Source organism: Opisthocomus hoazin, chromosome 3, assembly GCF_030867145.1.
Source record: "Opisthocomus hoazin isolate bOpiHoa1 chromosome 3, bOpiHoa1.hap1, whole genome shotgun sequence".
Classification (NCBI taxonomy): domain Eukaryota; kingdom Metazoa; phylum Chordata; class Aves; order Opisthocomiformes; family Opisthocomidae; genus Opisthocomus; species Opisthocomus hoazin.
The window spans coordinates 90,422,185-90,646,695 of NC_134416.1; the positions used below are offsets into that span (position 1 = coordinate 90,422,185).

The 224,511-nt window shown below is 42.9% G+C and overlaps 2 protein-coding genes across 4 annotated transcripts; both read right to left on the bottom strand.

Moving 5' to 3' along the window:
• Positions 1 to 645: 645 nt before the first annotated feature.
• KCNG2 (potassium voltage-gated channel modifier subfamily G member 2) lies at positions 646 to 61,108 on the bottom strand. Of its 2 annotated transcripts, none has more exons than XM_075415313.1 (3): positions 61,078 to 61,108; positions 26,207 to 27,025; positions 646 to 2,973 (listed from the first exon to the last, which is right to left on the bottom strand). In XM_075415313.1, exons 2-3 carry the CDS (start codon positions 26,948 to 26,950, stop codon positions 2,161 to 2,163), a joined length of 1,557 nt encoding a protein of 518 aa, XP_075271428.1. In that variant the 5' UTR covers positions 26,951 to 27,025; positions 61,078 to 61,108; the 3' UTR covers positions 646 to 2,160. The 2 variants fall into 2 exon arrangements, with proteins under 2 accessions (XP_075271428.1, XP_075271429.1); XM_075415314.1 differs by lacking the exon at positions 61,078 to 61,108 and adding an exon at positions 31,622 to 31,657.
• A 37,718-nt stretch (positions 61,109 to 98,826) lies between these two features.
• On the bottom strand, positions 98,827 to 224,116 carry CTDP1 (CTD phosphatase subunit 1). Of its 2 annotated transcripts, none has more exons than XM_075417041.1 (13): positions 223,677 to 224,116; positions 207,091 to 207,174; positions 204,155 to 204,248; positions 203,196 to 203,324; positions 200,824 to 200,974; positions 194,542 to 194,632; positions 193,210 to 193,376; positions 190,562 to 191,644; positions 179,839 to 179,980; positions 177,233 to 177,463; positions 170,760 to 170,925; positions 141,619 to 141,803; positions 98,827 to 99,808 (listed from the first exon to the last, which is right to left on the bottom strand). In XM_075417041.1, the coding sequence occupies exons 1-13, from the start codon at positions 223,991 to 223,993 to the stop codon at positions 99,667 to 99,669; spliced, it is 2,982 nt and encodes a 993-aa protein (XP_075273156.1). In that variant the 5' UTR covers positions 223,994 to 224,116; the 3' UTR covers positions 98,827 to 99,666. The 2 variants fall into 2 exon arrangements, with proteins under 2 accessions (XP_075273156.1, XP_075273157.1); XM_075417042.1 differs by lacking the exon at positions 223,677 to 224,116 and adding an exon at positions 223,156 to 223,175.
• Positions 224,117 to 224,511: the final 395 nt, after the last annotated feature.

Sequence of the window (224,511 nt, forward strand, 5' to 3'; positions counted from 1 at the left end):
TTTGCCCCCGCACACTGCTCACTTTGCTGGTCTGCCTGGGGCTGGCTGCAAGGCTTACCCCCTGATGCCAAACCTTAATGAGCCTTCATGCAAGAAATGCCTGCATCAGGATGAAAAAAAATAACAAAATTAAAACCTCTCATGAGTCACAGCAACCCGGCGCTGGTGTTGCTCTGCCAGGAGCCTGAGTCAGCCCAGGCGCCGTCCACCAGCCCTCGGCCCCCCTCGCCTGGCACAAGGGGTGGACGTGCTCCTGGGAGCAGGCTGTGAATGACAGGCAGAGCCCTGGCGCGGGTGGCTACGTTGGCTTTGCTCGTAGGTCAATCCAGCTGGGGGTCTGGAGACCCAGATGCAGGCTGCAGGGTCGGGGGTGGTCTCAGCTTTGTTGCCCCCACCCCTTGCAGCCCTCCCCAGTGAGCTGTGTGCGTGACAGGCCTGCTGCTCTGCACTCTGTAACCCGGCCGGTGACCCCGCTGTGCTGCTCAGGGCTGCCCGGCCTGGCCATGGCCGCACCGGAGCGGCGGCAGGGCTGCTGAGGGACCCTGGCTGCAGCACCGGCTCGAATGGCTTCGCCTCAGCACAAACACTGCCTCCCCCCCACCCCCAGATCATCAGAGGCCAGCAGTCAGCAACAAAGCTTCTGGATTTTATTAAAATAAAGTGTAACCTTTTACTTTTGCCTTGCTCCATTCCTATAAGGAATGGCTTAATACAGGAGTTTGCCATTGCAGGATTGGTGTTACAACAGACGCTGAGGCAAAAAACACCCAAACCAGACAAATCCGCTCTTCAATGCACCAGCTTTTGTCCCCTTCGCGGCCGGAGGAGAACATGGAGGGCAAGGCTGCATGGCTTTAACACAGCTGGGGGCGTAGGTAGAAGAGGCAATTGCGCTCCATCTCCCTCCACCCCCTGATCGTGTCCCACCTGCGGGAGCCCTGCTACACACCTCCTCCGGGGAGGGGGCCGGAGGGCGCACGGGGCTGGAGTCAGGAGGCAAACAGGCAGATGCCACATTCTGAGTCATTTTTTACTTCAAATCCACTTAAATCTTTCAAGAGTTAGGAAGAAAAGGCAGAACAATAATTCTTAGATGACAGGATTGTCTTTTTCTTAGTAATTAAAAAAAACCCCAGACTACTCCTAACATATAGCACAGCGGCTATGCTGCAGCTCGGGCCAGGACCCACTGAAGGCATCTCACTGGCTTCGCCGGGTTTGGACTACTCCTGTTTGCCTCTGACTGCAGCCAGCGCAGCCACCACCGCTGAGGAAGAGTATGCAGGGCTGAGAGTCACTGCTGGCTGAACATCACCCTCCCCGTCTCGGGCTGCGTGTAGTTCAGGGTTAGTCGTCTGTTACACACATTCTTCAAGACACGAGAGATGGAAATAGTTAACAGAAAGTGGAGAAATGGTGTGTTTTGTAAAGATATTTGTTATATTCAACTTTTAGCAAAGCAAAAAAACTGAAGTTAACATTCAGTACCACAGTCAGGAAGGTTGTCTGTGTGTATTTCTGTCACGGGGCTAAGATACAAAGCGTAGGGTGGTGAATACGCACAGTTACTAAATAATGCACACTGCACGAGCAGACCAGTCAGAGCCGGCAGCCCCGGCTGCGCTGCCGGATCTGTCGAACAGAACCAAGCCCCTGCGAAAGCTGAAGGGCTGTTTCTGCCCTTCTCTCGCCTGAGGCTTGTGTTCCTCAGCGGAGCTGCCAAAACCAACCCCTTGCGTGTGGGGCGTCGCAGTGCAGCGAGTCCCCTTGTTCAGCCCCTCGCACGCGGGGTGCCACCGAGCAGGGAGGAGGAGGCTGCTCCGCTGACCGGCACCCTGGCACAGGCTGTGCTTCACGCCACGAGCTCCTGGCTGGCTACCTCCAACGGGTGCTCCCTGGGGGCTGCCGAAAATACTTCTTCAGTAGGAAAGAAAAGCCCTATGAAAAGCGATGGAGCAGCGCTGTACTTGGTAGCATTTCTAGGGGCACTTTTCAGAGGGCCCTTGAGATCAGAAGTTGGTCCTTAGAGACAACCTTGTTGTGTGTCTGCCCCTCATTTAATGCAGTTCAGGAGGTTCTTCCGGCAGAACTGACCCGCCCCCCCTCCCACCTTGTCCACTGCTGCTTGTGCTGCTGATACGTGTCTTCAGCTGCTCAGAGTCAACAGCTTCTCCTGGCTTCCTGGTCCACCGCGGGCTGGCCCTCCTGCCCAGCAGCGGCTGGTGGGAATGTGGCACCGAGCCCCTGTGTACTGTCACCACTGGGGATTTTGGTGCTCTCTTCTAGCTGGCGCATCTGCCTGCTTGCTGCTCGTTGCTGCTGCTCCTTCAGCTCGCTGTAGGAACGGGAAAAGGTATGAAAGATGGACGTGACCGGGAAAGCCATCAGCAAAATCCCACTCAAGATACTGCTCAGGGCTACCACCTGTCCGGGGATGCTACGAGGCACCATGTCCCCGTAGCCAACAGTTGTCATGGAGATCACAGCCCACCAGTAGCTGGTGGGGACGCTTGTGAATTCATGCTTGGCTCCCAGTTCGCTCTCAGCCAAGTACACCAGCGGCGAGAAGAGGGCCATGGCCACACAAAGGAAGAGCAGGAGGAGCCCAAACTCCCTGGTGCAGCGGCGCACGGTGAGCCCCAGCGTCTGCAGCCCCAGCGAGTGCCGCGCCAACCGCATCACGTAGAGGATACGCAGGGCCCGCAGGAACCGCAGCACCAGGCCCACTCGTTCCAGGTACTTGTTCCCAGCTCCCCCGGCGGGCTTGCTGCTGTTTTTCGTGGAGACCATATCCACAATGAGAGAGATATAGAAAGGCAAGATGGCCAGGACGTCGATGATGTTGAGCGGGGTTTTCAGGAAAGCGCACTTGTTCTCTGCCTGGATGGACCGCAGCAGGAACTCGAACGAAAACCACGCCACGCACACTGTCTCCAGCACAAAGATGTCATAGCACTTCTGTGAGCACTCGCCCTGGGGAGCAGAGGAGCGGAAGACACAGGAGAAAAAAGGGGAAGAAAAAGATTTAGCCAGGGAGTGAACCAAAGAAACAGAGAGCGGCAGATCTTCAAGGAAAGCACCATGCCAAATCGATAGAAATTGCGAGGTACCAAAGTAAAATCATCGCTGCTAAGACCAGCAGGAACCGACGGATAACCCAAACGAGAGCTACTAGCTACACGTTTGGCTGCAGGACAGGTCAACGACGCTCAGGAGTATCCAGAGGCTGCCAAGAATTTGGTGTGACGGTATCGGCTGTCAGCCAGACAGCCTGCTGCTGAAAGGCCAGGGGCTCACACCTTGTTTCTAACCAAGCCTTCAACACCCTTTAGGAAGGATTAGTACTACATTCACGGATTTTAATAAAGGGGTGATCCCTCCCTCCCTTCCTGATCAATAATAAATTGCTTATAAATGGCTCATAAACACCCACAGCATTTTATGTGCTTGGAGTCATTATAATCTATCACTCGCAGAATACAGAATAATTTTTCATATTCCAGTGAACATTTATTAACGCACTAGCCCTATAGTCAAAAGCTTATATAAAGTACTGACAGATCTAGGCATTTATAAAAGAAAACGTACCACAAGAACAGAGGGAGGGTCGGGAGAGATAAACAACAGTAACAGCTAATGACCACGATGCCCTCCCCAAACATTCCGAGGCACTGGAAGAAGGGCTCTTCCCTGTAGGCTCTGCGAGTCGAAAACAAAGAGAACTGTGGTCCTTCAGTTACGATGCCTGTAAACACGCCAGCCTTGGCGTGTTGGAACAGCAAAAAACAATACTGCTGGTGATGGCTGCTCTTTGACTGTTAATTCAACAGCACAAATACTACCGCAGTTCTCTGCTACATCGCTTTTAGTAACTCCAGCTCAGTAATAATCAGCTTCTCTAAATAAAAGATTTTGATGCGGACAATTATAGGGCTAGTGCTGTTTCCTCTGTGAATGCTCATATAAAAGTGCTAATGCTCTGGGTGCTCTGTGCGGAAGGCAAGTGTATATTTATTTAAGGGAAGTGTATATTTATTCAGTGAGCCAGTTTGACCCTGAACACCTCATGAAAATTCTTGCAAGCGTGCAGGAGTCCGTCCATGCTAGTAGGGCGTGTGACTCCCACTGGATGCAATAGGTGTTAGGTACCAATGTAAAACCTCGTTTTGCTCGCCTGTGGTAAATTACAACAATAAAATATCACTCAAGAGTGGTGAGGCTGTGTCTAGCTGGTGCTCATTTCACCACTGGAGAAGCTAAGAACCTGACACATCTATAGACAGTTCTGCCCACACGCTCACCGCCGGTGTCTTTCACTGGGCAGAGCCCAGGAAATTTTTACTGCCCAGCACCACATCCTAACTTCATCCCTCTCTAAGTGTTTATGCACAGTTTTTTCCCTGTTGTGAAAGAAAACAACCAAGGCGTGATGAGACTTTTGCCCTCTTTGCTAACTACAGCGTTCCCCAGAATGTCGGGGAGTGACTGGGTATGCGTTTCAAGGCTGCTGCCCTGCTGGCAGCAAGAGCAGTGTCATCCCATTGAACATAAAGCCTTGTGTCGCCTCACTACAGTAACCAAAATACCGAGGCACCCTCCCCACTTCATGCTTAAGAACAGATTGGGACAAGGACTAAAGTGCTATCAATAGGAAAAAAAAAGTGAAAAAGAATCCTCAGAGCCAGCGTTTCTGGTCTTTGTATTCAACACGATGAAAGGTTGTAGTGCCCCGTATTTATAGGTTGGGGTTTTTTTGTATTGCATTTTCAGTTGGCGTATGATGTACCTCCCACTGTTTCCCAGGGGGTCATGCTGATATGGAGAGAAAAACTACTTGTCCCATTGAAACTGCTGTCCAGATTTTAAGCATATTGCAGGGAGGAAGGCTAATCTTCTTTTACTAGTGTAGTAGGTCATATCACAGCGAAGGTGCGAAGACTAGGAGGAGCTTAATTTGCCTCACGAAACTAATTTGGTCATAAATAAGTGTATTCGTCACAATCATGAAACATGGGACAAAACATTTTGTTTTTAGCGACTTTGCTCCTGTCACAGCATCATTCAGCTGTCAGGGTCTCCCATCAGATACAGAACCAAGATGTTTTCACACCACCACACAAATCTGCCCCTGTGGACCAGAGCCAGAGCCCACAAAGTCAGTGGCAGGACTGCCTGTGCCACTGTAACCCTCACCTCATCACCAGAAAACCAGCCTTCAGGCTGACACCACCCCAGGGCAGAGCCCTGCTGCCTGGGAGTCTCTCATCAGCGTATGCTTGACCTCACACCTAAGGGCAATGGTTGCAGGTGATTTGCAGCTCCTGGCACTGTCCTTGCATATGCGCAGAAGGATCAAGCTGAGACCTTAGGAAGACAATCCACAGAAGAGCAGCTAGGGCTTGAGCAAAGCAGCAGCAACGCCAAGAAGGAAAAAAACCCAATGTGCAAATTTGCTTTCTCTGAAGAAAGGTCCACTACTTAGACCACTATCTACGGAAATTAAGATGTAGCTTGCCTTAAGAGACTTACCCGGCAGGAAGTGTTCTGGAATCTGATGTGCATGTACATAATTTTTGTGCCACTAGAAGTTTAAGGAAAGTCAGTGAAGCCTATGGAGAATTTAGACTTGGAATAGAGCTGCAGAGATATTAAGGCATTTAATAGCTAATTTGGCACCTAATTCCCCCAGCGCTCTCTATTTGGTGCACGAGGAAAGGAAACTCTCCAAAGTCCTTCTGTGGATGAGTTTAGGTGTGGGAGCAGACAGAAGTGAAAAGTGTTCCTCATGAACAGACTACCAGTGGGGAGGACTTTCAGAAGAATCTGTCTGCCCTCCCACACTCTGACATGTTTATCCCATGTAGGTTCACAAACCTACAGCTTTGCTATTTGTGTCACCAATCTTCCTGCACAACTACATCAAAATCGGAGCGTGGGAGCAGCTCGGTAACCTTCACTCAGCTGAGCACGAGAGGCTTGGTGGTATCCAAAGCTCGGGTCATCCGACACAGCAGAACCAAGCTGGCATCTTTGCCCATCACGCTAATGAAGAGGTGAAATGTTCTCCATCCAGCGCTGCGGCTGGGCTCTGGCTTTTCTCTGCTCTTCCCACTATCCGCAGCTGACAGCTAACATTGTGAATGCCGAAATGTTTACTTTCAGTGGAGTGGAGCTCTAATGCTCTGCTACACTAATGGGATGAAACAATCCCCTCTTTTAGCTAATGCATAATTATCTTCAGCAAAGTGCTAGTCTTCCTTAGTACTGTTATTAACCTAGGGAAATCTGAACTAGCCAGGCTTTGTCCAAAGGCTGTCCTGAGAACAAAACCAGGAATATTTTAGAATACAGACCAGTGTTTCCATTAACCTGCCAGAGGCCTCTTTTTACTAATTAAATGTCTTCCTGTCCCCTGGACCATGTTTCAATATCATTTAGGTATGACCTGTTATTATCCTCACATGAAACCTAAACCAGTAGCAGCAAAAACGTGTTTCATGCTCTCTGCGCTTTGCTTCTTTCAGCTGCAGCTGCTTTTCCTTGCAGCATTTCCCCTCAATTACAGCATTGTAAAAAAGAAGAAAAGCAATTTTTTCTCATTCTAAAACTTTTAACTACGTATTCACATCCAACCGGATGCTGTAACTGTGCTTGGGGTTTTGAGGTTTTTTTCCATTCAAGAAAACAAACCAAAAATGTGCAGAAAGACACACACACACAGATGGACAACAGCAATCCAGAACTAATCAGCCACTGGAATACAAGAAGAATTAGTCCTAACAGAATTAGACAGCATCCTGCCCAAAATAGGTCTGTATCAAATCTGTATGTTCTCAAAAAAGACCAAGCTATACCAACTCATGGCCACAAACATGTACATAAACAGCTATGTACTGCTTTTTACTTTTTTGTAAGCAAAATAGGTAGCTCTCATCCTAACCAACCAGATTTCTTCATCTTGTAATCTAATGGATACATTTTTACTATTACATTTTCCTATCTAGCTTTATGAAGCTGGGCCACAAGAAAACTTTTTTTTTTTTAATTTTTCATAACAGTTTGATTTCTTCTTGTCTTTTAGAGGTCTAAACAAAAAACAGCATGAATGGCAATCACAAAGGACAACCCCATTACACTTTTCTAGTATTAAAATATTTTTTTTTTAATGTGCCATTAACCATGCCATTAAATAAACAATATCTTGAGCTTTTGACTACAAAAAGCAGTGGTATAATAAAAATATACGGAAACGGTTGTTCTTTACAAGATGTATATGTTTGTTTATGTGTGTACATGGGTTTCTTTCCAAGAGCAAGTAAATTTTTTTTTGCCTGTGCAGAAATTACCGGAGTATGGGAAATATCTGCAGTTGCACAGGATTTTGAGGCCATATACTAATGTCAGCTCAGGGCAGAAGAAATGAAGGAAGGTCTCAGTGAGTAATTCTACGCAGTCAAATTGAAGTGAGTCTCCTTCACTAGGATTTATGGAAATTTGCTGTCAAAAAGCCAACCGCAGTATCTTTCTTCTGGAGAAATGCTTTCTTTGCCAAAGGTTCCTTTGGCAAAAGGAAAATCACAAACAGAAAAGCTGGTGTCACTGGAGTTCAAATCCAGCTGTACTCATTGCTCTGTACGGTCTGTCTAAAAATCACAGGCATCTTTCAGAAATGCTTTGGTTTGGCTGGCAGGGCCCCTTTCACTGGTACTTCCCTGTCCTGCACCTCAGAAAAATTCTCCACTGTGTGTTGTGTGACTTCTTGACCCTGCCTTTGTCCCCTGGTCTCCTGAGAAGACATTCTGACTCTCCTCTAGATTCCTGCAGGCTTTGACGCCATCTCCCCTCTCTGGCATTAGAAGATGTCAAAAGCCAGCTCACCTCTAACTGCCCCAGTCCTTGTGCTGCTTCGCACACACAGTTTTGCATGGTCAGCAGCTCCACACGACTTTCAAGGGAGACGTTTCAGCGCTGCCCACTGCCCCCCCCCCGTAGTGATGATTTCCCTCCCTGTCAAACGTATATGTTCAGAAAAAAAACACAACCCAAACATGAGCAGCATTGCATACAAAAATACTTACATAAGCTTTAAAACCATGACATTTCTAAAATGATATTTTTGTTCTCCTCCACTCGCCCCTTGTTACTCGAGCCTTTCGGGTCAAGCATTTGTGCACACTGGATCAAACTCTTTTTTAACGACAACGTGGAACTTGAAATTCTGACACAACCGAGGTCTCGGCACCAGAGACCGGTGTTGAGGGACCTGCAGACAACGTCCCTGTGGCCGCTACACAGGGCCTGCCCGCAGCCAGGACGCAGTGCTGCAGAGAGCCAGACAGCCGCCAGCCCGGTGGCTCAGGGTCTTCCCTTTGGATCTGGGCGTCAGGTTGCGTGAAGGTCCGCGGGGACGTTCGGAGGATAGACCCCCCACTTCCAACGACTGAGCAGCCCAACCCTCGGAGCACCTGCCTGGCTTGGGAGAGACCCAGCCCTACTCCCAAGCCGGCTGCTGGGTCACGGCCCTCTCTCGTCCCAGCGGTCGCTGAGAAGTGAAGAAGCCTCCCCTGATAAAAATCCCAGCAAATCAGCAACGTTCCCAGAAGCGTGCCTCCCCAGCAAAACCCAAAGATTTTGCTCACATTGGCACTTTCTGATGAAAAGCAATTTTCTGATGAAAAGTGGTGTTCTGACAAAAGCACCCAGCTAATTTTCACCATGAGGATGAGTGCCTCACTCTTGGGACATGAGACTGGAAGGGCAGCACTGCACCCTGCCCTCGGGCACAGGGACACTCCCCTCGCCACTGACCACCCGCAGATGTGGCGATCGCAATCCAGTCTGCCGGCCATCGAAGCTCTGGTCAGGCTCAACCTGCAGCCAGCCTGCTCCCAGTGTTTCTCCTGCTCCTGAGCAAAGATGATTCAGCTCTTGCACAGTCTGTCCTCAAAGCTGGCTGGCTGTGAATTTAAAGCAACAGTTTCTGCTTTTAAAGCAGAAAGGGACCATGAAGGAGCCCTCTGCTTCTTGCTGTACACGCTTTGATCTGTAACTAGAGCTTAGTTTGTGGTTCATCTTCATCCCAGCTGCTAGAAAAGTCAGCCAGAGCCTTGCCTTCAGTGGGGAGGGCTGTCACTAACAGTTTGCGGCACATTATGGACGCAAGATAGCTCTTGTACAGTTTTTTCCCGTACAACTTGTCTTTGTTGAAGAGAAAGGGCAAGGAGGTGGGCAGGAGCTGTACCTGCTTTAGACTCACCTCGCCGGATTTGCTTTGATCACAAGACGGTACAGCCCCAAATCACCGCTTTGCAAAACCTCTCAGCCCGTCATTTTTATTCTGCCAGTGAAGCTGCAAATAAACATCAGAACACCGACAGGAACAAGGGAGACACCAAAGGACTATGGCAACTGCTAGAAGGTAACTCTGGCGTGTGCTAAAACCCACAGCCAGAGTCTAACCAGCTTGGCAAATTAGACGCCGTGCTATTTGGCTGCAGTCATGCAGCCAAGGGGTTACTGTGGTAGCTACCTGCACATGCCTTACACTTCTGTCTCAAATTGCTCTTCTGACATGCAGCTACAAAGCCAAAGGGCTACATCCATGGAAAGCTCCGAGAAGGGCCTGGGAGTCAATGGGAGTGAAGAGAAGACCATGTGCGCGAGGAGTTGACCCATGCACTGCGGTAGCCAACGACCACCCTTGCAGACGGACCAGGCGGGGGACACCGCTGGCACTCTTGATCTGGGAGGCTGAAGAGGGAATCAGCTGCGTTTCCCTGAGTTACTCTGCCTGATCCACAAGCAGCCTGCTGCTTCGGGCCACGTCAGCTCCAAACTGCACAACTAAAATTAGGTACTGTAGGTAGGACTTGGGTTTCTAAGCCATAAATATTGAGCCTTGAGATCTGTTTAACTGTCACCTTTTTCCCTGCAAATGCCACAGATGTCTTAACAGCTGTACTCTGACTGCATGGATTTGGCATTCTACATCTGAATTGTGGAGGAAGACACAGACACAGGAGATTCGATCACCTACCTACCAGGCAAGACTGTTGTCGAGAGCCTAAGGTTGTCCTTCATTTTCCTGCCTCCTTCACTTACTGTCCCTGCCACACACAGATACATTCTTCAGTCCACTGTCCTGCTTCTTCTTGCCCCAGTAGAGTTGCTGGGAAGAATGGGAAGCAGGTAAGTAGTACTCCAGATGCACAAAATGCCCTCTTACTAACATCTTCTTCTCAACAAGCTTTTCTCACACCTGCATCCACTTTTCGCACATGCTCCTCCAAAAACAACAGTATTTGTTAGCGGGAAATAAATGTGATCTGGCTCTACTTTCTGGAAAGCAACCAAAAACTAGTATCTGCAAAAAGCAAGAAACATATAAAGAATAAAATAGACCATAAATACCTATGAAACAGAACACCATCAACTTGCCTGATTTCCAGAAGCGTCTCAGGAACAGCACAGTACCTCACCCGGAGAGGCTTTAAGGGGGATGTAAAGACACTTAACATCTCCAAACTCCTCAGACTCTGTGCCTGCGGCTGGGAGCGGCTTCAGGGAACAGTATGGGCTCCAGCAGCCAGCTGCTACTATCTCCCAGTCTGATCATACCACACACCAGGAGAGAGGGGCTATACTGTAACTTAAGGGGGAGCGACGTACCCTGGGTAGCATTTTCTTTGAGGATACTTCTTACGACTCTGCTCCATTCTCACTGTCTAGTGACCTTCTCTTGGGCTAGTATTCCCTTCACTTCGTATTTCTTTGGTTTTTTTTGTGTTTGTAATCTGCTTGACTGCAATCAGTATGCAGGGTTTCTCGGAACCCTTGAAACAAGCCTTGACACCAACTCCTTCTTGCTTACCAAATACACATGCAAAAAAACCCCAACACTTGTGTTTGGAGCTTGCTGGTAAGTCCCAGTATATAACTGAAGGATTTGATTTGTTCAAGAACCACCCATGTTCAACAAGGATGATTCAAACTGGAATGAGTTGGGAAAGTAACTCAAGGTTACTTGGATGGCTAGTGGAATGGAAAACCTATCTTAAAACAGACAATTAAATGCATTTGACTTGTTTACCATCACCAAATGAAGGCAGAGAAGAGAAATCTTTGCTGTCTATATACCACGAGATTGAAGAGAAGCACTGTTTAATGGCATGGTCAAATGCTCTCATTCAGGTCTATCTGGACCCGCTGAAAGTACTGCTGTCTCCTACTACCTGTCTGTCTACAATCCACAGGTCAGCCCAGAGAATGGGACATATTATTGCTCCTTAATCCTCTTCAGTGCCAAGTCAAACACTGGTTGGTTACGCTACAGCAGCTGACTTTGTTCAGGAGTGGCTGGAAGGGGCAATGCCATCAGCTAAGTAATGGCAATCAGCAGGTGAGGTAGGACACAGTGAGGTAGGAGTGGGAAGGAAGAGGGACCTAACATGCTCAGTTTGCACCAGCTATTTGCAAAGAGAACCCATCATTAGTTGAAAGGGCTGTGCCGTCAGGAGAAGAAAGAGCTACACCAGCTTTCAGATTCTGGACTCTAAAAGACACATGAGGTTCCAAAAGAGCCCCCCTGCAAGAACAGGGAAGGCCAGACACCTTTTAAGCTGAAGCTTCTCAGTTTCTGGAAATCACGGTGTGATGTGGTACCCATGACAACAGGGGACTGCACACATCTCAGAGGACCCCTCCTAGTCCTACCTGTCCATAATGTTCAACTAGCAAAGGAAATGATGTGCTTGATGCTGCTGGAGCTGGGTCTCAGGGCAGTCTGAGATCCCTGCCTGGCTTGTCCACAGCTTTCATCTGTGCATGTGTGTAAGACATAATCACAGAACCATAGCATCATTGAATGGTTTGGGTTACAAGGGACCTTATAGATCACGTAGTTCCAACCCTGCTGCCATGGACAGGGACACCTTCCACCAGACCAGGTTGCTTAAAGCCCCGTCCAGTCTGGCCTTGAACACTTCCAGGAAGGGGGCAGCCATAATTTCTCCGGGAAACCTGTTGTAGAGCCTCACTACTCTCATAGTAAAGAATTTCTTTCTTATATATAATCTAAATTTATCCTCTTTCAATTTAAAGCCATTACCCCTTGTCCTATCACTACTATCAACAAAATTTAGAGAAGTATAACCTATATGTACAAGAATAGGTTTACTGCCATTTGTTTGAAGAAATAATCTGAGTCAAACCACTGGTTTTGTATCTGGGGTCTGCTTTGGCAGTTTTACAACCTCTCAGTACCATTTGGCAATTGTCTGAAGACAAACAGCTACAAAAGCAGACACAAGTCCATGAGAACAAAGTATTACATTTGAAACTCATCAACTCCCATGGCATTTGAGGCAGGATCTCACCGGCCACTGCCCATACAGCTTGCCTTCTGGCAGCTTTGCCCCGCAGCAGAGCCCCTCTGTGGGAAACACCCATGGGTGACACAGCTGTCCAGGTGTGTCCACACCTCCCACGCGGGCTGCTGTGCTTGGACCAGGCACGACCTGCGCAGCCTGACCTGGGGGTGCTGCTCAGCACAGAGGATGTGGCTGTCAGAGCCCCTGCCACAGACAGAGGCAGCAACACTGAAAAGAAAGTGATGATTTCACCAAGTGATGGTGTCCTCCAAGGAACACCTTCACTTCAGAAACACTGATGTTCTTGGAATTTTCTATTTCCAGATTTCCAGAATGTTTTTCTTGGGTTTGGCCCACTTTTTCACTGAAATCAAAAATAAAAATCCCCAAGAGAATAACTGAGCATCAGAAGCCTCCTTGCTGACAAGCGTCCCCCTCCCCCCCGATTTCACATCTTCCTCCTCAGCTCACTCTCTTTTCTAGCTCTGATAGAAGCATCACACCCCTGAGGCTTGGAAACTACAATGCTTTTTTAAAAATGCCATTCTCTGTAAACCTAAGCAAATTCTTGATCCCGAGCTTTTATGTGAAGCAGCCCAGTTACCTTGCAAATTAGTAAATCTCCTGATTTCTAGAGAATAATTCTAGCTTGTTTTCTATTCTAGTGCTCTGAAAACACGACAGACTCAGTTCTTGCTTAAAAAAACTTGAGCAATGGCACTTGGCACTTACAGCACACCTGCTTCTCATAAACATGGCAGGACTACAAAAATCAAGATGGGCGCTATCTCCCGTAAGTAGCGGCATAAATCAAAGCACTGCAGAACCAGAGCGCGGCTGGGTCCTTGCCAAGGGCACTTATGTGCAGTTGGGAGAGTTCCTCCAGGGAATGACAGCACCTAGACCCGAAGCTCTCCTCTGAACGCACCAGCCCAAGAGAGACAGCGCCGTGCTACAGCGCAGCGGCATTCCCAACACCTTCACACCCAGGCAGCACCTGGGAAGAGGTGATGCTGTGGTGCACCTGCCTGTGCTCACAGATACATGCAGACAACAGTGTCTAGAACGGTGGTCTTCCTAAACCCAGCCTCCTCTCTTCTTCTCCTCAAGCTTGTCTCACACCGAACAAGGATCTCAGTCTTGTTCTCGCTCTCTAATTGTATTAAAAAGAACAACTGGTTCTTAACAGCATTTTAAAGTGTATTTTTCCCTCCTGTTGCCCTCACTTTCCCTCTTCTTTCAATCCCTGTTTCAAAGGCTCTTCTCCTCCTCCTGCCTCCCACTCATTGCTGGTTTTATTTCACTGACCCACATTAGTTTTACTCGTTCCTATAACCTGCTATAAAGGTGGGGGGTGTCTGTTTTTTCTCTGGGAGGAAAGGACAGAGGCAAGCTGGCTCTTTTCCTCCAACAGTTTTTCCAAACCTGTTTTCTCCCTCCTCTCTTCCCCTTTATCCTATTATCCGAAAGCAAGTGAAGGATTTGCTTATGCTGCCTGTGGGCAGGTTTGCTCTCCTGCTGGTAGTGGCTCCGTCGCAGCCGGCAGTCAGCTACCGCGTTGCCCTTGCACCGACATGCTGTGAGCTGCACGCCTGCACTTGCAAAGTGGATGACTTTTTGCAAGGTGGAGCTGACCACTGCGAAACCCCGCGCTCTCTCATATTCTCTCTTTCTGCTCAAGGCAATAGTAACAGTGTTTTCTGTGACAGCAGTGCAGAATACAAGAACTGCATGACTTTTACCTTAAATTAGCCAGTATTTCTACTGTGTATGAAGGCACAGCTTCTGCCCACAGACAGTCCTTGGACCTTTCAGGAGAGTGCTGCAAAGTCTGTTCTGGTGTCATCTCTACCCCGTGCAGCGCGCGCCAAGTTTCCAACGCGGCTCAGGATGCACTGGATAGCTGGGACCTTCACACTGTTCTCTGTATTTCCTATTTGTATGCAGGCTCAGGAAACAAGCTGGAGCAGAGGCAAAGGGAGTGTGTGTGTGTGCCTGCGAGGGTACAAGGGCCCTGCCAGTGAACGTCTAGAGGGCTGGGCTGGCACTTGTCCTGGTGAACAGCCCGTTCCGGCTGGGGCATCCTGCTCGTGTGTGATCCACAAGCTCAAGTCCGAGCAGCAGCTAATACTGGTACTAAGCCCCGCCAGTAACATGTCCCAGCCCCTGCAGCAGCCCCTGCACGCATGGTCAGCGCTGGACAAGACACCTTGGTCAGGATGCTGCCTTCACGGGTCCAGACTCCTGCCCTGTCACTCCTCTTCAGAAAGCTTCCAGTCTCCTGAGGTTTTCTGGCTGCCCACGCCTTTAATCACAATTACGAGCTGCCACCGCTCATTTCATCTTACTGATGACTTCCAAGTCTGAGTATATGCGAAGGCCAAGGAAGGCCCAGACGCACAGCATCCTCACCAGCACCTCCCGCCCAGGGGGACCGCGCTCCCGCACCAGCAGGTCGAGGATGGGACGGCAGCTACCCACCGGCCCGTGAGGCTGGAAGGGGCTGGGCGGCCAATGCCCCGCGTCGCAGAGCATCTCACCCAGCCCCTCACGAACCACACGCGTGCTTTCAACCGAGCCGAGGCCTCTCGTTTAGAAGGACTGATAGAATGTATTTAAAAACTGTATGAGATGTACTCAAGCATCCCTAGGTGAACGGTTTCCATTGTTCATTACCCACACTGTAACACACTATTAGAGTTTGTCTAGTTGCAGGTTCCAGTTAGTCTTCACTGTTGTACACTGACATTCTCTCACTCTGCTGTTTACTGCATTAAAAACTCTTCCAGTGTCTCCCTATAAAACAGAATTTTCATATTTAAAATAATTCTTTTAACTTGTTTTTCAGCTTACCTGCTTAACGGATACCAGTCTGGACACGGTATCTCAATGCTCACGCTTTGCCTCTTAACTTGCATGGCAGATGGGACATCGTGTACAGCCAGTGGCTCACCAGGGTCTCTAAACCCTTTCTGAGTCCCCACTTCCCAAAAGAGACTTTTGTCCCAGGCTCTCTATACTCTCTGCACCTACAGGTCGCACTCTCTGCTGAAGAACGTGCAGTTACCTCCCCACATTCAAGCCATTTTGGTTACCTTTGCCAGACACTCCCAGCCCCTGACGAGAGCGTCATTTCTGTGCTACCCCTAAATTTCATTTGCAATTGCTTTATATTTTCTCCCAAATTACCAGCAAAGCACTTAAGCAGCTCTGGGCCAACACCAGACACATGTGCACGCCTTTCTGCGTGCACTCTCACTGGATGATTTCTCATGTTCGTTTTCTGCTATTTCAAGACCTAAAGGAAATTTTTTAAACATTTAATAAGGGAGGTAAGCTTTAGAAAAATGCCATTTTTATTAAGGAAGGATGTTGCATGGCACTAATTCAAATATCTTACAGAAGTATTAGCACCTACATCAGAAGTTAATTTTCCAGAAAACTTTATAACCTCATAAAAATCATACTAAGTTTGACTGATGAGTGGTGTTCTACATAGACTAGAATTAATTATGCTGGTGTCCTCAAAAATGTCGCTGACTGTACTCAGTACTGTCTTTTTCATGGTTTTAGTTGGAACCAATATCATGCTTACCTTTAGAAAATCCAACAGCCTTATAGTTTTCTCCTGGTCCTTTCTTAAGCCTTTGTTAAACACCTATTGCAAAAAATATTTTAACCTTTTTTTTTTCCATTTGTATACCACTCTTCTAACTTGTCTTGAATCTAAATGTCTCCATGGACACTGCAAAAAGTCCCCCATTTCAAAAACTTCTATGTTGCATTCAATTGCCACATTTTAAGCCATGAAAATGTAAGCATTTATCATGTTAAATGATTTAATGCAATGTTTCTAAGTGCTGTCCACATGAATCAGCTCATTACCTCAGCCTAGCTATATGAGGGCTAGCCAAACATCAATCTGGTTGCCTGCTTGCATTCCAAACCTCCAGAAATGACAGCAACGTATCCTGGAGCTTTGAGATTAAATTTCCAGAGGATAGTTTTATCACGAGTAAATGAAAGATTTTTCTCCTTCACAACACTAGGATAGTACTCAGTAACTCCACAGAGCACAACCTCTCTTGCAAAAGGCAGTGGAGCAATCTATGGAGTAAAGCAGCTATGCTGTACCCTCGGGATATTACAAAGCAGGCTGTACTAAGTAGCTGTAGTAATTTTACAAACATGACTGTAAGCCAAGCAACTATTATCGTGAGATTGCTTCAGAGACTCCCTGGATGATTTGCCTGGAAGTTAGGTGAATAAACTCACTGGTAGGTATAGATAGTTATGGTGGTAGAATGAGAGAACTAAAAGAAATTAAATATGGAGCATATTCTGCTAGGTGAGCCACATTGCACCAAACATAAACCAGTTAACAATGTGACAAAGTTACCAAGGGTTTTATGGAAGAGTCTTAGCTGTTTAATAATTTATGAATGATGTTATATTGCAGCATATTTATCCGATATTTGAAAGAACACCTGAGCCTGCTATTTATTCATGAGAAGATATCCTGTAGACTTAAAGAGCTCAATTAGTACAGCACAAAGTTATTAACACGGCAACAGGAATTTTATCTTATTCAACTCCTGCCTCATTCCCAAGCTAACAGTGTAGAGAAATACTCTCAGTTTTTTTGACTTCTAAGCAGAGAGTCTCAGGTGGTCCCCAAAGTCTACATGCTAACCTACTGTCCTCAAAACTTCCAGGGGAGCTTCTTGTCCCATAAGGATTTCTCTCTTTACTCGGGAAAAGATGCTGCAGTGAGACCCAAAGTTGGCAAGAGCTCGGCGTGAACAGCACAGGCGGGAACTTTGCTGAGACGGGGAATTTTGAGCAGGGGGTCTGCAGGCTTACTGTGGGAGCAGCACAAACCTGTTCCACAGTGCCACATCCCCACCTCCCAGTCTAAAGGCAGTTCTTAGCGAAAGAAAATACAATATTCCTCCTAACCCTCCTGATACAACAGAGAAAGATTTTCTTATTGGCATTATGGTTCCTTTCTCTTCTCTTGAAGGAGCTGCCATGACAGAACAATCAGATAAGGTCTGCTCAAGTTTAAATAGCTTCAGTCAAGCAGGAAGGCTGGATTTTTTTTTTTTCTCAGGGGAAGGAGGACTGCAGAAAGTGATTTTTAAATTTTTTTTTCCAAGGACAGCAAGCAAGCCAAAGAGAAGAAATGGCGAGAGCTCTCCTAAAGCAGACATGGCTAAATACAACTCGTTGTTATCCAGCACTCTGTCCACACAAGCAGTATCAAGAATAACAGCACCAAATGTGTTTCCCTAGTGTGTGAATACCATGATCACAAACTCAGTAAAATAAACTGATACCAATATATGGTCTACTGCTAACAGCTGGATTATGACAACCAGTAAGGGAAAGATTTAGAGTCCGATACAGAAAGGAAAGATTAATACATGTATTTCTTTTACATTAAGGACTGTATCATTCAGATGGTTTACAGACAAGCACAGTTCCCAGTAAAATGATCAAAAGACGTGACCACCACTTCTCGATATTTGCAAAGAAGATTTTGCTATTAGTCTTATATTTGCAAATTCCATGGGAGTCAGATAAAAGACGCACACCATGCAAAAAACCACACACCATTCCAAAAAACCACACTACTCAACATTTAAGGTTTAGATTGAGCAGTGCAGAGGTTCTTGACTCCTTGATTTTAAAGCTCTCTGTGTGATCCACAGAAGCAACATCGGCTTTATCGTTCAAACCTGATCACTTCCAACTGCTTTCCGACAAACCTGAGCTGTCTGGAAGGCAACATGCACAGCAAATTTCCCTGGCCGTCAGGCAGAAGCTGAGGGGGACCACACTATGATAACTCAAGACTTGCGCTGCAGAACTTTGCAGTTACTCCCCAGTTTTGGCCTCTAAGGACATCATACAGTAATCGCACCTTGCATGAACTAAGTTGGTCTCATTTCTGAAAAGAAAACATTTCCTTGCTTGGAAACCTCAGCCCACAGCCTGAGGCGTGGGGAATACGCCCATGTAGCTGAACAGCAGCGTAGATGCAATTTTTATTTCTTTTGTGATGGTGGTCATAGACGTTGTGTTTCAGATATTCTGTCCCAAAGCATTCACAATCTAAGCGCAGGACTACACAGAACAGGTCATGAAACTACACCAGGCAGACTGACCACATTAAAAACAAAGTAAACTTCTGCTTATTGTTGATGACTAAAGCTGTGGGCAAAGGATGCCCTCCAAGCCTGTAATTTGGACTTAAGTACCATCCGAGCAGAAAATCTACTTTAAGCTTATGAAAAAGAAAATCAGAAACACCTTACTTATAGTTAAATACAGCTCTGCAGCGCTGTGAGTCCTACATCCCTTCAGCAAGGGCATGTGAATGTCAAAGTGAACACGAATCTCGTGTCCACAGGAACTTCCTCCTGCACAGTGTTGTAGAAGAGGCAGGTGGCAATTCTGACTGAGTCACTTGGTCTTGCCCTGGCCTCCAGCCAGCTGCGGCCTGAACTGCCTGCAGCAAATACAAAACGCAGACTAGCAACGCAGGGGACCAGTACATCAGTAGATCAGTTCAGATGCCGTAACTGGCGATATTGTTACAGCTCATGGTTGTTGCATTAAACAGCAGAGCTGAGAGAATGGTGTAACGAATTCTCCGATGATCCCCAAGGTAATTAGTTACTCCAGTTCCCCAAGATTCTTTTTATAAAATGTCACCCTTGGTGCCTATGTACTATAAATAGTTATCTGTAATACCAGCAGGGAGATTTTTTTTAAATACATGTTTTATGTTGACTGTATGTAATTTCTAGAACAGTTTATTCTACAAAGAAAGGAAAAACACAAGCTGCAATTTTATTAAGACTTTCATTCATGAAAACAAGCCATCTAGGCATCACACAAACATGTGGCTCTAAGTTAAAATCAGTAAGATCTCAGTATCACATGCAGAAAATCAGCTGAACAAAAGAAACAAAGTGGCAAAAACGAGCACTCCAGTAATGAAAAGCTTCATTCCAGAGTCTCAAGCAGAGTGCCATCTTAGGATAGAAAGCACCAACAGTAACAACTGTTTTACTCCTTTACGTTACTTTTCACAAGAATAAGTGATTCAATGTAAAAACGACAGTTTTCCTCACCCAGAAGTACCTCCAACTGCAAGAGTTTTGAGACAAAATGATATCCTTCATTCAACAAAATGTTTGGCATTTCTGACACACTGAGGCCCTGAATACTTTTATTTCTTCCTACTTAGTTACCTATTTAGATTACAAACCTCAACAAATAAATACTTATAACCACAGAATCACAGAACGGTTGAGGTTGGATGGGATCTCTGGAAGTCATCTGGTCCAGCCCCCTCCACCCGCTCAAACAGGGCCACCTAGTTGCCCAGGACTGTGTCCAGTCAGCTCCAAAGATGGAGATGCCAAGAGCACCCCTGGCAACCCGTGCCAGTGCTCAGTCACCATCACAGTGAAAAAGCACTTCCCGATGTTCAGAGGGAACTCCTGTGTTTGTGCCCGCTGCCTCTGGTCCTGTCACTGGACATCACTGAAAAGAGCCTGGCTCTGCCCTCTTTACACCCTCCTTTCAGATATTTATGCACACTGATGAGATCCCCCCAGAGCCTTCTCTTCTCCAGGCTAAACAGTCCCAGCTCTCTCACACGTGAGACGCTGCAAGGACACGTTGCTGGCTGATGGTAAACTTGGTGTCTGCCAGGACCCCTGGGTCCATTTCTGCCAAGCTGTTTTCCAGCTGTGTGGCCCCCAGCATTTACTGGTGCACACACGTGCAGGACTCTGTGTTTCTCCTTGCCGGACTTCCTGTCAGCCCATTTCTCCAGCTCCTCAAGGTCGTTCGGGATGGCAGCACCACTCTCTGGCCAATCAGCCACTCCTCCAAACTTTGTGTCATCAGCAAAGTTGCTGAGGGTACACTCTGCTCCACCCTCCAGATCGCTAATGAAGATGCTGAACAGGAGGACTGGACCCAGTATGGACCCCTGGGCTGCACCACCAATTACAGGCCTCCAGCTAGACTTTGTGTCGCTGATCACCACCCTCTGGGCCTGGCCGTTCAGCCAGTTTTCAACCGACCTCACTGCTCATCCAGCCCCTACATCAAGAGCTGTCTACAAAAAGCTGTTGAGAATCATTATAGAAGACGCTGTTAACCTTGCCTGAAATTACTTTTGTGTCTACCTTTGTGAAATTAAATCTTTAGTCACAAGCTTGTTTAAAATGCACATTCACAATTTATCTGTTCCCCATCCTCACCAATATGAAAGTTGAAGCACAGTGTGTAAATTAAGCTTAGGTTAAATAGTTTCAGGCTTCTTTATGAGCTATTATTAACTTCATTATTTATGAGTCTCTCTCTTTGTTGTAATGTTCTTCAGCTGAAGGTTATTGAACTGCAACTTCCTATCACAGAATCTTTAATTAGACCAGCTTTTCCCAGTACGTTAGAAAGCACGGTGAAGAAGGAAGTACTCTCTGATCTTCTCCTGCTTTATGCTCCGGTACTACAAATCATGGTGCTCTGTGGGACTCAGACCTACAAATGCTTTTGGGAATCAGGACAAAACGCTTGAGGTTAATCTCTGAGTTCACCACCTCTTTTTGGTGATGAGGAAGACTGTAACAAAAGAAAGAAACTTTCTTCTTTAGATAGAAATGGTCGACATTTCTGTTTTCACCATGAAAAAAATGAAGTGTCTCATACGATGACCATCGGGCTTTCAGTTGACTCTCTCATTGTCTTTGGTTGCTCAGCTCCTACTGTGTTGTTAAAGCTTTTGCTGTAATGTATCCCCAACTGCTCTGACACTCCTGTGATGTATTAGCTGCTTTTCTTGAGTCATCCTATGCCTGCCATTTATTCAGAGTGTTGAGCAGCCCACTTCAAGGTATCACATGCCTAAAATGCCTTAAGGATACTCTATGCCTCTGGCTATTTTTATGTCTTGGAGATAATTTTTGTGGTGGTCTTGAATGGATTCAGTGCCTGAGGGCTCACACCATGATTTTGTCTCAGCAGTATTTTGCCTTAAGAGGTGACTTTTCACCATTAAATCTAGATCTTGCATAGAAACTTCCCATTCTGAAAATTCTGGAATTAAAAATTAACTGTTGCTTTGTTATTTTACATGGAAGAAACTGACTCTCTTTACAGGTTTGTTTTCTTCATACATTTGAAGCGTCCCTTTCCTGAAATTTCCAGAAGCAGCTACTATGTGTATTACTGGATTGGTGGTTTTTATTTAATTTAATCAGTAAATAAAAGCTAAATGAGAAAAAAAAAAATTACAAGATAAAATACATGTCCTAGTTTGGTAAGTAAAAAGTAGTTTAGGATATGATTCTGATAGCTTTATTGATAATTGTGGAGCATTTCAAATACATGACACTAATTCCGAAAAAGAATAACGCTTGAGATGAATCAGTGTGACCATCATTGCGAACAAGACAGCTATGGTACATGGGAACATGACCCTTCCCACTCCTGCTAAACCACTGGGGATCACCACTGTCATCTAGAACATCTGGAGCAGTTAATAAAGTTAACAAAATGTACGGCTGACTCTTCTTCTGTATTTTAAAAGAGACAGGCAGGCATCTAAAAGAATTTCCTCACCCACTTGGCAATTACTTCTAACTTTTACGGTCCCACGCTTACGTCTGCGTCGAAGTCACTCACACCTCTGCAGGACATCACTGGGTGTTAACAGCTTGTCCCTTCAGATGACGCTAAAAGATTGACGTACGAAAAATTGCTCTCCAGCATGTTTTTTTTCATGATTGGTTCCTCCTTCTTTCCCTGAAGCAGTGCCAGGACAGACAGGTGGCACATAAAGCTTCTGTTTTCTGGAAAACGCCAGATCAAGGAAAAGGGCACTGCTTGTTAGCCAGAGTATCTACGACAGCTCTGACACCAAACACTAACAACAGTAACGCCAGCCAGAGAGCCTGGAAAATGTACACACTGAGTACAGTGGGTCCTTGAAATAATATTTACTGTTTATTTGTTCCTTAGTCAGAAGGGATGCGCACACATTTTCTGCTTCTTAGGAGACTGCAAAACCAGACCAAAGAGCTATCCCTGGGCACGAATTTTAAACTAGGTGCTAGGGATACAGCTCAGGATGATTAACATGATTTGAATGCACATCAGCTCTCCTCTCTCCACACCTGTTATCTGAGGAGCTGCATCAGCTTGCGAAGCCACGTACAGATGACCCGCAAGCAGTTTGCAGCCTAGGTCTCTGATTTGACACATAATTCCACATGGGCAGATGCCTGACTCCTTGCCCAGCCTTACTGAGGCTCAAAGATCTACATGGGTATTTACATCCATCCATGCAGGACCAAAATCAGTCACTGCGTGAGACTCCTGGCATGACTAATTACAACCCAAACAGAGTGTTGACCTGCATTGGTTCAGCAGCAGGCAAGGAACATTGCGGATGAACTAAGCTATTCAAGCAGTGATCCCTCACCTGTCCGCTGTGCTAGAGAACAACCTTTGTCTCCAACAAAACAATCATTCCCACCTTCTCACAGAATCACAGAATGTTCAGGGTTGGAAGGGACCACTGGGGGTCATCTAGTTCAACCTCCCTGCCAAAGCAGGGTCACCCAGAGCAGGCTGCACAGGACCTCATCCAGATGGGTCTTGAATATCTCCAGAGAAGGAGACTCCACAACCTCCCTGGGCAGCCTGTGCCAGGGCTCCATCACCCTCAGAGTGAAAAAGTTCTTCCTCATGTTCAGATGGAACTTCCTGTGCTTCACTTTGTGCCTATTGCCCCTTGTCCTGTCACTGGGCACCACTGAAAAGAGTCTGGCCCCATCCTCCTGACACCATCCTTCAGATATTTATAAGCATTTATAAGGTCCCCTCGCGGCCTTCTCTTCTTCAGGCTGAACAAACCCAGCTCCCTCAGCCTCTCCTCGTAGGAGAGATGCTCCAGTCCCCTCATCATCCTCGTAGCCCTGCGCTGGACTCTCTCCAGTAGCTCCTCATCTTTCTTGAACTGGGGAGCCCAGAACTGGACACAGTGCTCCAGATGGGGCCTCACTAGGGCAGAGCAGAGGGGAAGGAGAACCTCCCTCGACCTGCTGGCCACATTCCTCTTGATGCACCCCAGGATCCCACTGGCCTTCTATTCAGCCAGGGCACACTGCTGGCGCATGGTCAACCTGTCGTCCACCAGCACTCCCAGGTCCCTCTCCGCAGAGCTGCTCTCCAGCAGGTCCGCCCCAGTCTGTACCAGTGCATGGGGTTGTTCCTCCCCAGGTGCAAGACCCTGCACTTGCCCTTCCCTGTGCAAAGGGCAGAAGAAAGCCTAGTTGCAGGAGCTCCATGTTTTTAGAATTTAAGGGCACTGAAAAACATCAGATCATTTATTCTGATCTCCTCTGTACTGCAAGCATTTCACCTTTGTAACCTGAACTGAAATCAGTAATTTACTTTTGATTGAAGCAGAGTGTGTTTAGCTAAAGGCTACTTTCCAGTAGGGCACAGAGCTTTGAACCGAAAACATCAAAAAATACAAAATCCACTAATTCTCTTCCTAGTCTGCCTCAGTAAGTAATCACCATGGTACCTAGTTTCCCACATGAATTTATCAGGATTCAGCTTTTAACTATCCATTCTCTCCCTGCTTAATTTAAAGGTCTATCACGATACAGTTCTCCTCTCCCCATAAAACCACTTATTTGCTTAATCCACTCACTTTTGATAATCTAAATAGACTGAAATGTTCAAGTTTCTTATTGTACAGCATTTTCTCCAGGTGTCTAATATTTACAGTTTTTTTCACCCTCTCCAAATTCCCAGAACCCCATTTGAAAATATGAACTGAGAACTGACTGTGGTATTCTAGTGTCAGTCTCTCCAATACCGCATATGGGCGCAAAATCACCTTCCAGTATTCCCCAGCTTACGTATTCGAGGATTGCATTAACCCTTCCGACTTCATGCTGCAACAGGAACTTCCATTCAGTTGCCTGTACCCTAAATCCCATTTAAAGTCTCGCTTTGCGAATCAGACTCTCCACTTTTGAAAAAGCAAGTCTACATTCATCTTTATTGTACAACTTTGCATTTGACTATGAAAATGTGTTCCTTTTAATGGCCCCTGCTTACCAAGAAATCCAGGCTTCTCTCATACGCTCACTCTATCCTCATTATTACCCTGCTCGACCCAAAAAATATTATCAACCTATTATTATGAGTCCCTATTTATATTCAGGTCATTAGTAAAAACATAAGGCACCCAAACTCTGGTAATTCTGAAAGCAATTGTTGAGCTTTCACTTCAGCCCAGGAACATCTACTCACTATACATCTCAGTTTTCAACAATGAAATGTCCCTTGTGCTTAAAATTCCAGCATACTGAAGCACTGTTAGTTTATTACAGTAAAAGGCATGTGTTTTGGATATGATCTTTTTCAAAAATCATTAGGACAATATAGTTTTAACTAGTACCCAGTACTACTATCCTCAAATTTTAGACCACAAAAAGCCTTTAAAACAAAGATCTTGTAATAAATCAAATACCAAACCGCATACCATTTTGCCTTTTTTCCTGGCTGCTACTGAAGGAGTCTGATTCCAGCTCAGACCGCTCGGTCGACATCTACCCTGAGCACACCTCGCAAGCAAAGGGTGAGTTTAACGGCACATGACATCCTCAGTCACACACAGGGGTCTCTCTGCAGCTGCAGGTCCCGTTTTCCATCAGCACGCTTTTTACTTTCAACACTACAAACCAGTAAACGCCTCCTGCCAGGTAACGACCACTCTCTTTTCTGCCAGCAGCAGCGAGCGGTGAGCCACTCAGCACCTGGGTGATGGCACACAAACAGGGTTCTGCTTTCAGGAGAGCTCAGCCTTCAGCCGAGAGGCAGAACCTGACAGGGTAAAGTACTGTCCTAGCAGCTGAAGTTCACAATCACGTTTAATGACTATGGGGCTGGAAAAGAAGCCCAAACTTTAAGTGTCAAGCTCAGATTTGAGTAAAACTAAAGAGGCCGTGAACCCTTCAAAAGCTCCCCACCCCTCGGATCCCTGAGACTGTATTTCAGCACATATTTAATGAAAACGTGGTTGTCCTCCTCTACCGATCTTCAGAGGAGCTCTCGTTGCCCTACATACAGCTAATCCTAGGAAACTGAACTGCTTGCACAATTAAGGGACTAAGCCCTTAGAAAAACTGTCGAACTAAAGAATAAACAAAATATCCATCAGACACGATTTTCAAGGGCATGAAGTATCCACAGCTTCCACTTGAGAATACTGAGCATGTCTGAAAATTGGGACATTCCCTTTGTTTCTGCGGTTACATTGCTGCTTCAGCTTCCTTGCCCTTTACCTCGCCCATAGCATCAAAATATTTCAGAAGTGGATTTTACAGCAGGGTACTGAGAGTTCATTCAAAGTTGTACGTTAAAGTACCTTTAAGGAAAACTGATCTGTTTTAGCTCTTAACCTAACTTCAAAACATTCAGCCTGAAGCAAGGCTGATTTTTCTACCCACAATAGCTAGTTTGCCATCTGGTTAGAGATGTCAGAAAACAAATCTGTTGGGTAAAGCTGTCTGCTGGTGTGAACTGGAAAAGCTGTGCTGGCACGGCAGAGTTTGGCCCAATATTCCCTCAACACGAAGTGACACAATGCTTTCTGCGCTCTACCCCGGCCAGCCCTCCACATCATAAATACTGAATGCCATACCTGCACGACTGCTGGAGTGACTGTGCCCGTCACCTTCCCTGAGGGGACAACAACGCAAAACACGCTTTACTCTGAGAAAAGCTCCACTCACCCGATCTTCTTCTTCTCTGACATCTGGCATGGTGCTGATGCAGAGGCTGACTGCGGTGATGGCAACAAAAGAGACTGAAATACAAGCAAAGATCTTTCCTGGGATCCCTGAGTGGGGGTTCTCCACCATATCCCTGAGCTTTCGCATGCACAGATTCAATCGGCTATTGTCCTGGAAGGCACATTGCGTAGTTTCACTAAATACCATCTCCCCTTCATACAGCCTGGCCTCAGCTGCCTCCTCCTCTTTCTGTCGCAATCTCTTTTTACAGCACCACTCCAGGTGGTCCTCTTCTATCCCCCAGTACACGAGCTCCTCCTGAAAAGAAAGAGCGCACATCTCCCTGAGAAGCCTCAGCTTCCCAGCTGTCAGGAAAGTCATGATCGTCCTGAAGGCACTAGGATTACGGTCAAAAAAAAATTCATTGCAGCTAACATCATAATCATCGCAGATGTTCATGATCTCATCATAATTGTTGCAAGATTTTAGCTTCCCAAGCCTGGTCAAGGGGCAGTTCTCCAAGGTGGTCCATGGAACTTTGTATTTAATACCACCCACATTGATGATCACAAACCTCGTCCGGTCATCCAGGTGGGCTAAGCAGCACAAGTCTTCCCCAGGGTGCAGGAGTTTAGCCTTTTTGTAGAAGATTCCTTTCTTGGTTTGCACTTCACACAGGTTTTCCAAGTTATTGCAGGAGTAGGAGCTGAACTCCGGATCTGCATTCCCAGTGAGCAATGCCATTTCGTGCTACATTTGTTGAGTCCATAGGGAGGTTGAGGCTACTCAAACAAATGCATCTGGAGCTTGACTGGGATTCTGTAAAACAAAATTTTAAAATTACGGTAAAATTAGGGCATTGGTAGATGAAAAACAATCCTATCCTCTCAATCCCAAGAAACTTTTCTCCATGGCATTATTTTTTCCTCTATTATTTTAGGGCTATCTATGCTTGATAGTCATTTGGGGAAAGAACTTAAATGGCAATAAGGTCAGAAGCCACGCTGATACTTCTACAGGGTTTAGTCAGTGAATGAATGGAAACAAAACTGGTGTATTACCATTTTCAGAAACTTCCTTTCTAGAGGTTCGAGATAGATCCTGGACATCAATGGATACTGGAAGATATTTAGTGAAAATATATCTTTTGGATAAATGGCAACTTACATTTTAGCCACTTAATGAACATAGTTGCAAATGGGGTTTTGATTATTTTGGTCCATCTGCATAATGCTTCTGTTACAAAATGCCATAGTGTGAGGATAAAATGAATACCTACAGCACAGTCAGAAATGTGGCTGCAGAAATGCTGGCTATGCCCAATTTAAATTCACCAAACTAGGTCCCAATAGCAATGAATATGTGGGAGCTGAGAATCCAGCCCGCAGCCAGCACCCAAGTGGGTTTGGGTGCTTGAGAACAAAGTGCATGCTACCGAGATTCACTTGCCACTGGTACCCAAACTAACTGGATTAAAGCTATACTGGGCATATCTATCTGAACAGCCCCACTTCTAAAAGGTAGACAAGCTTTTGTTTTTGTGATGGGGTGCCTGCCATCCAGGCTAGTGCCATCCAGGCTAGTGACATCTCCTGTGGGGAGGTCGGCATCCCAGGTCTGAGTGGAGACCAGAGCTTGCCAGGGACCCCAGAGCTGCTGGAGGCTCTGCTGTAGTTTTGACTGCAGGAGCTGGACACGGTGCCCAGCAGCCTGGCAGCAGCTCTGAAACAGGAGACTGAACCTAAGAACACAGCAGAGCTGGAAGCAACCCACTTGCTGCTCTTACTTCTGGATAACGCAGAACCTAACCGGTCACATTTAACAGGAATTATGCACATTATGCATAAATCCAGGATTTAATTTGTGGCTTCTGCTTATCTCTCCTTTGCCACACCACAAGCCACAGATCTCCTGAACACATTTTTTCACCTGCCACATTGCTTCCTCACTCTGTAGCTCTCCACCCATGTTCTCCAGGGCTATCTCTCCAAAGCAGTGCTAGGACATCTTGAAACGCTACCACATAATCACGAGTGAATCACCCAAAACTTCCTGAATTGCTCAGATATGAAGTATGAAACAAGAAATTGCACAGGACTGTTGGGACACAAAAGACCTGGACTGAGAATGGCTGCAGGGATGGGGAACAATCTTAAGCAGGAGATGTAGAAACCTTACAAGTTGACAAAAGACAGAAGAAAAGCTGAGCTGTGAAGGATAGTCTGATGTCTGATGACAGGATGGGACCCATGAGGCAATAACTCCATCATTTATAAGCAAAATTCTCCAATTCCCTTCGAATCTCATGCCTCAGTCTGGAGAGAACACTGAACAAATGGGTGCTAGGAAAAACCAGAGAGCACAAACACATTCCCAGAACAGCATCTTCCTTCATCCATAATCAACTCACTAACTCTTCACTCATTAGACTCAGTCAAAACAATCTCCAACAGAAAGCGGGAAATACTTGCTACACGCTCTAAATATTCTCACCAACCACATTCAAACAACCAAATCACCGCAATAGCAGCAGTACTCCTGCTTCAACACTTCTGTCAGGATCCAGCCACTGAATTTTCGAAAGGTACTTTCTGGCACTGGGAAAATTTCAGAAGAACTAACGATGCCAAAATCTCTCCGATTTCACTTGGGGCAAAAAAAATTGTTTCAACGTCCATTTATACCGGGCAACCTGAACAACAGAGAAAAGCTCCTTTGTCTGGCTGAGGGCCAGTACAGGGCAAGAGGCAGCAGCGTGCGCTCTGAGAAATGGGTGCTTTTACAGCACAGGCCTGAGTGCAGTGGGATCGCAAATACCATTACTGTCACAATGAGAGCGCACTGTCAGCATGGCATACGCTTTCAGGATTTAGTCTCTTGTTGCTTTTTGTTGATAAAATATTCACTGCCGCTTCTGAGGGCACTGCGCTTTTGTTTTCATGCCTCACTTCTTACACATGTCAACATACAAAAAGTAGTTTATGTTGTTTTGACATCAAGGCCAGGACGTGCTTTTTTCCTCTCGCCTGTGCAGCAGGTTGTTGCATAAAGAAGCCAGATACATTTCACAGAATAATTCTGAATCTGATCTTACATGTGCTTCTTCCTTCTTCCAAGAAGCAGCTAACTCCATGTGAAAATCTGTAAGCACGTTTCTTATTAAAAATCTCTGAATTACAGAGGGTTAGTCTTTTATTTTGTGGATATAAAATGATATTGATTAAACATAAAGCTTAAGGAAGCAGCTATTAATTTTTTTTATCATCAGTGGACAAATGGAAAGCAGTAACAGAAGTAGTTACAGATAGTATCGCCTGTGGTTTGATTCTGGTCAGTACTGGTAGCATTAGATGCTGGAGTTTAGTTACCAAAGTGAATTTTCTGACCTCACACTTCAAGATCACAGAATCCGTAATAGTATACATTACTAGTTGGCAGCATTTGTTTTGGAATTCTCAGCTAACTAACAAGATAAGCATGTGAAGAGAGTTGCATGTATTACTCTCCTTGGCACCTCTGTAAGGTGGTTGCCCTAGACCAGGGCTCAGACGTCACTGGAACAGCATGGAAAAGCTTGTTGTGCCACTTGAACTGTCCTACAGGAAAACAGAATACATCACTAGGGGCTTCTGATTCGGCATCTATCCTGAGAAGTAAAATAGGTCTGGAAGGTCAGTTTCTGATCTTATGTGCATGGAATGTATCATGACCTTCCCTGCATATTAAAGGGTGTTTCAAAATTATGCGGGTCTTAAAATACTCTCTGCATGCCAACGTTATCTAATGCATGCACATGCCTACAGTAAAGCATCCCATTGAAGATTAACTTTAAAAGCCAATACTTCCAGAAACGATACTACATTATCATCCAGTTGGCATTTCTACCATTTAATCTGACACATGGGTGCAAGAAAGACTATTAAAACACAGTCTGCTGTGTTTTAATAAGCTGCCCATTGCAGGGACACAGGACAGAATTTGACGCTGTATTTGTTGTTCATAATTTTAAAATGCTGTGGGAGAAATGCTGTATAAACGTTTCAGTTTGATGATCATACACAGGGTGGGCTATACATACTGTGGATTCTTTTCTAAGTAGAGTCAAACTATTTTTATTCATTAAGAAGTACTTTCTTTGGCCACCTACGTATGTATGCGTGTGTGTCCACACACACAGACAAGTTCAGCCAAATTCTGTCAACAGTAGACAGTTGAGATCCTTAAAATACAGGTATTTCTCATCGAAGATTTTAAAAATTAAATAAATGTCAGAAGCATACAACTGCTTCATATTCCTCTTCTTGTTGAATTATTTTCTCAATGGAGAGGGGGCTATTTCCCTACTTACTGCCTTTTCACCTTGCCTGCTCCCACCACCATTCTTCATACAAACATTTTTCATCATCCTGTTTTACCAATACTGCTGCATCTAAGTCAAATATAGGATTGCATGTAGCTCCACTGGTCTGAAGTTGCCCTGAATAAGAATGAAAAATGGGGCAAAAGCATTCCTCCGAATGGGCTAGCCAGCCTGGTGAGGAGAGCTTTAACATGATGACGATGGAGAGGAAGCGGTGGAGCAAAGGGTGCAGGGTGACCTGGCCAGAAGAGACCTCGTGATCAGCAGAGGGCTGAAGGGCGACCACGTCAGGCGCATGCACATCAATGAGGGTATGCCTACAGAAAGGTGTCACAGGCAGAGCACTCACGCCTTTTCCAAGAAATCGTCGTGACTAGGTGCCTCTGAAGTGCTTGTACTGTACTGCATGCAGCCAGGGGAGCGAACGGGAATAATTCAGAGGTCTGTGTGCAGTTGCACAGAAGAAACTGGTATTATGAGGGTGATCAAACAGTGGAACAGGATGCCAAGAGCAGTCATGGAGTCTCCATCCTGGGGGATATTCAAAACCCATCTGGACACAGTCCTGACTCACTTGCTTTAGCTGATGCCGCTTTGAGCAGTGGGTATTAAGCTAGATGAACTTTGGAGGTCCCCTCCTACCTCCACTACTCTGTGATTTTATGAACATTCTCTTTTTAACTGCTGCTGTAAATTACAGAGTACTGAAGGTTTGCACTTGTACCACAGTAGCAAGAGGAAGTCATGAGGCTTTTTAGTAATGAATGTTTTAAGCTTTTCCCTGTGAAATAAAACATACTTTGACAGAGAACAGGTTATTGTGTCACAATTTAAACCCATAGACATGAAACATAGATTAGAGTGACCACAAAATGTTTAGTCTCAAGTCCAACGAGAGTTGAGTCAGTGAATCCAGTCTGCAGTGCTCAGCCATTTCCAGTCAGGGATGTGCTGGAACATGACATTGCTGTCTGGGACCAAAGCAAGTCCCACTTCTTACTGTGACATGATTTATAATTTACAATGCACACAATTATTTTAATAGTGAAGCTTACACATGCAATTGACCGTACATCTGGTGGCATTACAGCTAACGCTTTGGACGAAGAGGTTCAGGAGATCCAGGTTACTCTTCTACTTATTACATTGCGATAGAACCTGGACTCCCAGTTTTGAGTCCCTGCCAGGCACTGTAGAAACATGAAGAGAGGAGAGCACCAGCCCGTGAGGCTTACAAAATACAGAACAGATGGGGTGCAACCAATACACAGATTTAAGAAAACAAAAAAGGAAAATGAGACTCAGAGGATATGGAAAAAAGTAAACCAGACACAGCTTAGCAAGAAGGCAGACCCTCCACCTGATTCAGGGGAATTAGCTTCTGAGTTTGTCCACACTGAACATGAAGATGGCTCTTTAGATACTTATTATCATAGAATCATAGGATCATTCAGGTTGGAAAAGACCTTGAAGAGCATTGAGTCCAACCACAAACCTAACACTGCCAAGTCCACCACTAAATCATGTCCCTGAGTGCTACATCTACACCTCTTTTAAATACCTCCAGGGATGGTGACTCAACCACTTCCCTGGGCAGTCTCTTCCAGCACTTGCTAAGCCTTTTGGTGAAGAACTTTTTCCTAATATCCAACCTAAACCTCCCCTGATGCAACTTGAGGCTGTTTCCTCTCATCCTATCACTTGTTACCTTGGAGAAGAGACCAACACCCACCTCACTACAACCTCCTTTCAGGCAGTTGTAGAGAGCGATAAAGTCTCCCCTGAGCCTCCTCTTTCCACACTAAACAGCCCCAGTTCCTCAGCCGTTCCTTGTAAGACTTGTTCTCCAGACCCTTCACCAGCCTCATTGCCCGTCTCTGGACACGCTCCAGCACCTCAATGTCCTTCTTGTAGTGAGGGGCCCAAAACTGAACACAGTACTTGAGGTGCAGCCTCACCAGGGCCGAGTACAGGGGCATGATCCCCTCCCTGGTCCTGCTGGCCACACAAAAAAGCAGGCTGTCCAAACCAGTTAGGGCACCACAGTATCCAACTCTGCTGCTTCTTGCTCTCAAGTTAACACATTTAGACCTGACATGGGCATCTTTGCACAGCCTGATGCTTTTCCATACAGACAGAGCACTTGTAACTTTAAAGGCCGCATTAAGCTACCTCTGGCAACTCTATCGTTTCTATATTCAAATTCTCTTGCTAAGGGAACCACTCAACATGTGTCCAACTAGAACCAAAGCACACAGCAAGATGTGTGCAGTGAGGCTGACAGGGGACTAAAGCTTGGACACAAAACTGGGAAGAGGTCAACCACAGCTATACAGATCTAAGACTTTCTACCTCCAAGCTCCAATCTATGCTAAAGCAACATTATACAAAAATATGGACAGTATTTCTCTCACACTTTCTTCCAATTTTTGTTTCAAGTTTTCTAAGCATATTTGTAGGCCACCAAGCACAACAGGGGTCTGAACTCTGCCTGTTGCTTTGCTACTTTTATGTCAGGGCTGTTTCCTATGGCATGAATGTGAGACTAAGTAACATTGGTTAAACCAGAGCATCAAAGCATTCCTTGGCAAGCTTTCTGAAGCAAAGGAATCCGTGCTGAAAGCAATTTTGAAAACAGTCTAGATTTTAAAAATCATGAAGACATGTAAATACAACTTGTTTTCTATATACGTTGCCAGCTTCACTCTCAAAATGTTCAAGAAAAAATGAAAATTAGAACAGAACTGCCAAAATCTATAAAACGATACACTGCTAAGGACAGAGGGGAGTCAAGCTGATTTCATACAGAGCATTTTCTGTGTAACTCCCAAAAGTTGCAGTTTAAATATTTCTGTATTTATTAGCAGTAAACTTTAATATCCCTAACCTCTTAAGCTACTGTCATTCCCACTTGGAAAAGGCAATAGCCCAAGCAGCTGAAAAGGTACTACAATGTTAAACGGTCCTTCACCGTGTCCATTTCTTCATCAGAGTTACAGGAGGCAGGGATGCTGCCTCACACACCTAGCTGAGATGTCCCCATCTAACAGGGAAAGGCAGGCTCCTCGTGTGGCCGTGGAGCAGAATAGCTAAGGTAGGCTTCTTTAGAGCGTAATTCAGAGCTACGAGGAGGATGCTGCATCGGTCAGTCCAACAAGCAGCCCAGGAAGAGTCACACCGTAATGGAGGTTGCAAAATTCAGCATGTGAAGCTGGACAATGTTTGCATCTCTTGAGTGTACATTTTCCGTAATAGTTTCATTAATTTAGTGGAGGAAAAAAGGAATAGTTTTCTTGTCTGAACATCCCTCATCGTATTTATGCCATGCTATGTAATTAGCTGAAACAATTCAATTTGTTAAATGAACAAATCAAATTAACTTGACTCAATGCTAATTATTCTGACATGCGTCCATAGCTATTTGTCTCCATTAGACAGATTATGAATTATCTAGTATTACTGCACTGTCCAGAGCTGTACAGTGGAAGTATTAACACTGTGACATCTTTAAGAACTGAGAGATTTGGTCCAACTAACCACCCGAAGGTATGGGATCCTCAATTGTATCTTGGTAGCACGGAACAAACTTTTTATGCACTTCCACAACCTTTCAGTGCCCCTTTATCTTTGTATCCTAAACCAAATTTAACTATCGTCTTCTATGAAGCTATTTGCATACTTCAGCTGCACAGCAGATGAAGGCAGCCACGCCAGGTAAAGCACAGACAGAGGAAGCACCGCTTGCTTTTGCATTCTCCCCTCAATTACAGAATTCTGTTCAGGCCAGCAAGCTTCAAGATTTCACAGTGTCGTAAAATACTGAGTGCTTTCACCATGTATTTCACTAAACAACTATCCGTACCCTGAGCAATAAAAAACTAGCAGAGCCTGCAAGGTTTAGGCAGCTCCTACAAAGCTTAGGCAGAAAAGTTTTTCCCCACAGAATTACTCAGAACAAAACAGAGCATGATGTTCAAACCACGATTTATTTGCTTAGGTCTATTAACCCTCATTTGGTTACAAGAAAAACACGTTTCTAAAATGTGCTTTCATGGCTCAGTTCGTATTTCCTCAATACCTGAGCAGAGACACCAGATAAGCACACAGTGAGCGATGGGCTAAAGTGAAGAGACTTCAGCTCAGGAGCTGTACTTCCCAGGGTCTGAGGAGATCTGCACGTGGAGATTCGTTTGATCCCGTTCCTGTTAACTGCAACCCTGGATTAAGTATACAGTCTCAAGGGCCTAAAATACCGTGTTCTGCCCGCACTTGCGTGGTCAGTGACTGAACCCTGCTAACAGGGTACCTCTGACCCCGACTGGCAGCCACTGGATGGTGAAGTTTCTATCCCTCCATGAATCATACACAAGTTTATCTTAGGAGCCCTAACGATTAATCCTTCTAGTATCCCGCTTAATCAATCAATCTAAGAGACTCAAATAAGGTACTAAACTTCACCACTCACAATGGTGTTGGTTCCCAGCCTGAAATATTTCTTTCCCTGTCCTTAGATTCCTGTATTTCAGAATAACCAATCATCAAAATCCAGTTTTTAAAATATCTGCTCCAGTCATGATTAGGTGCCCGCAGCTGGCCTACGTCACAATGCGAGCAGCACTACCAAATGCAAAAGTTACAGACTGTGTAGCACATTAAAACAACATTGTTTATTCCTCTCACCCAGGAAATTAAACAGATTGTCTCATTTCTGTTGCTAAAATTCTGGAAGTGTGAAAAACCAAACAAGTTCTGGTGTCTCTGCAAATCACAGAAGTATCCTTCAGGTGTTCTGGTGGATCTGCAGCTTACTGCAGGGGGGGAAAGCAGTTTCTCGCATGAGCTCTGCTCCCTCTCTATCATTGATACCAGTATCTTTTATTTCTGGTCTATCCTTCTGATTTTTGCAATTCTATACTTAGCAGCTTCCCACCTAGATGATTAATATGCTTGATTTAGTACAAAATGTAGCAATTAGATTTCTGACTGGAAATAAGAAGGTTTGACTGTGTGATGCCACTCTTGTCCCAGTTTCACATTCAGATGTTCATGATGATTTGCTGGGACACCTTTCCTAATAAATGGAGGGGTGTACCTGTCCTTAGGTCTCTTTCGGGGCCATTCACAAGTTTGTAGGAATGGATGTTAGACATACATGTTTGAATATGATAGGATGAGAGGAAACGTCCTCAACTTGCACCAGAGGAGGTTTAGATGGGATATTAGGAAAAAGTTCTTCACCAAAAGGTTTATCAAGAGCTGGAAGAGACTGCCCAGGGAAGCGGTTGAGTCACCATCCCTGGAGGCCTTGTAGATGCAGCACTTAGGGACACCATTTAGTGGTGGACTTGGCAGTGTTAGTTTTACGGTTGGACTCGATGCTCTTCAAGGTCTTTTCCAACCTGAATGATTCTATGTTTCTATAATTCTGTAATCGTATGAAGAAATGCTTTTATCAAGTGCTCACAGGTTTTTGATGTAGATCTATGCTTTTCAACTTCTACTTGAAATCCTTCCCAGGGAAGATAAACTGTATACAGATGCATCTTGCCCCATTTGTTAGCTTTAATTATTTAACACTGGATTTGATACATCTTCATTGTTTTTTTGCAGAGGACGTTCTTGCTCGTGTGTGTTTCATAAATCATTTGTGCATTGACCTCAAAAATATTCCCATTTCTGTTTAAACACAAGTCTAGCTTTGAATTCAACGTGATTTTAGTTATTAACACTGCCCCATAGAATACCTTTTAATTTTAGACTTTTAGGGCTGTATACTTAACCCATGATTGCAGTTAAGTGGAACTGGATCAAACCAATCTCCACGTGCAATCTCATGTCCTCAGACTCTGGTTAAAGTGTAGGTCCTGGTCTAAAGGCTGTTCACTTTAGCCCATCACTCGCTTTGTGCACAGCTGGTGTCTCTGTTCACAGATTCAGGAAATATGAACTGATGGTGAAAGCACATTTTACAAACATGAGGGTTAATACAGCTAAACAAAACATGGTTTGAACACGGTGCTCTGTTTTTTGTTGTAAGCAGTAGTAACTCTGTGAGGAAAAACTTTCCTGTCTGATCTCTGCAGGCTCTGCTAGTTTCGTATTGCTTAGGATACAGACAGTTCCCTTCACTGAAATACGCTGTAAAAGTACTCCAGATTCTAAGACACTGTGAACTCTTCTAATTCAGTCATTAGAGCAGGGTGTAAAATCAGCACAGAGAGAGAGAAAGGGCCAGACAGGGGTGAGACACAGCTGTTCCAAACCGAACCCATCCCGTGATAATCCACCTCACAGTCTACTATTTCTACTGTTTCAGGCCCCCCTCCAATGAAGAGAAGAGGGAAGAGAAGTGGAGATTCATGAGGCAAAGGGACTGTGGTCCTACTGCTCTCATTTCTGTCACTGCTACGAATGCAGAAGAGCACAAACAAAACAGAACACAGGCTCGAGAAAAGAGAGAGAAAAGACTGGTATGGAAGAGACGAAATACCACATAGGATTTAAGCATAGGTGAAGGTGGAAAAGAAACAGAGAAAGTAAAACAAATCCAAAGGTGATTATGATAAGTCTTCATTGCGATGTCAAAACATGACAATATACAAATGGCTTCTACTGTCACATGGAGGTATACACACCTTCTGATTCCAGACACATTATTTCAGCAGCCAAGTATTAGAGTGATCAGTTTGTATGTTGTCAGCGAGAAGCAAAATCTCAGCTTATGTGTTCAGAAACTTGATTTTGAGGAAGTCACTGTCCAACCATTGCCTCTATGGCTGGGACTACATGCTTAATTCCAACTCCTACATTGAATGCCCATGGCTCTACAGCATAAGGATCCCACTGAGAACTTTTCCTGTTAGCCTCAGCTTTTTATGCAAGCCCAGGCAGAGACAACTTATATTATGGACACCACAGAAGGACTGTGGTAAATCAAGAGATCTAGTCCTGCAGCAGAAATCATTCAGCCTCAGGGGACCAAAAGCTACCACTAAAATAGCTTTCATTCTTCCAGCTATTGTTGGTAGGTTCAAGAGAAGAGGTAGGCTCTGTCAGCAGGGAGGAGAAAGCAGAAACGAGGGAGAAAAAAAGATAACCCGAACCCTTGGGAAGACACCTGACATTTGACATATCTGCCACCGGGGTCCTGCTGAAGTTGCCCACTCACCTCAGTGCTCTGTTTTGCCGAATGACAACTCGCTACGGAAATGATCACATCTGTTTGACAGACACAGGGACTTTCCATCCACTCTTCCGCACCAGCACTCCAGCGCCTCTGATATAAACATCATGCACGCTTTGTCTTAGCACTCGCTCCAGGCTCTGCGCTGCTTGTTTGGACGCACACTTCCAAAACGCTGGGTCTCAATTCCCTACCCAGAAGAGCTAGGTTTGCACTGACTCACGTCAGGGCTGGGAAGGAGTCAGGGCAGGGAGAAGGTTCCCAGACCCAAATGTGCTTAGGTAGAAGGATGAAATGCCGTGAAATGGTAAGCTCTTCCCTCCTCCAAATCCTACCTGAAAGAGCAGGGAACGGTAGAACATTTTTAAAAAGGGAAGAAGGGAGAAAAGAGCAGATAAACTCTCCAGAAAGTACGTATGCTTGAAATCTTACACTGTTTGGGGAGCTGGAAGGGAATTCAAACAGCTTCAGGTGGACAGGACATGCCAGATCCAGTCCACAAGCAAAAGGAGACGCTGGAGCTGACAAGTGAGCTTTGCTATTTGCCCTCACTCGTCCACATGTTGACCCTGTCTTATGCCCTTGACCTGAAAAAATTTTTCCCAGTTTTTCTACTGTCTTCTTCATCCCGTCTGTTTATCCTCCTCACTGTACCAATTACCTCTCCCTTTCCCTCCCTCGCATACTTCTTTCCCACCAATCATTCTCAAGTGACTTGTGAGAATATGAGTATTTTCTACATTAGCTGCTGTGCCCAGATTTTACCTCTTCCCTCTCCAACAAAATGCAGCAACAAATGAACTCTGAAGTTAGATGCCATCCAACCACTCAAGGTCTGACAAAGTCAAAACCAACACCCATGGAACTCACGGCAGGTACAAGTTCTATAAACACCACTTCAAGGAAGCCAGCTCAGAAGAAAAAAAAGTTAGGTGGAAGCCCTTGCAGCTTGGCAGACTGGACATACACCAGTTCAGCCACCTATGCTAGGCACATACCTGTAACAGCAGCAAACCTGTTTTTAAATGTCAGTGCTGCCCTTTGAGGTAACGGAACCCATGTACTAGGCAAGTAAAATTTCAAGCAGTTGAAACCATCAATACACTATCAAGTCATTCTTTTAACCTTGAGACTCGCATGCTCATATTCGCACATGCGCACCAGCTGAATCTTGTCAACATCAAAAAAATCTGGGATTAGACTCCTCTGTCTCCAGAGCTTGTTGCTCGTTCTGCCTTGTTTGTCCCAGTAACGCCACCCATACTCAGGGACAAGCATGTATTTTAGCACGAGATAAACAAGGCTGCAGTTTCAGAGCCTTTGGATGAGGAAGCAGAGGGGGGTTCATGTCTCTATGGTATGATGCCACACACTGATCACTGGGAATAACGGCAAATGGCTAAAAACTGCTGCTTGATGCAGTAAGCATTGCCTGCCTACCCTCTGTGGGCAGAATACAGGAATCCTGTCCTCCAGGCATGTTTTTAAATGAGGAGGTGTTCCACATCTCGCCGTGTACGCAAGTTGCCTTTCCACAATGAACAAGCTTCCCTGCCTGGAGCGGGAAGCTCCCAGAGCCCTCCATTTCCATTCTACGCAGTCTTTACCCAGGATCATCTACATTTTGCAGCTTTCAGATGTGGTGAACTGGAAACACTGCAGCAGCTTGAAGTAATTTAAAAAAATATTTTTTTTTCTGAATTAAATATGAAAAAAATAATATAAATAGCAAAATACACCTCATGTATTTATATGAATTTTAACACAAAATTCTGTTTTGAAATATCAATTTAATGACATCTTCTCTTCTGAATTCCTCCTAGACAGATGCCTGTGGTGGCAACATCAGCCTTCCCAACAAAAACTGACAGGATAAGGCCCGAACTTCTGGGTGGGAGCATTGATGCTTTCAGCTCCTGGAAAGGCAGGAGGTGGCTTGAATTTTCTCCCTCAAAAAGGTGACAGCAGAGGCCTTTCACAGTTCGGGGTTACAGATGCATTTCTCCATTCTTGCCCTGCTATTGAGGAGGATGAAAATGACCTAAAATGGTCTAAGGCATCTCTGTATTTTCTCTCACCAGCAACCCACTTCCCTCTACACTGAATTGCCATTGCTGTTTTCAGTAGAGAAACACTCACTTCAATTCACTCATCATGCTTGCTCACTTAATGGATCATCTGGTAAGGTTATCAGAATTCAGTTTTCATGTTTAATAATGAATCAAAAGGATTAGAAAACTTTGCACTTTTTCTAATGCAATTCTTTCAGTGAGCATACAGAGCTAATGGAGCAAGGGTGTTTTTAAGACCTTGTTCTCTATAAATTTGTACTTTCAATGGACTTCTCTACGCAATGCAGTGGGAATGAATGGACTCCATTGTGAAGATGATGGCTTTAAAAATCAAGTAAAATATGTCTGATCCAGTTATGTACAGTATCTTCAACAACCATGCTGAATCCCCCCACATCAGCTCCTCTTTCAAACACACTGGAACAGATACAAGAGGCAGGCTGACAGGCTAATTAGTGATGTGTGCAATAGATGAAAACATTTCACTGACATCTTGCTGGAGAACACCGGTAGACCAGAGGTCATGAACACATACTGTGATACGTTTCCAGAGAACGGCTTCAGTGACAGAAAAGTGAGAAGCTCAATGTTAACAACAGTCCCTCCTGTCCAGAGGTTTTTGACCCAACAGGTTTCTATGAACCACTGAATGAGATGAGCTCTTGGGGCAAGGAAAGCGGGTAAGAAAATAACATCAAGAAACCAGTCCAGGCCTTTGAGTGATGCTCAAGGCAGTTATTTACTTACTAATCGTGTTTGCCATTGGGCTCGCAAATGAACAGTTCATGCTCTCCATGAGAAAGCTCTCCTCTGTTCAGAGCTCCTTCAGCTTCTGCCAGATTGCTCACCGTCATACTACTTGCAATACCAGCAGATACACAGAAACATCTGGATAAAATACAGCTATGGAGTTCATTTTACAGCATCACTACTACTGACCGGTTTTGTTTCTGAGCAGTTATTTTCACGCTGCAAAAGGACATGTTACTCATAAAGCATACATTATTCTGCAAGTGCTACAAACAATACGTCACTCTGCCAGATCCCAGTGGAACAGAGGAAGGTGACCAGGATGGTGATCTGAGGCAGCAGAGTTGATGAAGCTGCTTCTGTAACTCCAGGATGCTTGCTGCTTCTTCATTCCACCTCTACCTGGCAGGCCAGCATAGTAGCTAGCCAGTTTGCTACACAGCTGAAGGGACACGCATGACTATTTCACTTCCAGCAATGGAAAGCTGCTCTCATTTTCTTGCGTTGCCAGAAGCTCCAACAGGCTCTCAAAGAAGCTGGAGACTGCTAAGTGTAGGAATGATTTTGTACCTCTTTTTCTATCAGACTACGCTTCCTGACTGCCAAAGGAGGATCCCTAGCAGGTGCTCTGCAGCTGAGTAAACTGCTCTAATCCATCAAGGTCATGGTTGCTGGACCACTGGATTACCGGCACAGTCAGGGAAGAAAAAAATGATGCTGGGCTAAATGAGAAAGACAGTGGAGTTTCACAGGTACTAACAAAAAGCTAGTCTCCAGCTCAGTTTCACGTCTGTACTTTGGTAAATATTTGGTATGTCTTGTCCACTAAAGAATCTAGAGCCTGGTCTCTACAAAGACCCTTTCCTCTCCCTCCATAGCGACAGCACTGTGTACAAGTGTTTCTAAGGCACAGAGTTTATGTGCTGAACAGCTCTGTGATATTTGTGTCACGCAATACAACAGAACACCCCAGATTTAGCTATCTCAATTTTACTTACCCTAGGGCATTACTGCCAGACAAAACTTCGTTATTTTATTATAGTTTTCTTGCTAAGAACCAATCTCTACTGTTAACACAAAACAGCCATTGAAGAAACATGCATAAAAATAACTTTCATTCTCTTTCCTCCTGAAAATTTTCAATAAATAACATCTCATAAAATATGAATTTGCATCCCATTTGCTTGCTGATCAAAGAGAAAGTAAACATGGATACCAGCATCTAAAAATCTGAATAAAGATCAGTAAATAAGTAGCTAACAGCTACTTAATGAGGATGCTTGAAAGGAATGCATGTAATCTGATTTGTACTGCATAATTCTTTTTGTATTATTTATTTTACACTTTAAATTACCTCATTTTATTTAATGCATTCAGCAGTCTCAGTAGCTCACTCTGACACAGAACCATTTAGCTTAAGCTCTGATCACGCAGCTGCTCTCCAGTTCGTTCAGTCCCCTTCCCAACACGAAAACTTTCTCTTCAAACTCAATCCCATGCAACTACGTGAAAGAAGTATTTGGCTCCTGAATACTTCTATAACCCAACAGGAATCCCATTTGGTCTCAGCAACCCCGTGCTGAAGCATATCACCACACCCCACAAGCCTTAGCTTCAGCTGAGTCAGCAGGAACTGCAGGGGCTATGGAAGCCAGCCCCTAGAGCGGTCAGTCCTCAGGCTTTTGAGGGGCTGGAGCAGTGGGGACCCCTGGAAAGACCTGCCAGACAGAACTGGTCAGCCAGAAAGATCCTACCAATGCTATATAGTAAGTCCAGTTCATAATATAAATTTTTGTGTCTCTGTAGTCATTATAGAGATGTTTTTGTGGCTGTAAAGGATAGCTTCATGATCTATGAGGGAAATAAAGTGTGAAATAAATATGAGACATGAGCAAACACAGATGGGTTTATAGAAAGCGAGTGGGAGAGAGAAAGCACTCAGCTAAACCTCTTGTGGTGAGCTAAGATATGTAAATTGTACTGTTTTCAGATAAAATACGCCAATGAACTCGGATCACTTGGTGGTTTTATGCTTACAACAACTAACTAAATAAAAAAGAAATATGTAATTTCCTGAAACACTGTGGAGTGTAGGATAAAAGGCTTTGAACAGAGACAAACATGGTATAAAGCAGATAACTTCATTATTTTAGAGCCTAATCCAAGCATATGCTGAATCCCTGCACTTTTCATGTAAGTTAGGAAGTGCCAAGCAGCTTGTAAGCAGCTCTCTGCCTCTCTCAGAATCAGGACCCCAGTCTGCTATATTACTTAAGAAAACCATCACCAAGTAAGTGCATAACTGGTACTAAGCCCATGCTTAAATATATACAAATACATGTAAACACTCCTCTATAAAATTTTTATTTTCGCCCTACAAATATCCCATACAAATGTATATGTATGTATACACACATATATATTCCCCTGCACAGGCAGGAAAATGACAGGCATGAGATCTGAGACATGAAACGCTTGCGGGTCTCCAAGCGCAGCCCTCAGGAGTGCAGGGCCAGGAAGCACCAAGGGTCAGATCAGCCACCAGCGGCTTCCAGTGGAAACCAGCAGCTTGTATCTGGTGCCTGCACAGAGGCACCCAGTGCCATCTGAGACACTCTGGCATGTCTGAGGATGGCATATGTGACACAATGGCAACAGCTGGATGCCAAGCAAGGTGAGCTAGTACCTCTGAAAGAGCACTGGACGCCCACCTTTGGGCAACCAAAACTGTCCTAGGTAAGCAGGGTCCTTGCGGTCCTTTGAAAAATCTCTACAAGCAGAGCCTTTCGGGATTTATTTTTAATTCCTTGGCAGCAGCAAAAGATCCTCCATATTCATAGCTTTTTAAAGTATGGCACTCTTGCATCGAAAGTCAGCACCGTGTATCAACCGATCTCTCCAAGGAGATCAGATACTCACTGCAACAGCAGAAGTGCTGTTAAAAAAAATCAACGGATTTCTACTGTGTTATGGTGCATGTCAACCTGAAACGTTCTGTAATTAAAGTTAAGCGCTATTCTAGAAGAAGCTTTCCACCAGATTCATGTTAGGCAGCTATATTTATTACTAAATGCTTCCTGTTTTATCCAAGCTGAACACGTTCAACAATTTGTGTTCAGGAGCCCAACTCCTTAACTCTCAAGTGAAATGCGGTCCCTGCAGATACTGGTTTCGCACGTACCCAGCCTGCGCAGGCAAACTTCTCAAGTGCGTAGCCTGATCAGGTGTCTGCTCGCACAGAGGCACCTGTGACAGGAACTAGCTGGAAATATGTATGTGCATACTTACAACTATGAATGTGTATCTAAGTTGAAAAACAGAGCACGCTATTCCTTATTTTTGGAGAGGAGATACCTTGGTCACGTAACTGCATTACAGAAAACCTGACGGCCCTCGTGTAACAAAAAGGCTGTGGTTTTCCTTCCTGAGCACTCCCGCGGGATGCGCACACACACAGGAGAGCCAAACGGCACATGAGGCGCCAGTGAAAGGCTCAGACGTCAGTCCGTGTTACCTCTTCTGCTGCCGGAGAAGCGTTGCTATCTAAAAATAGCGAATAGCCTTCCTGATCCTGGACTGGTAAAGTGAGACAGAAGGATTTTAAACAAAACTGCATGCTCCAGGAATCACAACACAAACACGCCAGTTTCCTCCAAACTCTAGAAATTCTACTATTCAGTATATTTATACAAAACCAAAGCCCAGCTATAAAAAATACATAAAGCTAATCAGCTAGATCTCCCTTTGTGTAATACGTACGCTAGGATCTCCTGCTTTTGGCCTCATGCCTCTATTTTATGTATACTCTGCACTCCCACTGACTTCAGACGATAGAATCTGTTACAACAAGAGGAAAATCAGGGTTACCAGTCGATGACAGTAAAGCACGCTACTTTTCATAATTTATGTACAGGCATCATATGAGCATCAGTTGATAGCTATTTCAGAATGCCTGGATGTTGTATGTTTGTCATACTGTCATAAAATGTTATAAATACACAGCTAACAATGATGCCCAAACTGCAGATGCAGTCTTGCAATATGGACAGCCTACATCCATCTAAATTAAGAAGGCTCCTTTTAATTTTGGATACAGAACAGTGTAGAACGTCCTCGCTCTTTTTCCACGTAAACTCATGATGATTTTCAGACTGATGGTTATTTTGCACACAGAGAGCCAGTGCTTCCTCAGCTCCAGCAGACTACTGGGTCCTGTCTGGTTCCACCGAATGAGAGGAAGAAGAGAAAGCAAAGAATTAGAAACCACTACAGAGGAGCCCTCCTGAACACCAACTCCAAAATTGTAGAGACAAGTTGGGGACAAGGCAAGAGAACAGACAACACGTATCCTCATTTCCACCCGATCTCACACTCCTAAACACCTTTATTTCCACCCGAGAAAGACAAGAGCAGTGAAAGCTCCACCACCCACAGCCAAGCCGTCCCAGACAGACAGCGGGAAGGAATTCTGTAGACATTACAGACATTTTCACTCTAAATTCTCCCGGATGTGTCATAGTTGCTGCTGATCACCCCCCTTCTGGACATCTGCTTTTACACCCCTGCCACTCTTTAATGCTCGCTCCCCTCAACCAAATCTTGAGCTCCATTCTCACTAAAGCATGAATAAAACACCTCCATCTATTAGCCCCCTTTCTGCTGCTTTCCTAATAATAAAAAGTAAAGGAGTCGCTTCTGGTACCATATCTTCCTTCTCATAATCCAGCAAACCTCCATTTAAGTAGATTCTTTACTCTCTCTCCAAGTTCTTCTCCGCTAGAGCAACATACTTTTCCTCTTCTTATGGACCCTTTCACCCCAAATAAATGTCTCGCAGTATCAACTCAGTACCAGTTCCAGCTCCTCATTACCAGGTCCATTTTCTCTTGCACAGAGACAAGCACAATTACATTTATGCGGCACAGCATATATAAATCACCTACCATGTGGTCATATATTCCAAAAAATTGACCTGCAATTGTTATCCACTGCAGAACCTCATCCAAATTATTTCTAGCCATCAAATCCAAGCCGCAAAGTCAAAAGCTGACTGAATATGGATTACTGAAACTGGATTTTGGAAACAGTAATTTGTCATTTATTTACCTAAGTCCTACTTTCAAAGCTATTATGATCTTATCCCTGCAGCCCTTGAAATTGATTTTTGAAACAACACTTAAATCACCTTTTCACCTGGCAAACTTTTCTTCGGTAGGTGGTTCAGAAGTTGAGGTTCACTCTGCCTTTTCACATCTGTTCTCCTTCCTCACTCACTGCTGCATGCTCTACTGCAGCAGGGCTGGCGAGTTACTATTACCACACAGGGAATCTGTGGGCAACAAATGAAATTTTCCTGACACTTTCAATAAGCAATGACTAATAGCTTTTTTAATTATAAAAACAGTGACAAAACTAAATTATATTTAAGGTTACGTTTTTGCTGCCTCCTCATTCGTATGTACAAAATATGCCCACATAATTGTATCAGCTAATTAGCTAGGCAGCTATTCAAATGCCTTTTCAAGTGCAGCTGTATATGCTCAAATGTGGATTTTTCATATCTGAATGACTGCAAACAAACCGATCAGAAGCCCAACGAAGATTTGGCTATTTAATCTAGAGCATACTGCATATTAAGTAACACATTCCAAGTTTTAATATTGTAAATTTTTGTTATGGTATCCCTTTTGTATGGTATCCCATTTGCAGTTTCTACGTGAAAAGAATCACACCTGATTCACTGAAAATAAATCTGGTCAGAGACTATTATAAAAATCAGAATGTCCAAAAGCTCCTACAAACAGAACAAGCAAACCTGTATAATTGCTGCATTCAGAATTTATTTCAGTCATTCGGTTTTACTGACATATTCCCATTGTTCTTAAAACCTTTTCCCATGAGTTATTTTATGATCTAATAAATGTTACTTTAAATCCTCCCATTTCTTTTTGTTTAATTCTGCAAATTTTACGGCTTGAAGCTTCCACTAAGTATCTGCAACAGCTACATTTAACCTTCCATAAGCTCCTCTTTCTCCTATAACCGTTTACCTTCTAGGACAAAAACTGGTATCAAATTTCCTCTCTTTTCACCAGGTTTCTTCCTTACTGCTAGATGGCATGGGTAACCCTCAGGCTTACAGTTTACTAAGCTAAATAAGTGTCAGCACTTTCCACCTTCCATCAACTTCTTTTCCCTCCACAGATTTATCTTCATTGATTACCCTTGGCAGTTCTAAAAACTTTTAAACTTTGGTCTGCTGAAATTCAGTACTGGTACAAGATGACATCAGGACAATCTATAACCTTGACAAGAGATAATGACAAATATCGAGCACACATCTCTAATTAGCCTTGATTAGTCTTATTTCACCTGCTATTCAATACCTAGAAGTGTAACTGGGTCATACTACACAAACCATTACACCAAAACTGTATTCTTTTCCTAGAAAAAATATATGTCCTTCCCTTTCCTAGTCAACGAATAAACAAACATGTCTAAGTTTTCCTTCTTCTCACCACTTTCACAATACTCCAGCTCCTTTGAGTGAAATCACACCATGTAGAAGGATACAGATTATTTTAACATCTCTTTATTCTCTTTTTTCCTTCAGGATGATGAGATTTTATACCAGACTACCAACATGCTGGAAAGTAAAAATCTAAACAAATACTCTGTACAACTCCTGTTTTTTGCTCTGAAATGGAGTATTTCTTATTTTGACTTGAATCATGAAAAATAATCATATGTGGCCATAAAAGGGACACGTATGTAGGAAAACAAAACGTGCCAGTTCCACTGAGTTATTTTTGTTATATCTGGTCTTCTGGCTCTACTCCAACCACATCACTCAGTGACTTACTACCATTTGCTCACAAACTCACAGCGGTGATCCACGACTTCTTCAAGCTGATTCAGAGAGCACAAGATCAAGCCTAAGGTAGCTTCAAATGACAATATAACGCGCAATTTGCCAGACCAAACACAATCTCCCTCTTCTTTGTAAGCCCCAGTCTCCTCCTGCCTGTGCTTTCCCTCCCAGCCTGCAGATCGGCCAGAGCAGGAGGAAGGAGGTGATTTGAAACATCAGCCTGCAGATGTTTCCAAGATTTGCCCACCATTAAGCAAAGATTTTCCTTTCATTTTGTCCAGCTTGGGAGCGCATGAAAATAAATGGACTTCCCCCCCCCCCCCCCCCCCCCCCCCCCCCCGATTCTTTCTTCTGCATCTAGTTACTTCTGAAATGCTTTCCAAATGTTTTCTCAGGGTTTGGCCTAAAATCTTGGTATGCTGCCTCCTAAAATTCTCCTCTGACATATGTTATTTGCCTTGAAGTTGATAGTGTCTTTCCACTTTGGAAAAAACTTCAGTCAGAGGAACCACGAGATTCTCTATTTCCAGACGAAATCCATTCAGCTATCAAGGAAAGAATTAGGTCTTCTACAAACTCAAGCTAGGGCGCCCACAGAGGAAGCTGATCCGCTAAATAAGAAGGTGCCATTTTGCACAGCGCCTTTTCAGAGCCAAACCGCCATATGCTGCTGTCTTCCCCTTCTTCACTTCCATCCTCTCTGGAGGAAATCAGCTCTCTGCACTTCAGTCTGCTAGCTCAGTCTTCCCCAAAATTGGTGTGCTTCACAACTGGTATCTAGTTGCAGGGTAACGTCTTCTCATCCCACCCCAAGGTGGGAAATATGTTTTCAGTGCTTGAGGCACCCTTGCAAGGAGCAGATGGATCTTTTCCATACACGTTGCACCAGGTGATGCAACAGGGGCACAGGCTCCCCCGGGGGTCCACAGCAGCCCGAGTCACAGACACGAAGCGGATGATGGGGAGAAGTGACAGTCTCGCTCCACGCATGACCCTGTCTTCTTCTCTCTGATTCCTTGTGAGTAGCACGTTGGGTTGAGGAGGTGGAGGGAAGCCACAGTGTTGTTCTGATTCCCTTGCAATGCATCAAGGGAGCAGAGGAGAGAGGCAGTGGGAGCAGAGCTAAAGCTCTGCTAGGCTCAAGCCTATATCTATCCCTGCGACATATGTTATAACAAAACAACAGCTTCACTACATGTCATTAAGGCTGAGCAGTACCTCTTCAAAGTGCTCCACAACACCAACACCCATAAGAAGTCAGGACTCTCTAGTGCAGCGACACTCAAAGCTCTTGTAGCTTGGTCCCTACCTTCTCTAGCCATGCGTGCACCGAACCACTAGCTTCCCAGCCCTTCCCAATAAACCTACTGCCCTCAAAAAGCTTTGAAATGGAAGCTCCAGCCAAGACCTCCCTCTTGCAGCTTCACCTAACCCTTCTCTCCTGCCCCATCCTGCACAGCAGGTCACAGAAGGCACTCCTAGTGCCACCTCCCTGGCTGCCTGCCTTGTCCTCCCCTCCAAAGGGACTTCGGCATCACTCGGGGCACATCTTGCCTCCACAAAGCTCCAAGGGACTTGCCTCTCTCTCTCACACGCATGCCTGCCCTCCACTCCAGAAAACAAAAAAATGGACCAACGGTTGGCCTTGATGATCTTAGAGGCCTTTTCCAACCCATGATTCTATGATTTAGGGGTCAGGTCTTATACTTCTTCCCTCTCTTTGCCCAAGAGGCAGAGAGGCTGTCCCCCCGGGGAACGGCAGGCAGTGGCAGCAGCCAGAACTGTATCAGAGTCAGTAAGCACCAGTGCAAGGAAGAAAGCACCCAGTCTGACACACAAACACACATTTAGTTACTGAGCTTTGCCTCATTTTCTGTTAAAAATGTTCAGTTTCCTTTAGGGCTATGGATTTAATTACCTCTACTGCTGTCATATTGTTGTTTCAGAGACTCTTTAAGGCATCTCAGAACACACAGTAAAAAATGCGGGTGGGAAATAAAAACTGATAAATGAAACTGCTTTTACATAATTACAAAAACCTAACCGTAACTATAGTAATATCATACTTATTGCTGTGCTGCTGAGAACCCACTGGTGTAGCAGAAATGTAACACGGGTGAGTAAGCAACATAAAAATGTTTTTCAATCCATCCTCGGATCCTTGGACACCCACATGTTGTTTCCTGGCACTCCAACACTTACCGGCTGGCTCGGATAAAATTACAGAAGTGGCAGAGGGATACCCCTTTCATTATCACACTCATTCATTACCTTTCATCCTCACTCTCCCTGTATGGGAAGCAAGCTACATATCACCACCAACACAGGGTGCAGTATGACGCTCCCTCTTGCCTTTGGCTTCTCAATCCAGTCCCAAGAGCTTCTGAGACAGGTGGCACAGCTCCGGCATGGAAGTTGAAGGGAATGCCCAGCCAAGGGGTCAGAGCACTGCCCCAGATGTTCAGCATCAGAGGTTTTCACTCCAGAGGGCAGCTTAGTTCCCAGCCTCGTGGCTCCAGCTCAAGGGCACTGCTGTCCCACCTCACTGCCCTTCCGAAGAATAACACCGGCTCAGCTCTGTCCTTTCAAAGGACTGAAGGCAACTACCCCTGAGAACCACCCTATTTTAATGGGACTCAGGGAGGTACCTGCTCACACCTTTGACTCAGACTTAACACAAATGATAACGACGACTTCTGGTCTGGAGCACTATCTGCCTTCTGCAAACAGGCACGAAACCTGGCCGTAACCTGAATCTACACTAAAGATCTCTGGATGCCTATTTTCCTGCCTGTTCCCACACTTTCTAGTACTCTGGTTTCCAGAGAATGGAAACTCAGCTGTGCAGGCTGCAGAAAAGCTTTGGCTCGTGCTACACAACTCTTGAGTAACCAGGGAGCAGGACGGGATCTACAGACCAGATCCGTTCAGGGACTCACCTGCAGCGCTCATGCACAGCGCACGCAGCACAGAAACCAAACCCGGGGCTTAGCAGTTCGTTCAGAAACCTGAAGTCATGCGTGGCTGAGCCTAGCTTGCAAGGACCTACAGCTTTTTTCAGAGACAGCCCTATGAATATGCAGCTGACGACTGTGCAGCCACTTTGGGTGGCTCTTTGAGACATGCGTTATCCCTGTGAAAGGGCAAGGGAATGCACAAAATGAATGGAGACGAAACTCATACTTATGACAGCAGAGGACAGAAAATAGTGCCAGATGTACAGATGAACAGCCCGAATACTGCTGTTCTACTATGACATGGTACCATTTTAAGTCAAAATACCAGTCTGTGCAATTTTACACTAACTTAAGTGAAATTTGATCATTACACTTATATTGTGACTGTTTGAATACATTTAATGGCCAGCTGAAACTCCAGCAATGAATGGTTCAAAGCCTGACCACGTCTACTAGCTTCCATAAATGGAAACAGGGTGTAAAAATCAGTGGCTAATACAACTCAATTCACTGGAATGTTCAAGGAACCTCATAATGTGCAATCCTGACATATCCCGCTCTTGGGAGTAGTTTACTCTTAAACCCAAACACTGCACTTGCATTTACATTCTGAAAATAAAGAGTTTGATTTCTTTTATACCTTTCTATGCTATTTAATATAACTGCAGCTGTGTCTCTTGCTTCCTTATTTTCCACTGAGATCTCCAGTGATGCACAGGATAACTTAAAAATTGTAGAGTAGGATCTTTCTGTGGTACAATTACTTCTTCTTTTTAATAATGGTCCACTTTTGAGAATGCAAAGAGTGGTCTAAACTGACACAATCCAGTGGATTCTCGAGATTCATGGAAAAAGATAATTAAGAAAATACTGCGCTCTGTCAGGACTGCAAATTATTTCTGTGAATTCCTCCGAGATTTGTACTCTGCCTCCTCAACAGTTCGGCTTGCAGTTGAGGTTGGTTGAGCTAAGGAAGGTACGCAGGCAATAACTAGGTTATTGAGAAGAAAAGCACTATCAAAATCCTGTTAAGTAGGTCATTACGGGCCTCATATAGCTCCTGTGACAAAGTTCAAGGCAAGGACTGCAGCGTACCATGCCAGGACCCTGAAGCGATCTCTGAAGTGATGGTGGTGATGAGTACTGGAAAGAAACATGAAATCGATCCTGTCTAAGCTACTGCTAATGCCATGAAGGCCAGGAAGGTGGTAATTGGTTTCTTTCTTTCTTCCAGGGAGATGCAATCAGAGTTTAAACAGGTATTAATCTGCACAGCTCACCAACTGCACACGCTGCCACTGAGCCTACTGTTTATCTCACTCCCAGTGCTCGTTAGTCTTCCACAATAAACAGTTCCCTTAGCTTATAGTTACAATTGGTTAATTTACCCATACTTCCAGGGGTCAAAGAAGAACAAATAGATACTGTCCTTTTTGCAAGGATATGCAGGCATGAATAATCAGAACAAAGGATGCCAAGGAAGCAAAAAGCAGGGGGGAAAAAATCTTGCCACCAACTCTCTTTGATCTTTAGATCACGCTTGAAAAACCTTCTCAACCAAGAAGGAGGCAAGAAAAGCCCCTTCCCCTCTACTCTGCCCTAGTGAGGCCCCATCTGGAGTACTGTGTCCAATTCTGGGCTCCCCACTTCAAGAAAGATGAGGAGCTACTGGAGAGAGTCCAGCGCAGGGCTACGAGGATGATCAGGGGACTGGAGCATCTCTCCTCTGAGGAAAGGCTGAGGGAGCTGGGCTTGTTCAGCCTGAAGAAGAGAAGGCTGCGAGGGGACCCTATAAATGCTTATAAATATCTGAAGGGTGGGTGTCAGAAGGATGGGGCCAGACTCTTTTCAGTGGTGCCCAGTGACAGGACAAGGGGCAACGGGCACAAACTGAAGCAGAGGAAGTTCCAGCTGAACATGAGGAAGAACTTCTTCCCTCTGAGGATGACGGAGCCCTGGAACAGGCTGCCCAGGGAGGTTGTGGAGTCTCCTTCTCTGGAGATATTCAAGACCCACCTGGACGCGGTCCTGTGCAGCCTGCTCTGGGTGACCCTGCTTCGGCAGGGGGGTTGGACGGGGTGACCCCCAGAGGTCCCTTCCAACCCCTAACATTCTGTGAGTCTGTGAAATGCTGACTCCAGAGGCTTCAGAAAAGAATCAGGCTGCTGCCATTATACATGAAAAATCCTCATCTGACTTTTGGTTTTTCACACTGATACATGGACATAGCAATGTGACCCCCTTATAACACTTGTTTATAAGCAGTTGAATTAACCCAGTTCATTAAAACATATTGAAGAATGAGTCTTGGATCATACACTGGCCTTCTCTCACTTAAGCTAAAGGTGCGTGCTTTCATTTGGGGAATAAATTAATTCTAGACAATCTTAAAAAAAAAAAGGAAAAAAAAAATCCAGCATTTAGAAATTTAGTAGATTGTTGCATAAGGGGACATGTTTGACATGAAAGAAAAAAGTATGTTTCTGAGAAGCATGCGCATACACATACACAGCATTTGAACAGGTGCTGCTTGTCACAATCTACCACAGACGCTATTGGGGCTTACAGAGAAGCACAACAGCTATTAAAAATGATTCACCACGCTTATTAACATGACAAAGCAGACAAACTGTGAACTAGTAATTAGAATGCATGAGATTCGATAAATAAAAGGTTTTTAAATGTTCTGCAAGGACCTACTCTTAAAACCCCTTACTTACAAGAGTCCTTCAGCTTCCGGACACCGATGTATTCAGTAAGGTTGCTTGTGTGAAGAAGAATTACTCACAAAGGGTAAAGTCTGGCAGGATTAGGCACTGAACGTAAGTTCTTTTCAGAAATTTTTATTTTAAAGTTAGAAAAGAAATAAAATCAGAAGTTTTACTCTTGCTTAGCCCAAGGGCAATATATTATTAATCCATGACTCTGAAGGTTTTAACTCTAGAACACAGTACAAGTACAAAGAAACACAAGAACAAACATCTAGGACTGAGATGTGGTCTCATTTACACCAAGGCAGATCTGGACAGGCTCCCCTGATTTACCTCAGAATAGCCAAGAAGAACATTTCCCTGCCATCTAGCCAGGAATTGCTCCCATTGCAGAGCCCCTAACAGAGGTCTGCAGCACAAGTTCAAGCCCTTCAGCAGCCATAGGAAGCCTTCACAGCACGAAGCCTGATAAAACCGCCAGCAGAGGCTGAACTCAGAATAAGAGTTTTAGGGAAACACTAAATTTAATGCTGAGAAATATTTTAGTGACATTTACATTGAAGGATATACACACAAAATGGTCAATTCAAAATCTACAGCTCTCAAATGCTGGGACTCTCGAAAGCGTTGAGGATATGCTGCTTCTGTTCTTGGCGGATTAAGAAAAGGTTGTGCAGACAGCGCATTTCCAAGCCCCGAAGGACCCAACCTTTTGTTTCTACATCAGCAGGTATAAAATGGAACCTTGTATCTGCTTCAAGACTGCTCCAACTTGTCATTAAAATACTTTTAAAATTTCTCTTACTTCTGTTTTTATACGTAACCCTGACCAGCTTCCCTAATGCATATATGTTTTCAAAGATTTTAGAGTCATACTCAGAAAAGTCCTTCCTGAAACACCTTTGATGACTTTACAGATATCTAATAACATTAAAAACTACAGCTCAAAGGCAAACCTGAATAAATGACCTTGAAAAACATGAGAGACAAGAACACAGCAAGAACATTATTCCAGGTACAACATCTATAGCAAATCCACTGTAACTGAACTAGAACTGGTACAACTGGAGCTGTTCCTGCCTTCTTGCAGGCTGCAGAGTGGAGACGTCCCTAAAGCACTGATGTGGTACCACGACTTTCCCTTAATCAATGCACACAAGCTCAGCTGAATGACAAGCTGGAAAAGATACATAAACTTAGCTGAGAACTAAGAGTGAATGTATTAACGTGAATACTGCCACAGGAACTGTCTCCACGATTAAACGTGACAGGGTCAAGATTCTACTGTGCTTGCATATTGAAAGACAGCGTATAAATTATATCATTCAAAGTAAGCAGAGCCATACACATCAATAGAAACCACAAACAAGCCTCTTGCAGCTTCACGGATCGCTTAGGTCTGGCAGGTAAGACTGGTCATTATTCTCAGCACGGGATCTAGAGAACTGAGAACTGGGTCATCGTGCGCTGTTGTAAACACATTCAGCAGCTCAGCTGAACAACAGTGTCTTGCAGCCTGAAAAGATGGCAAAAAGTCCAGTAATGGTAAAAAAGTGGTACTAGCCTGTCTGTGGAGACACACAGCAAGTCTCTGCCATCAAAATATAAACGCAAATTCACTACAAAAAAAAAAAAAAAGGAGGAAAGGAGGCATGAAATAAGGAAAGATGTATCAATCTTGATGGGCTATCATCATCTTCATTAACTAGAAGCATGTTACAGTGATCTCTAAAAGCAATAATTTCTGATGTCAGGTTTAGAAACTAAAATTTCTGAGGATGTGCTCCACATCCTGGGAAATATCTGCTTTTTAAAGTATTTCCTCCTTAGCTCAATAATATTATCAAAGGCAGTTTGTGAGGAAAGAGAGTATGTTCTTGAGAACCACGCAAAAATTTCATCCTGGGAGGTCAGAATAAAGTAGAAACCCAACACATACAGACTACAGCCTTGCAATAATATTTGAAAAGCTCTAAACTAAAGAGACTTGGACTCCACTCAGAGTTTTGCTGAATGAATTTATATTGTGGTTGCAGAGTCCCCACGGAGGCTCTGGCTTCCTGGCTTTACCAGCTGAAAAAACTGCACTGATAATCCGAAGGAAAACAACTGTTTCTCCTGCTGCCCATCACAATCTGCTCAGCGTGGAGTACCTATGATTCTTGAACTTCACTGAGAAGTTCAAAAACCCCTCATCTTCCCTCACACTCAGTCTATCCTTTATCCTGTTATTTTGACTCTTCAGTGATTTACCGTGTTGACACTGCGCTTTCTGTAGCAATTGTTTCCATCTCATTTCCAAAGCAGGATGTTTCTCTTTCTAAAAATGTAAAACACAAAACAGGACATTTTTCTACATACTGAAAAATCCGTCCATCAGTGTGATGACCAACTTCAGGCAGTGGGCCGGGCTCCTGGCCTACACTGCTTCACACCACCCATGCAAGCAACACGACCTCAACTCGCTAATGGGAATCACAGATCATTTCCTTCATTAATCTACACTGCTGCTGTAGTTAAACAAGTACATTCCTGTTGTTGATGCTGAATGTGGTGTTCTTACATTGTTGCTTACCAAATTCAGCGTTGCTTCAGCTGTAACCAAATTTTGAGTTTAACTATAAATGAAATCATTCCAGTTCAGGCCAGTAACAGCCCAATAATCCCAAATCCACCCGAACCAGCAGCAGCATAAGGCACAGAAACCAGGGCTCATGATCCATGTGCTGCTGAGCCCCATGGCAAGGGAGAGACGGAGGTGGAGGAGGAGGCAAAAGGGAGAGACTGTGACATGATGCAAATCTTCACACCTTCAAAGTCACCATAGTAAGCAGATCTGCCCTAAGAGATACCTGTTTTCAGTTGAATGAGTAACAAGGCAGTATTTTCCTTGATTCAAAGCTGGTTTGATGTGACAAACATTTAAAAGCAATAGCTTAGGTCCAGTTCTAACTGGAGAAATTAAAACCTGGGTGGAAATGAGCTTCCCATTCAGGATCCAGTTCTGTTCAACACCCTGGACAGAGAAAATCCAAAAGTCTCAGCAATGAGCGAGACTTGAAGAAGTTAGGTATTTTTTTCAGGGGTATAAGGCTTGGCACAAAAAATAATTCTCACAGCTGTGTCAAATCCCTGGAGGATGGTTTATCCTAAATCTGACTGGTTTACTTCTACTCCTTTTTCCTTCATCTGTCCAGTCTCTCCTTAAACATTTTAAAATTACAGATGTCTTGTAATTCAGACAGTGGGGTAAATATTCATAAAACAACAACATGTGTGAGGCATTTGCTTCACAACCACCTTACGACGCCTGCTCCACAGTACATCTGAGAAATCTCATTTTCAGCTCATTCCAATAATGTATCTGACTAGAAACATTTAAAAAAAAAAATCACAGAATGGCAAGAGATATACACATTCAGATTGGCTCTTCTGAGAAAATACACACGCGTATCATTCCTTGCCAAAGTTCCCAGAGGACCATGTTCAAACCCCAGGCATACCAAGCACAGCGAAGGTAGTAGTGGACTTAGTAGTGTCAGGTTAACAGTTGGACTTGATGGTCTTATGGGCCTTTTCCAGCCCAAATGATTCTATGATTCTATTCCGTGTCAGCACTCATTTCCACCTGGGGAGTGAAGGGGTTCAGACAGAGAAGGGTGTCACCAGCACAGCCACAGCTGTTCCCACGGAGCTCCTATTCACTGAAGGGTGAGCAGTGGGCATCCTGGCACAAGACAGCCCTGCACACAGACAGTGCTGGATAGTACCCGTTATTCCCTGCCCAGCTGACACCAGCCCATTTATTCTGCTAATGGAGCCATTTACAGAAGGCTGAGACAAATGGTTCTCACTCCGTTGTCAAAATACCCCACATCATTGATATCTACGAAGTGCTTCTTGTGGGTACCGTCTCCATCTAAACACTATTCGTTTCTTCAAGAAACATAAAGCTCTGAAAAGAAGAAAAGAATAATGTCCATAATCGCCACCACGTGTAATTCTTCACCTTTTGAAACAACATTGACAGGATATGTTTTTAATGCTTTATTTTTTTTTTTCACCTCGGTTGCCTTAATATTCCTAGAATCTTGAGTAGAACATTTTTCCTTTTAAATGCTCATGCTCTTTCCCATTTGTCTAATATTGATTTACATCCTGCCAGTGGTGCAGAACTCCAGTTTAGCACGGTTTAGTAGGATCCCTTGTTTTCAACAAACTTCACGAATATTACCAAGAGAGCTCAGAAAACGAAAGACACTAGTTAACCGAGCAGCACAGAGCATGGAGAGCCATTATTTCTGCAGATATCCTGTAAACATAGTGCCTTGACGTTTACTTCTACCAACAGCTGGCATCAGTTAACAGTCTCAACTATCCTTATTTTTGATGCAATTATTTAGAATCCTGAAAGACAACAAGAAAGAGATCATTTGGGAACTTTTCTACTCAGGAGTAGGAACACATTAAAGCGACTTGATTCAATTACAGTGATTTAAACTCTTTCATTGGTTTTCTGTCTTTTGAAAAAAACACCACATACCTCTGATTTGCTTTAAAGTTTTAGATTTTATCATCAAATGGTTGTGAAACAGCAAATTTGTTGGCATAACCTGAATGACTATAAGAAATTCCAGTTCATGTTAACAAGCTGGGAGACTTATACTTCTCATCTTTTTCCAGGGTGAACAAAACATACAGAGGTTTTAAATATTTAATAAGAAGAATAATGCTCCAGAAATTGCTCTTCCATGGAATGCATGCACCTAAGGTCAGTGGAAGCGCTGAAAGTTTTAAAATGTAAAGCACTCATCTTAAAGCACATCAGCTTCTAGTAAGACATCACAGATGACTTTTGAGTTGATAAGGGCAGAAGGACAGTAATAAGAAAGCAGAGGGACTCTGGCCCCTCTCTCATCTTGAGTAACGTGGGGAGCATTTGCCCATTCTGCTGAGCAGTCAGGGGAAAGCCACTCATCTGGCATCAGCCAATGTGACCAGCACCAGAGTCTTCAAAAATGTTATTTTTTTATTCTGCTCACCATTTAACCACACTGCACGGAATCTTAATTTGCCTAGGTATCTTAGTCCTACTGAAAAAGAGGAAAAGCAAGCAAAAGGTCTTCCAGAGGCAAGACGCTCCACAAGAAGAACAGAAGCAACAGAATTTGACCTTCCGTATGGCTAAACTGCCTCCTGAAATGGGACATAGGTTCAGCTGCGATGCAGAAGAAGAACACACAAGGAGAGCAGCACAAAGTAACTTGAAGTTGTCAGGTTTAATTAATAGGTACTTGAAAATGCCCAACTGACTCAAACAAAGCATTCAGGTCCGTTGATTATAAAAGGTGTCTTCATCTGATGAAGACCTTTATCTGAGTAGGGAAACGTGCAAGTCACAAAACTCAAAAACGATGTCTTCAGCAAATAAGCTATTCCATGCAATGCAAGGGACTCTGAATATTTAAAGAGGTACCTGGCAAGAGCTGATATGGCTTCTTCATTTTTTTAGTAGAGCTACAAAAAATCTGAAAAGAAACAATCTCAATCCTTATCACTTCTATACATCTGACAAAGTTTTTGAATCCCCTACTGCGACCCATCTGTATCACAAATTTAACACTCTGGTCCTTGACTGCCTACGTCAATTTTTAAAACAGGAGAAAGGCTTCTCAATCACTTAGACCTTTAGAAAATGTTTAAGAGTTTTCACGACCTACAGTTTTCGGTTTCTTCCCTTAATACCATTCAAATTCAACATTTATTTTTATCATCCATTCAATCTTAAAACGCTGCCTCTCTTTCCGCCTCGCAAACAATCTGAGGACACAGTGAGTACATCCAGTTCGGTCTTTCCCCCGATTGCTCAAAACAAGCAATCAAATAGCTGTTTACATGCAAGTTCACAAGCTAAAAGCTACTCTGAGCATTCAGAGGACAATACTCTGGAATAATTCACCATCTGGGTACTCCTACCCTGTACCAACAGTACCTGTGCACAACGGTAGCACATGTTAGCTACAGCATTGCCAGTTCCCAGCAGCTTTTCTGACCCCAGCTTCCCCAATTAGACAGGTCTTATGCTACAGAAGGAAGAGGGTTTCCACAGTGTATAAGAATACATCCAACACTGGCTTGATTACTGACCCTGTCTGACTGCAGACAGTACTGGGCTCAGTGCAAGACACAATCCGATTACCTGAGAGCGATTTCTTAGGCTGTCTTGAAATCACAGTCAGGCATTTAACAGGATTTCTCCCAGAATCAAATGCAACAACAACAAAGAAAAGGGAAAGATGCGAAGCATCCAAAGACTATCGCAACCCCACCTAAGCATCCTGTTCAGCAAAGAAACGCAACTCTTCTCTGGTCTGTTTTATCAACACAGAGCTGCTAAAGGGAAATAAAAAAGTGAACTCATGCATTTTAGGGCGTCAAAACCAAAGCCACATGAACAAAGCAGGGCTTTATTAGTGGGGACACTGCTGACAGATCAAGGCACCACGAGAGTTATTCATACACAGGGCTGCACCACATTTAAAAGCTGAGCTGAAACTTGCCTTTGCGTGCTGTTTTAAAACCATTCCGTAATTAAGCCCAAAGAGATGACAGGCATTTATTGACAGTTAATGCAGTGCTCCCACGATGTATTATTAGGCACAAGACCAGAGGCTCAAGGCCAAGTGCCGTTCATCTCCTAGTGGGCGCAGCAATGTCTCAGATACGTACTGCCTGGAAATATCTGGAGATATCGCTAATGTTTTTTCAAAGGCAGAAGTCTCGAGTTCTCACAGAAACCGATATGCCAATTAACCCACCAAAATAAGGGTGTCACAGAAGAAAACCTGGAGATAATTCGCCTAGTTTTTAACCCCACTTCCCCACACAAGGAGTGCCCTCCTCTGCCTTACCTCACGTTTTGCTTTCGCAGTGTCAGATCTGATCCGGTTAGAAACATTTCCAAAACAAGTGGGAACGTCTACCGGCTTTTACCCAAGGGAAAGGAATATTCAGTCACAGGTTTCCTTCCAAATGCTCTGCTCGTTTGTTTTGGGGAAGCCTTAAGCAGAGCAAGTAAAAGAGGTTTGAAACCCTCTGAGCGAAGCTGACTTCTGTCTCTGAAGGTCACCCTCCAGCCACTTCAGAGCCATGGAAATAGCCGGGGGGGGGGGGGGGGGGGGGGTAAGCAGACTCGAGAGCCACCTTTCCTTCTGAAATCACTTCGGTGCTGCAGGATGAGCTAACAACACGCTCCCCGGCGGAGGTTTGCCCCTCTTCACGGACCCAGCCGATCTTGCCCCGGGGAGAAAGCCGCGGTAAAAGTTCTTCTCGCAGAAGTCACTCCGGCACAAGCACGGCACAGAAAGGAGAGCTCGGACAAGCTCTCCTCGCAGGGATCGGGACGGTCCAGGGTCTCAGGAACAAGAAACCTCTCCCTCGGGACAAACCTCAGCCCCGGCTTTTCGGGGCCGGCCGCCGAACGCGGTGCCTTCAACCCGCACGGTGCAGCCTCCGAGTCCGGGCAGCCCCGGCGCTCCGTCCCCGCCCGCGCTCTGATCTTACCGAGAACACGCGCTCCGGCTCTTAGAAACGCACTTACCAAACATCAGCTATGACCGACAGGCACGTTCGGAGGGAACTCTGCCTAGGAGCCCAGCCGAAATTCACACCCCCGTTAGATGTACGCCGCAACCCGCCCGACGCCTGGGTTTCGTGCAAAGCCTCGGGACAGACCCGGGAAGCCCGCGGGCGCTCCGCCGAAGCGGAGGCGGCAGGCTCTGGGGCCCCGGTGCGGCTCCGCGCCCGGGCGCGCCATTGACCCTTCGGCGGCCGCTCGACGCGCCCCGCTCCTCGCCAGCGCCGGCCGCACCCCGAGGCGCCACGCAAGCCTGCCAGCCCAGAAGCGTGCCCGGGCCGGCGGGGCTGCCCCGCCACCGCAGCTCCGCCCGCCGCCCCGGCCCCGTTACCTTCGGCTGCCGCTCGCGGGTGCGGGAGGACGGGCGGCGGGGCCGGAGAGGGGGCGGGCGGCCCGGCGGGAGGGAGGGGCACCGCGGGGCGGGGCTGCCACGGAACGGCCCCAGCGAGTCCGCGGCACGGACACCTCCACCCCGCCACCAGCCCCTGCTCACCTCCGGCGCCGACTCCTCCCCGCCGGGACCGGGGCCGTTGCCGGCCGCCCCCGGCTCCCCAGCTCCCTCCGTCCGCCGCCTGCCGCCGGGGGCACTACTCCCCGGCGCCGGTTGGGCGCGCTCCCGGCCGCGGGACCGTCCCGGCCGCGCCGCCGGCCCGAGGCAGGCTCACCCCTGCGGGGTGCCGTGGGCGGGTGCGTGGGTGCCGCCGCGGGGCGCAGAGCCGCTCTCCCGCCGAGCGCCGCCGCCGCCTGCCCGCGCCCGGCACCCGCTTCCTGAGGTGCCGCCTTTACCCCTTGGCGGGCCCTTCAGAACGTCGCTGTGGTTTTTGCCGGTCTTGACATCTTTAAATTTATTTACCGTGCGTTCCGGCGTTCATTCCGGCTTTTTTTAGTATTTCGTCTCCCCCGCTCGTGGGGAAGCTTCTGACTATCCCTGGCGCCTGTCATGATTTGGGTCCCTGGTGACCGAAGCAAAGGCTGTGCGTGCGTGACCTGGCGCCTTTCCCCAGTTACCGGCTCAGCCGCAGGAGCGCGCAGCCCGTGGGGTGTCGGGGTGCCCGCTGGCAGCAGGCCGGCGAGGGAAGGCAGCGGGTCGCACGCCCACTGCAAGGTGGCCTCTGCACCCACGCAGCACTGTTGGTGCGGACTGCGGGTGTTGGGGAGGCCCTCTCCACGCGCAGGTACGCCTTGCGGGCCTTTACGGATCGTCGCTTATGTTCGCCATAAATCCTAGCAAGTTTCAAGGGGACACTTCATTGCTCTTGAACAACTTGATCTTCAAGGCAACACTGAGGAAGTGGCTGTCAATTTAAATATGTTGCCTTCTAATTTCACTACATGTTTTGTTGTTCTTGCGTTAGGAAAAGACAAACACCTGGGACCACCCATTGGACCTGGCTGATGCCATCCTCAGCTCCATCCTGGCATGGCTTCTGGCACACTCCCCGCGAATCACAGACTCACAGAATCACAGAATGTTCGGGGTTGGAAGGGACCTCTGTGGGTCACCCAGTCCAACCCCCCTGCCGAAGCAGGGTCACCCAGAGCAGGCTGCACAGGACCTTGTCCAGGTGGGTCTTGAATATCTCCAGAGAAGGAGACTCCACAACCTCCTTGGGCAGCCTGTGCCAGGGCTCCGTCATCCTCAGAGGGAAGAAGTTCTTCCTCATGTCCAGCTGGAACTTCCTCTGCTTCACTTTGTGCCCATTGCCCCTTGTCCTGTTGCTGGGCACCACTGAAAAGAGTCTGGCCCCATCCTTCTGACACCCACCCTTGAGATATTTGTAAGCATTTATAAGGTCCCCTCTCAGCCTTCTCTTCTCCAGAATGAACAAGCCCAGCTCCCTCAGCCTTTCCTCATAGCAGAGATGCTCCAGTCCCCTGATCATCCTCGTAGCCCTGCGCTGGACTCTCTCCAGTAGCTCCTCATCTTTCTTGAACTGGCGAGCCCAGAACTGGACACAGTACTGCAGATGGGGCCTCACTAGGGCAGAGTAAAGGGGGAGGAGAACCTCCCTCGTCCTGCTGGCCACACTCCTCTTGATGCACCCCAGGATCCCACTGGCCTTCTTGGCAACCAGGACACACTGCTGGCTCATGGTCAGCCTGTCCACCAGGACACTCAGGTCCCTCTCTGCAGAGCTGCTCTCCAGCAGGTCCGCCCCAGCCTGTACTGGTGTATGGGGTTGTTCCTCCTCAGGTGCAGAACCCTGCATTTGCCCTTGTTGAACCTCATCAGGTTTCTCTCTGCTCAACTTTCCAGCCTGTCCAGGTCTCGCTGAATGGCAGCACAGCCTCCCGGTGTATCCACCACTCCTCCCAGTTTGGTGTCATCAGCAAACTTGCTGAGGGTACACTCTAACTCTTCATCCAGGTTACTGATGAAGAAGTTGGACAAGACTGGGCCGAGTACTGGGGGCACCGCTAGCTACAGGCCTCCAGCTAGACTCCAGTCCTCCCCTCAGCGCTCCCGCTCAAGCCTGTGGAAGCGAGACAGGCATTGCAATACCTGACCTTGTTTTTAACAGTGCTAAAGAACGTTTTGAAACCACTTGCCTGTCTTGTGCAGGAAGATCTTTTTATTTCTATTTGTTTGCTGCATGACAGCACACATAACCTGGGACATATTTCCACTGGCGTGAGATTTACACGCATTTACTTTTCTGTGCCCGTTCAGTTTATCCATTTAGCTTCACCTGTGCACTGCTTGTATTTCCTCAAAATGTGTTAAAATATGCTGGGGCATGCCTTTACTATTTCTTTATTTACCCTCTAACTCCTAACCAGGGATTTGACGAGGCCGTGGACATTAGGAGCCCAATGCTGTTCACAAACTGACGTGGCATCTTCCTCTTGTCCCGGGCTTGCCTGGAGAAAATGCAGTTGAGTGTGGTTTCAAATGAAGCCTTCCCACTGCAATTAAAAAGACATTTGTATGGTTTTCTGCGAGGAGCTCTCTTCACACGGGAGTGTGGGTGCAGCCTCACCAGTCTTCCAGTTTAAAAATTCCAGTTTCTAGTTGAACCTGGTCCCACTCCAAACGAAATCACCAGCCGAAGTCCCCGTTATGTCAAAGAGAGTCCGATTAAACACTTTGCAGGTGTGTTTATCTGATTCTTCCTGATCCATCCCACCAGCGCTGCCATTGCTTCTGTTCCGTAGGCAGCAGCTACAGCGGCAGTGACAGGGCAAACGCAGAAGCCAGGGCGCACCGTGGTTTAACTTGTGTAATTAGTTTAAAATTTCTTAAATATGTTCAAGCTTTTTAAAAAAGTAATAAACTTAAAAGCACTTACACTTTCTATGCTTGCACTGCTCACAGAGAGTTATTTTCATAAAGCAAAAAAAGCAGCTTTAGGAGCAACACTTCAAGTTTTTTATCTGAAAGCTGAGAAAAGCTGGGCTGTTATTCCAGAGCAGTGGAAAGGAAAAGGTTAAGGTTACCTTTTGTTCTAGACTCAGCATAAGCTGACTCTTGGCATTGCTTTTTTGTTGATTTCTTTGGATTAGTTGCTATTACTGCCGTGAACAATTTGGTTTAGGATTTGTATCATCTAACCCGGACAGGATTCACAGGTCAATAAGATGTTTCAGCTGAGTGTCGAAAAGCACTCTTCAAATATATTCAGCTTCTCGGAACTCTTTTGGGATAAGTAGTGTTAGGGAGTAGGGTTTATGTATGTCTTAGTGCAAGCGTTTTACAGATGGACAAACTGAGCCACCATGGTGATATTACTTCACTGGTGACCAAAGAAATGGGACGTGGCTCTAGGCAGTAAGAACCTGGACTAAAGCTGTATTTTTGTAGCTTCACCCTGGTGTCCCAGTCAGCCAAGATGTTTTAGCTGCAAACTGGTATAAAAAGTTGTCTCCCTCTGTCTGGAAGGGGCCGAGTGGTGAACCGGAAGCCTTTGCAGGGGACATGCCTAGAAACAGCGGCATCAGGCAGAAGCTGAGGTTTATGTGTTATTCCCACGTAACAAGAGGAACCACAAAAAGGGAGGAATGGTGATGCTGACCTTGAATTTTGGGCACCTGGGGTGTGTGTCGACTGTGGAGACGGGTATAGAAACTCGCCTCTCAGAATCGGTGGCAGGGATGACAGGAAGCCCCTGGCAGTCTGACTCCTACTCCTCAGCTCGTGCAGCAGACAGAAATCCCAGAAATGGGTAAGCCAATGCGTCTGTGAAGACTGTGTTGAAAACTATTATTGTAACAATTTGGGTAGATTGTCACAAAGTATTGCTGAGTGTGCTTTTGAAGGGAGAGAGAGGCAGATAGCAAAATTTTGGTACCTGTCATGGAGATAATTATTTTTGTAGCCATAGGGAGGGAAAAGGAGGGGGGGGAAAACAAGAAAGGGAAATGAAGCATCGCTTGCTTCAGGTAAGAGTGATTTTTCAAACAGGAAAATAATTAAGCAGAACTTCTATTTACGTGACTGCAGCGGATTACATTCAGGGCAGTTGATGTGAACAAAGTTCTTAGAGCTCAGAAATTACACTGCAGATAGCAATGCAGTGGGGGAGGATAATATAATTGTATCAATGACAGCAGTGGAGAAAATACAGTAGGTTTTCCCTCAAGTTATTTGCGAATAAAGTGGTGGTGTGCATGTGCAAAATATTAATGATCTATTCTAACAGTGACCATGTGTGTATATTACATAAACATTAATATTTTCTGCATATCTGTGTTCTTTTGTATAAGAAGGAGAGTTTAGAGTTTTCTGCAAACTATATACAGAAATTACATAACTTGCTGCAAGTAAGATGTGCTTTTAATATCAAAGTAAATTTTTCAAATTATTTCAGTGAAAATTACCCAAGTTGGAAAACCAAAAGAGTTAAATAAACAAAGGGAATTAAGAAAGTCACAGAAGACATCGTAAAGCTACTATGCTGATGGATTATAAACACTCCATATCCTTTTTTTGTGGCAATAATATTGCTGTGAGTTACAGCTCTGGTATTTCCTCTTTTATTAGACACCAGGTTATGTTACTGCAGCTTTGCTGAGAGTCACAGCAATGAATTTGGGTCTCTATAACCTCTTGTATCCAGTTGCAAGAGCACAGTCATAGCAAACAGCTTGTAAGCCACCTTCCAATTAAAGGTAAACTCAGTTTTAAGGTAGTACATGTACAAATCTACCTTCAAACAGAAACCCCATTAAGCTTGTTACGTGTAAAGGTGTTTATTTTCTTCTGGTGTTGATCTCCAGAGTCACGGGGGTGGTGGAGGGGAGAGTGATTCTGCCAAACAAGAAATGGTTAGCTACTTGGCTCTGCGATTTGAAAATGAGAGCCAGGTATACATATTAACAGCATTTATCAAAACAGGAACCTTATGAGAACAACACGTATAGTTAGATTTCAACTGCTTTTTCCAGAGCAGGTGCAAACTTACACTGTAAACTGTCCCTGTGTAGAGATCTGACCAAGCTGCCAAACCCAGGTGGCTGGCAGTGCCCCACCCCCCCAGGCAGCAATGCCATTCTGATCGTAGACCACACCACATGTGCAGAAATTGCTTGTCTACAACAGAGTTGGATGTAAAAATCAAAGCATGTCTGCCTCCATGCTGGTATGACAAATCCCAGCAGCCATGCCCGGGCTGAAAAGATATTTTGCTAGTGTCGGGATCTGCCCACTCAAAATACCAAGACAGAAAACATTCTATCAATAGGAAGAACTACAGACCATAAACTGCAAGCAATTTGGAAGTTAGATTTCATCTCTCAAACCAAGCATAAGCACCCAAGGCTCCGAGATAAAACCATACTTACTGAATAAAGACATGTTCAGGCAGCCAAACAAATAGCAAAAAGCATCCAACAGTGTTAAGCTTGATCCTGTCCTGCTTTTGGCAAAATTTCAGCCTCAAGGGTTAATGCTTCTTAAATACAATTCATTGTGTAAATTCAGCTTTGCGCCTAAAAGTATTGTATTTGATGCATTACAGGCTTTGCGGTCTGAAGGGCTCTCCTAAGCCATTCGGCTGAAAATCAAGGACAATGAGAGAAGAATAATACCAGGAAGATCTCTGTGGGGTTTTTCTACGCTGTGGTTCTCGGAAAAAAAAATAACACAAATGGACTAGTTTCAGATTTTTAAAATGGATCATTAAACCAAGCTAAGGTCCTGTGTGACTCTCTTCCACAGCACTATGGTTTTCACAGTAAACTGTAGTTAATTTTGGAAAAAAAATGAACTACATCCTGTTTAATTCTGAATGTCAATACACAGAAATTTAAAACAGTTTAACAAAACCACTCTGAAAGCTGATTCAGATTAATATTTAATCATCCATCACTCCTGTCGTCTGGAGGCTTAGAAGCATGGGAAACTGTGACAATGTGCTGTAAAATACCTTTTAAATTTTCATTGAAGGGGAATGTGCCATTTTCAGGGAAGAATAAACCACCGCTAGGAGTGGTCTACAGAAAGAGTTTGTGTACGGCAAGTTTACAGGCCCGCTGACTAACTTCACAGTACCTTCCTCTGTAAACATGTGTCCAGATGAGTAGAATTTATGTATTACTCAGCTTGCTTTGCCCACATTGCAGCATGTTGGGTGCAGGCTGGATCAGAGCGCAAACAGTGAATGATGGCTATGCCTACGTTAGGAGCACAATGGTGCTGATGGCCCAGCGCCTGCACTCTGTGTGTTTCGGGAGTTTTTCCCGCAGAGTAGCTGCAGCGTGCTCCCAGGGGCTCAGTGCCCATTAGCAGCTGAAGCCCATGTTTCAGTTCAGCTCCTGCAGAAGGACCCCGGGTCAGACAGTGTGAACACAAGAACAGTAAATGGGGAGAATCAAGCAATTGCTTTCAAAACCACGGTCCTAATCTGAACTGCAATGCTAGTGTAGACAAACCCGAACAGAGCACGGCTTCCACAGAAGGGCTAGTCCAACGGCAGCCTGGGTCACTGCGAGCCTGGGTTGACCAGTGTCCTGGAGACCTGCTGGAGGGTGGCTAGGGCATTCCTGTGTTAGCAAAGGGGTTGGTATTTTCCATTTTATGAAAAGCACTCCTCATCTTGATGCCTATGGCACCATTCAGGCTGTCACAGCACTTGATGCAGAAGTAAGAGAGACTTTGTTCAGAACACGCACAGCACTCGGTTACGAAAACCACATTATAAAGACGGCATTGAGAACTGGCCCTGAAGCTTTCGTTCCCCTAGCCTGTTTGCTGTGAGAAATAATAAACTAAATAGCATGGGAAACGCACGACTTCTGTATGTAACAAGCATGCAGCCCACAGAATTCGCTAAGTAAGAGGTCAGTGGGCTTAATGAATTTGTCTGGGTCTTTTAAAAGTCTTTATGTTATTAATAACATTTTCAGCTTCTTTGTGTGAGCTGAAGTTACTGCAGAGCTTTTGAAACAAGTTTCAGGGTTCGGGAAGGGATGTGCTATTTTTGACTTCAGTGTTGCGTTTGTTAGCGATGTACATTGCTGTGGGTATCATCTTCTCGCCTTGAATCCGCTTACCACTGAACAGAAAAGACTCAGGTAAATGATTTGCTCATCTTGCGATTAATATCATGTTGCTGGTGTGCGTGGCATCTTTTTCTTAAGAAAACAACAGACCAGTTTCAGCAGCTTGCGACACAAATTAGAGAAAACTGTGAGGTTTGGCAAGCGTGCTTTTGCTCTTTACATTGAAATGAAGGAAAACAGGTGGCCACAGGTGGGTCCCAAGTAGCTGTACAGAAACCTCAAACATCTACCTAAGGCACAGTCACCTTTCGGGGTTTCGGTGGCTTTTGAACAGCCAGTGGGATGTTTGTAAATTACTCATGTGGGTACCAGCCTAGTCCTACAAGTGACAATAGCACATGAGAGAGGTGGGAACGGCTGCCAGGAAGGGAAGGTTAGGGCAGCAAGATGTGTCATCTGCGAATTCTGTCAGTCACAGATTTAAAAAACAAAGGGAGAGTTGGAATTTGCGGATAACGGTGTGGATGCCGACATCCAGAGGAGGGTGGTTTGGAGGAGAGGGAGGGAATGTGGTCACCCCATTAATTCCAGCATGGCTTACATTAGCATTGTGTCTTTAAAAACAAAATAGGATGCTGCTAAGCCTTGTAAAGGAAGGTCTGATGTATGTTACATCAGTTGTTAATTTGAATGATGCTTAATTTTTTTTTTTAAATATTTTTGCAAATGCCAGTGGCTGAGATATAGCGTGAAGCAGAACAAAGCCACTGCAGTGAAGAACATGAGTAATTTCAGACATGATACCTGCAGAATTATTTAGGCAGATTTGTGTGGTAACTGGGGCTTTTCTTACACTGTTTAGTCTTGATGAGAGCAAGACTGATGTCCTATCCACACTGCTTATCACATTTACTGCTTAATAGCGATGCAGCTGCTGAAAACAAATAAACAAATGCCAGGAAAGTCAAGCGGTTGCATTACAACATAATGAATGCCCAGAGTCGCCGGTGGGCAAAACCCCAGGATTTTCAGAATTCACAGGACAGATCTGATCGCTCAGAAGCACCGGTGGGAGGTGTGCCAGCGGGAGGTGTGACAAAAGAGCCGTTTGCCTTTGGTTCCTTCTCCCTCATCATGATGAAGGAACCTTCTCCACTTCCACAGTGGGGGAACTGCCGCAGAGCAGAAGGACAGACGAGCAAGGAGAGGGAGGGAGGCAGTCTGGCAAGGAGCAGCAGCCGTCTTGGGTGCCTTCGGCTCATTTTCTGAAGCGCAGCCAGTTTCAGAGGAAGGTAGCTCGGGAAAAAGTAGGTGCTAGGCTGCTTGGGAGCTGGCAGGCTGCCCCTGCTCAGCCAGTAATTAACCTGAGCTAGAAGATGAGGCAGCTTCCTTGTGAAATGCTTATTGTCGTATAATGGTCATGATGGAGATGGCACTGCTGGGGAGTGCAGAACTGACTCACAGAGGTTGTAAGCTGACTGACAGCATCCACAGCAGCCTGATCAAACCGTGCTTTGTGCTGGGGCGTTCTTGAGCTGAATCACTGCAGGCAAAAGATTTCAGTCATTTTCCATTGCCCTCTTTCAGATACTTCGGAGATGCGGATTTATAAATTTAAACAGAACCTAACAATCCTTTTCATAGTTTTTTTTGAGCCTTTTTCTTAGAAAGACGCACCCCATAAAACTTTTTGTTTCATGGTGCACATTGAGAAGGCATCTTTGCTGAACTGTTCACAATGATCTTGCCTTTTTTTTTTTAATTTTTTTTGTTTAGATGGGGATGTGGCAGCTCATTTAGAGCCCAAGAGTGTTCCTGAAACATTCAGACGTGTTCCAGCTGAGACAGCTCTGGGTACAGTGTGAAAACAGGGAGTTTGCTTAGCTGAAGAAGGTCATCCTATAGTAGGACATCTCTCCTTCTCCTAGCTATCTGTCTTCAGAAACTCCAAAGTGACAGATTAAAATATCACCAACAGCCTTTGCATTTTCCTTTTAATTAATGGCTCTCTGAGTGAATCAGCAGACTCATAAGACTCATCTTTATTATGAGTCATTTGCTATTAAATCCTATTTCACTATTTTAGTTCCATGGTGCTATTGCTTCCTTACAGCACACATTGCAAAACACACTTTCAAAGCCCAAACAGAAATTAAAATTGATTGAACATCCAGTATATTGCCAAAAGCTACATGAAAATTGGGCACGAGTAGCTTCAGAAGCTAGAAATGATATTCTAAAAAATTTTCTTCTAATGACCGGTTCTCTGTCCCTAGCAGAGTCCAGAGAAGGATGCCCTTGTTTACAAAGATGCTGACGAGAAAGTCTAAGCAGGCTACACTCCCACATTACACATGAAACTGGGTGGTTAGATGGCTCAGGTCAAAGCCCTAGCGAGGACCAATGCCTAGCTGGTGGGCTGTAGGCTCCATTGGGGTGGCAGTCCTGTCCCTGGTGATTTTGGGAGAGTATTAGCCTTGTCCCAGTGCAGAATAGAAGACATCTAAAGTACTGAAAACTTTTTTAACGTGTTGCTAGAGAAGTCAGTATATCCATCCTCCAAATATTTGTAATTTCTGTGACCACTCCTTGGGTGCATTCTTCATTAGCATTTTTGCAAAAAGTGTTAATCTAACACTTTCTGGATAATGGCAACATTTCAAAAAAAACCTGAACAATAATTCTGTTATTTTCTCAAGGCAGTACTAGTCAGACACCCTTATCTTATTCTCCATGGGGTCCTAGCAAAGCAGGTTGTGGATCACTAAGGTCCATTCTTCTTTTTTCCTCCCCAGTTTCCTTTTTTGCAAGCTTTTTTTTTATAGCAAACATTTGCAGTTTAACCTCTTGGAACCCACTACCTTTGAAGCTGAAATACTGAGAAAACAAGGCATTTAAGTTTTACTATGAGAAAAAGCTACCCCAATGCAGCACAGGAAAAACAGACATGCTTTGCTCACCAAATGCCCCACAGAGTCCTTGAGCTGCAGTGGAAGTGCTCAGGAAGTTACTACAAAGACCTGAGGTTCAGACCCTGTTACTTGAAAGGGCTGGAAGTAGCTGCAGGAGTTAGCCTTCAGCTGGCCATCAGGTAACAACCGTAACAACCCTGGAAGTTGCCTTCCAGGGCTACAATTTTTTCCTCCTACCTCTCTTTCCTAGGCTTATTCCAAGAAGACCTACAGTTAATTATAATTTCTATTTAAGAGAAAAATACTCACTTTTTTTTCATTTATGATATTACCAAAGATGCTATTCCTCATTTACTTTTCTATTTTTGAGAAAAACACCACGCTCTGCTGTAATCCCATTGAAGTCAAGAGTTTTCTCTGAGCCTACATCGAGGTGTGACACCAATTCTGTGCGTGTTTCTCATTGCGCTGCTCCCCCTGCTGCTAAACCCTTCCTATATCTCTGCACACCACATAACTTACAAGCACCAAATTAATCAGTTCCACGTGACCAGCTTTCCCCCTCAGTTAATTTACAGGTCATTCTGCCTGGGACACTATTGTGGGGGAAAAGAAGACCTCCCACAGCTGGGGCTGAGGGTCCCAGCTGTCTGACTGGGAATTCATGCCACCATCAGTCTGCCAGCTGTTAATCTGCTCCCTGACCTAAAGCACTAGAGAGAATCCACCTTCATAAATCAAAGGAATATCACGTACCAAAGCCCCATCACTGGACAGACTTAAGCTTGCCCTACACAGCATCTAGCAACTAGCTTGTCAGTGGGAAAAAGAAACCATGCAGCTGCGATATCAATTAAAAAATGCAGGATAATAAAGCTCACGATTGTTCTGCACATATAAACAACATCCACCCAAATGCTATTTTCATCCTACTACTTAATTCAATTTATAGTAATATAGCAATTGCCCAGGAGCACGAACATGTTCATACGCAGGCAGGAATTTAACTCAATACATTCCTGACAAAAACAAACAAATCAAATGATTTTTTTTCCCCCCAGAATAGCATCCTCTCAACCACTGTCAAACAAAAGATACCTGTGTGAAACACTTACACTGAAGGTGCCCTCCCTGGCACTTCGCTGTCTGTGATACAATCCCATACAGTTTATTACAGCATACAAGAAAATTCTTTTCAGTGCAAATATTTTGAAGTAGCTCTTTCTTGCATGTGAATTATGGGTCATTAGCTACCAAATAAGAAATATCTGCTCACGTACATGGCATGCAGCCACCTTAAAAGGGACAGCGGAAGTGTGTGCCTAACGAGGTCACCCTGGGAAATTCACATAGAGTCAGGCCAGTCTGAATTAACAAGTTTACAGAAACAGGGACTGCAAGAAGATACTTCTCCATCAATTCTCAGGCTAGTCTGTACAGATGGCACTTCTTCCAAACTGTTCCACTTTGCGTTAGAAAGTGTTTAATATGCAAGTTCAACCTATTCTATTCCAGGCTGAACATATTCAAGAACCTGGATCAAACCAGTCTCAGGGAAAGTGTTAGAACAACACTTGCAGCTTAACATTTCACCACAGACCCTGGAAGTTATCTTCAAACCCGCTTCTTGTAGGAAGTGTTTCAGCAAGGGTTCAGTTAAGTATTAAGGCTGATGCATTTTGTGCCGGGATTTAGACACCTAAACAGATAAGTGTTTTATTTTCTTCATCAAAAGTGATTTGCTTATATTGTTGCAACACAAGATCACAGAATCACAGAATCATAGGGGTTGGAAAGGACCTCTGTGGGTCATCAAGTCCAACCCCCCTGCTGAAGCAAGGTCACCTACAGCAGGCTGCACAGGACCTCGTTCAGGTGAGTTTTGAATATCTCCAGAGAAGGAGACTCCACAACCTCCCTGGGCAGCCTGTGCCAGTGCTCCGTCACCCTCAGAGGGAAGAAGTTCTTCCTGATGTTCAGCTGGAACTTCCTGTGCTTCAGTTTGTGCCCATTGCCCCTTGTCCTGTCGCTGGGCACCACTGAAAAGAGTCTGGCCCCATCCTCCTGACACCCACCCTTCAGATATTTGTAAGCATTTACAAGGTCCCCTCTCAGCCTTCTCTTCTCCAGGCTGAACAAGCCCAGCTCCCTCAGCCTTTCCTCATAGGACAGATGCTCCTACATCATCCTCGTAGCCCTGCACTGGACTCTCTCTGGTAGCTCCTCATCTTTCTTGAAGTGGGGAGCCCAGAACTGGACACAGTGCTCCAGATGGGGCCTCACTAGGGCAGAGCAGAGGGGAAGGAGAACCTCCCTCGACCTGCTGACCACATTCTCCTAAATGCACCCCAGGATCCCACTGGCCTTCTTGGCAGCCAGGACACACTGCTTGGCTCATGGTCAACCTGTCGTCCACCAGGACACCCAGGTCACTCTCCACAGAGCTGCTCTCCAGCAGGTCAGCCCCAAGCCTGTACTGGTGCATGGGGTTGTTCCTCCCCAGGTGCAGGACCCTGCACTTGCCCTTGTTGAACCTCATCAGGTTCCTCTCTGCACCCAGCTCTCCAGCCTGTCCAGGTCTTGCTGAATGGCAGCACAGCCTCCCGGTGTATCCACCACTCCTCCCAGTTTGGTGTCATCATCAAACTTGCTGAGGGTACACTCTATCTCTTCATCCAGGTCACTGATGAAGTTGAACAAGACTGGGCCCAGTATTACCCCTGCGAACCCCACTAGCTACAGGCCTCCAACTAGACTCAGCACTGCTGATCACAGCCCTCTGAGCTCTGCCATTCAGCCAGTTCTCAATACACCTCACCGACCACTTATCTAGCCCAACCATCCTGAGCTTGCCTATGAGAATGTAGTGGGAGACAGTGTCAAAAGCCTTGCTGAAGTCGAGGTAGACAACATCCACTGCTCTCCCCTCATCTACCCAGCCAGTCATGTCATCGTAGAAAGCTATCAGATTGGTCAGGCATGAATTCCCCTAGGTGAATCCATGTTGACTACTCCTGATAACCTTCTGTTCCTCCACTTGCTTAGAGATGACATGCAGAATGAGCTGCTCGATCATCTTTCCTGGGATGGAAGTGAGGTTGACTGGCCTGTAGTTCCCTGGGTCCTCCTTCTTGCCCTTTTTGAAGACTGGAGTGATGCTGGCTTTCTCCAGTCCTTGGGCACCTCTCCTGTCCTCCAGGACCTTTCAAAGATGATGGAGAGTGGCTCAGCAATGACATCCGCCAGCTCCCTCAGTACTCATGGGTGCATTCCATCGGGGCCCATGCAATTTGTGGGCGTCCAGATTGCTTAAATGATCTGTCATACAATCCTCTTCAACTAAGGGAAGGTCATCCTCTTTGCAAGCTTCCTGTCTTACCCCCAGGGCCTGGGACTCCTGAGGGCTGGCCTTAGCAGTGAAGACTGAAGCAAAGAAGGCATTCAGTAACTCTGCCTTCTCTATATCCTCCGTCACCAGGACACCCACCTCATTCAGCAGTGGCCCCACATTTTTCCTAGTCTGCCGTTTGCTGCTGAAGTACTTGAAAAAGCCCTTCTTGTTGTCTTGGACATGCCTTGCCAGATTTAATTCCAGGAGGACCTTAGCCTTCCTCGTCACATCTCTGCATGCTCTGGCAACATTCCTGTATTCCTCCCAAGTGGCCTGTCCCTCTTTCCACATTCCATGGACCTTTCACTTCCGTCTGAGTTCTGCTAGAAACTCCTTGTTCATCCACGCAAGTTTCCTGACTCCTTTGCTAGATTTCTTGCTCAGGGGGATGCACTGATCCAGAGCATGGAGGAAGTGATACTTAAATAGCGACCAGCTCTCTTGGACCCCCTACCTTCTAGAGCCCTGACCCATGGGATTCCTCCCAGTAGGTCCTCGAAGAGGCCAAAGTTAGCTCTCCTGAAGTCCAAGGTTTTGATCTTACTTCTTGCCATGTTTCCTCCATGCAGGATCCTGAACTCCACAATTTCACAATCACTGCAGCTGAGGCTACCCCCAATCTTCACATCCTCAACCAGTCCCTCTTTGTTCATCAGTACAAGGTCCAGCAGCATGCCTCTCCTCGTTGGGTCCTCTACCACTTGCATCAGAAAGTTGTCATCAATGCTCTGTAGGAACCTCCTGGATTGCGCGTGCCTGGCTGTGTGGTCTTCCCAGCTGATGTCAGGGTGGTTGAAGTCCACCAGGAGAACCAGGGCCTGTGACTGTGAAGCTACTTTCAGCTGCCTGTAGAAGGCCTCATCAACTTCCTCCTCCTGGTCAGGTGGCCTGCAGTACACACCCACAACAGTGTCACCCATACGAGGCTGTCCCTTAATTCTAACCCATAAGCTCTTGACTCATTCTTCATCTGCCCCCAGGCAGAGCTCAGTACATTCCAGTTGCTCCTTCACATACAGAGCAACTCCACCACCTCGCCTTGTTGGCCTGTCTTTCCTAAAGAGTGTGTAGCCATCTATGACAGCGTTCCAGTCATGCGAGCTGTCCCACCATGTCTCTGACTGCAATGAGATCGTGGCCCTGCGACCGTACACAGCTCTCTAATTCTTCCTGCTTATTGCCCATGCTGCGTGCATTGGTGTACAGACATTTCAGAGAGGAACTCGAGCATGCTGGTGTCCCTGGAGGAGTGCAAGAGGATCTGCCGTGTCCATGTCTGCCCTTAAGGTTGTTGGTCTTTTGCTTCTCAGCTTGGGACACAACTGAGGAACATTTGTCACTACTCTGATTGGCCACACTTAATCCCCAGCCAGATGGGATGGCTTGAGCATTGTGACTTTGCCCCTCACTCCCCAGGTCCTTCAGTTTAAAGCCCTTCACACCAGGTTGGCTAGCCTGCTGCCAAAGATCCCCTTGCCTCTTCTAGACAGGTGGGTCCCATCCCTCTCTAACAGGTTATAGTCATCGAAGAATGTCCCATTGTCATAAAAACCAAAACCCTCATGGCAGCACCAGCCACGAAGCCAGGAGTTGATACTCATAATGCGTCTGTTTCTAGCTGATCCTCTTTCTCCAACTGGTAAAATGGAGGAAAAGATAACTTGGGCACCAATGCTTTTTGCTTTCACTCCTAGGGCTTTGAAATCTTCCTTAATTCTGCCAAGGTTCTGACTTGTGGTGTCAAACAGATGCTTGTGTTCTGATAGGCACTGAGTCAAGCTCCAGCATAGTCTAAGCTACATTCAGTCCATTGCATTAGCCATAACAAGACAGTAGCGAGTCACCAACACGCTGCCTCAAACGGCTGGATGTGGAAAGAATCAGTGGGCTATGTCCAGAGGCTAAAGGCAGGTACGAAAATCATAAAAATCACCCAAACAAATGCCATTAAGTGGCCACTTGGCTTAGCCCCTCAGCACAATGTATCAGGAAGGTGGAGAGAGGTAGGGGCAAGGTGTACTGATAGGACAAGGGGCAATGGCTTTAAAATGAGAGAGGATAGGTTTAGATTAGATACAAGAAAGAAATTCTTTACTGTGAAGGTGGTGAAACGCTGGCACATGTTGCCCAGCGCAGTTGTGGATGCACCTTCCCTGGGAGTGTTCAATGCCAGGTTGGATGGGGCTTTGAGCAACCTGGTCCAGTGGAAGGTGTCCCTGCCCGTGGTAGGGGAGTTGGAACTAGATGATATTTAAGGTACCTTCCAACCCAAACCGTTCTATGATTTTAACAGTGGCTGGGAGAGTGCAAGAGAAGAGGAGCTTCATCCTGAGGAAAAATAGTGTTGGCACATTCAAAGGTGCACAATGGAAGAAAGGAGTTAAGGAAGTGCCAAGCTTTCAGCGGAGTGAGGGAGAATGGGTGATTTCATCCCTGAAAACTGCGAACTTGACCATAAAATTGCTGCAGAAGTCTGAATACCAAGAGATTAGTTGAATAGGAAACTATAGGTGCAGACAGAAAAAAATGTATGGGCTGAAAGAGTTAATCAAAAGAAAGAACAAAATGTCTGAAGAGCTGGATATTACAGAAAATCTTGGACTGCCAGTGAAAAATCAGGAAAATATTTTCTTTCTAAAATGGAAGGCACCATCTTCCAAACGGAACCTAAACCACTTGCAGTTTCTTTATACACATTACTCCCATTAGTGATCCATGGGTGGAGAGGACATTAGGTGACCCAGGTAAAGCCTGAAGAAGAGCCACCACAGACCCTTAAACAGTGGTGAACTGAAAAAAATAATAAAAAAAGATGAAACACATCTGCAATTAAATTGTAACTCAGCTACAACCCAGTATGCACAAAGTAAAATGAGCTCTGGCTCAGTTTCTCAGAGAAAATTAGATAGTTCTGCTTAAAAATATTAAGTGGGAGAAAAATGTATCCTTTTGCAAATGCATTTTTCTACATTATGCTTTTCACTACCAGCTCTTAAATCATGTCTGAAGAGGCCTGGGAAAACACATTAGCACCTCTCCACAAGCACTGTGTTTGAACATAGTTGGCTTGGGGAGAGGGGAGAGAAAGGTTTCCGGGCTCCGTATAGACCAAGCCTGAAGGCTGCTGGCATACGCGCAAAGCCAGAGTAGTGACGCCAGAAAAATGGAAAGAAAATTCCTTTAATGCAGAACTCACCTAAAAGACATAAAACAGCAAACAGGAGACAGGGCCTTCGAGAGCAATTTTTAATAATTAGGTCACTGCCCCGTCACAGAGCTCTTTTGTGGGTGACGAAGGTGTTGTATGACAGGAGTCAGAAGCCTGCTGAAAGCCAATTTGCCTGCCCGTTTGAGAAGCCCTCCTGGATTCTCTGCTTTGTTTTTCACCATTGTAATTATCAGTCTGCCAGGGCAGCCAATATAGCAAATTGACTGTTGACTTCCAAAGCTGCTCGGCACTGGTCTCACGGAGCTAACGGAGGAGCTCTGGGAGGCAGCAGCTGCTGGCAGCGTGCCTCTGAGCAGCTCACGACATTGTCTGGGGGAATGATGGACCTACCAACAACTTCTATGTGTAGAGGGACATGGCGCAGTGCAAAGTTACCAGCTGCCTTTAAAATCTCTCGCTCTCTGTGGTTGCTGCTCTCCTATCCCTGCCTCCAGGTCAGCAGAACGCTTGCACGCACGCTGTGTTTTAGAGCACAAGCTGAGAGCCTGCGCGTGCTGCTGACTTGGTGTCTGTAGACCCTGGCAGCCAGCTCTGTCAGAAAATGCCACCCAAGTGAATATCAGCCAGTAGTTGCACCTTGCATCCAGATTTCACAGTTGAAAGAGAAAAGATGAGGCTTCTGTGTGCTACCAGAGAGCTACCACAGTAGAGCTAAGCAGAGATATGTCATCTGCCGATGTACAAGATGAAGCGTGCCAGCCCCTGGAGTTTCAGCGAATGCGTTTCCATTCCTTTTCTATCTCCTAGCTTAAATATTTTATTATTTTCAGAAAGCAGAGAATGTGAGCAATAAAAAAATTGAGTGCGAAGGAGAGCACTTGCATTCTCAAGGCAGCCTCTAGACGGGTGAGATGGCACCTCAGAGGCAGATGGACACAGATATCCAGTCAGATCAGTCATTAAGCTTTGTGGAGCTGGGAGTGAAGCTCAGCACAGGTATAAGCAGGTCTGTGTGCAGCGTGGCTGGTTTTCCAGGTAGCGCTCTGACTTAAAGTGTCATTTTGTTTCCTGAGCAATGTTTTAGCAATCTAGGGGTATGGTGGCTGGGCTGAGCAGACCTGGGCTGTTCACTGAGCTGCAGGCAGGAACCAGCGCAGGCGGAGGCCTCGCCCTACAAAACTGCCCCATGCCTGCTGCTCTTGGGCTGCGAAGAGGCTCCTGACACCGGGGCAGGGAGCGGAGACAGGACTGGGCTAAGGATCTGGGGAGCCGTGGTGGGCTTGCAGGAAGGCAAGTGGGAGCTGGGAGCTGAGGGCAAGGCTCATCTGTTAGCTAGGGCAGGCGAGGGCTCGGCCAGGAGTCAGAGCAAGCACTCACACTGGAGTAGAAACACGTTGAGCAAAGCATTGACACATCAGGGCAAGACTAGATTTGCAGACAGAAGCTCAGGCAGCCCTTAAACAAGAGTTGGTCCAGCCAGAGCAGAGGCATGGCAAGGCGGTGGTCAGCTTTCGGTACCCCGAAGGCTGTGTCAGCCTCCTCAGGGGCATCACCATAGCCCTTGTGATGGTCTCAAAGCTCCCAGGCTGCGACCAGCCTAGGTGCAACCCCATCTGCACTGCACGCTAACATGATTTGGTTGAAGGGACTTACAGGGAGCTGGTTTTCCAGTCTAGTGGGAACAATGCTGTTCTCTGATGTTCCTTCTCCAGTGCAATTAAAATTTTGCTCAGAAACTCTTCTTAGAAAAATGTGTTGCACGTATAGGTGCTTGTGTTTTATAGCACATATTTTTTTCCACATTGTAAAACACAGAAATTATAAAATATAACTTACATAATTTAAAACCAATTGTCAAGGCTAAGATGAAGTTTTCTCTTACATTTTTGTACTAGTGCTCTATAATAATTAGATTTAATTGTAGATTTAATTGACAGAGTAGTCTTCAGTTTTTGTTGTTTAAGGTCAGCTTTAAAGCATCTGAAATTACTCGATGTGGATCTTACTGATTAACAAAATTACTAACTGTCATTGGTCTCTGTACGGTTAACAAAGATTAAGAAAGTGCTGGCATATGTACTGGCATATGACATCATCGTGCTTAAAAGGAACCATTACTCATCAACTCAACATTTGGGATTAATAGGCTTTGCTTATTACTAGGGGGAAACGAGCAACGCGTTCAAGTTCCACTAGCAAAATTATGCACTATCACTTAGCAATCTCTGTTCAGCAGGAAATCTCCACTGAATGGAGTGAGAACAGGTTGGTTTTTTCTTGTGGTCAGACCAATCTGTTTCGTCTATGTAATTACAGGCTAAAACCAGTGTGTGTACATTGACAGCCACTCACTGCCTGCGGACCGCTTCAGTTGTATGCTGCCAGTCATGCGCCACTATGACATCTTTCAATGTCATTGTTCATTTTAGTTAATTCAAGGCACTTCTGACACTCTGTTTTCACTGTGGGTTTGGTTTTGCAGAAACAAATCGAGTCTGCTTTGGAAATATTTGATGCTGTTTCAGGACCTAGAAAGCTACCATTGGGACAACCATCTGTACAGGCAGGGATTACTCAGCTGAGACCTTTACATACTTTAAGCCACCTTTTTTTCACAGCCTTCGTCTGAGCAATTCCGCAATGCCATTTACAAATTGTGAAGGACCTGAAATCAACGATGAATGGAGAATGGTTGGGGTGCTGAATAGCTGCGCAGAAAAATCTTCCATTACAAAGAAAAGCAGACAAAGGAAAGGCGTGGTAACTGTACCCCGCTTATGCAAAATGCAGGTGTGATGTCTAAATGAGCAAATTACGATAAAGTGAGATGTGTGGGCTATTTTAGGCTGTTTCTAAGTGAGCAGGGAGAAAAGTATTATGAAAAGAAATATTTATATGGAATTCATTTGCAAAGACCTAGAGATTTTGCAGAAGTCCTTTGCTGTCAGGGTGGGAGTGTCTTAGGGGTCTGAGAGTATCCTGCTCTCACTAAACAATGAGAGTCAGTGAAACCCAACTGGGCTCTAGTACTGTTGACCAATAAACTCTCTGTATCACTGATGTAAATGTTACAAATTTGGCATAGTCCAAGGCTTTCTGGAGGGTTAATGATCAGTAAAAGCCATACAGGATTTTCAGAAGAGGTCTAATTTCCTGCTCTGGCCAGGTTATGGTATGAAGACCAAGAGAGGAACAGCCCCTCTCCATGCAAGCATGTAGGTCTTGGAAGCCTTGGAGAGCGTTAATGAGAATGTGAAGGCTGGGATGTCGTAAGCAGGGAGTGCCACAAAATCACAAAGAGAGAAACTAGAGCGATGTGAGAGTAACTGCTTACCCAGCAGTTAGGAAAATACAAAGTTAAATGGGGAGACAGAGATAATTTGTTCCTCTTGAAGCACTTGAATTTAATGACCCTTTTTTGCAGGTCTGAGACAGTACGCTCACAGTACATCGCAAAATTTTTTTCATTATTGTACATAAGATTTGAAACAGGGAAAAATATAGAGGGAACTGATCATTTTCCAATAAATTCTTGGAAAAAATGAATTATGCTTCAAAAAACAGGACCCTGATTTATGCTGTAAAAACCAAGATTTTACTTTTCACGAGGATGATTTCCATATGCAGTCAGCATTGGGACAGATTTTTTAATAATTTCACTGGAAACTCAAATAATCATGCAAAAAGCTTTGTTGGGCTTCTGAAGCCAGAAAAAGTAATTTCTAGTTTCTAGTAGTCTGGTGTAGTTTTGTCACAGAAGCAAGACAATCTATTTTTTCCTCTGAAAGGTAATGTCCTTTCAGAACCACAGAATTGGATTAAAAAAAGAAAAAGTCAGTAATGCAAAGCACAGAAACATCATGTCTTTCTGAGCATCTTTTTTTGTCAAGGTTAATAGATAACAGCAAAATTACAAAACAAACAGCTCTGGGAAAACAACATATGTAATACAGACTTCACAGACAAAAGAGACTGCAATGGTCCTCTCATACGACCTCTTCCTCCTGCTATATTTAGAGTTATTTGTACAATATTTTATGAGAGTGCCTATTGAATCTTCATCTTGGTATCATTTATGAAGGGTTAAGAGATGATCACGTCTTGTAAAAATAAAGTTGAACATTATAAACAAATGGCTGAAGTAATGACTTATAGGTCTGCAGGGACAGTAGTGGAGACATTTGTTAAATAATGTGCATCTGTTCTTTTATGCTTTTATTAATTATCTGAAATAGAGGATAAAGAACATATTAATGAAAGTCCCAAATATATTAAATTGAAGGAAATTACTAATACAAAAAAGACATGAACTAAATAGGAAAGGGCTTGCCTAGATAAAAAATACAAGGAGAAAGTGAGAAAATGAGATACCATTTATGGAATAAAACCCAATCAAAACGAAAAGCTATTCTAATTCGCAAGGGGAAAGAACAATCTAATACATGCACGATCAGATAAACCTACAAAGAAATGACATGGAAAGAATCTTAGGGAACTGTATTTGCAATGAAGGACAGCAAGCTAAAATAGCCAGAGCAACATATAATGAGGCTGGAATATATAGATATAATCTTTTCACAGTCACATCTAGAATAGCCTGTTCATTTCTTTATCAGATGAAGAAGATCTGATAAAAGGAAGAGAATTCAGATCAGCACAGCAAAAGGATTCATCAAGGTCCAAGGCCTGACTTACGAGGAAGAATGAAAAGACTTCAGAACTCACTGTATTAATTACATAAAGAGACATGTACAGCCTGGGAACAAAGGAACAGTCTTGAAATACATAAAACCTACAAATAATGTACAGAAGGCGACTCCACTAGCAAATTTGAAGCAACATAAGTAAACAGGTGAAATGAAGAAATGGGGAGTTCAGACCGGATGCCAACAATCCCTTTCCTAAAGGCACATCTTGTTAGCTTGAGCAGTGGCCTTGCAGGAGACATACTGAAAGAAACTTCACTTGGCCCATTCAACACCAGAGAAAAAAAAGTGCAAGAGAGAACAGCCAGGAATGGGCAGATACGGCTGCCCAGCTAGAAGTGAGTGATGTCCCCCTGTCCTCCCTCAGCCCCCCAGTTCTTGCCAGAGGGATGTCACAAGGCAGTACCAAGGCAGTTGGACGTGGAGAACCTGGACAGTGCCACCCCTATACCCCTGCCCTGCCCACAGCTGGTTAACTGCTTCTCCCTCTCCGTGAGACTCTTTCAGGCACAAATTAACCTCCATCCTACCAGAAATCAGCCTTCACCTTCCTTTGTTCAAGTGTTTCTTGGTCACGCAATGAGTCTGTGCTGGATGAAGGCACCGTTTGTTTTGCAAACCCAGCTGTGCCAAAGCCAGGCTGCCGAGCAGATGCTCACGGGACTTTTCAGCCTGGCAAGTACAAGAGCAGAGTGGGAAAGGGTGTCAGCTGGGAACGAGAATCCCTAACTGGTCAGCTGCAAGGCTGACCCTCTCTTTGGGAAGAAGGGCAGCTTTGTGTCCTGTTCCACAAAGCAGAGGAGAGAAGCAGGTGAGATCTGAATGGCAAACTCAGAGAGCAAAGAGTGATGCTATGGCTCAGCAACCTGGCAGTGCTGAAACTGGAAAAACGCTTGTTAAATTTCTTGGCATTAATGTCCTGCTGAGCAGTTAAGCCATACCGCATAACCAAGCGAGTTGCTAGGAGGTAATATCTGCTCTGCCCACCTCTCTGATCCAAGAGGATATTTCCCTCAGACTCAGTTTTCCCTCCGGGACGGCGATTCAGCACCAGCCCTGCGATAAAGGAGCATTTGCTTATTAGTGCAGACAACCCTATTGCATATACAATGTGCCCCAACACACAGCTCCCGTTTCACTAAAACAACTTTTCTGTAGCTATTGGTGAGGATATCATGTTATTCATTAAACCTTTTATTAGCATGCTGCTGGCTTTCGTTGTCTAACAGCACCCACTGTGTTAATGATCGCAGAGAGCAGTGTTGAATACGCACGGTGGGAAATAATGCACATAATACAGGCAGGAGGGCAATTGATTGGACACTTTAATCTACTGGTTTATTCCCCCGCTGCTGTTAGGAAGTCAATATCATCGAGTGAAAATGCCAAGACATCATCTTGCGAGAAAGCTTGCCTTTGGTAGGATTTAAAGAAGTGGTAAAAAATAAAGAGAACTTTAAAAGTAAAACAATACTGACATAAAACTTTTTCAGACCCTAATTTTTCACACTGTGTTTGCAGGTGGGTACTGGTTTCAGGCAATACATTCATACAGTAGCACTGAATGGCTTTCAGCTTTGTTTACTGGATGAAGTAAAATACAGGGACCTTTCAATGTTTTCTTTAGATCAGCCTGAATCAGAATCCCAGACCCAAACACCCTCAAACGTTGGGGACATTTGGATTTGATAGACAGATTAGCTAGGTAGTTAAGGGATAAGTTTAGATATTTGTGGAGGAGGGAAAAGAAATCTTCCAGTACGTTACAGCCTATGTAATCGTAATATCTGCATGGAAAGTGTGTGTGTGGAAAGGGGAGCATGACTAACCAAGGCAGAGGAGAATGAAGAGGAATACATGGGAGGGGGTTAAAGTTTTCCAGGCACTGGGAAGGGTGCCATGAGGGGCACAAGCTGCCTGACCTGCTGCGAGGGGCCTGCGTCCAGCTGGGGCAATGCCGCAGAAGGAAACTGCCGGGTGAGATGTGTCCCAGTTGCGTGCAGGGCCTGGGTGCCAGTCGGGCCGCCTGTGGGGCAGCTGCTGGGGTGCATTGGGGTGCTGATGAGCAACAGTCACGGTTGGGCTGGATGCTTGAAATGTCAGCTGATTCAGCAAGGGAAAGAGAAGCATCGTCTCACTTTGTGATTTACATTGACCCCTTTCCAGCTCTGCCTGGGCAAACGGGTGGCAGGAGCACAGCTGAGCCACATGAACTACCTGGAAGGGGAGTTCTGGCAGGAGCACTGTGTGAGCCCAGCAGTCTCCCTTCCGGAGCCCCCCTTTCTCTTCTTGGCTTTATGCTACCAGGGAGAAGCTGGAAAACTGGGAGCAAAATCCCAAAGGCAAGCGATTAAAGCTGATCAGAGGAGCGCATCTCCCACCAGAGCCTGAGAGCTGAAGAGCCACAGAAGATTGAAGTGTTTGTGGCTGTGACATTCTTGGCATTTGAGGAGTGCCAGCAGCAAGATTAGCAAAAGTTGGCAAAGCTGACTCCTAAAACCATTGTTCAGATATTGGGAGGGTTGCCAAGAAGGCCAATGGGATCCTGGGGTGCATCAAGAGGAGTGTGGTGAGCAGGTCGAGGGAGGTTCTTCTCCCCCTCTACTCTGCCCTAGTGAGGCCCCATCTGGAGTGCTGTGCCCAGTTCTGGGCTCCCCACTTCAAGAAAGATGAGGAGCTACTGGAGAGAGTCCAGCGCAGGGCTACGAGGATGATGAGGGAACTGGAGCATCTGTCCTATGAGGAAAGACTGATGGAGCTGGGCTTATTCAGCCTGGAGAAGAGAAGGCTGCAAGGGGACCTTATAAATGCCTATAAATATCTGAAGGGTGGGTGTCAGAAGGACGGGGCCAGACTCTTTCCAGTGGTGCCCAGCGACAGGACAAGGGGCAACAGGCACAAACTGAAGCAGAGGAAGTTCCAGCTGAACATGAGGAAGAACTTCTTCCCTCTGAGGGTGATGGAGCCCAGGGAGGCTGTGGATTCTCCTTCTCTGGAGATATTCAAGACCCGCCTGGACACTGTCCTGTGCAGCCTTCTCTGGGTGACCCTGCTTTGGCAGGGGGTTGGACTAGATGACCCCCAGAGGTAACTTCCAACCCCAAACATTCTTTGATTCTGTGAGTCTGTGACACCAGTTTGCTGGAGGCCACTTCAGCAAAACATTATTCCAAGGAAATGGCTAATGCCATTATTTTGAATTCTTTCCACTAACTTAGCAAACCATTAAGAAATTTATTACAAGAGAATACTGAGCAGGTGGAGGAGTAGGTAAAAACTACTACGTGCCTTGCAGCAACTATGATTTTATGAACATTTCTACAATGATCCTGGCCTTTATGGGTTAAAGGACATGAACTCCACCTGCAACTGCACATATGCAGTGTGGTATGGAAAAATACCAGGGCAGGCTTTCTCCATTTGCAGGCAGTGGTGCAGGCAGGGTATGTGCACCCTGAGGGTGAAGCCTGCAGCAGGAGCAGCTGAGGATCAGCTGACTTTTCAAGGCAATGCCCTACATTGCTGGGCGATGGAGGGCGACTTGTCTCCATCCCTGCCATCTGTGACGTATTTGGAAATAGGATGACAGGTTGCTAGCAGGCCCAGGAGCTGGTGGCTCTCAGGGGACTGGATTTTAAAGCTTTATTCTGGGCAGCATCACTACTTTCACCGAAACAATAGGAAGGACAAGTGCCTGAGGCCGTCAGCACCAGAACTTCTTCTAGTGATGCTGTTTCTTGGCATTAGAGTGGGAAGCAGTACCACAGCCGCATCGCTCCTCCTTTTCTTTCCTGTTCTGAGAGGGAACGATAGGACGCTATTTGTTCTCTAACAACTGATGAAGATCTGTGGCAAAAACCAAGAGCAGACATTGTACATGGAAAAAGAAAGCTTTGGGAGTGAGCTGGGAAGCTTGTTTTGGGGATACCTGGTGAGCACGTGCTGCTGCAGGGTCCTGCCCAGGCACCGGCGTGGCCTGCAGCAGCATCCGCAGGGCACTCCCTGCCTTGCGTCTGGGAGACAGAGGGAGTGAAAACCCAGTAAGAAATCATGGCAAAATGCAACGCTTCCTGCACTGGGTACTGCAGCAACACAGCTAAACGCCTGGAAATGCCACTGCCATGTTAGAGCCAAGCCTGCCGCAGAGCATCCCCGAAGTGGGCTCCATGCGGGGAAGCCGAGGCACGGCGGCACCTGCGCCCTGTGTCTCGGCAATGACCTCGCTGGGCCAGAGAACAAAACCCTTCACACAGCATGAGGTACCTTTGAGCCCCACAGGCTGCTGCCTCGGGTCCCTTGTCACCTCAGTCCCACCAGCTTCCAAGACCCATATGCACATGGTGGTATTTTTATCAGCAGACATAAAATTAACGTGTTTCTTTCCAACCCTCTGGCCTTCCTCCTATTGTGAATGCTACTGTTTGCATTACTGGTGCCACCCATTCCTTAGGGCTTTTCAGAGCCCTCTCTGCGCCGGGGGAAGAACTGATGAGCCTGACGCAGAAGCAGGCAGCAAAGCCAGTGCTGTTAAGGGCACTGCTTGGACGGGCACTGTGAGGGTGCTGCTCGCACAGCAGCCTTTCGAACACTCATGCTAGCAGGCATGCTCCTTCTTACGCCTGAGGGGTCCCTGCCTAGTGCTCTGAGAGCCGGGGGCTTGCAGTCCTGATCGTAAGAAGGCAACTGAAGTCACACCATAGCCACCCTGGCCCTGGCTCTCACTTCCTCTGCAGTTTGTTTTCTACTCTACAAGCAGTAACAAACCCAACCCCTGCTGTGACGTTTGAGAAGCGAGTCGGTTCGTGATTTCTCTGGCACCCGAAGCCCTGCAAAGGGTGGAGGAAGGCAGGGGCATGAAGCTCAGTGGGGACCCCTCCCCAGCGGTGGGGTGCATAGAGCGTGGGTGAAGGTACCCACTTAGCAAGGGGTGCTCCCACTCACGCAGGCTTTACCTGCGGAAGACCTGAGCCCATGCCTGGGCTCACAGGCCTTGCCACATTGTGATTTTTAGAGAAAAAAGTGGTTAGAGAAAATGGTTTAAAATTCAAATCAATTACGCTGTTCAAAGTCAGTCTCTAAATTAATTGAATCATGCTGCAGCAATCTTTGCTTAATGCCTAGAAGCTACGAAGCGATTGTTAAAGGAGTGGTTGGGGAAATTAGTTGATAATGACAATAACCAACAATGGAAGATGCTGTTCTGAAAGTAAAGGGGTGGGGGGAGAGAAAACACTCTATTATTCATCATTCAAGTGAAGTATATTGCTTAGCTATTAAAGGATAATGCACCAGAGCTAACCAAACACAGTGCTGCCTCCAGGTCTCTGTGAGGAGAAATTTGAAACTTGCTTATCATTCTTCGCCAAGGAAACCTCCCAGTGCTGTTGTTATGGAAGTACAGCTCTTAATAACCATTGCACAGCCGCCTTCTGGAACACCTTGCCCACACAATCTCTCTGCCTCTGTCAGGCAGGCTGCTAAAAGCCTATTTTTATATTTTCAAAATATAGGCTTCAAATCAACTTGCTACAGCAGCTCAGCTTCAGGGCCTTGATGTTTTTAACACAGTTGGCCACACTGGCCTTCCTGAAAAGGCCGAGGAGCAGCAGGCACAAACAAGAACACACCGTTGCTTTAATTCGCTGGTGTGTGTGCACAACAGCTAGCCAGCTGAACTCGGACCTCTTGGAAGCACTGATGAAGAATTGCCTAGTGACAATTTCAAGACAGGATCTTAAAAATATTTTAAAACATCTGGCCCAAAATGCCAAGTAGAAATTCAGCTAATTGCCCTAGACAAATTTTGCTCAGAGCCTGTATCTCTGTCTAGTCTTTAGAGAGGCAAATCTGACTGAAACATGAAGGATGCTCATTAATTTTTTGAGGTACTCATATTCACGCTGTCACATTAAAGTCATCAGTACCTGGGGTGGTTTGCATGCCTCTTGCCCCAGACATCTCTGAATCTTGGTCTGGCTTTCTTGTTTTGTAGGATACTTCCTAGTGAGACTTTATTTTTGAGCTCTAACTCTTCTCTTGGAACTACATCATTCCAGTCCTCTCTGCTGGAAAACAGATGCATCCTCCAGTGCCCGATCACACGTATCAGAACATAAAGAATATATTTATAAGACCCTCTGCTCTGAAGATGCTTGGATGTAATTTCTGAGGCAGGATGCTTGCTTGTTAAGACTGGAAGAACCTGTTCCCAATATTGCAGCCCACATGCTGCTCGGAAATCGTTTCTTTGAGCTGTGTGGGAATTTCACAGAAGACTTGAAGGAGTCTCATTTCAACCCAGTGGGGAAATCTCACATTGCTTACACCTTTACACCTCATTGCCTCAGGACCACCATTATTATTCATAGCCCCTCACACTCACAATTGGGTGTAAAACCTCACAAAGCTGTGAGCTTAGTGTAGGAATCACCAGGCATACCTGCTGGCGCTGTGTTTTTTCACAGTGCAGCCAAGGCACACTTTCAAACTTCGCTTCACAACCTGAAGGAGCACAGATAAAAAATTACATTTTCGTAAAGTGCAGATTGAAATTGTCGTAGTCAGCAGACTCCAGAAACCACAGTTTTAAACTGAAAGAGGGTTGGTAACAGAGGGCTTTGTAGCGAAAGTGCGTCACAAGAGTATCACAGAATCACAGGATGGTAGGGGTTGGAAGGGACCTCTGGGGGTCATCTAGTCCAACCCCCTGCCAAAGCAAGGTCACCCAGAGCAGGCTGCACAGGACCTTGTCCAGGCGGGTCTTGAATATCTCCAGAGAAGGAGACTCCACAACCTCCCTGGGCAGCCTGTGCCAGGGCTCCATCACCCTCAGAGGGAAGAAGTTCTTCCTCATATTCAGCTGGAACTTCCTCTGCTTCAGTTTGTGCCTGTTGCCCCTTGTCCTGTCGCTGGGCACCACTGGAAAGAGTCTGGCCCCATCCTCCTGACACCCACCCTTCAGATATTTATAAGCATTTATGAGGTCCCCTCTCAGCCTTCTCTTCTCCAGGCTGAACAAGCCCAGCTCCCTCAGCCTTTCCTCATAGGACAGATGCTCCTGTCCCCTCATCATCTTCGTAGCCCTGTGCTGGACTCTCTCCAGTAGCTCCTCATCTTTCTTGAAGTGGGGAGCCCAGAACTGGACACAGCACTCCAGATGGGGCCTCACTAGGGCAGAGCAGAGGGGGAGGAGAAGCTCCCTCGACCTGCTGGCCACACTCCTCTTGATGCACCCCAGGATCCCATTGGTCTTCTTGGCAGCCAGGGCACACTGCTGGCTCATGGTCAACCTGTCGTCCACCAGCACTCCCAGGTCCCTCTCCACAGAGCTGCACTCCAGCAGGTCTGCCCCAAGCCTGTACTGGTGCATGGGGTTGTTCCTCCCCAGGTGCAGGACCCTGCACTTGCCCTTGTTGAACCTCATCAGGTTCCTCTCTGCCCAACTCTCCAGCCTGTCCAGGTGCAGTTATATTTACAGATATAAATGTATTAAATTACACTGATTGGTTAAATATTTTCCAAGACAGCCAGGCAAACATCCTGATGAGAGCTACAAGCATCAAGCCTTCAGTGTCATATCAGGAAAGTCTGAGCTGTGAAGGTGTTTTCTCCTTTCTCCTCTCCCTGCTTCCACAATGACCCAAAAGAGGATCCTGAATCTGTTCTGAATTCTTACTTCTCATTCAGAAGAGTGGTCTCTAACAGCTTCTAGAGATGCCAGAGAGCTCCTTCTCAGCCAGCGTGAACCTGCTGGAGGGCGTCAGAGTGCACATCAAGAGAGCCAGCGCAGTTTCTGCTGGATAGGAGCTGCCCCTTTGGGAGCCCCATGGTGTCCCGCAGCCCTTTGCAGCCCTAGGGCCATCACAAAAACACCAAGCAATGTGGGGGGGGGGGCCCAAAAAAGCAACATATTTTATGCCCCTAGTACCACGACCTGGATTCCGGATGAGGTCACATGCTGGTGATTCGCGCAGCTCACGCTGACAGCGAGGGCCTGCTTCACCCAAACCCTGGCAGAGAGCAGAGTGCCGGGGCTGCCTGCACCTCCCTGCTCTGGGATGACTCCAGGTTAGGCGCAGCCCAGGTAACCAAGGCACGACTCACCTGCAATCCAGTCCTCTCCTGCATGGGCAGCATTTCCAGTGTTTGCTCTCTGAAAGCAGCGGTGGCTTCTGCGTTGCCGCTCATGTCACGGCACGCCCAGCATCATGGCAGAGCACTGTGGCAGGACATGGCCCTTTGAACATCTTAAACCTTCAGCACACTGCTGCCGTACCCCAGCCACAGCACGCTTGGGTTGTCTCCACGCCAGCCCTCCAGCAGCAGACGCAGGGAGGCAGTTTGGCCAAGAGAGGTGCGTGGCACAGAGTCGTGTGAGATCCATGAACTCTGAGGAAGCAGAGCACAGCTGAAGGCTGCAGGCAGTGCCGTCATGAGGTAAATGAGCTCAGCTGGGGAGAAAGCAGGAGGTACTCACGGACTTGTTCCTCAGTGCTTCCACCACGTCTCTCCATGCTTTAGCCTCACAGATATCAAGTGCAGACAATTAACACCAATTATGGAAGGCCGCAACTGAATTAAGCCCTGCCGTGCCACAGCTTGCACCACTCAGTGGGCGGGGGGCAGGTGGAGGGGCAGAGCCACCCTCCTGTGAGGAAGCACACAAGGGGCTGCTGCCTGGCAGCCTGGCCACTGGCTTCGCTTGTGTGACGAGGACAGCAAGCGCTGCTGGGCTGACACAGTCTCACTGAGCCGCAGGCAGCCCTGGGCACACGCCGACGAGGACAATGTCCAACCTGACGAACCACTGTTCTGCCCCCTTCCTTCCCCCTACAGACCGATGACCCTCTCGTGTGAGGAAACAGTGCCCAGCCTTTGTCCGCCATGCCAGATTTCTCCTCCTCCTCCCGCCCTTAAAAGCATCCTAGGTTTGTAACATGCAGACATCCGTGCTGTGGTGTCACCTAAATGTGGGTGGGTTGGAGGAGCGTGATCCGTGTTTCCCCAGCGAGACACAGTTTGTGCAGACCGGCTGCTTCAGATCACAGCCTGACAGAATAGCACCAGCACCACGAAACTGCAGCGCTAACTCCAGCACACATCTTGGGGCCGTCAGGAAGAGTTGTACATTGTACCATGAGCTGGAAAAATACCTGACGGATACCTTTCCGTGCCTGATGGTTGTCTTCAGATTAAATGCACGCTGAGCACAGCCTCTGTTGTGAGAGACAAGTTCTTCTGGCAATGCACAGCTTCTAGACTGTCGAGTTTCTTTTCTTTTCCATCCCACAGCCCACCTGAGGCCTGCCTTCACCTCCTTAGCTGCCTTCTGAATTTTAAAAAGTAAGAAAGATTTTTAACAGCAATGCAAAAACGAAGTGCTGGAAAGCAGCTTGAATTGCTGAGAGGAGGAGCCAGCTGCAGGGGAAGCTGCGCATTTCGCACCAGTGAGCTGAAAGGGTTTTTCCACCACGGAGGGGAAGGCGACAGTGGGTGAAGCAGGCGCTGGAAGACCCACAGCCGTTGCCCTGAGACAGGCTCAGGGGTGGCTCCGCTCCTTGGGCAGCCCCCGGAGGGACTGCCGAGGAGGATGCTGGCTGATGGCCACGGAGTTGGCACAGGGCTGCAGCTGGTGTGGGTCCTGCAGTGGGGCTCCCCTGTGGTCCCAGAGGGTGGCTGAGAACTTGGATCCAAAGACAGAAAGGAAAAAAACAGAGCAATAAAATTCATTTGGCATTCAGTGTCAAAGAAAAAAAAGCTTTTCTGTGGGTTGCAGCTATAAGATTAGGAGAGACAAAGTTGAATTATTAAAACATTTATTCACCCAAGTACATGTTGAGCTCTCCGAGGAACAAATGCATCCACCTAATTAAAACAGAGAACTTCCCAGGGACCATTTGTATTGGCACTAAGTGACACATTTAATACTTGTGTCCTGAAAGGGTCACACATATCTGTAGTGGTAGATCTGAAAAGATAAAAAAGCTTTTCCAACTTTTTGCTGTACTCGCTGCCAAAAAGCACCGGTGCTTGGTCTGAAGGCTTCATGGTGAGGAGGAGGCTGTTGCCTGCGGGCTTTGTCGCTGACAGTTGATCAATAGCAATGGTAGGCTGTGCTTTAGTGAGAACAGCTTGCCTATTGTGAAAGAGTGACAACATCCAAAATCTGACAGACAAGGCAGGCAAACATTCTCGGGGACTCAGAGAGGTTGGTCTGCCGTGGAGAAGGGAAAGGGAGGAGGACGCAGCCCTTCTGAGGGTCCTTGGCCAGGGTTTCTGCCTGATGGTCCCCATGAGCACAGACCCAACACTGCGATGGGCTTTTTCAAGACTTCTGCGGCAGATGTGGAAGGGGCAGTGGAGAAACATCTGCATCGCACATGTCCCACAGCAAACTTAGAGAAGGATGGACGTTTCGCCATCGCCTGCTAAACCTACGTGGCTTTGCAATACAGTTACTGTCTGCCAGCTCTGGTGAGAGTTTGGCGCACGAAGATAGCAGAGAAAGCGGCAGGCAGGCTGGCGAAGGATGGCTCAGGAGAAACGCCGGGCTCCTTTCCCCTTCCCAGCCTCCCGGCCAGATGCAGCCACTCACAGAGGACAGCCCTGCAGAAGAGGGCCACACAGCTGTCCATCCCACATGTGTCACAGCAAAATGCACTTTTCTTACCTCTGGTCTTGCAGGTTAGCATCTGCTCGACCTTTAAAGCACCTCTAAACTTATCCGATGGCTAAATCAGTCTAGCTTCTTCTTGGGACAGAGATATTTAGAAGTGCCAGGCATGCTTATACCTACCGGCTGAGGCTCCCTGCCTTGTCAGGAAACAGAATTAGGACGGAGGGTGGAAAGAACAAAGAATTCATCACAGGGGAAACATCCTCTGCCAAAGAAGCTCTGTCTCACGTGGACAGCTTGGCTTCATTAACATGGCAGCGCAGGTTCTGTGGGCATGAGACCTGCAGAGATGAGAGAACTCCAGGGCATTTAAAAAGTGCCAGTGCATGTCAGCAGTGCAATGTGAACACATCAAACCTGTTCTCTGCTCAGCACACACTGTACACAATCTGTGTCAAAATCAGTCCCCACCTTGCCAAGTAAATGATCTAAGTGCTCTGGGGTTGGGGTATATGAAAAACCCCAAAATGCCATGGGATCAGACCACAGGTCACCCCTGCTCCTCCAGCAAAACACCAAAGCGATGAAGAACGAGAAGTGTGAAACGGATAATTCACTATACCAGAAACAGAGGTTGTCCAAAACAGGGCACTGGCTTTTAGCTCATCTCTGGTTCTCCACAGTTCTAGCAATCTTGCATCCCAAGTGCTTGGTGCCCTTCCCAAACCTTGTTCCCATATGAAAATCTCAAGTAGCTCAAAAAACCCCATCTCATATATATTAAAATCCATACTTCTCTTAACACGTGGTAGGGAATTCTCCAGTACAGTGGCTAGTGTTGGACTTGGAAGACAACAAGTTTCTGGCAATCATTCATCCAATAGCTTCAGCTCTCGGAGAAACCCAAGAGTGAGGACCACACCTGCCTTATGCCTCCTTTGTCTCAGCCAGCACGGAATAGTTACGGAGTTTGTATGACATACACAACTGCAGTCGTACTCCTCGTGCTCATCCTTTTCTCCCTTGCACACCCCCTCAAAAAACCCCTCTTTTTACTCTGAGGGTGACTGAGCACAGGCTGTGGAGTTTCCTTCCTTGGCGACATCCAAAACCTGACTCGACACGGTCCCGAGCAACCAGCTGTAAGTGGCACTCCTTGCCTGAACAGAAGGTTGGACTTAGATGACCTCCAGAGGTCCCTTCCAACCTCAGCCATTCTGTGATTCTGTGGATTTCACTGTTTATATGCACATATTGATGACAACAGACTCAGTATTTCTCCTCGGAGGAGAAAGATCATGGGGGTTGATGTGGGCCCAGTGGAGATCCAGGAAAGCAGCTGGCCTAGCTCACGGGAAAAATGGCCTTACAGCTGCTGGGAATGAGCCAGCTGAGAGACCTACATGGGAGCCCAGGCCAGACGCAAAGGTGAGTTTCTCTATTCATGGTTATGAGCTGCACAACACTGAGGAATAAAGTTTCCCTAGATGACAGATTTTCCTCCCTCCACATGGAAGCACTCACACCCAGCCTACAGAAAGGCAGTGGTTTCACTCATCTGTACTGTTTGTTACTGCTCTGTTACTACAGTTCATATATACAAAATAAAGCCAGTCGAAGACTCTTAATTAACAACTGATCGCTATTTTCCTGTCAGGCAGAAACTAAGAGTTATCTAGACGGGCTTTGTGAAGCCCCTGACTCCTCAGGTGGTGGACTGTGTGTGTAACAGGTGGAGCACCAGCCCCTGCGTCCTCCTGCTGCCCCTGAGCAGGACTACCTTTCAGGGGGTAAAGGGGGTCAATATGAAAGATGAGGAAGGGCTTTTTAACAGGGCCTGTTCCAACAGGACAAGGAGTAATGGTTTTAAACTAGCAGAGGGGAGATTCAAACTAGACATACGGATGGCATTTTTTGCGATGAAGAACACTGGAACAGGTTGCCCAAAGGGTGGTAGATGCCCCATCCCTGGAAACATTCAAGGTCAGGTTGGACGGTGCTTTGATGTCCCTGCTCATGCAGGGGCGGTTGGACTAGATGACCTTTAAAGGTCCCTTCCAACCCAAACCATTCTAGGATTCTACAATTCTATACCTTACCTGTGTAGCCATGCCCAAGAGCTGCCTCTGTACCTGCTGCGTTCATGGCTGGGGAACACAAGGGTCTTGCTGGGCCAGCAACTGGGAGAGCGGCAGCATGCCAGCATGAGGAGGAACCTGTTGACAGAGCTGTGCTGGGGGAGGAAACCTTATATCTAGTGCTGGTTTTGGAAATTTTGTGGGGAGATCAGATAGGAGACGTGACTGCAAAAGAGGCACTGCATAAGCTGCCTGTTCTTCTAGCATGCATTAGATGGGGAGGGGAAAGGCTGGTATGATCAGAACAGTATGATAAACCAACAAGTATTCATGGTGTGTGAGTAGGAAGGAAGACCTCATTAGAAAGAATGTGAGGAAGAAAACCAGCCAGGTCAACAGGAAGAGCCTAGGGTGTGCAGCTACAGCAAACCAGCCTCCTGCAGGTGATGCTGCTTGGGGGATCAGATACTGCTGCCTCATGCTCCTCGGAGAGGGAGGGGAGAGGAGGCTGCGCTGGGCACGGGGATCCAGACACTTCTGAAATGACAGCAGAAGGTGGTATCGAAAAATGATATATAAAAAGCTTACGTACAGGTAGTGAGAACTGGGACCGACTGGATAAAGACAGTGACGGGAAAATGTTACTTCAGCGACGGAACTGGGCACAAGATGGCTAGGGTTCAGTGCAGAAGACAAGCCAAGCCAAGGTGTGGAGTGGCCCACACGGCGCACCTAAACGTGAATTGGACAAGGAAAAGAAAGAGGTTTTAGAGTCTCTGCTGAGAAGGGAAGCAAAAGAAATAATGCACAGCTTTCCTCCTATTTTAACTTTTGTGGTATCAATTTGACTCAAAGGCTTAGCTGCCTTTCTACTTTAAAAAAAAAAAATCTGTGTTTTAGAACTTCTATGTGTGCTTTTATTTTTTAACTAAAAATGATTCACGGATGTTTTCCTTTTGGCTGAGCTTGATTTAATGATTTATGAGAGACTTCTCATGCTGAATTTTCAACTACATGAAGAGATCCCTTTTCTCAACAGGACCACTACATATTCATTCTCTGACTTGTCATCTACTGCAATGTTCACTGTAGTAAAAATAGGCAGAGCTGAGAAATCTTTAGGTATAGCTCCAGGTTTGTGTGTGTGGATTTTCACGTTTGTAAGGCAGTCACGTATTCCGCGAGCAGTAGTGCCAAGAAGGAAACTTGAGACTTTCCACCCTCCGCAGAGGATGCTACGACCTGATGCTGAGAAGACTCGAGGGCCCACTCCACATAGGCACAAAACCCAACAGTAAAAGTGTTTGCATGCTTGGAGTTTCTCACACCTCAGCGCTAAGTGACACTGTCCCCTCGCCTTCCCCCCTCCCCAGCACACGTGCAAAGAGAAAAGCTTGGCCGCTACCTGACGCTTTTTGCTTTTACCACGGGTCCCACTACATCCCCTACACAGAGCTGTGAAGTCTTCCCATTCTCTTAAATGGTGCTGAGGGCAGACTGAGACAGAAGAAGTAGACCCACTGGTCTTTAAGTTGAAGTGACTGCTCTTACCTGTTCCGAAACAACCGTTGGACCTCAGGAGTCATCTTTCCCGGATAGCAGAGACAGTACAAGCTCAGGAAACTTCATGAAGCGAGGTGCGCTGTATGCCCCTTCTGTGCTCACTTCCACAGCCAGTGCCCCTTCAGAAACCAGCACTGCCCAGTAAGTCCTGCAGCCTTAGTGGGAGTCCAGTCTTTGCTTCTGCTCTGAGCAAGCCCTTCCTGGCAGCAGGCCCGCGCTCGCTACCTAATGCACAGACGCAGGTCAGGGAGATAGGATAAAACAACTACTCAGGAGGTGTGGGTCACTTCATAAAGAGTTAAAAGCCTTTTCACAAAGCACATTTTTTGCCTCTCCTAGGATGCTCCTGCATCTTGAAAAAAGCATAAGTTAGTGCGAGTGAGTGACAACTTCACACATCAAAAGACTCCTTGCTGGCAGGTTAGCCAGGGCATTTAACACACCATCTATTGAACTCTCGGTTTCCATTTCTCACTCCTGCCTGTGCAGAGAGGGGCTGGTGACCAGTCCACTAGACACCACTACCTGAATGAGCAGGAGACTACTTTTAGACAGAAAGCAGGTTTGATGCCTTCTGGGTTGCCCTGGCAGCGAGCAACGGGTTAGTGCCTCTCAAACCCCCCATACTAGGTCCACCTCCTGCCCCGAGGACTGGAGAGCAGGGGTTATGAAAGCTACCAGAATTAGTGTCAAAATAGGAATTCTCTGAGCAGTAACGGTTGTTGGAGGGCTGCTTGGCTTCACTGCTGGCAGCACGCCGCCCGCTCCCGGGGCCTGCTGCGTGCAGCACTGCCTGCAGCCGTCCGCAGCTCCTGGGAAGAGGACACTGCCTTTCACACCAAAAAGCTGAGTTCTCAAAGTTTACACGTACAAAATCACTCCACGCAGCGCTACGGGACAGCTGCCGCACCAGGAACGTGGCACCCAACAAGCAGCTTGAGTCGAGGCAGAAGACTGCTGAGCTAACGGCAACCCGCCCAGTGCTGCTCGCTGGCTGCGTTCACCATCAGAGCGTGAATGCTGCCGCAGAGCTACGTGACTGGCAGGGATCGTCAGCCAGAACAAGTCTCTGCCGAAATTTGTGCTGTCAAGTCATTTGCAGTGTCACAGTGGCCTGAAAAGTTGCTATTCTTTCAAATTATTTCAACCAGCTTTAATTTAAGCAAACTCTAAGCATACCCCACGACCCACGACATTTTAATATTTAGTTGCAAGTATTGTCCCAAAAAATCAGGGTTCTTTTACCTGGTGAGCAAAAGGCCAGTCCACACAGAGTTGAGATATTTATTTCATGCCTGCGCAGAGATGGGTGGTAGGTGGCAACTCCAATTTGCTTGGGCATCACCAGGAGTTCTGATAGCTGGGGAGGCTGCATTTAAGTTGCTGAAAAAAAGTACGCTGACTTCCCATTTTACAAGCACTAGTCTTTTTCTTCCATTACACAATGCAACTCACTTGGCGACATCCTGCTTGTTTTCACGGGGAGCTACAGCAGGCAGCTCACTGCAGACTTCAGGTCTGTGGCACCTGTGTAAATGTCCAGGAAGTTTCCCATTTTCCCACAGAAAATACTATTTTTGTCTCGTAGATGCTGACTTTGCATTCTGAAGTGGAAAATCAGTGTTAAGCTGAAAAGATTCCCCTATTTTCTCAGTCTTTCTTTTATTGTCATTATGAAGATTTGAATACTAGGCCGCTCTTTGTAAACCAGCTGAGATTCTATTGAACTATTCTCTCTGTTTCACTGCTAAGTGGCAAAATTAAGTATTTCTGCACCAGAATGTACTTCATTTAAAGCATGACAACTGAATTAATGAGTCTTCTTTTGCTAATCTGCTTTAAAAGGATTTCTCTCTCCAGTTGCTAGCAATTGAGAATAAACCACGGTTCTAGCCTCAGAAATTCAATACCAGAGTGATAACTCTTACGGTATCTTCAGAGGCCTGTCAAAGAGAACGGAGAAAATGTCAGAATGTAAGAGTTCACAGACCAAAGCAAAGGGAATCTTCTGGGCCAGTGTTCCTCTTGTCTGCCTCAGTTACCTGCCTTTTGCAATTTGCAGTTGCTTTCAATGTTTTCCATTATTGCCATGCAGAGTAAAGGAAAGATAATACAGAAAGGTGCCTTGTATTTGATGGAAGGAAATGAACAGGAAAGGGAAACAAAGTGTACAAAATGAATTTTTATTAAATGAAAGAAAATCTGCTTCGTGGGTCAAATATGAAATAGAATATACAAAAACTTTACATCAGATCTCTTGTGAAAGAAATTAAATCCTATCTAGACTGAAGCAGCACTCGTTCTTTCCAAGACAACATGAAGGGGTGAGTACGCTTCCTACGCAGTACAGGCTCACACGGTATGCTGTGCTAAACCTCCGGTTACAGAGCAGAAAAGTTAAAAAACAAAACGATGTACCTAAAGAACCCAACTATTCCACAAAGTAACCTGAAACCATAAGTTTTGATCATTATGTATGCTCTTAGAAGCAAATGACAGGTGGGTCAAGTGCAGAGTTCACAAAGCTTGCATATCACATTCTCTGTTTCTATACAAATATAAATTTTTAAAAACCCTTTTACATTTGATAGCATTTATTTGTGGAAAAGGATGACCAGTTCATAGGTTCCTGCTGTACTACCCAGACAATTTCATCTCCTTTATCTCCTCCATTTTTTTGAAGACTGTTAGCCATAAACCACAGACTGCAATATTTTAAAAAAGTTGGTGTATGTTTAATCACAAATCTTTGTATCGTTGTCCTGTACATGAAGGTTCTGCAGAGCTCCTAACATGTCTTTGGCATAGTACACCAAGTCCCGTTTAATACTTTTTTTGTTTAAAAAAGTATATTTTCCTTTAGTAAAACCCTTAAAAACATCTGTTTCCAATTTTGTAAAATAATGTGTATCCTCTTGTGTTGCTTTGCAAAATATACACACACATTTTGGAAAAACATCGAGTACTGAAGTAAGGGACTCATCTGATGTCCAATCTGCTTACGAGAAGTAAAATATAATTACAAATTCTGTCTTCTGCATGAATGTCACATGAAGTCGTTCAGTTCAGCTTCAAGTGCTGCTGCCATTTCATCCGCTTCAGAACTGCTTCCTTCCTCATCTTCGTTGCTAGATTCTTTACTGGATTCACTGCCAGCATCATCTTCATCCAGTCTGCGCTTGTGACCCCTGAAAGTGTAGACAGACAAAACGTCCGTGAATTGAGGTATCTCCTTACTTATTATCACAGACCACCATTTAACAGGCGAAAAAAACGGGGCTAAACAACTCCACCTTTTTTCAGCACTTGCTTTTAAATGAAGGAACACGGCATTGATTTTTCAAGTGTTGCCGTTTACTGTCAGCTGTAGGTGCAATGAACAAAGTACTGTTAATTTTATTGCTCCCATTCTTCTGAACAAAGAATGAAAACATAGTACAAGACTGCAAATAATGAGTTGATTTACTTTCCTCTCACGTCCCAAAAGAAAGGAGAAACCCACTGTGTGAACGAGAGATTACCAAAATACCTTATATGTTGTTATATGATTTTGAAATATCCAAGTTTCTGCTTTTTCATAAAAATAAAACCTTAACCAAGTCTCACTGTACCAGCTTCTACACTTTCATGCTTCCAGACATATGGGTCTTGTTCTCCCCTTTTATGCCCCTTTGGATTAGTACTGCCAGGCCAAACAACACACTTCTTGGCATCTCTGGAGAATTAACGAGTTTAAAGAGGAAGCTGATGTGCACCATACCCTGCTGAAAGAGTCATGTTCCTGCTTGTGAAAGATCTCCGAGGAAAATCTAAGGCTTCAACTGGGACATGGCCATAAGAAAAAGAATTTGGATTTGTGGAATCCTAAAATCTGTTTTCCTTGCCAAAAGGGAATTTTATATAAGACATGTACTTCTGAGACAAAAATAAAGTTGAGACTTTGCATCGCAGAGAATTCATAATGAACTGTAGAAACACCTTCAAAATCCTTCCTCAATCATTTGATCACATTTCAAGCAGAGAAATATATGCAAAGGGGGTATCTCTTCAATAACTGTCCTTTTCATTGCCCGGCTGGGTTTTATTAAGAAGAGAATGCATCCACTTGCAATCATGAAAAATCAATAAACTGATCTCTTATCCTTTAGGAAAAAGCAGTAATTTAACAACAGTCCCTTTACTTCTGAGAGTATGGAGAAGTAGCATACAGCAAGGAAGACCTTTGATAAAGACTGACCTGAACTATGTATATCCAAAAGAAAGAAAGATTAACAGTGAAACTTGCGACCAACACTGATATACAAAGCAATTTTAATTTCTACAGACATTCTCGTTGCCATTTTCCCAGCAGCATCGATTCTCAGGAGCCCAGACTGCTCGATCCGCAAGCTGACTGAGTGGCACCTGACCTCCCCTCTCCCAGCTTTCCAGGGAGACGGACAAGATGGGGTATGAAGGCAGAAGGGGAGTCCAAATCACAATGGGAAGCGAGCAGTGCTACGTTACCCTGTTTTTCCTTTCTGCTGCGCCAGTGGGACCAAAAGCGACGCTGCTGCTGCTTTACCAAGCGCGTCCTCACAGCGACGCGAGGTGGGTTTTTCTGTTCAGTACAGGGTGGTAGGAGTAACACTCCCAAGAGGTAAGGCTGAAGCCCTGGCATTCAGTCTAGGGTCTAAATCCCTAACAAGGAAAAATGGGATGAAGTGAAAGCATTTCCTGAATAGTTTGCTACCGAAACTCAAATCTGGCCTGCTGATGGAGTTACAGGGCACTAAACGCAGCACAATACACAACAAAAAGCAGTTTCTCAGGCACAGCGCTGATTTCCACGCAGCCCACATTAGCATGCAGCTCAGAGCAGGAACCGCTCAGACTAAACATGTACAGTTGGGAGAAATCTTAGCACGCTTCCATTAAAAACTACAGAAAAGTATGGAGCTTGAGTTTCACTTGCTCACTCCATGAGGATTTCAGCCTTCAGAGATACAGCACTATTTTAGGCGTGAATGATATTATTAGCTATAGAAAAGCTAATTGGGAATTAACAGAAAGCTGAGAATCTTACTCAGCAAAAGAAGAAAAAAAGTTGTGTGTAGTGGATCAGAAGTACACACACAGTGCTAACCCAGAAATATAGATAAATAAAGACAAGGAGAGAATCTACAGCACAGTGTTCACAGCTGAAAACTTTTGTATTCATCTGTTTGTAACACTGCATCCATGGAAACTGATGGTACCTACCACCTGAAAAATAAAATGAACAGCCTGACAGCTAGAATTTACACGTCTGACACACGTGCACGCCATCACACATGATGTATTAAACAAAGCGGCACGTTACCCAGCTTGTTAGAGCCAGCTCAGATGCTGGGAGTTTGCTAGGACCTAAAATCAATAGCAAAGGTCCTATAGAAAAAAGGTCTGTGAAGAAACAGTATTTCACTGCAAGCTGATTATTTCTTAAAAGTGAGGAACAGTTCATTTACTAAATAATTAAGGCAACGATTAGCAAAATTACTAATTCATGCAACAAAGCCATCTTTTTACTTCAATCTGCTCCATAGCAACTAGACTTCAGTAAGGACAATCCACAAAATACAGGGACCTGAAATCCACTGAGGTGTAACTAGTCATTTATAGAATGGAGTTCCACTCTACAAAAAGACTTTCCAGAAAACTTTAAGGGACAGGCCTGACATATTTTTGTCCCTCATTTGGCTGTATTAAACAGTACCTTTGGAAATGCAAAAGACTGAATGTGATCTGTTTTGTCAGTTCTTGTTCTTTCGGGAAGGCTACGATGACAGGTCTGTTCAATCCAGATATGAAAACTTCCTCACTCATGTGGAGGAAAAAAACACCAAAAAAGAAAACACAGCTAAGTATTGGTCCTCTGGTAGAAGAAATAAAATATCTCTTGAGAAAGTGAATATTGTTCTTATTAAGATATAAACACCTTTCACTATTTGTGTACTGTAAACTGCAGCTTCATAGCTATTAAAAAAGAGTATTATGAAATCAAATGCAGAACTAACTCTGATAGAAGTATGGAGAAAGAATATCAGTAGCATAGTGCTGCATTTTTTATTTGCAAATACAGAAAATAGACATAACATCCCATTAATCATTTCTATCTTCAGAGAAAAACAGTATATCCTCATGGCATCACATCTATTAACCTAACAAACAATTCAAAATGTGTATTTTCCTCATTACTTCGTGCCCACTCCTTGTCATTTCCAGTTTCAAAGCCACAGTGCATAACGCTTTTGAGTGGAAAAGTTAAGCACACACAGGATTCCTTCTTACTATTTAGAGAAAATGATGCAGCAGTATGTTGCAGGCTTCCATTAGCCTGATTTGCATTTTTAAAAGTAATTTTGCGTGCCTGCTATTTAAAAAAAAACCCCATATGGACAATAACTGAGTATCTTTAACCTCATAAATGAACAATTACATTTTCCAAAAGACTGAATGCATAACGTTAAATATCTGACAACTCTGTGAAAAACCCTGTAGAATTCATATTTCCTTTGCCTTTACATTAAATATTTCTCCTTTGTAATACCCAGTATTAGGAGGTCCACCCGTTCATGTGATGGAGAAATCTTTTTGAAAGAGAACTACATTTAAAAAAAAGAAGTACTTAAATGAATTATCAATATATTTAAATAAACTATATCTGTAATTCATAATGATATAAAAATTAAAAAAACCCACTTGTAATTATACATGCATAAAACTTATATGAAGGAAAATTTAATCTACAGAATGCTAGCAAGAAATACACTTAGTGGTATTCCAAATGAAGAACAGAAGACATTCCACAGTTGCATTAGAGCATGGTGTATGTATGTGAAATATAGCATAGGAAAAAATATTGAAAATAAAAAATTATTCAGCTCTTTATCTGTTAAAATGATCACTAAAATATGACTGCAAAGCACAACTATAGGTCAAATGAAAAATTAATTCTTATAATTTCAATTTAAATTTACTTCGGTGGAAGAGCCATAGGGAACAAAGTAGTGAAAAAAAGCCCAGTGTTTGTTGCTTCTAGAATCCTAAGGCCTTGATTTACAGTTAGTTGAACACAAATAATGTTAGAAAAAAATTTTTTTTCCCATTAATTGAAAAGCAGATTTTCGCAGGTCTGTTTTGCATCCCAGTGGCACCCTTTTAAGAAATACAGTGCTGCATTAAAACAGAAACATCTAATAAGCAAAGGAACTCACAGGATGGTAAGGGTTGGAAGGGACCTCTGTGGGTCACCCCGTCCAACCCCCTGCCAAAGCAGGGTCACTTACAGCAGGCTGCACAGGACCGCGTCCAGGTGGGTCTTGAATATCTCCAGAGAAGGAGACTCCACAACATCCCTGGGCAGCCTGTGCCAGGGCTCCATCACCCTCAGAGGGAAGAAGTTCTTCCTCATGTTCAGACGGAACTTCCTCTGCTTCAGTTTGTGCCCGTTGTCCCTTGTCCTGTCGCTGGGCACCACTGAAAAGAGTCTGGCCCCATCCTCCTGACACCCACCCTTACGATGTTTATAAGCATTTATAAGGTCCCCTCTCAGCCTTCTCTTCTCCAGGCTGAACAAGCCCAGCTCCCTCAGCCTTTCCTCATAGGACAGATGCTCCAGTCCCCTCATCATCCTCGTAGCCCTGCGCTGGACTCTCTCCAGTAGCTCCTCATCTTTCTTGAAGTGGGGAGCCCAGAACTGGACACAGTACTCCAGATGGGGCCTCACTAGGGCAGAGTAGAGGGGGAGGAGAACCTCCCTCGACCTGCTGGCTACACTCCTCTTGATGCACCCCAGGATTCCACTGGCCTTCTTGGCAACCAGGACACACTGCTGGCTCATAGTCAATCTGTCATCCACCAGGACACCCAGGTCCCTCTCCACAGAGCTGCTCTCCAGCAGGTCCGCCCCAAACCTGTACTGGTGCATGGGGTTGTTCCTCCCCAGGTGCAGGACCCTGCATTTGCCCTTGTTGAATTTCATCAGGTTCCTCTCTGCACCCAACTTTCCAGCCTGTCCAGGTCACGCTGAATGGCAGCACAGCCTTCTGGTGTGTCTACCACACCTCCCAGTTTTGTGTCATCATCAAACTTGCTGAGGGTACACTCTAACTCTTCATCCAGGTTGTTGATGAACAAGACTGGGCCCAGTACTGACCCCTGGGGGACACCACTAGTTACCGGCCTCCAACGGTAGACTCAGTGACGCTGATGACAACCCTCTGAGTTCTACCATTCAGCCAGTTCTCTATCCACTTCACCGACCACTCATCCAGCCCACACTTCCTCAGCTTCCCTAGGAGGATATCATGGGAGACTGTGTCGAAAGCCTTGCTGAAGTCGAGGTAGACAACATCCACTGCTCTCCCCTCATCTACCCAGCCAGTCATGCCATCGTAGAAAGCTATCAGATTGGTCAGGCATGATTTCCCCTTGGTGAATCCATGTTGACTACTCCTGATAACCTTCTGTTCCTCCACTTGCTTAGAGATGACATGCAGAATGAGCTGCTCCGTCATCTTTCCCGGGATGGAGGTGAGGCTGACTGGCCTGTAGTTCCCTGGGTCCATCTCGAAGTGCAACATAACCCTACTTTTAAACAAAGCAAACCTAAACCTTTTCCAAACCTTGTTTTAAACCTGCAAATGAAAACTACAGCAAGTAATTAAATAAGTGTCCATGTGTACTTTAAACTCAAAATACCCATAACCTCCATCCCTATTATGATAAAAAGCAAACTTCTAAATTATTGCAAATTGACCTGTTTTATTCAATAGCTCCTAAAATTGCTGCAGTAACAAAGCGGAGTTCGCAGACTAGATGTGTTTAGTCTCTGACAAGCAACCAGCTTATAGCACTGACATCATAAATCAGGACTTAAATTCAGTACCAAATACAGTCAATTTAGTCTCAAATGAGAACACTCACATAGCAGCCGTAAGCAATCTGGAAGGTGATGTGGGGAATTGACAATTAGTTTGATTTTGCTATAGCTTTAGTTTAATCTTGTTATATAATTTTGCATCTATGTTAAAGTAAGAGTTAAACACTGTTATTCAGTTTAGTTCTGCTCTTTGTAATCTTGCTAACAAGGACTGTTGTGGCTCAAATGTAGCTAACAAGGACTGCTTGTGAGACAGACGAAGAGAAACAAGGACTGATAACCAGAACTTTGTTGTCTGTAAGACGCAACTCTCTAACTGAAACTGTTTCTATGGTTTGGGACTCAGCCAACACAGACAACTCAAGAATTTTTGAGCCAAAGGTGAAAGCACACAGCGAGGAAGACGACGAGCCTTCTTCCAGAAGACCCCCACAGACGACTACCAGACGACACTGTGCAAGTGCTAAAGGGGGGGTGGAGTATGATAATGAATTCCTAAAAATAATTACAATAGTCCAGCCTACTTAGATAAGCTTTGTAATAAATAGGTGCGTGCTTCGTGACTCGGTGTGCAAGTTAGGAGGAGCGATCCCCCTTACACCCGGCGCCACAATAAACGTACCTGCTTTATAACTCTCTGAGTTGTGACGTTTAATTCCGCACGTCAAAGGCAATGGTTTGAAAAGGGCGTTCTGAAACAGCTTACTGCCTTCCAACAGCATTACAACCCTGCAAGACTACCTACACTGCCCCAGGCACCCTCTGAAGTCCAACGTGGAAGGTCTGTCCCAGTTTCCATACATACCTAGCCCACAGCTTGCTGCAAACTCCTTCCATAATGGAGAGAAGGGTGATGTTGAGCTTGGTAATGTAACAGCAATTTGACTCCCTTCCATAGGAATTTGACTATAAGAAAAATTTATTTAGCTAAACTAGTTCTGTGGCAATGTCCTTTAGTTATTATGAATTAGAGCTGACAAACCAGCAAAACTGTTCTTCAACCAGTTTTGAAGATGCCAGCCCAGTACGCGGCTAACAAGGTTAAAGGACGTGAGATCTGAGAACCCATAGACTGAAAATCAACATTGTGGGCATTAATACATTACACAGGACAGCCAAGACGATTAAATTTCCAGGGAGATGTTCCAAGTTTTGCAGTTATATGTTCGTAACATGGGATACACGGCAACATCTTTTATGTACGCTTGATACAACAGTGAGCAATTGTCCCCAGCAGGCCCATAAAACTCAGGTGTCTGCCCCCTGGCAATCTGTCTCATGCGTCTGTGCAGGAATACTGAATCTGGTGTCCTGGTGCTCCTCTCGGCCCTGGCATAGCACACTGCCAAGCACACAGCCTTCAGAGCAACAGACAGCACTGGCCCCATGCTGGCAAGCCCGCGCCTGTGTTTTCACTTTACGCTCACGCTATGACAAACAGGACAGGATTTAGTGTCGCAGGAACAAAGGCCAGACACCTCACATCTTTCCTCATGATTTGCCTGCGGGATTACAGGATGATCCAGGAATCTAATATGCAGAAAAACGCACAGAGAAGGTTGGTGCACAGCCCTGGCGTGCAGAAAGAGATCCTGCAGCTGGATGAGCAGCATGCCTTCAACGCTCTTCACAAAAAACTCTCTGCAGAAATCCACCAGTTCCAGCTGACAGCTCCAAAATGTATGTTAACTCACACAACGGTAAAGGGAGATCTAATTGAATTCTGTACAGCTTCAGTGCCTTTCTGCGTTAAAATTTAGCACGGCTGCACACTATTCTAATGGTGAGAAACTATTCTGGGAACTTTAAAAACCGATTTAACAGCAGCTTTATCATTCTCTGAAGTAAACACTCAATGTATATCTAAATTGAAAGAAAGATTTAAAAGAATTTAGAAGAGAATTAAAATAGAGAATTCAAAATAAATTCAGAAATTACTACAATGTATCAGTAAGGATATTTCATAAATTTTGCTAAAACTGTCCATTTGACACGGTTGTATTTTCCTGATATTTAGACCAAAGGGAAAGTTTAATAACAAAAAAATCCACCCCAACTCTCTGAAAAGGGTTATTTCTTAACAATTAAGCATTTTCTTGGGATATTTCAAAAACAAACCATGTAGCAATAAAGCCTTAAAGTGAGAGACTGTGCACTGAACTAATTTTCCCTGCATGGAACTAATTAGATACAGATAATAATTAAATTTGGTAATGCAAAACTGGGAAGTTGAATCTACAATTTTGCTTATATAACTAAGTCACAGATAAGTAAACTACGTCGCTAAAACATTAGTTGTTATTTTATTAACTTCAAGTCGTTTAAAAATAATCCATGTAGTTGTTATAAGCAGACATTCACAACAACCAGCGTCAACTGTTTCTTCAAAAGGCAAACGTGGCAGTGGCAGTTTTCTATCACGTAACAAATACTTATGTCATTGCTTTGTAGAAGAGCACAGAAAATCAAATACCCTTTTCAACCTGTGGAACGCCAGACTGTCACCTGACCCTTCCATCATGGCAAAGGCACAGATGCGCTCTGGCATATCATCTCTTCATCTTACTGTGAACAAAAAGAGACACAGCGATCTGTTCACCTTCCCTGCACAACCTCAACCCCTCTCTAGATAACTGCATTGGAGTAACTTCCCAACAGTGGAACCAGCCAATATTCAGACAAAAAATACACATCCATCAAGATACCAGTATTTTTAAAGCTAAACCAGGCCTTGGTTGTTTGAATCAAGCTCTCTCCAGCTTCTTCCAGTTTACAAATATTACCTGTGCTGACAACAAACATCAGATGGTAAGCTTTACAGCTCTGTGGAGATTCTGAGTAGCTCTGGGAGGCCATAATAGGAGTTACCAAGGATCAGTGGTGAGCAAAGGAAGCTTCAAGCCTTCCTTCACCAGTGCCTAAAAGGTACAGTACAGCAACTCCACCCAGAATTGGTCTGAAAAAAGTCCTTTGAAAATGGTGTCACTCATCAATTCCTGTTACAGCAAGCACTGCAGGAGATGGTCTCAGATAGTGAAGAAGAAGAACGTTCTGCGTTTAATCACTAGAGATCTAAATATAAGCTACTGTTCTTCAAAATGGTAGCGTGCAATAAAAAATTAAGATGAAAAATGGGCAAAAAGATGCAAGATGTATGAGCAATTTAGAAAATGCAAAACCGTGCATCAAAATAAGGAGCTGGAAAAGAAAAAGCACCTGATTTATCTGAGAAAAGTTGAACTACCTTCATTTTTCTCACAGGACCATACCGTGTGTGTGGAGGCACCCCTGTGCCGCTATAGTGGAGTACAACTACAGTTTAAAGACCCAGTGCTGCCGAGTAATGCTTGGAATTCACCTGCCCTGTCATTCTGGTCAGATGTGCCAGCAGCACCCAAACACTGAGAACGTTCTTCAAGGAGCATCGCTGGGCATCTTAACAACTCAAGATATAATTCAGCTCCTAACACGCTGACTGTGCTAACCAAGGAGACTGGAAGTAGGATTTGGTATTCTGTTACTTATGTGGTTGCTTTTTAAGTTAGATATTCACAAATTATCTTAATATGCAAGTTAACACATACGTTATGGGCTACACTAAGTTATACTGAAAGCTAAGATGAGTTTGTCAAAGCTTTTAACTGATTTTTACTAACTCTTCTATTACTTTGCCACTGTTTCCAACAAATTGAGATAGCTAAAACCAACATCCTTCTAGGATGGTCATTCACTGAATAATGGCTTTGCTCACAAGAATAGTTCTTAGTTGCTAATCTCAGTTTCACCATACAATATCAGAAATAATGCAAAACACATCACCAACTCTGTATGGATACTGGTAACACTGCCTTCTCCACTGGAGCACAAAAAAGACTTCAAATGCCTTCAAAATGCTGGACTCCCAAGAGGGCAAAATACGCACACTCCTTCCATGCAGGTATATTCCTTCATGAAATCTACTCGCTCGTTCCTGGCCAAAAAGGGAAGCCCTTCATCCTCCTCAGATTCCCAGAAGATTTAACTGGATACTCCCTCAGTTCACTGGCTCTGCTGCCTGCCTAACGGTGTGGTACGTCAGTGAAATCCTCTAGCACAGCAAGCTGTCCACTGCCTTTCTCGTTAGCTGTCAAAGCGTATTACCTTATAGTGCCGGTGTGGGGGCATTAGAGCTGTTGTGAGGGTGGGGTGATGCTGTGGTATTGCCAGGAACACGGCAGTGAGATCGCCCAGTCTGGCAATCGGCTGGGAGATTTGCTCCTCTCTACCATACAACATTTTCCTGGAATATTACGTTCCTTCTACCGCTTCTGGTTTATCAGAAAACTCCAGCAGACTCCATGGCAAGACATGCTATCTTGGTACTTCCCCCCCCCCCCCCCAAATTCCCAGCCCTGCCAGCTTAGATTTTTCTTTATTTATTGGTAGAAATCTTATACAACACATCTTTTTCTCTGCAGTAAAGCAGATCAGAAAAGACTTTGTTTTGGAGATACAACAGCAGTGAAATATAAAGCTACAAAGAACCTAGAAAATAATTTATCAGCATTAAAAAGTTGCATTTTAAGTCAACATTTTGCTTCAGACATTCCAGTCTCCAAGATGTTTTAAAAATGACATCCAGGCAGGAAGTCACCTGTTGGTAGAAGAAATGCTGAAATGAAATTTGTTAGAAATTTGGGCTAGGAATTGCTAGGCTTCCATGCGGAACACAGGAAAGTGGTGTTCAGGCTTGATTTACAAGTAACAAAAATTCGACTTAAAGTTGTAAGAGTATCTGACAGAACTACGCGACTTTTACATCAGTTTTATAAAGTTTGTCTAAATGATATATACAGCATACCAATACATGCAACATCTTCAAAACAGAACGCTCTCCATCTTTAGCTGTGCAATGCTAACAAAATTCCTAAAAATTCGGTCTATGTTCATTAAATTTGTATCTCTACAATACTGGGTCACGAAGCATCACAAATCTAATCTGTCTCAAACTGGCATACGTCAGCCTACCTGCCAAACCAAATCACACCGCAGAGAACCGTACCTGTTGTTTTCACACTAGCTAAGATATGACAAACTACCCAGTGCAGCAGACTGCCTCGCTCCTGACTAACGGTACTTGATCCCATCTACAGTCTGTTCTACGATTTTTTCTATCAATATTTCTGGAACAAATTTAAACCAGCAAAGGCAGTTGATACTTGATCTGTAATTTCTGTTGATCAGTTGCAAGTCTTTTTGATGGTGCCATCCAAAAATGAGATTCTCTGTACTGTTCAGCTGCAGCCTTTCCCGCACGTCTAATGGAGAAGATGCCTCGTCTCTATTACCAAGCCAGAGTGACAGGTTGCTACTGAGCCTGGTCGTTCCAATGCAGTGGTACCAGCTATGGGCTCGTATAAAGTACGATTATCAAGTTACATGGATACATGGACGCATGCAAGAGGAATGTGTGAAAAGGTGTTTCTCTGGGCCCTTAATGACTACTGAGAGAGTCACCGTACTTCAGACATTTAACAAAAACTAAGACCGCCTCACTGGTGCAGGGACAGGAGCAAGGTCTGACATGCCAGGCAGGGGCATGCCTGGAAGAAAGAATGGACACATCCCTCTGCCTGACTTCGGAAATAAAACCACTTTGCAGGCCCTCTCCAAAACGACTGAGCACACTGCACAGCTGAACTGTCCAGAGCAAGGACTCACTTTGCTGTACCCTTGCTCCTTTCTAGCCTGCACAGCCAGGTTACCCCCATGGGGGTAGTGCATGTGTGCAGCCGTGGCAGAGAGGAAAAGCCTGGCCACGCACCAAGGTTCTGCAGGCAGTTCTGGCCTTCCAGCTCAGATGCAGTTTACCCACCCCTGTTAACATCTGAAACACTAAAAATCTTCTTGTCAGACTTTCAGGTGTTACCATTCCAGATGCAGCGGTCTGAAGTGAATAGCAATGTCAGCAGAGAGATGTGTCTTTCATATTTCTGTTGATTGCATCTGCAAGCTCTACAGGTCGCCTGCCTGACAGGAATATATTTTGTACCAGCATTTAACTTGATCTGGTTTGTCCAATGGGTTATTTCACTGTAACTGAGAAAATAAAGTCATGTATTAAGTTTAGTTTTCCAGTAAGTATTTCCTGGGATAGCTAAAGGCACCCTCAAGTCACACTGGTAGTTGGAGAAATGCCGAAATGAGGCTCTGAACTTGAGATGTTCCCATCAGTGAACAGGGATCCCTTCTGCGCAACGTGGTGGCAATGTGCTTGAGCCACATGGCAAAGGACACTTTCGCTGCTGTGACATCTGCTGGGGGGATGGGGAATTAAAACATCCATATTTTGCTTTTCACTTGCTTGGCTGGTAAATGCAGGGACAATTCTCCACAATCAGCTTGATGCAACACACTTGTGAAACAAGTTCAAGTTTTCTGCAAAATCTGACTTTGTTTTTCCCAATGTAAGGACCTACTAGGAGTTCAAATCATTAATAATCTGCTCACAGATGGGAAGATCTACCCATTTTAATTCCTGTGTTTTTCTTCCTCCCCTGCATCAAGAATCAGCACTGCCCTTCCTCCACCAACATTTTTAGCACGCGCCTCAAGCAGCCATTTTAATTGTTGATACACACTGCTGTTTAGCAGCCATTACAGACTTGCAGGGGTCAAGATTAATGTACATTAGTTATTACATGGAATTTAAAGTACTTTTAGAATTCATTAGGGAAACTACAGGGTTGTAATATATCAGCTATTTTTCCTAATCAGAACGACATTGCCTTACAGCATTTCTGCTAATGTCCTAGGTCTCAATAGTGGCAGAGAACGAAGGATTAAAAACCTTCGCTAACAGTTGTGGATGTACTTCATGGTTTCCCTAATCTCAAGAGATATTTAGATATCCATACATCTTACTGAGGAAAAAACTAAATTGTTTGATAGCTTATAAATTGCACTGAAGCATTCAGCCTGACTAAAGGAAAAAATATTACCTAAACTACCCGAGGGCCAATCCTAGGCTACACTTGAGTCTTCATGCCAGCTTTCTCACTGATATGTAAACGGTTACATATGTTACTAGTAACATACAGCAGTACATTACTAGTTTCCCTCACCCTGAACTTCTGCTTTACACCTTCTTAACCTCTCTCCATTCCTTCAAAGCCACAGATGCAAAACAATGTTAATCTCTACGGACTGCTGAAACGGGGTAGTGGTGATGGTGGCAATAACAAGTGCTTAAATATTCACTCAGGGCTGGGGGAACTGTATCATTATGTGAGCAGGAGCAGGATACTGGAGCCTGGTGGTGTTAACTGCTCCTGTGGAGAAACAGAAATAACTCCAAAACAATCTGACACTTAGTTTCTTATCTGAATTCAGATCCCACCAGAGGAAGGAACTGTGCCCTGTGTGTGGCACCAGTGATTTGAAGTCAGAGTGTAATCTTTGTCCTGCTCCTCCCATTTGTGAGTGAACACCAAGAGCTCAGGTTTTTCAAATCCACTCAGGTTTCTCGTTGTCCCCCTCTTGCTCTGGCAACCAGGGGAATAAAGCTGGAGCTGCTGATTCTACGAGGTGGCAGAACAGGTAACAGACCCCTAAGTAGATTAAGTCAAGAACTCCTAACCTGTTGCCCATTATCCTAGTTTCTTGCAGCCTTCATTTCTTCAAAATTAAATTGTACTCTTGGCATTTTTTGGATCTAGGTAATATCTAAATAAAATGTTTCACACAACAGCACCTCTCCCAGTTGGGCTACAGAGCCAGCATCAGACAACTGCCCTTTGTACATTGTTCTTAAAACTCTCCACTCCTATCTGTAAGACAGTTTTGGATGGTCTCACAGCCAACAAGCTCACGGGGTAGCGTTATATATCAAGAGTTCTCCCTGCCTGGAAGCTCCTCAGATGGGGTCAGTAGCCAGCTCACACTTCCCTGGGTTGGGGTTAGGCTGGGATCAGCTCAGCACAGACTCTGCTCCTCTTTCACCTCACGCACCTCTGCTATAGGCTCCTAGGACTTGCCCAGGGCTCTTCTGACTCCCAGGTAACTTACGCACACTCCCTCCTCCAAGTCTGACCTCAGCAATGTTGATTTTACAGTTCACTTCACAGTGATACGCTAATCAAAGCCAACAAAACACTTGTCCTTGATTCTGAGACAAACTCCTCTTTACTGCAGCAGCACAAGAAAAACAGCTAGATAAAGAGATAAACACATTCCCCTAACTTCTTCCTCTCTCTTGTCTAGCTCACTCCTTAGGCTTAAGGTCAGGGTCCTCAAAGGGTGCTGCTGCACATGGACTCTTCTCCAAACTGAAGTGTTGTTTTCCAATGCTTTGCCCTTTCTTCTTCAGCTGGTCTCACAGTTAAACAAGAATCCTCTGCTAGAAAGCACATCTCTCTCTTCTGTTCTTTCTCTCTGAATGCCTCTCATCATTTTTCAGCCCTCACTCTTTCTAAAATGATAGTAACAAATACTTGATTTCTATAGTTTGCTTCTACAAAATCCAGCTGTTACATATTGGTGATTCTTACAGATCTGTTACAGAAAATTGTTCTCCCCCAGGCTCTAGTCACCCCTTGTCCTGGGATGGAAGCTATTCGTTAATGGCTCTGCAGCGATAAAAGGCAATGACTGCAGAAAGACTTCTACTTCAAATAGATCGACGCATTAGTGAGAAATCAATTTCCTTACTTCACCCAGAACTCTAAGTTATACACAGATTCACTAAATCATTACAGACGGTAAGAGTTAGAAAAGAGAAATGTAAGAGTAACAGCAATTCCTGTATATACTCTAGTCTTTATTAGCACATTTAAGGAGACAAGGAGAACAAGATAAATACTCTGATGCCTGACAACCTACATTACAGCTCCAAACTTTTGTTCCTGTACAAACTAGAAAAAAGCATCATCTTAGATTCTCAGTTCATTTTACAGATAACAGCACACTTCTTACTAAAAGTGCAAGTGAAACCTATTTAGCGTTAAAGCAAATTGAGAAAATACATGTATTTTAACAGCACTTTCCTAATTTTAGTAACATACAGACTTTTAATTGCCTGTCTATCCTTCCCCTGAGATGTTAGAACTTAAGCATCACGCAGACTTACACAGTTAAGTCACATAGCATTGAAGTAGGAAAAGCCATTAAGAAAAAATGGTGTTGACTTCTTAGTTTTTAATGAATTCTCTACATAGTAAGACACACTATCTTTCAAATCTGTTACTGAAAACACTTAGTAAAAGAGAAGTTTATGCTATTTCTCACTTTTCCAAAGACACTTCCTGATCTCAGTTGCGTAATCACTGTGTCTGTGAATAGGTATAACCTCAATATGCATGATCATGGGCAATTCAGTTATACTGACTGCCCCCACAGACACCTGGACTGGATAATATCCATATTACTGTATCTCAACAGCTTCTAGGTATTTCCATAGCAGATGCTATAAGAAGCTGAAGGCAGACGGTCACTCTAACCAGCCCGTATTTTAAAGCATTTTCAAACTTCCCATCTGATGTGGTCTAATACAAACACAGGCATTATAAACTACCACTCTGTGAGAACAGGAGTCTTTTGCAGTTTATGTGCCTTCTAGCAATCTGCAATGATTTGAATCCTCCCTATTGTGGAGGGAAATGTAAGAAACCACAGAATCACATTAAAATATCTCACACAAGTTCAAAATAACACTGTTCGGCTACTGAGTGAACAATGAAAAAAATACTTATAGAACTATAACAACTTACATTATTCTTAGTTTAAAACTGATTAGATTTAGGTAATAGTTAAAGTAAGGAATACCTCACTTCTACCACCAAATGCTAAAGAAACTTGGCAAAAAAGCAATGTCATATACACATGGAGAGAGACTTTGGAAAAAGTCTCTTAGGAAAAGGGAAAAAGGTTAAAAGAATTCAACTGCTGTTTATATTTGATAGGTTTGATTTGAAAAAACCTCATGTTTTATGGATATGAATGTTACTGAGAAACAATTTATTCACATTGTTTAGGAACACTGTACAAGAAAAGTAGTTCAGAAATTCTCTCTAGTAAGAACGATCCCAGGAGAAACCAGCCAAAAACGGTCAGTCCCCTTGAACTTCAGCTACGGTACCTGCCAGGTAAGAGTTATGAACCCCCCCCCATGTATTAGTGATAATACTGACGTTTATAAGGACGCCATCATTGTCACTGACCATACCATACCAGCCAGCAGCACACTCCCACGTGCTCTGTTCTGCTGCTGCAGCGGTGAGCAGGCCACAAGCAGCCCTCGGACCGCGGGTAAGCACTGACCCTGCACACTGGAGAGCAGAGCCAGTCCTCTCGGGACACGTGCCGTGGACATAATGTGTAGAACCACAACATTTGTCATTTCAGGACCACAGGAATGGCCCAGCTACACCTCAAAGAGCTGCCTTGAGGTTAACCCAGGCTCTAGGGCAGTCTACAGTACAATGAAGCCTAGCGGCTTTTTGTATTAATTCTGCACGAAGGTTTGCTTGGTTGGGCCAGAGAACTTTCGAATTGTACAGTTTGCTTTCTAAAAGCCTCTAGGAGGATGAGCATCTCCATTTCAGAGGAGAAAAAAAAGCTGCAACGGAAACTTCGCAGCTTGACACTTTCAGTAAACATGCACAACCTGTGCACTTGATCCTTGTAGGAGAGAGAGAAATGCAAGACCATTTCAGTCTCCTGATCTAAATGTGAACCAGCACACCTTGGTTAATTTTAACTCTAGTTAAGAGTCTAAATGTGTGAAAGTTTACACTCTCACTGCTCTCTCCTGTGACCTTTTTTCTTCTCCAGTTTATGATCTGAGGCTTTCCAAAATGCATGTTCCTCTTTAATTAACAGATACTGTGTTAGGCCTTTGCAGTAACTCTTCAGTTAGAATCTCAAAGTATTTCCAAATCTATAAGCAGCAGCTATGAAATGAACAATATCCTTCTGTGATTGCTCCTGAATCAGACCTTGCATCTATCTCTTGTGCTATACATATCAATGACGTACACGTGGCTGGATTATTAGAACAACAACCTTCCCCATCAACAGTTGAATAAGCAGACCTTTGTCTCCCTACTTCTTTATGCATCTCTGAACATAAAACACACCTAGTTAGACTTGGTTTTTCTCAGTAATTTTGAGATTTTTGATTTTGCTGTAAATGGGGATAGAACCAGTTTGAGTATATCAACATCCCCCGGCACCCTGAAATCCCATTCTCCTTTCTTTGCACATTAGTAATGTTGACACAGGAAGACTACTTTATCAAGGAGAAAGAAAAAAATCAGGATACATCTCTGCCAAATAGAAAGAAGAAAAAGAGACCTGTACAATGTCACGCAAGAATACAGCAAGAAGGGAGACAGGCAGACATAGATACATGTAAAAATAAAAAATGTTTCTCCATTTTGACATGAATTGTGAGCTTAGTGCAGTAACTGGAATTTCAGAGAACTATATCATGTTTGAAAAGCTTTACTGAGGAGTTTTCCGTGTTTTCCTCATACACAACTCCCACTCAAAGGCATCTTTGTTAAACTTGAAGTTTCAAAAATGAAAGTTTGAGGGCCAGGTGTCAAAGATCAGCTCTGGAGTAATCCGTATTTCATACAACCACCTTCATTACGGAGCAGAATTCTTCTGCCAGAAGAATAGGATGAAGATGTTACCTCCCCTAAATTTCTACCTAGGATAACCCATTTATCAGAATCCTTAGTCTGTTGCAAAATTGACTTTGTTACTGCAAACTCTGGATGGCAAAAGCAGGTACTTTTCATCTGTTCACCAAGCTACAGTACTTTCAAAGATAGAGAAGTACTTTAAATACTGCATGTTTTCCATGCTTTTATCCTGGAATTACAATTATACATGTTACATAACAGCAAAGATAAAGATTTTTTTTTTTAAAAAAAAGGTGACTTTAGAAAAAAATTGCTATGTCATAATGGTTGCATCACTCTGAAAACCAGGTTACTCTGTGCTTACATACTTCCCAGTGCAGCATGGCCAGTGATGTGTTAGAGGGCTAGTTGTGCACACACATAATTTCAATTATTCCACTGGTACAGTACCTTTCGGGTAATTACAAATCTACACTTACAGAGTTTCCTGCTTTCCATAGGATTCAGTGTGCTATATGTGAAGGAGAAAAGAATGTACAAATATGAGTAGCACCTAGCTCTGCATGGGTTGTGGCTCTGCAATGTTGTCTTCCAATTTTCATTTTAAAATATTATATTTCTTCTTTGAAAATTAGTTGCAAAAACCTGAGATACCTTAATTGGAAAAAAAAAAGTATATTTTGAATTGATGTGTACTTCCTCATATTTGTTCCTCTCTAGCGACCAATATTCTTTTTGCTACTTGTCTTTTGAAGATGAATGAAACTATAAATTTCTCCCATTTACCAAACACATGCTAAGCACCTTCACCTGAAGCATGATGTAATTCTTCAGTTGGCACAAATGTGCAGTAGGAAAAGGTAATCTCCCCTAAGTATTCTGTAAGGAATCCATGAAGAATTTCTTATAGTTTTTACTTCCGTCACAGAATCCAAACATAAACTTGTAATGCAAGTAATAAAGAAACCTAAGGTTGTCAATATTGTTGTTTAATCTCTTAATTTACCATATAATTAAGAAAAATACATCACCATCAAGAATCATACAACCCCCCCCCCCAAGTAATATACGCTTCCCAAATGAAGTTGCAAGCACAAAGCTTGCTTAATCACGCAACGCACCTTTCTTAAATCCTGATTTTAATGCTATTGATCAATTTCTCCTTAAGCTTTAGATATATTAGATTCTATTGCAGATAGGCATATGAAATATATTTCAGTAAGAATACACAGTCAGTTTCCTGCAGAATTCACAGACAAATTCTCAGGGCAAAACTGCCCAGGTAAACAGCAGCACAGATCCTTCCAACAGACTCCGGTTTATCTCTCAGAACTCCTGCCTAGGTTTTGGGGAGACTGTCCCAGTTCCTTTCCCCTCTCCACTTGTTTTTTTTAAGTAATTGCTAAAGATAAGAAGAAACTGTGACTGTCTATATAAAAAGCTCATCTCTTTGTCTTAATATCTGGCAGTTTCACCATAAAAACTATTCCCTTCAGAATGTTTTATTTTCACCGCATATACAAGACAGCAAGCCCCCAACATTTCTTCTCACAGAGATTGTCATTTAATTTCTTTGTGTGTGGAACATAACTTTGTATCCATGAAGCCCAGGAAATCATGAGTTTCAGTCTCCCTCTTCCCATATCTTATGATCTGTGATGGGAAGAACAACTGAGACATAAACATACACCTATGCAGTAAGGACCGCAATTTTTAAACGGAAGCCATTTAGAGGTCATAAGAGAGTTGACAGTCTCTTTTTAAAATCAAAGCAGGGTTTTATCAATTGTCCTTTCAAAAATCTTAAAATGACCTCTCTTCTGTAACAGAAACAGCTGACAACTTTCTGCAGCCTACGGAAATAAGGCAGATGACAGATAATATTGAAGGGAGAAAACAAGCGATCAGAAATACAGGGAGCATAAAAGCCTCATCCAGCCCATGGTAATTATTCATTCACATTTTTATTTTCAGAAAGATGCTATGGCATTTTCATCTAGAAGAGTGGCTTCAGATAATAGGGAGTCTGATCAGTTACAGGGCATTAAAACACTACCAGCGGGACTGACAAAGAATATCTACAACAGACACAACTGTACTTGAACTCCTAAGGCACTCAGAGTACGATTCAGAAACCTGTCTTCCTCCTGCTTGGGAGCCACTGAAGACAGAAAATGCACTCATCCCCTTCTCCCTGAGAGGGCTGTACTGCTCACAGAAGGGTGCACCACAGCAGAAAGAAACTCCAGCGATGACTCTGCCATGCAAGGTACGTGGTGCTTTACACACAAAGTACACGATTTTGATTCACAAGAGGGTATTTTCCTCTCCATTGTCTTTAGGATTTGATTTTGCTGTGTTCTCTTCCCTCTGCCCCCTCCAGAACTATCTGGTTCCTTATATCAAGCTACCATCCCTGGCACTCCACATATTTTCTATTAGTTTCCCTAACACCTGGACCTTCCTTTTCTCTTCTTGTACCTTCTTTTCTTCTCTAATTTAAGTTTTCCCTCATTCTCAGAAGACAAACCTGTCTTTTTTGCCAAGACATCCAGACATGTAAAAACTGAAAGCTGATGAAACACAGAAGGGATCTCAGGCCAGAAAAATACACTTGTTTTTCAGTTGCTGGAAAGAAAAAGACATTCCTTGATAAGCAATATGGATGTCATAGGCATTACACCCTAATAAACACCTTATAAATTATTGCACCCTAATAAAAACCTTCTAAATTATACTTGTGCCCTCAGCTTTTAGAAATAAAGCATCAGCTTAAAGCTTGTGTATCTTCCTTTATGAACAGTGAAGAAGGTTAAATCCATATGAGGAGCTGGAAGGAGAACTTCGTGAACACAGGAGATGGTAAGAGTTTGAGGGGTTGTTCTTAGGATTAAAAATTTAGCAATGCTAAAACTCTGGAGAAGGTTACAACAAATATTAAAGATATTTTAATTGGTAGAGTGAAGGAAAACTTTCATGGCTTGCAAGTGTTTGTGCCACTGTTGCTGACCTCTTTTGGAAGATGAGCTTCTCTCCCGAGGAGAACGTGCCATTTCCCCTCCTTTATTCTGTACTTTGATGCAATATGTCAATAGCATCTAGAGAAAGCTATTTTTATTGAGAACAGCTTTTAATAATTGGCTGCTATCGATCAAATATTTTTACAGAAAACCATCCTTCCAAAGAACATATCTGACTGCAATGCTCATTAGTTTAGAGCTGTACAAAACAGGGGCAGTCAGACTCTGCATGCCGAGGTTCACTCTTCTCCCCTCCCTTCCAGCAAGATGTACAAAGATCAGATCAGCATCACGGGATAAGCTGGGTTATCCTTGACATCAGAAAACTCATGTGATACAAGTATTATCGGGTGCAGTGGGATCACAGTGCAAGAGACACCAAGCAAAATTTAGATCCAGTGACAGAAGCTGGGGCACTGCAAGACCCCAGATTTCTGTACTGCAGCTCCAGAGAATGTTCTCAGACAAGTGAAAAGTCAGTGGGATACAGGCCAAAAAATAAAAAACCCCAAACCAAACCCTTCACAGAGATAGCACACTGAAAACATCCTCCTGGAAACTTCTAACGTGTACCGCATGGTGCCACTTCAGCTCTGGGGGGTTTATAAGCTATCCAACAGCCGGCTGCCTTGCTGGAAATTCTGCAGCTTGAAGGTGTTGGACCTGAATTTGTACTGTACTAGCTCAGCTTCAGCACTTCAGTGTCCATGATTACGTACCTAGCTCTTAGTTACACTGCTCACATATCTACCCCGTGTTCCCCATTCCTTCATTGCACAGTATGGCCCCAGCCTTCCTTCTCTGCCTGCAGCAGCACTGCACAGCACTGAACCCAAGCACCAGAGCACGCCATGAGGAGAGGTGCTCTGCTGGATCTCATATTCACTAACGAGGACGGGCTTGTTGAGGGTGTGCAGGTCGAAGGCAGCCTTGGCTGCAGTGACCATGAGATGCTGATGTTGTCAAAGATGACAAGAAGGTCCCATACCATAAGCGTCAAATGGCAGACTAGGGAAAACGTCAGCCTGCTGCTGAACGGGGCAGGGCACCCAGTGACACAGGACATGGAATAAGCTGAGGTACCGATTGCCACCTTTGCCTCAGTCTTTCTTTAACAGCACGACCAGCCTTGGGGAGTCCCAGGTCCCAGAGAGCAGGGGGAAAGGCTGGAGCAAGGAAGACGCATCCTTGGTGGAAGAGGATCACGTCAGGGAATACTTAAGCAAACTGGACATACGTAAGTCCATCAGCCCTGATGGGATGCACCCAGGAGTGCTGAGGGAGCTGACATATGCCACAGCAAGGCCATTCTCAATCTTTAAGCAATCATGGTGATTGAGAGATGCTTGATGACTGGAGGAATGCAAATGTCACTTTAAAAAGTGTATGAAGGAGGGAAGCGTAAAGTCCTGTACCTGGGAAGGAGTAACTCCATGACTTGTACAAGGTGGATGCTGACCAGCTAAAAAGTGGAAAAGGACCTGGGGTTCCTGGGAGACACTAAGTTGAACCCCTGGTTCTCAAACCAGCAACGTGCCCTTGTGGCAAAGAGGACTAGTGGCAACCTGGGCTGCAGCAGGAGTGTTGCCAGCAGGTCAGTCGAGGGAGGTGCTCCTTCCCCTCTACATTCAGCACTGGCGAGACCACAACTGCAGCACTGTATCCAGCGCTGGGCTCCCCAGTACAAGAGAGACACGCACATACTGGACAGAGCCCAACAAAGGGCCACAAAGATGATTAAGGAACCGGAGCATCTCTCCTATGAGTAAAGACTAAGAGAGCTGTGACTGTTTAGACTGGAGAAGGGCAGGGTGTGGATCTCACCAACACGTACACATCCCTGAAGGGATAGTGTCAAGCAGATGGAGCCATGCTCTTTTCAGTGGTGCAGGGTGACAGGACCAGAGGCAATGGGCACAAACTAAAACACAGGAAGTTCCCTCTGAACATCAGGGAACACTTCCTCACTGTGATGGTGACCAAGCACTGGCAGAGGTTATCCAGAGAGGTTGTTGAGGCTTCATCCTTGGAGATACTAAAAACTGCAGCACTACCATCTTGCCTCTAGCCCTTTTGAGAACTCCCGTCTTACACATAAGAATTTCGTGCTTCTCAGTCATGAAACATCAGAAAATTTACGATCATGTGAAAGGTCTGATGCTGAACAAATGCCAGATTAGACCTGCAGAGACATGAAATCATTCATCTCCCCTGTTAAGGGAGATTCTCCCAGTGCTGAGCACCGGGGCATCCACCTGAGTGCCAGCAGACTTTGAGGAGACAGTATTCACGTCTGGCAATCCCTTGCCTGTGCCTGTTCTCCCTGTCCTCCACCCAAACACATTCCAAATCTTTTGCAAAAAAACAGCAGCACGCTAGTCCTGCCTCCAGCACAACAGCACCAGAGCACAGAGATGAGCAGACAGCTACATGACTTGCCATAATGGTATCTACTTTTCCCATTATTTTCATCCTTCATTGCCTTAAATACCAGTCAAACCCATCCATCACATACTTCCCAAATGTGGATATGCTAGTCATAAGCAATCACTGCATAGTGTCTAGTGTTTTACAGACTGATGCTTCAGCTGTCACAGAGAAAAAAGGACCACAGCTAAACAAACCTGGGCTATACATTCTAAAGACAAGATATCAACAGATCTATATTTGCAAACCTACTGAAAATTTGAATCCCTTCTCCCCTGACAACTCCTGATACCAGGAGACAAGGGAAGAGACAGAAAACAGGAACGGCTTCCTGTGGTTGGGGAAAGTCTCCAGAGTCTTACACATCCTCATTCTGAATTTGGGAGCGGGGTTCCTTGCAAAGTTCTGGAAAGGAGAAAGTTTTCTCAGGGGCTACTCAAGGTTTCTGGAGCAAAATCCTAAGAATCGAAGGAGCTTGCTTTCCAAGTGAAACATTCCCTTTGCTCATCTGGACTTCTGTAGCAAATACCTAGTTTTGTGCCTACATTTGTGTGTGTGCATAAACACAGTTCCAAGCCAGAACACCCAACACTATAACACTAAAAACACTGAGATTATGGTAATTCATGACTAAGACTCCACAGAAAATAAGAGTGAATAAATTCATCACTACACATTCAGCTTTCTGATTTTCTCAGTGCAGCAGCAGCTCACAGATCTAGAACACAACACATTACAAACTGCCTATTCGGTTCTTCCCCACGTATATAAGACTATGTGTTTGTACATATTACAGATAACTCAGCTTTCTCCAAAAGAAAAGTTCAAAATAAAAGAATAACTGTGGAAACGTGCCATATTACAGTAGCCTCTTTTCTCTTCTCCAGACACAGCCTGACTGGTTTCTGATTCAGAAGGTGTCTGGTAACAGGGAGAGTGCCAGACACTTATTTGAATGAACACGCAACGTACTGATTCTAAATTTCTTTACCATCTCAGATTTAGGTCCAGTTTCACGTCTTACCCAAATTTTAGGATCTTCTACAAGTTCGAAGTACAAAAATCCCTTATGTGGCTACTTTTTGTGAGAGATACTCCTCTTCTGGAGCAATGCTGTCATCTGCTTTTAGAAGCCCATCTATGTACAGACAACACAAATTTGATTTCTAGTTTCTGTTGGGTAGATCAACATTCTGGTGGGCTGCTTGCTAGGTAAGCATCCTAAACAGGAGCTTAGTTTACGGAGCACCGACTTTTAATTATTACAGCTTTTCACCTTTAAGTCCTCCCGCAGGCTGCAATTACTGCTCACACACATAGCCAAGAGAAGACTTTCTGATATGAACTATAATTTTTCAGTGTAATTGGATGACAGGAGATTCTTACAGACAACGTATTACAGGATTAAGGCCAACCGCAAAATTGCGGACAACTGCAACTACTTCTGTCCCCAACTTACTGAATATTCAGATTCATTTTCTCAAGTATTTTTCTTACAGTTTCTTGACATCCACAAGCACACTGTGTACCAACAAGACTAATTAGCAGCTGGAAACACAAATGTAATTTAATCTGCAACTTCACTGAAGTTGTAGTAGGTATATTTTTAGTAACAGCTTGAAAATTTAGGCCATTAAATTCACTAACAAGCTTCAAGATATGAATGCCTCATCTACTTAATTGAGTGCTTTTATAAAAACTAAGCCATGCATTCATTTGGTTATATGGCTGATTTTGCTACTCATCAGTGCCACTCTTATAATTTAAGTAATTTACCACTTGAAATTTTAAAATAAAGCAGTGTACTGCCATGTCCCAACATTTAAATGATCAAGAAGAAATAACATGAAATTGTGGTCACTATCTAGACAGAAAAGACTATCAAAAGTGATAAAAAATGAACCCAACCCTGCAAGCACACAAAAGTTTAAACAGAATAATGTTCCAGGTGACTTATTTACTATTGCCCTGTTGACACTGTATGTACCGAGAAAATACACATGGGATTCATGCACAGGGGCCATACGACTAATTCAAAATAGAAGTAGAGTTTTACTTCGGATGAGCTCAAAGCTCATCCTGGGGATTGAAGGTGCGTTAGTGGCTAGAGCACAGCAGGCAAGCTCTTGGAGTTACATCCCAGCTTGGACTGACCCAAAGGAAAGGGTGAACTCTCGGATCCCTTGGGGAGGCACACCAAAGCACCGCTTCACAGGCATGCTCCTGACCTGGGCTAAAACACTCATGTAGACACAACCTTTAAGTACCAGCGCGCACGCTCACTGCCCCCATTTGCTTCTCTGCTGAAGTGCTGGGTACCTACTGCTTACACAGAGACCTAATAATCATACATCTGTTTATTTAATGCTTTTGCTGACTTTGTTTCCTGAACAGCTAGAGTGGTTCAAACTGTGCTTTATGATTTATAAGTTTTTAGACTTGTCCACATTAATTTTTCCATATGAGATTATAAAGCTTAATTCCTTTAAATTAGGAACAGAATAAAAAACTTCTTTACCACAGCAGCAGCAGAAAACTAAACATAAAAGCTAAAAGTGAAGGACACACAGACCAGCTCTGAAGGTTTAAGATATTAATAGAAAGATAACTTCTCTTTAAAAACCAAGCAAATTGGTACAGTTTATATCTCAAAAATCCCCCCAGGGAACAGTTCCCTCAATCAGATAGCATATAATAGCAAATGATGAGGAAAAATAATTTTCACTGAGATAATAATGTTGAGGTTTCTTATTTGTATTACAGCATTCCATTCAATCTTCCTAAAAAGAAATGTTCAGTGCCAAGCTCCCTTTCTAACCCTGTTGTCTTCTTCTGTGGTACATCTCTCAGATACCCTTTCACTTCTGGAAATTAATTATTTTAGAGTTTTTTTTCTTTCTTTTTTTAAACAGAAATGTAATATTCCTTAAACAACCAATTTAGTCAGGCGTTCCTTAGACCGCATCTACCCACCAGTAACTTTCAGCATCTTTCCATCCACCTGTGGGTTTACAATGGTGTAGAAAACCCAGTCCTCTGCACCTTCACCTGCTACTGGGCACACCAATGCCACAAAAACCCAATACCACTAACATATACCCATTTTTCTACCCAACATTTCCACATGGTTTAAAGTTACTCCCACAGGCAAAACGTACCACAGCTACACCTCTTAGCTTTGCATAAGGAGAAAAAAAACACCCCTCTAGCTTTGCAGGGCACTCATTACAGTAGACTTGACACCTAATTTAATGTTAAAAAAAAAAAAAACCTTGAAAATAAAATTTTTGGCACAGAAACACCTACAGATACCTTTCTGTTAGTAAAAACTTTCTAGAAGGATGATACAGAACAAAACAGAGCATATTAGGTATAATCCTTTCACAGCAAAGGAATTTTTAATCCTCTGTGAAAAGCAACCTACAAGGCGTTACAACTCCTCCTGTCCATCAGACAAAGAAAAGTGAAAAAATTAGTTAAAAGACATAATTCAGGCACAGCAAACAAGTAGAATATTGTTGCTATTTTGCAAGTACCATTATTTCAAATATTGTGTATAAAAGAGCTGCATCATTTAATCTTAAAGCCAAAAAAATTTCTCTACATCTTAAGAAAAGACAATTCAATCAGTAAAGCAGCTTTGAAATAGCATATAGGATTAACACCTTAAACCTTTAACAAAAAACGGTTTTCAACCTAATTTCTCTATGTATCTATTTTGGCCAAATTCAGAAAACTTCTGAATTTCTCAGTGCATATATTTTTTCAAATAGAAAAATAATGTGAACGTAAAGCTGTAAGCTCCTTCAATGTTTTCATGGAGAGGTGTGTGTGTCTATAAACCAGGTATAGAAATACACATTTAACTCCCTAAGTCACCTGAAACGTGGACCTAAAGAGAGAATCCCTCACTGACTTTTACCAAGTCCATATATTCCTTGTAGTCCTTTAAAAGAAGGCAGCATATCTGCCCAGAGAAGCAAAAAAACCCTCCAGTGCAAAAGCAGACTTTAAACAGAAGAGAACAATACTCTAAATTAAACAGCCAAAGGCCAAATACTGTCTGAGAAGGTGTGAGGGACAGCACAGGGACATATGGTGTCAGTGGGATCCTTCACACTGTTCACGCTCTCCAAAACCCAGCAAACCTTGTTGGAGAGCAACAAGTTAAGGTCCAGATAAACTCTGTTTGGTCGCTTTTTTAGAAGGTAGATGTCTTCCCAGCGGAAATATGCTGGAATACTATGTTGAAAAAGAGAATCGATTTGTGCAGTCCCTCCCTGCAGGAAGCACTCCTTTCCCTTCGCTTGACTAAGGGACTTGCCTGTAACAACACTTCTCTTGAACACAAGATAACTGTGAATTTTCTGATATGAGGAGACACTTAAGAGCAGCGAGCAGTCAGCGCAGTAACTTGTTTTCCAAGCCAGGAGTAACAAACAAGCCCCGCAGTTCTGGTTGCTGCAGATGAGAGAAGCAGTTTTGCTGCAACCACATGATCTCGCACGGTGGGGAAAAGCTTTAAGTTGATTACAGAATAACTCAGCAATAATGCTCAACCTCCTTAACGACGAGACAGAGCTCGCCATCTTTCTGGGCACGCTGTTACAGTACTTGCACCATCAGACACAGGCTGAAAGACTGGCAGGTACCTAACAGACAGATGACAGATAAAACCAAGGAAAAGCTTTAAACAATATCAACGCAGTCAAAATTCTTCCTGATTTGTTAAGAAGCCTACAGGTTTGCCTCTACCAGGATTTAAGTCTACTGAGCAAAATTTAGCCATGAAGTTCTTATGGGCAGTTGATTAAGATGATTACTTTTCCTTGTTTTACACAGGCACAATATAACCCTCCATATCAAAATAAAATTCTAGAGACTATATTTTGGTAAAAATATGTATGCAAACTTACAGAGTTAACTGACATTCGAATAGTTATTTTATTTGTTGTAGAAGTCTTCAAATTGTCCTTCAAAAGAAGGACTGGCTTCGCAAACTGCAGTGTTACACTTGCATATGAAGCACAACCCCCTGTATATACATTGTTTGTGAGGTCACAGCATGAGAATGATTTTTAGAAGTATGTTTACAGTCAAATGATATGATTGGCATCTTTAAAAAGAAAAAGAAATCTAGCTTAAAGATAAGTGGGGTGACAAACAGAAGCATACTAGCAAATAGATGCAATTTTAAAAGTAAGGTTTCCAGCTCTCTTGATTCATCCTTCTGCATCTTTTAGTTCTCCAGTAATAACATGGTGTTAGAACAGGTGAAGGTGTCAGGCACCTCTCTAAACATTTGCAATTACATTCTAATACTGTTGAGCTTTTCTGCTTAGAAATCCACTTAATTTTCCATTTTTAGTTAAAGCTCCATAGATACACAAGTAAAGACACTCTTAGAATAACTCACCAATACATACTGAAGCTTTACCATAAAAATTGCTATAGGGAAGGAATCGTTTAAGAGCTTGGACAGTATTTCACTTCAATCAAACCTACTCTTCATGAAAAAAGCTGCTCAATGAAACATAGCATGGGCTACAACCACATTTTTCAAGTACAGCTATCCTTTACATATTTCGCTCTTAAAAATAAATTTTTATGCCTTAAAAGAGAGACACGAAGTTCCAGAGGGTGAGATTTACCTTACTAGGTGTTGACATTCAAAGTCGGTGAAATAAACTATGTCCCTAAATTAATTATTTTTCTCGAGGTGTGCGGGGATGGATAAAATGACTGGTTCAGATACAAATAAATTTGGAGAGGTCAATTTTACCAGGAATGTGAGAGAGACAAGCTCATCGGTGGCATCAAGACTGGAGGCAGCCTGGGCTGCAGTGATCACGCATTGCTGGAATTCACAGTCCTGTGGGATATGGGAAAGGTGAGGAGTTTAGTCAGGACCCTAAATTTTAGGAAATCCAACTTCCAGCTGTTCAAGGAGTTAGTCAGTAGGACCCCCTGGGAAACGGTCCCCAAGGACAGGGGGGCAGAAGAGAGCTGGCAGCTCTTTAAGGATGCTTTGCTTAAGAAAGGGGTTGCCCAAAATGCCAACAATATCCTGGGCTGCATCAAAAGATGCACGGCCAGCAGGGCGAGGGAGGGGATTCTGCCCCTCTACTCCATGCTGGTGAGACCCCACCTGGAGTCCTGCGTCCAGCTCTGGAGCGCAAGAAGGACATGGACCTGTTGGAGGGCCACAAAAAATGATCCGAGGGCTGGAGCACCTCTCCTGTGAGGAAAGGCTGAGAGAGTTGGGGCTGTTCAGAAGAGAGAAGAGAAGGCTGCAGGGAGACCTTACGGCAGCCTTCCAGTACCTGAAGGGGGCCAGAAGAAAGATGGGGAAAACACTTTCAGCAGGGCTTGCTGCAAGAAGCAATGGCTTTAAACTAAGAGAGGGCAGATTTAGACTAGATATAAGGAAGAAATTTTTTATGGTAAGGGTGGTGAGACACTGGAACAGATTGCCCAGAGAAGTAGTGGAGGCCCCATCCCTGGAAACCTTCAGGGTCAGGTTAGACTGGGCTCTGAGCAACCTGGTCTAGTTGAAGATGTCCCTGCTCACTGCAAGGGGGTTGGGCTAGATGACCTCTAAAAGTCCCTTCCAACCCAAAGCATTCTACGATTCTATAAAAAGCTGAGAATCAGTCTTCACAGTATATTTGAAACAAAAGTATCAACTTCTTACTACTTAAATAATGTGGTTAAATGTTGATGGGATGCGCTCCAGTTGCCCAAAGCAACCCTAATGAACATTTGAAGGTGGTCACTAATCAGATCACAGCCGAAGGACTCCTGTTTTTTAGGATATGTCTTTACCTTTAGAATCCTAAGTACTTTGGATCACAGTACTTTTAGTTTCTGCAGCAGAGAATACTTTGTATAAATAATTTACTCATCACATAAAATGTAAGGATGGGCTAACACGTGCCTAAAACTGCTGGGAGAAATACACACTTGGAACTTTGCCACATTTGGACAATTTTCAAGACGGACTGAAAAAGGCACATCCTTGATACACAGGCGACCTGTCTGTCGTCTGAGATCTGGCTCTCCAAAATGAAGGGTCACCAAGCCACAAACAGTTTTTTCACTATTGGAAAAACTAGTATGTTTTTTCGTTGGGGGGGAAGGGGGGCGGTGGGAGGAGAAGGGAGATATACAGTATAGACGTTGCATTATCAAGTTCTCTTTATGACAAAATGTACATAAATGAAAAAAGTCAGTGGTAAGAAGAAACCCTATAGTATCATCAATCAAATGCTCATTTCCTGCATGTTTTTTATTTTTTTAATTTAAGGATCTATCAATGCCTTTTTTTTTTTGTTTGTTTGTATCCATTTACTCAACCCTCTGGAACCAGGATCTACACCTTCCTAGTGAACAATCATGCAAATGAGTTGTTGCTTTAATGTAGTTGTTGTGGTTCCAGCCGGCAGCCAGCACCTAGAACCACGCAGTTGCTCACTCCTGCCTCCCCCACACTGGGATGGGGAGGAGAAGGGACAAAAAGTAAAACTTGAGTTGGCATAGATACAGCTTAGAAAGAAAACAAAGGAAATACTACTACTATTAAAGAATATGCAAAACAAGCTATACACAATACAATTTTTCTCACGGCCTGATGACCAACTGCGTAGTCAGTCCCCAAGCAGCAACTGCAGAACCCACAGATTTCGCCGAACTCACGGGCCAAAGTCCCAGAAAAGTGTGAATTCCTGGAAAAGGGTTGAACTCATGGAAATGGAGGAAAACTAACTCTATCCCAGCTTAAACCAGGACAATAGTACAGAGAGTAGAGCATTTGGGGCTGGAAACATTAAAAAAAAGAAACCCAAGCAGACCAAAAGAACAACACAAATAAGAAAAATCACCTTTGGAGGAAACAAATTTAATTAAATTGGCTTCAAAAAGCTGTTATTGCTCCACTATTGATTTTGTTGCGTAGAAGTTTTGGATTACACAAAAGCTTTCAAGTAAAAACATTCCTAAATGGAAACTTATCTTTAAAGTTTACAGTGGACAGTCCTTCAATAACAATAGTTAAGTACGGAAACAAATTATGCTTTGCATGCCCAGAGACCACCTCACAGAATCACAGAATAGTAGGGGTTGGAAGGGACCTCTGTGGGTCATCTAGTCCAACCCTCCTGCCGAAGCAGGGTCACCTACAGCAGGCTGCACAGGACCTTGTCCAGGCGGGTCCTGAATATCTCCAGAGAAGGAGACTCCACAACCTCCCTAGGCAGCCCGTTCCAGGGTTCTGTCACCCTCAGAGGGAAGAAGTTCTTCCTCATGTTCAGACGGAACTTCCTGTGCCTCAGTTTGTGCCCATTGCCCCTTGTCCTGTCGCTGGGCACCACTGAAAAGAGCTTGGCCCCATCCTCCTGACACCCACCCTTCAGATATTTATAAGCATTTATTAGGTCCCCTCACAGCCTTCTCTTCTTCAGGCTGAACAAGCCCAGCTCCCTCAGCCTCTCCTCATAGGGGAGATGCTCCAGTCCCCTCATCATCCTCGTAGCTCTCCGCTGGACTCTCTCCAGTAGCTCTTCATCTTTCTTGAACTTGGGAGCCTAGAACTGGACACAGTACTCCAGATGGGGCCTCACCAGGGCAGTGTAGAGGGGGAGTAGAACCTCCCTTGACCTACTGGCCACACTCTTCCTAATGCATCCCAGGATCCCACTGGCTTTCTTGGCAGCCAGGGCGCACTGCTGGCTCATGGTCAACCTGTCGTCCACCAGGACACCCAGGTCCCTCTCCACAGAGCTGCTCTCCAGCAGGTCCACCCCAAGCCTGTACTGGTGCATGGGGTTGTTCCTCCCCAGGTGCAGGACCCTGCATTTGCCTTTGTTGAACCTCATCAGGTTCCTCTCTGCCCAGCTTTCCAGCCTGTCCAGGTCACGCTGAATGGCAGCACAGCCTTCCGGTGTGTCTACCACTCCTCCCAGTTTGGTGTCATCAGCAAACTTGCTGAGGGTACATTCTAACTCTTCATCCAGGTCGTTGATGAAGAAGTTAAACAACACTGGGCCCAGTACTGACCCCTGGGGGACACCACTTGTTACCAGCCTCCAGCTAGACTCAGCGCCACTGAGGACAACCCTCTGAGTTCTGCCATTCAGCCAGTTCTCTATCCACTTCACCGACCACTCATCCAGCCCACACTTCCTCAGCTTCCCTAGGAGGATATCATGGGAGACTGTGTCGAAAGCATTGCTGAAGTCAAGGTAGACAACATCCACGGCTCTCCCTTCGTCTACCCAGCCAGTCATGTCATCGTAGAAAGCTATTAGATTGGTCAGGCATGATTTCCCCTTGGTGAATCCATGCTGACTACTCCTGATAACCTTCTTTTCCTCCACTTGCTTGATGATGGCCTCCAGGATAAGCTGCTCCATCATCTTTCCCGGGATGGAGGTGAGGCTGACTGGCCTGTAGTTCCCTGGGTCCTCCTTCTTGCCCTTTTTGAAGATTGGAGTGACATTGGCCTTTCTCCAGTCTTCGGGCACCTCCCCTGTCCTCCAGGACCTCTCAAAGATGATGGAGAGTGGCTCAGCAATGACATCCGCCAGCTCTCTCAGCACTCGTGGGTGCATTCCATCAGGGCCCATGGATTTGTGGACGTCCAGATCGCTTAAGCGATCCCTCACACAGTCCTCCTCGACCAAGGGAAAGTCGTCCTCTTTGTAGGCTTCTTCTCTTACCTCCGGGGCCTGGGATTCCTGAGAGCCAGTCTTAGCACTGAAGACTGAAGCAAAGGCGGCATTCAGTAGCTCTGCCTTCTCCGCATCCTCCGTCACCAGGACACCCGCCTCATTCAGCAGCGGCCCCACATTGTCCCTAGCCTTTCTTTTGCTGCTGATGTAGTTGAAGAAGCCCTTCTTGTTGTTTTTGACATCCCTTGCCAGCTTCAATTCCAGGTGGGCCTTGGCCTTCCTCGTCGCATCCCTACATGCTCTCACCACTTTTCTGTACTCTTCCCAAGTGGCCTGCCCCTCTTTCCACATTCCATGGACCTTTCTCTTCTGCCTGATCTCTGCTAGAAGCTCCTTGTTTAACCATGCAGGTCTCCTGCCTCCTTTGCTAGATTTCTTTCTCAGGGGGATGCATTGCTCCTGTGCATGGAAGAAGTGCTGTTTAAAGAGCGACCAGCACTCATGGACCCCCCTGCCTTCGAGAGCCCTGGCCCACGGGATTCCTCCCAGTAGCTCCTTGAAGAGGGCAAAGTCAGCCCTCCTGAGGTCCAGGGTTTTGATCCTGCTTATCGCCCTGCTTCCTCCACGCAGGATCCTGAACTCAACCATTTCATGGTCACTGCAGCCGAGTCTACCTCCGACCTTCACATCCTCCACCAGTCCCTCCTTGTTTGTTAACACAAGGTCCAGCATCGCGCCTTTCCTTGTTGGTTCCTCCACCACTTGCATCAGAAAGTTATCATCGATGCTCTGTAGGAACCTCCTGGATTATGAATGCCTAGCTGTATGGTCTTCCCAGCTGATGTCAGGGTGGATGAAGTCCCCCATGAGAACCAGGGCCTGTGACTGTGAGGCTGCTTGCAGCTGCCTGTAGAAGGCCTCTTCAACCTCCTCCTCCTGGTCAGGTGGCCTGTAGTACACACCCATAGTAATGTCACCCTTATGAGCCTGTTCCTTAATTCTAACCCACAAGCTTTCAACTTGTTCCTCCTCAAAGTCTTCACGAAAATCACTTCCAAACAGAAGTGACATTACAATTCTGCAGAACAGCTGGCTCATGTGAAGACAGCAAGATGTGCTGCCAACAGGAGTGCTTGTCTTTAGAAGCCGATCCTGGATTTCAGTCTGGAGTGTTTCACCTTTGCTTCTGGGAAAAAAAAACCTAACTGAAGCTGCAGTAATTTTTTAATTGCTTCCGTGTATTACATACAAAGAGTCTGTTTACTTCCGAACTGTTGGAAATGCAAGGGAATTCAGTCATATAAACAGACTCTTAGCTTGTTGTAACTATGAGAACTACCATTGTATCAGGAAAAATGTGTAACATCAGGAAACCATAACAAAAATCTCCACTTTGGAAGCCGAATTCCATCAACACTTTTGGGAAGAGGAAAGTTGGTAGAAGTTTCGGTTCTTAATGCCTCCAAAAACCTCTCTTGAATAGCCACTTCATCTCTTCATGAGAGTACTGTACAGACTTGAAACATGCTAGCCAGTTCAGATGTACTATTACCCATATCACTTAAGTTGTAAACCCAAGGAAAAAGTACTTGTGGTAACACTGCAAAAATTTTAATCAGAATTTTCTGTTATAGAAAACAAATATAAATCACATTCTCTTATTATATGAAGCATGTTTTCTTCTTCCAGATGTTGAATTTAGAGAATGTTGAATTAGACTGAATTTATAAGAAATTAGACTAATCACAGAAATAACTAGAGACAAATTTGGGCTGTTCTCTGTGAAACAAACTCATTTTTCTCTACAACTTGAAACTTCAGAAGTCTAACAATCTATAAAATTGGAGCCATCACATCATCTATATTGAGCTTCCTTTACTTGCTTTGCCTTAAGAACAAGAATTTCCAAGGAAGTACCTTCAAGCTGACAACTGCCACCTATCACTGCAAATTCTGAAAACAAATCAGCTTTTCCCACAGCTGGGAGAAGAGGTGGTTGCCTGTCAGGGATTTTTGATTTTATAGAGTTTAAGTCTGCTTTTTCCCCTACTCAATGATTATTCGTTATCTTCAAAGCTTGAGTGGGTTTCCTCCTTTAGCGAGGAGACCTACTGGATCTTGCTAAAACAGAATGAGATGCTCATTAAAATGTAGTATTCAAGCAGGAGAACTACATTTATTGACCAAATTACATCAAGAAACAATAATGAGCTGCTGTTCCTATCAAACATATCTTGTTCGACTGTAGATTCGTTATCTCCTTGCCAATATCAACGAATGGGCTGTATTTGCTTTCTGAAGTTTTCCGGCAATCTTATTTCCATGCAGAGATCTTAAACCACCCAAACACACTGCAAGATTCAACCTAATTTCCCAATGCTTAACTGCAAAGCTGCTTCTGCAACACAAGGCTAGACATAAGTTCTGAGGGAACACAGTCTTTAAGACGAGATATTTTCTTCTGTAATCCCACAGCCATTGACACAGCAGGCCCATAGCCAAAACCACAGCAGAGTTTTAGAAATGAGCTGCTGGCCGAGTTCGAGCCCATTCCATTAATTAACTCCAGTTCTTACAGAGGGAGATCTGAAGGGGAGAACTACAAAAGGACCTCAGTATTATTCATGACTAAATTTTACTGCTCCAGAAACTTAAGTAGTTCAGAATCACCACAAATCACAGAGACTGAGATTAAATGTCTGAAGCATTACTTGGGAAAAGATACACCAATGAGAGAAAACCAAAGTCAAATTTTTCTTCAGATTAACAAAATTTTCCAGTTACCTACAATGGCAAGTAATTGTTTACCAAGAAACAAGCATAATGTTTTCTTGAACACTCAAGTGTTGATCAAATACAGAATTCTTGATCCCCTTTTCATTCTGCAGTTAGCCACCACCGAGCATCCCTTGAAATAAAATCTACTTCAATGGAAAGGAGCTAATGAAAGATTTAATTCTTAAAATTAACTTCACACAATGTGTTTTGTCTAGGGTGACCTTACAGAGAGGCTCTTTACCTGAGAGATGCCTGACAATTAAGTGAGATACATTGATGCAGCAAGTGATCCAGGGGGCAGGAAAGGATGACTTCCACCCACCAATACTTCTAAATTCAGATCTTCGGCTTTTCTACATTGTACAGATCAAATCAACAGTATACGTACATCATTTAGAGAGAAATTCTGTAAGACTATACAGTGTAATAACACCAAGACTTTACTAATGAAACAATGCAATGAGTCACTTGGATAAGAAAACAGAAGCCCATCATTCTTTGGCAAAACTCATGAATTCATAAAATTGTTTCGTCACCCATATTTGAGATGTGCTGTTGGCTATTCATGGTACTTTCAACAAGACTTTGACCATATACCAGTTAGTTCCTTAATATGTTTTGAATACATTGCCACTGAAATTGTTTTTGAAAAAATTTCGTATTACTATGAATAACAAATGAAAGACTGCCAGCCTGGAAGTATTAAGCTGTAAAAACTTAGGTCCCAAGATTCTCAAAGCCGAATGTCTCAAGACTGGAAACTGGAAGAAAGTTACAGTGACAGTGAATATACTGGTTCAATTTAGATGAAAAGTGTCATCAACAAAATTTTGCACAGGAGTTTGCAGCAGTCTTTTCTGGCAGCAAGAAAGCAAAACTATAATTTCTGGGGACAAAACCTGTTTTGGAAGAAGTAAAAGGACAGCTTTAATATGCAGACTTTCTGAACAGACAGCCAAAAATGAGTAAAATACTTTCCTTTAGTTCAACGAGAGTTCAAAGATTTATTCTATGTAGTTTCAAATACTGGAGGATCCCTGAAAGACTTCAGATTCATACCACTTTGCAGCAAAGTAACTTAAAATGCTTCTTTCCAGAATTTAGTAAGTACATATCAGAAACTCACAATGTGAATGTACAAAAGCAGAAGGTATTTCAGATGATTTGAAAATAAGCTGAAGTCCAAGTGTAAAGTATCATTTCATACATATCTTTTATAATTTACCCATTTGTTCTTAAAATTTTGATTTCTCCATCAGTCAGAAATATCATCTACTTGGGACTGATGCAGATATTTTGCTGACGAAAACATTTCCCTCAGCTATACTTTTGTAAAGGAAGTTTAAATCCTGGAAGCAAAATTTTGTTGCTAAAAGATTAAATATCACTTGTAGTTATTAGATATCTTCTCATTAGTTATTCAGAGGACAATACTTGTTTCTTAAACTGAAAAAACTGTTGTAACACAAGGATTGAGATTTCCATTCCAAAGTAATGAAATTCTCAGCAGAGCAACACTTACTGCAGATTTACACAAGCTGAAATTACCAAGGCCAGAACTAAACACTGTAAAAGCACTGGCCTTGGCACGTGAATTGAGAGCATTCAGGAAGACGTTTATTAAAAAAAAACCCAAAACCAGAGTGCACTGGGTACCTGAATGAAGCCTATGAAACTCAAATGCAAAATCCATACGGGTCTTCAGTGAATACAAGATCAAACCCATCTGACATACATGAAGTCTAAATAAAGTTAACTGCTTAACAATAGATACAGACAGAAGTGTGGTTTATGAGCATACTTTATATAACCACCACACTTTTTAGCTGTAACCTGTCCTGACTAAAATAATCCACTCGGACACTTCATTGCATCACTGCATCAATCCATTCCACGTTTGCAACCTTCCTCCTTCATTCCCACTCACGCTCAGGGGCAGGTGTCTCATCTCGGTGGCTAACCTGTGCAAAAATCACAACAACAATCCCACCCCACCTCCTCACAAGAGGAAACTGCCTTTTACCCAACGCCAAGCTGTGGAAGCCCATGAGGTGCTGTGAATGGTGTTTCAGCAGCAGAAGGATGCAAAACCAGCAAGCTGCCTCCAACCTGCAGTGCTTGAGAGAGGCCTCGTGCGCAAGACCTGGAAGCTTTCAGCAGTCCAAACACCTAATGAGTCTTTCTTGCAAAGGGGCAGCTACCATCCCTTCACTTCTCTGTAGCTTCGTGCAGTACAGGCAGCCCTTCAGCTTAGTAGAATCTGGAGACCTCTGAGGAAGACTCTCCGTATCATAGCGACTATTAACAGCAAATAGAATACTGCTACAACAGTTCCATTTCCTACTTAAAAATTACTAAAAATTACAACATATTGATTCTATGAAAACAAATATTATGGCATAGGTAAATGAACTGGACTATTTTTCGCTTCAGTGTCACTGCTGGGCTCGTTTCCCATCGTTTAAAGTACTCTCTGCTTGGACAGTGAGTCCTCAGGTACAAGTGAGGCACATAAAGAGGTACACGGTAACAGGGCGTTCGCAGCACGAGCTGCCCTTCAAAAATCTGAAGGTTCCCATCACGTCCTCTCCCTCAAGAATTAGAAGCTGACTGCAATGCCCACACTAGAACCTACCGACAGAGAAATGGAAGGGTTCATCTGGACTATCAGTTCACCATCTCACATGAACATAACTACTCAGAGACTAAATTAGTATTATGTGTGTTTTTTTTTTTTCCCTGCTAACTCCTACTCATCACTTAATGATTCCAATATCTTAAGATAAATTTTAGGTGTATTACAGAAAACCACACGCCACAGCTATATACCATGCCATTGGAAGTCAGCAACAGAGACAGCACTTCTCAAATTCCTGTTTTGTTTCCCCAATTCCTTTAACATTTCAATTTATTAATTGAAGTACACCCCATTTCCGAGCTTCAGTAATACCACTGAAGCATTTCATTAACTATTTTTAAAGTCAAAATTCTCTCAACAGGATCATTTGTTTCATGTCTGTCCATCCTTCTCATTATTTTGAGACTGCCTCAGCCTTTCACCTCATTTTTCTTATTCCTAAAGACCAGTATTGAAGCATACTAACACAGAATATATTTGTTAAATATATATTATTATGGCAACTACTCCACAATATTTTTTAAGAAAAAGGGAAATACGAGAACTGCAAACGTGTTCACTATCACTCAAGTCTCAGTGGAGACAGCAGAGTGAATCAAAATGCACTTGAAAAATAAAGCAAACTCGACTGACAACTTAAAAGCTTGAAATATCTCAAATTAGACACCTGTTGTTGCTATGTATATACTATGCTATGGAAGCTAAACATGCAGTTTTTTCTTACAAACAAATCTTACACTAGTTTCAAAAGTTTTTTCATATTCTGTACCACCAATTGTTACTAACACTAAAAACACCTGTGCACTTCATGACTTAACCCTTATTCATAATCTACCACGACAGATTTAATGTGTGACATGTTGCAACGACATTAAGAAGAATTCTATTCTAAGCAGAAAATTTTAGTAGAACTGTGAAGAGTCTCAAGTCCAGCTCCTGATGAAGTCAGACCTGTGTTTGCTTCAACAAAAGCTGGATCAGAGCTCTAACAGCAATTCTTTAATTTTAAAAAAATGAGACAAGAAGCAGCTCAGAAAAATACCATCTACTCAAAGATCAAGACTATTTAAGAACTTGTTTACCTCCTTTAGATTTTCTAAATAGAAGTAGGCTGCAAATGTGTTTTATTGTTATGCAGGTCATAATCACAAGAAGCTGATCAAATGTGAATAGTATAAACAACTACATTTCTTAACTTAATTTCTACTTCATCTTTTTACACAGTATGAAACTCACATTCCTTGTTTGGTCTATGCAGCACCCTATTAACATGACATCTGTGAGATAAAGGCAAGCATTTTATTAAGCTGCATAAGAAGCTAGGCTCTTAAAACAACTCTAGGTTGTCAAATTGCAACCTAACTGCATGGTGCTTACCAAAAGTCATAACAGTTCATGGATATAGGGAAGATGCTGCACTTCCCCTCATCCACTCAAAAAGTAGCTATCAGATTTCCCGAAGATTATTTTTTTCTTCATCCAAGAGAATTTTAGAAGCGGCACCAATCAGAGAAATGATCAAGGTATTGTGCAAATTTCCAGACTGAAGACTAACAGAGGTGCTAGATTTGTATCTTGTCAGAGCTACAGTTCCAGTGCCAGTAACTACTGGAAAGGTGGAACGGAGCAATGGAGCACTGCTTACCAGCAACCTGCAGTCTCCGCAGCCCTCATCCGTGCTAGGAACATGCTGAGCCAGAGCATGAGAGTACTGGATCATATCTGGACTGCCTTTCTCTTGTTCACCTTTCATTTTCTGGAAACATTAATAACTAAAATACAGACATCAGGGTGATCGTAATGAGTTGCGAAATAATGATTTAAACAGCTGCTCCAGGGTGGATTTACATAACGAATAGCTGAGACTGGCCTTTCGAATACAAAGCCTCTGTTTTCTATATGCAGCAAGAGATGATGGTGTTCATGGTGACAAATAACTCGTGACTTCAGGCTATATGACAGAGCAGAAATAAATCATTAAATCCAATTTCACCCTCCTTATGCCCCTAACACCCCAAAAACAACAATTTGCAGAACAAACTTCAGATATTGTTGGGATGTATATGCTTGTACAGCACTTAGCTTTCAGAAATGTGGCACCCAGAAACTGCTGCGACTATTTGTGCTAGAGTAGACCAAGCTCCTGGAGATTTTGATCCTGCTGTTTAACAACTGTTCTTATGTTACCCCTCTGGTACGATATCTCCTCAGCATATACCACGAAAATACAATTTTAAAGCTTCAAACTGAAAATGGAATTAGGATGACGTACGGAGGCTCCTTTCTGGTAAGCAGAATTCCCTGCCTCACAGACACTGGGTCAGCATCTGAACCAGCACTTTGTGAGTACGTTTTCCAGCACTCCATTCAGGTAGAATCCTGGGAGCAATTTAACAAGCTGACAGGGAAACTTTTAAGAGGTAGAAAGGTCAAAAATAGAAAAGTTACTTATGAAGACACTCAAGGACTTAATTCTAGCAACAACACTACTAACTCCACATGGCTCCTGAGCGCCGAAGTACTGCCAACCATACTTACGAACTTTCCTATATAGGGCAAAAGTTAATTACAAATGTACTTGCTCTGTCTTTGCAAACCATACACGGGGAATAGTATTTAGCAATAACCCTAAGCAATATTCCTCAATACGGTTCTTTTTGCCTATTGTTTTTCAGGATTTGGTGTTTTCCACATAACAAAAGATTATAGTATTAGGATGCATTAACAATGACATGCTACCGCCACGCCTTGGTGCTTCAAATAGCATTCTAGAAGTATTCATCGCTGTCTGACCTTTCCTCTTCCAAACCTCATTTAGGAGGAGTTGTTCTTCTAACTATTTGAGGCAGATTAAATTCTTAAACTTTTTAGACTGACATTTTTGTGAAGATGGTCAATGATTAGAAATACCCACAACAAACTAAAAGGTCTGTGCAAGCTTCCCATGTGGCTCTTTCCCCAGTAAACCCCTGACAGACAGCAACCTTGCTACCCAATCAAAACCTCCTCACGAACAGCTGTACATTGCATTCTGTGGTGGTTTTCGCAATTTCTCTCATACATTTTTTGTGCACTAGAACAAAGTTCACCAAAGTTAAAATAATGTAAAAAAGCTGCTTAAGTCCTACCACTTATATTATTCTCCATTAAGGAAAAGCTATTGGAGCCTAAATTCTTATGACTGACGGCTATGAGAGCAGAAAGAAACTATGATACATATCTGAGTCACATTTGCACTTTTAGCAGTTTGTGGTACGGGACAACGATACCAGCAATTCTAAATTAAAACCGCTGTAATCATATATTGTTCACTACATATTGTTAGGCTTAAAAAGTACTAAGAGGCTGCAGATTGAGAGCCATTCCCTAGCATATTTGAAATACGCACTCATTTTATCAAGTTCTAGTTTACTCGCAAATTGGTTGATATTATCATTCAACAGTCAATGGTGCGACAGTAAAATAATTTTGCAGAAGAGACTACCCAGTTTAAATCTCTTTCTAAGGAACTATATCAGAAAACCATCTCAATCACCTCATTTCTATGAATTTCACATATAAAAGTCTCAGAAATTCAGGATGAAAAAGCCATTGCTTCCCAAAACCATGCTTTATTGTACTTAAAGTAACACTGCAGAGGACATTGACCTATATCTACTTGACTCAGGATCAAGACTACTTTAAAATAAGAACAGTTTGGTGGTCTTTAATTCAAAACAGGCAATTTCCTGGTTCTCGACATTTACTATGACCATTTCCTTAAATCAATCCCAAAACATTGCAGAGGTAAGCACGACAATTTCAGAGTTAGAAAAAAGTTATCTACATACAGAGGTTAACAACAACATAAAGCCTGCATTGTCAAAAAGCACGCTGAATAGTGCACGAACACAATGAAACATCATTAACGCTTCTTGTTACGTTTGAAAAACTCGTACCTGGGTACACTGCCTGTTAAGCTTCTTTCACTCGACGATGACGACGACGATGATGATCCAGGTCTCTGATCTGTTTTCATTCCTAGAGTCTCTGTTGCACTAATCTGAAGTTTTTCACCCTCCTTTTTTGGCTTTTTTTTTTCACTATCACTTTCATCACTGCCTTCACCTAAGATGTCATCCACCTGCCAAAGAGTGGAGAGTCAGTGTATTCGCTAACAGACTATTACATATCAATCTTCCATAATTGCAGGATTGCTCTTAAACAATCATTAAGAATATACTTCAACTTTCCTTGAAAATTCAAATTAAACCCCAATGTCTTCAATGCAGTTTCTACAACAGCTCTAGCAACATTCTATTCAAATTAAATATATTTAGTTTATGTTTAACTTCAGATATACATATGCTCACATACGTGATACAGTCACAGTTGAAGGTGTTTGCACTTTATTATAACATGAACAGCTGTAAACAAAAACCCTATCATGAAAAAGTGCTATGTATTTAGAAATTAAAGGGATAGATGTTTTATACTACTGTAACATGTAACATATTTCGTACTACACACATTTTATAATATATAGAATCACTTAGGCAAGGCATATTGAAATCTAACTACTAAGTATTGTTATATTTACAAGCATACCTTAATTGATATGTAACTTTAAATGAGTGTATTCCTAAACAACACAGTATGAATGGAACAGAATATATAAAACCCCACTAACCAGGTTGTCCGTTTATGCTAATTAATAAAGGCAAATATATCAAAACGTTTACACATTTCACTAAATAACTGTTTATTCATTGCTTCTGAAAAGTGAGCATGGGATTTCGTACTCCAAGAATATGCTAATTTGCTCTGACAGGGCTGGAACTGCTGAAACCATCATTAAAAGCAAATCGTACTCATCACCTACCCTGCTGAGCTTCAAAACATTATATTCTCTTTGGTTGGCATCCAACCTTCCAAAAGAGATGAAACCATAAGAAAACCCAGGTGAAGTGTCTCTCTATTTTTGTGAATGGCAGAGGACATGGAAAGAACCTACATATGAGTATTTCTCTATTAAGAATCTTTCCTCAAAGCAGCTTGTCTCACAGCAGAAGTTGAAATACGCTTCACTGCTACTCTCTAGTTTCACTAAAGCCACACCTGCTTTATCAAGAAGAAAAATCTGTATATGAACACGGACCAAAAGATTTTACACTGCTTATCCGCTTCTTTTACACTGCTCATGCCAAATGCTAGAAGAAAGCTGTAAGAAAGTCACTATCTGGTTCTTCATGAATGCACCTGTAACTTCTTTGTTTACATTGATTTGCAAGGAAGGAAAGCCAAAGCTGCCCTCTGTTTATCAAACTAAATGCAAAAGACCTACACCTTGCCAGTACTCTACTGGAAATATGGTAGAGGTAAATGAAATGCCTTCTTCGGAGAAAGGGAACTCAAGGGAGAGCTTGCAGCAAAGAGGGAGAGAAAACAGAAAATACGGAAGTTTGATAACAGTCGAAGACCTACTCCATCTCTTTTTCTCATGTCCTAGCAGAGAGAGAAAAGGCGTTTCACCTAAAACGATGATGGTACTCCATAGGACAATTTCACCAAGCACGTGGCATTTGTCTTCGGTTCTCTGCTAAACAGATGGATTTGGGGGATTTATTATCTTTCTACAAGCCTTGCTCAGCTATTCCTGCTTGAAGGTAGTAGCAATTCATTTTTCTTCCTTATCTCGTGCTACTTTCCACCAAGTATTCTGCCAATCCATATTTTTGCAAAAGAGAAATGATGCAGAAGGAATAATAATGATGATAGAAAAAAAAAAAGGTAAGAAGTACTTCAAAACATCCTAAAATAATTATTTTGAAAAGACTTGCCAGCGTAAGGGAATGCAAGGACATTTTGCTGCAGAGTATACTTGTGAAAAACAATTTCTTTCAATATGTAATTGTTTGAGTACTGTAACTCAAGCTTTAAAACTGGATTTAAAAATCCAGGCTATTCTATCATTGGACGGAATGACTTTTATACAAAATGAAAAGTGACTTGCAAGCTTCTCAGCTCTACAGTTTAAGCTGTTTTTCCATTGGCCCTTGTCTCGATATAGTGTTACTACCTGAAACACTGCTGTCCAATGCCCAGCTCTTTCCTTGTGAAAGCTGTAAAGAAATCACAATAAAAAAGGAACCACATCACACTTTAGTGCATCTAAACACAGATGACAGTTTCGGGTAGAAACTCCAGGAATTGCTGTGTCAAATCTAGTTGCATTAGTCTAAAAATGCTTTCTGCATGACCAGTTGTCATAGGCATGGAAGGTGAGAATTCTGGAAGGCAATCCTGGGTCAGGGCGACTAAAAAGATGACTAGAGATAAGCCAGCTGTGAACATGCTAAAAGTGCAGAAAGCACAAAGGGTAGGTGTTTTTCGGTGTGTACAGAACAGACAGCAAATCTGAAGTGTTTAAGCGTTACAGTTTGGGATGGCAGGAACACCGTGCTGTACAGCTTTGGTAGAAGATGCTCACTGTAGCCAACATGGCCAGCAAGTGACAGTCACATGGCAGCACAGGTCTACAGCTATAACAGCTTCTTTCCAGCAACTCCAACATTTAAAATTACATTCCTTCATTCCAAAAGGAATGCTTTTCCAGGGAGTCATATGTTTAAAACTACGTTCTCACTACAAAGATTTTCAGGTTTTCAAAGGACAAAGTTTGGTTGAGAGATATTCAACGTTACAGATGTCTCTCACAAACGGAACTTTTATAGTCTTTTAAAATCTACTTTGTGTGAACGGTTTTAACAGACCAGCAGTCTAGCTATTGCCTTGTCTTTTATTCTTTCATTCTGCAAAGATGACATTATTCTTTTGAAGTCTGGAATGCCATTTATTATTAGAATTACTAAGTTACTTGTACGCACACATGCCCCCTTTCTGTGGAAGGGCATTTAAAATGCACGTATAAATCACAGAAATACGGCAAATTTTGGAAATCGTTGCACAGGAAAACAATGTGGGATGGTCCTTATAAGCCACTTTAACTAGACAGACACCCAAAATACGGATTCCTGCCTAACTATTGACTAAATTGCAAATTATGCTGAAAAATATAAAGATTACCATCTTCACCTTCCAGAATTCTCCAAAGAAATGGAAAACAAACCATGTTTTCATTGAGGCAGTGAGATTTAAGCCCTTCACTTGAACAAATTAATAGGTAAAAAAAGCACACTAATATTTAAGCAGCAACTATCTACCTAGACACGTCACTAACTTTAAATAAATAAAAAAACCTTAAAGAACAGAGGAAGCTTTCAGTCTGGTTCAGACCAAGGCAGATATTGATGAATCAACTACAACTTCTGCTTATAACATTAGATTTTATATGATTAATACAAATGATTTATATATATATTTATATACATATTTATAAAAATTTATATGATTAATACAAACAAGTAGCACTTCAGAAGAAAACACCAGCTAATACCAAATGTTACTGGTAAGACAGAGCGAGGGGTTGCTTACTGCTTAAACGCTACCATAACAGCCATCTTTAAAATACTTTAAGACTTTTGTAACACGGCAGGAATGATGAACATGGAAAAAGAAAAATTATTTATCCCTTGAAGATGACAAATTGTTCCATTTAGCAATAGAATGAAAAGTCTGACAATTCTTTTAAACACTCAAGTGTAAAAGCCTGAGAGTCCTCAGCTGACAAAGCTATTTTATTTCTCATTTAGGAGGAACGCAGCATACACTCATGCAGATAAAGTATAGAGACCGAAGAACAATGAGATTTTCAGTCTTTTATTCTCTGATTATGAGTTGTAAAGTATCTAAAGTTGTGTTAAAAAGACAGACAAAATCTTCTGTAATATTAAGAAACCAGGTCAGCTGGAAAACGTTCTTACTCCAGAAGTTGAGTTTACACATTCAGAATGAATAAGGAGAGAAAACACCAAAAAATGAACTGTCATGAGCAACCTCAATTTGTTAGATAATTTGCAGGGAATGCCTTGGGACAGCATTGTGGATGTGACAAGAGACCTATTACAACACTTTACGTTTTTTTTGAAGAAACAATTACATGTGCAGTGATGTAAACTAGATTTTTTTTTTTAAGAAGCTGTGAATAAACTTTAATCCTTGTTTTTAAACTAGTAAGTATTTAAAAATTAAAGTTTTAATAGAACTGAGAAACTAACTACCTTAGAGAGCAACAGCACAACACATGTAGCTACTTAAATGATCTCCTAAAAGCAGCAGATGCTCTGAATCAATTCTTTACTGGAATTACAGAAAAATCAACAAAAAGAATAGGTTTTATGGACAGCTGTTCATTTTATGCTGCAGTTTTGCATGAAAGATGCACGCATTTCTCCATACACCAGCTCCCCCCATCCTGTCTTTCCCCAAAGACCAGTTACACTTTTGCTCCAACTGATTGCGTAGGAAAGGGAAAAACAGAGGAAACCAAGTCATTACAAAGAGTTCTTTAGGTTTCTTTCTACTGACACAAAAAATGACTGTTCATTATTAGCAATGGAAACCATTGAACAGGTATTGACAGCAAGCAGAGATAAAAATCAACTGCATATTAGCATAAAGTCTGCGTCTGTGTTGTAGTTTAACCCTGTGGCCGAGCACCAGACAGCCACTCGCTCACCCCTGCCCTTCCCCCGCAGCAGGACTGGGAAGAGAAACGGACAAAAGGGAAAACTCGTGGGTTGAGATAAAGACAGTTTAATAAGACAACAAAGGAAATACTACTCATAATAGTGAATATGTAAACCAACTATACAGAATACGATTTTTCTCACCACCTGATGACTGATTCACAGCCAGTCCCCCAGCAGCGATCACAGAACCCAGGAACTTGCGGTTTTTGTGAAATTCCCTAAAAAGCTCATACTCCTGGACCAGAGAGGAATCGAACCCGCGGTAAAGGGCAGAGCCGATTCCTGTGCCCCCACCATCCCCCTGTTCGTAACCTGCACATGGCATCTGCGGTAGAGTATCCCCACTGGGCAGCTTGGGCTGGCGGCCTGGCTCTGCTCCCTCCCAGCTCCCACACACCCGCCCGCCAGCTGAGCATGAGGAGCTGGAAACAGCCCTTGAGTCGAGAGCAACAACTAAAACCCATCAGTGTTATCAAAATTCTTGTGGTACTAAATCCAAAATGCAGCAGCTACTGGGAGGAACATTAACTCTCTCCCATTTGACTCTAGGACAGTCTCCTCAGTACGTATTTGAGACTCTGCTGAACACATTGCATCTTAGGAAGAACTTGCAGACACTAACATAATCTGCCACCTGAATGTGGCAAAAGGTTTCAATATGTACCTTATCTTCTTCCTATGGCATATACCTTCATAAAAATAACTCTAAAATGAAAATAAGATGTCCAAGTACACCAGTAACAGCAGGTATCCCCATATAAAACACAGTATTACTTCAACACACTCTTTACAAATACTTTAAAATGCTGCCATGTGTGGGGCCAGCGACCATGATGCCCTCTTAGTAATCATTAAACATAAAAGATGGCAGAACACCAACTCTATTCAATCAATGGGTAAATTGATGCTCTGCAAACAAATACCAGACTAAAAAAGGCAAAGAGACATTCCATGTATCAGTTCAAATTTCACTAGCTTTATCTGCACTGCATTTCTTTTAGTGTTCTTTCAATCAGCTGAGAAAGTCTGACTTCGAGGGTTTCTGGTCAGGATGATATATCTACATCATAAATATGTTCAATACTGATTTCTTTCAATATCTATCTCAAACTGTACGTGTACAATTACTTGAAACATAATAGGCTGGTAGTATTGAAAAAATTAATCATGAAATGCACATCACACTTTTTTTGAATATTCTTCAATACATTGCTGACATGCGGAAATCCCAGCGTGCTCAAAACTGTTCCTAAGAACCAACACAGTTCAGAGTTTGGAGCTGGCTTTGTTTGACATTTTCTCTTTACCAGAACATATTTTGGGACTGACCCCCTATACACTTGCATGACTTACACGCAGATTCATTATTTCCTATTAAATAAGAAAAGTAAAAAGCTAGTGTTCTGGTCTTACAGCTTACTTCTAAACTAAAGGACACCAACTGCTCGAGGCTGTAAATATACCACATGTATTCTAAAAATTTATAAGGTAAATGCGCACAAACAGCCAGAGAACATGAAAGACAGTGCTTTTTAATTCTATCCTCAATTAATTCTAAAGTATCTTCAGCCACATCTGCATCAGAAAGCTGTCCCTGAAACACGAGCACCCTCCTGGTGCTGCCAGCATTCTAAGGGCTGCTGTGCATTAGCCAAGGTGCTAAAAGCTGCTCTTCCACGCAATTCAGCCTTTCTCCAGCAGAACTGCAGGCACGCTGTTTGTGGAATGTGAAGAGTTTCCCTAGAGAAGAGAGAGCTTGCTTTTATAAGCTCCCCACAATTCTCCATTTGATCCTACAGTCTTTACCCCTGCCTCCATTTCCACCATTCCCTTCTGCTTTGTCCCAAACTATTGTTTTTCAGCAGAGTTTTTACATATATTTCACATGAAATGCTAGAGAAATCCGCAGACTATTTCAGGAACTTTAACACAGTAATAAAATGAGAAGCCAGAAAAAGAGTAGATGGGAAAAGTGACAACAAAATTACAAATTAAAAAGGAACTTCTGAGCCTGTGAGATTAACAGTGAAGGATGGTATCAGACTGCAAATCAGAGAGAGTGGCGGCTGCATCTTCCTGGAGTTGTGCACTGAACCTTCTAACCTTCCAGCACAGAGCTATGAAAACAAAATAATTATAGAACATTATGGAAATAATATTGTAAAATATTTAATAATTAAGTAGTTATTAGGAATTAATACAGTAGTGCTAACTCTAAAGAAGGTGAAGTTACCTTCCCGTAACCCAGCTTATGAGAGGTCACCCAACAGTGCTCTGCCACAGTGCTGCAGCCCTGGAAGAGTCGACGCCAGCTGAAAGGTATGTTCAGTCGGGAAGCAATGCTTCTGACCACGCAAACAAGACACAAGCTGTCCCACGACAGTGTGGGTCACTGAGAACATTTTGCTGGGAAAGTATCACAGTCGAAAAAGGTAAGAATGAGAACACTTATTTTAAAAGAATTTATGTTCTTCAAAAGGTTCAAGCAGATCTGCCCAGATGCTGACACTGACATGGCATACAATTACCTGAAATTATTATTCTAGCACATTAACAAATGCTTGTCCTCTCTTTCCTCAAGCTCCTCAAATCATACACCAGGCATTTGGTAATGCGAGAAAAGGTTTATCAAGAGTTGGGCAGGAGAAATGAGATTTGAGCAACTGACTTCAAAAGTTTAACCCCTTGACACAGAGAAAAAGCAGTTTTGCAAAGCAGAGTGAGAGGCCATGATGAGACTGACAAAGCACCTTCATGAGCACAAGTGTCCTGGTTTTGGCTGGGATAGCGTCCATTTTCCTCCCAGTAGCTGCTGCATTTTGGATTTAGTACAAGAATGTTGATAACACCGATGTTTTGAGTTGTTGCTAAAAAGATCAAGGACTTTCTCCACTCTCCCATGTTCAACTAACAAGCAGCTGTACAGGAGCCAGGAGGGAGCAGAGCCAGGCAGTCAGCCCACGCTGGCCAGTGGGGATATTCTGTACCACAGACGTCATGCTCAGCTTACGAATGGAGGTTGGTGAGGGAAGCCTCTTCTCATTCTGTTTTCAGTGAGTCCGAATCCTCGCTTGTCCTGGAGTCCAAACTTCTCCAGGAGTTCAGGAATTTTGTGAAATTTGTGAGGTCTGGGTTCTGCGATTGCTGCTTGGGGACTGACTGCAAATTGGTCACCAGGCGGTGAGAAAATTATATAATGTACAGTTTGTTTGGCATATTCATCATTATCAGTAGTATTATCAGTATTTCCTTTGTTGTCTTATTAAACTGTCTTCATCTCAACCCACGAGTTTTACCTTTTGTTCATTTCTCCCCATCTCACTGGGTGAGAAGGGCAGGGGTGAGCGAGCGGCTGCCCAGTGCTTAGTTGCCGGTTGCAGGGTTAAATCATGACAACAAGGCAGAAAGTCAAGTACAGAGTCATCTAACTTTTCCAGACAGCCACCTTTAATTTCTAATCCTGCTTGGTTCCATTCCTAAAAAGCATAATATAGATTTCACCCATATGTAAAACTCAAGGAAGACCATGTTAATCCTAACCCTAACTTGCTTTACGAAATGTCAGAGTATAGTTTTTACAATGGCTGCCTATTTGAATGTTGAGTTCTCTGCAACCAAAACCAGTATTAATCTATTTTAATAATATACGGACAACCACAGTTATTCACACTGTGAAAAAATTCAAAGTAGAATCTGTTTTTAATGGTTTAAAAATGGTTTTATGACAAGCTTTCAGAACATCAAATTAGTTTCAAAATAAGGGAACTTATTTTTTTCATACTTTTTACCATCTACTGTGTTTAATTATTCTTGTTCTTTGTTCTTATATTTATAAAGACACTTTTTTTATTTATTTCTCTCTCTCTTTCAGCAAAAAGACACCACCCTTCCCACCCTCAAAAATAAATCAGTAGTTTCTTCACTAGCAATTTAGGAATCATTGAAACATTTTACTGTGTTTTTATAATACAACAGTACTAATGAAATAGTCAAAGACATTAGTGCTTTGTTCCTCAGCAGCAGGAGCCCCAGAATAAGAGATCTTCATTCTCAAAATGTATTAATTAAAACATACCTTGCTTTTCTAAATATCTTGTGGTATATTTTTGGGTGGGAGGTGATTGCCTTTTCCTCTGTGAAGAGGCATTATCCATGGATAGCTTTTTTTAGTTTAGGCAGTGAACAGATTTCTGGAGTTACATGAGAATTCAGTCCTTTGCAATGACAGCAAAACCAAACCTGCAATGTGTGTTCCCTGCTCGCCTGCTGTTACCGAATTGCACATAGAAATATCAGCAGCCTCTGGTAAAGACCTACCCATTTTCAGATGAAAGCAATCATATGGGGGGGGGGGGGAAGCTTTCAGCCATGGGGCTACACTGAGCACAGCTGCTATGCTCAGATTAGAGCAAGAGCAATTTAAAAATACCATGTGGAAGTTACTCAGAGGAGCTCCCACTGACCATCCCTGGGGGCTGCACAGGGACCCTGCTAGGGACTGAATGGCGGCAACGCCAGTCCCAGCAGCTGTAGTTCACAACTCTGCTGCACTGCGCTGGCTGTGAAGCCTGCACACATTTTAACTGCAGCCTGGGCAGCATAGCATACTCCTAAAAGACAGATACTGCAGGAAAGAAAAAAACAAACCAACCAGACAGGTTGCCTGTGTTATTCTGACCACTTCAGCAAATGAAAAGGTAACTGCGACTACAACTGTACCATTCACAACATTTGGGTTTTACTACTGCAGTTAATACTTAGATTAGAAATGAAGTACAATGCCACTTAGAGATTACATATTGATATTGTTATTAAAACACGACACCAATAACAATCCTGTATCCTTGCTTATGATCGAGTGAGACTGTCAATCGTTCAGCAAATGCCATTTAGAAGTTCTAAATATTGTTGAATTTCCTGTCTGGAAAGCAATGACTAGATTTCAGTAGAAACTTCGTAAATGTTCTTAAGACCTTTAGGACAAATACTTGAAACTGGTAAAAGAAACACGAGGTCAAGTCTTTCCTTGGTAATTATGGTGCCTCGAATGCTGACCTCAGGATTCTAGGCAGTCTCTCAAAAACATTACTAACAGCATAATGAAAATTGCTTTCCTCAATTAAATTAGTAACAATTCATGACGTTTGAAAGATAAAAAAGCCTATTCCTAGCTATCAATTCCTGAAACAAAGTAAATTTTCATGGACTATAAGTTACTAATTGCAAAATTCACAATGATTTTTTTTTAATTCAAAGCCTCTAAACAGTAAATGTCTTAAGGGAGATAATACAACTTCTTCAAAGCCTTCCTGAGTCAGTGACATTGCTGCAGCCTGGAAGCTATAGCTTAATCTGATTAAAAAGCCATCCATACCTCTAACCTTCCTTTCCTTTATTCTGTTTTCAAAAGAAACTCTATGCCAAAGGTTTGTTAAATAGGAATAGGCTTGTAAATCTACATAATAATTTTTTTTTTTTAATGATGAAGTCTGATAATAAAATCAAAGTTACCACAATACCTATGACCGGAATACAGCTGTTCACCTATCCAGCAGGACAGGCTTGATGGGAACCACCGAAAAGCAAAACTGGCTTTTCAACTCCGCCTTGACTGCATGTTAGCTTATGATTGGGATGGAGAGGAAGGACAGCCTGAGCCTACCAGAGGCAGCAACGGTGAAGCGCTCTGTTTCTTTGGTTGCAGCATTTCTAAAACAATGATTCCCTAACAGAAGTAAGAGCTCCCTGGCTGCTAAATGCAATGATTCTTCAACTTAGACTGCTCAAAATATCCCTGCCAAAATTCCAGAGAAGGCTCCAACAACATGAGTTAAAGGCCAGTGAGCAACAGGATGATCTACAGCTACTCTTCAAAGAAAGAACGTGCTTTTAGTGTGTTACTGAACGCTACTTACAGACAGTTCTGGCTTCAGGTAAGCCAAAAAGCCAGTGGTAGGAAGAGGCCTGCCCTGGGTTCTTCACAGGGGAGGCAACCTTCCACTGACACCGCCTTTCAGCTGAGCAATGTTGTTCGGCTCTGCTACACTGTGTAGCTTACTTTTGCAATACCATTTTCACGGTTTGCCTAGTATTACTTTATCTGGTCATTAACAGCTAAATACCACGAAATAAATGCTGATGTGGTAAGACAGGGTCGAGTCAGACCCTTTGCTCCTCTCCAAGCTCAGTTGCGTGCTAGGAGCGATCAGCTGAAACCTCACTGACTGGACTACTTTAATGTACTCCGCAGCAGTTTGTAATACAGCTGCAAGACCTTAAACAGAACAAAAACCCCATCTTGGGCCTGGATTTCTGCACTTCTTGATGCCTCTTCCCAACATCCTTGAGTCCGTTTTAAGTTTAGCTGAAATGAGCTAACAATATTAATTTCTTCTAGCTTCCATCAGTATAAGCAGCTTTAAGCTGCGACATGAGGCTGTTTCTCACTGGACAGAAAAGAATCCACTTGGTTTGACACCAGGCAAATTTTTTCAAAATATGGTAGTGTTGTGCTAAAACCAGGACAGGTAGCTAATCTAATAATTTTTAGCTTATCTTTGATCTTCATTATGTCATCTGCATATGAAAAATTTTCATTCAGCTGTATATGAAAACATCTCACCCAATGCACCCTGGCATGCATTAAGAGGAGTGTGGCCAACAGATCAAGGGAGGTTCTCCTTCCCCTCTACTCTGCCCTAGTGAGGCCCCATCTGGAGTACTGTGTCCAGTTCTGGGCTCCCCACTTCAAGAAAGATGAGGAGCTACTGGAGAGAGTCCAGCGCGGGGCTACGAGGATGATGAGGGGACTGGAGCATCTCTCCTCTGAGGAAAGGCTGAGGGAGCTGGGCTTGTTCAGCCTGGAGAAGAGAAGGCTGAGAAGGGACCTTATAAATGCTTATAAATATCTGAAGGGTGGGTGTCAGGAGGACGGGGCCAGACTCTTTTCAGTGGTGCCCAGCGACAGGACAAGGGGCAATGGGCACAAACTGAAGCAGAGGAAGTTCCACCTGAACATGAGGAAGAACTTCTTCACTCTGAGGGTGATGGAGCCCTGGCACAGGTTGCCCAGGGAGGTTGTGGAGTCTCCTTCTCTGGAGATATTCAAGACCCGCCTGGACGCGGTCCTGTACAGCCTGCTGTAGGTGACCCTGCTTCAGTAGCAGGGTTGGACTGCATGGCCCACAGAGGTCCCTTCCAACCCCTAACATTCTGTGATTCTGTGATTTCATTCAATGAAATGAATAGGTTTTTTACATATATTCTTACCACCTGAATGTTTAGGAACAGTTATCTGAGGAGCAACACATTAGCACCCATGTCTCCAAAAAAGCTAGCAAGCTTTTAACATGCCTTAAGAGATGATATGACATCACGCATGTGAAAAACTAAACTTGCCTACAAAACAAAGTCTGTTTTGCATTGAATTTAAGTCAATTTGCAACAAAACATTTTCTTCTGCAAAGATGCCAGTGGAAGGATAAATTGTCTGAAGTAGGTTAAGTCATCCCTCAGTACATGAGGCGAACGTGTGATGTAACTCAGTCCCATTTCTTCCAAGTAACCTCAGAAGTGCCTGCCTTTCACGTTCTGTTTCATTTATTTTTTTTCTTTGACACCAGAGCATTTTTCCTTTTCAAGTTTCTGACTTGATTTTTAGAGCCACATCATGCATTTACGCATGTGCTTCAGCACCCCTTTGTCTTAAGCACTTCATATGCAGATTTGACTGTTCTCTATCACAATTAAGATTGGCTCATCTGAGCAGGTGGTGAATCAGTACAATCAAAATGTAACAAAAACTAGCATTGTTCATAATTAGAAAAAAAAGAAGTTTTTTTTTCCCTATTTAAATCTCCATACACTGAAAACTGTCTTTGTACTACCCTGTTTTTGATATTCTAACCTGAAGCATGCCTGTTTCAAGTCTGGCAGTACTATTGTATCTACCTTGATAGATTAGAAGAAAACTGCTGTAAACCGTTTACAGAATATTACCAAACCTTAGAAAAAGCTTTTATGAGATTTATTTCACATATAATTCGAGATTGACTTTAATGTCTTGGATCACTAAATTTAAATTAAAATGCACTCTGCTGAGCAGTTGGTGAAATCAAAGCTGGCCAGAAAAAAGGCTACACATTTATATACTGTCACGAACTGCATATTGTTCAGTATTGGTTGCCCTACTGAAAATCACAGGATCTGATGAGTAAACATGCTCAATACGTGCAAGCTTGAAGGAAATGGAAACCGTTTGAGTGTTCAGAATTTGCATTAAGCAGAATATTAATCTTGCTTTTTCTATTTCACTTACTCCACCTTTTTTAAAAAAAAACACAACACCTTATGGGACATCCAAGAGTGTGTTAGTCTGTAAACACATAGAACCAGAATAATTAAGGAAGGGACCTCTGAAGGTCACCTGCTCCAGCTCTCTATTTGAAGCCGTCCAGTCGTGTGAGGTTACTCAGGTCTTTGTCATGCAGAGTTTTAAGTATTTCCACACATGGAGATCCACAACCACTCTGGGAAACGTGATCCAAAGTCTGATCACCCTCAGGATGAAAAGATTTTTCCCTGTGTACAAAGTAATCCATGCTCCAATTTGCATTTGTTACCTCCAGCCCTGCCACTGCGCACCTTTGGGATGGGTCTGCCTCTGTCTTCTCTAAGCTCTTCTGCAGTTATGGACAGTTACTGAACTCTCATCACCACCATTAAATGCGTTGCTATCTGTTTGTAATGGTGCATGTTTTTTAAGGAAAAGCACTAGTTAGATTTATCCAAAGTTTTTTCTCCTCCCTTGCATAACACCACCAAGCATCAAGCAGAAGCACAAGTGAGTACACGCTCAACGAATAGGCGGTAGGTTTAAATTTGACTACAGTTTCCTGGTCTGGCAAGATAAGGAGGAGCAAGCAGGAAGGAAGACTGCCACTTTCAGCATCCTGCTGCTAGATTGGACTACATGCAACAAAACTATCTCATTGCTTGATAAGCAACATCAGTAACAGTAACAGCTTAATTACCTCCAGCTACCTTTTCAAGCTAGATTATTGCCTAGCTACACCAGTTCACTGTCCCACTTCATTTTATGACTGCACAAACACCCATGCCATAACAGTACACGACAGGGGAACAAACCACTAGGAACAGACTTTGAAAACGCATCTCTATTAAACATGTAGCCACAACCTGAACAGTGGAAGCCTGCAACAGGAAGCAGACTGATGACTTGGAAAAGCTGTAAGTATTATCATATGCTCTTTCACAGCCAATACAGAATTTCATAGACTGATGAACCAAACCATCCACTACTATTGCGGCTTACTGGCACTACTGGCAGATTCTCTTCCGGATAGTAAAATTTGTGTCCCTGGGCAATCTTTTAAGTTTTTCCGTACATGCAAATCTTAAAGCCCACCAGAACATGACATCCTGTCTCTAAATTGGAGACATGGATTTGATGGATGGACCACTCAGTGGGTAAGGATTTGGCTGGATTATTGCACGCAAAGAGTTGCGGTCAATGATTTAATGTCCAAGTGGGGACTAGTGACAAGCAGCGTTCCTCAGGGGTTGGTATTGGGACTGGTGCTGTTTAACATCTTTGTCAGCGACATGGACAGCAGGATTGAGTGCACCCTCAGCAAGTTTGATGACAACACCAAGCTCTGTGGTGCAGTTGACACACTGGCAGGAAGGGATGCCATCCAGAGGGACCTTGACAGGTTTGAGAAGTGGGCCCGTGAGAACCTCATGAATTTCCACAAGGCCAAGCACAAGGTCCTGCATGGGGGTCAGGACAACGCCAATGGAGAATGGATTGAGAGCAGCCCTGAGGAGAAGGACTTAGGGGTGCTGGTTGACGAGAAGCTCAACATGAATGCTCACAGCCCAGAAGGCCAACCATAGCCTGGGCTACACGAAAAGCAGCGTGGCCAGCAGGTCAAGCAAGGGACGTGATTCTGTCCCTCTGCTCTGCTCTTCTGAGACTCCACTTGGAGTCCTGCATCCGGCTCTGGAGCCCTCAGCACAGGAAAGACATGGACCTGTTGGAGTGGGTCCAGAGGAAGGCCACAAAAATGATCAGAGGGCTGAAGCACCTCTCCTATGGGGAAAGGCTGAGAGAGTTGGGGCTGTTCAGCCTGGAGAAGAGAAGGCTCCAGGGAGACCTTATGGCAGCCTTCCAGTACCTGAAGGGGCCTGGCAAGAGAGCTGGAGAGGGACTTTTTACAAGGGCATGGAGTGATAGGACAAGGTAATCGCTTTAGAGTGAAAGAGGGTAGATTTAGACTGGATGTAAGGAAAGAAATGCTTTATTGAGGGTGGTGAGGGACTGGAACAGGTTGCCTAGAGAAGCTGTGGCTGCCCCCTCCCTGGAAGTGTTCAAAGCCAGGTTGGACAGGGCTTTGAGCAACCTGGTCTAGTGGAAGGTGTCCTTCCCCGTGGCAGGGAGGTTGGAACTAAATGATCTTTAAGGTCCCTTCCAACCCAAACCATTCTATGATTCTATGAAAAAACCTGCAATGGAACAGAAACCAAAGCTGCATGCTCAAGTTTAAATGCCACACTACAAAATGTCCCAATTTTACCTTAGGCAAACCTTCATCTGAAAGGAATGAGCTAGTGAGTGAATTCACAGATAATACTCAAATTCTGTGACGCGCTTTTTGTAGAGAGAAATACTATCTAGATATCCAGACACTGGAAAACCTAGAAAGTCTGTTGATGCTATACACGTAGAATACTAATGTACACAAATGTACACAATGTGTACAAAGAGTGAAGGGAAAGGAACAACAAGAAAATTCTAACACAAATAGACCTTAATAATCTTTCTTCAATATAAATTATCCTTCAGGTGTGCAAAATGAACAAAGACTAACATCAATGTAATCTTTTCCTAGCCAACAAAAAGGCCTGGTAAAGACTAGAAGCATCAATACCTGTTGAATAAAAACGGTAACATAGGTGGACACTTCGGGGATTTCAGCCTGCTGCACATATGTATCAGTATAGCTCCCACCTTGTAAACCTTTATAGCAAATAGGTTAAAAAGTTGTAAATTTACAGTAGTACTGCTCACGCTTGTTTTAAAACAAGATACAAAAGTATCATGATACTTTTTGTCCTCAAAGCCATCCTTCCTACTTTAAAGACAGTATAATTTGCTGATATGCATCAAGAAGTAGCTTTATTATACAATTTTGCAAGTCTCTGCTAAGAACTGTCAGTCTGGCTATTAACTGAGGCACAGTTTTGCCAGAAGCAGTCGTAACTACTTCTTATTCTTTAGCAAGAAATACGCACAGTCTAGTGATCAAGGTTTTTTTTTTCCAGTAACAGATTAATCTAATTTGTTAATGAAAGAATGCCTGCAAAAGGTGTTTAAATACTACCACAAAGTGCCACTGACACATTAAGTTAGAAATCTTAAACATGCTATTAAAAATGACACATGGCAATTTGCAAGGGCACAGTGCCTAGGTTCTGAATGATCTGTTCTGACACATTTCACTGCCAAGGGGAGACATCTGTAGCAAGATGCTAATGAAGTGCTGAGGGCAGCATGGCATCAGTACATTAGTATCAAGAGATTGTATAATTCCTGAGCTCCTAATCTGGTTTTATATTATTTATGTTATCAAAAAGAACATAAATTTGGGTACAAATCACTTAGCATAAAATATTTAATCTACTTGTATTGCTTTCAATCATTCCCTCAGAGCAAGTTGTCTTTGGACATAAGGTTCATTTTTACAACAGGTTTTTGATCATCAAAATATGTTCAAGTGCCCCCTTGACAGCATCTGCTCTCATGAAGTTCCACTTAAAAACACAAAGCAAAAATGAAAAAAATCCATAAATGCTGAACACATCTGTTACGGTGTTTACCTTCACTAGCATTTTGTAGAGGATAGCATATTGATTGCCCAAACCCAAAAAGCAATGGGATTGCTCGATTACAAAGACTAGGATGTGTAATCTACCACTAAAACTCCCTCCCACTCTGGCCCAACTGATACCATCATTTCCTGACACACAGAGGCAGCTGTGACCAGGTGTGGGCAGGTCTCCTCCATCAATCCAGCTTGTCATCTGTCCAACTGACTTTAGAAAGAGAATGGGAGAGTTCTAAAATAGTTCATTATTTTATCTGGCAACATCTACCAACTGGTGAAAGAGGTTTAAAATAATCTTTTTTTTTTTCCAACTTGAAAATAATACAGGTTTTTGTAGCCTACAATTCTAAACAGAAAATAGCTTTTCTGAAAAAAAGTACCAGGATACTTATCTATGTCTTCTCTTTTAAGTTGTACTCAAAGGCATTAGTTAATGCTGTAGCCAGCCTGCAAGTACACACATTATTCTTCAAAACTTCTCCGAACTGTTTAGGGCTTAACCCATTTGGTTATTCCATTAAAGTAAGAAACCCAAGAGTGGGAGGGAGCTTGATTTGAACTAATTTCCAATCACTTCAACCTGAACTACAGATTACTTAGGTTACACTTAAGGCTCTAACGTGCTTCAGCTCAAACACCAAACTTCTGAAATGCTGCAACGAAAAATGCAGTCTGCTGCTGAACAGTGCCATGATCAGAAAACATTGTCTCTGTAGAATAACTGTCACAACTATGGACTTTACTACAATAGATATGAGATCCCAAATAATCCTCGCCCTAAAAAGCAGATATATACAAGCATAAACAGAGTTTCAGGTATAAACCATATGCAGACAAAACCTGTATTTTTTGTATCTCAGCTGTTTCAAAGCTTTCTCACAATGAATCCTTGTTACCAGATGTATTAATAACTCCATTAGCACAGTCCAAGGTTTTACCATCCCGAGGTTAACTGAAAGCATATCTTTCACTTAGAGACACTGAATAAATATTCATCACTAAATATATATTTCAGAGAAAAATAAAGGGTTTTTTTCAATTTCAAAGGCTGAACTCCTGAATTTTTTGTTCAGCATCCCACTAAGCTGTTCAAAAGCCATAGTCTACTAAGTGAAATTGAAAATACTAAGGTGAGAACAAAAGACAGGCAAAAATCTTCTTTCATTTATCTTCAAGTGCAGGTATCTCAACTGCAAAGGAACTTAAACTACCACTATGTAGAGCAACTGGGATACAGTAGGACTTACTAGCTCAAAACACTGCTATCTAAACACAGATATGCTGTGTTCAGCATAGATTTAACCACACATTCTATGAACAAGCTAGTAAACCCACCCTGATCCAAGCTAGCTATAAGCAGCGCCAGCTTGGATTTGCCATGACTTACTAATTTTAACTGAAGTTTAGCATCAGCATTGCCAGACATCAGCTGGCTTCATGAAGCATTGCTTGGTTGTCAATGAACTTCTCTCTTCAGTAAGTTTTGTCTCATTATCACAAGAGCCAAGAGACACTTATCAACGCATCCAAGCCAACAAAGCCACCTCAAGCGACGAGCATGGGGAAAGCTATTTCTGAACTGGCTTCACTAGAAACTTACAGATGACAGTGAAGACAGGTCAGTTTTGAAATGGTTTCCACTGAATTGGATGATGGGACTGCAAAAAGACTCTGTACAATCAAGCATATAGCTTTTAAGTGAACTAGTGAAGAAATATGAGCACTGTGTATGTGTGAGAGTCCTGTGCAGCTAGCCCACTCAACAGCCAGAATCAGGCATGGAATAAGTTACAGGAAAAAAAAATAATTTAAAAAATCTAATCGAAAACATGGTGAAAGACAAGCCCAGCAGCTGAAGAGTGGTCAATGTCTACAACAAGCTCAACACTAAGGTGAGGAATGCTATGCAGGTTCTGATATGATCTCTGCGTCGTGGTATGCCAGCTATATCTAGTCCTCAATACCTCTGTGATGAAGCAAGTTTGATGCTGCAGCGCTAAAATATCTGAGATAGGCAGCTGTCTGCATTCATCCCAGAGAAAGCGCTATCATCATATTTGCTATGAGGAGCAACAGAGAATATTATCTACAGCTGACTCTGGCCTGTGGCAAACAAAGTGCAAGTACGTATACAAAAGCCATAACACTATAGAGTAACGGCATTCTCTCAAAATCTAAAGTTAATACCACTATTGTAGACATGAAAAAGTTAGAGCAGCATGGCCATTCGATTACTTATTTTGTGCCTGCACTGCAGCAGGGAATTTTTTACATCAGTAGAGGGCTCCAGTTCTGCAGCTTTCCATTATCTCTGTTAAAATTGTATACAGAATGGAAGTACTCTTGGGGATGCTGACAGAGTGGCTAGGTCACTTGCAGCTGCGGAACTATCACCGAGGCAGAGCTGCAGGGCTATATTCAGTGCTCTCTGAAGCTAGCACCTGACAAGAACGAAGACTACCAAAGCAAAAGAAAGACCATTTATCTCCAAGAGGTCTTAGCAGTGAGCAATTGCAATTCTGCATAGTTTCAATTTGAAAACAAGCCACCTTATGATAACTGATCAAAAAGAGCTGATTAAAGGGTAATGCTACAAATGGTCATTCAATGCTGCATTTGAAAATAACCTGGCATTTATGTCACCAAAACAGACTTGCACTTTTATAACCCCAGAATTCAAAACACAAATTAAATCTGTAAATGCAGCAGAGTAGCATTATGCAAGTGTTTGTAAACATTCTCCATAGCATTTAACGTATATTATGCTATATTGCCTAGTTATATTTATTCTTATGTTGAAATAAACTATCAGGGCATCTTGATACAACAGAAAAAAAGACAGTTATGAAGAAACAGTTCAGACTCAAACCAGCGCTTGAGCAGACGCTTAAATATCCCTCACAGAGAGCAATAGCTGGAATTTAAATGTAAAAAAGTGTTAGGCACAGTCAGGCCCTATGCGCAGCTGCTCAGAATTATGTTAGGGATCAGCCTGCAAATTGTTTAATGTGGCTCAGACAACTCATTCTTAACTGTGGCCAATTAGTGTTGACAGCCTAGCTGCATGTGATTTCAAATATGGAGGCAGACACATATGTTAAAATGAGGTTATTGAACTCTGAAGAAGTTTTGCCCCATTTTCAGTGAGCGAGACAACAGTCGAAACGCTCACAGCTTCTCTTCACTAAGGCCAAGCAGAGAAGGCTGCAGATGCAGAATGTACTCTCAGCGTTCATAGAAAAACCAAGTAGAATGTAAGGTAAAGCCTTCTTCCCTGTAGAATAACCAACCTCCACTTTAACACCTTGTACATACATTCTATAGGTGGAAGCTTTAGAGATCTACTTGCTGTCTCATATGGAATAACCATACAATAAAGCATTTGCTATATAACCAGGCATACTTTAAAAGCAAAAGAATTTTTTCATATCTGCAGAAACACACAGAGCTTAGATTTAATCTCATTTGCATAATAATTTTTATTCTGTGTTTAGCAGAATGATAGCAACACGTAAAAATAAACTATTTTTCTTATGAGAAAATCCTCTAAGCACCCAAGATTACTTCCAGTGAAACAATTTTGAGAACACTTCTGGAAGAATGGCAGAGGATCTGAATCAATGGTCACTTGTATCAGAAAAGTATGAAGAATATGTAACATGGCAGAAGTATCTTTGTTGACAAGATAATCAAATGAATCTTTAACTGACTGTCCATAGAATAAACAGGGAAATCCACACAAAACTCAGGCAATCTTATTACTATAAATTTTATCGCATTCCTTAAAAAGAGGTCAGCTCTGAAGCCAGCACGACTGCTTCTTTAGTTGACGCCCATTTGGTGCAGCCCATTAATAATATCTATTATAGCACAACCATTCGTACTTACCTAATGATTAAAACACCCTTTCAAATATCTGTGCATAATAAAGTGAATCAGTCTCAATCATACGTTTTCTTTTATTTTGTCCTAACAATAGCTTGACCAGCCAAGAATTTGACTGATTGTGTTCATTTTGTACAAGATTCTTTATAATAGCGTCACCTTTTAATTAACAACCTGTCATGAGTGCCATCAAACTAATCCTTACATATCTAGGTAGTTTCCATTTTTGTCTACAAAATACAGTGTGCCATCTGAATGTCAAAAGGTACCAATATGTTTCCCATACTCCTTCATAGCATAAACTCATAAAAACAACTTCAAAAAAAAAGTAAGATGTCCAAGTACACCAGAAACTGTGCTTAAATAATGTCTTCTAAGCAACCTGTGTAGAAAAAAAAGCTGTCCAAAATTGATTGCCTACTTGAGGTAACACCAAATTAGATAAAAATCCTTTTCCTATTTTGGTAACCAGTTGTCTCCTTGTAAAAAGTGGTATTACATGAAAAATCCTCTTCACAAACACTTGCAAAAGCTGCTAGGGCAAGCTTGGACCATGACGCCCTCTTAATAAACAAGAACTAGCAGATAACTAGCTTTACACAACTCGTGCATAAACTAATGGTCTGCAGATAAATATCACACTAAAAATAAAGGAAAAACCATGTTTCACATGTTGATAATCCATTCTAGTTTCACTAGCCTTATCTACACTGCATTTCTTTTGGTGTTCTTTCAATTAGCTGAGTAACAGCTACAGTGTCAATGTTTCTGGTCAGGATGGTTTACCTACAACTTAACATGACCAACACCGAATTTCTTTTTTTTTCCATACGTTTATATCTACTGTAACTAAAAATGAACAGAAGATAATTGCTACTTTTTAGAATTGTTTCCATTTTTCAGTGGAAAATTAATTCTTGTAAGCAAAACCTAAAGAAAGGCAGAAACAAATGAGTGATATCCAGCTTACTTTTCCTTTAAGTGCTCATCTTTCCACTCTCCATCCCACTGTACAGATCTCTTCACTCTACACTGCTGATTCTCATTGCCAAACTATTAAAAGTAGTACTGGACAACTGTACTCAGCTTTCTCTACTAATTAGGTGAGGTATGGGGGAAATAATTGCTTTAACACTATAATATTTGAATGTTCAATTACTTCTGTGTTATTTAACCATATTAGAGACACGCAAATGTCAAAGTCTTAAACAGGGGAAAGCAGTAAAAATACTTTCCTTGTTTTACAACAGCTTTCGGCTACGTTCATTACAAAACGAAATAACCTTTCCTGGTGCATCAGCTAGCCACCACACCACAGCAAGTGCTCCATGAAGATAAACCTGCACCCTGATTCCTAGCACCACAGCCTCACCATTTCTCTCCAGAAAACTAACCTTGGAGTGAAAGCAAGCAAGCAACACATTGAAGTCTCGCCGGGTTAAGCCATCTGGTAATAAGCACTCCACACGGAGAATGAAAAGCTGGCACGGCTGGAGAACTGGAGTCTCTCCAGCTTCCGTGGTCCCTGCTCTCCCGTGCGGAAGCAGCTGGCTGGAGCACGAGGGCCAGAGGGGACGCGGGAGCAGGCGTGTGAAGGCTGGTGATGGGGGGCCGTGGGTGAGCAGACAGCCAGCACCGGCAAGCACCGAGGCCTGCAGCGGACCAAGGCCAGCCAATCCGAGTGTCCTCCAGCCTGTTATACCACAAGATGTTTTGGCAAATCGTTCTCATACAGCCTCTACCTGTCTCCATTTTCTGATGAAGAGCAGCGCATTTATCTTTGATATTTCTCCATATGTACACTTTCACCAATAGTTACCTCAAAAAATTTTTTTTAAAAGTTCAGTTTGAGTGGAAGTGGTCTAACAACCGTAAAGCAGCCCTCCTAACTTCCAAGCACCAAGGTGCCTGGATGACAATCCCTGACAACAGCAAGTATACACACAAGATCATTCTTTTAACTTCAGAAAAGGATGCAATTTATAAGAATAGGCTGCTAACTAAATTTAGCATCTGCACAATTTATGACATGCTGTGCTAAGGTGTCACACAAGAAATGTTTTATGAGAAATGTAGTTGTGGAAAAAGAACTGTTAATGTGCAATGCGGTGTTCAAGTGAGCCCTAGGCAGCTATTATTTTGCACCAGAGACCACATCCTCCACGTTAAATTCGTATTTTTAAACCAACCAAGAGGCTAACCACTTACTGAGATAATAGCTTTCACTAAACTGAAGGAAAAAACCACTGCCTCTTAATTCACCACATGGTGTAGCCACTAACTTCAAACGCAAAACAGAAATTAACAGATAAATCAGCTTAGACGAAACCAAAATGCAGAGTGACAAAATGGCCTTACATAAAAGCAGAATGTTGCAATTTCAGTCTTTATATAGGGCACATAAATTCCAACTTAGTTAAAATGAAAAGAATGTGCAGAATATGTACCAATTCAATGGAACCACTTTGATGCAAGTAGTAGTTCATTAGGCAATTTCCACTCCAGAAAAATCTGTATACTTAAATGCACTGATGCACAGAGCATACCTTTGCAATGTGGTCACTCTGCAGCTGCTAAGTGTGTATCCAGCCAGATGGTAGGAATCGCGGCAGCTCCACTAACCGAAGCAAGAGATGGGAAAGCTGGAGGTCTGAACGGTATCAGATTCACTCCCTCTCTTCCCCTCGCCCAAGTCCCAAACCGAGATGAATTTAAACCAGCAAAATATTTTACCTTCGATGGCAGAGATAATGACACCTGACAGGATATAGATGCTGCTCTCAAAACACCCCGACAAAAATACAGTAATAAACACAGAAACACAAGGATCATACAACCAGTAGATTACATGTGCACAGCTGTTCCAGGATATTTGTAATCCCAGGCCATCTTGGATGAGAACGCACTGCAAAATGTAATTAGAAATCTTTCTGCCTTACTAAACTTACTTAAATCTTCCTGCCTTACTGGAAGCTCTTTCTTGAACTTCCCACCTGCCTAAGACTGGTCCTGCAAGCGTTCAGTGACAGATACAAGCCCCTATGGCTGGCTGTCTTCTACTCTTACTTCCAGTCGACCACAGATGTGGCAGCAGCCTATATATGAGAAAGAGAGAACAGGATCTTGAGCTCAGCACAGGCTCATAATTCACAGGGGAGGAAAAAAAAAAAAAACCAGAGACAAGAGGGTCATTTATTTTTCCTTCATCACTGGCATTTTATAAGGGAGCATCTTGGAATCTTTCTATGTGTTTCTACAATTTACACTGATTGGTGAATTAGAAAGCACCTGAAAAATAAAATAAAGGATCTGCACTGCCAGCCACAGTTCTTCAAGGAACAGACAAGAGAATAATTTGTAGCCAAAAGGAAGAGAGGAATGAAAAGTCTTGTCTACTTCTCTCCTGGACTAGTGATTCATTACACACAAGAACATCAACCGTATTATGAAAGGGACAGTGATTGCGAAAGGGAAAATCTTCAAGATTATACAAAGGTCATTCAATTAAACATTTTTAAAAGAAGTTAGCACAATGCATGGGCCTAAAAAACCCCAAAACTAACACCTTTTGGGTCTGCAACAGACATCCACAAAGAAAGAATAAATTTTACAGATATACAAAGTCAGGGTCCACTAGGAAGCAATTAGTATGTAAAAACAAACACTGCTTATTTATAGCACTCAGTACATGACACCATTAAGGTTAGATCAACTTGACTAGGTAACTGGACATGATACTAGCCCATCTGCATAAGGGATTCTCCAAATATTATTTAAGAATACAAATTCAGAAGAAAACCATCCTCAGTGAAAAGGAATTAACAATAGTTTAACTTCAGTAAAAACAATTTCTAAATCAGCAAGACTAACAGAATTTATTAAATACCAACCATGTGTCATTTGTTGCTGGCCTTCTTTAAATATATAAGTAATTGTATTAGTGCAGAAAGGAATCAACATGCTGGAAGTTCACAGGAGCAGTTCTCAATGAATTCTGAAGAAATAACTTCAGAAGATGATCCATGAGTAACCTCTGGGAAGGAGAACTGCACACTACCCTGTACTGAGATAATCAGTTACGAATGGAAAGACATATGTACGTCTTCACATGACTTGTATACCATTACCTTCCCTGGTGCAACTTGCTTTAGATATAAATCTTATTTCTGGAAATAGAGTCATCTGAAGCCTGGATTCCACTTTCTGGCTTTTGTCAGTAAACGACAGCAGATCTGCACAACACTAGGTAGGTCAGCAACTTCCACCTAGCCCACGGGCAGTACGATGATGACACAATCACACCACGAGCACGCAATGAAGAGTCCTGTACCTCCTGTTCAGCAGGTGGGCAAGCGGACCCCTGCTGTAACGGGGGACGGGAAGACCTGCAGACAGCCCAGCTCTCTCTCCCTACAGCACAGGCTACCGCAACAGGTACTTTCCAACACAGCCAACGAAGGGAAAAGTAACCTTCCCTGTAAGTGAGATTATTGAGAAAACAAAGGTCATCCTGGAACAGGTATTATGCTATAGACAAGAAATATTCCTAGTCAGTTATTATTGACTGCTTTTAATTGGTAGGAAACCTCTGCTTTAAAGATGGTTTTCAATCCTTGCCCTTTAGTGAAGCCAGCAACAAGACCATGAAGATTACAGCATACTAGGTACAATCTGATTTAAGCAGCATATTCATAGAGTAATCTTTGGCAGGTTATATATCAGATAACCAGTTATTTAGAAATAAAAATTTATCCATGCCTTTAAAAATGACCATAAACAAGCTGATTTAACTGGCAGCATTAAAATCTGCTTCCCTTTACCATACCATAGCAAACAGCAGCATCAGTTGCAAAGCATCTGTGGCTAGCTAGTACAGAAAAGAAGGGGGGGGGGGAGGGGGGGGAATCTCTCAACTATGAGGCAGCAGCATTAGCAGGGGGTGTATTTCCCAAGTAGGCATCCGTTACTTAGGCACTCACTCCGATTTTACAATTGCCCTTTGAACAGCAATCCTGTTACATCGAATACTCTTCCTGCACTTTCTAAAGTTCAAACTGTCCCTCACGTCCAAGGGAATAGCAGCTACCATTGGAACTGGTCTCCCAGATCTTTGGCACTGAAAAGATACAAAAGGCTCAGTGACCTTAAACTGCAACCTAATAGCAGGGATGGTATTCATTTCCTTCGACTTCTTGGTACCCACCGCAAAATACAACTAAAATAATAAGAGAAGATAAAGAAATCCATGTAAGATCAAATTTTATCAGAGATGCCTATCCATGGCAATTCTTCCCCATGGAATATTGGAACAGATACTGCTTTTTTACTACGAAGAGACAAACAGATGTTTAAATAGGATGGAAAGGGATTTAATTTGGGAATAAATCATAATTAAACTCTTTATTGGCTTCCACCTTGATTCTTCTAACATAACTCTCCCATGTAGAAACTACACACAAATTCTGATTGCTGTGTGGCCTTTGTAGAGACTTTTGCAAAGCAAAAGCAAGATTTCCTTTCCATGTTAAGCGCAGTTATTTATGGCTTATTATGTCCATGGAACAGTATACAAACGCTCGCATTTCCCCATTTCATTGAAAAAAATTCCAGTGCCTAAAACTAGAAGACTCCTTTTGATCTAGTAAAAATCCTTATATGAATTTGCCAGGGGATTCAGCAGAAATACTGAGGATGCAGTTTTAAAACTAGAAGGCCGCAGTTCTGCCTTCACCGCTCCTCCCAGCTCTTTCCATATTCCGCCTGCTCCTGGCACTAGCACTCACAGTGGTAATTCTGAGTTATTTCAGGAAGCTGGTAATGATGAAGATTAAACTGGAAAGTGATCTTTTTTGACTAAACCAGCTCCTTGAACTGGCTTACCGTATGGTTCCATGATTATCAACAATGGCTCAGGGGCAGGAACATAGCAGTTGGGACTTGGGCTGGCTTACACTGCAAAGTCACACCGTAACTCACTTTAGCTCTCCTTGGACCAGGCACTCCTAACCCCAACAGTCTCAGCACTAGCCCTTGTAGTTGTGGAGCCAGACATCACCACTGTGACTGAAACTCGCTCCACCAAGGTAGGCTGCAATCAGCTGGAGATCTTGCAGCTGGCATAGCCACCTGAACGGATACAAATGAAGCCAAAGATTTTTGTGGCAGAAAGCAGAAGTCTCACACTTCTTAGTGACATAACTGCAGAAAGGTTCTCACCCTTTAACGTGTTTTGGTAAAGAACGAGATGCAGGTGAACACCCTTCTGTGGAAATGAAACTAGTCACAGTGTCAGAGTGACCTGAGAACGAACAGACAATGCTTATCAAGATTATTTTCACTTTATTCGGTAATGTTCCTGACAGCAAAATCTTCTATGCCTGTTCCACTAAACTTTTATATTTTATGGGCTACATTAGTTACCACATGTCCCCCCCTCACTGTTTTGTAAGTGTACTCCCACACAATGGCACAAAATCCTGTTTTATTACTTACATTGCATCTCTTGTGCACAAATACATTATTTTTATCAAGGTGAAGCTAGCAGTCCCAAGGCTAGTCCACAAAGGTTAGTCTCCCTTTGCTCTCTCTATAGTCAGCTCCCAGAAGACAACCTGCTGGCACTACCATGTCCAGTTCAAACTCCTCCATATACGTCCTCTGAGCTCCCTTCTTCATGTCAGTGCTAATGTTTGATCCCTGATCAAACCATGTTGGGGATCTAAAACACCAGATGCTCTCACACCCCTTTCCCACCAAACAAACCCAAAACATGCACCCCCCCCCCCCCAACTCTCCAACACCATCCTCCTCCCCCCACCCCCCGCAAAAAAAAAAACCACCAAAACAAGTGAAGAGTTTCTACTGGTTCAGCTGCCCAAGGATCAGAGAAATGTATATTTAATAAAGACCGGGGTGGGAACAGAGCCTGGTAGAAAGGAAACCTTTTGGCAGCAACTACAACTTCAAATCCTATTCCTGGAACCAAAGCTAACTATGAAAAAATAATCCACAGGAATGCAGGCTTCATTTGTTCCGAGGTTTACGTAGTCTACTGTCCAAACATAATACGCACCTTAAGAGCGAGCATAATTTAAAAACAAATCATCATAATTTGTTTGTATTTGTAGTTTAGGTAGAAAACTAATTTCTTTGGTCTAATTGTAGCAGCATAGTGAGCAATCAATCACAAAACGAACAGCATCAGAAGCTGCAGATTTTTACAAAGGTCCAAACAGTATCTTTAAAATAAACAATAAATACTTCACACAGTAATGCTGGAAAACATGCACACTTTCTTTTGGCTCACGCACACATCGCAACAGCAATTCATTAATGTTTTCCAAAAGCCATGCCATTAGAAAAATGTTAGCAGACAAAAACAACCCATAACAACAATTTGCTTTAAGTACCACCGACAACACAGAAGGAAGAGACAGATTCAGGGACTGGCATCACAACAAGAAGAAATACTGGGTTTTGTCAAAGTCTGAGATCAAACGGGCAAAATACTTTGGAACAAAAAGCAAAAGAAATCAAAACTCGTCAACTCTGAGAATTACCAGGTACAGTTAAAAGCTTGCACTCATCTGAAATTCAGATTAGATTATCACAGTGGTTGAAAATTATTGGACCTTTCTCAAGAATACCAGCCCAAACCTCCTCCAGGACCCCTCTAGCAACAGCACATCTCAACATCACACTATACATATATAAAAACTCCTTCTTTCCTTGGTGAAGTATGCAGTTTCCTTCTCACACTTTTATAATATTTTCTGAAGATAACTCTTGAAGCTTCTTACAGCTAGAACTTTGGAATCAGCTTACTGCCAGAAACTGGCAAGTTGCATGTTCCTGTGGCCACCCCAATGAACGATTTAAACTCAAAGACGGATTTAAGTTCCAGGGTCACTAGGTTTTATAGCAAAGTCAACAACAATGTCATGAATTCATGAAAACATGGTGTGCAATGACAGGTTTTTTTTCTTCTATGTATCATTAAATGCTATGCAAGATTGGGGCTCATTTGAAAAAAGTGCACACAAAGAGAAGTGAAAAATAAGCAGCTGCTAGAGGTCCACAGCAAATTTCAAACCACTTGCTTTTGTATGAAAAAAGTGCAGTTCACTATGACAGAATGCTCCCTTCACCTGCAGAACCATGACAGCTATGATTTAACACCACTGTAATTACACGTCTATGGATAATGAGGCCTCATGCTCCCCTTTGGCTCTTTGATCTTCTCTACAGCCTGCGCCTTTTATGTCCACAGACCTCTCTTCTGCCATACCACCATTGATTTTGTCCAGAGCATTTGAAAATTTAAAAATAAAGAAAGTTTAAAGTGACACCTGGCAAACATAAACACACAGAAAATGTGACAACGTTTCGCGTGACAAAGCTATACTTCATTGAAGATCTGCTTTAAATGCCTACACACACACAAGAGTACTCCCATTCCTTAACCCAACTTTGCTTTGCAGAACACAGCTGCATTTTAGACTAAACTGTACTTCCCAGTTTGCTGTGGCTTTCATTTCCATTCACTGGAGTAGCACAGAAGGTCAGTTCACATACATGCATTATTTAACAGAAGTTAAACTGTTATGCATAACTAAATCATTAGGTTAGAAACCTGTCAGAATTAGTGAAGCTCACCTCTTTATCCATACTCTCTAAATCCTCTTTACATAGGGTGTACAGGGGCATTGTTTCAGACATGCTTGGCTGGCGTTTCCGCTTAGATGGACCAGGCTGCTCTTCATTCTCACTCACTGGTAGGTCATCTTCTTCGAACATCTGCTGCTGATGTGGCTGAACAACTCTGAAAAATTTCAGGGGTCCCACATAAGAAAGATTTACTTGATTTACAGCTTATCTAGAAATAAAATCCTACAAACAATTTATGACTGCTGAATATCTATGACTTTGCTTAATAGGGTTCTGGTTTTATAAACAGAAGAAAGATCAAGTCTCCCAATGATTGCTTTTATTTTCAGTCTGATGGCTTAAGTTCTTATTCTACCTTAGACAAGGTGTACGCGCTCTCCTGCCTTCCCATTGCACTAGTAAAACCCATCAAACCTTTCCTGAAGCCAAGAGTTTCCGTACCTGCAGATGCACTGCCCTTAAAACACTAAGGTTTGTGCTCAAGTGGAGTTCGCCTCTCACTTGACACTTCTCATCCAGGAAACAATTCTTACATTCTAATATTGTTTTCCTGATCTATGTTCTACTTGTATACTAAAGTCTCTAGTGTACCTTTCTACTTCTCAGCCTTACAGACAAGAGGTCTGCAAGCAGAAAGCTCATTTCTGCAGCCTCAGTCTTCAGACACTTCCCAGATGCTTAGCCTAGATGAGATGCAAACCAGACCGTATTTCTTTTTGGCTAGTGTATTCAGATAGGGTAGCATTTTCTCTTAGCCTGTATTTTATTACTTTGTTAGTTACTGTATTTAACCAGAACACAGAGATACAAAAAGGAATGTCAAAAAGTTCACAAAAATGGATAAAATAATCATAACTTCATGGGAACTGCTTTATAATAGTAACAGAAACATAGACAACACCTAGAACAACAGCAGGAGACTCCTACCCTTCTGGTGTAACTTTTTTCTGTGACTGTCACTTAACCAATATAGACTTGGAGAAGCTAAAAGTGCCACACAACACAGTTTAACCATGACTACTGGGCTGTCACATTGACTTCCCGGAACACATTACGGCAGCTCCGCATCAAAGATCTCGGGTCATAAAGCTCATGGATCACGAATTCTTTACGTTAGCTACCAGATTGTGTGTGTGGGGAATGATTACCACAAGCAAGGATAAGAGACCGTTTTTGAAATCACAAGCTGATTCAAGCTGTAACTACCAGGTGAGACACCATCAAGCTGTTTCTGCGGGTGGTGGCAACTAAGCAAGGGTACAGCATCGTCTCTGCTGACAAGAGTCTCAGCACAGGACGGCTGCTTCGCGTCAAGCCTGGATTTTCAAGAAACAGCTTTAGATCAGCAGCCCCACCCAAAAGCGCCATTATTAATTTATGTAAATCAACTAACAGGTAAGGTTCTACAAAATAATTTCTCCTCTCATGAACTTGACAGCTTCGTGAGACAGTCATCTAAATATCACGGTTTTTCTCTACATCAGTACTGCAATCCCACAATGTACGAAATCTGAAAGCCACCCGAAGCTGTCAAATGTGCTCACTTTGAGGGCTCACGCTTCCCAAACACACATCTCTCTCCTCTCAGATCCCATGGATAGGTGCATGAGATGTGAATTTATTTTTTTTAATTGGGGGTGGTGGGGAAAGCAAGCGAAGCCATTGCTGTGCTACCTGCCGCAGAAGAGCCCCATCAGCTCAGCAGTGCTCAGCAACACAGTAGAAACGTTTCCCTTTGCAGTTTGCTATTTCTGCACACTGGAATTTCCCATGAGGCCAAAACAACGATTCAGATGCTGTGGAAATGAATTAATCAAACCACTTATCTGTTAGAGATTTTCATCACAGCTTAATGGTGTTTTTTTCTTTTTCGCCCTCTACTAAATGTTTTCTGTTTCACAAGACCACACAGTTTTCTCTTGCTATTAAACTGCTCTCAGACAATAATTTACACAGGTAAAAGGAAAAAAAAAAAAATACAGCATTCCAGTATATTTTCCAAAAGGATCTTTTAAAATACGATTTCGATGCCTTTGTAATAGGTACCCCTAGCCAAAAGAAAGGTGGTGATGGTATTTAGACTCTTAGTAAAACAGGGAATGACAAAGCAAAAGATACAAGCATCTTACACAACTGTATTAAAAACATGACCAGCTTGACCATAACAAGAATTATACACAAGTTCTTTGTAGCAGGCAGCCAAGCAGATTTTCTTAGACTACAAATAAATCCAGTAATTTTTTAACACCACATTATCATACTGATGACAGCAAGAACTCTTCTTTTTGCCATTTCTGTATCATCGTACTCTTATTTATATTCTTCATTTGAACACTTTCGAGAACATGACCCTCACCTCAATGGGTAGCAAAGGCAGGAATTATTTTGCACCATTATTCAATAAAAACTGTATTGACAGTTTTCTGGAGATAACTACATTCAAGACTAGGCATACCTGTGAACTTCTTTAGTCTGAAGCAATAATATGCAGAAATACTACAAGTCTCAGGATAGTCTTGAAGACTCCACCACTGTTAAAAAATAAAATAATCCCCCCAAGAATGCGAGATCATTCTTTACTACAGTATTCTACGAAAGTATTAACTGTAAAATAACCATATTAATAGCTTCTAAACACTTCTTTCAGATTTTTTTCCAGTATTTTCCAGCTGCTACTAGATAAAAAATACTCGACTTCTCACCAAATCATTCCAAAAAGCAATATAAAACAAAGACTTCTTAAAGGTTTGAAAGAAACAGCTTTATTTTACCAAAGACATTTTTCAGGCTTTACATTTTCAGCTGCTTGTTATGTTGATTAAAATTTAAAGACACACAAATGCAGAAATTTACATTTATTTCTAATTAGATGAGATTCATGAGTACTTTTTAAAAAAATCATACCGTATTTCACCCTGCAGAGGTGGGTTGGCACCTGCCAGCCTCACATGCGCAAGGATATGCACGTGCGCTAGAACTCACCACATGCAGGGTGGGTTCAACACGTGTGGAAGTCACAGGCATCTTAACACTTTCATTCATACAGCATCAGGGCAAAAGCTAAAATAGCATTATCACAACAAAAACGTTAAAAATATTTAAATTCCATTCATGATTTCCATTTGGTACTTCATATTTTTGCTGTTATAACAAGACTGGTAACATTAGACAAGAACAACTGTAACAATGAGCATCTAAATTAAGACACAAAAATTTTAAGTGAAATTAATTTATATGAACCTTTAAGAATTGCTTTAGCCATGAACATTTACTTGACACACCTTTTCAAACCAAACTTCTGGTGCATCTTAGCATTATTTAAAACCAGAGTACCTCTTCATTTCTCACATGTCAATTAGATCCATATTTTAAGCATTGCTTCATCTGTTAGCTTATTATTAGCGTTCACTAAACTTTAATTTGTAATATTATTTTTTCTTTATTCTAGTCCAAGACACTATTAGTATTTGCATTTTTTTGGACAACACTACACTACACATCTCATGACCTGTCACAACTTTAGCGTTTACTGTAATGTTTGTAGAATGCTGTTTCCACATGAAAAAGCAAATTGTTGAGATACATACAGAGTATCAAAGCTCTGACATGCAGAGCTCATTCTCAAAGAGGAATCTTTCCTGTTCTCAAACAGAAGCTCCCAACAGCCGTCAGCAGCCACAAGCAGCACTGCATTTCCTTCCCTTCCCATACAGCCACAAACTCTTTGCCACCCTTCCACTTGGGATGCAACAGCCATGGCAAAGTGCAGGTGTTCAAGTCTGAGCTGAGCACAATGGCAAGACCTATGCCCGTCGCATGAAACGTTGACCAAGCTAACTCCAGCATCTGCAACTCACTGGTGACAGTTTCACTGCAAATTGGGTGTAGGTATTTTAACTTATCATATCCTATTTTAAATTATATTTCAAGTTGAATCCAAAATAAAAGAGTGAGAACTGAAACAGTTCTTATGAAATAGTACTCAGGTAGCTTGAAGCCCTTTTCAGCAACCAGCCCTGCAAAAGGTTATCTTCTCAGCACAACAAGGTCTGCTCTCAACAGTAAGAGACTGAGTACCATTGCTATGCCACGCGCGGCTACCAGCTCCCCAAAGGTTTTCTCTTGCAGCAGTGCAATTTTGTTGCCCACTGCCTGAAATTCAGAATCCGATGAAGTTTTTAGAAACTATCCAGGAAGATTATCGGAGGCTTTGACTACATCTACTCACAACAGCAGCAGTTGTGAGTGTTAACAGCTATAACTGCTTAAATTCAACAGTTTAGTTACAAATAATCTCATTTTTCTGTAGGAACATACAAGCACATGAAGTCTGTCAGGGCACAAAATACATTGCCCTCTACCAACAAATTGCTGCACTAAGGTTGTTTTTTTCCAAAGTCAAATACAACATCAATTTTTAAATTGGATGTGAAGCTTTTTTTGAAAGCTATCATTGATGGATGCATTAAGACAGAGCACGGTGACAATATAGTACTTCTGTCTCATCTCTTGCTCATTCAAAACACAGAAAAGCTGTTCCTATTCAGCTTTTTGTTGCTTATTCACAGCCTTTGTCCTCTGCCTGCAGTGTACTTCCCATTCATTAAAGTACTTCAAGCAGTATTTGATCACTGCACTGCTTTCCTCTCAGATGTTACCAAGACACTCCTCATCCTCCTAACTGAAGACAGAACTGTTCTGCAGAATACAGACACGCCCCAACTAAGAGATCAGTGTTTACAGGTGACTAATTTTACCATTAGAACCAAATCAACAGGAAATTATGATGAAAATACCATTTCCCTGCATGTATCTTCTGCTAACTCTTTTTTTAACAGCTGCTTAGTTATGCAGTGAAGTTGCAGCACTGTGTAACTGGATTCACTTTTAGATTCAAGCATCTCAACCCTGGCCACTGACAGTCAATAAAACGCTTAGTAAAACAAAATAAGGGGGTAGAAAGGATATACAGTCTTGCTCCACTCCCGAAATCTGTCTGGGGCTCTGAGGAACTCAGCTAAGATGACAGCTGAAGTCTATTTCTCTCCTTTTCTCTAAGCTGTTGAAGTGAAGAAGCACCTCTCCATTAAAAAAAAATAGGCTTACGTCTGCACGTAACTCCTCATTAAGTTGTTGACAAAGGTAGAACAAATATCAAAACCTTTTCTTTTCAAAGCATTGAATGATGCATTAATATCAACACAAACCATCATTTTGAAGCATCTTGAAAGTGTCATGACCAATTCTATACACATACAACCTTCCCAGCTCTATTTCTAGACAAAATCCTTCCCACATTAACCAAGAAAGAAAACCAAAAAAGCGTTTCACCTTCTCTCTGGATACATCCTGTGCCTTGATTATTCAAAGTTTTTCCTCTTCATCTAACATGTCATAGTAAAATAAAATACAGACTTTAAAGGCACAATTAAAGGAAGTGAAACAGAGATGCCTTCACAAACAAGAGAGACTCAAAACCTGTGTTGACAGAAACAAGGAAGCTGAAATAAGAAAAAGCCTATAAAAAGATGACAACTGAAACACCCATAGGTTGAAATAATTTAGCAACAGGAAGATAGAGTGGAAACATAACAAGCTATGCTAATATATAAAACCTGTACAAGTGATACACTGCAAAAATGGCAGAGGAGGGAGAAAAGTAGGAAACTGTATTTATAATTGTGCTTTGTGTTTTTGCAGTTGTTTGGAAAACTGAAGTACTTTATAACAACTGCTGTAATCTGGTCACATTGCACAAAGGAATTTTGATCACATTTTGCAAAGAGAAAAGCTTCGCCTTCAAACAGATGCTTCTTTACCACCGGAGTCAATAAGTCTTGCTACACTTCTTAGTTTATGCATCCTTAAGAGACAAGTGTTGTTGTAGCTTAACTAAATCCACCAATTTTAACAACATCCTTACGCTAGCCTTTGTACTTCAAAAAGCAGGCTGCCTCCTCCTCCTGCTGCTTTAGTGTCTTGATTCAGTGATCTAAGGATTATTAACTAGCACTCATTCATCCAGCCTCATCTAAAAATAATCAGTCAGCTACGCCCCTCTTTCACCACTTCTGGTATTCCTCAAAACAGAACACAAACCTGATGTCCCATCTGAAGGAATTAGGTGAAGAGGAATATTTTATAAACAAAAGCCAAATGCTATCATATATATTTTATAGACAAAAACCCAATCCAGTATTGTAAGAATTGTTAACGCTGCATTTATCTGTTCGGAGGTTTCTAGTTGCAATTAGGTGAGGTACAAAATCATCTGGAATTCTGGCATGCCGATTTCACTTCAGCCAACTGTTCGTGTTCACTTATTTCCTTGGCTTTTTAGGAAGCAAACAAAGTAACTAACACAAAGATGACAATTTGATCAAATGCAAAGATAACAAGAGTTAAATTTACTACAGCATCTGAAAAATATAGTTGAAGTGACTCAGCTACGCTTTAGGTACCTGAAGGACGAGTGTTCGCCGTGGACTGGTAAGGTGATGGGAGGAGCTGGAGACTGGATGTACATCGACTGGCCAGAGGTCTGAGCGCCTTTCCTGATCAGCTTTCCAGTATTAGGATCATAAAGTCGAACTTCAGGACCAGGTTGAGACTTTGGATGGATGGGTGTTGGGTGAAACAGAGCTGTCTGAAATGTGCTGTGTGTATCAGGAAACGTGGCAGGGCTATTCTCTCTGTTGGATGAAGTTCAGAAAAAAAATTGCTTTAGAAATTTAAATGAGCTAACTAGAATGCAAAAAATGAGCACATGCTTTTTTCTAAAGGAGAAAGTGGCAGGAAGGGAAAACGGTTTGGAAAATTTCTGAAGAAACATTTCTTCTCCCCCACCCCCATTAAAGCCTCACTGAACTGAAAACAGAAAAATGCAAAGACATAGAAAATGTCATAATTACACTACTAAAAAATTAGTAAAAGATGTGCCTTAAAAATTGTCTTTATATATAAAATTACTAAAATTGCTTCCAGGTAGTAACAATGGCACAACTACAGTAGCATGACAATCTGCATACATGCAACAAAGAGAAAAGTATGCTATTGCATCAGAACTTAGTCTTTGCTCTCCAAATTGGCTCTGAGAGAAAATAAATACACAGTATTAATTTGCAAGTCATCCAAACTCATCTGTTCTACTATTAAGCTGCCTATGATCTCCCGGCTGCATTTTAAACCATAATTTTAGAAGTGTCAGCAGAAACACTCAGAGATCAGGCTGCAGGAATCATTGTTATGGAATACTATACAACTATGATGAAATGCCACCAAAAAAAAAGGAATCAAACTGAATCATTTAGAAAAAAATCAGATAAAACAGCATATTATGCACCATGAAACCTATGCTATAGAAAAAACAATTAAACTGTACTGTAACAAATATTAGAACTGCCACAAAACTGGAGTTTTTACCATATGCTTTCAGGGACACTTCTGAAGTAGTCTTGTAACATCAGCAGTTAATGGTCAACTGATCCCAAGTTTACTTTTTTGCTATTCTTAAGCTCATTTTATATGCAAATATTTTCTCAAGAGTTCATCCTTTGCCTAGTTTATAAGTGCTTTGGACCAGTAATCACTATTTCAAGCAGCTTCATTAAGGAGAAAACCTTTACCAAAGAAGTTGCACACGTTGGGTTAATAAAGTAAGAGTATTTGCGTTACGATAGATGTCCTACTGACTGCGCAGGGTGTGTGTATGTGCAAGGGAAAGGATGAAGTTAAGGTGTATTGTATTTGAAGCAGAAGCAGAAAAAAAATCAGCATCGTGTTTCAACAGAATGGAAGAGTAAGTTAAGATAGGTTAGAAAGACATTCATCTAAAAACAAAAAAATGATGCTTACAAGCACTGTCCAGATTTCTACTGAGAACTTGGCAGTGTCAGACCTCTGACGTTAAACATCCCACACATACATTCCAAAGTTCGATTAAAAAAATTAATAGCGCTTTTAAAAACCATAGTATTCTAGTCAAACCGTAAACAGGCTAGACCTCTAAGTTTTAGACTCTGGGTCTCTACATAGTCTCCCGTTTGCTAAGTGACCTCACTTCCAGACATTTCTGCTTTTGCTGTCCGGAGGGTATGAGTACTTCCACGTGCACATTCTGCCCTCAGAGCGCTAGCATCTTCTAAGCAGAAAGCAAATCTGTAGCCTACTCAGTCAATAACACCAGTATCAGTTTAACAGAAAAAACCCAACAGGCTATGCCCCTTCCCGTCTAAACATAGAATGGAAGGTCCTCCAGTAGGCTTGCAAGACACTGGTAATGTGAGTCTATCCAAACAGATAACAAGTCAGGAAGCAGAAGCTGGCTCTACAGTATCTTGCCATGAGTTATTTTAGCTATGGCACTCTCCTAGAAGGGACCGTTCTTCACAGCCCTCTGACCTCCTCTGTGTTAATAAAGTCTTTGGCTGTCCCTTCTATTTGCTGTCATCCTAGTGCACTGATTATTTTTAACCCTTTCTCCTTCAACACTTTTTTCTTATCGTCCCCAAACCTCCTGTTCTCTCTCTACTTCCTTTCCTCCATTTTTTGCTTCTACCTTCATGCCTTCCAATCCCTCTCATATTTTTCTGCCATAATTGTCTGTTTCTCTCTTCCTCCCCATCAGCAAATCTCAGAAGAAAATGCCATACTTTACCACGTGTACTTTCTCATGTTGTGGGAGTGTGTACATTTATTTTTCTTCTTCATTTGGCAGCAGGAATGATCCTGTGCCTTGGTGGCATTCCCTATGTTAGTGTGTGGATGAACTGACAGGGTCTGCTGCTCCAGCTGAAGATGGCTAACAACGACAGCTGCTAAAGAAACTACTGGTACAACAGGTTTCCCCCGATTTGGCTAGTTACTGAATCTACCTCCCGATCCCTTAACAGTCTTCAATTTAAGCAGCATAGAAATGGATAAAAGTGGAGGGTTCTTTCATAAAATCTGGGAGCACTGCACACCATTCTGAATTTGTCAAACTTATTTTATAGCTGCATTAACAAATTAGCATCACTGTATGAATGACCTATTTTCACGGCCCCTACTGCCCCAAGACCCCACTTACCTATGAGTTTTCATGTAATCATCCTTCAATGGAAAGAGCTGTTCCTCCACCTTGTCCCAGCGCTCCAGGCAGCTCCACAGCCAGTCAGGGTTTACAACGTGGAGGTCCTTGCAGTCCTGTGCTTGCCGTACTTTTTCTGTGCCTATTACAAAGTTAAACATAACATTACAGCGTTCCCAGAAGCACAGAAAATAGTTTTAGGTACACACTGGTTTAAGAAGAACATTTTGTGATCAATCCTACAGAAAAAAGAAACACCCCTCCCCAGTTCTACACCACAATCACAACTGATAGAAGTGAGACTCTAAAGAAGATGCGATAACCTCAGTCTCCAGCTGGGTGAAGGTATGTGTAACTTCCTAAAGCACTGGCACCATGGAAGTAGTTCACTAAAATTAATCTATACAGACACCGTCTACATCTCCATGTTAACTAAACAAACAATACAAATGCACATTTGCATTTCATCTCCTTCATTTCTATTTGTCAGAGTCTAAGCAGCAGCGACTCCTCAATGCCGTTCAAGCCTAACACTAACTTCTCATACTAACTTCCTTACGCACAGTCCCCTGTACACACAGTACGCTACCTTTTAACAGCAGCCACTCGCTCAACCTCCATTTACCAGAAGCAGTGGCAAAGCAGTCAAACGGATTATTTCATGTCAAAGGGGAACAACGAATGCGAAGTTCAATGTGGCAGCCTAGCACAAAGTCCACATGAAACCATCATCCATGCAGCAACTAACAGGTGATCTCTAATTCTACCCTCTGGAGAAGCCAGAACAAGAGAGAAGCTCAAAATTCAGAACAATTCTAACAAGGAAGCAAGAACAGTAAATTAATTTGATGGTTTCAACATAGTCCCCTGGAGCTTTATCTGCATGACTGTCATTTAATAATGTGACTTTACTTGTTTCAATTAAGATGAAAGACTTGAAGTACCCATACTTCTCCACATCATTTGAAGATGAGAGCAAACAACTAATAACAAATACCTAAAGGCCTGTGTACAACCTGAGCTAGCATCTACTGGGGTACACAGACCAGCTGAAATACACTTGAAGATTGACCTAACTAGTTAGACAGTTCACTTTCTGGACTTCTGGAAATTTAAAAGACTCAATAGACAGAAAGTGCAGATCATTGTCCCTTACCAAAGCACTGCAAGCTTTTGTTTCCCTGCTTTTGCTCCCTCAGACCCAACAGAATACAGGAGCAGGGCTACCTTTTCTTCTATCTTTAGATACAAATACGTTTTTTATTGGATTTACATTCAGTGTACAAATACATTTCTTCTATTTTCAGCAGCAAATGCAAGTAATTTCACAGTTCAGGATTAAGAGCTATACAGTAAAAGTAGAGCTTTTTTCCACACTTGTGTCTTTGCAGTAATAAATAAAATATCTATTTATAGATAAAGCCCTTTCCAAACCACAAATTATTTAAAAATACTCTGTTTTAAATTTTGCCATGAAACAAAAATAAAACCACTGCCGAACAAAGACTCAATGAAAACAATTTTAGAACTCCAACTGTGTTAATCACAGCACACCTTTACTGTTGAAAAGGTTCTAACTGGCTAAAAAGCAAAACTCTGAGAAGGTAGGTCAGTGCGCCCAGGTCATTCATCCCCAATACAAGAAATCTAGTCTGGAAATTTAGTCTGGAGAAGAGGAGGCCGATGTGGGACCTTCTTGTTCTCTACAACTACCTGAAAGGAGGTTGTAGTGAGGCAGAGGTTGGTCTCTTCTCCCAAGTGACTAGTAATAGGAGGAGAGGCAATGGCCTCAAGTTGCATCAGGGAAGGTTTAGATTGGATATTAGGAAAAATTTCTTTACTGAAAGAGTGGTCAGGCATTGGAACAGGCTGCCCAGGGAGGTGGTTGAGTCCCCATCCCTGGGGGTGTTTAAAAAACATGCAGATGTGGCACTTCGGGACACGGTTTAGCAGGCATGGTGGTGTTGGACTTGATGATCTTCAAGGTCTTTTCCAACCTATGATTCTATGATTCTGTTACATCCATTTTCCAAATAATCTTTAGTTACAAAAGTAATCAGCAATCCAGAGCACTTTCATGCAACAGTTGCTGGAAATGAGACAGTTTACAGTGCCAGACGGCGCTTCCATGGGAGGTATTTTCATTATTATTCATACAACCTCAAGTAGAATTTGTAGAAATAACTGCAGTTAGAAACAGGTAAGTATAAAGCTGCATTTAATTTATACACAGGGTATGTTTCAGAGGAAAGAAAGCAGAGGTTCTGAAGGAGAATCAGATGAAGAGATCTGGGGGGAAAAGGAATAAAAAAGTGAAAGATTTAGCTTGGAAAATGCTTTCTTTTGAGAATAAAGGAGAAAAGTGATGGCAACATAATAGAACAAAGAGTTAGGAAGACAGAAGTTACAAAGAGGATGCTGAAATCAGGTTCATAAGCATCTGAGTTTCAGGAGGGAAAAGCAACAAGCCTAGCAGAAGTTCAGGTACTTCTGCCAGGTATTAGCTACTGAATCAAATATCAGCCATGACTAGCAATACCGCCCTGCACATGATTTTGGAGCTGATTGAGTACAACATACAACAGCATATTATTTCACTAGTAAGCATACAGCACAGTTAACCAGAGCTGCTGGTGCTATTGGATAGACAGGCTGTGCTTACAATAAATACCCTGAAGAAAAGTATATCTGATACTGTAGCACATCCATTTGCCCAACTAAAGATATTGCTGCTCCTTTTGGACTTCATCGGGGGAACCTGAACAGAACCATAAAACTGCACCTTCATCTCATGATAAATCTGTGAAGCTGTGCAAGATGGCGGCTTCCTCCAACTATTTTAAAAACTGATGTTTCTGCACTGATGATTTGTCAGGTGCTTCATCTTGTTGTTCCACACACACACACACTCTGTGTTACAGAATCCCAGAATGTTCGGGGTTGGAAGGGACCTCTGGGGGTCATCTAGTCCAACCCCCCTGCCGAAGCAGGGTCACCCAGAGCAGGCTGCACAGGACCTTGTCCAGGCGGGTCTTGAATATCTCCAGAGAAGGAGACTCCACAACCTCCCTGGGCAGCCTGTTCCAGTGCTCCGTCACCCTCAGAGGGAAGAAGTTCTTCCTGATGTTCAGCTGGAACTTCCTGTGCTCCAGTTTGTGCCCATTGCCCCTTGTCCTGTCGCTGGGCACCACTGAAAAGAGTTTGGCCCTATCCTCCTGACACCCAACCTTCAGATATTTATAAGCATTTATAAGGTGTTCCCACATTATCTGATCATTTCATACCAGATGTATGCTGAGGAGCTCAGTAAATTCTTCTAGTCAGGACTGCAGCGGAAGCCTTAAACATGAAAGCCAAAATCACACTATTTTGTATGAAACTCTTTGGTTCTGAAACAATAGCTCCAAAACATATAAGCCATTAACATAAAATTCAAGTTGAAGACATGAAGACCAGTTTGTGACCAAACCCACCTCCCCAGGGTCAAAAACCTTACCGTTCTCACCTCTGCAACACCAATACTTTCTGCTCCCTCCCCGTTTTAAAGCGCAGCTGCCTATTGCACGCTCCAGCGTACTGAAAATTGCATGAATACAATCATGTCATCTCAGCAGGCTGCCTACTTTCTGGCTGACATCTTCACAAATCTACATTTCACAATTACGATATTCTTAGTGCAAGATTTGGTAGAACACCAAATTTAACTGGGTAGGAGAAACAGTACTGCAATACTTCATATCCTTGCCTTCTCCTCTCTGTTTCCCCAGCATAATTTTTGGAAGTATGCTTATTAAGCAGAAACAGCAGAAAGGATTTTAATCTATCCAAGCAATAGTATTCCTGATGCAGTCAGGAATATCTGAATCATCCAGCTGGGCTAAAAATCACTTAAAGAAAAACTGTTTTTCTGGACTACTTTTTTACATTATTCTCCTCTAATCACCTTTCCCTACTTCAAATACCAGTCTAAAATTGTTCCAGAAAGTTAGAGGCACACAAGCCTTTCCACATGAGACAGCTAGAGTCGAAATTCATCACATCTACCCTCTGCTGGATACAGCCTGAAGCACGTAATATTGGGAAAAGGTTATTTTCAGAACTGGGGAAAGGAGTCATCAGTTCTGCTTCAGAACTTGCAAACAAAGGTTGAAAACACAAAAAAAACCCCTGCTATTAATCTTCATAATTCATTACTAGTAAAAGTGACCAAAACCAATTATGCAACAATAAACTTGTACAGCTGTTCTCCAGTACGCACAGGTTCACTACAGCCGTTTATTTTCTCTTATCCAAAGTACGAAGCTCGCTAGCTACATAGATAAATGAGACCTAAGCTGTATGTTTAGGAAGACCGAGTAGAAATGTTCTACTGCATATTTGGCTACACTCACATTAGCAAGTAGTGCAGCCCAAGAGGGAGATCTGCAGGGTAAGAGGGTGCTGGAGGAGCGACACCCATCCCATCTGCATTTCAGATTTTTGTTTTGGGCTAGCTCTGCCCAGTCCTGCGGACTGAAAGCTCGTGAACACCCAGCCGACTGCGCTCTCCAGTTCAGTTTCACCCGTGAGGAACCCAGCACACACGCCTGAGGCTGTGCCAGGGCGAACCAAAGTACACGATGGGAAGTGGCCACCACAGTCACTCTCAAAACACTCTCCTAATTCCAACACACCAAACGTCTCGCTACAAAAGCCTTCTGGCAGTTTGTAACTAGGTTGCCAGGCATTGCTTGGAAAATCCGATCACTAAAAGTTTATTTTTCTTCAGACCATTTTAATGTATAAATCTTGATTTATGATCAAATCCTGAAGCTATTCTCCCACAACATTAACCTAAAACAAATCATACAGACCTCAGTGTTTTGTCCTACAAGAATGAAATGATCACAAAACAGTGATAAATGTGCCATTCAGAGGCTACATCTAGGGTTCAACTTTAACACTGCACTGTGCTTTGCCAGCAAAAGCAACAGCCTTACCCAGCCAGTGCCAGAGTTTAGCGCAGCACTTAACGGGATTTTTCTAAAAAGACACAGACTTTGAAAATATTCCTCAGAAAAAAAAAAATAAATCTGTGGACACATAATAGCTCCTGGTGTGAAAATCTCACACCAAGGCATAGGACAGGCTCACAAAGCTTCAGCAGCTGGCAGCACTCCTTTCTCTCACAGTACCCCAGAGCCAGGTACAGGAGTAAGCATGTTTGAAGTAGGTGGATAAGGATGAATAAAAGGAGCCACTGTTCATGGCACAACTGGTATTTTAAGCAACCTGGTATTTAATGATATTAAGCAAAACTTGACATAGGCTAAGTCACCAAAAGTAAGGAAACTATTCTCATAAAGCTTTCGAAGTATAGGAAAAGACACAGAACTAAATACATTCTGAACAGAAAAATTCAGGGCCTAAACTAACATATTTCCACTCCTACCCCACTAGAATAATTGATGCGAACAGCTTTATCTTCTCTACCAGCAAAAACTCAGTACAAAAATCAACTATGGTATCTTCTGTTTGTTCAGGAAGGACTGTAACAAGGCTTATGAAATAGTGTGGCAACTGCTCAGCCAAGTGTGTACACAGCTGTAACAACTCATCATCCAATGCAGTTCACCGTTGCTTCAAGCAAACAGCAGATGTTCCAAAAACTGAAGTAAGATTTATGCAGCCCATAGGTAAGTGGAAAGGACTACAGGGTAGCCTTTCCTCAGTCACTCAGATTTATATGAAAGCTGATTAGATGATACATAGATCCTTGTACTTTCCTCTCTACATAATGAAAAAAAAATATCCTAATTTTCTCTAAGCACAAGGATTTATTTATTTTCAGAATTCAGAGTACCTGTGTCTGCAGAGAAACCAGCTGCTTATCTGCAAAGAGAGCCAAGTATATACAAAGAATAAAAGAAATTTAAATTTACTACAATAGGCTAGCAAGAATGCTGTAAATACAATCTAAAACAGTATTCACTAGCTGTTCATTCCACACACCAAGCTACTATGTGATCACTTTGCAGGGGGAAAACCTATCCCTACAAGACCTAAGCGGTACTCTGTTTCACACTGACTTCTTCCCTTTTCATTTCTCCTGACAAATCCTTCCTCTGTCTGCAAAACTCCAAAGCCAACAGTATTTACCCCCACTGCTGCTGCAGATGAAGTATATGCCATTTACTACAGCTCAGCTAATGCAAAGTAAACATTCACGTTAACTTACTTGTCTGAGTCCTAAGGCTGCCACTGTTAGTGGGGTCATCCAGAAATACTGAACTGACAGGTACATTTTAAAATCACATTTTGACAACCACTTTGAAAAAAGAGAAAAAGAAAAGAACAACAACATTATTTGGTCTCAGGTCACTGATTTCTGAATAAACCTCAGGAAGAGACATGCTCTTCCTTCCTCCTTTCGCCAGCAATGAGACATCAAGCAGTGCTTCCGATGCTTGCCACAGTCAGAGATGCAATATTTGGATGGCTTACCAGCAGTAATAGAGACCTGCAGAATTTGATTTCTAACCACATGAGAATCAGTACCAAAATCACATGACAGCTGAATTATCACAAATCCAGCTGTGACAGGACACAATCCATATCCTTAAAATCTCTGATTAAACTTCAAAGCTTCCCTCCTGAAATTAGGATGATGCAGCACAACTACAGAGGTGAGAAAATAGTCTTCAGGTGAAAAAACAAAACCAAAAATCCATTACAAAACCTAAACCACACGTAATCCATGAGAATATTACAAAAAAGGGTTATTGGAAAATATTGTTTTTTTAACTCTAAATCCCCGTTTCACTGCCATTGTTACAGAAATAATTACTAGGTGATGATGAAAGATGGCAATGGTCTTGCTCATTAGGCAGAAAAGACTACCAAGTTACCTTCTTCCAGAATTAGTGCAACTCTTTTCTTACTAAAAGCAGGGGTCAGCTTCTACACACTGTCAATAAAAGTTTTTCATCCCAGCAATTCAAAAACAGTATTCATCATGTGACTTCTTGTTATAATTGGCAGGCAAAATTTGAATATATTTGAAGCACCAAGTGCAACACCAATAATACATGACCATTTTAAAGGAGAATCTAGGTATTGACATAAAGTCTGAAAAATATGAACTGCCCTGAAATTTGTTTTTCAAGAGCACATTAATGTAATCAAAACCTGAAGTTAAAATAGTTTAAGATCTACTTTAGTGGACAATTCACTACGAATGTGCAGGTAGTGAAAAACGGGCTTATAAAAGTAGAACACAATGAGGTGTATATGTACCTACATAGAAAGGAGGACTCTGGAAACCACCGACTTGTCAGCCTCACCTCTGTGCCTGGGAAGATCATGGAACAGATGCTCCGGGAAGCCATGCTAAGGCACATAGAGGACAGGGAGGTGATTCAGACAGCCAGCATGGCTTCATCAAAAACTACTCCTGCTTGACCAAACTCGTGGCCTTCTATGAAGAAGTGACTACGCCAGTGGACAAAGGAATAGCTGTGGATGTTGTCTATCTGGATGTCTGTAAGGCCTTTGACATGGGCCCCCACAACATCCTTCTCTCTAAATTGGAGGGATAAGGATTTGATGGGTGGACTGCTTGGTGGCTAAGGAATTGGTTGGACGGTTGCATCCAGAGGGTAGCAGTCAACAGCTCAAATGTCCAGATGGAGACCAGTGACTGGTGTCCCTCAGGTGTGCATACTGGGTCCAGTACTGTCTAATATCTTCATCAATGACTTAGACAGCAGGATTGAGTGCACCCTCCACAAGTTTGCAGATGACACCAAGCTGAGTGGTGCGGTCTACACACCTGAGGGACAGGATACCATCCAGAGGTACCTGGACAAGCTTGGGAAGTGGGCCAGTGTGAACATCAATAGGCCAAGTGCAGGGTCCTGCACCTGGGTCAGGGCAATCTCCAGTATCAATCCTGGCTGGGGGATGAAGGGATTGAGAGCAGCCATGCCAAGAAGGACTTGGGGGTATTGGTGCATGAAAATCTGGGCATGAGCCAATAATGTGCACTTGCAGTCCAGAAGGCCAACTGTGTCCTGGGCTGCATCACAAGAAGCATGGCCAGCAGGGTGAGGGAGGTGGTTCTGCCCCTTTGCTCTGCTCTGGTGCGACCCCACCCGGAGTCCTGCATCCAGCTCTGGAACCCTCAGCACAAGAAGGACATGGACCTGTTGGAGCGGGTCCACAGGAGGGCCACAAAAATGATCCGAGGGCTGGAGCACCTCTCCTACGAGGAAAGGCTGAGAGAATTGGGGTTGTTCAGTCTGGACAAGAGGCTGTGGGGGAGACCTTATTGCCACCTTCCAGTACTTAAAGGGGGCCAATAAGATGGGGACAGACTTTTTAGCAGGGCCTGTTGCAATATGACAAGGAGTAATGTTTTTAAACTAAAAGAGGGTAGATTTAGACCGGATATAAGGAAGAAATTCTTTTACAATGAGGGTGGTGAAACACTGGAACAGGTTGCCCAGAGAGGTGGTAGATGCCCCATCCCTGGAAACACTTAAGGTCAGGTTGGATGGGGCTTTGAGCAACCTGATCTAGTGGTAGACATCCCTGCTCATTGCAGAGGGGGGCGGCAGGAGGGAGTGGGGTTCAACTAGATGACCTTTAAAGGTCTCTTTCAACCCAAACTATTCTACACAAACATACCTCCCCCCAAACTGAACGTTCCAAAAACAAGCAACAGAAAAAAAGCCTCAACCGCTCCTCATTATCACATGTTGTGTGCACCTTAAGACAACGTTAGTCAACATTTTTTCCTCTAGAGAACAGCGTAAGTTTGGGGGGTGGTGGTGTGGTGTGTGTGTGCCTCATTTACATTTCTCCTATCAATTTCACCACATCACACAACAGTCACATCCAATGTACAACTACATTCAGAAGCCGTCTATGCAAGTTAGACACAGCAACTTTGAAATGAAACATTTTAAGATTTGAAATTGGAAAAACATGAAAGTTACATTGACAGCTATTATGTCCCCCATGAAGTATGACAAACTTCTGTAATTCTTTGCTGATAAGAGTATTGCTGTTCCCACAGTTTTAAATGAGCTGTTCAGCAACTGCAGAAAAACTACAAAGTACCAAAGTGATGCATCCTCCAATTTCAGCACTTCCCATTCACTATTTCAACTATTACACCTCAACAAATCAGGATCCCAGCTCATCTCCAAGAAACTAATTCCAGCCTCTTCTGGTTTTTAGGTTCTTTTTACTGCTTAGATGAAATACATATCTACATCAGGACAATTAATACAAACATGCTACTTGACTGCAGGTCCATTGATCCAGTTTTTGTTCTGATGATACTTGACTAGGTCAATACTGCAGCCCTTTCTTGCTACACTTGGAATTACCAACTTTATAATAAGAGCTACCTGTGCTTTTTGTCACTAGAACTGTACATTGAGACAACTGGAAAGTGAGGTAATCTTATACTAGCCTAGCAAATATACAGCCTTATTTTTATGTAGGCTAATATATTAAAAAAAACCCAGCTAATTAGCGTATCACAATATACTGATAAACTGGCTGGTTTTAATCCACAGATTTTTAACACTACCCATATCTAAAGGGGCAGATATTAAGGCACTGCAACATTCTCCTTTTAGTCACTAAACACTGGAGGGTTTTTTGTTACTGCCTCCCTCAAGAGAAAGAAATGATTCCTGGTCAGCTGTATAAGAAATATCTTGTTCCATTTCTTAAGTCACACACACTTTGAAGAAAATCTGTATCACAGCCAGAGAAGATATACTCCATTCTTTCATAAATACAAGCTGGAAAAACAAAGATGCTTCTGGTGTACTGAAAGCTTACATGAACAGCAGTCAAGAAAAAAATCAGCCATAGGCAGCAGATGTGTACTTTTTGCTTCTGACATCTAAAGATGTCCGAAAACTACCTAGAAGTTTTAGATCACCTAATCCATGTAGTTTTACTTTTGGATTTCACAGTTTTGATTAACAGATATTTAGATTCCATGCAACTTCAAAAGGCCAGCAACGAAGGAACCAAGGGCCAGGGTGTACACAAAAAACGTGTACTAGAAGCTAGTGATGGCCTGTTGGCTCCTCTATGGCAGCTAACCAATGGTGCATCCACATCCATCACAACTATGTAAAAGCATGTAGCTTTGTGAAATACACATCAGAAGTTAGGCAAAGTTCGCTTACATCTCTCATGACAAAGACATACAGGCTACCCAGTAGCCTAGTAGTAGTGTCAGGCAGTAACAGTGTATCATCAGATTCCAGCCTCTTAAGATAACTCATTTGAATTCCATACAAAGTAAAGCTGAACCATGAGAGGCAAAATTCGAGAAACCAAGAAAGAAAGCATTGCTATAACTTTCTAGAAAAGACCACTATAAACTTTTCTCTGACACAAATGCTAAAGTTTCTATTTAACATCTTTAATAGTCAAAGATTCAGTATCGCCAACTCTTAACCAAGAAGCGAGACTTTACATCAGAGGTTGTTCAGTAGGTCGTCCTTTTCACAACTGAATACCATACTTGATCAAAATGCAGCAAAAAAGCCTTTAAGAAAGGCTTCTACATTTTTTTTAGGAAGAATCTTCCCTTTAATTTCAATTCTAATCTCAGTTACATTAAAGCCTGTAGGTTATACAAAAAACAGCTCAAGGCATGAATGAATTGTAACAGCAAGAAATCTGATGGAAAACCCAAGTCTCATTGACCTACCTGTCCTTGCTGCAATGAGATGCGTTGCTTTGTCCGGATCATCAGCACTCAGTACTAGATTCTTCACAATTTTAGCTCCAAGGGCTGTGGCGTGATAGTGTTCCCGTGTTTTCTCAACGGGGAAGTTTGTTGGGTAGAGTCCACTAAATATTATGGTTACATCTGCCAGCACTTTACTTTTCAGTTCTGGTACTATTTTTCTGATGTCTGGAATTTCCTCAATCTCTTTTTTCAGGTATTTATCATACTTTGTGTAATAATCAGTGTGAACCCGCACAAGGATCTCTTCGAGGTATATTAAATGGTCGTCATCATCTGTATCATCCTCTTCCTCTTCTTCCTCCATACTCTGGTCTAAGGACTCACCCATTGTAATTCCAGACTGTTCACTATTCTGAGACTCTGTTTCAGCTTCTTTCTTATCTGCACAACCATTTCCTAAATCACACAGGCTTTCCTGTTCACTTTCTTCTTGTACATCAAGCTCAGTTTTGTCAGGAATATTTTCACTAGGTAAAGATTGCGTGTCCCCAGAATGGTTCACCAGACCATCTTTTCTCTCACCCACATCAGTGCCACTCCCTTTCTGCAAATTTTCATCCTGCAGAGGTTTGGATTTCTTCCAGCTTCTCTTTTCCTCATTCTCACTATCCGATACAGAAGTGGGTGACTTTCTGGTATCCAACCCACCGTCACTTTCACTGTCACTAGACAGTTCAAAGTCTAAGTCATTTGTTGTCTTGTCTTGTGTTTGCTGTTTCTCTATCGCTGTTCTATCAACTTGCTCTGAAAAAATCTGAGATTCTTTTGTATTTGTCAAATCCTTAGTGACCTCACTGTCCATTCTGTGACCAGTGCTATCATTTAAGGAGTCCTGGGCATTAACTTTATCACGAGAGTTCATATCCCAGTCGGATGTTTCACTGCTTACAGAAGTACTTCCATTTGCAGTACAAGTGTCCTTTGTATCTTTCTTGAGACCATTGCTTTGTTCATCTACACATGTAACATTCTTTATTTCTTCAGCATCTTTTGCTGATGTCATTGCTAAATCCAGTCCCTCTGGTTTTGTAGAGTGATTTACTAAGACACAGGAAAGAAAGAAATAAAAAATGTATGTATTTCCACAGGGGTTTTTAAGCTTACTCAAAATTTAATATTATTTTTTCTTAAACATAGAGTTTACATATGTGGTTAGACTTCACTATGTTTAGAACTGACAACGATGCTTTTCAAAGTTGTTAAGATACTTTAGGTGTCAATGATTACTAGAAAGAACTGGCAAACCTAATAAGCTTTATTTTTGTAAAGAAGTTGTGTAAGCAGCTTTTTTAAAAAAAAAAAACCACACACAGGTCAAGTAGTTATTTGTTAACTATGTAAACATTCAAGCATTTATCTTGTCGCATGAGTTTTATGGTTCCATCTCAGGGTAATGAAACTACTGCAGAGAATAAAAAAAATAGGGCAGAATCCACTGCAGAAGGTCCCAATCCAGAACTACAACTAAAAGAACTTCCTTTATAAACTTCCATTGCTTTGATATATTTCCTATTTTTCATAAACAAAATAACTGTATTTTAATAGTTGAAAAGCTATCAATGTTTTAGCAATACAAAGATGCTGTTCAAGCTTCGTCTGAGACTCTGCTGGAATGCAAGTAAAGGGCAACAGACTCAAAGGCAGAAAAATAGCTTTAGGATGTGTCGTCTTATGTCTGCAGAAGAGACACAGATATTTGCACACAGACATTCATCAGGAACATTAGATAAAGTCACCCTACTTTGCCTCTCTCTTTTTTGTGTATGTCCCACATAATAGAGGCCTGATCCAGTTTGAGTAAGCTATCACTGTTTCCATACTGGACATCTCTAGTTCAACAAGGGAAAGGGTGATGTCACATATATTAAAATTAAAAAAACTCCTTAGCTAAACTGGAAAACCCCCTGCAATTCTTTATTAGCCATTGTCTTTCAAATACATTTTACCCCAAAATTAGTACTAACGCAGTGATGTACACCTTCTAAATCCACTATTTGTATTATGCTGCTGAGCTTGCTAAACATAAGGTTCTCATGTCAAGTACTAGAAAACCACATTCAGTAGACACTAAATATCCCATGACAATTTTATTAGCATATTTTAGGCAGGGAGGTAAGCAGAGATCAAAATACTCATTTTCAGCAGTATGTTGATACCAGAGTTTATTAGTTATTGCTCCAAAGCTGGGCAGGGAAGGGAACCGAAAAGGAGAAAGAAGAGGAAATTGGTTCCCTGACCACCTACAGAGAAAGAAAAACTTCCTTGTTTTACATGGAGGGAACAAGAGAGAAACTGTCCTCCTCTACAACTTGAACAACTTGGCGTATTGCCACATCAGCTCTCCAGCCACAACAGCCAAAACACTGTCACCAGTACCCCTCTTTTGCTGTGGTTTCTCACCAGAAGGAAAGTTATCAACAAGAACTGTCCAGTTTTACTAAGCAACCTGCATTTGTGCTGCAGGAGCACCCTGTCAACTACAGTAGTCTAGGATTGCTCATCTAAGTGTAACAGCAATACTAGTAAACCACCACAATGACATCAACCATATTTGAGAAGTGGAAGAAGTTTTTAAAGTGGTTTAAAAAAAAAAAAGATATAATTACCTTTCTTCTTCATTTGAATTTCTCTTGATCCAGGAGGTGCATTAATATCTCCTATCCCCTGAAAGTATACATATTTCTTCACAGTTATCAAATTGGGTGCAAACTTCCAAACATCCTCTCTATCATCAATGATGCAAACCATGGAATCCCCACATGGGAAGAGATCTCTAAGAGACAAAACATTCAATAAAATGAATCCAGTTTTACAAATCAATACTACCAATGGAAGTAGTTTCTGTCAGTGTTCTGCTTTATGACAAGCATGTCTGCAGGACATGCTTATATATGAACCGACAAAAAAAAAAAATCAGCAATATTGAAATTACAGGATTCAAAATAAAATATTCAAACTAAAGTTAATAAAAAAGGAAACAGCTATTTTTAAATCTCTATCCCAAAGGCTAGAAGCAAGAACCAACAAGCCTTTGCAAGAACTAAACCTTACAACATTTCCATCTAGTTTTCACAGTTTACGTTAACAAACAGCCCAAAGTCAACTGTCACACAAACAATATGCTAACTATATATCACAAGGAATGAGACAGAAGAACAGTTTTTAAAGAGCAGACTCATCCATTCTAAGACAAATGGAGCAAAAAGTGCCAATATGACCTCGGTGGAGGAGGTAGAGTACTTCAGATATAAACATGCATACGAAAACAGAGTAAGAGAAGAAAAAAGCTTCTTTGCTATGGTCAGATGGGGAGGGAGCAAAATTTTTAATCTAGCTTGATGAATTACTAAGCATATATGTCTTTTAGAAAATTTTATAAAAAATCTTGGCTTTATGCTCTGAAAAAGATCAGAACCTGAATTTAGACTAGAATGTGTATTCCAGGCTCTAAATGACCTACTTTCAAGAAACACTACAGAACAGAAGCTGCTAGATGTATAGTACATTTGAAAACCAGAATACTAGACATTCAAATATGAATCAACCTCAAACTTAGAATTTTGATTTAATAAAAACCAACATAAAAGTCATTAAGCAAGATCACAAGCCATAAAGTGGATATATGATTATTACAAGAATAAAAAGTATAAGTAAGACTATGTTGCCATTGCTTTACATTCTTACTGTTCTAGTACCATAGAACACATTAAGTAGATGAAATGCTGCAATTCCTAACGTCTTGGACTTGATCATCTTAGAGGTCTTTTCCAACCTTCATGACTATGAACTCAGTTTTATAGAGATGGTGTTGATATTTAAGAGGTAGATAAGGAAGGACTATAAACATGTTAAGTACAGAGGGAGTAATTTTTATTACATTTAGCATATTCTGTCTCTTTGTTGTTCGTTTGTTTAATGCATAAGACCCATATACATACCTAAGATTCCCAGTTTTAGAAAATGGATCGATACATTCATCCCTTGACAATATCCGATGGGAAAAAAGCTTCTTTTCAGGGTCCAAAAATCCTTTTGAAAGAAGAAATTAAAAAGTTAATGTTCAAGATGTTTGTTCCTTGTTTATGTTCTATACGATTCAGCTATTTTAATCTGCACAACAGCAGTTTAATTAACTGACAATTTTAAGGTAAGAAATATTATATAGGAGAAGGGTAAACACAGTGGACCAAGTATTTGTAACTAATGCAGTAGGATTAATTTTAAGAATCTCATTTTCTTTCAACATAGCAACAAAACTGAAATTAAAATAACTAAAATTTGTGACAGCCAAATAAATTAGGCTGAAAGAGATACAGCAGGTGATAGATACACATGATTTTTGCAACTTACATTTACGTCTCTACAGGTGGTTCTTTAAAGCTAAATGCTCTCCTTAGCTCATTATGCCTAGGGACTGCAGAGAAGTCTCACAAGAGTCAGCAATGTGCTGCAATACTTAAGCACAATGGGCAAGTTAAGGGACAGTTTCAGCCGGATCTCTTGCATTTGTAGGTTTTAAGTTGTACCTCTAACAAATACTTTTAATACATTACATATAATGAATATATTCTGGGATTACTAGAAATATTTAGTCCCAGTTGCAGTAACTTTTCTGACTGCACTCTAAAAAAAAAAGATAAACCAAAAACAAAACAAGAGAAGCTGTGCTAGCTGATCTTGAAGCAAGATAAAATGCCATTATTTCAGAAAATAGTGACTTGGGTGTACACACACACACATGCACATGCTTCTGAACCTAGCCTCCAATAATGCAGTTCATCTTCATGAGCATATCACAGCCACATAATTGCTTAGAAACTGGCATTTTACATGCTAATCAGAATTTTTCATTTTACAGAATTTGCACTGAAGTTAGCACCAACTTCTCATTATTCTTATAAACAGAACAATGCAGTCAATATTATTTGGGAACAATTTTTTTGAAGTTTTGCTTTATTTCATTTTAAATGGTGGCCGTCTTATAACCGGAACCAGAGTTCCAGATGACTACAGGCTCTAAGGACCAACTTCAATTTTCATTCAAGGAGCTTTGAGATTTGCACAGGACATATGTTCAGCTCCTTTTAGAAGTCCAGCTCCCAGGAGCAGATTAACTTGGGTCTTCAAAAACAGATGGTATAAATTAAAAAAAAAAAAAAAAAAAAAAAAAAAATCAGTCATCACTTCTGAAAAGTTGATCCTGTATTTAATATTAATGGGTAACTGGAGTAACTTAAAACCCATAAAAGCAAGAAAATTCCGAGTTAAGGACAGAGGTTCAACCTTAACTCACCCGACTATGCTTAAGAATTGCTGCAAACTCGTAGAATCATCCCCTGTAGTGAGACCCTTGCAGTACCTAGGCATAATGAATTGAGAGAATTAGCTACAAAGATTTATTGCCGTACACATAGATATTTTGACACACTGCATAAACTGTCATACAAGTTATTGTCCTCCCCAACCAAACTCTCTTCCACTAATCATCCTGAATAAACAAGGACTCTCAGCACTAAATTGGATAGGAGTGCATTGATTAAATGACAAAACCACAACGAGGCATCCAGTTGCACTGTTGTCTAGCTAAAACTGTAAGAAAAGGGAAGCTGAACTAAGAAAGCCCAAACACAGAAACCCTGGCTGTCAGGGATTAGAGGTGAGGTAGCGTTCTGGAGCTTTTCAGTAATGTTTTGGTAAAGACTTAATTTTTCTACTTATGTCCCCTTGATTAGTCACTAAAAATACACTGAGGATACAGACCAGAGATGCACCTGCAAAGACAAAAGCCCATCTTAAGAGAGCTGAGTCTTTCAAAGCTAAGCTACTGTAAAAGACCAGTGCTGTTTTCCGTAGGGCTATTCGAGAAGTTCTTTACATGTCTTAAACTGTTTGGTTTCTTTTGGATGTTGCCTAGTCAACTGAACCAGTATAACAGACATAATCCTGATGTTTTCACATTTCAGGGCAGGTAATATTTCATTCATCATCATTTGTTTTTGTCAGTAGTATGTTAATATCACCTTTAAATCTTCAAAGGGGCTGTAGTGGCTATTCCCCAATCTGTTTAGCAATGCCACTCCATGCAAGAGCAAACAAGACGCCTAGTGGCTAGATCACATACTGTTCGTTAACGTTAACTTCTAATTGGTTTATGATTGCAAATAGAACATAAGCCTGAAGAAATAAAAACATTCCATAAAAATAAGTAGATGTAGATACGCCCTCCAAGATAAAACTAAGTAAAGGCTAAGATTTAACTTCTTTATTAAAAAAATAAAGTCATTACTATACTGCTTTCAGTAACAAAACAAACTGGGAAACCCTCACCATGAAAACTCTGCTACCTTCAGAATAAAAAAATCTTTTCACAACTTACCTACTGAAAGATTTAGAATTTGACAATAGTACACTGTTTGGACATTAACCTTTGATAATGAAGCTGCAGGTTTCAAATGGATGATGCCTTCCAAAGCATTGGTGGCTTTTTCTTTACAGACCACCAAGAGCCCATCTGTTTAGATGATGTCACTTATCTGTGGGGGCATTTTGTATCTAAGTATCTATGACTTTGGAGCCACGCAAATGTCTACGAATAAATTCACTGACTGTATGGAAGCACCAAAAGTGTTCCTGAGATATACTCTTAACTTTGTTTCCTTTATTTACTTCCTCCTATCCAATTCCCATCACCTTATCCTGAAAAATTATTATGGCCACAGTTTGCTGCCTTAGTGTTGATAATGATTTTTTTTCTTAACAGAATTTTTTTTATTGGAGAAGTATCAGTTTGCACAAATTGTTCCATCAGAAGGATAAATGTTGATGAATTTCTCATTTTGTAAGCATGTTTAAAAAAATTAAAAGCCTTCTGTAGAAGTCAAAATGACGGAATACAAAGATTTGCTGTTTCAAATCAAAACTGAGCTTCCATTTATTCTCCTAAATTAGACAATGTGCTAAGCATGCTTCTAAGTAGCTTCTGGAACAAACTGAAGACCCTGTTCTTGTCCTTTAACTGCCATACTACGAGGCACTATTCAGTAGACTTACCTAGCAAAGATTATTCCCTCTAGCAGTTTGTTTGCAAATATCTTAGACTGGGTCTCTGCACAAAGTCTTACCAACCTGTGTTACCTGATCTTATACAGAATCTCTTAGAAAAACCTGTAAATAAGACTTGTAAAGTTAAAAAACAATCATCACAAGATGCAATGTTCAAAAGTAACTAACTCATACTGGGGAAGTCTTAAATCTTAGCGGCAGATGGAGTTCAATAGCAATTCCTAGTAGAAGTGATATAACGGTAGGATCCAACATGAATTTAAAGAAGTCTTTTGAAAAATAAACCTAAAATTGAATTTCTGACGAATCAGGTCACCTCCAGTTCTACTTCAGGTCCTACTTTAGAACCTGGAAAGAGCTGTTGACCCAGTCTTTCAACAGCACTGGAGACCTTCAGACACTGATGATTACATAGACGCACATACTCTGTCACTTATTTATTGAAATACATACTGTAATACACTTCTTATAGCAAACCACACATATGGATGCCCTCAACTTAGTCCTACTTTCTAAATTTCACTGTAAATCTTAAGAGTAATTGCACATTGCATTATCATTGCTTCATGGCCTCTGAACTCAAAATTCACCATGGCATTCACTTCTAAAACCAGCATTTAAGCTAGCTTCAGTATTAAGTATACCAAAATTCTCTTATGCAGAGTAGGAAAAAAAAAATTCAGTAACACTTGGTCAAAATAATTATGTAGACAAGAAATACTATAAGAAGCTCTAGATTATAAAATCCAAAATTCATCTTCATAAATGTAGTACAACATATCACTTTGTAAACGTGTCAAAGCGTTTAGGATAAATGACTTCAGCAGATATGAACAGTGTTTACAAATATCAGTTAATCCCACTTAACAGCTGATAGTCAGCTGGGGTGACAGAAAAGAACCAACAAGATGTCATCTGTCTGCAGCATGAGGAAAACGTCTTCTAGGACGTGGAAGAAGCGACTCAGAGTTCGGATTTCACAAAGAAAGATAGGATATATATGGAGGACCTAAGCAAACAACCTTTTTCATACGAAAAAATTCCTGGCATTTTGTTACAAGTCCTTCCTTTACATAACAGAGATCATGGTAAAACAAACTGACAGCTTTCTGTGCGAAATCATTTAAACAATACTGCCATCAAGTGTTCTCTCTCTGTATTAGCTATGTATTTCTGTTACGGCACCTCCGTTACACACGTGAGAGTATGTGGACCAAAGGCTATACCAACCCTTTCTCCATATCAATATATTTCAGCTGAAATTATCCTCATCACTCTATAACTAATCCACTTGTAGACTGAATGCTTTTGATGAGGCTAGGCAGCTTCATGCAAAAAAATCCAGAAGTCTGGAATGTCATGAAGCAACAACATCTCAATCTGCTCATATGGTGGCTATTTCCTTTCTGGAACAGACGGAGCAGCTGAAGGATGATGCCCACAAAGAGGCCTGACACATTGTAAGTATCAGCCCATGCCAGCATGGGGACTGCAAGCTAATCCAAACTTTAGCTCAGAGATTAAAATACGCAAACACAGAACCAAATGACATATTGAGAGCAGATCAATCACTGGGAAAGCACTTACACATCATGAGTTAACTACCTCTGCAACTGATTCTTCTCCCTGGCTCTAAAGCTACACGTCTTCTGACCTTATTTGGTACACATCCTCTGACCTTAGGCCACATGCAGATTTTGGCATAGATCTAAGCGAGAAAGATTGCCCACCCACTTTATTACTACAAGGTATTTAGACCTAGTGTATAAGAAAACCATTTCCCTTTTGCTACACAAGAAATAATCACACTCTAAGAAGGACAGCAGGGTACAAAAGTGTTAATGCACTAGCAGTACACAATGTATAATCCACCAGTGAGATGAGCAAAATGTTAGGAAGATTCTTCAGACAACTCAGCCAATAAATACTGAGTAATGTAGAAACGCTCACTTGGATGGGCAGGACCAGACATGCCTCTCCTGAACTTTGTTTCAAGGAGAATTAGTTGGAGACCACAAATAGGTATCGCATTCTGGTTACAGAAGTCTTAGATTTGTCGTCACAAGCATCTTCTGTGTCTTATTCAACATGCATAAAGAATTCTCTAATTAGACTATTCTTTTCTAAACTGTTCTAGAGCTAACTATCCTAGTTAGCTCTCTAACTATTTTGGAATCTTCCTTTCTTGCCAAGAAGTGGGATCATTGGGATAGCATTCCTCAAGGCACTTGTGGCAACATGACAAAAAAAGCAGATGTGAAAGACAACTTAATAGAAAAAAAGCTAGGAGACATGGAACAGCAGCAAGGACAGTCTAACATGCAGAGTCATAACCTACAACACTGTTAATTATATTGCCTTAGTCCAACTACTCAATGGGAAGTCTGAGGTGAAAATGCTATTCTGTCAAGCAAGACTGAAGATAGGCTGAGAGCCAATTTCACAGTTTAAACACATGGTCACACTCCTAACATGAATTTGACCCATCTGCTTGCATAACAGAGCAGGTTTCTCTCATGCTTGCTGGAAAAAACAAAAACATTTCAGCCAGTGTCCCATACCATAGACTACTATTGCTATAATTTACATGCAAGTTTTCAGTTACTAGGAGAAAATATTTCCAAGTTCTTGAGAAGAATATGTGTAAATACTGCCAGATCTGTGCTTTTCCTCATATAAGCACATCTCAGCTCCAGAACACAAACAGAACTCTGTAAATTGATTTACAGCAGACAACCTTCCTTTGGTGAAAGGGACAGCTGGGGTGGGGAGTGGAGGAGGAGATAATTTCATGTTGTTGATTTTATGGAACTGTTGCTTTAGATTTCTAAGACAAGTGATACTGCAGATCATTTTTAGAGCCCATCAGCACCATTTCTTGATTCAACAGGAAGGCACTAGTTCTCATGCCACAATCTGATTATCTAACCATCAGGGAATCAAAAAAAGTACAGGTCTGATGGGAAAAAAAAGGATCATTGCTAAAATACAGGCAGTACAGGCACAGTCTTGTAAACTAACCAAGAATTCTGCTTACAGGGCTATTTAGAAAGTGATTTTGCACAAGACAAAGAAAAAATACTTGAAAACAACCACAGAAAGAAAACTAGTTATATGAATATAAAGGCCAATTATGTAAAATGTAACATACTACTCACCTGCAATTGTATGTGCATATAGTCTGCTGCCAAAAGTAAAAACATGTAATTCATACAGCTTGGCAATTTTTTCCAGGAATTCCTTACAATGAGGACGCAAACGAGTATGCAGCATAGGCTCACCTCGACCTAACTGGAAATGAAATATTCCCTAGAAGAAAAAGCATGTTTCATATCATCAAAACACCAAACAAAAACGCCAGCGTTCCAGAAGTGCCCTCTTCCATCACTTCCACTACTTTTACTTGGTCTGATTAGGCTAAAGCAAGTTTCAGCCACACAGATTATGTGAATGAATAAAATCCAAAGCACATTTTTGCGCTGTGCCCGGCAGTCCAACAGTAAGTTTTTCAAATGCAGGAAGCTGTACTATTGAAATGTTTATGATCAAGTTAAGTTTCACTCAAATCTTTACCCTTGACAAACCAATTTGAAAAAAGCAACTTGAGAAATTTCTCAGAAAGTTACGATCTCACTGCAATCAGTACTACTCAGTGAACTTCACTCGGATTAGTGTCAGTACATATCGGGCTCAGAGCAAGACTTTGTTGGATGAAAAAAATATTATGTCTATGGAAACTGGGAGGAGTGGTGGATACACCAGGAGGCTGTGCGGCCGTTCAGTGAGACCTGGACAGGCTGGAGAGTTGGGCAGAGAGGAACCTGATGAAGTTCAACAAGGGCAAGTGCAGGGTCCTGCACCTGGGGAGGAATAATCCCATGTGCCAGTACAGGCTTGGGGAGGACCTGCTGTAGAGCAGCTCTGTGGAGAGGGACCTGGGAGTACTGGTGGACAACAGGTTGACCATGAGCCAGCAGTGTGCCCTGGCTGCCAAGAAGGCCAGTGGGATCCTGGGGTGCATTAAGAGGAGTGTGGCCAGCAGGTCGAGGGAGATTCTCCTCCCCCTCTGCTCTGGCCTAGTGAGGGCCCATCTGGAGTACTGTGTCCAGTTCTGGGCTCCCCACTTCAAGAAAGATGAGGAGCTACTGGAGAGAGTCCAGCGCAGGGCTACGAGGATGATCAGGGGACTGGAGCATCTCTCCTACGAGGAGAGGCTGAGGGAGCTGGGCTTGTTCAGCCTGAAGAAGAGAAGGCTGAGAGGGGGTCTTATAAATGCTTATAAACATCTTAAGGGTGGGTGTCAGGAGGACGAGGCCAGACTCTTTTCAGTGGTGCCCTGCGACAGGACAAGGGGCAATGGGCACAAACTGAAGCAGAGGAAGTTCCACCTGAACATGAGGAAGAATTTCTTCCCTCTGAGGGTGACGGAGCCCTGGAACAGGCTGCCCAGGGAGGTTGTGGATTCTCCTTCTCTGGAGATATTCAAGACCCTCCTGGATGTGGTCCTGTGCAGCCTGCTGTAGGTGACCCTGCTTTGGCAGGGGGGTTGGACTAGATGACCCCTAGAGGTCCCTTCCAACCCCGAACGTTCTCTGAGTCTGTGAAACATACCGTCAAATAGCAAGCCAGGAAGGAAGCTTGAAGATACAGAACCCAGTTAAAAATCTCAACATCTTTAAAAAATTTTTTTTCTTCAAACCATGCATTTACACAGATGAAGACATAGCCTTTCAAATGCACAAGGTTTTTTAATCTTTAAGCTGAATATTCACGGTTCCCTTTCCTCTCAATTGCAAAGCACATATACAGCTTGCTTTTCTGCTAGCAGGTGTGACCACATGCTGAACCCATTGGACATGAGAGACTGGTACGAGGAAAGGAGGACCAACTAAGCAACCACAGTTTGCATGACACTGGAGTTTGAATTTGCATCCTCCTGTAAAAGACACTGTAGACACATTCCAACATGCTTCTTGTTTTTAAGTTTCAAATTGGAAATATGACAAGCCATTAGTCGCTATCAGATCAGTGACAAGTGTTTAATGAAGAAATTAAACAGCAACACTCAAACTCCCCCCCAAAAAACAAAACTGAAGAAAAAAAAATCAAATCACTGGACATATTAATGGAATGACAGACGTACTAACACGCAGGATTATCCAAAAAGGGACTTCAAACACTAATTCACTATATCCGCCTCAGACTTGGAGGGGAAAGAAGTTTCATTACTGAGTACTCAGCTTGTGAATCGTAGAGGAAGGAAAGCAGAGATTAAAAATAGCTACCTGAAACTTCACTTAAAGCGACTGGGATGGAAAAGTGCAGGAAAGCATAAATGGAAGAAAGAAAACCATCAATTTCAACGTAGAAAAAAAATGGACATCTTTCAGCAGACATGTTTCTCATTTTCTGCTATTCTTCAACTACAATTTTATCTAACCATAAAATGTTTTCTTAAAAAAATTGTCTAAATATTGTTAGAAATATTCCTGTTGTTACTTTGACTTGAAAGTTAACACCAAATACTTACCTTATTAGACATTTGTTGGCAGTGCTGTTCTGTAGTATGGATCAATGTCTGGTCCAAATCTACCATGAGCACCAGTTTTCGATTTCGATGTAGTCGCTGTTGATCTTCTCTTCCTAGCTGCTCAGCTTGCTGTAACGAAATATTCACAACTAAGCTTAGCTTTAAAGAAAAAAATTGGATTTATTGCCTTTTGTGTATTTTAAACACCAGAAGAAGTTCTGCTACAAACTGGATGAGAAATGATGCTTCAACATAACTGCAGTGATGGCAGCTTTGTCAGCAATTTTTCTGCAAAAACACACAAATTTGACAGGTTCTCTCAGCTGTTTGTGACACTAGTACCTCTTACAATGGAGAAATTCAACATAACTTCAAATTTAATATGTAAATAACTACCAAATTAATTGAAGGCCAAGCGCCTTGAGAGGAAACAGCAGTAGCTTTGGGGTACGCGAAGTAGGTCTGAAAACTTCAGTTGCTACATTCAGCAATTTTGTATTAATCCGGGACAATGTGGCTGACAACACCAGGCTGAGTATTCAACTGAAGCTGCTAACGACAAATTGTGTCCATCTGAGCTTAAAGAATATATGTTCTCACATCAATAGATTATGTAGTCCTATGTGGGGACTAATATCAAAGACCTTATACTCCCATAAATCTGGGTTGAAGTTTACTCCTCTTGTGCATGTTTACAAACTTTCAAAGTACATATGCCATCTTTTTAGTACACAGCTCTTAAAAAAACACTATAAAACCTGGTAACAACTAATCTGCATTAGGATAAACACACAAAACCCCCTGGGTTACTGATGTTCAACACCAAATTCCTCTTTAAAGTGAAGCCAAACTTTCCATATGAAGCATATATAACATTGAAGATATTCCTACAATTAAGCTTCTCAACTGTAGAGCTACAGTGAAAGGTATGAATAAAGAAAGCATGATGGTTAACTTACCTCAGAGCTAACTTTCAGTTCTGGCACACTGTGAACCATAGAGACAGTTGCTGTGGATAATGGCACATTCTGCTTTCCATTCTTGCTCCGTATCCTAATCAGGCAGGGAAAGGCAGCATTAAAAGAGAGCAACAGTTTTGTGAAAAGTTGAACACACTAAAATCTGAAGTATCAAACTACTCACCACCAAAAAAAAGTGACTGAAAAGAACTATTTTGACTACCACACTCTTTCAAATCTTGTCAATGCAAGTGACTGCACAAAATGGATAGAGATCAAAGCAGCTCACCATAAAAGCCTTGTGAAAAGCCGCTATAATTAGTTCTGCTTCCATATAATTATTTCATAAAAGATGACACTAAGATGAAACACATTTATGTTTTGATTGGCATAAGAAAAGTTATGAACAAATCATAACTAACAAACCATTCAAATTTAAAACTATCCCTTTCCTTTTTTTGCAATCACTCAACATGCACTCATCTACTAAGATTCCACTCATCTACAAAATAAATTACGGAAGAGATAGGCAGTTACTCTTTGCACATAGAGTGACTTACACGTGACAGCTGCTTCAAGAAAAGCATCAAAAAATCTCCACACAAGCTTTTCCCTTTGGCACAAACAGAATGAGGTACTACATGTGTGTGCCTGTATTTACTTTATTTCTGTGTCTATTATACACATATACAGTCTTACTCGTATACATATCTATGATATATAGATGTACATATATGCAGATAAATATTAATACATACAGGATACATATCAGCCTCATATATATATACACAAGAGTGTGTGTTCACACACAAGTATGAAATTCCTTGAAAACTGACCAAGTAACCCCATATCGCATGAGCATCACTAACTTCCAGCTTACACAGATCATTTCATTGGGAATTCTGATATGTAATTTTAAAGACATTATTTATGGTTCCGCAACATTGAAAATTTTACCATACAAATTTGTCCCGTGTGACACACGCACATCTTATAATTCTCCTAAGTACCTGTCCTACCAAGGACAAAACTTGGTATCAGATCTACAGCCAGAGTTAGACTTCACCCAGTGTTCACTTTGTGACAAGCAAATTCCTGAGGAAAAAGATGTTACTGAGCTGCACTGAGGCAGACACAATCTCAGACAGGTACACTTTTACTGTACCATAGTGGTTGGAAGCACTGATACCCAGAAATGAAAGATTATTTAATTTGCTCCAAAGTTTACATGCACATTTTAGCATCTTGCATCCTTCGTTTCAGAGTTCAGAACAGCTCTTATATATAACACTGAATGGTATTTTAAATGAGCCTTTAAAAAGGATGAACTGTTTTCAGACCATTTGTTGAATGAGCATAAGAATCGTTTAACAGAAAGGATGCACTACTGACTCACACCCAACAAGGCGGCAGTGAACTGGCTGTACTCACTTTTCTTCATGCAAGAAAAGCACTGATGCTTTTGAATCTCTATCTGACGTAGGCTCAGATGACCCACCATATTCTTCCTAATGTATAAGCCATTTTGTATCAAATGAAGACATTATATGGAGGAGAAAACTGAATTCAATGCATACCCTGAATTTATCAAGATTGTTAATGACATAATAGCAGTACAGCAATATTTAGATGTGACTGCATTCAAACCTCAAATCAAGTATTCATTCAGGGCAGGCAAAGCCCTCTTCGCTATTATTCTAACTTATTGTTAGGCATGTTTTTTTGCCATATAATACTTGTTTACAAAAGATTAACAGGCAACTTTTCATGAAAAGTTATATCCAGCCACTAACTGGGCTACATATTGCATAACATTTTCAATACTCAGTCCACTTGTGCTGGTTTATGGCATAATGCTCACACAATAATTCTTACTAACGAGCTACGAATTAAAATGAAACCAAAGTAGCTCCTTCCAAGTGAAATGAGCATGCAACATTCATTTTTAAAATCCAAGCTACTATACAGTCCGTTTTGGAAAACGGCTGTTGAATTAGTAACTTGATATGCATAAGAAATAGTCTCTTTACCAACTGTATTAGCAATTAAATAGAGCAAAAGAGAAATACAGTCATCGTTTGAATTTGCTTTCTTTTTGACCTAAGGCTTAAATTCCTTTTACTCCATGGCAGAATATTTCACAGAAAGATTGAAAACAGTTCGGAAGCCTGAAGTTGAAGAGACCGGAGACAAGCTAGCTCCCATTCAGACACAGTTCAAATGACTCAAGGTCACATGAATGAGACTAATTATTACCTCACAGCTATTTACACCTCCACAGATAACATTCTCGGGCTTATTAAGTCACTGTTGACACACCTTACAACTCTCAACCTCAGTTATGAGTACATAAAAAGTAGAAGTAGGATACACTGTGATGAGAATTTATGTCTGCATGCACGCTCTTTGTGTTTTCTACCTAAAGTAGTAAGCTACCCTACATTTATCTACATAGAAAGGGAGTGTGCACAGCTACTAAGTCATAAATTTATAACTGTAACTCCAGTACCCACGTGGCATCTTATTCACCCATATTCCTAGTTATGAATCCCTGTCATGGCTCAAAGGAAATACAGTTCTAATCAACATATCTGTGACTACAGTGACATATAAGGAGAAAGTGGGCACATATTTGAAAATTTCAGGGTGACAAAACAAGTGCTTTATGTAAATAGCAAAAGCAAATTAAGACACTTTGAACAGGGGCACAGATCTTTCTTATTTCCTCTTCATGTGTTGGTTTATCCACCAGGAACACCAATTCCTGCCTACAAGCAGCAATTTCTCAGTAAAGAAACCTACTTTATTAAATGATTACGCTATTAACAATGTGATCAAGAATTAATGCATTAAGACGACTCAGCTTTAAGCAACAATTTCATGATCCCTAATCACAAGCAACGAGAAGCTGGAAAAAAAGAGCTGAGAATACTTACTGAGTCAAGTCCTGGCCACATTCTGCACATAAGCCTTTCATAACAACAGGATGGCTGCATCCTTCCAGTCTCACCAAGACACCCCTGAAAAAAAATGTAGTCATTCCATTTATTGCAGGATGACTTCAGACACTTACATTAATGACTGCACATTGAAAGAGCTCAAAGAATAATTTCTGGTTGATTTGAGTGCCAGCACCTGGAGATGGTGGCCCCAATAATGGGGGAAAAGACACCAACCAAGTACTCAAATTATTCATTTTCACACTTTCAAAAGTCATATGTTAATGTCAGTTTCTAACTTTAGTTTAGAAAAGAAGTTCAGTGTATTAACAAAACAAGCACTGTTGATCCAGAAACACTTTACATTCCACTAGATACAACTCCCCATTAATATGCCACTGAGCTACACAGTAATGAAAATCAATACAGAAGCTTTAGTACTGTACCAATTTCATTTCAGTTTATTATTTTCTTGTGTCATACCAGAAATATACTTTGCTTTAGTCTTCTCACAAAAACATTGTCATTTTTGATCCTTAAGACTTAGATTGTCATATTTTAAAATAAAGACATGCAAAGGGGTACTTCATTCGTTCTTCCAAACAATGGCTAAAACAAACCAGATATTAGATGCAGAGAAGAGTGACACTTACTATTCCAAACTGCTTAGAATACGAAGTCTGTTTTTCAGTGGAATGATACAACTAAAGTACTCCTTTGTTCAAACTCAGTTCAAGACCCTGAATTTTGAGAAAATACCATAATTTCTTTTTCTCTCTCAATTACTTGAATAATTTATTTATTTATTAATATAATTTATTTACTTTACTATTTAACTACCTGAAGAATTTATTTTCTCTCAATTACTCATTACAAGAGACTTCTCCCATTTTCCTCAATACAGTTGGAATTGCTCTTTCAGTTGTTTTTTTTTTTTAAACTCTAATATTAAAGTAGATACAGTTCAGCCACTACCCAATTTCCTCAACTTTGTGACCATGAGCTGCAGCACCTATCTTATTTTTCTAAAATATTAGAGAGTCAAGCAGCTAGAAGATACACAAATCCAAGCTCTTTCGTAAGTTGATTGTAGTGTTTTCTCTTCAGCTTCAAATTTGCCTTGCAATAAGCACACAGCACCAGCAGAAAAAGCGTTTCACATGCTCAAATCTCTCATTCATATATTTGACTACTGAGCATTGGGGAATTCCAAGAGGAAATCCACTTTCCAAATGATGCCTGCAACTGCTTACTTCCAGTGTGTCACTCATTTCTCTAATGACCAGAAGATCGATGACTCTACAAACAAAACTGCAGTTGATGCTCATATGGAGGATTTTTTTCCTCTTTGAGAGTGAAAGCTAGGTTTAGGTGAGCTTTATTTAAGGAAAAGTCTTCACAAGCCATCATACTACCGGTACTCCCATTTACAGAAGTGCAGATCGTAATCTGCTTGGAAATGACACCTCTTCCTGCGTAAGGATTTTAGATCTCCTTTTCTAAACACTAAGTATTTCACAGAACACAAATTACAAACAACCGTTCTTGGTTTTGTGCAAGAACTGCACAAGAGACAAGCTATTTTTGTGGTCCTTCACTATTGGTAATTCATTGATAGATTATTTAGTTCTCCTCTCATGCCCCTGTTCATTTATCTCTTCTGCTCCCCCCTCCCCCCCCCTTGACAGTATGTCTGTCTTACCGTCTTTTACCCTGATTCATCACCAAGTTCCTTCTTCTTAGGCTACCAACTCACACTAAGGACCACATCAAAATTGCTCATCTTTCACCTGTGTTCAGTGTAGGAACTTGAAATTCTACAGACACCTAAGAGACCAAAACAACCTGTTTTACAAGCTACAGAAATGTGCATAACATTTCACAATGACCAAGTTTTTACCCCAATTTAACTGGTTTTCAATAGTTCAGTAAAAAAGGCTTTTGATGTCATCTTCGAAGCCAAAATACCTTCAGGCATTCCCTACTTGGCATCCGAGGCAACATCACACTCCAGGAATGGGACAGGAGGGGCTGGTATACCCCTGGGTTGAGGTAAGATTCAAATTAGGACACGCAAGAGTGTGTTTGTGTATAGGTACACATCATCTTGTCCTTTTGATTTTAACAAAGGAGAGATTTTTAGAAGAAAATTGGAGTTCTAAATTATTTATCAAAATTGTTCCTAAATAGCACTTCTGTACCTTGTCACACACCAAACAGCACCACTAAATACCAGTTCTGCCCCTGCATCTTTAAATACGACCAGAAGACCTAATTTTACAACACCTGCTGGAGATAAAGAGTACATGATACCAAGCCCTGTCATACCATTCTCCGTGCTAATGTCTGACCCAAAGGACAGAGTAGGAACTCCAGAGCACCAGGGAAGTTCCAAGCACCATACAACCAAGTACAACTGTCAGGATCTTAAGCAGACTTCTCCCAGACGAAAAACCCAAGCAACCCATATACTACTTAACGCCGCAGAAAGAAGGCCTCAACTCTACTAAGGCTTAAGCATTTTACTAATTTAAATTTAGCACATATACTTTAATTACTAAAAAGGAATATATAGTGGAAGAACAAGCACAGAACTTAAGTAAAATGACTTTTGAGAATTTCAGAACTAGAAACACTCCTTCTACTGGGACTTTAAAAATTTCCAAGATTCAAGGCAATTATCAGACAAGAGTGAGCTGAATCGAAGTGTGCATGTCTATTTTTAAATTGCTGCATACACCAAATAGGGGTTCAGGTTTCTGCTTGTTCTCTTCTCTGGGTCATGAGCGAAGTCTGCTTAAAGAACAGAGCCACTCCCTACTCCATTTCTGGAAAGAAAAATAAATCCCCTCCCTCAAATCCGAAGAATTACAATACATTCTGCTGCTGGCAGCATTAACGGCAACTTCCTCTGTCTCCCCAAACTTCTCCAGGACCCACGTGGCTATAAGCAGAGCTCATCAGCTTCTTCAACACTAACATTCCAAGGAAAACTGCCACGAAAAATGCAAAAACTTTTTCCAGTTTTACAAACTGTCACAACTGTGCAAGTGAGCCAGGCACTGGGGAAGAGACACTGGGCTGTGAAAGGCACATGTTTTTTGGGGGCAGCTGTGGAGGGGTTAGATCATTCCAATACCCACCTTGATAGCCAAAGGACTGCAACAGGACTGCAAACTGCTCGCAAGGTTTCTTTTAAGTAACAAAATACAATGGGATTTAAGTGAAACTTCAACAAGTAAATAAGGAAACTCACTCTAGGACCTTATTCACATTCTTTCCAGATGTGCTTGTAAATAAGGAACAGAGACACTAGGTGTGCCATTACAGCAACATTTTATTTTTGTTGCGGTGATCATGGATAGGGACAGACATTTACTAACGGCCTGAGAATGCAGATGATCGTAAGACCGTCACTGCTCTCCAAACACTTCCACTCTTACATTTTGCCTGTTTCTAAAACAAGTCTTTTCACAATATCTGTTTTCAATCAGCAGCATGGGAAAGAAAAAAAAAGGAAAGCTTTCACGAAATCCAATATGAGCATTTTGCTTTTATTAACAGAGGAAGTCAATGCCTTTGCTAATTCTAAGGCCTCGTCATTACTGCTAACTCCAAACGCCAGCACTCTGTATCAAGCACCACCATGGCTGTGCTTCCCAGTAGATTAATTACAGCGGGAAAGCCAGCATGTAAAGTTCTTGCATCTATGCTACAATCTGCTACTCCTCAGTTGTAGCAACCAGTCAACTGGATGACTGAAGTGAGCCCACTGCAAAAAAAGCAATCCCCTAAAGGTTTTATTATTTCTTAAATCTGGCTTTCCAGAATGATCTACCACTTCCAGCAGAAAAGAATGATACCAGCAGGCGCAGGAATTACAGGAGGACAGGAGCAGGAACTTCTTGAGCTAGCTCATCACACAGGGGAACACCTATCTGCGGCTGGGGGGCTTGGCCAGCTGCAAGCGTGAATACAACAGCCATGGCACAGTTTTACTGAAGAAAACCACAAAGACCTGTACCTTATGGGTACTCAGCCTAACAGGGTAACAGATAAGTTATCTGAGTTATTGAGAACTAGCCAAACTTCAGTGTACATTAGCCATGGCTTTCTATTACAGCTTGGCTCCACTTCCAGAGGCAACTGCTCTAGTGGCTTGCTGCCAAAGCAAGGTAATTCCTCACTCCCCCCCCCACCCCCTACTCTCACATCTCCTCTGAAAGCCCACCCCCTCCCTTGGCACTGTCAGAAAGGACTATGTCAGCACCGTGGGAGGTAGAAGAACGGACCAGCCCTAGCCAGGTTTGCTGCCGACTTTAGAGAGTCAAAGCAGCTGATGGGGGAGTCTAGCAGGGCAACAGACAGAAGAAGATCAATGGTGCAAATGTTTGTACGAACAGGACTGACTGGGGGAGGACAGAGGCAGTTTCAACAACTCACATTTTCTCCCCACAGTAACCAGGCCTCTTTGTAGCATTTATCTGACCTACCTGTTCAAGACTAGCTTGAACATCTCCGTGGCATGGAGATGCAAGTATTATTAATTAAAGTTTGTTTCAAGGAACCATGCACTGGCATAGAAAACAGTGTAATTTCCCAAATATGTGAATGGGAAAAGAGACGAGTTACAAGATAAAGCTACTGCCCTGCACTCGCTTGTATTTCACTGGTACCTATCAAAAGCCAAGAGATTACTGGATTTTTCTCAGATAAGTTTGGGATAAAGAAAGACATCAAATACCACAAGAGTCACATAATCCAAGTTGTCACTATGATCACTTAAGTGATACGAGCTGCTATCCTCAATCCGATGCTATATGCCCTTGCAATTAGCATCAGAAGATGTATGTAATTGTTTAACCCCAGCCAGCAAATAAGCACCATGCAGCCACTCACTCACTCCCCTACCCCTGAGGGATGCAGACAAGGAATAAAAGTAGAAACTCATGGGTTGAGACAAAGACAGTTTAATAGGAAAGCAAGGGAAGATATAATAGTAATATATATGTAAAACAAGTGATGCACAAATGCAATTGCTCACCACCCAATGAACTGAACAGACCCTGTTCCCAAGCAGCAATTTCTGCCCCCAGCCAACTCCCCCAGCTCATACACTGAGAATGACATTATACGGCATGTAACACCCCTTTGGCCAGTTCGGGTCAGCTGTCCTGGCTGTGTCCCCTCCCAGCTTCCCACGCAACCGCAGGCCAGGCCAGCATGAGGAGCTGAACAGTCCTTGCCTGCCCAGCAACAACTGAAAACATCAGTATGTTATCAACATTATTTTCGTCCCAACTCCAAAACACAGCATTATACCAGCTACCAGAAAAAAAATAACCTTATCCCAGCCGAAACCAGGACAACGTAAAACCATACTAATACAGCAGAATGAGACTCCAGTGTACAGGTAAACAGCAGCCACCCCTCACCCCCACCCCAATTTTGCAGCATGCTCAAGAAGGTGTTATTGACAAATTGTCAAGGGGAAAAAATAGCAAATTAACACATCTCAGATCAATGATTATTAGTAACAACTATTACTGAATCAACCAACTGATCTAGAACAAAAATGTTTTCACTGTTGTAAGACTAGTAGGGCAAACGGATGAAGTCTGATTCAACTCAAAGTCTGCTTCTACAGCTTAATTCACTCAAATTTGTGAAACACTGACATTTTTGGTAGCTTATACCAGAACAAGATTTTGTGGTCTGTGGCTGCAGGACTCAACCACTACAAAGAGTCCTCAAGCCCAATGTACATCAAACCACAGGCCTCCACTTTTGTAGCAAGGATTTTCCAAAGCTTTATTTACCTTGAAGTCACGATGAAAAAGTAATTCCTTAGATATTTAACTACTGGATTTATTTATTTATCTAACCATCATCAATATCTGTGAAGCAGAGAGAATCCTTGAATAGTTGATTAAAAATACCAAGGATGACAAGTACACACAGCCCTTGCCGCTATTGGCAAACCATGGCCTGTACCCTCTTCCAGATGTTGCCAGAAAAGTGTCTCATCAGTTCTCTACAGAAGCCACTCGACCTACACTCAAGGACAAACAAGCAGAGAAGGCTGTATTTCAAATATGTGTGAGCTCTAAAGGCCTCACCCAACCAAGTGAGCCAGTTTGATAAAACAAAAAAAGACCATGAACAAAAAAGCCAAAACCCCAAGCCCTATCCTAGCATGATGCAGACATCAGGGTACAAGCACATTTGTACTACAACAACTATATAATAACAACTGCTGCGAGCAGTAGCTCATAGAAAGCATAGTCCACACTTCAGGGCATCATCTCAACTCTTCAAGGCTAATGGGGAAATCATGGGTATTGAGGTGTTTTTTCTGTTAAGCACAAACTATTCACAATTAAGAACTAAACTGTGTGTGAACTTCAAAACATTTTAAAACAGAAAAGCTGTAAAGTAATTTTTCTTCTACATTTCAGGCAAGTTCTCTGTTCAGGTCTAGATACTGTCAACAGCACTACGTAGGTCATGAATGCCAAGAGAAATTTAGGCCCAGAGTTTCTGGATTTTATTTATAAACCAAAAGACATCTTAAGCCTGAACTAATTCTACTTGTTTTGCATGATTTGCAACTCTTAGTAGGATTTCCATTGATTTCTGGAGAAGAGTTTGGCATTACAAGGAAGGAGGTAACTCTCTCCCACCTTCCATGCACACACATGTATAGACAGCTTCTTACATGTTTAAAAAGCCACTGTTGAAAGTTAAGCATGTACAATTAAAAGGTACCAAAAAAGCCAAAGTTTGCGGTTCCCTTTACATAAAATTTAGTAAGTCTTTCAACAATTATTCAGAATGGCTTTTTACTTTATTTCTAACATTTTCAACTAAAATCTTATGATTTGGGAGAATTCAAAACTACTTTTTTTAAAAAAAGGTAAAGGTAAGAATACAGTTCTCCATAGTTTTATATAAAGCCCCCGCAAAACAATGAAGTTCATACAGAATGAATTCAAAAGTACACGGTCCAGAGCTTACGTCTTTCTGACTTGTTTCTTTAACATTAAGTGGTACTTCTAACAATAACAGAAGAAAATAGTCTATTATGTCTCAGTAACTCACTGAAGCGGCTGTTGGTTCTGCAGTCCACCCCCCACCGTTATTGTCAACTGTTGCCATTACTGTTTTGGGCATTTGTGTTTCTATCGCCACCTCTCTCCAACTGCAGTGTTAGTGGTCACACAGAACTTTCCAAATACTTGCAGTACAACTCCAGTTGAGAGTTGAGTAACTGCATCTAACAGCACTGGGCCAGAAAGACTGGAAAATTACTTTTGTGTTCACACACAGGTTACAGTTTCTTAACTGAAGAGCTGACTATCACTTGAAGCAGTAACAGTCAAATAAAGTGAATGCGTCCTCTTTGATTCCTTGACTACACTTAACATCAGAACTTCACACAAACTATAGAAATATTATTGGAAAAGCCCCATGGGACTTCAAACTGCTGACAGCATTCCAAGAGGTAGTTGCAAATTCTACAAACATCACTGCAATAGTCTAATTAATGCCAGTTACAGCTGGAAACACAACGCATATTACAGCCAACTTCCTTCTGCCACGTAACACGCTTAGCAAAGTGAGAATTATGCAGGGTATAAAGGATGTCCTGAAATAGTTAACATAGTAGCTTTAGGAATGTGTCCAAATTTAAAAAGAGTGAACTATACCTGTGGTTTTAATATGAATACCCAAGATTTTCACTGTTACACTAAAGAAGGTGTTTCATTTTTTATAATTTCCCCTCTTTTGGCATTTCATGAGTCCACTGCCATGAGCACCTGCTTGTATAAGGGCAAAAGCAATAAGTGATATGGGCTTGAAAAAAAAAAAAAAAAGGAAACTCCTTCATGCACAAAAAAAGCTGGCAAGGGAGGAATGAGGCATGGAGGCATGGTAGAGCTCCTAAGAAAATCTACTTGCAGATTTCAAAGGATTTTTCCCCTGCCCCCCAAACCTCACATTATCCCAGGATTCATTTTCTAAATGACGAAGTATAGCTTTTCAGCACATGCACTTCAAGACGAGTTCATGGGTTCAGTAACACCCATCTGATAACAGGATCAAAAATCCAAATCTATACATTGCAAATATATACGCATGTATATGATGAACACTGCCAACCTAATTTGCATTTATCCAAAAAACTGAAGTACCAGAGCGGTGACTGTACATCCTTCTAATTAACAGAACAACAATTAACCTAAAACTGCAGTTTTCTCAAACCACACCTCAACTTTCATGTCAGTTACTAAAGAACTGTAGCCACAGCTGAACCGCTGCAAAGCCAGGTGACAACAGCCTGGGGCCAATCCCATCTCTGATCCCTTTTTGTTCTTTCCAGGAGTATACCTTCTCAACTCCCCCACCTCTCCTCCAGGTAAAGGCACATCGTTTCCCCTTATCTCAGACCAGCTTACCACTGCGTTCCTCCTACCCCCAGCCAAGACCAACTGTGATTACCTGAACAGATCTGGTTTGCCTTCCGCACCTGCAGGCCCACATCTAGAGAAACAGCTACAGATGAACACCAAACCAGCCTGGACACCAAAGGAGAGAAAGGTGACTGAGAAAGGGACAGTTTGACACACACACAACTGGCAGCAGAGCTGTATGTGTGGTTTTTGCTTCTTCCTGCTCACAAGAAATCTGGGGGGATCCTGTGATCTCTCCCCCTTTGACTCAGCTGCATCTGTTAACAGAGAACATTACACCTTCCTCAAACCTTTCATCACATTCTCCATGAGAACAAGACACTTAAACAATCACAGTCCCTTTGTCTGTTACTTCCAAACAACGAATAGGATGGGAAGAGGCTTACTGCAGGATGCAGAGTCCTCAAGTCTAAAAGCTTCCTCCTCTTGTTTCGCTTTTTGGATATTGTGGCAAACTTATCTTGACACTGCTCCTGCATATGTTTTGCTCTGGGACTTGCTGTTAAGCCAAATGAACACACTTCTATAGGAAAATGTAATAACTCATGACACCCTTAAAAGAAACTGTGAACAAGATGGTCATGAGTTACGCAGCAGCACTCAAACCAAGGAGCAGCAGCTCCACATTTGGCAATGGCCCCGTGACCTCGCATGCTGTCGGCACACCCAACAGCATCACGTGAGCCCAGAATCCTGACACACACACTCTGAAAGCAGAGCGCAACAGTTAAGAAAGCTGCTCAGCTTATAAAGGGGAAGTAGGGTGAATAGGTGTAAAGATACATGGGAAGTTAATCAAGCTCCCTTGTTGTTTAGCAGTGCCTGCCTTGGCTAGAACTGCTCACTCACCTCCTCTCCTGTAAACCGGGAATCATGAAGTTCACTCCACTTAGCCTGGACCAAGACCTTTTGCCTTATGCGTCAGCTAAACGCTGCAAAGTTTTAGAAGCAATTTTTAAACTAGGAAGCACTACAATGCAACTGAATGGGCTTTATTCAGTTCTACTCTAGATGTCTAAATCATTGCCTTACTTTACAGTTTTTCTCAAAACATTTATAGAAAGGCAATTTTTTTTAAAAAAATATTATTAGTGACATAGTGATCTGGCAATATTCCATCCTTTCCTTAAAAAAGGACATACCATAAAAAACTGATGTGTTTGTAAGAAGTCTACATGGTATACTGCCACCTTTTACACAGTAACACACACAGCAAAATAGTTCCTCTGGATCTAGATGGTCCTGACGAATGATATCTTGTACAAATCATCCAGTATAAGCCCAGTTACACTAAATCTAACTCATGTAAGTCCCACCTGACAATAAAGAAAAATTCCCTTCCCATCACACTGGAAAGAGCACAAAACTTCTGCTCTTTCTTTTGAGAAGAGGCTTTCATATTCCCCCCCCAACAGCACCAGTGTTTCAGAAAACATCAGAAAAGATACAGATATGCCTTTCACTCTGGCTAATTCCTTTTCATCAACAGGCTAGTCTGAGGCCAACAGCAGTAGTTTCTACTGACAGGAAACAACGGTTCATCGTTTCGGACAAGCAGCACTTCTTCATTAGAAGTAGGAATACAGATTCTGAAGGAAAACACATGGTTATTGAGCACTGTTGTAACAGCCTACAAAACATGCTGAGAAACTCCCATCTCAGTTTCACAGTACACATTACATATGGCAGCACTTTCTTCTCCACACCAAAGAAGGGAGAACCTTTCCATCTTCCAAGCTCTTCTGAAGACTGGTAAGTCTCCCCTGCTAGTGACAGCATCTAAGCTTCCCCTACAGCCCAAGGGTGAAAATTCCAATTCCATAGGTCTAGGGCCAGCAAAACAAAACCTAGACAAAATGTATAATCAATACCCTTGAACTGTAACCTGTAATGCAATACCACCCGCTTTCCAGGAAGTCATTTTATGCTTCCCTATACACTTTAAAAGGCAACTGCTGCAGATTCAATTATCCACATGTACTAGAAGACTTTACATTAACCTTTAATATTTCTAATATACAAAACAGATATTCATGTATCAGCTCTTTACTGAACCTTCAGGCTAGAAAGTTCCAACCAGAAATATTTTTACATACTTTTGCTAACACTTAAGAATTTCCAGTACCATCACCCCATATTCATTTTTATTTAGTGATTTCAAGTGTTGGGTTATCAAATCACTCAAGGGGAGTTTTCCACTGGGTGAGACTGACTTTGAAAATCCCATCGGCTGGGATCCCTGCTAGAGCCAGCCCTTCAGTTAACATCAAAAGTGCAGTCATCAAATCAGAGAGGTCCAGGCAGGCACACAAGTTGTACTACTAAGACTTCTCAAAGGAAAAAAACCTCTCAGGTCAAGATAGAAATTTTAAGACACTTCAAAGCAGAAGTCTCGTCTCTCTCTTCCTTCCTCAAACTTTTCCAATCCCTTCCACTTCAAAGGGTAGGTACTGCGCAGCACAAAAATTAAAGGTCTCATTCTAGTCCTCCAGTCAGAATTTTTGTCCCTACATTTTCTCTTCAGAAGACAATTTGTTTTACAATGAAGGAAAACCATGCAGCAGTTTCAGAGAAGAAATAAAATACATGTTTGCCTTTGAAAAAGACCACGGTTTTCTGAACAACTCTAGTATTGAAGTAAAGCTCAAAAATGCAGTAAAGAAACTTGACAGCAATTAAATAAAAATCCATTACAATTTGGGTAAAAGCAAAATGGACTTCTAGCACAGACATCCACAAACATACATACTTTTTAAAGAGAACTATAACTAGCTTGTAGATCTACAACGGAATGCCTAAAAAGTTCCATAAGGTGTTTCACTTTGTCTGCTGACCCATGGGATTCTGCACACGCTCACATACAGCGGCAAAGTCCTTGATCTCAAGAGAAGAAACTTGTAGAAAGAACTCCAAGAGCAGAAAATCCTGTGGTTTGGGAGAAACCTTGTAAGGATAAAAGTAATGTGCTACTAAAGACTGTCATACTAAATGCCTTATGGGACATATTCAACCTCAGTAATGTTATTTCCCTGCTGTCAACATGTCATTTATCCCCCTAACGACTCTACTGGCATTTACACCACCACTTTGATTTGACCTAAATACAGGCTACTCCTGAAAGGATAAATTGCTCTCCCTTTCCCCACACTACAATCCTGCTGCAGCAACTGAGCAAAATGAGGGAACTGATCAGTTTGGACCGTTTCACAGGAGGTTCGGTGGGAAGGATGGAAAGAAGAAAAAAAAAAAAAGAGACCAAGCCATCTTTAGCTACACGATTTCCAACATCCACCTCAATGCAAGCTGAAGGCACACAGCAGTGTGACCAGCCCTTCCAGCCAACTCTCATACTAGCCTGAAGCAATCACAGAAACACAGCCTAAGGAAGACGCACCGCAAAGAACTGCAGACACAAGGCTGCTAAACCACACTACTGGTAACCCCTGAGCCTGATGCCTGCTGCCAACCAAACAGCTCGATTCTCTAAGATCAGAAAGTTCCTACAAGTTTTGTGAAAACAGTCAGTCACGTAAAGGAAAGAGACTTTGTACTCTACCATTCAGCACTATTAGCTCTGGTGTGAACTCCCAGCTTGTTAGGTCCCAGAGAACTAGGCAGAGGAGAAAAGAAGGCAATGCAGGATCGAAAGCCCTCATTTAGAACTTGGATCTCTTTCAACACCAAATTCAACCAAACACAAGACAGATGCATTAAAAAGCAGGCTTCCTTAGTATGACAGTATAGGATGGGAAGGAAAAAAAAAAACCCAAACCCCATAGGAAACAGGTTGGAGAGATGCATAATGAAACTTACTATAAAAACATTAATTAAATGAATCCAAGGGTAAAAAGGAAGTAGATGAGAGATTGAGAGCTGGGATTGTTAAGCATTATTTAACAATCCTCAGTGTTTGGCAATAAGTTTTTTGTGTAGACTAATAAGCTCATTAAATATTTGATGGGATATTATGAAAACATTTGTGTCTAACTGAAACAGCAAGTTGTTTTTCCTGTAGTTTATTACAAGTGTCATCAAAATAAAGTGTAATTCATCAGCATTTTATGCCCCTTGAAGACCGTAAAATGAAAGGTACTGGGGTCCAGGGTTAAGTGTCCTCATCTTTGGTGGTAAACTACATCCTTAGGCTCTGTGACCTTAGAAAACCAAAGGAAGATACTTTTTTTTTTTTCTTAATATATAACCAAGATTTCCATACAAAAAAAACCCCAAATAACAACACGTAAAAAACTACGGTTTTAAAGAACAAATTCCAACCTCTTTCCGGCTATCTTCTCTAAAAGAGAAAACACGAGTTTTGCTTCACTAGAATCCAGACAGGTTCACACCAGATTTTTATTACAATGCTCAGACTTTACAGTCTGTAGAACAATGTAAGTTTTAGCTATTACCTATTACATTTACCTATGTAGTAAGACACAAAGATAAGTAGCTTAAATGTACAGGTAATTAACCTTTTTGAAGACTCTACTAAAGTCAGCCAAACGACACTTCCAGTAGTCTACCTCATCCGTAGGGCCTGAAAGGGGACAATTGTTTCATACTAGAAATGCTTATGTAAATATTCACATAAAACAAAATACTGACCCAGCCCAGAATCCTGACATACCAGTAGCAGCTTCAACATGATTAACCTTGATGGGTAACTGGCATTAATAATACACAGAGCAGTGCAGCAGTTTTTGACACTTTATTTGTTGCTCCTGACACCCATAGAAACTATGCTTTATTAACACGAAAGACCTTTAATTAACTGCTTGTTGTCATCCCTGCTATTTACAGTCCTAGCAGGTCAAACACCTTCCCCCCTCAAGTCCTCATCTGACATTTAATGCAAGCCTACATCTTCTAGCCCCAGCAAAAGCCACCTCCTGCCTGCCTCGGGCTGTCGCCCTGTATTGAGTCCGGCTGAGATGCAGTTAATTTTCCCTATAGCAGCCCTCATAGTGATGTGCTTTGTATCGGTAGCTAGTAAGGTGTTGATAACACACCGATGTCTTGGCTACAGCTGAGTAGTGCTCCAACAGCGTCAAGGCTGTCTCTCCAACTTTTCCCCCTCCCCAGCAGGCCAGGGGTGGGCAGGATTTTGGGAGGGGACAGAGTCAGGACAGCTGACCCAAAACTGACCAAGGGTATATTCCATACCATACAACATCTGCTCAGCAATAACAGCTAAGAGAAAAAGGAGAAGGAAGGGGGGGCATTCATTTTTACAATGTTTGTCTTCTGAAGCAATCGCTACACATACTGAAGCCCTGCTTCCCGGGAAACGGCCAGACATCACCTGCTGATGGGAAGCAGAGAATAAATCTTGTGTTTTCCTTTGCTTCCACATGCGGCCTTTTGCTTTATTAAACTGCTTTTATCTTGACCCATGAGTTTTCCCATCTTATTTTCTCCCCCCTGTCCTGCTGAGGAGGTGAGTGATAGAGCAGCTTGGGGGGCACCTGGCATCCAGCCCACGTCAACCCACCACACCCCCACACCCCATACACCATCCTCTCCCCTCTGGTGACAGCTGATGTGGGGTGCCAATACAGCAGACTGGATCAAGGAATGGATCCTGCTGAAGAACCAATAAAGAAGCTTCCCCCTCTCCCAGCCAGATCAGTCATTTTAACTATTTCTGCCAGTGCAGCGCACACCAGGAAATTCAGACAGGATCGTGCCAAATGAAGGGGGTGATCGTTTACAGCACTGTCAATGCCAAAAAGCAGGTAATCAAACTACAAGAAAATTAAGCGCTATCTATGTATGTGCAACGTTCATATACCAAAAGATTTTATCTCATGCCTAATACAAAAGAAAAATAATAAAACGTTAGAAATGTATCTTCTTAAGGAGACGCTTGTGCCAAAAGATATCATTATTTTCAGAAGTAATGATGACCAAGTCAACACAGAAAAAAAACTTCGCCAGTCACATAACTTATCCTCCAATAAAAAGGTTTAATCAACTTATGTTCTCATGTTCTAATGAAAAGGATAAATATTTGGAATAGAAACATTATTTCTACAGTGTTTAAGTGCCCGACAAATACTTGCACTTATCTTTGGTTTACAGAGAATTTGGGGCTAAACAGACCAAACCCACTTTTTCTGAAGGTACTTTAATACTGCACAATGTTAATGTGTATTTAAATATTTCTGATAGGTACCGAAATGTTATTATTTCCATTCCACAAAGTGGGAAGCCACAGGCAAGAGATTAAATGCTCACCAAAAAATCCACCACTTTTTAAGTGACCAAAGAAATGCAGTTACATCTCCAACTGCTGACCGGTTCTACTACCCTTAGGTCATGCTTCTTCTACCTCTCTACTCGAACTTTTCTTGTACATTCACCCAGTAAATACCACTACAGCATGCAACAGAGAACGTACACGGAGAAGTCAGAATTCCAGAAGCATAATGTCTAATCAATAATCAATATTAAGAACTAGCTTTCAGCTGTATAAGGTACAAATGTTTTAGGAAGCCAAGAACAACACTAATAAAGAACAGTATTTCTTTTCTAATTGTCTCAAAGCAACTACTTGCTAATTATTATCAAGTGAATCAAGACTAATCAACTCCAATACAAGCATTGTATAAAGACTGGTGCATTCAAGTCCTAAAATTTACATTGCACAAAGCTAAACCTAAAATGCTGCTACATCAGACCCAGCACATTTTAAATTGTTTACAATTACCATGTAAAAATATTTTTTGTTTTCCTCCCAAGTGCTTAGCTAACATAATGAAAACAAGATAACTTTATCTCGCCTTTCGCTCAGCACTATGAAGATGAATTTCATCACACACACAGTGTTTTAAAGTTCTAGTCTGTATTTTTAAGATGCTTTCAGTCTGACCTAGCATTTACGGTACCTTTGTTCTAATCAGATATTAAAAGATCAGCCCTGTTGCACCAGATGCAACAGTAAAGCGCTGCTGTGGCACAGAAGGAAAGCCACAGTCTTATCTCAGAAAGAGTAATACTCTCTGTAGCAAGAAAAACACAGCTTGTGTCTCCTCTGTAGCCTCTTACATTTATGACTGACACAAAAAGAATCGGATTGCTTTTCCCCCGAACCTTTGAGAACACCCCCATACACAGATGTTTTGCATATACCAGTCATTCTCAATCAGGAGAGTTCAGGCCTGGCTGCACCCACCCAAAAATCAAGAGAACTGCAATAAAAGCAAATAACTTGCTGTCATAAAACAGAGGAAGCAGAGTGTTTCAATGGTTTCCTGTTGAGAAAAAAAATCTGCCTGAGCAGCAAGCTATTAGCCCAATTTAACCTAGAAATCTGAGAGGCCCTATCTACCCATTAGCCATCTAAGAACTTAAAAGTCGACCAATATCCAGTCTCACAAAGACAAAGCCACTGTTACACTATGGAAAATCTCACCCATGGAATCCCTTGCTCTTCTGAAAGTTCAAATTAGACCATCTCGTTTATATTTGTGAACACTAAAACGTCTGCAACACTACAAGCTTTCAGGCTGCCAGCATTACGCGTATGGCCTGTAGCAACTGCAAATCGTCCTGCCGCAGCACTGCCCCCCATTACAACTCCTCCTACCAAGTAGGAAACGATTCCTTCGCTACCGGAGTTTGGCACCAACCGAACAGCGAACTGCCAAACTGGGGAAAAAGGAAAAAAAAAAAAAGAAGTATTTCCAAGTAGTTTTGCCGTGAGAGGAGTTTCCGGATATCGCCGAAACCCGCCAAGGGGACCCTCAGCCCTCCGCAGGGCTCCGCTCCGGAGCAAGGGCCTAGAGCACCATCGCTCCCCTCCGCGCCGGGCCGCTTCCCGCCGGCCGCCCCGCGCAGCACTCCAAGGAGCGGCCCCTCCCCGCCAGCGGCTACACAGATGCGGGACGCGGCCCCGCGCTAACCGCCGAGCTCCGGGAGGACGGGACGAGGCCCTGTCAGCCCCCGCCCCGCCTGCGGCCGCCGAGAGCCGAGGAGAAGGAGGCAGCGCCGCCTTCCCGCCACCTCGCGCCGGCGAGGAGGGGAGGGGATGGCGGCGCCGGCCGCGCAGGCGGGATGGCCCCCGCGCCAGGCCCCGGCCCAGGCCACCCCCCCCAGCTCCGCACTCACCCGGGCGCGACAACCTGTCCGGGCCGCGCGCACAGCTCGCGCACCACGCCGGGCCGCTCCGCTTTCAGCTTGCGCTCGGGGCCGGCGCGCTGCGGCCGGGTGCTGGCGCCGGGGGTGGCGGCGGCGGCGGGGCGCGGGGCGGGCGGCAGTGGGGCGCACAGCGCCAGCACCGACCCGATCTGCACCGCCGCCCCCACCGACACCTTCCACTCCAGCAGCCGCAGCGGCCGCGGGCCCGGCGCCCGGAGCTCCGTGACCACCACCCCCGCCGGCCCCTCCGCGCCAGGCCCGCCGCCCCTCTCCGCCGGCTCCTCCATCGTCCCGGCCGGGGAGGGTGTGGGGGTGTCGCTATGGCAACGCCCGCGCCGCCGCAGCTACCGTCGGGGAATGGGGGGGGCTCCCCGACAGTAACCGGCGGCGCCGACAGGCAGCGAGGTCACGGCCCCTCTGCGCATGCGCCGGGCACCCCGTGTCCGGCCGGGCTTAAAGGCACAGGCGCAGCCGGCCCGCCCCAGGCCCGCTTCCGGATCCGCGCGCCCTCACCTGCCCCGGCGCGCGGGAACTGCTGCTCCCGGCGGGCGGCGCCGGCCTACCAGCCCCAGCGTGCACCGCGCGCTCCCGCCCGCCCCGCCCTTCTCTGGGTCGCGCATTGCACGCTGGGGGCTGTGGTTCTCCCCCTGCGGCCGCCGGGCCTGGGGCCGAGCGGCCCCCTCGGGAGCACCGCGTTCCTCCTCGGTTCTCCCGGAGCCGGGAGCTGCGCGAGAGGCCATTTCCAGAGGGTGTTTCGCTGGCTTGCCGGCAGCCCGGGTTTTGGCGGGGAGCGGCCTGGCAGCGC

Coding starts and splice junctions, on each gene's coding strand:
- KCNG2 (XM_075415313.1), bottom strand. CDS start 26,950: ATGGCATTGCTCACTGGGAATGCAGATCCGGAGTTCAGCTCCTACTCC. Junction 2,974..26,206: donor TCAGAGAAGAAGAAGATCGG/GTGAGTGGAGCT, acceptor TCTGCTCCCCAG/GGCGAGTGCTCACAGAAGTG.
- CTDP1 (XM_075417041.1), bottom strand. CDS start 223,993: ATGGAGGAGCCGGCGGAGAGGGGCGGCGGGCCTGGCGCGGAGGGGCCG. Junction 204,249..207,090: donor TGTGGCCAGGACTTGACTCA/GTAAGTATTCTC, acceptor CTGCCTGATTAG/GATACGGAGCAAGAATGGAA. Junction 177,464..179,838: donor GATTACATGAAAACTCATAG/GTAAGTGGGGTC, acceptor TTCATCCAACAG/AGAGAATAGCCCTGCCACGT.